Source organism: Eutrigla gurnardus (genome assembly GCF_963514095.1).
Source record: "Eutrigla gurnardus genome assembly, chromosome: 7".
Lineage (NCBI taxonomy): Eukaryota > Metazoa > Chordata > Actinopteri > Perciformes > Triglidae > Eutrigla > Eutrigla gurnardus.
This window is the reverse complement of record NC_139921.1, coordinates 16,755,467-16,962,490: the sequence shown is the minus strand read 5'-3', so window position 1 is coordinate 16,962,490 and position 207,024 is coordinate 16,755,467. Positions and strand designations below refer to the sequence as shown.

The 207,024-nt window shown below is 42.1% G+C and overlaps 10 protein-coding genes across 22 annotated transcripts; 3 read left to right on the top strand and 7 right to left on the bottom strand.

Annotated features, from left to right (window-relative positions):
- The first annotated feature begins 1,880 nt into the window (after positions 1–1,880).
- Positions 1,881–37,118, top strand: LOC311016561 (uncharacterized protein). Of its 10 annotated transcripts, XM_084014318.1 has the most exons (21): positions 1,881–2,016; positions 2,875–2,982; positions 4,754–4,861; positions 5,295–5,402; positions 6,355–6,462; positions 7,392–7,499; positions 7,933–8,040; positions 9,527–9,575; positions 9,732–9,954; positions 11,069–12,857; positions 14,084–14,257; positions 14,742–14,915; positions 15,815–15,988; positions 16,274–16,447; positions 30,244–30,417; positions 31,595–31,768; positions 32,970–33,143; positions 33,517–33,690; positions 34,668–34,841; positions 34,977–35,023; positions 35,662–37,118. In XM_084014318.1, exons 2-21 carry the CDS (start codon positions 2,876–2,878, stop codon positions 36,183–36,185), a joined length of 4,845 nt encoding a protein of 1,614 aa, XP_083870444.1. In that variant the 5' UTR covers positions 1,881–2,016; position 2,875; the 3' UTR covers positions 36,186–37,118. The 10 variants fall into 10 exon arrangements, with proteins under 10 accessions (XP_083870444.1, XP_083870447.1, XP_083870448.1 ...); XM_084014321.1 differs by lacking the exon at positions 15,815–15,988; XM_084014322.1 differs by lacking the exon at positions 30,244–30,417.
- Positions 37,119–63,222: 26,104 nt separating this feature from the next.
- Positions 63,223–101,712, bottom strand: LOC311015510 (regulator of G-protein signaling 6-like). 2 transcript variants are annotated; one of them, XM_084012793.1, is made up of 18 exons: positions 101,658–101,712; positions 99,991–100,643; positions 97,467–97,562; positions 73,864–73,963; positions 73,094–73,144; positions 72,877–72,983; positions 71,486–71,537; positions 70,945–71,009; positions 69,644–69,720; positions 68,820–68,901; positions 68,369–68,443; positions 67,495–67,596; positions 67,178–67,350; positions 66,787–66,927; positions 66,507–66,693; positions 65,804–65,893; positions 64,563–64,622; positions 63,223–64,293 (listed from the first exon to the last, which is right to left on the bottom strand). In XM_084012793.1, the coding sequence occupies exons 3-18, from the start codon at positions 97,548–97,550 to the stop codon at positions 64,243–64,245; spliced, it is 1,497 nt and encodes a 498-aa protein (XP_083868919.1). In that variant the 5' UTR covers positions 97,551–97,562; positions 99,991–100,643; positions 101,658–101,712; the 3' UTR covers positions 63,223–64,242. The 2 variants fall into 2 exon arrangements, with proteins under 2 accessions (XP_083868919.1, XP_083868920.1); XM_084012794.1 differs by lacking the exon at positions 64,563–64,622.
- A 1,393-nt stretch (positions 101,713–103,105) lies between these two features.
- LOC311015575 (signal-induced proliferation-associated 1-like protein 1) lies at positions 103,106–134,676 on the bottom strand. The gene is made up of 21 exons (XM_084012916.1): positions 134,528–134,676; positions 118,644–120,297; positions 118,390–118,520; positions 117,051–117,239; positions 116,687–116,861; positions 115,725–115,828; positions 115,339–115,496; positions 111,471–112,050; positions 110,257–110,531; positions 109,899–110,156; positions 109,653–109,796; positions 109,429–109,565; positions 109,245–109,327; positions 108,605–109,023; positions 107,618–107,812; positions 106,892–107,054; positions 106,534–106,735; positions 106,112–106,261; positions 105,795–105,912; positions 105,421–105,499; positions 103,106–105,059 (listed from the first exon to the last, which is right to left on the bottom strand). The coding sequence occupies exons 2-21, from the start codon at positions 120,076–120,078 to the stop codon at positions 104,916–104,918; spliced, it is 5,139 nt and encodes a 1,712-aa protein (XP_083869042.1). The 5' UTR covers positions 120,079–120,297; positions 134,528–134,676; the 3' UTR covers positions 103,106–104,915.
- A 1,532-nt stretch (positions 134,677–136,208) lies between these two features.
- On the bottom strand, positions 136,209–138,593 carry gpx2 (glutathione peroxidase 2). The gene is made up of 2 exons (XM_084014271.1): positions 137,470–138,593; positions 136,209–136,927 (listed from the first exon to the last, which is right to left on the bottom strand). Exons 1-2 carry the CDS (start codon positions 137,689–137,691, stop codon positions 136,574–136,576), a joined length of 576 nt encoding a protein of 191 aa, XP_083870397.1. The 5' UTR covers positions 137,692–138,593; the 3' UTR covers positions 136,209–136,573.
- Positions 138,153–142,794, bottom strand: LOC311016530 (ras-related protein Rab-15-like). Its single transcript, XM_084014270.1, has 7 exons — positions 142,625–142,794; positions 140,100–140,160; positions 139,954–140,014; positions 139,800–139,877; positions 139,549–139,638; positions 139,099–139,164; positions 138,153–139,013 (listed from the first exon to the last, which is right to left on the bottom strand). The coding sequence occupies exons 1-7, from the start codon at positions 142,746–142,748 to the stop codon at positions 138,849–138,851; spliced, it is 645 nt and encodes a 214-aa protein (XP_083870396.1). The 5' UTR covers positions 142,749–142,794; the 3' UTR covers positions 138,153–138,848.
- Positions 142,795–143,883: 1,089 nt separating this feature from the next.
- LOC311015961 (protein max-like) lies at positions 143,884–148,845 on the bottom strand. 2 transcript variants are annotated; one of them, XM_084013401.1, is made up of 4 exons: positions 148,672–148,845; positions 146,417–146,524; positions 145,411–145,549; positions 143,884–145,274 (listed from the first exon to the last, which is right to left on the bottom strand). In XM_084013401.1, the coding sequence occupies exons 1-4, from the start codon at positions 148,705–148,707 to the stop codon at positions 145,090–145,092; spliced, it is 468 nt and encodes a 155-aa protein (XP_083869527.1). In that variant the 5' UTR covers positions 148,708–148,845; the 3' UTR covers positions 143,884–145,089. The 2 variants fall into 2 exon arrangements, with proteins under 2 accessions (XP_083869527.1, XP_083869528.1); XM_084013402.1 differs by having other exon boundaries at positions 145,411–145,534.
- A 3,989-nt stretch (positions 148,846–152,834) lies between these two features.
- Positions 152,835–155,100, top strand: slc10a1 (solute carrier family 10 member 1). The gene is made up of 5 exons (XM_084013580.1): positions 152,835–153,272; positions 153,404–153,608; positions 153,972–154,150; positions 154,485–154,684; positions 154,831–155,100. The coding sequence occupies exons 1-5, from the start codon at positions 152,884–152,886 to the stop codon at positions 154,869–154,871; spliced, it is 1,014 nt and encodes a 337-aa protein (XP_083869706.1). The 5' UTR covers positions 152,835–152,883; the 3' UTR covers positions 154,872–155,100.
- Positions 155,101–155,254: 154 nt separating this feature from the next.
- On the bottom strand, positions 155,255–161,693 carry LOC311016548 (sushi domain-containing protein 4-like). Its single transcript, XM_084014300.1, has 10 exons — positions 161,530–161,693; positions 160,774–160,915; positions 160,005–160,196; positions 159,599–159,790; positions 159,058–159,249; positions 157,840–158,031; positions 157,430–157,624; positions 157,206–157,338; positions 156,699–157,099; positions 155,255–156,619 (listed from the first exon to the last, which is right to left on the bottom strand). Exons 2-10 carry the CDS (start codon positions 160,889–160,891, stop codon positions 156,594–156,596), a joined length of 1,641 nt encoding a protein of 546 aa, XP_083870426.1. The 5' UTR covers positions 160,892–160,915; positions 161,530–161,693; the 3' UTR covers positions 155,255–156,593.
- Positions 161,694–161,830: 137 nt separating this feature from the next.
- fsip1 (fibrous sheath interacting protein 1) lies at positions 161,831–186,870 on the top strand. 2 transcript variants are annotated; one of them, XM_084014304.1, is made up of 10 exons: positions 161,831–162,141; positions 162,239–162,290; positions 162,372–162,541; positions 162,671–162,749; positions 162,865–162,951; positions 163,551–163,690; positions 163,919–164,038; positions 166,707–166,856; positions 179,070–179,216; positions 186,380–186,870. In XM_084014304.1, exons 1-10 carry the CDS (start codon positions 161,980–161,982, stop codon positions 186,467–186,469), a joined length of 1,197 nt encoding a protein of 398 aa, XP_083870430.1. In that variant the 5' UTR covers positions 161,831–161,979; the 3' UTR covers positions 186,470–186,870. The 2 variants fall into 2 exon arrangements, with proteins under 2 accessions (XP_083870430.1, XP_083870429.1); XM_084014303.1 differs by having other exon boundaries at positions 161,832–162,141; positions 162,668–162,749.
- A 2,180-nt stretch (positions 186,871–189,050) lies between these two features.
- LOC311016545 (thrombospondin-1-like) lies at positions 189,051–197,681 on the bottom strand. The gene is made up of 22 exons (XM_084014296.1): positions 197,517–197,681; positions 197,337–197,420; positions 196,632–197,191; positions 196,445–196,523; positions 196,245–196,334; positions 196,035–196,144; positions 195,570–195,695; positions 195,032–195,128; positions 194,744–194,917; positions 194,473–194,649; positions 194,210–194,383; positions 193,844–194,124; positions 193,540–193,758; positions 193,349–193,456; positions 192,796–192,955; positions 192,566–192,684; positions 191,995–192,229; positions 191,650–191,877; positions 191,293–191,564; positions 191,108–191,205; positions 190,858–190,997; positions 189,051–190,760 (listed from the first exon to the last, which is right to left on the bottom strand). The coding sequence occupies exons 2-22, from the start codon at positions 197,398–197,400 to the stop codon at positions 190,753–190,755; spliced, it is 3,519 nt and encodes a 1,172-aa protein (XP_083870422.1). The 5' UTR covers positions 197,401–197,420; positions 197,517–197,681; the 3' UTR covers positions 189,051–190,752.
- Positions 197,682–207,024: the final 9,343 nt, after the last annotated feature.

The window sequence follows — 207,024 nt, the reverse complement described above, 5'->3', positions numbered from 1 at the left end:
AAAATCCTGTCCAAAAATCTGGCCCTCAGATTAAAAGAGGTGAGTTGGCTTTAGATACTGGTCTTATTTCCATAGACCAGGAAAAGGCGTTTGACCGGGTTGAACACCAGCATGGTCGGATTTGGGTTGAACCCTTTATAGCCAAGATCAGGGTTCTCTATAGTAACATTGCTAGTGTTCTGAAGGTTGATGGCGGGCTGAGTGAACCCTTTGGTATTCAGAGGTGGTGAGGCAGGGCTGCTCTCTCTCTCTCTCTCTCTCTGGGATGTTGTACTCTGTAGCCATTGATGACCTGATGACCTCATTGTACTCGTCAACACACAAAGATATATTGATATTTTAACTGGCACTGTAAAAATGTTTGGTTTTATTTCATCTGCCAGGATCAACTGGGGAAAAGCGAGGCTCTGATTGTGGGGGAGAGGCTACTGGATCGGCTCAGACTGCCCTGATCTGCCCTGACTTGGAAAAGATGTCCTACAGAGGCCGCACACTGATCTGGTCTCGTCCTCCCTGTCGCACCGGCTGATCTGTGTGGATCCTCCAGCCTCTCTCCTGGCTCAGATACAACGGGTTTTAGTTCATTTGATTTGGGACAGGATGCACTGGATCCTACAGAGCGTCTTCCTCCTGCCCAAGGAGAAGTGGGGCCAGAGGCTGGTACACATGGCCAGCAGGGGGCAGCCTTCCACCTCCATTTCGTCAAAAGACTGCTAACCGGACCTGAGGAGCTTTATCCTGGTTGCTCATCCTGAACCGTTTTAAAAAGCTGGGTCTGGCTTTGAATTGGTTTTGACAAGATGTCTCTGCCTGCCTTTTATAGAAGTGTTCTAAGTGTGTGGAGCCTGCTGAAGAAGAACTGTCAGGCTCACTGTACTGGGTGCTACAGGAGCCTCTGCTACATGGAATACTTTTTGACTGTCCCAGCTGGAGGGGCCTTTCGCTGTCCTTACTGGTCCAGGGGTCACCACCCTGGGGAGGCTGGCTTGGCCTCAGAGGATCCTGCTGGACTGGCTGCTACAGGGGCTTTGGTCTACTATAAACCAGAAACTGCTGCTGCACTGGAGACAGAGACTCACGGCACATGAGCACCTGCTTTTAAATCTTTCCTGTGGAGCTGGCAGTAGACCTGAAAGGGAGTTCTGGGCCCCTACTGGACCACTGCCCTCTGGTCGCTCTTGACAAGGCCTTGTGTAAAACTTTATCTAAACTCTTGGTGAAAACACTGAACAGGAACAAACTTAATGGATATGCAGACACACCATTGAGGAGCCACCTTGGGCTGGGTGGATCCAAACCAGCCTGGAGGTCCCTCTACAAGCCTCCACTAATGAAAAAAACATGGAGACCTACAGTGGAGGATCCTCCATGGGATTTTTACAGTGCACTCTTTTATTTCTGTTCTGTTAAACCCTGCTGTGGTTGACAGATGCCCTTTCTGCACAGAAATAGAGACTGTGTTTTACTGTTTAACTGGATGGGACCGTTTGTCTGCGCTGTTTCTGTTTTTACAAAGTGTTTTTTATCAGTTTTACTGAGGTTTTTAATCTGTGGTGTTAAATACACCGGCCAGCAGAGGGGGAAGAGCCAGCTTTTAAATATTGTGTTGTCAGGCTAAAGTGGCGGTATGCGAGCTGGAAGAGGAAGGGTGGAGGAGGGGGTTACCCTTGACCCACTACCAGTGTGTGTGGGAAGCCGCAAATAAAGTTTGATTTCAAAAATAAAAAACGTCTTTCTTTCTTTCTTTCTTTCTTTCTTTCTTTCTTTCTTTCTTTCTTTCTTTCTTTTCTGTATTCAGATTCTGATTTGCACAGATATTTACGAACACATATGTATGAACTTGGTCGCGAACTACAGAACGCCTACAGATTTCGTGTAACAGGAAGTTCTCTCCGCCCTCAGCTGATCTCAGCAACTTTCCAGACGTGGCGCAGTTAATCGGGAACCTGCCTCGTATATTATTGTCAAAATGGAAGCGATTCCTGCTTGTTTTTAACCAGTCGACCGCGGCCTGAGGTAAGCTGCTCACAGTTGATGTTAACTTGTGATGACTGACTAAATATGTCGGCTGCTTGCGTGGTTGTTCTGTGATGTGGTTTACGTTCACTGCCTGGGCTTCACTTCCTGTGTTGACTGGCTGGATGTGTAACATGAGGTAACATGAAATACACAGATGTGTCAGAAGTATACACGTCCTGTACTCAAGTAGAACGATACTTGGAGAAAGTAGAAGTACTGATTCTATTTCTTTACTCAAGTCAAGCATATGGGCTCAAAGTAAAAGTGAAAGTCCCTATGAAGGACATTTTCACTAGTTAATTTTACGGGTGAATAGCGGCCCGATGTAACGGTAAAGTTAATAACGTTGTTACACCGTCACTTAACATTACAGTTGAACCACATATAGTGAATTCGGGTAATGTGGGACGCGCCTGATCCCCAGTGTCTAGTTTCCTGTCATCGGGGATGTATTCCGGGAAACAGGGGTGGCAGGTTGCCAGGTTTTCTCGAGATAAACTCTTGAGTTTCTCCCTATCTGTCCACACCCTTTGCCTGAATCTGAACCAACTCTGTTCTTCGTTCTTCTTTTGTGCATGTTGGAGAGCACCTATATCAAAAGTAATTAATTTTACATTTCGCTATTTCCACTCGAACACTTGAACCCCTCAGTAGTGAGTGTCGCTAACCATTACACCACAGTGTTAAACGGCTCGTATGGAAAGAATATCATCAACTTTTAGATCAATCGACTCTTTCATTCAGTCATATGCATTAAGTCAGGCAGTAATTGTCTGCCATGCACACACACACACTCACACACACTACTGAGAATCTGGTCAAGGGTATTTCTTTAAAGTGTATTTATTGTATCAGGATGCAGCAGCAGAGACCAGGCTCCCCTGGACCTGGACTCAACTGTGTGCCCAGGTCCAAGTCTATGGATGACCTTGAAAACTTTAAAGGTGAACAAGCTGATGGAAGGTAAGAATAGAAGCTCTCCTTAGAGCAGGGGTCTGCAACCTTTACCACCAAAAGAGCAATGTTTGGCCCCTCTCCCACTATAAATAATACAAATAATTTAAATAAATAAAATTCCCCTTCGAGCCACAAAACCTTTTTGACCCAATAACATTTTATATATGTTGCATTTCTGAAAGTACATAGCTACAAAAATAAAACTGTTGATATTTTTATTGCTGTTTTGACATTTTAGCAAAAGAAAATACCAAACTGTTGAAAAAAAAAAAAACACTGGCATGTGTAGTCCTACTTAGAAATATAAATATGAAAAAAATTACTATGCAGGCCTCTTTGATAAGCTCACTGTGAAATAAATAATACATATAGCTGCAGCCTAATAGCTTTAAGAAGAGTCAACATAAAACTGCCGCCTCTGGTTTAAAGTTGTTAACATATCGCTGTTCTCCTACTGGTGAAGTGAAGGAGGCGTCCCAGACATGGCGTCGATTGTCATCTACTAGGGATGCAACAATACAGTTCTTGGGTTACGGTTTTGGTTCTGTTTCGGTACATATTTTGTGCAAAAGGAGAGAAAAAAAAATGGTATTTACGGTATATATTCAAACATTTTTTCTTTATTTTGCGTATAAGCTAAGATTATTTTTTACATTCAGACACATTCAAGTGTACTGTATAATAAAATAAATAAATATGTTAAAAAATGCAATACAAAAAATGCAAAAGTGCTTCTTAGCTTTGACGACTGGTATAGGATAAAAGGGGGAAAACCATTTGAAAAGTAAATGTACCTATTTGAAATATGTACATATTTAAAACATAAAATCACACTTATAAATAAATATACCAGTAAACATAAAGTCACCGTTTTAAATAAACATATCTGTACTTCAGTAGCCTATGACTTTAATACAGGGGATGGTTTTGAAGTACTGCTCTTCATCTCCACTCCGACATATAACGGACCGCCACAGTGAGATAACTCTCTGTTACCTGACTCCAACTCTCCGTGGTCAGTGCTCGGCTCTGTGATTTAGCCAGTTCCACATCAATGCCTTTCGGTTGTTTTATAGAAGTCGGGAATTACGTTTTTGCTGAAAAGTGTAATAAAACCATGGATTCATTATGGTTCTTGTCTGAGCTGCTGTGTAGAATCAGAGTATTACAGTCTGAACCAGGTATTAAAGTAGCTGTCAGATTAGGCCTGTTCGATTAATCGCGATTATAAAGTCTGAACCAGGTATTAAAGTAGCTGTCAGATTAGGCCTGTTCGATATAATCGCAATTATATAGTTAGGACGATGTTAAAAACGTGAAAATCGTAAAATCGATTCTGTTCTGCACTTTATTCATTCATTTTTGTTTAATGGACACACCTTAAGATACATGTGAAAGTGAGGTTTTTCTCTTAATCCCAAAGGGATTTTCGTGTTTTTGTTTACAAGAGCTCGACAAGAAGATAACATGGAGAAAAGCCAGATGGCAAAAGTTAATTAATTGTTTTTTATATTAATCCCTTGAGGGATTTTTTGTTTAATAAGAGCAAGGTTTGCACTCAAATCCCAATGGGGAAATTATTTGCAAAATGTTCAATAAAAAGCAGCATATTTGAAATAATTTCTTTGCCTTTTGTCATTTCACAAAATACTTGTAATCGAAAATCGGATTTTGAGAGAAGAAAATTGGGATTGCAGCAATATAATGATAAGCAGAGCAAAGTGATTAATGAAGCTTAACTAGTGAGAATTAAATTGTATTTTATTTATTGTATCAGGATGCAGAAGCAGTTACCAGACTCCCCTGGACCTGGACCCAGCTGTGTGTCCTTCAAGAGTGACCATTCTATGAAGCCCCCTCTTGGCTTCAAAGCTGCTGATGGAAGGTAAGCATTGAAACTATACTCTCCTTAGAGGATGAATCCGGTCTAGACCAGCCCCTTAGTCTTTTCACAAGTCATAACTCCGATTCCCCATCATTGTCACACAATAAGGTTCTAATGCAACAGAAATGTTGTTCACTGCTCCAGTTAATAGGACGGACCTTAGATACGACTTGGCAACTGGAGATATTTCAAGTCCGCTTAGCTCATTAAACAATTGGCTCAGCTATGAACCACAAAGCTAACATTATGCTAGCGAAACTCAGCGGCACTAAGATGAGTGTTCACATGTCCACAACGTGGTCTCATTTGACACGGATCCATTTATAGTATTGATCCTGACGATTCTCAGAACTCATCAATATAATGATAAACAGAGCAAACTGATTAATGAAGCTTAACTAGTGAGAATCTTAAATTGTATGTATTGTATCAGGATGCAGAAGCAGATACCAGACTCCCCTGGACCTGGACCCAGCTGTGTGTCCTTAAAGAGTGACCATTCTATGAAGCCCCCTCTTGCCTTCAAAGCTGCTGATGGAAGGTAAGCATTGAAACTATACTCTCCTTAGAGGATGAATCCGGTCTAGACCATCCCCTTAAACAATAACTCAGAGTCCTCCAGCCCTGAATCCTGCAACCCATTAGGTCTTCTGAGCCAAGATGATATGAGAGAGAGACAGTGTCGTGTTTCACTGAAGCTCTCACAGAAAGGACCAATTAAATCCTCTTTAACTGGGATTTAACTACAAAATAGTAAATAAACAATCAAACCTTATAGACAGTAAGGAAAAAACCTTTTGAAAGAAAAGACTCAAAGACACCGAGAAAAGTTAAGTCAGAGAGACGCTAATGTGGCTAACATGAAGGCTAATGACATGGAGGAGTAGTGGGGAGGCTAAGCTAAGGTAAGAACAAAAATACTCCAAACCAAATGACACCAAACTCGAGCACTGTTTTCCTCTCACTCAAGGGAGGTTGTAGATTAGCAAAAAACTCTTTATTTTAGATTTACCGTAACTGATAATGCCCGAGGAGGTGTCTATTATCAGGAGTTAATGGACTATGTGAAGGTCAGAACCATCAGACACCCAGTGGAGATCTTGCAACCAAAATGTAAAGTCTTTTCACAAGTCATAACTCTGTTTCCCCATCATTGTCACACAATAAGGTTCTAATGCAACGTAAATGTTGTTCACTGCTCCAATTAATAGGACGGGCCTTAGATACGACTTGGCAACGGGAGATATTTCAAGTCCGCTTAGCTCATTGAACAATTGGCTCAGCTATGAACCACAAAGCTAACATTATGCTAGCAAAACTCAGCAGCACTAAGATGAGTGTTCACATGTCCACAACGTGGTCTCATTTGACACAGATCCATTTATAGTATTGATCCTGACGATTCTCAGAACTCATCAATATAATGATAAACAGAGCAAACTGATTAATGAAGCTTAACTAGTGAGAATCTTAAATTGTTTGTATGGTATCAGGATGCAGATGCAGATACCAGACTCCCCTGGACCTGGACCCAGCTGTGTGTCCTTAAAGAGTGACCATTCTATGAAGCCCCCTCTTGGCTTCAAAGCTGCTGATGGAAGGTAAGCATTGAAACTATACTCTCCTTAGAGGATGAATCAGGTCTAGACCAGCCCCTTAAACAATAACTCAGAGTCCTCCAGCCCTGAATCCTGCAACCCGTTAGGTCTTCTGAGCCAAGATGATATGAGAGAGAGACAGTGTCGTGCTTCACTGAAGCTCTCATAGAAAGGACCAATTAAATCCTCTTTAACTGGGATTAAACTACAAAATAATAAATAAACAATCAAACCTTATAGACAGTATGGAAAAAAACCTTTTGAAAGAAAAGACTCATAGACACCAACAAAAGTTAAGTCAGAGAGACGCTAATGTGGCTAACATGAAGGCTAATGACATGGAGGAGTATGGGGAGGCTAAGCTAAGGTAAGAACAAAAATACTCCAAACCAAATGACACCAAACTCAAGCACTGTCTTCCTCTCACTCAAGGGAGGTTGTAGATTAGCAAAAAACTCTTATTTTAGATTTACCGTAACCGATAATGCCTGAGGAGGTGTCTATTATCAGGAGTTAATGGACTATGTGAAGGCCAGAACCATCCGACACCCAGTGGAGATCTTGCAACCAAAATGTAAAGTCTTTTCACAAGTCATAACTCCATTTCCCCATCATTGTCACCCAATAAGGTTCTAATGCAACTGAAACATTCACCGCTCCAATTAATAGGACGGACCTTAGATACGACTTGGCAACTGGAGATATTTCAAGTCCGCTTAGCTCATAGAACAATTGGCTCAGCTATGAACCACAAAGCTAACATTATGCTAGCAAAACTCAGCAGCACTAAGATGAGTGTTCACATTTGACACAGATCCATTTATAGTATTGATCCTGACGATTCTCTGAACTCATCAATATAATGATAAACAGAGCAAACTGATTAATGAAGCTTAACTAGTGAGAATCTTAAATTGTATGTATTGTATCAGGATGCAGAAGCAGTTACCAGACTCCCCTGGACCTGGACCCAGCTGTGTGTCCTTAAAGAGTGACCATTCTATGAAGCCCCCTCTTGCCTTCAAAGCTGCTGATGGAAGGTAAGCATTGAAACTATACTCTCCTTAGAGGATGAATCCGGTCTAGACCATCCCCTTAGTCTTTTCACAAGTCATAACTCTGTTTCCCTATCATTGTCACACAATAAGGTTCTAATGCAACGGAAATGTTGTTCACTGCTCCAATTAATAGGACGGACCTTAGCTACGACTTGGCAACTGGAGATATTTCAAGTCCGCTTAGCTCATAGAACAATTGGCTCAGCTACGAACCACAAAGCTAACATTATGCTAGCAAAACTCAGCAGCACTAAGATGAGTTTTCACATATCCACAACGTGGTCTCATTTGACACAGATCCATTTATAGTATTGATGCTGACGATTCTCAGAACTCATCAATATAATGATAAACAGAGCAAACTGATTAATGAAGCTTAACTAGTGAAAATCTTAAATTGTTTGTATTGTATCAGGATGCAGAAGCAGATACCAGACTCCCCTGGACCTGGATCCAGCTGTGTGTCCATAGAGAGTGACCAGTCTATGGAGCCCCCTCTTGGCTTCAAAGCTGCTGATGGAAGGTAAGCATTGAAACTATACTCTCCTTAGAGGATGAATCAGGTCTAGACCAGCCCCTTAAACAATAACTCGGAGTCCTCCAGCCCTGAATCCTGCAGACGAGTTTGATCCAAACAGATAAAGCAATCTAGAAGAATCAGGAAGACACAACAGGTCAAAGTCCAGTAACAGGTAAAAAGGGAGAGCGAGACACATATCAGGTACTGGATCACGCCAGGATTCAGGTTTTCATGGGAAGCAAAGGGATAGGCAACATTGGAACTTCTTTTTTGTACTTGATGTACTGAACCACCAGGAAGTTGGTGTACATCTCTGCCAGGGTCTTTGGCAGCTGATTGTCATGTTGTTATCATTAGAGTAAACTTCAGTAAACTGTGTGCAGATTTGAGTCCTGAAATGTCTTTAAAGAGTCGCTAAACCCCAAAATCACTATTTTAAATATCTGAAAACCAATGTATCTGGTATTTAGTATTTTTGTTGGTGGATTCAGGTCCAGATCTTGACATTTATGTGCAAAGTATTTAAATATAAAATATGCATACAAATCTGCTCTCTACTGGTTGAAACTAAAATGCACCCTAGGTCATTTCGACCGTGACATCAAGCCAAATACCCCCTCAAAAGCAATTTTAGCGATGGTCAACATTGGTCAAGATAGGGCTATCAGCCGAATGGCTTAGTACTGGCGCGAATGGTACATTGTGTATATCTCGTAAATTACCCCACTAATAATGCATGGAATGTTACCAAACTTCTCCAGTAGTACACATAGGGTCTGTACTCACAAAACGAGGCATTTGAAAGTTTGTAAGTACACCAGGAGTTTATTTAAAAGAACACTAGCCTGATAGCTTCTATCCTCGGCTGCTAACGCTACCGCTGCGTCGATGCCACTTTCCATGTGTACCAAGTTGTTTGTCAAGCGAGTTTCACGCGAGAGTATGAAAAATTTTCACTGAATTTTTAGAAATGCTTTAGAAATTATCAGGTCGATACTTGTTGAGAAGAAAATTGACCAACTTCTCTCTTGATTTAATATCTCAGTTAAAATTACACACAGTTTATGCTCTCAATCCCTAGTTTGAAGTCGTCTTCAATCCAGCATGATGTTCATTTAGTAAATTATGGTCCATTTAGAGTCAAATAGACCATAAAGTAGGGAAGCCTTTAGGGGAGGGGCTACCTGGTGATTGACAGGTCGCTACCATGCTACCAATGCAGTTAGCTACTAAGATTACTTTAACACTTAGCTGTAAAGTTGACCTTGAATTATGAAGCTAACTTTGTTAGCAGCTTCACACCATTATCCAGATGGATCCAGATCCAGTAAGGTTGCAGCCTGTCACTCCAAAAATTCCAAGATGTCGACGGCCAAAATGCCGAACCCGAGGCTTCAAAACCGTAGTCCACAAACCATGACTACGTCCACTTCTGATATACAGATATATAGTTGTGGTTTAGTTATTGTTCAAACTTCTTTCTCCACAGAGATCGGCAGAATTCAGAGCATCAAAAACACCTGGACTCCATCTTTAAGGTGTGTACATGTACAAGCACACCTTTCACTATTAATGACATCAACTACAGATTCCATGCTAAACAGATTCTAGCAGTCTCTGTGCTGCTCAGACTGACAAATGAAGCCTATGTTGTGTTCTTTAGATTTCATGTTCAGTTTATCATTCTGTTCCAGCTGCTGGAGGAGAACATTGTCACTTTTGTGAAGAACGAGCTGAAGAATACGCAGAAGGTTCTGAGTTCAGATTCCCTAGAATGCTTGGAGAGTGAGGACGAGGAGTTGTTGGATGGTGAGGATGAAGAGCAGAGGAGGAGCAGCAGAGAGGCGTTTCAGAAGATCACACTGCACTTCCTGAGGAGTATGAAGCAGGAGGAGCTGGCTGACTGTCTGCAGAACAGTAAGAGGATTTTAACAGATTTAACATGGTGAAAAGTAATGGTTGGTAGATACTAACTTTTACTTCAATCATGTTACAAATATTTTTTTAAATGAAACTAAAATAACAAATACAATGAAATGTAAATACAGCGAAGATAATTCTTATAAACAACATTCATAATCAACATATGCAAATATTAAATCTCCTAAAAGGAGTGAAATAGATCCACCCACTTCTCCATAATTTAATCAATTCATCATCCGCTGTTAATCGTCAGCTGCCGATCATCAGCTGTCTCATTCTAATGACGTAGCTTAGTGAAAGTCCAGTCAGGTTCTCTGAGCACCGCGGACATCTTTCCCTAAATCCTGATGAGTTCATCTTTCTTTCCTTTTCTTTTCCTTTCTCCCCTTTCCACTTTATGACGTTTTCCCTCGAGTTTGAAGGAAAGTGGTGAGGAAAAGACATGAGGACATTGTTTGACTTTTCGACCTCAGCCATCATATTTCCATCCTTTTTTTTTGCCTTTGGCTTATAGTCAGTTTTGGTGAATTGTCCTTTCTCAACCAAACCAAAACTGCAAATTGACCCGATACAAGAGGCACTTTCTTTCTACTCTGGCACTCCACTGACTCACTGAGATTTGCAGCTGCACTGCAAAGGGTTGTATCCTTCCAGTTATGTTTGTGTTGTAAATGTCTTTTATTTTATTTTATGTTGACTTTATCAGGTGCACCTGATTGATTTTTGTCTCCAATAGTTATGATTTTTTTGTGCTATTGACAACATTGATAACATCCAGCCACTAGATGTCGCACTCGCACTCCCCCCTTTCATTGTATTCATGTCACAACACAGCTGTTGCTCGAAGCACATGTGCCCTCAATGGATTGCCAGTTCATTGCACAACATGCGTTTTCATGGTCAAGAGGAGTGACACTCAGACAGACTCAGTCATGTCAAGTGATTCATCTTTCGTGGCATGAATTCATTTTGCAACATGTAGCTACATTTGGGTTACTTTGTGTGGTGGTGTTAGGTACCGAAATGCCGCCCGCTTACCGTCAAACGCAATTTTTCCGTTTTTTTGTCGGAAAAATCCACTAACTGTGTTCATTTGTTGTTTATTCAGGAACCGTTGGGGCAGCGCATCAAAGTCAACTCAAGTCTAACCTCAAGAAGAAGTTCCAGTGTTTGTTTGAGGGCATCACTAAAGCAGGAAAGCCAACCCTACTGAATCAGGTCTACACGGAGCTCCACGTCACAGAGGGAGGGACTGCAGAGGTCAATGACCAACATGAGGTCAGACAGATTGAAACGGCATCCAGGAAACCAGCCAGATCAGAAACAACAATCAAAAAAGAAGACATCTTTAAAGGGATACCTGGAAGGGATGAACCAATCAGAACAGTGATGACAAAGGGAGTGGCTGGCATCGGGAAAACAGTGTTAACACAGAAGTTCACTCTGGACTGGGCTGAAGACAAAGCCAACCAGGAAATTCAGTTCATATTTCCATTCACTTTCAGAGAGCTGAATATGCTGAAAGAGAAGGAGTTCAGCTTGGTGGGACTCATTCATCACTTCTTCACTGAAACCAAAGGAATCTGCAGGTTTGAAGTGTTCCAGGTTGCGTTCATCTTTGACGGTCTGGACGAGTGTCGACTTCCTCTGGACTTCCACAACAACAAGATCCTGACTGATGTTACAGAGTCTGCCTTGGTGGATGTGCTGCTGACAAACCTCATCAAGGGGAAACTGCTTCCCTCTGCTCACGTTTGGATAACCTCAAGATCTGCAGCAGCCAATCTGATCCCTCCTGAGTGTGTTGACATGGTGACCGAGGTCAGAGGGTTCACCGACCCACAGAAAGAGGAGTACTTCAGGAAGAGGTTCAGAGATGAGGAGCAGGCCAACAAGATCATCGCCCACATCAAGACCTCACGAAGCCTCCACATCATGTGCCACATCCCGGTCTTCTGCTGGATCACTGATACAGTTCTGGAGGATGTGTTGAAGACCAGGGAGGGAGAAGAACTGCCAAAGACCCTGACCGACATGTACATCCACTTCCTGGTGGTTCAGTCCAAACTGAAGAAAGTCAAATATGATGGAGGAGCTGAGTCGGATCCACACTGGAGTCCAGATATGATTGAGTCTCTGGGAAAACTGGCTTTTGAGCAGCTGCAGAAAGGCAACCTGATCTTCTATGAATCCGACCTGACAGAGTGTGGCATGAATATCAGAGAAGCGTCAGTGTACTCAGGAGTGTTCACACAGATATTTAGAGAGGAGAGAGGACTGTACCAGGACCAGGTGTTCTGCTTCGTTCATCTGAGTGTTCAGGAGTTTCTGGCTGCTCTTCATGTCCATCTGACCTTCATCAACTCTGGTGTCAATCTGATGGCAGAAGAACACACAACCTCATTGTGGTCTATAGTCTCCAGAGACAAACCTAAACTAACACATCTGCACCAGAGAGCTGTGGACAAGGCCTTACAGAGTCCAAAGGGGCACCTGGACTTGTTCCTCCGCTTCCTTATGGGTCTTTCCCTCGAGACCAATCAGAAACACCTACGAGGTCTGATCACACAGACAGGAAGTAGCTCACAGACCAATCAGGAAACAGTCCAGTACATCCAGAAGAAGCTTGATGAGAATCTTTCTCCAGAGAGAAGCATCAATCTGTTCCACTGTCTGAATGAACTGAATGATTGTTCTCTGGTGGAGAAGATCCAACAGTCCCTGAAATCAGGACATCTCTCCCCCGATAAACTGTCTCCTGCTCAGTGGTCAGCTCTGGTCTTCATCTTACTGTCGTCAGAAGAATGTCTGGACGTGTTTGACCTGAAGGAATACTGTGCTTCAAAGGAGGCTCTCCTGAGGCTGCTGCCGGTGGTCCAAGCCTCCAACAAAGCTCTGTAAATAGATTTTTTTCATTCAGAAAACAACAAACCACCTTGGAATTACAAGGTTCTATCTGCATTTTGAACAATTTGATTAGTTTTCCCAAATGTATGCAATATATATACATATGGAACAAGTCTTTTTTCATACATAAGTGACACCCTAAACGTACAACATCAAAATCCTGAATTTCACTTCTAACCCCAATGCTGTTCACACCAAACACAAAGGGAATTTGTCACGTGGTGTGATTGCCTTCAAAATCAATGCAAAGCCACACATAGAAGCCAAGAGTGGGCAGCGCAAATGACAAGACATGTACAGGGCATGTACGTGTCAAAATGTGTTCTAATATTTTACCTTGAACAAGAAATTTGTGACGCTGTGTGTATCAGTGTTGAGATTCTCATTCTGTTGCCATGAGGCTATGAACTCAGACAGGATGCCGTTTGGTTTCCCACCATATCTGGGACTTCACAACATGTACACAGCAGCAATAGTGGTTAATTTAGCCAATAAGGATGAGATGAGCCCCGCCTCCTCTGTGGCACGTCTAGCATAAGTGACGTTACTAAACGGAAATTATTCCACAAATATAACCAATCAATCCCACAGTCAGACTTGCTCGACTTATGTTAGTCCGTTAGCTAATGCCAGGCAGTTTATGCTAGTTTCTTAATGTTAGTCTGGCAACTAATGCTCGCCAGTTTATGCTTGCTTCCTAAAATTAGCCTGGCTGCTAAAAATAGCCAGCTTGTCCTAGCTTTATTGCTAGGACAAGCTAGCCAGATAATGCTAACTTCCTATTTATTCCTAATATTGCCATACTAATCATAAGAAACCAGTGTTAGCTGGCTAGCATGGTAGCTAATAATGGAAATAAACTCCTTAGCAAGACTGAACTTGCCTGGCATTTGTCCTACTGTCTTTCACAAACCCTTGATCTTGAGGTTTCTTATAAGAGTCAGCAACATGACAAAGAAGCAGAACCAGATTGGTCTTCCTGTGTGCATTTGAGGTGCTGATAGGCTCACAAGTAGAACCTTATAGTACCAAGGCGGTTTGACTTTGGAACTAGAACTTTTTTGTTTCCTAAATAAAACACCTCACATAATGTTACTAAGTTGTCACATGATAAGAATATGTGAATAACTCAATGATGACAAAAATGTCAGGTCGAACCTCATCATTCCAAGGTGACAAACAATTGTTTTATCACAAATTTCTCATTCCTCTTCAGACTCGGTGGCTGTAACCTCTCAGTGTGCAGCTGTGAAGATCTATCCTCAGTTCTCAGCTCCCAGTCCTCCAGTCTAAGAGATCTGGACATGAGTAACAACGACCTGCAGGATTCAGGAGTGAAGCTGCTGTCTGATGGCCTGAAGAGTCAACACTGTCGACTGGAAACTCTCAGGTCAGATTCAACTACTTTGAGAAGTTTACCCATTAAGCTTTAAATGACCACGTTCACATGCATCAAATATGACCTGAAATTGAAAAAAAAGATCTTAGAAGCGGGAGAGGGTCCCGGGTTTGGGTTCCTTCTGTGTGGAGTTTGCATGTTCTCCCCGTGTGAGCGTGGGTTCTCGCCGGGTTCTCCGGCTTCCTCCCACAGTCCAAAGACATGCAGGATGGGGATAGGTTAGTTGATGCCTGTATAAATTGCCCGTAGAGAATGTGAGTGTGAATGGTTGTCTGTCTCTACATGTTGGCCCTGCAATGGACTGGCGTCCTGTCCAGGGTGTACCCTGCCTTCGCCTAATGTCAGCTGGTATCGGCTCCAGACCCCCCGCAACCCTGAATACAGGATAAAGTGGTATCTGATGGATGGACAGTTAGAACCTCATAATTGCAAGGTGACTAACAGTTGTTTGTTACTGTTTCTGATTCCTCTTCAGGCTCAGTGGCTGTAACCTCTCAGAGAGAAGCTGTGAATATCTGTCTTCAGTTCTCAGCTCCCAGTCCTCCAGTCTAAGAGTACTGGACTTGAGTAACAACGACCTGCAGGATTCAGGAGTGAGGCTGCTGTTTGCTGGCCTCAAGAGTCAACACTGTCGACTGGAAACTCTCAGGTCAGACTCAACTACTTTGAAAAGTTTATCCCTTAAGCTTTCGATTACTAAGTTTACATGCATCAAATATTCAGTTTTTTATTCTTATTCCTCAAGACACGTTTGCTACTAATCTGTTTACATGGCTGATGAAACATTGTTTCTGCTGACAATGACTTGCCAGAAAAAGAAAAAAAAAACTCAAGAATACAAAACTACTGTCAAAACCTAAACTATTGTCTCTTTTCGCTGCCAATCAATGTTTATATAGTTTTATAAATTCAGCGGACGTTTATAAATGCTGTTGTCGTCATGAGGCTATGAACGCAGACGTGACTGCATTTGGTCTCCTTGTGTCTGGGACTTCACAACATGTACAATTAGCAATAGTGGTAATTTCAGCCATGATGGATAAAATCTGGTTGGTTACTTCATGGAGATAAGCCCCGACTCCTCTCCGTGCATCTAGAATACTGTGACTAAACACAAATGATCTCACAAATAAAATACAGTTATCTTGCAATCAAACTCAAATATACCTATCTTCAGCTACAAGACCACGATTTCTAGGTTTCTTAGAAGCGTCGCGTTGAGGTGACATTATTTCATCTGCTCCTTTTTGCTGCTGCCACTGAGCAGTGCACACAGCAACATGACAAAGAAGCAGAACCGGATTGGTCTTCCTGTGTGCATTTGAGGTGCTGATAGGCTCACACGTAGAACCTTATAGAACCAAGGTGGTTTGACTTTGGAACTAGAACTTTTTTGTTTCCTAAACAAAACACCTCACATAATGTTACTAAGTTGTCACATGATAAGAATATGTGAATAACTCAATGATGACAAAAATGTCAGGTCGAACCTCATCATTCCAAGGTGACAAACAATTGTTTTATCACAAATTTCTGATTCCTCTTCAGACTCAGTGGCTGTAACCTCTCAGTGTGCAGCTGTGAAGGTCTGTCCTCAGTTCTCAGCTCCCAGTCCTCCAGTCTAAAAGAGCTGGACTTGAGTAACAACGACCTGCAGGATTCAGGAGTGAAGCTGCTGTCTGATGGCCTGAAGAGTCAACAATGTCACCTGGAAACTCTCAGGTCAGATTCAATTACTTTTAAACACATTTTATCCTGCAGTCAAACTCAAATATCACTTCATGTTTGGCGTGAATGCAGCATAAGAACTCACGTTCTGCAGTAAAACATGAAAAGATGGCAATAATTTTCAAGGAATACAAAGAGATTTTTTCATCACTTTTTTAAGATGTGATGTTAGTGTTGGAACTCAATTTTGACAAAACATGTCAGTTAGAATCTCATAATTCCAAGGTGACGGACAGTTGTTTGTCATTGTTTTATCACAAATTTCTCATTCCTCTTCAGACTCAGTGGCTGTAACCTCTCAGAGAGAAGCTGTGAAGATCTATCTTCAGTTCTCAGCTCCCAGTCCTCCAGTCTAAAAGAGCTGGACATGAGTAACAACGACCTGCAGGATTCAGGAGTGAAGCTGCTGTCTGATGGCCTGAAGAGTCAACACTGTCGACTGGAAACTCTCAGGTCAGATTCCACTAATTTTGAGAAGTTTACCCATTGTATGTTTACTGTCACCAAATATTCTGTATTTTGCTCTTATTCCTAAAAAGACACTTTTCCTACTAATCTGCCTACATGGCTGATGAAACACTGTAAGCAAAATCACTCAAGAAAACAAAACTCTTATTTCTCTTTTCTCTGCTGTTAGATGTTTTAATAGTTTTATAAATCCATCTGATGTTTATAAATGCTGTTGCAAACGTCAGTCTACGTTTGTGAACGTCACTCCATGAACATGTGAGCCTGAATTACAACACCAGAGTGTCTCTGCTCTCAAGGTTGAGCCAATTTTAACCAATTTTAATATGGTTGAGTGTGTTTTGTTTTATATGAAATTAACTAATATTATTGTCATGGTGGCTGAAGCAGCAGGGAGGACCCACATGCAGACTCAAATCTATGCAGATGCAATGAAGACACATTATTATTATTAATGAAAACAACCCCCCTGGTGGCCAGCAGAGAGAATGCAGCTCCAGCCTTGACTTCACTTTTCCGAACTGGAGGTTGATGCCTGATTGGAATATCAATTCCGACAACTTAACATGAAACAACCAGACATTTTGATGCTGCTAACAGTTTTAACTCAATGTTTAAAACTTGCTAACTTCTCTGGATGGCTGAGAAAAAAATGGTATTTTAATGCTAACATGTGCAAATGCATTTTTCATGACATTGGCTGTAAAAAGCTCTATAGCAAGGGTCACTAATAGGTGGAGCTTGTCCAGATCCAGACCCCGTCCTATCTGGACCCAGACTGATAACTGATAGATTAGTGAGAATTATTAAATTATGACGGAGCATTTCCATTTTACTGCTGGAGTGTAAACCGTCACTACACTGTTTCAGATGGTTGTATGCTGAATCATTTCACTTGTTTTTATTGCCACACACACACACACACACACACAGTAGAAACAGTTCACACTGAAATTCTTATTTTGCAGTTTCCCTTCACACAGTGACCTCAAATAGAAAATAGGATAGAAAGAATAAAAATACATACTAAAAACCTTCCACTCAGCCACGCTTATCCCACCCAGTAAGAAAATCAACAACAAAAAAAGAGAAAAATAACTTTTCTAATCTTAAAAGTGGACAAATGGACGTCAAGGTAAGTCTATGTACTTTCCCCAGAAGTGACAGAAGTGTGTTTGTGTCTTCAGTCTGTCAGGTTGTCTGATCACAGAGGACGGCTGTTCTTCTCTGGCCTCAGCTCTGGACTCTAACCCCTCCTATCTGAGACGGCTAGACCTGAGCTACAATCATCCAGGAGACTCAGGAGTCAAGCTCCTGTTTGCTGGAGTGAGGGGTCCAGACTGGAGACCGGACAATCTCAGGTAAGGACAGATGGACAAACATCAGACTCGACACTCGGGTGAGGACAGATGGACAACAGCTCCCACACTGTCTCTCCGTCTCTGACTGAGGTTTAATGGTGGACATGATTGGATGTGTTTTAATGTCTTCCTGCAGCGTGGACTATGGTGGAGAGCAGAGACTGAGACCTGGTCTGAGGAAGTGTGAGTATGTTTGAAGTAACTCAGCTGCACCAGATTTTAACGTGTTCATGACTGAAATACGAAGATCTTGTTTCAATCAGGATGTAGCATTTGTTTTGTCGTGGCTGTTTTTTCACGCTCAATTAAATACAAAGTCGTAAAACGCAAATTAACCGCAATTCCTGCCAGGCGGAAACTGAGGCGAATACGTAAAGTTCATGTCATTGTCATGTTTGTGCGAGTTGAAATATTTCAGAGATAAATTCATGTGACTCTGTGTGACTAAAGCCTCTCAGTTTTGAGATTGTCCTGACGTTGCTGAATCCTAAATTGAGGAAACAAATGTCTCCTGTGTCTTTGGTCCCCCAGAGCTCTACGATAGTAGCTCATATTAGTTTAGAGACCAAACCAGAGTTTAGTGTTGTTTCAAATTGTAATCATTTTAGGCCAAACTGTGAGATTTTTAGTACCAACTATGTAGTTTTGCAGCATTTTTGTTTTGTTCCTTAACCATGTTTCTTAAAACTGTTTCAAACGTCAACCGTTCGGTTCAGATAAAAACAACGTTTCCCTGGAAACGTAATAGAGAGTGTAGATTAGTTGTATGGGGACATAGTTTAGTTGGAGACAGAAATGGATGATAACCTTTGAGCTGTTTTGTGTTCTCCATCAGATGGCTGTGTTCTGGAACTGGACACAAACACAGTCAACAGAAGGCTCCAACTGTACGACAACAACATGAAGGTTGGACGTGCGACCATCGACCAGTCATATCCAGATCATCCAGACAGATTTGTCTCATGGCCTCAGCTGCTGTGTAGAGACGGTCTGACTGGTCGCTGTTACTGGGAGGTCGAGTGGGAAGGATATGCTTATATATCCGTGAGTTATCGAGGAATCGTGAGGAGAGGAGAAGACTCTGAGTTTGGAGAGAATGATCAGTCCTGGATTCTGAGTTGCACTGCTCGTGATTACTATGTCTGTCACAAAAACATAAAAACATCGTTCCTCTCCTCCTCCTCCTCCTCTGGTGTGGTAGCAGTGTATTTGGACTTTCCTGCTGGCACTTTGACCTTCTATAGTGTCTCTCCTGACAAACTGATCCACCTCCACACCTTCAACACCACATTCACAGAACCTCTTTATCCTGGGTTTGCAGTCGGGTCTGGATCAGTGTCTCTGCGTCCTCTTTAGGTCTGAAGCTGTGTTCACACCAAACGCAAAGCAGCTATTAGCTAGTCAGCTAATTTTTTTCACGTGGTGAATCCATTCAGAAAAGAAGCATTTAAAAAGTTGTTAGCTTGTCTTGTTGCAGACAGACCTAACAAGGCATAACTTATGGCAGCCATTTTACCTGGGTCCAGTTTTAAACTTGCTCTAATCTGGACCTTTGAGAGAAGAGGCTAATGTCTATTTTTCTACCGATACAACAATACGACTTTTTATTCAAGGGAAGGAATCTAAGACACTTGTCTCTGTCTAGAATTAAAATAATAATAATAAAATAGAGAAAGAAAACAAAGATATTGGTTGAATATATTCACAATTATAGCTCTAAGACAACAACACATGCTTTCAATCATGAAGATAATCTCTTAATTGTACATTAATATTGCAGATAATTATTTTATTTTGATAAATTATTTTGTATCCTTTATGTATAAATCTTAAAGTATTCAGTATTATGGTGTGTATGCAGGGAATCCAACACAAGAGAGAACCACATATCCTGCGATATATATTAATATATTAATGTCAACATAGAGTGCTTTCCTGTTTGTTTTTGACCTGTTGACCCTCAATGTGAGGTTTGGGCGTGAAAGTTGAAGAGCCCTTAATAAGTGAGTTGTTGAAGTTAGTTTTGTTTTAAAGGTTTATGTATTTTATTCTCGTCTCACAGCAACGTTACGGACATTAACTTTACGATGATAAGATAGGAAACCGCAGGAATTTAGTGTTATGCACAAAACCTAGACAGCGCATTAAGCTGGGATTTTCCAGTTATTCTAGCTAAAGTTAGCCGTGACTTGGTTTCATGAAAGCAGAGGCACATAAGTTACCACGGAGATGTATTCTGTGCAGTTAGCCTGCTCCAGACCAGGCTAACAGCCAGGCTTTATTCATTTACATTTAAGTCATTTAGCAGACGCTTTTGTCCAAAGCGACTTACGATAAGTACATTTGTCAAAAGAAGGAAGCAAAGAAACTACAACGTATCATTGCCGATAAAGCAATGATACGTTTACATTTATTCATTCTGGTGCTATCTGTTCAGTCAGCAGTCACTCCAATTGGAAACCAATGTGTTTTTTACTGTTACTCCATGTTCTTATCAATGTAATTTGCCTTATTTTTATGTAACTGCATTAAAATACCAAAGCTACATAATGCCATTCAGCCTCCTGTAATTATTTTAACATTGTGACCATTATTCTTTTCAACTGTGTTTTCAATGAAGTCAATCATAAGGGCAATATATATAGTCGTATACACGTGCTGCTTTCTTTACAATGGTGCACTCTTTTTTTTACATAATGTGATAGATGATGAAGCACTCATTCTGAGAAGGGCTTTCAGAAGGGAAAGAGTGTGTCGGATCAGGGCGGCCCCGTTGGCCTTTCTCAAAGACTACCTGCATCCAGCATGTGGTCCAGGTGGATGACTGTTAATGCAGCACACGCCCTCCTCAGTGCTGCCCTCTTCTGCTCTCATAACAGGATACCATCTCAGGCACTAGGCCCCCCTACCCACTCAGTCATGCAACGACTTTGCTTAATTTCTTACAGGAAGGATTCAGAGCTTCACACAAGAAGTCAGCAGCTCCACTGCAAGTAAAATGTCTGCGTCCCCATTGTGTTACAATAGATAAACCTGACTTCACAGTTTAATCCAGTTGATTACAAAACACCAGAAGAAGCAGTGCTCCAATCTAAATCCTCTACCTGTTGAATTGACAGTTTATCAATAAACTTTATGAAGAATGTATATGATTGTATCGCTTCAGATTACTTGCATTTAGTCAACAGTTCCCTTTTATCTTCCCATGGGCTTTGAAAGCTGCAGATGAAGCCTCTCCTAAATAAAGAATAACCTTGTTGTCTATGTTGTCTGTGTTGATTGTAATGGCTGATTGTTTTCCCATTGTTATCGGGTCGATGGGGAGACTGAGCTCTGAGAATCGACGCTATTTTTACAGGGAAACTGGCCTGAGAGTGACTTTTCATTTCTACAATATAATACAAACTATTAACTATACAGATAAATTGCCTCATTTATATAGTGCTTTTATTCAAAGCGCTTTACAACAATGCCTGACATTCACCCATTCATTCATACACACATTCACACGGCGGAGTCATCCACGCAGGGCGACTGCCAGCTCGTCAGGAGCAATTGGGGTGAAGTGTCTTGCTCAGGGACACCAGGCACTCAGCTAGGAGGAGCCGGGGATCGGACCGGTCCAGCCAACCCGCTCTACCTCCTGAGCTAAACCCAGGTCAGAAACAGAATGAATCAAAGACGGATGCAGCTATTTATTATTTCTTTTTGCAGACGGTGCCGACGTATTGCAATCACCCGTGGAATATGCCTTCGTCTCATTGATATCAGTCTAACGTAGTATAGCGCTAAGTTTAACTGGCGGTCGATCCGTGTTCGTTTGGGCTAAAAGTAAACGAGGGTGTTCCTTTCAACCACCCCAACCACCCCTCCCCTCCACCGCCCACTGTCCCTCTGCTCTCCATGTAAACTTAGGTGGACTCCGTGTAACTTGTGCTGTTACGTAATACCAAGGGCTGCGGGCGGGGAGGTGAAGCAGGGCATATAAAACCATAGATATGGTGGACGACTAATGAAAGCACTTCCTGCTTGTTTTAAACCAGTCGACCGTGGCCTGAGGTAAGCTGCGAACAGTTGATGTTAACTTGTTATGACTTGACTAATATGTCGGCTGCTTGCGTGGTTGTTCTGTGTTGTGGTTCAGGTTAGCGTTGGTCTGCCTGGGCTTCACTCCCTGTGTTGTGCACCGCTGGCTGGCTGGATGTGTTTGGAGACAACATGAAATACACAGAGGTGTCAGAAGTTGACGTGCTCAAGTAGAAGTACAGATACTTGGTGAAAGTACCGATTCTATGTATTTACTCAAGTGAAATAGCGGTATAGTACTGGCTGACATATTGGCTCAAGGTAGAACGTGGAAGAACCCCTATGAAGGTCATTTCTTCCGGCGTTTCACATTAAAAAGAAAATAAATAATCGATAATCGCCTAAAATGCACTAAAACTAAAGTAACGATCCTGTTTTGAAAATGTGAGGTGAAGAAAGTACAGCTATTAATTTTAAAATGTAGGGAGGAAAGTAAAACACTGTCAGAAACATAAATACTGTAAGTAAAGTATGGATATCTGAAAACTCTAGTACAAGTACAGGAACCAAGTATTTGTACTTCGTTACTTTCACCTCTGGTGAAATGTGCCATGGTAACTGACCTATCATCGGCTGGGTCCGATGTTATGGTCAAATAATAACGGTGTTACAACGCCACTAAACGTTACCTTTGAGCTACGTTCGCGTAGCTAACGTGAAACACTGTTAGCTGGTTATAACATTGTCTGTTTAGCTACCGGCGCTAGCCGTTACGACGGCTCAGCTGGTCTGTTAGCTGGTAGCTAACGGTAGTGCGTCCGAGCACCGAGGCCTGTGTGGAGCAAACGGGGCGTATCCAAATAAGGCCCTTATCATTTTTCAGAATATATCACGTGACAAAAGACAAACGAGCCCCCGTTTTTCTGAAAACACGTGACTGTCTGTGCTGAAATGTGATTCCTTTGCTGAAAAGGGCACGGGAAATACAAGTTGTCTACATGTTCTGAAGTGATTCTGGGGATAGTTACGTGCAGGGTTACGGTTGAATAGTCCAAAAATTAGGTCCTTTTCCTAACGCCTTTTCCTTGACCTCGGGTAGTAACGTCACGAGGTCAAGGAAGGTGGGAGGAGAAATGACGACAGGAGTGATAAGACAACTCGACCGGACTTTCACTAAGCACGTAATTATAATGCGCCCGCTAATGATTGACAGCTGAAGATCGACATCGGTGTTGACTTGAGGTAGACGGTAGAGAATCTGCAATAATGAACAACAGAAAGCGCATCGTCCGCTCCCCATGTTGGTGGTATTATAAACAACTCGTTCAGTGACTCAGCGTCAGTTCAAGCAGCTCCTTCTTCCTGTTGCTGTTACAACCAACGCTGCTCTGTAAACAGACCAACTGTGTAACAATGTGAATTTAATCATTCAGTTCATCTTAAATATGGACAGTCAGGTCACAAATATTATTTAACTTTCAAGGTTGGAACTGACATTAAAAAAGCAATCTAGGCATGTGTGTGTGTGTGTGTGTGTGGGTGTGTGTGTGTGTGTGTGTGTGTATTTATATCCTTTATTGCTAATTTCCCCTAAAATGCACTAAAACAAAAGTAACGAGCCTGTTTTGAAAATGTAAGTTGAAGAAAGTACAGATATTAGTTTTAAAATGTAGGGAGGAAAGTAAAACACTGTCAGAAACATAAATACTGAAGTAAAGTACAGATATCTGAAAACTCTACTTAAGTACAGGAACCAAGTATTTGTACTTTGTTACTTCCACCTCTGGTTAAATATGCCGTGGTAACTGACCTAAACATAAAGTTTACTATCTTTCTGGAACGGAAAACTCATATCCCTCTTCTCAGGGTTAACAAACTCAGAGTTTTAGCAAAATTTGCTTTCTGGAATACACCCAAGCTCCTCTTCTTGTCCTGAAGATGATTAATTATTAATTAATTCCGGTAATGTGGGACAGCCTAATCTCCAGTCTATTTATTTCCTAAATACTCATCAAGACAATTACTAGGATTAGCGTGGACATCATATGACTGAAATAACGTGAGTTCATGGGGTCACAGGAAGGGGCGGGGCCAATGTTAATCAGAAGCTGTCAGTGTCATCATAGGATTCTGACAATGTTAATGTCATGTCAAAAGTCATAAATATGACAGTGTTCCTAACTGTTGTCAAATCATGTTTGTGATGCATTCAAGCAACAAACTGAGTGGTTGGAAAATGTGTTTTAGTTTGTTGTTTAATTTAAATGTTTTCCAGTATATTAGTATTATTTCAGTATTATCAAATATTATTGCTAATATGGGACAGCATGCTTTGCGTCATCTGGGACAGTCATTTAAGTTCTCTAAATGCTCTCTCTCTCTCTCTCTCTCTCTCTCTCTCTCTCTCTCTCTCTCTCTCTCTCTCTCTCTCTCTATAATTGAGTTTTTTTAAACTTAATACAAGTGTCTCAGATTAACTAATCAATATAATGTTGAACAAAGCAAACTGATTAATGAACATTAACTATTGATAATCTGGTCAAACGTATTTCTTAAATTGTATTTATTGTATCAGGATGCAGCAGCAGAGACCAGACTCCCCTGGACCTGGACCTGGACCTAGACCTGGACCTGGACCTGGATCCAACTGTGTGTCAATAAATAATGTCTATGGGACTATTAACTTTGAAGCTGAACAATCTGCTGATGGAAGGTAAGAATTTAAACTATACTCTCCTTCAAGGATGCCCCTTTAACAACGACTAAGAGTCCACCAGCCCTAAATCCTGCAAGATACTTTTTAACTGGGATTAAACTACAAAATAATACATAAACAATCAAACTTTAAAGAGAAAGAAAAGTTACGTCAGTGAGACCGGTTTGGTTCAAACAGGTAGAGGAATCAGGAAGGGGTATGATGTCAAAGTCCAGTAACAGGTAAGAAGGGAGAAACAGACGCAGGTACTAGATCAGGCCAACATTCAGGTTTATATGGGAAGCAAATGTGTTACATCCTCAGATTAATCCAGGAGATGAGAGGCATATCAAAATAAAAACTAACGTATCGTCAAACAAGGAATTGAAATGAATAAGCTGTTCAAACAGAAAGTGAACTTCGGTGGGAAACAAAGCCGGTACACCTACACAAACAACGGACAATGTTAAAGGTAAACCAGAAACCAAATTGCCACCAACCACCCTCCTTTCAACAAAGGAGTAAATATAACTGCACACTACAATAATTCTTGCTGTTTGTCAATCACCCAGTACCAACACTGTAATCTGGCACACTGCTGCTGCCCAGTCTACAGCTCTCCTCCAGACGTTGTATGCTTGCTTTATTTGGGAGTGGATTCAGGTGTGTTTCACACAGAGGTTGGGAGGGCGGAACCTGGAGAGTGAGAGGAGCGAAGAAAACACAAGCACACATACAGCACTAGGGCTGTAACTAAACGTGTGCATTGAACATTAAGGGGATCGGAAAAATGAACTGATCCACGGGCCGATCCAGTTTTTTTTTCTCCGTAGCAGCACATCCTATCATTCGTCAGCAGCACATATGTCACATGCTGGAAGAATTTAGTTAACTGTTAAGCAACATGGAGCGAGCCAAAGAGTCGCCTGTGTGTAGATATATTGATATTTCCATTTGAATGCACAATTATTATTTTTTTAAATAACAAATAAATAAGAATTTAATACATTACATCCATGTTATTTTGTCTTAGTTAGGAAAGTAATGTTTTTAGATACACGAAGCTCAGTCATCGGTTTGGTTGCATCCCTAGCTATACAACAAGCTTCTTTGTCTTTAATCATCACTCAAGAGGCAGTTCAAGGCAAGCAAGCAGCAATATTCTGGAGATAGAAAATCTGTCAAGTATGTGTTAGAAAGACATACACAAGGACCAAGAGGAGCTAAACCCCAAAATCACTGTTTTAAAAATCAGAAATCCAATTTAACTGGTATTTAGTTGTTGGTGGTTTGAGGTCCAGATCTTGTCATTTAACTGCAAAGTATTTCAATTCTACATATTGTGTTATAAATATCTGTAATGACTGCCCTCTACTTGACTATTCTACAACATCTCAGAGTACTCCCCTGGTTATACTCTTGTTAAAATCCAAATTTAAAATTGATAATTTTCGACAGTGGGTATACACAATGTTAGCTCCATGATGACCGCTAACTAAATCTGAGCTACACTTTGGTCTCAATCCCTAGTTTTAAGTCTTCTTCAATCCAGCATGATGTTCATTTAGTAAATGATGGTCCATTTAGAGTCAAATAGACCATAAAGTAAAGAATCCTTTAGGGGAGGGGCTACCTGGTGATTGACAGGTCGCTACCATGCTACCAATGCAGTTAGCCACTAAGATTACTTTAACACTTAGCTGTAAAGTTGACCTTGAATTATGAAGCTAACTTTGTTAGCAGCTTCACATCATTATCCAGATGGATCCACATCCAGTAAGGTTTGCCGCCTGTCACTCCAAAAATTCTGAGATGTCGACGGCCAAAATGCCGAACCCGAGGCTTCAAAACCGTAGTCCACAAACCATAGTAGTCCACTTCTGATATACAGATATATAGTTGTGGTTTAGTTATTGTTCAAACTTCTTTCTCCACAGAGATCGGCAGAATTCAGAGCATCAAAAACACCTGGACTCCATCTTTAAGGTGTGTACATGTACAAGCACACCTTTCACTATTAATGACATCAACTACAGATGCCATGCTTAACAGATTCTAGCAGTCTCCGTGCTGCTCAGACTGACAAATGAAGCCTATGTTGTGTTCTTTAGATTTCATGTTCAGTTTATCCTTCTGTTCCAGCTGCTGGAGAAGACCATCATCACTTTTGTGAAGAATGAGCTGAAGAATATGCAGAAGGTTTTGAGTCCAGATTCCCCAGAGTGCTTGAAGAGTGAGGACGAGGAGTTGTTGGAGGATGAAGAGCTGAGGAGGAGCAGCAGAGAGGCGTTTCAGAAGATCACACTGCACTTCCTGAGGAGAATGAAGGAGGAGGAGCTGGCTGACCGTCTGCAGAGCAGTAAGAGGATTTTAACAGATTTAACATGGTGAAAAGTAGAGAAGGATTCAACATGGAAGAACTCCATATTTCCAAACTCTTAATAGGCTGGTCTGGTTGTTACATGTTCATTTGTCAGAATCGATATTAGACTCAAGTTCTACAGAATTCAGGCAGGACCACGACAGTTTCAGAGAAACAGGACAAGCTGCTGTCCTGTTTCCCAGTGACTGTTTATTGGTGACTTTCAGCTGGAGTATCTAAAATTTAGATTCTAAATGGTTGGTAGATGAAAAACAAAGATGCATTTCAAATAGGCTTTTACCAGGACACCTGCATGTTTTGTTGGTGTTTTCAATGGCAGCGTCTCAGCTTGGAGGATGCGGTTTAGCCTACCAGGATATTTACAAATCCCAACGGTACTATTTTCACAACCGTCATCATTACCGTCTCTTTCTATGATGCTGTATTGTGTTGTGTTGTAGTGACCAGCAGATGCCTCAAGAGGTCAGACTCAGTGGCTGCAGTCGAAAAGTATTTTTCTCATAACGGAATAAATTACTCTGAAGTGTCAGCCATGATGAGAGCTGGTGTAATCCTCTAATGTTAAGAAAAGGTTAAGAAAAGTCCGGTCAGGTTCTCTGAGCACCGTGTAGGGATTTCCCTGAATCCTGATAGATTCTCCTTCTCACCTTCTCAAGAATTGAAGTGATACAAGAGGCACTTTCTTTCTTCTCTGGCGCTCCACTGATTCACTGAGCTTTGCAGCTGAATTTCAAAAGGCTGTATCCTATCCTTTGTGTTGTAAATGTCTTTTATTTTATTTTATTTTATGTTTGCTTCATCAGGCGCACCTGATTGATTTTGTCTCCAATAGTTAGGATTTAATCATTAAAGAAGCTCACGAAGTCACTACTACTGAGGACTATATTTTAGACTATAGACTAAAGTTCTGTAGAATCCACTAACTGTGGTCATTTGTTGTTTATTCAGGAACCGTTGGGGCAGCGCATCAACGTAAACTCAAGTCTAACCTCAAGAAGAAGTCCCAGTGTTTGTTTGAGGACATCACTCAAGCAGGAAACCCATTTCTGAATCAGGTCTATACGGAGCTCCACGTCACAGAGGGAGGGACTGCAGAGGTCAATGACAAACATGAGGTCAGACAGATTGAAACAGCATCCAGGAAACCAGCCAGACGAGAAACAACAATCAGAAAAGAAGACATCTTTAAAGGGATACCTGGAAGGGATGAACCAATCAGAACAGTGATGACAAAGGGAGTGGCTGGCATCGGGAAAACAGTGTTAACACAGAAGTTCACTCTGGACTGGGCTGAAGACAAAGCCAACAAGGACATTCAGTTCATATTTCCATTCACTTTCAGAGAGCTGAACCTGCTGAAAGAGAAGAAGTTCAGCTTGGTGGAACTCGTTCATCACTTCTTCACTGAAACCAAAGGAATCTGCAGGTTTGAAGAGTTCCAGGTTGCGTTCATCTTTGACGGTCTGGACGAGTGTCGACTTCCTCTGGACTTCCACAACAACAAGATCCTGACTGATGTTACAGAGTCCGCCTTGGTGGATGTGCTGCTGACAAACCTCATCAGGGGGAAACTGCTTCCCTCTGCTCGCCTCTGGATCACCACAAGACCTGCAGCAGCCAATCAGATCCCTCCTGAGTGTGTTGACATGGTGACAGAGGTCAGAGGGTTCACCGACCCACAGAAAGAGGAGTACTTCAGGAAGAGGTTCATGGATGTGGAGCAGGCCAACAAGATCATCGCCCACATCAAGACATCACGAAGCCTCCACATCATGTGCCACATCCCGGTCTTCTGCTGGATCACTGACACAGTTCTGGAGGATGTGTTGAAGACCAGGGAGGGAGAAGAACTGCCAAAGACCCTGACCGAGATGTACATCCATTTCCTGGTGGTTCAGTCCAAACTGAAGAACGTCAAGAATGATGGAGGAGCTGAGTCGGATCCACACTGGAGTCCAGATATGATTGAGTCTCTGGGAAAACTGGCTTTTGAGCAGCTGCAGAAAGGCAACATGATCTTCTATGAATCCGACCTGACAGAGTGTGGCATGAATATCAGAGAAGCGTCAGTGTACTCAGGAGTGTTCACACAGATACCCCAGGACCAGGTGTTCTGCTTCGTTCATCTGAGTGTTCAGGAGTTTCTGGCTGCTCTTCATGTCCATCTGATCTTCATCAACTCTGGTGTCAATCTGATGGCAGAAGAACACACAACCTCTGGGTGGTCTGAAGTCTCCAGAGACAAACCTAAACTAACACATCTGCACCAGAGAGCTGTGGACAAGGCCTTACAGAGTCCAAAGGGGCACCTGGACTTGTTCCTCCGCTTCCTTATGGGTCTTTCCCTCGAGACCAATCAGAAACACCTACAAGGTCTGATCACACAGACAGGAAGTAGCTCACAGACCAATCAGGAAACAGTCCAGTACATCCAGAAGAAGCTTGATGAGAATCTGTCTCCAGAGAGAAGCATCAATCTGTTCCACTGTCTGAATGAACTGAATGATTGTTCTCTGGTGGAGGAAATAGAACAGTCCCTGAAATCAGGACATCTCTCCCCCGATAAACTGTCTCCTGCTCAGTGGTCAGCTCTGGTCTTCATCTTACTGTCGTCAGAAGAATGTCTGGACGTGTTTGACCTGAAGGAATACTGTGCTTCAAAGGAGGCTCTTCCGAGGCTGCTGCCGGTGGTCCAAGCCTCCAACAAAGCTGTGTAAATGTATTTTTTTCATTCAGCAAACAACAAAACAAACCACCTTGGAATTACAAGGTTCTATGTGCATTCTGACCAATTTGATTAGTTTCCCAACTGCAAAAGATATTAATGGAACTAGTATTTTAAATAAATAATAGGGAAACTCTAAATTTATCCTAAATATACTATGTAATATCAAAAATTCTAAAAAAAAAATATTTATTTTTTTGTTCTGGGAGATGCGTCAAATGCAAATAGGACCTGCTAAACCCACTTCTGCTCACACAAGGCATTTACATTTATTTCATGTTTAAGGATGAATCATCTTTTTTCCTAATTAAAAAGTTATCATTTCTGGTTAAGCTTAAAGGTCAATGAATGAAATGTTTTTGTTGCTTGCTTCCAAATATTAGCCTGACAGCTAGCCAACTCATATTTGGTTTGGTTTGACTTTGGAAATAGAACATCTTTCCTAAATAAAAAACCTCACATAATGTTACTTACTAAAGTTGTCACAGAATAAGAATATGTGAATAACTCAATTTTGACAAAAATGAATCCATAATTCCAAGGTGACGGAACAGTTGTATGACATTGTTTTTGTCCTAAACTCCTCTTCAGACTCAGTGGCTGTAACCTCTCAGAGAGAAGCTGTGAAGATCTATCCTCAGTTCTCAGCTCCCAGTCCTCCAGTCTAAAAGAGCTGGACATGAGTAACAACGACCTGGGGGATTCAGGAGTGAAGCTGATGTCTGATGGCCTGAAGAGTCCACACTGTCGACTGGAAACTCTCAGGTCAGATTCAACTACTTTGAGAAGTGTACCCATTAAGCTTTCAATGACTACGCTTACATGCACCAAATATATTTAAAAGCATTTTTCTACTAATCTGTTTACATGGCTGATGTAACACTAGGCGTTTTTACACAGAGATTTGCACCATTTATAATTAAAGTTTTTTTTACAAAAGCATCCCGGCTTTGCAGAACCTGAGAGGGTTTGGCGTAACACGACATGGTTGGCGGTAGTGTTATTTATCGTGTCAGTGTTGGAAATACGATTATTTCGAACACCAAAACAACAATGGAAGGTGAACCAAGAGTTGAGTTATTTTGCTAGTCGTGCAAATTTACACATCTCTTCAAGCGCAAGTGAAGTTGCCGTGCATCATTTACAACATGTTGATCATACAATGGCGGCTTTGCACAAGCAAAATGTCACTCGCATTCACACTGAGGTCGACTCTCCTCGTTTCTCCTCTGAGACGACCTTCATTGCTGCCCAGAAGAGTGACCACTCTGAGGGTGTGGAATAAAGGAGGCATAATCCCTCAATGAAAAGGCAGTGTAAAAGGGGCTACTGTTTCTGCTGACTTGCCAGCAAAAGAAAAAAATCACTAAAGAAATCAAAACTCTTCTCAAAACCAAACTTCTTGTTTTTCTTTTCACTGCAGTTCCATGTTTAAATATTAGGGCTGTCAAAATGAATGGGGGGGGGGGGAGGGGGGGTGATTAATTGGCATAATTAATGCATTCAGTTTTTTAACACATAAACACTGTTGGCTCTCTGGATAGGAAGTTTGAGTACAGAAACAAAAATCAATAATAAAAAACAATTAATAAACACGCAGCCTCATGAAACTACTAAGATACAACCGACACCACTGCAGCAATGTGACGTTTACCTATCACTATTGAGCCTAATATGCCAGCTGCAGCAATAACCTGATGAACAAACATGTTAAATTTCTCAGCAGACAGACAGTCTAGTGAGTCTCCACAACATCATGTGTGTCTGCTGCTAGAATCTGTCAGGGTTTCACCATTGTAAAACCATTATGTTACCAAGTTGTCACAGAATAACAATATGGGAATAACTCAATTATGACAAACATGTCAGTTAGAGCCTCATAGTTCCAAGGTGACAAACAGTTGTTTGTAAATGGTTTATCAAATTTCTGATTCCTTTTCAGACTCAGTGGCTGTAACCTCACAGAGAGAAGCTGTGGAGATCTGTCTTCAGTTCTCAGCACCCAGTCCTCCAGTCTAAGAGATCTGAATCTGAATAACAACCAACTGAAGGATGCAGGAGTGAAGCTGCTGTCTGATGGCCTGAAGAGTCCACACTGTCGACTGGAAAGTCTCAGGTCAGATTCAACTATTCTGAGAAGTTTAGCCATTAAGCTTTCAATTACTATGTTTACATGCACCAAATATTCAGTTTTTTGCTCTTATTCCTAAAAAGACACTTTTCCTACTAATAATTTACATGGCTGATGAAACACTGTTTCTGCTGGTATAACGACTTGCCAGCAAAAGAAAAAATTACCAAAGAAAACTAAATTATGGTCAAAACCAAGCCGAACCTCCTCTCTGGTGTGTCTAGCATGATTGTCATGACTAAACACAAATTATCCCACAAATAAAACCAATTTATCCTGCAGTAAAACTCAATTACACAGTAAAGGAACTCACTTTCTGCTTGGCATTATAAGATTCTATCTAGTGAAATATGAAAAGAAGCAATGATTTTCAAGGAAATATTTTTTTTAGTTAAAATTTGGTGGAAAGGGTTTCGAAATAAGTCACATTTGATGTTTTCTATGAAATTATACATTTATATACATACATATAATGCTAGCTCCATAATATTAGCCAGACAGCTAATGCTAGCTTCCTCATGTTAGTCTGGCAACTAATGCTAGCCAGCCTATGCTAGCTTCTTAATGTTAGTCTGGCAACTAATGCTAGCCAGCCTATGCTAGCTTCTTAATGTTAGTCTAGCAGCTAATGCTAGCCAGCCTATGCTAGCTTCTTAATGGTAGTCTAGCAGCTAATGCTATCCAGATAACGCTAGCTTCCTATTTACTGTCAATTTTGCCATACTAATCATAGGAAACCAGTGTTAGCCGGCTAGCATTATAGCTTACTATGAAAATAAACGATTTAGCAACACTGAACTTGCCTGGCATTTGTCCTGTTGTCTTTCACAAGACCTTGATCTTCAGGTTTCTTATAAGTGTTGCCTTGGCGTGACATTTCCTCTGCTCCTTTTTGCTGCTGTCACTAAGCACTTTACATTATGTTACCAAGTTCCATCCATCCATCATCTACCGCTTTATCCTGTATTCGGGGTCGTGGGGGGGCTGGAGCCGATCCCAGCTGACATTGGGTGAAGGTGGGGTACACCCTGGACAGTACGCCAGTCCATCGCAGATGTTACCAAGTTGTCACAGAATAACAATATGTGAACAACTCATTTATGACAAAAATGTCAGAACCTCATAATTCCAAGGTGACAAACAGTTGTTTGTAAATGTTTTATAAACATTTCTGATTCCTTTTCAGACTCAGTGGCGGTAACCTCTCAGAGAGAAGTTGTGAAGAGCTGTCCTCAGTTCTCAGCTCCCAGTCCTCCAGTCTAAAAGAGCTGGACATGAGTAACAACGACCTGCAGGATTCAGGAGTGAGGCTGCTGTCTGATGGCCTGAAGAGTCCACACTGTCGACTGGAAACTCTCAGGTCAGATTCAAGATTACACATTTTTCAATAACTATGTTAACATGAACCAAATACTCATTTTTTGCTGATGAAACACTATCTGCTTGTAACAACTTGCCAGCAAATGAAAAAATCATGAAAGAAAACAAAACTATTGTCAAAACCAAACTTCTTTTTTCTCTTCGCCCTGCTGTTCGATGTTTTAATAGTTTTATAGATCCAGCTGGAATTTATGAATACTGTTGTCTTCGTTTTTTCCTAAATAAAACACGTCACATAAGTTGTGACATAATACGAATATGTGAATAACTCAATTATGACAAAAATGTCAGTTAGAACCTCATAAATCCAAGGTGACAAACTGTTTTATTACAAATTTCTGATTCCTCTTCAGAATCAGTGGCTGTAACCTCTCAGAGAGAAGCTGTGAAGATCTGTCTTCAGTTCTCAGCTCCCAGTCCTCCAGTCTAAAACATCTGGATCTCACAAACAACGACCTGCAGGATTCAGGAGTGAAGCTGCTGTCTGATGGCCTGAAGAGTCAACACTGTCGACTGGAAACTCTCAGGTCAGATTCAACTACTTTGAGAAGTTTACCCATTAAGCTTTCAATGAATACGCTTACATGCACCCGATATTCATTTTTTCTTATTTCTAAAAAGGCACTTTTCCTCCTGCCGATGAAACTTTATTTCTGCTGGGAATGACTTGCCAGCAATGAAAATCTCACTATAGCACATAAAACTCTTATCAAAACCAAAATTATAATTTCTCATTACCCTGCGGTTTGATGTTTTAATAGTTTTATAAATCCAGCTGATGTTTATAAACGTTGTTGCAATCGTCAGTCTCTCTCAATCCATGAACATGTGAGCCTGAACTCCAGATGTCAAGGTTGAGACAATTTTAACAACTTTTATATGGTTGAGTATGTTTGGTTTTATATGAAATGAACTAATATTATTGTCATGGTGGCTGAAGCAGCAGGGAGGACCCACATGCAGACTCAAATCTATGCAGATGCAATGAAAACACATTATTCATGAAAACAATCCCCCTGGTGGCCAGCAGAGAGAATGCAGCTTTAAGGACCTTCAGCCTTCACTTTGCTTTTCTGAACCGGAGGTTGACACCTGATTGGAATATCAATTCTGACAACTTACATGTATCAACCAGACATTTTGATGCCGCAGATTTAACTCAATGTTTAAATCTTGCTAATTTCTCTGGATGGCTCAGACAAAATGCCATTTTATCCCCAACATGTAGACATACATTTCTGATGACACTGGCTGTCAAAGCCTCTATAGCAAGAGTCACTTATAGGCGGAGCGCAATCCAGATTGAGACCCAGATGTCTTCCTATCTGGACCCAGACCCATAACTGATAGATCATTAGACTTTTTAAATTTTTAAATTTTTAAATGTTTAACGCAAAAAAGAGAGAAATATAACCTTTTCTCTTTTTAAAAAGTGATGCAAGAAACATGGACATAAGTCTATGTACTGTCCCCAGAAGTGACCGAAGTGTGTTTGTGTCTTCAGTCTGTCAGGTTGTCTGATCACAGAGGACGGCTGTTCTTCTCTGGCCTCAGCTCTGGACTCTAACCCGTCCTATCTGAGACGGCTAGACCTGAGCTACAATCATCTAGGAGACTCAGGAGACAAGCTCCTGTCTGCTGGACTGGAGGGTTCAGACCGGAGACTGGACAAGCTCAGGTAAGGACAGATGGACAAACATCAGACTGGACACTCTTTGAGGACAGATGGACAACAGCTCCCACACTGTCTCTCCGTCTCTGACTGAGGTTTAATGGTGGATATGAATGGATGTGTTTTAATGTCTTCCTGCAGCGTGGACTATGGTGGAGAGCAGAGACTGAGACCTGGTCTGAGGAAGTGTGAGTATGTTTGAAGTAACTCAGCTGCACCAGATTTCAACGTGTTCATGACTGAAATACGAAGATCTCGTTTCAATCAGGATGTAGCATTTGTTTTGTCATGGCTGTTTTTTCACGCTCAATTAAATACAAAGTCGTAAAACGCGAATGAACCTGAATTCCTGCCAGGTGGAAACTGAGGCGAATACGTAAAGTTCATGTCATTGTCATGTTTGTGCGAGTTGAAATATTTGAGAGATAAATTCATGTGACTCTGTGTGACTAAAGCCTCTCAGTTTTGAGATCGTCCTGTCGTTGCTGAATCCTAAATTGTAGAAACAAATGTCTCCTGTGTCTTTGGTCCCCCAGAGCTCTACGATAGTAGCTCACATTAGTCCAGAGACCAGACCAGAGTTTAGTATTGTTTCAAATTGTAATCATTTTAGGCCATAGTACCAACTATGTAGTTTAGCAGCATTTTTGTTTGGTTCCTTAACCATGTTTCTTAAAACTGTTTCAAACGTCAACCGTTCGGTTCAGAAAAAAACAACGTTTCCCTGGAAACGTAATAGAGAGTGTAGATTAGTTGTATGGGGACATAGTTTAGTTGGAGACAGAAATGGATGATAACCTTTGAGCTGTTTTGTGTTCTCCATCAGATGGCTGTGTTCTGGAACTGGACTCAAACACAGTCAGCAGAGAGCTCCAACTGTACGACAACAACAGGAAGGTTGGACATGTGAACCCCGACCAGCCATATCCAGATCATCCACTCAGATTTCGTTCATGTCCTGAGGTGCTGTGCAGAGACGGTCTGACTGGTCGCTGTTACTGGGAGGTCGAGTGGGAAGGAGGGGTTTATATATCGGTGAGTTATAGAGGAATCATGAGGAGAGGAGAAGACGACTGTCTGTTTGGAAGGAATGATCAGTCCTGGAGTCTGAGTTGCTCTGATTCTGGTTACTATGTCTCTCACAAAAACATAAAAACATCGTACCTCTCCTCCTCCTCCTCCTCTGGTGTGGTAGCAGTGTATTTGGACTTTCCTGCTGGCACTCTGACCTTCTATAGTGTCTCCTCTGACAAACTTATCCACCATCACACCTTCAATACCACATTCACAGAACCTCTTTATCCTGGGTTCGTAGTCTGGTTTGGATCCGTGTCTCTGCTTCCTCTTTAGGTCTGAAGCTGTGCATTCAAACTGAACGTGAAACTAATTATCACATGGTGTGATTACATACAGAGATTCAATGAAAAGATGTGAATGACGCAAATTGCAAGAAATTGGTGTGACTCTGTCTCTAAAGCCTTTGCTGAATCCTAAATGGAGGAGACAAATGTCTCTTGTGTCTGTGGTCCCCCAGAGCTCTAAGATAGTAGCTCATATCAGTCCAGAGACCAGACCAGACCATGTGGAGAAACCAGAGACTGTCTATGGTCCAAACAACAAGGGTGCTGCCATATTTATGTGACCTTATTTGGAGTGTTGATGGAACAGCTACATTGTTAGCATAGCCTAGCATCCATCAATCCAGACTCCATTCAGAAAACAAGCATTTTAAAAGATGTTAGCTTGTCATCTTGCAGACAGACCTAACAAAGCATGATCTAAATTTTTATTGATCACCATCAATATGGAGTTATTTCACAGTAGTAGGTTGGAAAATTCTACATGTACATGTATTTAATTCAGTGAATTTCTAAAGTAGTTTTTAGTGTAAATAACAGACATTAGCATCTGGATGTATAAGGATGTGTTGTATCAATACTGTCTTAAGAGCCTAAACCAGTTAGCAGTTTGTAATCAGAACCAGCATGTTTTCACTAATGTTCGCTTGTTAACGGGGCATAGTCACGCCATATTGTGAAATACTGTGAAGCGGTTAAGTGCAAGTGTAAGAGTCTTATGTAGCAGAAGGTCCGGAAAATGTTATGATTGCACATTTATTTTTCTTCATGCAGAGCCTTTAAATAGTTTATTGTAAATGTGTATTTACTTTGTGTTGCATATGATTTGGTATGAATGTGAAATTAACTGACGCAGATATTTTTAGACAGCTGATCTGACTGAAACTGCACATTTGTATTTGAGAAATAAACTTGCTGAGCATTATCCACAGATTATTCTTTTATTGGCTAAACAGTGCCTCCTTGCCTGTGTAACCTTTGCTGCAGGTCCAGATTCCCCTAGGTCTGGCGCTGGTAACATCAGCTATTAAATCACAGCTTGTTTTTTTTTGGGTTCCTCCAGCTGTGGTAAACCAGCTGATGTGTGTTTTGCTAGATCCAGTGAATCCAAGTTGGTGAAATTCATGAGCACCTCTGGATGATGTCATGAACTCAGACTTTTTTTTGACATTGTAGACCTATACTATGACCATAAAGACATTCTATGCAATTAACTTTTATGACTCTTTGATACTATAATAAAACTTTATTTTTTGTTGACATAATACAATTTTTTTTTTCGACCTACTATACTATGACTTCTTTCAACATACTGTACTTTGAGATCTTGTGACGTTTTGGACATATTATAGAATGACTTATTCCGACAAACTGCACTATTTTTTCTTTGATGGGCATTCTGTACTATGACTCTTTTTTTTTACTAAACGATAACCTTTTGACTTTCTTTGACATACATGTTTTTTTTTTTTTTTTTTTACAGACATCTCATATTATTGCTTTTTCTTAATGATGCTACATTCTTCAAGGCACACTACTACATTTTTTTTATTTAACATTTAACCATCAATGTTTTATGGCATCAATTTTCAAAAGCTGGTTCAGTGTTTCCCCTACCATTGTACAGGCCAAAAAAAATAATCAATATGCCAAAAATAAACCACCTATCAATTCATTCATAAATCAATAATCATTTACATTAGGAGCGCCTCCGCGCAGTCAGTGGCGGCGCCAGAGTATTTTTTCTGGTTCAACTACGGTGGGGCTAACTCATACGACGGTGGGGCTCAAATCAATGTCAGAATTTCAATGTGAATATATAACAACACCCAGTGGCGCTGCCAGCCGGAATCCAGTACGCACTGGGAGGACTTTTTTTGAAGGTGGAAAAAAAAATTGATGCTGCTGAACCGGGCCGGATGCAGCTGCATTTGAGAGGACGATCGCGCGTGTGTGCGCAATTACGCATAGCGTGTGTTGGCCCCTCTCCACTACACAATACAGCTCGGCTCTAGTCTCGTCACCTCTCTGCTGCTGAGCACTGTAGGCCGAGCCGATGCATGTCTCTCTCCCCGGGCCGGCAGAGTTATCATACCGTACTGTGCGTGCGTGTCCAAGCGTGTGTGTGCGTGCGTGGAGTGCTCACAAGAGTGCGCTTGTGTTTAGGTCGGGGATGGAGGGCACAAAAAACTATTTGCACCGGGGCCTATCACCATGATATACACTAGGCCTACTGATTTCACTGATACTGAAAACATTAGATTTTGTCTTAAAAAAGTATTTTTCCATGTGTTGTTGTATTTGCCGTTTCTGTGCGTACATTGAAATTGAATCCTGGCGGCGGCGCTGACAACACCCTCCCGCAGCTATAATCACGCACACAGTGAGGCAGCTGCATATATGCAGACATGGGTAAATGGCATGCACTCTAACCACTCAACCACCTGCCTGCCTGCCATGAATAAGCCTTTTTATGACTGTTTTGGACTCACTACACTCAGATTTTGATTGACACGCGATATAGAAGCATATGTTAGGACTTCCATCCATCCATCCATTTTCTACCGCTTATCCTGTATTTAGGGTCACGGGGGGGCTGGAGCCGATCCCAGCTGTCATTGGGCGAAGGCAGGGTACACCCTGGACAGGACGCCAGTCTATCACAGGGAGACATGTAGAGACAAACAACCATTCACGCTCACATTCACACCTACGGGCAATTTAGAGTCACCAATGAACCTATCCCCATCCTGCATGTCTTTGGACTGTGGGAGGAAGCCGGAGAACCCGGAGAGAACCCACGCTTACACGGGGAGAACATGCAAACTCCACACAGAAGGAACCCAGGCCGACCCGGGATCTTAGGACTTTTACATCATTTTTACAACATTTTATGAATTTTGTCGATTTTTCACTTTTTTTTCGACATGCTATAGTATGACTTTTTTTTTCACTGAAAAAGTTGACCATGGCTTTTTATGGCTGTTTTGGACTCACTTCACTGAGACTAGGCGCGTCAAGCGAGATGAGCGATTTTTATGCCTTTTTAACAATTTTAAATATTTTTTTATGAATATATTCTGACTGACTTTTTCGTGAATTTTCGACATGCTATAGCATGACCTTTTTTTAACAATATGATCTAGGCTTTTTTTTTAAAGATTATTTTCTTGCATAGACACCTTTGTATTTAGCAGTGGACAGAGAGGAAACATGGGAGAGAGAGGGGGATGTGACATGTATCAAAGGATCTCCAGCCGGGATTCGAACCTGAGGCTGTTGCATGTATGCAGACATGGGTACATGGCATGCACTCTAACCACTCAACCACCTGCCTGCCTGCCATGAATAAGCCTTTTTATGACTGTTTTGGACTCACTACACTCAGATTTCATTGACACGCGATATAGAAGCATATGTTAGGACTTTTACATCATTTTTACAACATTTTATGAATTTTGTCGTTTTTTCACTTTTTTTTCGACATGCTATAGTATGACTTTTTTTTTCCCTGAAAAAGTTGACCATGGCTTTTTATGGCTGTTTTGGACTCACTACACTGAGACTAGGCGCGTCAAGCGAGATGAGCGATTTTTATGCCTTTTTAACAATTTTAAATATTTTTTTATGAATATATCCTGATTGACTTTTTCGTGAATTTTCGACATGCTATAGCATGACCTTTTTTTAACAATATGATCAAGGCTTTTTTTTTTTAAAGATTATTTTCTTGCATAGACACCTTTGTATTTATATACGAAGCATATGCTCTATGCGATATAGAAGCATATGTTAGGACTTTTACATCATTTTTACAACATTTTATGAATTTTGTCGATTTTTCACTTTTTTTTCGACATGACTTTTTTTTTTTCCCTGAAAAAGTTGACCATGATCAAGGCTTTTTTTTTTAAAGATTATTTTCTTGCATAGACACCTTTGTATTTAGCGGTGGATAGAGAGGAAACATGGGAGAGAGAGGGGGATGTGACATGTATCAAAGGATCTCCTGCCGGGATTCGAACCTGAGGCTGCTGCATATATGCAGACATGGGTAAATGGCATGCACTCTAACCACTCAACCACCTGCCTGCCATGAATAAGCCTTTTTATGACTGTTTTGGACTCACTACACTCAGATTTTGATTGACACACGATATAGAAGCATATGTTAGGACTTTTACATCATTTTTACAACATTTTATGAATTTTGTCGATTTTTCACTTTTTTTTCGATATGCTATAGTATGACTTTTTTTTTCCCTGAAAAAGTTGATCATGGCTTTTTATGGCTGTTTTGGACTCACTACACTGAGACTTGGTGCATCAAGCGATATGAGCGATTTTTATGACTCTTTAACAATTTTAAATATTTTTTTATGAATATATTCTGACTGACTTTTTCGTGAATTTTCGACATGCTATAGCATGACCTTTTTTTAACAATATGATCTAGGCTTTTTTTTTAAAGATTATTTTCTTGCATAGACACCTTTGTATTTAGCAGTGGACAGAGAGGAAACAAGGGAGAGAGAGGGGGATGTGACATGTATCAAAGGATCTCCAGCCGGGATTCGAACCTGAGGCTGTTGCATGTATGCAGACATGGGTACATGGCATGCACTCTAAACCACTCAACCACCTGCCTGCCTGCCACGAATAAGCCTTTTTATGACTGTTTTGGACTCACTACACTCAGATTTCATTGACACGCGATATAGAAGCATATGTTAGGACTTTTACATCATTTTTACAACATTTTATGAATTTTGTCGTTTTTTCACTTTTTTTTCGACATGCTATAGTATGACTTTTTTTTTCCCTGAAAAAGTTGACCATGGCTTTTTATGGCTGTTTTGGACTCACTACACTGAGACTAGGCGCGTCAAGCGAGATGAGCGATTTTTATGCCTTTTTAACAATTTTAAATATTTTTTTATGAATATATCCTGATTGACTTTTTCGTGAATTTTCGACATGCTATAGCATGACCTTTTTTTAACAATATGATCAAGGCTTTTTTTTTTAAAGATTATTTTCTTGCATAGACACCTTTGTATTTATATACGAAGCATATGCTCTATGCGATATAGAAGCATATGTTAGGACTTTTACATCATTTTTACAACATTTTATGAATTTTGTCGATTTTTCACTTTTTTTTCGACATGCTATAGTATGACTTTTTTTTTTCCCTGAAAAAGTTGACCATGGCTTTTTATGGCTGTTTTGGACTCACTTCACTGAGACTAGGCGCGTCAAGCGAGATGAGCGATTTTTATGCCTTTTTAACAATTTTAAATATTTTTTTATGAATATATTCTGACTGACTTTTTCGTGAATTTTCGACATGCTATAGCATGACCTTTTTTTAACAATATGATCAAGGCTTTTTTTTTTTAAGATTATTTTCTTGCATAGACACCTTTGTATTTAGCGGTGGACAGAGAGGAAACATGGGAGAGAGAGGGGGATGTGACATGTATCAAAGGATCTCCAGCCGGGATTCGAACCTGAGGCTGCTGCATATATGCAGACATGGGTAAATGGCATGCACTCTAACCACTCAACCACCTGCCTGCCATGAACAAGCCTTTTTATGACTGTTTTGGACTCACTACACTCACATTTTGATTGACACGCGATATAGAAGCATATGTTAGGACTTTTACATAATTTTTACAACATTTTATGAATTTTGTCGATTTTTCACTTTTTTTTCGACATGCTATAGTATGACTTTTTTTTTTCCCTGAAAAAGTTGACCATGGCTTTTTATGGCTGTTTTGGACTCACTACACTGAGACTAGGCGCGTCAAGCGAGATGAGCAATTTTTATGCCTTTTTAACAATTTTAAATATTTTTTTATGAATATATCCTGATTGACTTTTTCGTGAATTTTCTACATGCTATAGCATGACCTTTTTTTAACAATATGATCAAGGCTTTTTTTTTTAAGATTATTTTCTTGCATAGACACCTTTGTATTTATATACGAAGCATATGCTCTATGCGATATAGAAGCATATGTTAGGACCTTTACATAATTTTTACAACATTTTATGAATTTTGTCGATTTTTCACTTTTTTTTCGACATGCTATAGTATGACTTTTTTTTTCCCTGAAAAAGTTTACCATGGCTTTTTCTGGCTGTTTTGGACTCACTACACTGAGACTAGGCGCGTCAAGCGAGATGAGCGATTTTTATGCCTTTTTAACAATTTTAAATATTTTTTTATGAATATATCCTGATTGACTTTTTCGTGAATTTTCTACATGCTATAGCATGACCTTTTTTTAACAATATGATCAAGGCTTTTTTTTTTAAGATTATTTTCTTGCATAGACACCTTTGTATTTATATACGAAGCATATGCTCTATGCGATATAGAAGCATATGTTAGGACTTTTACATCATTTTTACAACATTTTATGAATTTTGTCGATTTTTCACTTTTTTTTCGACATGCTATAGTATGACTTTTTTTTTTCCCTGAAAAAGTTGACCATGGCTTTTTATGGCTGTTTTGGACTCACTACACTGAAACTAGGCGCGTCAAGCGAGATGAGCGATTTTTATGCCTTTTTAACAATTTTAAATATTTTTTTATGAATATATCCTGATTGACTTTTTCGTGAATTTTCGACATGCTATAGCATGACCTTTTTTTAACAATATGATCAAGGCTTTTTTTTTTAAAGATTATTTTCTTGCATAGACACCTTTGTATTTAGCGGTGGATAGAGAGGAAACATGGGAGAGAGAGGGGGATGTGACATGTATCAAAGGATCTCCAGCCGGGATTCGAACCTGAGGCTGTTGCATATATGCAGACATGGGTAAATGGCATGCACTCTAACCACTCAACCACCTGCCTGCCTGCCACGAATAAGCCTTTTTATGACTGTTTTGGACTCACTACACTCAGATTTTGATTGACACGCGATATAGAAGCATATGTTAGGACTTCAATCCATCCATCCATTTTCTACCGCTTATCCTGTATTTAGGGTCACGGGGGGGCTGGAGCCGATCCCAGCTGTCATTGGGCGAAGGCAGGGTACACCCTGGACAGGACGCCAGTCTATCACAGGGAGACATGTAGAGACAAACAACCATTCACGCTCACATTCACACCTACGGGCAATTTAGAGTCACCAATGAACCTATCCCCATCCTGCATGTCTTTGGACTGTGGGAGGAAGCCGGAGAACCCGGAGAGAACCCACGCTTACACGGGGAGAACATGCAAACTCCACACAGAAGGAACCCGGGCCGACCCGGGATGTTAGGACTTTTACATCATTTTTACAACATTTTATGAATTTTGTCGATTTTTCACTTTTTTTTCGACATGCTATAGTATGACTTTTTTTTTCACTGAAAAAGTTGACCATGGCTTTTTATGGCTGTTTTGGACTCACTTCACTGAGACTAGGCGCGTCAAGCGAGATGAGCGATTTTTATGCCTTTTTAACAATTTTAAATATTTTTTTATGAATATATTCTGACTGACTTTTTCGTGAATTTTCGACATGCTATAGCATGACCTTTTTTTAACAATATGATCTAGGCTTTTTTTTTAAAGATTATTTTCTTGCATAGACACCTTTGTATTTAGCAGTGGACAGAGAGGAAACATGGGAGAGAGAGGGGGATGTGACATGTATCAAAGGATCTCCAGCCGGGATTCGAACCTGAGGCTGTTGCATGTATGCAGACATGGGTACATGGCATGCACTCTAACCACTCAACCACCTGCCTGCCTGCCATGAATAAGCCTTTTTATGACTGTTTTGGACTCACTACACTCAGATTTCATTGACACGCGATATAGAAGCATATGTTAGGACTTTTACATCATTTTTACAACATTTTATGAATTTTGTCGTTTTTTCACTTTTTTTTCGACATGCTATAGTATGACTTTTTTTTTCCCTGAAAAAGTTGACCATGGCTTTTTATGGCTGTTTTGGACTCACTACACTGAGACTAGGCGCGTCAAGCGAGATGAGCGATTTTTATGCCTTTTTAACAATTTTAAATATTTTTTTATGAATATATCCTGATTGACTTTTTCGTGAATTTTCGACATGCTATAGCATGACCTTTTTTTAACAATATGATCAAGGCTTTTTTTTTTTAAAGATTATTTTCTTGCATAGACACCTTTGTATTTATATACGAAGCATATGCTCTATGCGATATAGAAGCATATGTTAGGACTTTTACATCATTTTTACAACATTTTATGAATTTTGTCGATTTTTCACTTTTTTTTCGACATGACTTTTTTTTTTTCCCTGAAAAAGTTGACCATGATCAAGGCTTTTTTTTTTAAAGATTATTTTCTTGCATAGACACCTTTGTATTTAGCGGTGGATAGAGAGGAAACATGGGAGAGAGAGGGGGATGTGACATGTATCAAAGGATCTCCTGCCGGGTTTTCGAACCTGAGGCTGCTGCATATATGCAGACATGGGTAAATGGCATGCACTCTAACCACTCAACCACCTGCCTGCCATGAATAAGCCTTTTTATGACTGTTTTGGACTCACTACACTCAGATTTTGATTGACACACGATATAGAAGCATATGTTAGGACTTTTACATCATTTTTACAACATTTTATGAATTTTGTCGTTTTTTCACTTTTTTTTCGACATGCTATAGTATGACTTTTTTTTTCCCTGAAAAAGTTGACCATGGCTTTTTATGGCTGTTTTGGACTCACTACACTGAGACTAGGCGCGTCAAGCGAGATGAGCGATTTTTATGCCTTTTTAACAATTTTAAATATTTTTTTATGAATATATCCTGATTGACTTTTTCGTGAATTTTCGACATGCTATAGCATGACCTTTTTTTAACAATATGATCAAGGCTTTTTTTTTTAAAGATTATTTTCTTGCATAGACACCTTTGTATTTATATACGAAGCATATGCTCTATGCGATATAGAAGCATATGTTAGGACTTTTACATCATTTTTACAACATTTTATGAATTTTGTCGATTTTTCACTTTTTTTTCGACATGCTATAGTATGACTTTTTTTTTTCCCTGAAAAAGTTGACCATGGCTTTTTATGGCTGTTTTGGACTCACTTCACTGAGACTAGGCGCGTCAAGCGAGATGAGCGATTTTTATGCCTTTTTAACAATTTTAAATATTTTTTTATGAATATATTCTGACTGACTTTTTCGTGAATTTTCGACATGCTATAGCATGACCTTTTTTTAACAATATGATCAAGGCTTTTTTTTTTAAAGATTATTTTCTTGCATAGACACCTTTGTATTTAGCGGTGGACAGAGAGGAAACATGGGAGAGAGAGGGGGATGTGACATGTATCAAAGGATCTCCAGCCGGGATTCGAACCTGAGGCTGCTGCATATATGCAGACATGGGTAAATGGCATGCACTCTAACCACTCAACCACCTGCCTGCCATGAACAAGCCTTTTTATGACTGTTTTGGACTCACTACACTCACATTTTGATTGACACGCGATATAGAAGCATATGTTAGGACTTTTACATAATTTTTACAACATTTTATGAATTTTGTCGATTTTTCACTTTTTTTTCGACATGCTATAGTATGACTTTTTTTTTCCCTGAAAAAGTTTACCATGGCTTTTTCTGGCTGTTTTGGACTCACTACACTGAGACTAGGCGCGTCAAGCGAGATGAGCGATTTTTATGCCTTTTTAACAATTTTAAATATTTTTTTATGAATATATCCTGATTGACTTTTTCGTGAATTTTCGACATGCTATAGCATGACCTTTTTTTAACAATATGATCAAGGCTTTTTTTTTTAAAGATTATTTTCTTGCATAGACACCTTTGTATTTATATACGAAGCATATGCTCTATGCGATATAGAAGCATATGTTAGGACTTTTACATCATTTTTACAACATTTTATGAATTTTGTCGATTTTTCACTTTTTTTTCGACATGCTATAGTATGACTTTTTTTTTCCCTGAAAAAGTTGACCATGGCTTTTTATGGCTGTTTTGGACTCACTTCACTGAGACTAGGCGCGTCAAGCGAGATGAGCGATTTTTATGCCTTTTTAACAATTTTAAATATTTTTTTATGAATATATTCTGACTGACTTTTTCGTGAATTTTCGACATGCTATAGCATGACCTTTTTTTAACAATATGATCTAGGCTTTTTTTTTAAAGATTATTTTCTTGCATAGACACCTTTGTATTTAGCAGTGGACAGAGAGGAAACATGGGAGAGAGAGGGGGATGTGACATGTATCAAAGGATCTCCAGCCGGGATTCGAACCTAAGGCTGTTGCATGTATGCAGACATGGGTACATGGCAAGCACTCTAACCACTCAACCACCTGCCTGCCTGCCATAAATAAGCCTTTTTATGACTGTTTTGGACTCACTACACTCAGATTTCATTGACACGCGATATAGAAGCATATGTTAGGACTTTTACATCATTTTTACAACATTTTATGAATTTTGTCGATTTTTCACTTTTTTTTCGACATGCTATAGTATGACTTTTTTTTTCCCTGAAAAAGTTGACCATGGCTTTTTATGGCTGTTTTGGACTCACTACACTGAGACTAGGCGCGTCAAGCGAGATGAGCGATTTTTATGCCTTTTTAACAATTTTAAATATTTTTTTATGAATATATCCTGATTGACTTTTTCGTGAATTTTCGACATGCTATAGCATGACCTTTTTTTAACAATATGATCAAGGCTTTTTTTTTTAAAGATTATTTTCTTGCATAGACACCTTTGTATTTAGCGGTGGATAGAGAGGAAACATGGGAGAGAGAGGGGGATGTGACATGTATCAAAGGATCTCCAGCCGGGATTCGAACCTGAGGCTGCTGCATATATGCAGACATGGGTAAATGGCATGCACTCTAACCACTCAACCACCTGCCTGCCATGAACAAGCCTTTTTATGACTGTTTTGGACTCACTACACTCAGATTTTGATTGACACGCGATATAGAAGCATATGTTAGGACTTCAATCCATCCATCCATTTTCTACCGCTTATCCTGTATTTAGGGTCACGGGGGGGCTGGAGCCGATCCCAGCTGTCATTGGGCGAAGGCAGGGTACACCCTGGACAGGACGCCAGTCTATCACAGGGAGACATGTAGAGACAAACAACCATTCACGCTCACATTCACACCTACGGGCAATTTAGAGTCACCAATGAACCTATCCCCATCCTGCATGTCTTTGGACTGTGGGAGGAAGCCGGAGAACCCGGAGAGAACCCACGCTTACACGGGGAGAACATGCAAACTCCACACAGAAGGAACCCGGGCCGACCCGGGATGTTAGGACTTTTACATCATTTTTACAACATTTTATGAATTTTGTCGATTTTTCACTTTTTTTTCGACATGCTATAGTATGACTTTTTTTTTCACTGAAAAATTTGACCATGGCTTTTTATGGCTGTTTTGGACTCACTACACTGAGACTAGGCGCGTCAAGCGAGATGAGCGATTTTTATGCCTTTTTAACAATTTTAAATATTTTTTTATGAATATATTCTGACTGACTTTTTCGTGAATTTTCGACATGCTATAGCATGACCTTTTTTTAACAATATGATCTAGGCTTTTTTTTTAAAGATTATTTTCTTGCATAGACACCTTTGTATTTAGCAGTGGACAGAGAGGAAACATGGGAGAGAGAGGGGGATGTGACATGTATCAAAGGATCTCCAGCCGGGATTCGAACCTGAGGCTGTTGCATGTATGCAGACATGGGTACATGGCATGCACTCTAACCACTCAACCACCTGCCTGCCTGCCATGAATAAGCCTTTTTATGACTGTTTTGGACTCACTACACTCAGATTTCATTGACACGCGATATAGAAGCATATGTTAGGACTTTTACATCATTTTTACAACATTTTATGAATTTTGTCGTTTTTTCACTTTTTTTTCGACATGCTATAGTATGACTTTTTTTTTTCCCTGAAAAAGTTGACCATGGCTTTTTATGGCTGTTTTGGACTCACTACACTGAGACTAGGCGCATCAAGCGAGATGAGCGATTTTTATGCCTTTTTAACAATTTTAAATATTTTTTTATGAATATATCCTGATTGACTTTTTCGTGAATTTTCTACATGCTATAGCATGACCTTTTTTTAACAATATGATCAAGGCTTTTTTTTTTAAAGATTATTTTCTTGCATAGACACCTTTGTATTTATATATGAAGCATATGCTCTATGCGATATAGAAGCATATGTTAGGACTTTTACATCATTTTTACAACATTTTATGAATTTTGTCGATTTTTCACTTTTTTTTCGACATGCTATAGTATGACTTTTTTTTTCCCTGAAAAAGTTGACCATGGCTTTTTATGGCTGTTTTGGACTCACTTCACTGAGACTAGGCGCGTCAAGCGAGATGAGCGATTTTTATGCCTTTTTAACAATTTTAAATATTTTTTTATGAATATATTCTGACTGACTTTTTCGTGAATTTTCGACATGCTATAGCATGACCTTTTTTTAACAATATGATCTAGGCTTTTTTTTTAAAGATTATTTTCTTGCATAGACACCTTTGTATTTAGCAGTGGACAGAGAGGAAACATGGGAGAGAGAGGGGGATGTGACATGTATCAAAGGATCTCCAGCCGGGATTCGAACCTAAGGCTGTTGCATGTATGCAGACATGGGTACATGGCAAGCACTCTAACCACTCAACCACCTGCCTGCCTGCCATAAATAAGCCTTTTTATGACTGTTTTGGACTCACTACACTCAGATTTCATTGACACGCGATATAGAAGCATATGTTAGGACTTTTACATCATTTTTACAACATTTTATGAATTTTGTCGATTTTTCACTTTTTTTTCGACATGCTATAGTATGACTTTTTTTTTCCCTGAAAAAGTTGACCATGGCTTTTTATGGCTGTTTTGGACTCACTTCACTGAGACTAGGCGCGTCAAGCGAGATGAGCGATTTTTATGCCTTTTTAACAATTTTAAATATTTTTTTATGAATATATTCTGACTGACTTTTTCGTGAATTTTCGACATGCTATAGCATGACCTTTTTTTAACAATATGATCTAGGCTTTTTTTTTAAAGATTATTTTCTTGCATAGACACCTTTGTATTTAGCAGTGGACAGAGAGGAAACATGGGAGAGAGAGGGGGATGTGACATGTATCAAAGGATCTCCAGCCGGGATTCGAACCTAAGGCTGTTGCATGTATGCAGACATGGGTACATGGCAAGCACTCTAACCACTCAACCACCTGCCTGCCTGCCATAAATAAGCCTTTTTATGACTGTTTTGGACTCACTACACTCAGATTTCATTGACACGCGATATAGAAGCATATGTTAGGACTTTTACATCATTTTTACAACATTTTATGAATTTTGTCGATTTTTCACTTTTTTTTCGACATGCTATAGTATGACTTTTTTTTTTCCCTGAAAAAGTTGACCATGGCTTTTTATGGCTGTTTTGGACTCACTACACTGAGACTAGGCGCGTCAAGCGAGATGAGCGATTTTTATGCCTTTTTAACAATTTAAAATATTTTTTTATGAATATAACCTGATTGACTTTTTCGTGAATTTTCTACATGCTATAGCATGACCTTTTTTTAACAATATGATCAAGGCTTTTTTTTTTAAAGATTATTTTCTTGCATAGACACCTTTGTATTTATATATGAAGCATATGCTCTATGCGATATAGAAGCATATGTTAGGACTTTTACATCATTTTTACAACATTTTATGAATTTTGTCGATTTTTCACTTTTTTTTCGACATGCTATAGTATGACTTTTTTTTTCCCTGAAAAAGTTGACCATGGCTTTTTATGGCTGTTTTGGACTCACTACACTGAGACTAGGCGCGTCAAGCGAGATGAGCGATTTTTATGCCTTTTTAACAATTTTAAATATTTTTTTATGAATATATCCTGATTGACTTTTTCGTGAATTTTCGACATGCTATAGCATGACCTTTTTTTAACAATATGATCAAGGCTTTTTTTTTTAAAGATTATTTTCTTGCATAGACACCTTTGTATTTAGCGGTGGATAGAGAGGAAACATGGGAGAGAGAGGGGGATGTGACATGTATCAAAGGATCTCCAGCCGGGATTCGAACCTGAGGCTGCTGCATATATGCAGACATGGGTAAATGGCATGCACTCTAACCACTCAACCACCTGCCTGCCATGAACAAGCCTTTTTATGACTGTTTTGGACTCACTACACTCAGATTTTGATTGACACGCGATATAGAAGCATATGTTAGGACTTTTACACCATTTTTACAACATTTTATGAATTTTGTCGATTTTACACTTTTTTTTCGACATGCTATAGTATGACTTTTTTTTTCCCTGAAAAAGTTGACCATGGCTTTTTATGGCTGTTTTGGACTCACTACACTGAGACTAGGCGCGTCAAGCGAGATGAGCGATTTTTATGCCTTTTTAACAATTTTAAATATTTTTTTATGAATATATCCTGATTGACTTTTTCGTGAATTTTCTACATGCTATAGCATGACCTTTTTTTAACAATATGATCAAGGCTTTTTTTTTTAAAGATTATTTTCTTGCATAGACACCTTTGTATTTATATATGAAGCATATGCTCTATGCGATATAGAAGCATATGTTAGGACTTTTACATCATTTTTACAACATTTTATGAATTTTGTCGATTTTTCACTTTTTTTTCGACATGCTATAGTATGACTTTTTTTTTCCCTGAAAAAGTTGACCATGGCTTTTTATGGCTGTTTTGGACTCACTACACTGAGACTAGGCGCGTCAAGCGAGATGAGCGATATTTATGCCTTTTTAACAATTTTAAATATTTTTTTATGAATATATCCTGATTGACTTTTTCGTGAATTTTCTACATGCTATAGCATGACCTTTTTTTTAACAATATGATCAAGGCTTTTTTTTTTAAAGATTATTTTCTTGCATAGACACCTTTGTATTTATATACGAAGCATATGCTCTATGCGATATAGAAGCATATGTTAGGACTTTTACATCATTTTTACAACATTTTATGAATTTTGTCGATTTTTCACTTTTTTTTCGACATGCTATAGTATGACTTTTTTTTTCCCTGAAAAAGTTGACCATGGCTTTTTATGGCTGTTTTGGACTCACTTCACTGAGACTAGGCGCGTCAAGCGAGATGAGCGATTTTTATGCCTTTTTAACAATTTTAAATATTTTTTTAGGAATATCTTCTGACTGACTTTTTCGTGAATTTTCGACATGCTATAGCATGACCTTTTTTTAACAATATGATCAAGGCTTTTTTTTTTAAAGATTATTTTCTTGCATAGACACCTTTGTATTTATATACGAAGCATATGCTCTATGCGATATAGAAGCATATGTTAGGACTTTTACATCATTTTTACAACATTTTATGAATTTTGTCGATTTTTCACTTTTTTTTCGACATGCTATAGTATGACTTTTTTTTTCACTGAAAAAGTTGACCATGGCTTTTTATGGCTGTTTTGGACTCACTTCACTGAGACTAGGCGCGTCAAGCGAGATGAGCGATTTTTATGCCTTTTTAACAATTTTAAATATTTTTTTATGAATATATCCTGATTGACTTTTTCGTGAATTTTCGCCTTTTTTTAACAATATGATCAAGGCTTTTTTTTTTAAAGATTATTTTCTTGCATAGACACCTTTGTATTTAGCGGTGGACAGAGAGGAAACATGGGAGAGAGAGGGGGATGTGACATGTATCAAAGGATGTCCAGCCGGGATTCGAACCTGAGGCTGCTGCATATATGCAGACATGGGAAAATGGCATGCACTCTAACCACTCAACCACCTGCCTGCCATGAACAAGCCTTTTTATGACTGTTTTGGACTCACTACACTCAGATTTTGATTGACACGCGATATAGAAGCATATGTTAGGACTTTTACACCATTTTTACAACATTTTATGAATTTTGTCGATTTTACACTTTTTTTTCGACATGCTATAGTATGACTTTTTTTTTCCCTGAAAAAGTTGACCATGGCTTTTTATGGCTGTTTTGGACTCACTACACTGAGACTAGGCGCGTCAAGCGAGATGAGCGATTTTTATGCCTTTTTAACAATTTTAAATATTTTTTTATGAATATATCCTGATTGACTTTTTCGTGAATTTTCTACATGCTATAGCATGACCTTTTTTTAACAATATGATCAAGGCTTTTTTTTTTAAAGATTATTTTCTTGCATAGACACCTTTGTATTTATATATGAAGCATATGCTCTATGCGATATAGAAGCATATGTTAGGACTTTTACATCATTTTTACAACATTTTATGAATTTTGTCGATTTTTCACTTTTTTTTCGACATGCTATAGTATGACTTTTTTTTTCCCTGAAAAAGTTGACCATGGCTTTTTATGGCTGTTTTGGACTCACTACACTGAGACTAGGCGCGTCAAGCGAGATGAGCGATTTTTATGCCTTTTTAACAATTTTAAATATTTTTTTATGAATATATCCTGATTGACTTTTTCGTGAATTTTCTACATGCTATAGCATGACCTTTTTTTAACAATATGATCAAGGCTTTTTTTTTTAAAGATTATTTTCTTGCATAGACACCTTTGTATTTAGCGGTGGATAGAGAGGAAACATGGGAGAGAGAGGGGGATGTGACATGTATCAAAGGATCTCCAGCCGGGATTCGAACCTGAGGCTGCTGCATATATGCAGACATGGGTTAATGGCATGCACTCTAACCACTCAGCCACCTGCCTGCCATGAACAAGCCTTTTTATGACTGTTTTGGACTCACTACACTCAGATTTTGATTGACACGCGATATAGAAGCATATATTAGGACTTTTACACCATTTTTACAACATTTTATGAATTTTGTCGATTTTACACTTTTTTTTCGACATGCTATAGTATGACTTTTTTTTTCCCTGAAAAAGTTGACCATGGCTTTTTATGGCTGTTTTGGACTCACTACACTGAGACTAGGCGCGTCAAGCGAGATGAGCGATTTTTATGCCTTTTTAACAATTTTAAATATTTTTTTATGAATATATCCTGATTGACTTTTTCGTGAATTTTCTACATGCTATAGCATGACCTTTTTTTAACAATATGATCAAGGCTTTTTTTTTTAAAGATTATTTTCTTGCATAGACACCTTTGTATTCATATACGAAGCATATGCTCTATGCGATATAGAAGCATATGTTAGGACTTTTACATCATTTTTACAACATTTTATGAATTTTGTCGATTTTTCACTTTTTTTTCCGACATGCTATAGTATGACTTTTTTTTTCCCTGAAAAAGTTGACCATGGCTTTTTATGGCTGTTTTGGACTCACTTCACTGAGACTAGGCGCGTCAAGCGAGATGAGCGATTTTTATGCCTTTTTAACAATTTTAAATATTTTTTTATGAATATATCCTGATTGACTTTTTCGTGAATTTTCGACATGCTATAGCATGACCTTTTTTTAACAATATGATCAAGGCTTTTTTTTTTAAAGATTATTTTCTTGCATAGACACCTTTGTATTTAGCGGTGGACAGAGAGGAAACATGGGAGAGAGAGGGGGATGTGACATGTATCAAAGGATCTCCAGCCGGGATTCGAACCTGAGGCTGCTGCATATATGCAGACATGGGTAAATGGCATGCACTCTAACCACTCAACCACATGCCTGCCATGAACAAGCCTTTTTATGACTGTTTTGGACTCACTGCACTCAGATTTTGATTGACACGCGATATAGAAGCATATGTTAGGACTTTTACACCATTTTTACAACATTTTATGAATTTTGTCGATTTTACACTTTTTTTTCGACATGCTATAGTATGACTTTTTTTTTTCCTGAAAAAGTTGACCATGGCTTTTTATGGCTGTTTTGGACTCACTACACTGAGACTAGGCGCGTCAAGCGAGATGAGCGATTTTTATGCCTTTTTAACAATTTTAAATATTTTTTTATGAATATATCCTGATTGACTTTTTCGTGAATTTTCTACATGCTATAGCATGACCTTTTTTTAACAATATGATCAAGGCTTTTTTTTTTAAAGATTATTTTCTTGCATAGACACCTTTGTATTTATATACGAAGCATATGCTCTATGCGATATAGAAGCATATGTTAGGACTTTTACACCATTTTTACAACATTTTATGAATTTTGTCGATTTTTCACTTTTTTTTCGACATGCTATAGTATGACTTTTTTTTTCCCTGAAAAAATTGATCATGGCTTTTTATGGCTGTTTTGGACTCACTACACTGAGACTTGGTGCTTCAAGCAATATAAGCGATTTTTATGACTCTTTAACAATTTTAAACATTTTTTTATGAATATATTCTGACTGACTTTTTCGTGAATTTTCGACATGCTATAGCATGACCTTTTTTTAACAATATGATCTAGGCTTTTTTTTTTTATTTTATTTTTTTTTTTATCTTTCTTTTTTTATTATTTTAATGTGAGACAATACAATGAACCACCGAGTGATACAAGACATACTTGAGAACACAAGACATAAACTGACAGTCACATATGAAAAACCCTAAAAATCAATAAATAAAATAAAATTAAATTAAATTAAATAATAAGATAAAGCTAGCAGCAGCAGTGCAAAATTAAATATTTCCTGTGCTTATTCAGTCACTTTTCAAATTCATACCCCTATACATATTACTCTAGACCATTCTTCTTTCAAGTATATTTCTAATGGGGACCATTCCCTTACAAAAACCTCAAGCGTGCCTCTTAATACATGTGATAATCTCTCCAGTGGCAAGATACACATACATTTTTCATACCACATTGTAATATCAGGAGGATCTTCGTCTAACCATTTTTGTAATATTGTGAGGCGTGCAGCATACAAAACAACTCTAAGAATGTACCTGTACCTACGATCACAATTGGCATCTAGTCCCAATACAAAATTACATGGATTTAGAGGAATTTCAAACCTAAAAGTTTTCTTAATCTCGCTTTGGACCGATAGCCAGAAACTTTTGATTTTTGGACATGACCACATTAGATGACCATATGTGCCGCAGTTATTTTTACATTTCACACATAATGATGAGCACGTAGGATCATATTTACATTGAATAGCAGGGGTAACATGCAGTCTGTGTATAATCTTATATTGAGTCTCGTAGGATTTATTAGAACATGTAATTTTCTTTGCGTTCAACAAGATCTTTTTCCACATCCCCTCATCCATATGGGATCCAAAATCATCCTCCCAGGAAGTTTTACTGTTAATAGTTGGGATGTTGACAAACATTTTAGAGTAAATATAACTTAAAACTTTCTTCTTTAAAGAAGAAGCCTTTAATAGTATCTTTTCAAGTGGATTCACATTCAAGCCACTCTTATATGTTGGTATAGAATGGATATAGCTCCTAAGCTGTAAATAACGAAAAAATTGTGTTTGAGGGAGATGGAATTCAGTCCTAAGTTGAGAGAAAGATTTTAAAATCCCATTTGAGAAGAGATCTTGTATTTGAAAGATACCTGCATCATTCAATGTTTTAAAACCCACATCTAAGGAAGACAGTTCAAAATCAGGATTGCAAACAATAGGCGCCAAAACAGAGAATTGGTTTTTAATCCCAAAGTGTCTACGTACTTGATTCCATGTTTTAAGGGTATTTCTAACAATAAAATTATCTTGTATTCCCTGTACTGAAATTGCATTATTTATAAAGGGCATATCCGATAGAACCGGTTCACATCCAATATTTTCCAAATCCAGAAAGGTGGAATTAGCATCATTATTTAACCATTCAGTAATGTATCTTATTTGTGAAGCCCAGTGATAATACATTATATTTGGCAATGCTAACCCCCCTTTGTCCCTTGGTAACTGCAGTTTCTCCAATTTTAATCTTGGGCGCTTACCCTTCCATACAAATTTACTTATCAAAGTATGTAATGATTTAAAAAACTTAACTGGAATGTAATTGGGTAGCATCTGCAATGGATATAATAGTCTGGGTAAGACATTCATTTTAATAATGGCAACTCTGCCAAGTAGTGATATTAACAAAGGGCTCCATCTTTGAAGATTTTTTCGAATTTCATTTACCACTGGATCTAAATTCATTTTTATCATATCATTGAAATTACAACATATATTAATTCCTAAATATCTAAACCCATTAGGGGACAACTGAAAAGGAATGTAACCCGATAAGTCAGAACAAGTCAAGTTCCCTAGAGGTAGAGCTAATGATTTTCCATAGTTGACTTTATAGCCAGAGAACACCCCAAACTCATTTATTATCTGGACAACAGCTGAGACGGAGGGTATGGGATTGTTCAAAAATAAGAGGACATCATCTGCATACAGTGAGATCTTGTGTGTTTGTTTTTTAGTTTGAATCCCGGCAACTGAGGAGCTAGATCTAATCATCTCCGCCAAAGGTTCCATTGCTAATGCAAATAATAAAGGAGATAAAGGGCATCCTTGTTTGGTACCTTTACTTATAGAGAAAGGAGAAGACATTACCCCCATAATAGAAACAGATGCTTTTGGTGCAGAATATAACAACTTAACCCATTCAATAAACCCATCTCCGAAAGCAAACTCCTTTAAAGTTTTAAACAAATAGTCCCACTCGATATGATCAAAAGCTTTTTCAGCATCCAATGATACCACTAAAGCATTAAGTTTCTGAATTTTAACATACTGTAAAATACCCAATAATCTCCTAATGTTTGAATATGATTGCCTGTTTTGGACAAAGCCTGTCTGGTCATGTCCCACCATTTTTGGTATAATATGATTAATCCTAGTGGCAAGAAGTTTAGCTAAAATTTTACAGTCTGTGTTTTGAATACTTATTGGTCTGTAGGATTCAGGGTATTCTGGGTCTTTATTTTCCTTTAGTAACATATTAATCGAAGCCAATTGTAATGATTGAGGAAGCTTTTTGATTGACAAAGAGTGTTTAAACATTCTAGTAATTAGGGGAGAGAGAGTAGCTTTAAACATTTTATAAATCTCTGGAGGAAGACCATCTGGTCCGCAAGCCTTTCCAGACGCTAGGGTACCTATCACCTCCTCAACTTCCATACAAGATAAATCCATGTCACACTTAATTCTATCCTCATCAGAGACCTTGGGAAGTTTTATACGTTGAAAGAAATCATTCATTTTATCATCCATGCTGACAGTTTTTGATGTGTACAAAGATGAAAAAAATGCATTAAATACATTAGCGATTTCAACGTTTGTATAATGCAGTTTCCCATGTTTATCCTTAATTTTATCAATAGATTTGTTTGAAGATTTATTACTTATAAGTTTAGCTAAGTACCTCCCTGATCTGTTTGCATATTCATATATTTTATGTTTTTGTCTAAATAAACTCTTTTCTACCTTCTGAGATAGGAGTGTATTTAGGTCAGTTCTGGTTCTTATAACTTTGTGCCAGTTTGCATTGCAACCATTACGTTTATGTTCAGATTCAGCTTTTTGTAGTTCCAACTCAAGGCGTTTCTGTTCTTTCAGCTTTTTTTTCTTTTTAGCTGAACAATATGATATAATTATGCCCCTTAAATAAGCCTTAGTTGTTTCCCATAAGTTTGAGGGGTTTGTGTATTCATTATCCTTCTCCTGGATAAACATTTTTAATTCTTTTTGAGCCATGGAACAAAAATCTGGGTCAGATAATATAGACCTATTACATTTCCAGCTGTGTCTGTTTAAATTATATGAAATGTACATACCCAAAAAGACTGGAGCATGGTCTGATATATGAATAGATCCAATAATACATTTTTCAATTTGTTCTATAGAGGATTGTGGAACAAGAAAAAAGTCAATTCTAGAATAAGATTTGTGTGGATTAGAGTAAAATGTATAATCTTTACAGTCTGGGTTCAGCAAACGCCAAGCATCTATCAAACCAACTTCATCTAACATTTGATGGATAGCTTTTTGTCGACGGGTTGGAATGGCTGATAGATTGCTCGGATGCTTGTCTAATTTCCCATCTAACACACAATTCCAGTCACCACCAATAATAACATTAGGGGCACTATATTGTACAAGCAATGAGGTTAATTTTGTAAATAGATTCCAGTGGATATTTGGTGCAGCATAAACATTTAAAATGCTCATCAATTCGCCATATAAAAAGCCGTATAGAAACACAAAACAACCATCAGGATCAGATTCACAATGCTCGACTTTAAGTGGAAGGTCCTTATTAATTAAAATAGCAACTCCCCTACTTTTGCTGTTATAGGAGGCAGAAAATACTTGCCCAACCCAATTTCTCTTTAATTTTAAGTGTTCAGGCTTTGTTAGATGTGTCTCCTGTAGCAGTCCAATAGCTACTTTTTCTTTTTTTAGGTAAGACAAGATTTTATTCCTTTTTATGGGATGTTTGCACCCTTTAATGTTCCAGGAACAAGTTAGAATGGAATTATTGAATGACATGAGGGATTACATTTTATATATTTTACTAAGGCTTATATTCAACCACACTATATAAAGGAATTTACAAATCACTGCTCTGCTGATAACATACATGAATAAACATAACTCATTTACCACATTGAAAAAACAAAAACAAAATAAAACACTGACTTCACGATACATGAAACACATAACCCCACTCCTCCCACCCCAACAGCAAAAGGCCCAGCCCAAGTCCAAAAGACATGTGCTGTGCCCAACCATACCCTAACCACTGCAGGAAGGAGCCCATGTCTGTCGGTTATTTTAAGTAGCAACATAATTCAAGCAAGAACTAATATTTTCCAAATTACAAATAAAGAGAAAAGAAAAACAGACCTTGTCTTTTTGGTAGTAAAATCATTACCATCTTAATAAAGCAAATAATCTTATCATTAACATCATTTAATCAGGCCTTAATTCAAGAGTTTGCTATAGCATGACCTTTTTTTAACAATATGATCTAGGCTTTTTTTTTAAAGATTATTTTCTTGCATAGACACCTTTGTATTTAGCAGTGGACAGAGAGGAAACATGGGAGAGAGAGGGGGATGTGACATGTATCAAAGGATCTCCAGCCGGGATTCGAACCTGAGGCTGTTGCATATATGCAGACATGGGTACATGGCATGCACTCTAACCACTCAACCACCTGCCTGCCTGCCATGAATAAGCCTTTTTATGACTGTTTTGGACTCACTACACTCAGATTTCATTGACACGCGATATAGAAGCATATGTTAGGACTTTTACATCATTTTTACAACATTTTATGAATTTTGTCGATTTTTCACTTTTTTTTCGACATGACTTTTTTTTTTTTCCTGAAAAAGTTGACCATGGCTTTTTATGGCTGTTTTGGACTCACTACACTGAGACTAGGCACGTCAAGCGAGATGAGCGATTTTTATTCCTTTTTAACAATTTTAAATATTTTTTTATGAATATATCCTGATTGACTTTTTCGTGAATTTTCTTCATGCTATAGCATGACCTTTTTTTAACAATATGATCAAGGCTTTTTTTTTTAAAGATTATTTTCTTGCATAGACACCTTTGTATTTATATACGAAGCATATGCTCTATGCGATATAGAAGCATATGTTAGGACTTTTACATCATTTTTACAACATTTTATGAATTTTGTCCATTTTTCACTTTTTTTTCGACATGCTATAGTATGACTTTTTTTTTTCCTGAAAAAATTGATCATGGCTTTTTATGGCTGTTTTGGACTCACTACACTGAGACTTGGTGCATCAAGCGATATAAGCGATTTTTATGACTCTTTAACAATTTTAAATATTTTTTTATGAATATATTCTGACTGACTTTTTCGTGAATTTTCGACATGCTATAGCATGACCTTTTTTTAACAATATGATCAAGGCTTTTTTTTTAAAAATTATTTTCTTGCATAGACACCTTTGTATTTATATACGAAGCATATGCTCTATGCGATATAGAAGCATATGTTAGGACTTTTACATCATTTTTACAACATTTTATGAATTTTGTCGATTTTTCACTTTTTTTTCGACATGACTTTTTTTTTTTCCCTGAAAAAGTTGACCATGATCAAGGCTTTTTTTTTTAAAGATTATTTTCTTGCATAGACACCTTTGTATTTAGCGGTGGATAGAGAGGAAACATGGGAGAGAGAGGGGGATGTGACATGTATCAAAGGATCTCCTGCCGGGATTCGAACCTGAGGCTGCTGCATATATGCAGACATGGGTAAATGGCATGCACTCTAACCACTCAACCACCTGCCTGCCATGAATAAGCCTTTTTATGACTGTTTTGGACTCACTACACTCAGATTTTGATTGACACACGATATAGAAGCATATGTTAGGACTTTTACATCATTTTTACAACATTTTATGAATTTTGTCGATTTTTCACTTTTTTTTCGATATGCTATAGTATGACTTTTTTTTTCCCTGAAAAAGTTGATCATGGCTTTTTATGGCTGTTTTGGACTCACTACACTGAGACTTGGTGCATCAAGCGATATGAGCGATTTTTATGACTCTTTAACAATTTTAAATATTTTTTTATGAATATATTCTGACTGACTTTTTCGAGAATTTTCGACATGCTATAGCATGACCTTTTTTTAACAATATGATCTAGGCTTTTTTTTTTAAAGATTATTTTCTTGCATAGACACCTTTGTATTCAGCGGTGGATAGAGAGGAAACATGGGAGAGAGAGGGGGATGTGACATGTATCAAAGCGCAGCACAGTAGACTTGCTCCGCAAGACGCGCTGCCGCAACAATCCTCGCCGCACGCTCCCGCTACGTTCTTCTTCGTGTACTTTACGCGCTTGATGTTGTTCTGATGCTGCTCTGCCTCGTTAAACCACCACGATGTCGCTTTCTACTTTGAAAACACGGAAAATTTACACTGTATTTTGTGTGAGCGGAACAGGACATGCATTTATAAGAAAAATGCCGCTGTGTGTCTCCGTCCAAAATCCGCTTTCCTCGCGCTGCCTGCTCGCACAGATCCGCTCGTGCGCACATTCGCTGATGCAGGTCGAGTGTTGTCGAGAAATATATGCAGAGACGGCGCTCCTTAAAAACAACATCCACCCATGCGTGTGTAGTATTAGGACGTAATGACGTATGTACAACCGGCTAACGGGCCAAAGCCCGTTTGGGCTGGAGCAGTGTGAATGCAAGCCGTGGGCGATCCCCCTGGGGCAATCGTGCCGAGGCACGCTACTGATTGCGCCCTTAGGCAGCCTATGTAAATAAAATGAGCTTTGTTTTTTGATAAGCTGTGGAACTCTGAGTTAACCTATTTCTCCCTGAATTTCTATGAACTATTAGGCTGTTGAGTAAACCTATAACTTATATTTTACTTGATAAAACAAGACAATATATGCACTCATATGTCGTTGTAGTCTTTAACAGTATCTGTAGCTATTAATGTGATGCTCCTCATTTTCCAGCCATATTTTTCCAGCCCCTAATTTTGGATCATTTCCATCAACCGGCACCTTAATAAGTCACTCTCTCCTTGAATCCTTGAAAACCTTGAATACACTCTGGTTGAACGCAAATATAATAATTGCAGAATTGCAGACTGCTTGCTTTGCCACCTGACTTAATCCAACTGCACCAATACACCATCCCACGCGTCTCGTCTGTTTAGGGTTTTTTCGGTGGGTACCACCAGGCCTGAAAAAAATTCTAGGGGAAACACTGTGGTTAAACATTCCTTTTCAACAACTATTAGACAGATTTTCCCAAATTTTGACTTTTATGTCCCCCTCAAGATGAAAAGTCATAACTTTGGTGCTCCCTTAAGTATTCATCAACCGATACAAATTTGAATTTGTTAAAAACCAAATACACATTGCATTCCCATCAGCCTCGACTGTTGTGTTAACTAGCAAATCCATGCTAACACGCTAAATTATGATGGTGTATAGTAATCGTTGCACCTTCTAAATACCACCATGTTAGCATTAAGGTCACACATAGCCTACAGCCTTACAAAGCTACTAGGGTATTAGGTCTACTGTTTGCTGAAACAATGGAGATACATTTGACTGTTTCAGTTTGACGCAGCTCAGCAAACACACAATAAAAGAGTGGCACATAGGAGACAGGTCCAGAGAGTTTTTATTATTCGGTACCCATGGAGAGATAGCAGGTGCTCGAGTGTTTTGGAGTGCCAGTAGTCATCTTGCTGATTGAGATACTAAAAGCACAAAATGCCCTGAATATGTAACATGCATAGTAATGAGCCCATATCACAATAAAGTGTGCTTTTGGATAATGGAATTTAGCCAATTTACACCTACAATGCACCCTGTACATAGTCATCGTGTTTGTGCTGAGATTAACATTTGGTATATCAACTTGAGTTAAGCGTCTCTCTCTCTACCTTATAATAAAGAGGTTATTAGTTTATGATAATTACTAATTTGACCTGTACAATGCATTGCAACAAGTCTAATAGAAAATAATATGTTAGACTCATTCAGCAGCGTTAATATTGTTCCCGGTTGCCCCTGTTTTGGGCTTTCTCGTCTGTGTCCTGTTTTAGAGAGTCAAGCCATCTACCCCTAACTCCATTATGGTCCATTAACATACACTATTTTCCCCATAGTCATTAAAACGTGATGATTATTAGATGTCATGGCATATATTTTGTCAAACAAAACTGGGCAGGTTTCATTGACTTGATGAGATATGCATGCAGTAAAAAAGCAACAAAACATAAATTATGCCATATTGGGCTACAGGCTTTGTAAAATCTCTATGATTGGAGAACTAGGTTTGACATCATGGCTTGCAACACTCTGTTGCTGGTCCTGTTGTTTAACCACCACTAGATGGAACCCATAGCACTTGAAACTTTCAAATCTACACCATAGTAGGAGCTCCCCAAAAACATGTGCATGTTATTTCACCGTGCACACTAAAACTGAGTACAAATCACTGTGATTCCCAAAACCATGGAGGCCATGTTTGTGTTTTAAGTTGCTTGGTTATTCACACAGACTTCTGGAATTTACTTATTTAACTGTGAAATGTTTGGAACTTGAAGCCTGGAAATTGTGAACTCATTTTCCAACTGGATTATTGCAACTTTGCAATAAGTCTCATTACAAAGCACTGTTGTACAAACAAGAAATCCTCAACAAAGATATTTGGATAGAACATGCAAAGGTGCAGTGTGAATGCTACGTTAAGCCCTTAGCCAGATTTTGGAATGTAATGAAGCATGAAAAGTTATACCTTCAAAAGTCTATTTTGTGATTATTATTATTCAATATAACTTCTGGGGAAATTATTATAATTATTTTCACTGCCAAAACTATGTTAACTGTTTAACTGACATGTCATGTGCTTTATAAGGAACAGATATAATAGAAATTGGATATAAAAAGGATATATTTAAAAAAAAAAGTGGTCTCAAACTTTATTTATTGCTGACTGTCTTGTAAGTACAGAGACATATGCAAAACACTGTGGATCTGTGTTGATGTGCCTCTTTGACTTCTTTGGCCCCAGCTGTTTAGGACAACTAGTCAATTCATTGTAAGTGCTGTGGCAAATAGCTTTTAAATGTAGCTTCTCTCAAAGAATATTGTTGCAACACCACAGATGTGCTTTTAATATCCAATAAATATGTATATAAAACAAAAATGAAAACAATATGAACTGATCAGCTTGACCAAAAGAGGGCAGCCCTAGCCTGAATGTGCTTATACTGTATGCTGCATGCCATGTGGTGTGTTGGCTGAGGTTCCCCTTGTAAGCATTGTCTTTTCCTCAGTGGGTCTTTTTGGAGAGTTCGTCCTGGCATTCCCAGTGCTGCACTACCAGTATGGCGGCAGTCCTTGGAGCAGTGCATGAGAGCATCCACAGCACCCCTCTCCAGCCAAGCTCCACTGTCTGTGCCTCGGCCCCGTCCCCTGTGTGGCCGTCACCCCTCCAACAGGGTCTGGCTGTGCTCCTCCAGCACAGGCTGTGTCAGGATGACTGCATAAGGCCTGTCAGGCGCTTTCCCGTCAATGACTTGCCCTAGAAGGTCAATTAAAATGAAAACACATCATTAGACTGAGATGCTGAAAGTACTTAATAAATCACAACATAACTATTTTTTATTACCTAAAATGCTTGGTTGCATCCATTCATGAGACTAGCATATTATCCTTTTCATAAATACACATCCTATTGCAGGTCTAAAGAGCCATAATAGAGTGTAATATGGTTACAATTGCAAAAGCCACTGATAGTGAGCCAGCCAGTGTGGTTTGTGACATGAGCAGCCCCAGCTCCAAATGACTTACCACACTGCGGGTGAACTTCTCCAAGGAGGTGCGGCGGCCCTGTTCAGTGTCTGCTGGTTGCTGTTTTGGGAGGGGGGGAAGCAGGGTGAGTGTTTGGGTCAGGTACGGGTGTTGACGGGGGGAGGTCAGGGGGTGATGTAGTTAGTGAGGGGAAAAGGGGGGCCAAGCATTGCAAAAATGAGGGCCAAGGACAATGTGGCATTTTTTTTTTTTTTTTTTTAGGAAATGGAGTGGGGTCAGTGACAGGCCAGCAGAAGGAGCAGTGTCCAAACGGGAAAGGGCAGAAAGGCTAGCATGAACACAGGCAGCTGTGAGTTGCTGGAAATGTCCATATTACACAGCTAACGGACTGTTAAGCTGTGCATGTCATACAAAATTACACAGATAGAAATACAAAACAGATGAACCTAACAAAGTCACAAACACAAGCACTTATATAATGTACTCTTTCTGTCTACTTATTTTCTATTAACAGCAGGTCTGTTGTTCATCTCCTCTTTTGATGTCATGTTTTCTGAGACTGTTGACATTTTACAAAACGTAGCAGTTCCTTTCACCAGCATGTTGGTCACTGTCATTTTGCCTGTTAAGGGCTCTCTTAGCACTCACATGACAGTATCAAACTGCCCCAACTTTACCAGCTGCAACATTAATGATGCTAAAAACTTTTTCACTTCACTTATTTCTACACATTGGTATTGCTACTTGAGTAAATATCTGAATACTGTTTACACCCTCAATAAACATTGAAAAAGTAATCAAAACAACTCAAGGTTAAGGACTTGCCATTTGAAGTGATCACACTTACATGCTACAAATGTATATATAAATATGTATATGTGTATGTGCAATTTCATGTACAGTACTGAGTTAATAGATGTAGTTTCACAGGGGCTGTAATTTTGTGGTTATGCAACGACCAGTGCACAGCATGGAACATTGTATATACACTTTAAATTAAATTAAATTAAACACTCCCTTGTCAGTGGATGTATATCTACCATGTGGATGTATCACATATCAGTGATTCTTAGTATCTTTTGTTGTCGGCTAATGTATACTGTATGAAAAGCTTCATTGCTAATGGAAAGGCTGTTGAATGGCTGAGAGACTATTTATAGTTCAGCACTTGTCGTTGAATTTGTGGGATTAAAATAGGGCCCCCGTTTATTTCCTGACTACACACATACAATTGATATGAGCCCTCATTTACTTTTACATCACACATCTTTACAGCTCACCTTCTTTCTGGCTAACAGGAGGTCTTGGTAGATGTTGGATCGCAAAAAGCGTGCATAGCTGTCACTTTTCATTAGCTTGAATATGTGCTCCTGCAAAAGAAAGAAAGTATTTGTTGGCCTGGGAGAAAAGGGATTGTAATGAAGGAGGTCAGATCATGGTAATGTAAATGCACGCATGTGTGATTGGGAGTCCGGAAGGCCTGACTTTAACGGTGGGGTCCTGTGAGATACAGGTGAGTAATGTCCTGCTAGTGAGAGGCGTTCCACGTCACACATCCCCAACCCACTTTGAATCAGAGGAATTCATGGTGAACCAACCCAACAACCTATTCATGGCATTACTCGCCTCATTAGGCCCTGGCACAAACACACGCCGTCACCCTCTCCTCTCTCTTTCGGTTCCGCCATGCCCTCTCATTCATTCACATGTGGTACATGGGTGGGGTGGACGGGGTTCAGTGTTTCTGTGGGCAAGTGGACGGGAGAGGAAATAAATGGCGGTAGTGTGTGCGTTGTAAACATGGATGTTTAATCAGGACCTTTTTTTTGCTTATACTTCGATTGTCTTTTTGAAGGTTATGGTTTCATATTCCATGTCCAAGTATTGCTTGTAATGAAGTGTAACGGTGCAGGTGTGCGTGTGCATGCTATGTGTGAACATCTTTAGTCAATTCATCCATGAAGAAGAAACAACACAGTCCACCTGAGCGTCCTCGTAGCTGTATCGTCCCGGGTCTTTGAGGTTCTGGCTGGTGCGCTCGTAGCTGTGAGAGTCCAGGTTGATGGAACTCGGCGCGCCCTCGGCCAGAAACTCCTGCCAGATCTCCTGCGCCCTGGAGGACACTTCCTGGAGCGGCCGCCGCTTCAGATCCTGCACTGCTAACCAGAACCTACAGCCGCATCACATCCAAATCAATGACTTCCCCCAAAATGTGAGCCGTCTACATGTATAAGAAAGGTATGAGGTACAACGTCAGCCTCACCGCAGGTTCTCTGAGCTGAACTCCGACTCAAGGAACTTCAGGAACTGGTCTCGTCCTGCCGGATCTTTAAGCGCCTCCTCCAGAGAGAAGCCCCATTTCTTCACGCGCTGCTGGCTGGGGTCACGAGCGCTCGGAATAAAACTGATTAGAAAAGAATAGAATAAAAGAGGTCATTTATCCTCGTGTTGTACAGAGAGCAGACCGCCATAATGTCAGAACACTGTTAACCTTTGGGAATGCCGGCATCAGTTCTGATTTGAGACGATATAGAAACAGACAGATCCTTCCTAAATTCATAAGCACCGAGACCTCTATGCCCCACCTGACCTCAGCGTTGACTTTAATGTATCATCAGCCTACCATCATCCCCACATGGTCCCTCCAACCTCACCTTGCCTCCAGGTCCCAGTAGGAAGTGTCATCACTGATCCAGGGATTGGAAGGCTCCGTGGCCGACACAAAGGGGTCATATTCCATGAACTGCTCTGTGTAGCTCATCAGACTGTCGGCCACTTTGGAAACCTTCATGCAATGTCTGTCCAGCTGGATGTTCAAGAAGGTAATCTGATGGAGAGGGAGAGAGAACGATGAGGAAGCTAAATAAGGTAACAGCTCATCAGTCTGTGTCCCCGACTGTCTTTATGATGGATGGGTGAGGCAGACCGGTGGTAATGACCTATCGAGGAATACTTTAACTCCGCGAGTTACCTCCTTCTGAACGTCCTCTTTGGTGGGCTTCCTGGTTGGCTGAGAGCTGATGTGGACCGGACTCGGCTGGCTCTGGCCGTCATCTGGAACCCCATAGACTGACTGAAGAAGACGGGAGGAGACACATGTTAGGTTTGGATGCCATTGTTGTTGTTTTGATAAGCCACGACAGATCACGGACTTTAACTTGTAGTGCCAGGTATGCCAGGTAATCGTTGTGTGACCTGGGCTGTCGCTACCTTTGGTGTCTGCATATTGTGTGTGGGAATCTGGGGGGGTTTAACGAAGAGTGGATGTTTTAAAATTGCACACAATACATGCAGATTAGGTTAATTGGTGACTTTAAATTGCCCATAGGTGTGAATGTGAGCGAGAATGGCTGTGTGTGTCTATCTGTCAGCCCTGTGATAGACTGGGAACCAGTCCAGGGTGTACCAAGCCTTCGTCAACTGGGATCGGCTCCCCACACACCATAACTACAAAATATATCTCGGTGTTTAGAAAGAATTTTAGAAAGAAGGAAAAATATAGATGCACTTTCTATACATATCATCATCGTGACAATATCTTATACATTTATCTTCAAGACTGCAAAAAATATTTCTTCAGCGATTTTTGCCATTGTGATAAAAAAAAAAAAAAGTTAACACTGGAAAACACTGAAGCATTTAGGGAGATAAACATGAAACTGTAATTGGGCAGTTAAATTAATAAAAATAAATAATGAAAGGTTTTGGTGGCTCGTCAGAAAAGATTCTTCAGGAGTGGTGAGATGATACTGGACCTCAGTGTTTCCATTAAACCAATGGTTTATAGTAAAAGATAAATGTATAAAGGCTTGGGAAACTAACCTGCCATGGTCTCCTCTCCTCACCTTTTTTACCCGGTGTGGGTTCCTCTCTCTTCGGCACTTGCGGATGTCCATCTCTGTAGTGTTGACACAGCCTGGCTGTGGGAGGCGACGGGACACAAAACACGTTTCAGGGTCAGATAACAGTGTTTCTCCAGGATGCATTGTCTGCCTCCGTCCTCCTCACACAATATGATGCCGTTTCTTTATTCAGCAATGCCAAGCCTCACAAAAGGCTTGTATGCAAAGTGACCGGCAGCAAATCTAATTCTGCTACCGACAACAAAGCAGTGTGTGGAGCTGAACAGTGTGCGGAGCTGAATCTGCCGTTCTCAGGCTTTAAAAGCTACAATTGTCCATCTATATAACAGTCCCTCGTTTCTGCCTTGCTTCTTTGTTCATTTCCATTCTGACGCTGTTGCCGCATATCACCCTCTTTTCCTGTCCTTTTGTCATGATGTTGGCTCCAACTCACCACTGGCCGATGGACGTCCCAGAATGCCCTCTCCTGGCTGTCCAGGATCTTCCTCTCGGCCTTGTCCTTCTTCCTGTCAATCCTGTCAACAGAGGCGTTTTATATAAACAACACATACCTGAAATATCAGGTTATATGCGATAAAGGGCCCCCATCATTTTGTCACTCACATAAACACACAGACAGCCGTATACCGGTACATGTTAATACCACACCACAGGGCAGATTAGGGAGCAAAAAGCTGAAGGGTTTAGGTCTTAACCTGTCTGCTTGCCTCACCAAGCGAGGCTAGCGTTTGCTGCTGGTGGGGCCGAGCTCTTACATAACTGACATTTAGTGATCAGACCTTGCTGGATATTCTTTGGTCCCCAGATGTAAGAAGACTTATTGCTTTCCATATCACCCCCACTTGTACAGTGGCCCATAAACCCTGACGAGATTTGCATAGACAAGAGAAGAAGACTCTTTCCTCACTGAAATGATGCATAAGATTTTAATGCTGTGTTTACACATGCAAGCCACCAGATGGGAGTCTTACTAAGAGGTAGAAGGAGAATTGTGTTTAATTCCATAGGGGGATGCTTGCTGTATTTAATGCATGTAAGCCTGCAGTCAAAGCATGAAAACAGAGCAACTGACACTGCAAACTGAAGCATTTCTCTTCCTTGAGGAAATAACACTCAAATTACGCATGTAGCAAGCAAAGGTTAGCATGAATGTATAAACCTGACCTCCCTGTCTCCTGCTGTAAGCGTGTCACGTTAGCACGACTCTGACATCAACAGGCAACATGCTCTGACTCACACGTGAACCCATACACTCACTTGACTTGAGCCTCAGCTTGCATGAAGATAAATTCCCACTTCCTGGCGAAGGCTCTCTGCAGCCGGGCGAGGTTTTCCTGGGGGAACCAATCAGGTGCAGCGTTATTTGAATTGAAGGCCTTTAGATGATTACATGATCCATTCACCATGATGGCCACAGCTGCCATAACTTTGGATTACAATTGCTGAGACGAGACGACCTCTCACTATCGTGTCCCTGAACAAGTTCATCTGAGCTGGCGTTTCAGGCATTGTGTTGGTATATGTACTTACTGGATTAATCAGTGTATATTTGGGGAAATGTGTTTTCTCTTCCCGAGAGTTAAATGTTCTCATTTTGACACCACGTTTGTTTGTACCGTTAATATGAAGCTACCACAAACTGCAGATAAGCTTAGCTTAGCATAAAGACTGGAAAAGACACCTAAGAGAACCAATAATTAACCATTTCTATCTCATTAGTTAAATATGTGTATGTGAAAACAATTGCATGTTGTGGGCTAACATTGGGCTTATATTCATTCCAGAGTTATTTTTAAATATAATATTAATTATATTTAATTTTTATTAAATATTAATATACTATCAATATAACTAGCAAAACACAGACTTTATTGGAACTAAACACATGATGGGTTGTATAATAAAAGCTTAAAAGGCTCTTTAAAACTCTATAATGTAAACATAGCTGCATATTAAATTGTGCATCCACTCAAACACGCATCTGTCAGAGATACAAAACATGACCTGAATTACAAAGAGAGAAGTCATTCTGAGTACCAACTAGCAGGCATATTACTAGTGAGAGCAATGAGGCCTAGAGGCATAAAGTGACCTGAATAGGAGAGAAAGGAAGTCCACTGGACGATAGTTGCAGAGTAATTTTGAATATGGAAGTGTAGTGGATTGCTATGGTATAACAGCAGGAGATCAGCACTGCAGTAATGCCCCTCATGAGACCTTGATTGATCTGCTGATGCAAGTAGGCCTATAGATATTTACATTTGGGACCAGTGAATGACTGCATTGTAGTCTGACAAATCGTGCTCCTGAAAAAGAAACGCGACCCTTGATGGCTTTGTATAAAAGTTTACAATTCAATAATTGGACTTTGGCTGGGATGAATGGATTTTGTCATTTCAGGGCCCGAGAGGACAATGTTACAGCTCTTTTGTTTTTCATTCACGTGAAAGAAAACAGGAAATTCAGTGTGTCATCATATTATGGTCCATGCGCAATGATAGCATTGAACCGCGACATCCCATGGCAATCGCTAAACAAAAAAATGATAGTGTACTTACAGCCTCGTAGTCGGCTAGCTCAAGCCTAGCCTTATTCTGCATGGTGCGCTTGCACAGGTAAATGGCTGGAGGGGGGAAAGGGAGAAAGAGTGAGACATGAAGAGGGTAATAAGAGTTAGTCCAAAGGGTTGTCTGTATTGTTACTACAAAACAAAAACAAAAAAAGGAATATCTCCAATGGATGGTGCTCTTTTTTTTTACTGAGGGCTCAACTGTGTGAATCAACAGTAATGAATGTTTTGCTGGAGCAGGCAGGCGAAGTCTTGTCTTCCAAAATAACAAGCTTCAAGTAAATGCCAAGCAAAGAGCCAGAGATGTGGTCATATCAGTGACCGGCCCTTTATTGTGTTTGGCTAATCTGATCCCGCAGGATCCTCTGTGGTGGGGGCTCCTCGGGGGCCGGATACATTACAGGGACCGGGCTATGTGGATCAATATTCAGTGAGTGTCAACAACAGATCTAGAGTGCGAGTTGTGTATCAGAGAGACAGCTGAAGGCATTAGCGAGATCTTACTGGTTTGGAAACAGAGTGTGACTTACCATAGTCTGTGTTCTCAGGCTCCCAACAGTTTGAAGGCCAGAAGTATGGAGACTGATGACAACAGAGGGGGACGAAACAGAGTTTGTTTATTTACTCAAATAATCAGAATTACATTCGGTTCTTGCCTGTTCTTGCTCGTGTCTTGATAAACAACAATATTCTCCGATATGAACGATGGAGTCTCATTTCTCCCACCACCCACGCTCCCTCTGCACTTCCACGCAAAGTCAAAAAGACGACTCATTGCTTCACGATGAGCCTTGATGTCCGCGTGCTGCACATAAACTATCTGGGGAGCAATAGTAGCCATATTCTCTCTATCTATATTTAATTGTCTATTGCAACTGATATCACACATTCAAAGTTCATTCCAAAGTCCATTAATAATGGATCACTCACATCTATCATGCATTGTTAATAACGGGACAGAATTAGAAGTTGGTGGTACTCAACCACATATTTCATTCCCACTATTACTCAGAACGGTAATTAGCCTAAGAACAAAAAGCTGACGCTGAAGGATGTGCTTGTTTGAGTGTAATGAACAAAAAAAGTGCCTGCTTTCATAAGGAATATATATATAGTTAGAAATGAGAAATAGTACACAGTTGATATTAAATATGGGTCTTCTACCGGGATGGTACCTATTTATAGACAAGCAAACAAAAGAATCCTGTCACTATGCCTCACAGCACAGCTATGGAGGCTGGCCAATGCATTTCAAATGCACCGTGGACTCCTTTTTACATGTTCGGATGACGTGGGCCTGTTGCATCACGACAACATCAGAGGGAATATTTTTAGCCCTTGCTGAATGAGCAAGTGTGACACACGCTGCCCTCCCTTGCGCAGGCACAATAATGGCTTTTAATCTCACCAAATAGAGGTGAAGAGAAACGCATTCAGAGGTAGATTGAGGGGGAGGAGCAGGGGTAGGCTGGTGACGGCGAAGAAGTGCAGAGCCAGCGTGCAGCCGGCTCAGTGCATCCCATTGGGGACCTTGTGTAGCTCGCCAGGATTAGGATTCTAATGGCCAAGTCACAGTAATGAGTCATCGTGGAGCCCGTTATCCATCAGAGGGACCTGTCAAAGTTCATGCTGGATCAGATGGAGTGAAGAAGAAGAAAAAAAAAAAAAACACTCCTCTAACAAGCTGCATGACTGGCCCGCAGGCCCTGTTCTGCGGCCCACCTCCTGCTCTGACGCAGCGTCCAGCAGGGATATACAGTATCGACCTTGGTGGGGTGAGTAATAGGCTTAGCAAGGATTGCTCTCATTAGCATCAGGCAATAACCATATCCCTCTGATAAACGACTACCATCTCATTATTCTATATTTAAAGGCCTCCCTACACATATCAAGGATTCTCCCTCGGTGGAGCTGCTCGTACCTGAAAGCGATAAAGGGTTCCATCATCTTTAAGTGTCAGGACGTGGTCAGAGATGGGGAAGATGTAGCCATGGGCAGCAACCAGACTCCCAAGGTGGATGGCTTCAGCTGTTGGCATGAGTGGAGGGAGAGTGGGGGGGGGGGGGGGGGTGGGGGTGAAATAGCCTTCCTCTTGAATTGAGCTCTATTGTGCTTACATGAAATGACAGCAGGCTTACCTGGATCCTCAACGAAGAGGTTTTTCATCAGCCACTGAACAATGTCGGCTCCTGGCATTAAGAGAAGGACACTGGCGTCACAGTTGTACATGTGCAGTAGTTTTGACAATAGCTGCGATCCACAAAACACAAATGAGCTTTGGGAAAGTCTTTGTGATTCATCTCTGTGGGTCAAAGCAGAGTAGGTGTCTGAATAGAACAGGTCTGCAGTCCGCTTTGCTCTTGGACAGCACAACGTTTGGCCCTCTCTCTGTGCGTTGGCAAAGGCTGCTGAGAAAGATGGTGAGGCCACTGGCCCCCCGGGGGGAGCCATGTGAAGCAGTGACTCCAAAACAACCTTTGGGAGAGCGGGACCAACATCTTCATCCAACACTGGTGACTCATGTCATACACAAGCACACGCATGCACAAACGCATGGAGGAGTACAGTGCACACACACACACACAGATGGACACAGACAGAAAGGGGGAGAACAGTGTGACTCGGGCAGTGTCACACCACGGGCAGTTTCCTCAGTGGCTTAGGTCTTATCGGCAGAGACATCATCTGCCTCCAACCGTAGCAAATTAAATGAGCCCAAAAGGTCATATTTGCTTTGCTGATCCTTACTTGTGAGCTTTTATATACACACACACACACACACACACACACACACAGACAAACACACACATACGCTCCTGACTTGTGAGTGTTTATGTAATTGCACATTTAGACAGCCATATACAGTAGAAAGGCGTGTCCACACACATCTACGAACACAGATACTAACCTGAAACCACACTGGGGATCTTGGAGAGGAAGCTTTTGACCGTCCGGATGGCCACACCTCCTGCTTTCTCATCTTGTATTCGTGTAACAATGTCTTCAATCTGTGGGGAGGACAGAGAGAGATTGTGAGTAGAGTTCCTCAACCTTTTCAGGCGAAGGGTGTGTAGCTTATTAAAGCCTATGATAATGTGTAGTGCAGCGACCTATATTGGCGATTCTATATTTATACATCACAATTCAACATAACATTTAACAAATTAAAATTTTAAACAGATTTATATTTGCTTAATATAGGTTGTGTTCATGTTAATGTGCTTTGTACATATTTTAATTTTGGAAGAAAAAAAGTCTGGGATCAAATCATTTCAGGGACCTCCTGCAGTAACTCTGCAGACCCCCTAGGGGTCCCGGACCCCCTGTTGAAGGTCTCTGGTCAAAGAGTCAAAAAAAGAAGAAAGAGCAGACATTTAAAATGGCTCTAACAACACAAACTGGATAGCAATAATAAGAGGAGCTCTTTAAAGTAAAAAAAAAAAAAAATCAGATACAGGATTAAAGTAAAGATTTTGGCCTCTTGGGGGCAGCAGAACAAGCTGCAAACCCACCATTTTTAGATTTATCTCTATAAAGTTTCACATCCAGCAGAGAAGGAGAAACAGTTACATTAATTTGGAGTAATGTGAGTCCACCTGACGAAGGTAAATCCAATATTTACTCTCCTTTTAGCGCTGGTTGTGTTGATCAACAGCAAAGCCTGAGGGAATTATCTGACTCTAAATGCTCCACGAAGTTCTCAAGATAGTTGCTAGCGTTGTCCATCTGTATTTGGTGCTGGTCATGCACTGATCAGAGCATTTCCACTGAGAACAGCTGCCTGCTGTCAGTGTTGTAGTCAAGACCACTTCAACCAAGCCATGGGCGAGACCAGCATGTGTTGAGACAGATACAAAACCAACACTTTGATGGGTTGAAACCAAGTCAAGACCAAACCAGTGCCAGTCCCACACTGCACGATACACTAACAAAACAATGTGGCATATGCAAACCATAGAACATTAATTGATCTAAAAGAGGAAAAAAATGAAGATTCCTCTTCATTGACCTATTTTTTTTATATTTTACGTATGCGTGAACATGAGGAATGCCTTGATAAATACTCAAAAGTCATTGTAGAGGTGAATTGTATGTGTGGGAATGTTGGTTTTACTTTCTATGGGCAATCACAGTAATGGTGTTAAGAGATAAATCAGGCAATTTAGTGATCTCCCCACAGTCTTGAACTAAAATCCAGAGACCTCCTAATCTGAGACAAAGACAAGACGTGGTAAAAATGCGGTCAATTCCGAGACAAGACCTTCTTAAAAGTGGTCCTGAGGCTGGTCTCGAGACCCAGACTGATCTTGAGTACTACAACACATCCTGTCGTGTCTGCAAACAAGGTTCAACAGTGAGAGTTATTCCTAACAGACTGGGGCAGTTTAGTTTAGTTTTCCCTTATAGAAACAGCTTTGTCGGAGGTCTGCGCTCTCTGACTGCACTTCTAATCATCTGATCCATTGTTAACATAAAATCATAGATTAGTGCAGCTTTACATTAAGTCTAGTTGTTGTCACATGTAACATATTTCATTTTAATAGTGATCTAAAGTGACTTCATAAAAGCAGAACGGGCCAGAGTTTGAATAGTATTCTGACACTGAGACACACAGAGTATTTGCGCGGTAGTATAGCTACACATCGGGGTGATTTATTTATCTGTAACAAGGGCTTCAGTCAGGAGCTTCGGCCAATTGAAAAAGGCTGTCAGAGCTATTCCCCAGAGGCAGAGATAAACATCACACCTCAGACACAGCCAGAGCCGCAAACACATCACACATTAGCCACCTAAAATTAGGCCCGGCGCAGCAGAGCTCGCCACTACACGGGGGGAGAGCACACATAGTAAACAAGCAGACATCCAGTCACTTAAGAACGAGGACACACCTGCACAAACACACTCACATAAGGAAATCCATAAACGGAGTCCCAAACACACAAAAAAAAAACAGAAACGTGAAAAAGATTTGTGTCCGGTCAAGTCCTTGAACAGATTGTTGGTATACTAATAAGCGGTGAGGTCAGGTCCTGTATTAATGTGAGCAGAAAGAGCTCAAACTACAACAAAAAAGATCCTGCATGCTTTCAACCAACCATATGCAGTACAGTAGCAGGCTCTTAAATTCTTTATGCCTCTCTAAGCATCTGTCTAGTGAGTAAGTACACTCAGATGCTCGCACACATACACGCTCACTGCAACAGTATGACAAAGCTGATTAGTTGAATTTCAAGGGCTCGGCGCACTCCATATTTAAAAATGCCTTTTTTCCTCCAAACCATGTAGCGCGTTCCCTCCTCGTATCCCTCCAGATTAACAGCTGACCTAAAGTCACAATCAAAGGCGCACAGCATCACGCTGTGCTCTAGTTTGTTCCATACGAGAATACGTCTTCTTCTCTTTCTTCCTTCCTCCACTGTTCATTCATCATTTAACACAAGATTTCCATGAGTGAACATCACTTCTGCGTTAAATGCGACTGTTTACAGTATGTGTATGCTTCTGTTTTTTTTTTAGCCATCCTAGGCATGAGGGTCGGTTCACCAGTTTGGTCCAGGCTGAAAAATCTCAGCAACTACCGGATGGATTAGCATTTTGTATGAATATATATATTTTTAATCACCATCCCATTGGGATTCAGGTTTTCAAGCCTGTCAAATATTAATATCACCTGTAAAAATATGTTTACTGGGATGATATATATAATATAATACATTTCATAAACCAGGTTCTTGATATACTTGAATTCTGCAACATTTTGTAGTCCCCCCCACAAATCTACAATATCTTTTGGAAAAGTGGATAGGAAGGTGACCAGAAGTGACGACTAGCATAGAAAGCTACAGCACATTTACTAAACCACCAATAGAATCAAAAGGTAAGCATCCTCCCTGGCAAAGCATTAAATCGATGAGTCATATACCCGTCCTATAAATCTACAACAAAACACCACGATAAATATGGATTTAATAACACACAACGCAGAGAAGAGAGAAAGCATTGCGTGGCAAGACAATTACCAATCTCTCACCATAAGCTTGCGAGAGTGTCTTAGCATGAATTATTGAATATCCACTATGGAGAATTACTGCCTCAACTCTTGTTGATGAATCTCTCAGAGGCGTGGAAGGGGGGGGTGGGGAGGTGGGGGATAGATAGAGCTGCATCTGCCCTCTGTGTTGAGCCTTGATATTTTAGGCCTGATTTCGCCTACATGCGAGAATAAACAGCGTTACATGAGCACAATCAGGGGCACGAGAGATTAGCACCGACACATCGCAATCTCTCCTTGGAAGACAAAACCTTCCAAACAAACGCAACAGGGAAAAGGCTTTGAAATCAGCTCTGATACCTCAAATCCCCTGAGACAAAGCAACATGCAAAGGATTAAGTCCTTTTGTTCTCATGCGATAATGGACCTTGGACTGGGTATAGCAGTATACGGAAAGAAGAACCCATCATCTCCATATAGGATGACAGCACACAAGAAGTCCTCGACACGGCTACAGAAAGTGCACGTCGTATCTCCTGCGTGTACAAGCTAATGGTGTTTGCAGCTTGGTGTGGAGGGTTTTGGAGAGATGAAAATTGCTGCTAGCATGCGATAACAGCACTTTGCCCCTCGCCACCGAGCTCTATAAATGATTATCTGGAGAACACTTGTGTATCTTGCCACCGCATGTTTGCATTTGCTGCACATGTGTGGACAGATCTGTGCCAATGCATGGCTGTGTCTGTGTGTAGGTGTGTGTGTGTCCTGTCCATATTATCTTTAATGGCTCTGAGGGCAGCACTAGCACTCTTTATGTCACATGTAGGAGTGTAGAGGATGCAAGGGAACAGCTAGAGGTGAATACCAACGACTGAGGCCACCAGTTAATATAAACCTTTTACCCCACATTAATGTCAGGAAAGGCCTGTACGCTCTAACTTCTAGAACAAGACCACAACTTCCTATGATGTAATATCGTAATTGGGACTTAATGAAGAGAGATAAAACCTAAATGAGAGCGTCTGCTAAAAATAACCATCACGTCAATGCGACACATTGAACTCTGGTAGGCAGGGCGGAAACATTCACTTCCCCTACTAATTGAAACCATGCATCCATTTTATCCAAAAATGGCCATAGATGATGCTATTAAAAACTGTCCCAGTCTTCAGAAACGAGGCAGCTGCTAAAAGATGTATCAAGCGGTAATGGCGTCATTAATGATTCAGTGGTCATCAGTGGGGCTCGGGCCACATTTGTCATTGTTGAAAGACATTCGGCTCTGTGAGGAAAACGAGGGATGACCAGGTGCCAGGCCAAGACACATTTCAGACCTGGAGGTAATGTGTGATGCATTGGTGAGAGCTGGATAAAGATGTAGTAGTGATGAGGCTTTGAAAAGTTTTCAGGCTTGTCGAGTCAATCTCAAACCCCTAAAGCACTCATGCTCTTCTGGTGTGTAAAGACCCGTCTTGTTTTGAGCATCCCAGGATTAATTTGCATTTTAAATGTACTCAGAGACCATACATTGGATCTCATTATATCATAAAGTCCTACTCCATAATAAAAAAAAATAGAACATAACAACAACACAACCACATTTAACCATGGATTCATGAGGATTATATAATATTATGCATAATGCTATTATAAATGAGAACATCTGGCTGGATTCTACAGAAATACAGCAGCAGCAAAACATAATGTTCCTAATATAACAGATGTCCTTCTGTGTGTTAAAACCTAGAGAAATAAAATCCCTATTAAGAGACAACTTAATAGGGACAACTAAAAATAATTTCCAGTATTTAAATACTAAACACCTGATCTTCAGTTCCTGTGCTGTTATCCTCCTGAAGTTGATGAAACATGACTAGATCGTATTCTCTAGTGAACCGTTTTTCATCATCTGACCTCAGCACAGATACTTATATTCACAGCTGAATGAATGTTTATAACAGCAGTTCCTTCTAACCTCACATAGGTTTGGAGCATTGTTAAGACCACAGCGGACATGATGGAGGCTGCAGTCCTGAATCAGGAGCTCTTGCTTTACTTCCATCACTCACATCATCTAAAGTCAAGACTGCACTAGTCTCCAAACTGACATGGATGCATCCTCGGACTTTGAACACCATAAGACACAACAGAATTGTTTTCCCCCCCTTTGCAATGCCTAAAGCTGCTACTGTACTTTGCCTTTACAGTATGTCAGCAGCTTTGTTATTAATTAGTTCAGAGCAACATTAGATGAGCATCACATGAACAGCTTTATATGTGTTTAATTCCTTCCTTGCCTCAAAAAAACGACTAAATTGCACACTTTTATTTGGACTATATTGCTGCATTGCACTGTCCAGCCTTCAACTTCACTCCTTCACAGTGAGTAACTGTGGCTGCACTGAGCCCCTTGGAGCAGTAGCCTTCCCAATGCATGCTCACATCCGTAGTGTGTTGTCATAAGCACTGCCTTTCGCAGTATTTATGTTTCCAGACACTTGTGGGCTCCTAGGACACCACTAGCATAGTAACCTTCCTTGGCAGTTGGCCTGTACCCTTCTCCTTTGTTTCATGTGTACTTCTTGTCATTTTCATCCTGATTTGTTTGTTTTAAAAATGTATTCTTAAAGACAACGCATTGAAAATTATCAAAATATTGATATATAACCAATTGGGATTCATTTTCACATAGTGACATTGCATTCCTATCCAGCCATTAAAAATCATTTACTTCTTCCTTTGAGCATTAAAAGGGCAAACATTTTACGTGCTGAAACGTGTTCTCTTAATCTTCAACATAGTCACGTTGAGGCCTCATCAAAATTCTTCTCAAAATGTCCTCATTTACAAAAAGGACACGAGCCTCATTCTTCTAAATGACACTAATATACAGTAGTTTTCATGCTTATTTTCTCTTTGTAGGGAAGATTTAACAATTTTAGAATGTTATGATTGCAAAACCCAAAATCTTCACATACACACATCTATATAATCATCGTACATATTCTTTCCTGACCGATGACTTGCCGAATATTATCAAGTAACTCCTCCAAAGTACACAACCTGCCATTTTGACCTCTGTGTCATGCTGCGTGCATAATTAAGTGAGTTCCAGCTGGTGTTTGGTGCCCTGGGGAACGAGGTGAGAATAAATCCTGCTGGAGAGAGAATACCCCCCCCAGACCCTTTCTCTTCCATCTCTCCACCCCACTGCCACCACCATCCGACTCTCTTAGCATGCCAAGTCATGATGAGGGAGCTGCGAGAACTTCTCAGCTGGATCTGACACGCCGGGGACAGACAGCGACGGCCGCGCGAGGAGCAACACAGCAGAGTGGAAAAGCCCTGGCAACCGAGCGTGATGTTGGATTCATACTGCTTTGAAGGAGTGTGAATGAATCACATTTACACAGACTCAATCACGCACTGACACACACACAGTCAAGTGTGCTGCATGTGCGTATGAACGCAGGCACGAAGACATAACCGGTCGCTTCAAAAATAACAAAATCACCTGCTATATCTAATGTTGCATTTCAGTGAGGCATCAACTATGTTCTGAAAGAGACATATGCACTCATCCATATCAACTCCAAATTGCCATCTCCACAGGAATGCCCCCGCAGGGAAAGGCTTTTCTCTTCTGCAACAAACAACTGTTTTCCCATTATGTCCTGCAGCTAAAAAAAAAAAAAAGGCTTTTGCACTCCACTGAAGCCATTTTCCTTTTGCCAATACCTTTCACGTGTAATCCATGTAATCACTAGTGGCGATGGATTGTGAAGGCACTAAAGTTAATTATTTGAACGCCGAGAAACGGAATCCCATTCACTCAAATCTGCGCTCTCTGAGTTACACCGTTTTGAGAAAAGCCTGCTGAAGGTCAAACGTGTCCTAGAGCACATCTTTGTATTGTTTTGCTAAATGGCTTCTTCAGGGTTCGCTCAAGGAGGAGGTTACACATTAAAAGCAGTAGGAACCACTCTGTGTTCCTGTCAGTAGACTTGTAAACAATCCATTGTAGCAATTAAGATAGAAGTCACAATTTTCAGTCACAGTTTTCCTCAGGTCAGGTATAACCCTGTGGATTCAAGTGTCATTTAATCACATACCAGGCACTAGCAGCCTCTTTTAGCTCAAGTGACGACAACACAACAGAGACCGTGGCATTAGAAAGAGCCCCAGAGGTACAGGACTGTACGGAGAGTCCAATTAGCCCCTTCTTGATTGCCCACCCAGCTGGATGCGCCTCGGGGAAACCAGAAGTGACCAACTGTGCTGCTGGGCTTCACCTTGAACCAACCACACCCATATGCTGGGACAGAGAGTGTTGATGAGGATGTTTGGCACTTGTTTGGGCCAGTCGAGGATCCCCATATGGAAACTGCGTGGAGATTTTGGAGATGAAATGGGTCGGTGTGTGCGTGTCAGCTGTGATTCTCCATCGCTATAGCAACACGCTGGTAAGTGGAGCTAAGGCCGAAACTGAAAGCGATCACTGATGTGCCTCACTTGACGCACATCAATTGATGGCGCACCGCGGGCGTTCGATTTTAAATGCCAACACCACAGAACCAGCATATTTTAGGAAAAGGTCACTATTTAGGGGATATTTTTGTAGATTACAGAAACCCCTCAAACATTTAACTTGATCTAAATAACTTAAATTATTATAAATTTAAAAATTCAATCGGCATGAGTTTACATGACATCTGTGTTCTGTACATCTTGCCTTTGTAAGACAGGACAAGACTCATCTTTTATCACCTCCTCCTTAAAAGGGAGATCCCTGCTAGACTCAGGGTCCTCCGGTCTCTGGGCTTTTGCATGAGAAGGCAGGTGTGAACATTATTTTCCTCGGCAGACGAAAATTCTTTGTCGAATAAACCATCGGAGAAAAAGCTGATCCTGGTTGTTGATCTTTATTGGGCAGATATTTTTTTTCCCACTATAATACAAATTAAAGTTTAACTAGATAATGTGAAATCGATGTCACACTATCCGCTAGATGGAAGACGCATCACTCTGTTGCAGTTGTTGGGACTAAAGAACACTCAGGTCACTCGCTGTTAAAGACTGACGCTTTTATTACCTCATAAACAATCTTTGGCTGAGTGCAGACACCATCCTGCAGAGAACACACATAGTCGAATACAAGTTTCAATTTGGTGTAAACTAACCAATATAATTTGTGTTAAATCAGGGTCTCTACAGGTTTCAACAAGTCAAATTTAAGACTTTTTAAGACTTTTTTAAGACCATAATGAACACAATTTAAGACCCATTTCACATCGATAATGGCAAAAAAGTACAAAAGACTTGAAGGAAAATTGGAGGCTTGGAATTACTTGCACAATATATTAATTTATTCACAGCTCTTTCACATTGGAATACAAATACAAAACTAAAAACACCAGAAACCTCTGTATTGAACTAATATTTGGAACTCAGAATAAAAAAAAATAGAGGTTAACTCTACAGCCAAACATTTAAAGGAGTCATAACCTGGTTTTATACGTATCCAGCCCCCCTTGGATCGCTTTGGATCAATTCGTAAAACTTATTAGAAAAAAACAACAACATTTTAATCAAACATTGAGCTTGTTCTGACCCTTTTTCGTACCGCGATTTTATCACGCGAGATTACGCGCGAGGTTTTGACTGGTCCGGATGTGCATTGTATAATATGTAATGAGGCGCGCGTTGATTCGCCGCAGGAAGGACAGAGCCGGGGGGGCTTGCCTGCATGCAGACTCCAAAACATAAACAGCCCCCTGTCATGGCGCACACACTAAATGACGAACCTTACGGAATTCAGGCATTTATGTACGAACCAGAGTCGGAACCCGAACCGGAGTGAAGAGCCAGAGACGGTTGAAGAGACACGTTTACAGCAGGACGTCAGGTAGCGGACGGGGGGGGGTTGGGTGGTGAAAGAGGGGTGGGCTTATGCAAGTAGCCTCCACGGTGACGTCACCGTAGGCGCAGAATCAAAATCTCGTGCTTTAGGAATGCACACCCTTGTGTGCTATTCCCAGACTGTCCTCCTCGAGAAAACGACCACATAGGTCGTGTGTCAAGCACCGAATTACGACCATATGTTACGTTTCAAAATAGCGCGCCCTCTAGCGGTCAAGTAAATATCGACACTCCGGTGTCTCAGACGATCGCCCCCCCCACACGTCGACCTAAACCTACCCCGATTCCACGACATCTTCCCCCCACCCCCTCCCCACCCCCCCCTACCCCCCCCCACCCCCATCCCCCCCCCCGCGCGCCCCCGCGCGCCCCCCGCGCTACCCCCCCCCCGCGCGCCCCCGCGCGCCCCCCGCGCTACCCCCCCCCGCGCGCCCCCCGTCAATCACCCCCCCCCCGCGCGCCCCCGCGCGCCACCCGCGCGCCACCCGCGCTACCCCCCCCCCCCCCCCTAAACCTCCCCCCCCCCCCCCCCCCCCCCGCGCGTGCATCATCGGCAGAGACCGCCTCCACACGTCGACCTAACCCTAACCTTAACCACTACTATCGTTGCGGAAGAATCTCCGCAATACGCTCCCAGAGGTCGTATTCGAGTGCATGGACCAACGACAACTGTGGTCGTATGAGTTGGAGGACTTGTGGCTATTCCTGTTCGGAAAAAGAGCAGAAGCGAAAAAACGGCGCCACTTTCAAACTCCAGCCTTTCAGGCAAGTTTCAACTGAGGTCAAACACAGATATGCATGTTTTAACAAGAGAAATTGCGATTTCCTGGTGATGACTCCTTTAAAAGCGAGACTGAAGTTATGCATGTTTTAAATAAAAGTAACGTCAATAGATTTTTAAGACATTTCATGAGATTTTAGGAGAATTTTAGACATTTTAAGGCCTTAAATTCAAATGATTGGATTTAAGACTTTTTTAGATCAAAGCTTTGGAGTTTGCTGAAGTCTTGTTAAGCTCAGACTGGCAATACTCCTCAGAGCATTAGCCTACCCACAAACCACGTTGACTCATCAGGTCACCTTTTTGTTGAGACTCAAGGAGGACAGAAAAAGATCATCTCTGCTCTTGTACATGTCTGTTGTTAGATACTCCACGGGTTGCTAAGGGCTTGAGTGCAGGGAAAACAGGAGATGGCTGCTCCTACAATAGACAGTCCACTCAAAAACAAAGTGGTCTGTGCAGATACAGGGGCGACTTTTAAAAGTGACACTGTCTGAAATGAAGCGGCATCAGCAGCCACACGTTCAGCTGGCTGCTTTTATAGGCCGGTTTTAGCCCGAGGTATACAACTCCGCTTTTTTAACATGTCAAAAACGTACCACGGCTACAACAACCTTCAAAAGGTCTGTTGCTCTAGGGAGAGAGAGGCCTGCAGTTCAGTCCTCTGCGAGATTTACCTTAAAGATCATTTATGAGCTGCAATTTACATGCAAGGATGCTCCTTTCACTGCAAACCGCTCCCGCACCGCCTGCATTTTGAGTTCCTGTGGGACTATAAAGGTTTGGATCTTAATAAGGTTCACTATCCTTACAGCCACTAGTCTGTAATTAGGGAAGAAAGGCAAAGGAGGGCTATTTGCATGTGGAGTAATGAATAAAAAAAAAAAACAACGGCGAGGGAGAGGTGGGATGCGTAAGCTTGGGTTTGGAGAAAGCGAACAGATTGTACCGGGCAAAAAGCATCTGCTGCTCTCTGCCTGATTGTCAGTTTCAAAGGAGTTTCAAGATAGCGTTTGCCATCATTTATCATCTGTTTTTGTCTCCCCAGTCTCTCAGTCACAGGAGAACAATAAGTCTCAACTCTACACAGCGTGTTCACCGTTATGCAAGACGGGGGGAAGCTGCTAAAATGTACAAGTGGAGATCCGCAACGGTGTGACAGTGTTGGGTGAGTGGCGGTGGATAACACTGTGCTATTCTGAGGATGTGGGTGAGGATGCTTGATGCTTAGAGCCCCTATTGTGACCTCAGACTGGGGCATCACTTTGACTGATGCTGCCAATTTAGGAGCTCAGTGGCTCATGGAAGCTACTGAACTCAGTTTGAGTCTTTTTTCTACTTTCTTGATCGATATATCCTCATTCTGGCTTCATATCTGGGACGCTGCGAAAGCTAATCATGCAATAATATCTGCAGGAGATTGGTTTGAGGTGGTAAAACCTCAGGACCATCTGTCTATCTTTGATGTTGGCATCGTCCCCTGACGCGCCACTCCTGCCGATCCCATTCCTTCAGGCCCTGTGGTAATTGGGTTAGAGAGAGAGAGGAGAGAGGGTGTCATCAAGCCTTGGTTGGTCCCGTCCCTCACTGGACCCACAAGCCTGTTCTTGATATTTGAGACACAGGAGACAAACTCCGTCATTGGAGTAATTTCCGAGGAGAGATTTGAGATTTAGAAGTCGAAAACATAACTCCTTCTTTTTAATATTTACACCAGACTCTACATCATTGGTAGCAGTTGGCAAAACAAGACATTCCCCTTGCATTTTAATCAATGTGTCCTTCTATTGAAGCGCTGATGCATGACACTTGCGAGGCCCGAGGCAACCCTACAGGACATGCAGCCAGCATCCGAGGTGGTTATTTGAGAGACAAGACGCGTTCTCTAGTAACAGTAAAATGCAAGTGGTGGGCAGGTCCGGCCTCTCCCATCTGCACTCCGCTCCATCCTTCATCCTTTACACATGCAGATGGTCCTTTAGCCTGTCATTAGTGATCTGTTGGATGGGTGTGTGCAAGTGTGCGTGGAGCATGTAGAGGCCCTTTACAGCCCGACGATGCGTCACATCGTAGCTCAAGCTGAGCCATGTTATTATTGAAAGACATTTTCAATAATAATTTTATTTCCATAATGCCGCCTGCGCTAAATTCCTTCCTTCCTTCTCTCTCTCTCTCGGGAGGCAGTATGTTTCCGCTGCACATTTCATACATCAGCTCAAAATTATACCGTTTCACAGCTCTGTTGCTCACATGCTCCCATGCTCACATGCTGTCAGTGAGTAAAAGCAGTCCTTGACCTTTCAAGATGCATGGATTTCCTGTCACGGCTCCTGGTATATGAGAGGATTCTATTTTTTTTCTAGCTCCGCTGTGTATCATTAAGCTCCATCACCTCCACCCTCCTTTCCACCGTGCTACGACTGTCATTCACACACTGAGTGTGGGCCCGACATCCTCATTACCTGTGTTGGTTTCTCCCCCGGTGAGTGTGGGAACGCTGACAGACTTTTAGGGGCATGGCGTGTTACTGTGACAACAGAAGGTCTAAGTGAAAAGGGACTTTTCTGAAAGAAAGACGAGACACGGTGGAGCACAAGGTGGTCATTGTGCATCTGGACCTTTCGCAGATCTTAAGAAACTCACGCAAGGCTGAGGCGGCGGGCGGCACATCCACCTGCAGTTCTGTGTGTACTACTGAACACAAATCAGGATATTTTTCTCGGAGCATCATTTCAAATGTGGTGAGGCGCTGTGAAAACAACTCTGTTCTCACTGGGTGACAGATTGCCAATGCTGGCAATAAAGCCTTGTTACTTCCTACTCGCAGGTACAGGTAATGAAATTCTGCCGGCTGGGCTGACATGTGGAGGGAAAACCTCATCTCACAATGCCATGGGGCAGCAGGTAGCGCCACACACTTGTAATGTGCTTTGCTGCCCTCAGTCCCAGAGGGGCTGACTCCTCTTCCTTATAGGGACCTGCAGACGACACGTCAGCCGTGCTGCCCTTTGTCACACTGTCATCCTCTCCCTCTCGCACCACTTGTCCAATTACCATCCTCTAATCGTCTTTTAATGAAAAGGAATGAGGCCAGAGGTGGCATGGGGAAGCTCCTACACATGCATTAAAGGCAAAAAAATAACATCTAGAACAGGCCATGCTACATAGCTGTATTAGCTAAAATGCTGATTGACGGATGAATGATAAAATCAATATATAGTAAAGTAAGAGTACTACAGTAGGTGTTTTAAGGCATCTAATCCTTACTCACTGCTGATTGATTATCAATATCGTCAACAGACCACCTTCAGTGCAAGCTAATGTACTGTCAGGCAGCGACCAAATTTGTTCATAAATATTTTATTCTTTCTCTTCAGGGGAGTCAAAAATGAACCATCTATTATGTCTGCAAACCTGGAATCTGCAACCTTACCAGTACACCCCCTTGAAGTATCGAATAAGCTTCCGAGAAAGGGACTGGCCATACTCTGTGATCTAATATCCTCTCAACATATTTCAAAGTGAAGTGAAGTGTCCTTTTCTGTTTTCATTCACGGCTGTACGCTATCTGTGTGTGACAGCTGGCTGTAATTTACCAAGGGTTTGTGAAGGCAATCTGCTCAGCCACACCTGCTTTGGGTTATTTCCTCCACAACTGCTAAAAGCCCTTCTCGGTCCAGGGCGTGGGATATTCCTATCATAACTTATGAATAAAATATCATACAGAAAGACTAAGTAAAATAATAACTATTAAAAAGCATGAGAGTGGAAGAAATATAGAATTTGCTGTCTCAACACAGCATTAAGGTTTGCATATTATCCTTTAAAATCTATACAATTGTGTCTGTTTTTGTAAAGCAGGACACGTGAAAACTCTCCAAAACCTTAGACATTGCAAAAAGACCATGGCCTGTTTTATTGAAGAACATTTATATTAATGGATCTTGACGTCCAAAAACTTAATGACAAACTAAAACCTTTGAGGCTGAATGTCATAGAAGACCATAGTTCAGCATTATTTGTCAAGAAGAGAGGATTACGCTTAAGCAGTGTGACCCAAAAACTGATCTGGCGCTTTTCTAAAAAAAAAAAAAACTACTAAAATTACCAAAAGAAAAACTGAAATGGACAAAGGCACAGGACAGTTAAATCAGATAGCCCTCTGTGAAAATGTGCACATCTGCATAACCAGTGTTGAGGAGTAATCAGTTACAGCACTGCGATTACTATTTTCACTGACATGATTATGGGGTTGACATGGTAAGTTTGTGTAAGCCAATACATGAGTTTAATGTTGAGGGCACAAGCTCTGCAGGTGTATTGACTGAATAATATATTTCTCAAAATTGTAGGTCAGGTGTACTGAAGAAAATACGTCCGTAATATTCAGTGACTCTAGAAAAGCATGAACCAACGGCAAATTAATATCCCCCCTCGGAGTCGATGCGTTGCTTTGAAGAACCGACTGAACCATTCACACCCACGGCCCTCACTGTGGAAACAAAACACTTCTTTGTCCCCGAAGCGTGGGAATAACCATGTTAGTCTCTTCTCGTGTCGCCTCCCAGCACTGTCACTGTTGCCTGATCGATTCTGATGATCAGGAGCTTGAGAAGCCTCATTCTTACTGTCATTTCCGTCAGGGGAGACCAATTTCCATTTAGTCGCATATTCATTGTCAAATTCAAAGCTGCATGTGTTGGAGTGTCTCAATAAATTAGGCTCATGTTGCCTGACAAGTGTAAGTGGTTTGGATGGAAGGTGGGATTAATAAAGGCCTCCTGCTCTAAGATATAGGACACTTAGAGGACTCTCTTAAATGAAATCTGAGCACACTGTATTCTGGCAACAACAACACCTCATGTAAATCCCAAACAGGGCTTGTTCTCAGCCCAAAATGTCAGAGCAGGTTCAACCTTCATCTAGGCGAGCTCAAAAAAAAAGAGTCCAGGTCCGGCAGTTCTCCCTCACTGAGGTTTTCCTCTCACTCACTTTGATGAAAGTAATCACGGCTTTGTTATGGATTTGGCCTCTGCGGTAAGAGTTATTGACGGAGCAATTGGAGTGGAAATGGGAGTCGGCACACAGCAAGGTCTCCCACAAGGACATTGCTATTATTTTCAAGCCAAGGAGAAAGAAAAGGGAAAATCGGCCACCGATTATCTAACTCACTCGAGTAATTTTAAAAAACGAACGTCACAAATTCAGTATGAAATCTCCCGGCGTACCAGAGGATAACACTGTCACTTCTGACAAATGGGTTGCTTTATGACTTCGGCTGTGACTTAACCAGAAAAACACACAAGGACATTTCACTCATTTGTCCAATTAATTTCCAAAGGTTGGGGAGTTGTAGTGACAGTGTACAACTTATCGGAGAAACCCCAAGAGGCAAAGTTACAGGGACAGGGTGGCCTGAACTGAACTGAGGCTGGGGATGTGGTCCGGGGGTGCAGGTCCCTGCTCTGGAGAGAGGCCAAATGGTCTGGTCTCTCCTCTGAGGGCTGTTTAGTCAGACTAGCTGACCGTGGTGATTAACATTTCGGGCCTGTGTGATTCATCCCTGCTTCAGCCTCAATCCAGAGACAATTACAGGGGGTCACACCACTCCAGCAACACTCCATTACCTGTGGTTCACATGGGCACCGATGACACTCGGTCCCTGTCTGTCTCTCCAGCTCATCTGAGTCAGACCTTCTATTTTAAAGGGAACTCATTCCTATCTATCAGATGTGTGGGCAAACAATACAAACAGGGTGTTGGGAGATGCTCCTGTGATTACCGTACCTTTGTAAGGTTGTTGGACAGCGTATTTAATTTAGTCTTCATTGTGTGACAAGCTGTACTCCGCTGTATTATGCTCTGCTCTTTGTCAGAGGTAATTAAAAGCCATCTGAATGTCATGTGTGAATGGACGAGGCGACATTCTTCTGTTACTTTTCATTGTCTGAGAACTTCTTTTAGTTCGACAAAGCGGTCTAATGAGGATTTCAAAGATTAAAATATGAAATATCTTCTAATTGGGGCGAGCGTGGCGCGCAGCTTTTCTTCATCAGAAAACCATATTTCATCGTCTGTATTCAGCATATTGAGGACATTCTCCTCATCGGCTGGTCTGCCAACTCGAGGATGAAATACCATCAACAAAAAGAAAGTGTCGGCGGTGACAGAATACTCCTTTTCTTTGATTAGCGGTGTAGTCAGAGTGAAAATGGGACATGTGGAGGAGCACATCTAGGCAAGATCCCCAGAGGTTTGAACGAGCTGCAGCTGAAATTGAAGCATGAAGAAGACGGAGATGCAAAGGAGGAAGAGTCAAGCAGTTTCCTGGGGCAGGGTCAGATTGAGAAAATAACATGGCCCTGCAGTAATGTAGGCATGTGTGCAAAATGTGTCACTTAGTTTGTCAACTTTAATCTGATTCATCATCTAAAAAAAAAAGGGTGACCCCCCAAATAGTATCCGACTATAAGGCTCAAACAAAGGGGGATCAACGAGAAAAAAAAGACATGATTCAACAATCAGTCGATTATAGGCAAGACAAATATCTTAGTCGAGGACCACTCTGATCATATTTTTCTTCTTCATGCTCCTTTAAAGTTGTTACTTTGCACGATAAATGAACCATCTGCTCCTGCATCCTTAATGCGTAGTCAACTATTACATTTTCATCAGCCGGATTGAGTAAAAGCAGACGTTGGCCTCGTTCCAAGCATGTCCTACACACATAAATGATTTGGTTAGCCACTTTAATGACCTGAGTTCAACAGCCTTGCTATGCTACTGCACCCCTGAACACTAGAACACTTCATAAAGATAATCCAGCCCCATGGATTAATGATGAAACGCATCAATCGCAAAGTTGTTTTGATTTTATTAAAGGCATGTATTAGCATACATCTTTAATCTAAATTCCTGGTCATCTCTCTCCTGTCAAGGTCATTCTGTGGTCCTATTGTTTTCTCCATGTTCCCTGTTCAATATCAACCCCGACCAAGCGTGACTCAATCTGAGCAACTCCATAAATTGCTGATTTTATGACTTTAACTTGAAGTCCTCAGACTTCTATAACAAAGTATATTTGTGGCTTTTACCGTTACTTTCTTCTTCTTTCTTATTAATATCTTCTTCATGTTTTCTATTCTTTAATCACTTTACTCTTGTTGTTCAATACAATTCTCATGGCGGCAACTTAGTGGCATGTAGGTATATAATTAGTGTCTCTGTCACTGCGAATGCATCTATTTTAAAAATGTGACAAAACCTTGTGGGACTGCTGTAGCTTGTTCTCTTTTTACATCCTATTTTTGTTCTAATTCAGTGTGTCAGCACTACCACAGGGCTGCAGTTTGCCCAGCGAGTGACTACTGTCAGACTGTCGAGAGTGTCCCCCCGTGGCACCGAGGACCGGCGGCTTTTTAACACACTAATGTCAGAGCCGGTTCTAATAACCCATTAGTATTTACTGCTCAAGATGACACCAGAGTTTATTCTTTATTAGCGTCATCAACAACAGTTTAACTGGGCACCGGTTTCCTTGCTGATGCTGTTACACATCAACGAGAAGACACTTAATGGAAACATTATCCAATGAGGAAATCCTTTCCAAGTCCAGTGCTGTAACTGTATCCATATTTCTAATATCTTCATACAACTCTGTAGGAGTGCTGTGAGCTCCCTCGGTGTCCTGCAGAGATGCTGAGGTTATTCAGAGTACGGGAGCAGGCATGTCAGGTAATCGCCATCCCTGTTGTGATTCCAAGCAGCCTTTTCAGCATGTGCTAAGTGGAAGGCTTGAGGGGGGGGGGGGGGGGGGGGGGGGGGGTTGGACAGTCGTGCCAACCACAAAGCTCCCTATTAACATCCCCCTATGCATGCATATGCAGCTTTACACTAAAAGTACTCCTTTAAGAGCTCACCGTCAGCAATGTGCAAACGGGGAGAGGGACCAGGAGAGGCAGTGGCACAGGAAGGACTTTCCTCTCTGGAGGAAAGCCTTTTATTTCAGTCACAGTGATTCTCCATGGATGAGGTCAATAATCCTGTCAACACAGTGGGCTGCCAAAACACTGAATTATTATCCAATTATGATTTATTTTTCAGTGGACTTCCAGCATTTTCATATGTTGGCCCTTCTGCTCAACTGAAAAGAAGAGACGGGCCAACACATTAAACACTTAGTTATATAAGAGAAAGAGCTTTACACCGTTACTGTTGTTTTATCTTATTGACCCAACTGGGAAAGCAACCCACACTGGCTATTTGCATACAGGCACACAGGCTTCAGCGAGACCCTGATAGACCATACCGGAGTGTCAGATGAAGGCTCCCGTGATGCAAGTGGAGACGGTGTTAAAACAGCCATACACGATAAAGCACTGGGCGAACGTGTCCCTACAGCTGCAGGAGCGATATCCAGAGCGCTCAGCTGAACCGTGCTATCTTAAGTGCACACAGGAACAGCGAGTAGAGGGCCGTAGACACCTCGGATGGAGGTTAGACTTAAAAGAGGAGCGATATACCCTCCATGGGCCCCAGTGGCACTTCAGAGAGAGGAGAAAATGTGACTCATGGGGCGGCAGCACAAAGACAGGCAGGCTTCCTTCTGACCAGCAGAGCTAGAGCGATGCCGTCCTCTTGGCCCTTCACACCCAACCAGCCGTCAGTCCCTGCTGCGGCAGGCGAATGGATGATGTGGGAAATTACTGTTTACAGTCATTTCATCTTCTCCTGCCACTCGAGGGAGATTCTCTCCAGTAGTGTGATTGCTGTCATTTTATACATCCAGTATGGTGACTCTGCCAGGGATTCGGAAGAAGAACCGGGTCAGCTGCACGGGTTTCAGACGCAGGCTTGATATCTGTTTAAATAAAGATCATTCTCATTCCACCTGCCTGACTCCAAAGATTAATTTATCACCTATCTACACATTGACATCTTTGGGGAAGTTGCCTAGGAAACCACAATGGCGTGAACATCCACATTATAGGAAGGGAGGGAACTCCCTCTGTGTCCGGTCTTTAAATCATCCGAAACCCAACCAGCTGACAGTCACTGGTGAAAATGTGGGAGGTTAAAGTTGGCATTGGCTGTCATTTCTCTGTCTCTTATCACTCAGGCTATATTAGAATCAAAACCCATCTAGTCTGAAGGGATGACACAGGTGCGATGAGTAGACTATTATGTAGCACAGCACTGTAATCAGTGTTGGAGTTAGAGCTGCCATGAACTCAGTTTACTCAAATATCTGTGGGGGTCTCATAACATTTTAATTACAAATAAAGTTATTTTCCCTTCCACATACGGAGTAATATTGACATTGAAGATAAATAGCTTAACATGAAAGGAAAGAGTAGCTTAAAAGTGTAGCTACATTCACGATGCTTGTCTGCGGAATGGTAAGAGATGGCTTTTAGTTCGTAAAAGTAGCCTAACATAGCCGTCACTAAAGGCGCACCTATTTAATCCCCCCACAGAAATCATAACCCGGACTGTAATGTTCATGCAAAAAAAAAAAAAAAGAGGATGCATTAAAAGCCATCTTATCTTTATATCCTTTGTGTTTCTTTCCTTTAGTCCTCCTCTCTTAACATTAAGAAGCATGCATGGATAAAAATACCAAGGGATGATAAAATAAAATGTCCTGGATATGAATAAATTAATGGAGGAATATGACGTCTCAGAGGACCAGATATTTTTCCAAAGATGGAATGCTTGAAATGATCTTCAATTATTAATTTGCAAGATACAGAAGAGAGGCTGTAAAAAGGAAATGGTATGGGGGGGGGGAAGCAAGGGATTGGAAGAACAAAGAAACTAATATATGATAATATCAACATGCTAACATGGTCATAAATACAATGTTACAACACACTAATACTTACAGGGTCATATTCTTGGCATGCATTTGCTCGTTTAGCACTAATAACCAAACTAATTTAAGAGTCAACGAGCTTTACTGAGGACACTAAAAAATAAGACACAGCAGCCGGGGCTCAAGGTCGATCGTAATCACAAGCTTGGTGCTTCGATTCCCAGCTGCTCTTGTCCAATATCAAAATGTCCCTGAACCCCACAGAGCTCCCGATGTTCAGACTACCATCTTGCAGGTTTGCTTGCTGCTACTGGTGTGTGAGTGAATGAGAGATGAATTGATAATTTACCTTTACACAATGACACAGCAAACACACGATCATCAAAAAAAAACATGCCATGCTGCGATCCACGTAACCAATCTTGGGTTTGCCAAAGTGAGCAGATTTGATCAGAAACATACGTAAACTTATTTTTACGTAGTGAGACATTTCAGTCTGGACAAAGTGGTGGACTGACGACTCACAGACACACATTGCCATCTCAAGAGCCATGCCAACGCGGCTAAAATGTGGATTTTCTTTGCTGATTTATCTTACATGGAGCTTTTAGAGCACTGCACTTAACCTGAGGAGAACAGTTAGTGTGTTGAGCTACGACATAACACAGTTGCAATTGTTAACCAATCTGTACTCCCTGCTCATAGAGAACTAAAGCTTACACACACCCAAAGGCCACTGGCACCACATAGTGCCTTTGAACTTTCTAGCATGTCTCATTACTAATATTTACCCACTAATGGCTCCTTAAACTCATCTGGATAATGGTAGTGTGTGATATTATCACTATGGCTAAAAAAAACCCACCTTCAGGTTTGAGTTGCCAAGAATGATCCAGTCAAACATTTAATGACCTGAATAAAAGAAAGAGGGGGTTAAACAGGAATCCTTAACTCTCCGTGATGAGGACGGGAGAGCTTTGGTCCTTTGGCGACAATTAACTGCCCGCGTCAAAAACCAGGCAGCCATCACAACCCCCAAGTCAGAGCGGGGGGGAAAGGGGAAGACACGCACATGCACTTCGGGACGAGAAATGTTAGCTATTAATAGTTTGTAAGCTTTACCCCATCGGAGCAGTAAAGTGGACTCTCTCCTTAAGCTTAATTGCATTTCCCAGCACAGTAGTGCTTCTCATCAATGGTTTTAGTTGCTTTTTTGTGCGTCTCTTGGTGCCAATCCTGTTCATCTACTCTGCCATATTTTGTCTGCTAAGCATGAGGAAAAACACAACAACCAGAATGGGCGAGCGCACATTAAAGCTAAAGTAAGCTGGTGTATGACTTCCTGTGTTTGTGCATTTACAGTATGTTTGCAACCTACTTCTGTTCCTTCAAAAGTTCCTGAAGACATCCTGCAGTTATTGGATTGTTTAGCCTGAGAGAGACAAAGCAAGAGGATACTGCAGCACCTACACTGCATGGACAGAGACAACCTCCTCCCCTCCCGGACACTCATTCTCTCTAATGGCTTAATACGTCGTCTTTATCGAACTGCCTACACAGTTAACTTAACCGCTTTGCAAAAGACATGGCCATAAGTGTAAAGGCATTTTAATCCATACATTTCACAAAGATGCTGCCCAGGCTTTGAAATATGTGTATCTCTTGACTAGCCTTTTGCTCCTTGCAGTAAGGTGCTGATGTCTTCCAGCTGACAGGGGCTCAGGCCTTTGGGATGAAACTGCCAGTGTTTTCCCAGGCGGCTGAGCATATTGGTGGCCATCTGCCTCTCTGCAAGCATCGCTTCACCCATTTCCAGCCGGTCGACCCACAGAGTCCAGAGGCCATGGGCGCTCTGCCCTCAAAGACCTAGCACCTCTCTCTATCATTTAGCCTCTTTGACATAGTGAGTCACACTTAAGTAAAATACAAGAAACCACATTAAATTAAACATTAACAACCAATACTGAGAAAAATATTTTGTATCTCTTTATATGTAAAAATAAATATGTTTTTTCTTCAGCTTTCTTCCTCAAAAGCTTCAAATCAAAAATCGCACTTTCAAAACAGGAAGGGGGGCGGGAAAAAATCCTGTCACTCTCAGAATCATCTGTCTGTTGTCACTGCGTATGACTAGAATGTGAAATGATGAATATTTCCTCAGGCAACAAACTGACAAAACTAGCAAAAACTAGCCTCTTAAATGCGTCGCCTCCAGGCATGTGTAATGTTACATAATGAAGCTCTGCTGTGAAATCTATGAAGATACAGTTTTACACGCAGTATTTGCTCTTTGCAGCCGGACAGCTTCTTAGAATATTGACATAATTGAATAAACGCTGAATGCATGTCGAACAGGCAAACAAAGCAGACCCACGTGCAGTGGACGAATATTTCTGACAGCAATGTGATGCCTGTCATGAAATTGAGGCTTCGGGGAGAGAAGCCATTTGTCTCATGACGCTCATACTTCTTATTTGATTATCGGTCATCTTTCCTGGATGCCTGGCACAGTTTTTAAGAGACTGGAAATGCCCAACGCTACCTAACAGGTTGAGTAATTTACAGTAGACCAGTGAATTGTTGCTGGCAATGCACTCTCACTACCCTTTATGCTGCCAACTGCTGACATGTGACACCGTTCATAGCACACAATCCCAGCAGCTTCGCTATCAGAAGAAGTGCTAGAGATTTATCAAGTTTCCGAGTACAAAGGAGGTCCTGACAGTTTTTCTGAGCGAGCTGCGGAGAGGAGGTGTTTATAACCAAGATGGAGGTTTGCAGGAAATTCTTCAAGTTGTCACAAAGCCCTGAACTTCGCAGTGACACATAGTTAGAAACGCGCCTTTTACCACTGACTCAGCTGCTGTCAACAATTACTTCACATCCTGTCTCGCCCATCCCTCCACTAATCTCGTTATGAATGGACGATCATTAGGAGCAGGATGAAACAACAGATTTGGGACAGTGGGACAGGATCTGTCAAGCCAGACAGCTTATAGAACACTTTTCACTGTAATCAAGACAGCAGGCATGCGGGTAGCAGTGGATCCCATGGTTTAAGCCTGATCAAAGCTTGCTTTTTTTGGAGGGGGGGGGGGCTGTCAGAGTACTGGCAGAGAAATAACGAGCTATTCGTTGGTGGAGGAGGAATAACAACCCCGTCATTGGCTGTTCCCCATCCCGGGCCTTGAGAACCAACTACTTCCTTCCAGTCGAACATCCACGTAATTAGCCACCAATACTGCTCACCCTCTCCAATCAAACAGCAGCTATCGAAAAGTGTGGCACCATGGGGACAAGGTAATTAATTACCCTCGACACTAAAAAGGACCTTTCACTTGCCCCGGAAGCCCTCACTGATGGTATTGAGAGCTTATTAAAACATTGGAGACAAGTGATGGTGCAGTACAGTGTTAGGACGACGGCCCTGAGGGAGCGGTGGAGTTGTTTCTAGATGGTTGAGAGCGAGGCCTCCTGACACCTGAGTCATCCAGTGTCCGGTAGATACTCACTGATATGGACCAGTGGGCTGTCAGGAGACGTTTACGGGTCATTTCCTGCAGTGAATGTTTCTCCTTTCCATATTGGCCAGAAACAGTCGCATAGGCATGGGACTATTGGACAAAATCATCGCGATTCACGATATTATCCCGATAATCATCAAAATATGCTAAAAAAAATACTGGAATTTTGGAACTTTTTGTTAGTTTTATCTTTTTTAGTACAAAACAATCAAATCTTTATAAATAATGATCATGAATCCACCCAATATCAATGTACATTAAAGTTAAAAAAAAATATATATATTTTTTTTTTGTATTGTATTGTTCACTGTTCTACCATGGTCGTTAGCTAGACATCTTTTTCAAATCACTTGTGACGATATTTACAATCATCCCGATAATGGAAATTCACCACGATTGAGGATTGCGAATGTTTTTATCCCAATGCATGATCAAATCCTAATTGTCCCATCCGTACTGTAGCACACACAGTCAGCCTTACCTTTCTGTAGACAATCATATTGGGGGAGTCCTCCTCTGAATCAGCAGTGCCCACACCTCCCTGGTCTCTGGACCCCTCCGCCATTTTCACTCGGTCCTGATGAAGAAAAAGATGAACCACGTTTATGCCACACACACTAAGCATTGGACGGTGGAAGAACATGACGACTCGATAAACATCAGTCAGCATTTTTATTTCCCCTGGTAACTAAGATTCCTCCAGCTTTTATCGTCATGACATTCAGCTGCCAAAATGCATGCTGCTGTCACGGAAATGAGACGCCTGTCACAGACGCGACAGATAAGAGAGCTTAAGGTAGGCTGGTGTAACCTGAATATTAACTAAGCTGCAAAGTCAAGCGCTGAACATCGCCATTTTTACGAGTCAAATAAAAGGATATATCCACATTATAAGTCAAATAAGTAAAATAACGTAAAATAACGCTTTTCAACATTGACATTGAAAAAATATATATGAATAGAGTCAAATATCCAATTAAAAAAAAACTCTTCAACTGGAAACAGGCTGGGAACCAATGCAGTACAGTATCAGCTCAGGGGAGTCAGGATGGCAGTAATTATGTATACAGCACAGATGTGAGCCGACACATGTGGCTGTGAGGAGATGAGTCATCTTTCTTTACAAAAACACTGACGTTCACGGCGAACAAACCCTGACTGAGGTGATACTGAACCGTGGTCAATGTGAGCCGCTATAGTTTTAACTTTTATACTAAGCCACGTATAAAGTGTGGAATCCATTAGCTACAATCATATGATGGTGACCTCAGATCTGCCTGTCGGACTGGAGCGTGATACGGTGGTACAGGGGACTGTGGCTCGAGGCACACCTCCCATGTTGCTAAAAGTCACAGGTTGATGATGGATATATGTCATGATATTATTGGTTGGAACAAGCACGCGTCATATTTTGTTTTAAAGGAATAAAATATGATCAGATTTTGATATAAAAAATACAACAAATATATTTTTTGCACAATGCGACCAGGGATGTGATCTAAAAGGGTTAAAAAGGCATTTTTCATTTCATTGTGACTTTAAGGGATGTTTTTACAACCTGTAACACAGTCCCCATCACTCTTGGCTGTCTCCCCTCTCCTCCCTCCCTCACTCTCTCAGGAGAATGAACTCTGCTTAACTAAGGATTTCCATAAACTATGAAGACGACTGGGCTCCAACGAGCCCCCTTAGTCCTACACTTTGCCGTTTTTATCTCCTGTATGTATTAAACCATTTATTAGTCCCTTAATCATACTGAGGAAAGAGGGGTTAGAGGGTGGATTACAAAAGTTCAACACGTTCATACATTTTTCGGTACTTAAAACACAAGTGCGGGAGGATAAAGCCACCAGGGGAAAAAAAAAACATAATCACACGACTCACTGGGCCTCACTCTTTACTGTGACAGCTATTTGAGTTGGGGGGGAAAAAGAACTGTGATGCGCTATTGAGAGGATAAAGCACAGAGGACACAGATAGCACTTCTTGACAAGCACACATGAGCGGGCACAATGCGAAACATTCATACAATAACTGAATTAATAAGACTGCGTCTTGCCAAGGGCCAGGCGCTAGCAAGGGATTTGGAGCGGTTGAATTATGTAATTGTAGCTGTGCAACGTTACGAGTCGGAACAACCGCAGATAATGGCTCCGGTGGAGAGAGGGGAAAACTGATACAGTTAGAATTCAACGCAACACATGCTTGCACAACAGCGGACGTAAGGTGGCTTTGTCCCCACAGTTGAACACTTTAATCTATTACACCACAGAGCGTGGTGATGTGCATGAGTGAACAAGTAATCATCCGCTCTCGCCTTACTGTTTGTTATTGCCACCAGAAGTGCGGAGTGCTGCACTCCCCACTGGCTAACACGTCTGGGCTCTTTTTTTAGAGCACATTAGACAGCTACACTTTACATCTTCCTCAAGGGCCGTATGGAAGGGCAGGCAGTATGGATTGCATAGCACCTGCTTTAAACAAGCCAATAGGTCCCTTGTGGACAGGAAGCTGTAATTCTAGAGAATAACTTCCTCCCAATTGAGTTGCTCAAGCATGCAAATCAAACTCCCCAGAGAGGATCCGTCCGAGATGCTAATTGAAAGCTTGTGTCAAAGTGAAACAGATGGAATACGGACTGTTGCTGAAACACCGCCAGAGAGCACCAATATGCCCTTGTGTGTGTGTGTGTGTCTCGGCACATGCACAACCTCAAATCTGAGCAAACAACTATTTATGAGGAGACAAACACAAAAGGACACTGCACACACACACACACAGTCACAGTCACAGAGCAGAACCCTCTGCAACGGCTCAAATAAGCAAGCCAATAGTCACCCAGTCAACTGCAACAAACTGAATAAACTACCAAAGAGTTCACACATAAAACCGTGCTCCAGATGCACCCAGAAAGCATATTCCATGTTCAATCTCAGCAGGCGAGCGGTGCAATGCCACATCATTCTGTGACACTTGACAGTTGCTATCACTGAAGCATTCATTACCTTAGAAACAAAATAATGCCTCGTCCGCTTTGTTCCCTCGGTTGGCTCCCCCTTAGCAACAAGCAGCGGGCAGGTTCATGGTATAATTGGCAGAGGGGGAGAGAAGGGGATGAAGAAGACAGGGTGATGAAAGCGGTGAAGCAGCGAGGAAGAGACAGAACGAGAGAGAGAGAGAGAGAGAGAGAGAGAGAGAGAGAGAGAGAAGCCGGCTGGTCACTGCAGTATTCCTCTATTTCTTCTCCTCTTGTTCTTCTCTCTTCACAAGTCCTGCCTTGCCCTGGCAGTTCAGGAGATCCTCACATGTGTGCACCTCGTTCATCCCCCCTCTCCTTCTGTCTGCATGTGCTTGAGTCTGAGCGAGAGCGAAAAAGTGTGTGTGTGTAAGAGAGAGAGGGAGAGAGAGAGAGAGAGAGAGAGAGAGAGGAGGGGGGGCAGGGAGATGTTGTGCAATAGAGAGGCAGATCAAGTTGGAAAAGGGGGAGGGATGAAGGAATTAGAGAGAATATAAAGAGGAAAATAGAGGGAGGAAAAAGACAGACAGAGCATGTGTGTGTGTGTGTGTGTGTGTGTGTGTGTGTGTGTGTGAGCAGTGGATAAACAGTGTAGAGGAAAGGAGGACAGAGAGATGCACACTGCAGCAGCGCCCACTGATGCTGAAAATGAGAAACATTTCATTAGGATATTGAAATGCTGATATAAAAACAAGTTACTGTTACCGAGCACACACACACACACACACAGATGCAGGCTCTCAATATATATTCCAGACTCTTTGAGCAAGCAACCTCAGAGATAACGCTTTTCAATTTCCACTCAAAGCTTGTGTGTGAAGCTTGTTTTCTGATCCAAAGTTAGACACGTTTCTTTATCCCTCTTGCATTCCTACAAATTCCATTTTTGTGCTTGAGGATGGCAAACACGCACTCTATTTCTGTCTCGAGCATTTCCCCTCTTGCATGTCTGTGTTCTCCTCCTTCCCTATCTCTTCATGGAAAGTCTGGAATCAGTCAAGCTTAAATGGCAAACCCCGGACGAATGAACCTTTTTTTTTTTCCCCCTCCTGCAATAAATGAGATCCCAAAAGCCCCCGAGGAGGATACTCCAGAAATACATGGCATGGCCAATTTGTGAATGCATGCATGCAAAGTGAACACACAAAGATGCTCACGTCCAAATGTTTGTGTTGGCAGAACCAGCTGACCAGTTTCTTTGAGAAGTGTGCCGATAACGAAGCAGAGGTCCCGGCTTCGTCGCTTTTGGAAAATATTTGAGGCGCTTCAAATATTCCTCACAAACCGAGAAGACCTTGAATGAACAAACCAAACTAAACAAGCTAAACAAACGAGAAGCCCAATTTTCTTCGTGCCAAAGCAGTTGAAGTTAGGAAAATTCAAAACTGCTGTTCTCAGTAAATGTGGTAACCAAGGGAAACGGAGGTCACACACCCACATGAGTGGCGTTGCCTATTAGAGAGTGAAACCATTCTTCGGCCCACGGTACTTACCCCACACATTCCTCTAATACTGTGAAAAGAGCAAGTACTGTATATTATAGTATTATACCCCCCCCTCACACCACCACCACCAACATACACAGATATCAAGCAATATGGCACAACGACACATCCCCACAGATTAAAACAAGTCACACATATGACCCACACTGACCTGCGATCAGCATATCTTCCTGTCCCGTGAGCTGCTCCGGCATTATGGAGCGCCATCATTAACAAGATGACTGACAGACAGGCAGACACCGACAGACAGACAGGGACTTCTCTAATCTGCTGGGGGCCAGCCCTGCTATAATCTGCATTAATGCTTCATTATTGAGCAGCCTGTTCACAGCTACACCACCGCCAGAGAGCAATACAACCGCACACACTGATATTATTATTGAGGGAAGATATTTGAACGTTTCTGGCTTATTTTACAACAATATTTTACATGGACATGTTTGATGAAAGAGATACTGTTGACCTCATCTCATTGAAAATGTATCAGGAGGGCAAAAGTCTCATTCTGTGCAGAAAGTGTTCTGAAGTTGAGCTAAAGTTAATATGAGGCGTCAGCAATCTGAGTAGGACGTCGATATCTCCCAGTCTCATTAATATGAAATCCCCTCTTTTTTTAGGCATGCTGGCAGCGTGGCTCTAGGGAAGGTAATTGGTCAGTCAGCTAAAATATCTCATTAAATGTTGGATGGTAGCCATGAAACTTGTTACAGATATCCCAGGCCCCCTGGAGGATATATCCCAATTCACTAGTATCAAGGTCAAAATGTTTGGTCCATGCCCAGACACCTTAGCACAACTTTGTGTTAAATGCTAGCGAACGTTAGCACAACAGGCTAAACCAGCTAAATACCAGCGTCAATACTAAACAGAGGATGTTAGCATTGACACAGACATTACATTGGAGGTCGAAGTAAAGCCCAGCAGAGCTGCTGTGGAGGGAAAGCAGGGAATTTAACGCTGAAAAGACGAAACTGAAACTGAAGCCTCACATTATCTTCACCTTAGCCATTTTCCACCTCTTCCATTTGAATCTCATCAGAATATGACCCCTTCAGGGACAGTAGGGACAACTGTAAACTACCAGCCGCTCTCTCAACGTAGGCCTGTGGGTATTATTAGTAGTATTATGTGAAAACATGTGAGCGTATACTTTAGTATAGTTGACTTATTATCCCCCAAAAAGGGAAAGATAAAAAAACAAACGAACAAAAACAAACAACATGGCTGCACATCTCTGCAAGACATCCCAGTCCAGTCATTGCTTGGACCCATGAATGGCTCATCTTCATCCGGGTGTCTGTCAGGTCGTCGTCATAAATCAATCTGTCTGATTGAGGCTCGTCTGTGTCAAGGCGACTCGTGTAATCACGTCTAAGTGGAAAAACAGCAGCTCTCTGTTAATCACAATACAACAGCTGTCAGCCACCTCCTGCCAGGCCACTGACAGGTATCCATTTACTCCGGAAGACACATCAGAAGGACTTCCTGTTTTTGTCTGACTTTTTTAAATTTTTTATTAAAGATCTCCACCTTGAATTCCATATTAATGTTGTGTAAATATATATCTGCCACACAAAAAGACCACCCTGTGAGACAAAATGTAATTCAACAAAATATCTTTAATAGATATAAACATTTTTTACACAACACAGCTCAGTGGAAACGGAATCACATGCTGTCACACATGTTAAAAAAATGAAGGTGGCAGGGGCGATCTGCTGTGCTCGGGGCCTGTGACTCATCCGTCTGAGTCCGGCTCATGGTCTTTGTCCTGTCTTATGCCTCCCCCCATTTATCTTTCACATTGCTCATTTCACTCTCCACTATATCCAAGCCAAGAAAGCAGAAATAGATAAAAAAAATAATCTTAAAAAATAAGAATGAAGGTGCAAATTCTGATGAATATCAAATTGTCCTTATATACAGTTGCACAGTATCGGAGTACAAAAGGAAACGTTAATGAGGCTTAAATAGGGACCATGTGTGGTGATCTGCAGACCAGGTTCAGGTCGGGTTTACAAGCAGATTTACACACTACAGAGATCTCTGTAGCAGGAATTTCAGGATTTACACAATATTTATGTAACCATATATCGAACAGTACCGATTTAATCTAGTGAGAAAATAAGGATCAGATTGAGGCCTTTAAGCATGCTATGGATGGAGGACATGATGTCAACACTAGGTGGCGATGTCAATCAATCCACTGCATAAACCGTAAGGTAATACAAATCTGTATTTTAGTTTAGAGTCAGCTTTCTCCTATTGAAAACTCAGTTTGGATTTAAAGTGTGTATATATTCTGATATAGAAGTCCGACCATTATAAGTACATGCAGATATCTGCATAACTGCACATTTTTTTCTTGGCCATCATCTTTGTCATAAATACTCTTTACATATCCTATCAAGGGCAGATGTGAGAAAATAAATGTTAACATCATATATTTACAATAATCTGAATAAGTGACACTGTCGGTGTCTATCTTTATGGCACGTATACTGTTCTGTGACTTTACAATATATATTCTTTTCATCAGCTTGTGACCAGTAGTCCTTTACAAGTTTTACTTGCTTTTAACCCTTGAGAAGTTAAACATTTGACACGCTTCTTATTACATAGGCATTACAGACTTGACCTTACAGTGTTTACAGTTGTGCTATGCAGGAGGTCTGTCTGTGTGTACCTACCTACACCGGGACTGAAAAAGCATCGTGTCTTATGGGGGATGACATCACCCGTCATCTTTTCTTTTGGTCAGTAATAAAAAATATGCAGTGATATCACTGAATTGGGAAAAACGGAACAGCAATTACTTTACAACACACTGTCACTTAATTCTTTAAATGTAAAAAGAAATGTAACCCTCTATCAGAGGAATGTGGGATTATTTTTCACCAACTCTTGCATGGGAGGAACACATTTTATATTGTGTTCGTGATTTTTAATTGGAAAAATCTGTTCGCTTGTAATCAATTAGGTTAGCTGGGGAGATTAATGGGAAGAGTCATTTTAAATCCCTTTAGGTTAGTTTCGACATCTTGCTGCCTCTGACATGCAGGGGTACCAACAATCCATTAGGTCGGACACAAAGCAAGTGAAATTCTGAGCTAGGGAGTGCATGCTGCTCAAAAATCGAGACGCACAGCTGTTATACTGCTCTTTTTTCATCTATTCCCCCCTGATCTTTCCCAAAAGGCTTTCATGGTGATTACACCACAGATCCACAAGGCTGAAGACGGATGACGTGTAAGTCCATGGTGGCACTGGTTTGTGAAAGCCCAAGAGAAACAGTTCATGTTGTGAGTTTTTTTTATAAGTAATCCGGTTGTGTGTGCAACACCGAAGTTTCAGATCAGTTTGAGTAGTGGTCAAACTCCTAACGTAGAGCAGTCTGCAGCCGTGTGCATCAGTTCATGTCGATGGTGTTAAAGACCCACTCTGTGAACTTCTTGAGCTTGGCGGAGGCGCTGTACGACTCCTCCAGGAGACGCTGGTTGTCCTCCCGCAGGCTCTGGATCTGAGCCTGCAGTGACGCCTTGGCATCCTTTTCCTGGTGGCAAAAAAAGACGTGTGAGCAGCAGTGTGATCTAAGTTTTACTTTTGATGCGATTTCATTTCATCGACAGTGCTTCTGTACAACATTGGCAAGAAGATGCTTCCCAGTTCTGTACAGGTTTATTACAAATCCATGTCTAAGAATACCATTATAAGAAATTAAAAAACAAGCTCTGAAAATGTTTTCACCTAGTTTTTGAATAGGGCTGTCTGCAGAACAATAGCTTCTTGATATCTACTTATTGTACATAAAGCCCTGTTTAAAACAAGTAACAATTAACAAACAGATATCACATGTCGTCAGTCTCAGTCTGTGTTGTTTTAAGAGATTTCAACCTTATTGAAAGGAGACTCACCTTCTTCAAGTCCTCCTGTAGCCCCTTCACCATTGATTCCAGCTGGCTGACCTTCCCCATCAGGCAGGCTGGAGTCTCTCTGTAAAAAGGGGACAACCAGGACATTAGCTGGAACAAACAAACATGAGAGTGAAGCAGTGGTTAAAGCTGCACCACCTTTGAAGTCCTGTGGAGGTTCACTTTCATTTCTGACACTACAGTTGCTGATTTGACTCTTTAGCATGCAGTCAACCAGAGTAGAGGAGTAGTTAGTGACATCAGCTGCTGTGGTGTTGCACTGGCGTGAAATATGGAGGGACTTCTATGGTACAATGCTGGACACCAGTGGATTAAAGCAAACGCTGGTCCCCGGCCATGAACCCGAGGCCTCTTACCCTGGCGAGGGCTGTCTCAGCGGGGCTGCCTGAGGCTCAGCCTGCTGGGGGCTGGTGGCTGCTGCAATCTCAGCCATGGAGCTCTCCTCTTGGGCTGCTAGGAAGACTAGCCTCTGCTCTGAATAAAAAAAAACAGTTAAAAGATGTATTATTAGACTTGGAGAGAGAACATATGGACCAACTGTGCCATCTTCTGGTGAGAAGGATGATGGCAGTTGGGTTTTTCAGCCACACCTACCACCAGAAAAGCAATGTCAGTCATTAACCTTCACTTCCAATGATTTTGGGGAGGAAATCAAATCAAAATGTGTGCCTACCCTCAAAAGCCTTGGCAGCATCTACCAGATGGGCCCAGTCCAGCGGGCGATCTTCCCCAGTGTCAGGCAGTGGCATGAGGGCAGCGTCCTGCAGCTGCTGCCTCTTCCTCTCCTGTTCCAGATCTGTGCTCTCTGGGGCTGACAAGTCTCCTGGGAAGGAGAAACGGAAGAGTAAAACACAGCGGACAGCATTTGTATCTGTTCTCCCATGACAGAAAAACAGAGACATTTGACAACCAACAGCGATGCTACATTTAAACTGAGATCGGTGTCTATTTTATGTTTTTTTAGATTACGTTTTCAAACCTTATTATCCAAGACATTATCATACTTCATTACTTTTGTTCCATCTTCAAAAAAAAAAACATCCACAGGAATATGTATCACACTGCTATGATCAGCTATTAAGACTGAACATTCACCCAGGGATTTGTGCGACGCTCGTCGGCTTGGTCCGTGGCGGGTGGTGGGTGAGCGTGGCATGGTGGAGCAGCTGAACAGAAGGTCAGTAGGCGTGTCGCGCTGCCCACTGCCGGACGGCTCCCTCTGCCCGCTGTAAATACTCTCGTCCGACAGGGTTCTCTGGAGGGAGCGACGAGTGGGAGGCGGACCCGGAAACAACGGCTTCAGATCAGGATGGAAAGAGACAAGTGACAGGACACAGGTAAAACAAAGAGGAAGATATCACAAATGCAAATTTGTAATCCTATTCGGCTGTTTATTGTACCGCTAAACAAAAACATATGCACAGGAATCACTGTAGACAGCCTTCCTCAGTACCTTCTCTTCGTTTGTAGTTGGTGGGGGGCTGTCGAGTGTGATGAGCTTCTTCAAGTCTTCTTCCAGGCTGGACTTGGCAGTGTTGCGCTGGGGCGACTGGGAGCCCCGGAGATTGGCCCTGAGCTGCGGCTGACCACCCAGCAGACCATCGCTCTGGTGCCGTCTGGAGAGGAAAGCAAGATTTAACTCAGAGCGGTAATACTTAATTACAAATAACACACATTATATAGAAAATGGGAAAGGTAATGGAGGTAGTAGCGAATTATTGTGATTAAATGTCAGTAGTGGATGGGAATCTGGGAATGATAAGAGCTGCAATTATTCTCTGTGATATTAACATGGCCCTGACACGACACATAACTGATTCACAAGGTGTGATCGTTTGAGTGGCTCTGCAGTGTGAAAATAACAGTTGCCATCAACCATGAGTGATGCAATTGTCCTTTGGGCCAAACAATGAGGCGTATGCTGCCTTGAAAGAATGAAAAAGGGCTGTTATATTTAGTAGCCCTCTCAGGGAACCAGACAAAAAATCTGTTTCAAATACAGTTTCACCACATGGTGGCAGTATTGGTTAACTTTAAAAATAAATAACTAGGTGAGCAGTCTGTGAGAGAAACAATAACAAAATATTCACATTCCCAATCGACAGAGGGACTAATATTAACACTTAATGATCATTTTCTGAAAATGCAGCACAGCAGGAGACACAGTTAACCTTCTTACTTGCGAGTGTTGCCAAAGTCCACAGAGTTGACGGTTCCCCCAGGTTTCCTCCAGCCAATCAGGTACTTCGAGGTGGCTCCTTGACGAGGGTAGAAACTCTTAGAGGATGAAGGTGATGTAGGTGAGGTGGATGCAGCAGCGGCCTCGTCTTGCCCCTGGTCCATCGGACTCCCTGAGTTGCCAGAACTGAGTGTGCTGGAGCAAAAGGGAGGGAGGTGAGACATGTGTCCAGACTGCTTATGTTAAGGTTTTAATTGTTTCATTTGATTCTTTCCTTGGTTCAGTTAGTGTGTAGCAGTTTCATTGAAACTACTCGCATATATAAACAGAAGACAAACAGATTCTCTTAGAAACCCTGAGTTAACCTGCTCCATCACTACATTTCTTACCATCGCTGCATAACTGATGCCTTAAGATAAAAACAAATAGGACACACTGTCCTTGCACATTATTTTCAACTTGCAACTTCAAATAACATTTCTCCATAGTTTGACATAAAAGCTTGAATTTTCAAACAGAAAGTTTTGTGCCTGCATGCTGGCGTGCATGTGCATGCACATAGTATAAAACAAAGCTGCCAATGTACAGGTCTGGTGGAACAGAGTTATTTCTGGCTGAGTGAAGAGGAGACGGTGGAAAAGCTTTAGTTGATTCAAAAGGAAGTGGGATTTAGAGGGAACCGTGCTGAGCTCACAGTCTGCATTTCTAGCAACTTCAAGCACTTTCTATCATGGATACTGGTAGAAGCAGATACGTGCAAATGCAAAACCACAGACACAGACACACACAGACACAGACAGACACAGACACACACACACAGACTTTCATTCTTCTCTCCCTCGGTGTAATGCCATACCGCAGTGCTTTGGACTTTTGCATCTGGGATGGTACAGGATATATCTGGACTACAATGAATCAGCCTATTTGATGAAACATTAATGCAAAGCCACAAATTCCTCAGCTGACGCAAACAGAACAGTAGCACACCTGGAGTGGGAGGCGGCATCACTCTGGCTGTAGGCGCCACTATCAGGAACTGGGGGAAAGGCTGATGGACTCTTCGCTGGGATCTCGCTGCCTCCGATGGCAACAAGAGAGTCTGGTGTTGGAGGTGAGGAGTCTTCGGACCTCTGGCTGGCTGTGGTCTCATCCTGCCATGGGACTTTGTCTTTGGCCCTGAAGGCACCGGTGGAGGAAGCCGTGCTGCTTTGTGTAGCGGTGAAGGAGGTGGCATCGATGCCGCTGTCAGTGGACGTCCCCTGCAGATAGCCGTTGAGCTCGAGATCGATCCGCACTCCTGAACGTGAGCCGACTTCGTACCACTTCTCGTCGCTGTGAGCGGAGCTGGAGGCGTTGCTCGAGAGTGTGTTGCTGCTGGACTGGCTGGATGAATACGGGGCGTCCGGCTGTTTCGGGATGACAAATCAAATTACAAGCTCAATCACTGTCATTATTTAAGGACTTTGCTCCGTTGCAGGCTGGTATACACATATTGTAGCTCCTAATCAAATGCACACGACCATGACCAGCCTGGCAACCACAGGGTCTTCTTGATTAACTCGTTAACCACCATCACATATGAGCGATGGGATTACATACAGGAAGGTGCTTGTTGATTCTGGCTCACCTTAGTGCTTTTGTTAGGAGACACGTGGCTGCCCTGCTCTGATGACTGGAGTCGCGGAATCACCACCTTGGAAACCACAGTGTCTGTCAGAAGCAAAGACATATGGGTAATGAGCTCAGTTGAAAAGTGAGAGCACGGTAAACAGGTTTTATTTTACATTATTAGAGTTTGGAGCTCCTCTTACCTGCACTGGTTTTGTCCCTCTCCCCAGTTCGAGACCATCCAACACTAGAGCTAGAGCACGCTTTGATCCCATTGGCCCCCTCACCTCCCACCTGTCGCACAGATGACACAGGGGACTGGCAGTTGTTGTTATTAAACCTAGAGGGAAGATGAGGAAGGTCACCTACGTTGCCAGGGGGCCAATTAAGTATAATGTAACCCATAGTGAGCGGCAGAAGAACTTACCCATCAGGCATAGACTTCTGCCTCCACTGGTTGGTGCTCGTGGTGTCGGTGTAGGGGATGCTGGAAGGAGAGTTGGTGTTTTGCTGTGTGCGGCCCATCACGATGGAGCAGGCGAGGGCGTAGTTGTCGTTCCCCGGGGAGTATCTGTGACGGCGCAGGAATGTAATTAAAAACTGCACAAAGTGCTGCAGGCATACAGCTTTGTGTTCAGTAAGTTTCATAACAGCATCATATTCATTATGTGACCTTTTGGGGTTGAGGGGTCGCCCGTCGCTCGACACACTTCGGGGAATAGCAGCGGAGTTGCGGTCGGTGAAGTCTGTGGGCGGGGCCTTGATGAGCGTTCCTCCTGTGCCAGCGGCGCGTGTTTGAGGGCTGGATGAGGTGCGTGGCCACTTGGTGTTGTTGTTGGTGGGGCGGAAAGGGAACTTTAACTCGTAGGGCATGCCCTCCTTGTGGTTCTTGTAATCCACAAGCGGCATGTGGTAGATTTCTGAGCAGCCTCTGTTTGCAAACAAAGTGTTCACAGTTAGAAAGGGACAGCCGCAAAAGGCCACAGGCAACTGCATAAAGCAGAGTTTAGGATCATCTCTATCCACTCTACCTGCGTGGCGTGGAGTCCTCGTGTGGCGGGATGATGACCACCTTGACGGTAACGGAGGTCCTGAGCAGGTCGATCATCTGCTCGTGAGACAGCGACGCCACCGAAACCTTGCAAATCTCCACCAATCGGCTGCCCTGCCTGAGCCCAGCCTGCCAAGCGTAGCCATAGGGCTCCACCTCGGCAACAATGCCCTCAAAGTTGACATGGAAGCCCAGCTGGCCCAGAGCGTTACGGCGCAGGGTCATCTCTGTGGTCTGGCTGCCCTTGGTCAACAGCTACAAAACAGATAAGAGAGAGGGAGTGGAGGTGAGACGAATCAGAAAAAAAGTGCATCGGACTAGCTGTATTCTCACCCCAGCTGAGGCACATATCTCAGTCACATACTATGAATACTAAGCACTTGAATTTAAATTATTCAGCACACTCCCATGACAGCAGACTACCATTATGTCAGGGTCTTCCTCTACCTATGGGCAGTTATCTGATAGTAAATAGTACGTAGAATAGTAAGAATTGAGTTCCAGCTTTATTCCCACTGCGGAGAAGGGCACGTGCCAACACTGGCAGCAGGCAACAGTAAATCTTTACCTCGTTTACCGTCAGAGAGAAATGCAGTGTCGGCAGAATCATCCAAATGCCTCATCAAAAAGCACTGCTGTACCTACACCACACCGAAAACCTCAGTAATGATATCAAATCGCCAAATGACTGTGTATTGTGCTCAGCCTGACTTATAATCATAGAGTCAACACAACAGCTGTGGCTTTTTGGTGACTGTATAATTTGAGGCTACGCCCTTATGTTGCTATAATATTTCGCCGTACTGCCGTTGTCAAGGAAGCGGAGAGATATAACATACACATCAGAGGACTGGAAGTCACGGATACCACTGAAAGAGCACTTCTGCCTGCATACCTGTTGGCTGGCTACATGGATCCTCCAAAAAGCCCTGAACTGTGTACTCATCGACACTGGCTGCTTCATTGTGAAATATATGCTTATTCCACCGTCTTATTCAGGTATTGGACATGCTTTTCAGGTAACTAGTTAAATGTAAATGTCATGATAAACGTATGCATTAGTGATTAGATAGTGATCAAGGACAGAGCGTGTTCATTAAAAGCAGAGATGGGGTGTGTGGCTCTGTGTAACCTCAGAGAGCTGCAGCAGATGGTATGAGATACACTGTCAGACAGTAGTAGTGTCCCACTGACCTCCAGTCTCTTGACAACCTCTCCAAAGTCTTCCGTGTTGTTATTGATGGAGCGCAGTGACACGCTCTCGCCACGCTCATAGTAGATCTTCATGGAGGCGGGGCTCCCAGTTGACCAACCGATCACATCGCGCGTGGCGCAGTTGAACACGACGGCTTTGGCCTCCTGATCCAACAGGATGATGAAGTCATTTGAAATGGCCAACAGGCATTCGCGTTCAGCCCCGGCGACCTGATCTTCGGCGTGAACCTGCCAGGTCACGGCCCCCAGGCTCCGCAGCTCCGCCCCGCTGTACGGACGCACCTTCTCCCGGCGTTTGTGCGCCAGAGAGATGAAGGGGAACTTCCCAGTGGGTTCTACTGGAGTGCTGGTCACATGACGCTCGGCCAAGTCTCGAAGATACTCCTGCCGTGTGCGCGTCGCCATGGCACCAAACTTATCTGACTTGTGGGCCGCGTTCTCAGCGTTGATGACTTTGCCCAACAGGAAGTCCCTGAAGACAGTGGACTTGGGGAAGGTCACGCCCTTGGGGATTGGTGGGCCAAAGGAGGGAACGTCCTGGGAACGTGTGACAGCCACACTGCAGAAAGGGAAAACGAGAGGAAGGGTTTGAGTTTTGTGTCATAAAATTATTGTTTTTTTAAAGGTTGTGGAAATATAAAGGAAAACTAAAAATTCAGACAAATGCATCAAAGTAGAATTAAATCATATGAAATAGAAATAGTATGAAACACAATAAAATGTTACGCTTAAAACTGAAACATGACAAGTAAACACTTAAAGTCAACATGACTTATTTCCATGATGGTCAAATAACTGGGAAAAAGTTACATTTCAGTAACAAACAGCACAGCAGAGACATCTTTACATAGTTTCCCTGAAGGTATTGTTGCCTTTGACCTGTTTCACTAGTCGGTATGAAGGAGGTTGTTCCTACAGGCAAGGCTCTCCTCTTGTTACCCTCTTCTGCTCCTATTCCATTTGCACACAATGGCTGTGCTTGGGAGTTGAATTACAATAAATTAGTTAGCAGGTGTAGGTATTGTTGTATTGTTGTTCTCATTCTTGTTGTTCATAAGATCATCTCGGTGTAGAACAAATTCAGCGGAGTGTTTTTAAACATATTGGGATTAATTTACCAATTGGTACAACACTCAGTTGGCAGCATGTTTATACACACTATAGCTGCATACGGAGCTTGTGCACACATACAGTAAATCGGTAGCATATACTCTAAGAACATTAGTGCATGAAAACCGAGCCATGGTATTGGATAAGCTGATGTGACAGCCCTGACAAGTCTCCACCCAGTCCATTCAACAAATAACAGTCATAGCCTTAGGCAGAAATGTTGTGAACTACGCCTGACTACACCCGGAATATAAATTCTATACATCCAATCACAGTTGACAAGCCGGCTCGCAGTGCTGCCACCCTGCCACTCTCTGCTACATCATGGTATGGAGAAGCGGTGCTGCGGCTGGAGCTAGCAAGCACAAACAGCCCACGTTTCCTAAACAAAGGTCTAGTTATGCAATCCGCCTCGCTGGCCCCGTGTGACTTTCAGGCAGTGGTTGAAAGCAGCAGATTAGCACCCCGCTGGCCCTGGGCCACTTACTCCTCTAATGCTCTGGTCTGGCTCAATATGACCTGAGCATTATCCAAAACTCAGCAGCAGGCAACAACAGGCTATTAATAACCGGATGAATCAAACAAAATCATAACATAGTCTGTATTTCTCGAAATCTCTATGAATAAAAACGTTTCATTTTTGACATGGTCACAAGATAGACATTATGACATGATGGGTGATGAGTGTGTAAGAATGTGTTGTGTGTGCTTAGCTTTATGTTTGCAAATGTGAGAGTAGCAATCAGCTGAAATCCATAGAGCTTGAGTGGCAAAGTCACTGTATCAACTAATCAGCATGGTTTTAGCAAAGTTAACACAACACAAATCCCTACGGTATTCCTTACCTCCTGGTGTCACCAAAAAGCAACCATGGTCCTTAAAGCATTACTGCACAATATCCCAAATCTTCGTCGCAATCGAGGTGAAAAAGATTCCCTGATAACTGGATTCTCTTTGTAGCTACAATCCGACATTCGAGATTTACCACTCGGTACGGCGTGGGAAATCTTTGTAGCCTGTGTTCTCTCGTCTGGAGACAGAATCCTTTCCAAACCATTACAGAAGGGAATCCATGGAAAGACTTGTGACAAACAGTCAGGAGTGAAGTCTTTGTGACGTCTGTGGTGCCTCGTCCACAGAAGAGAAGGCTGGTAGTGTGCAAGTTTCTCTGGGTGGGGTAGCAAGACTCAAGGATTCTGTGTCACGCGCCTCTCCATTTCCTCATCAGGTAAACCAGGAGAACCAGCATTTCACCCGTTCTCTATTCCCAGAGTTTAAACAAAAACATGCACCCTTTATGGTAAAAGCAAACTGAAGGTGTCCACTGGCCGATGGGATGAAGTAGCCGGTCAGAGAAAAGGAACTTGCCAGTGGGGAGACAAGAAGGCCCCCCCCAAAAAATAGCTTGAATTTGATGCAGGTGCGAGCTGAGAGGCAGAAGGCTGGCCTTACCCGTCCGCTCCTGAGATGGACTCTGGGAGCTCTGAGGGACTCTCAACAATCCTCCCCGCTCACATGCATGTCCGGGTGGAGAGAGCACTTCATGTGCATGGCGCTAACTCCTTCAGACCATTCCGGCTCACGCTGCCCAAAGGCAAAGTGGCAGGCGGGGGGGAGGGGAGGAGAAGATGGGGGTGGTGGTGGTGGTGGTGGGGGGGTTGTATTATAGGAGTGTGTGAAAGAGTGAGCCTCTGAGTGAATTTGTGTGCATGGGAAAAAGTGTGTTCATGTGTGTGTAACCGTGTGCAAGTGAGCATGACAAAGAGGTAAAAAGGAGAAATGGGAGTAGGAGAGTGAGAGGGAGCCACTATGTGTAATGTGTGTGTGTAATATCTGTGTGTGTGTGCTGAGAACAGAAAGTGTGTGTGCGGTGGGGTAAGGATGCATGAGTGTGAACGCCGCTGAGTTGATCATCACGAGGCAAAAGAACCGGCTCGTGGAGGAGAAGGAGGAGGAGGAGGACTCCCAGCAGTTGGACAGCTACTGCAGGGCCAATCTATTCCATTTCATTGTAATCAAACTAATGTATACTGATGCAGACATACAGTAGACATGAACACGCACAATCCAGAGAGACAGGGCAGTCACGCAACAGGCTTTTATGTTTTACCCATGCCTTCCAGTCCATGCTTTTGTCTTAATGCTACTGGAGAATAAAAAACATTGCTGCTGGCGCTGAAAGTGGTTTGGAGCTTTCCCATCAAAGGGCCCAGTGCTGCACAGTGGTTGAAACTGCCATCACATTGGTACTGGGACTGACCTGTCTGGCCTACTTCAAAGTGTCTCCATAGTCTGTAGATACGGTCATACAGTGGGGCAAAAGCTATCTTGTTTTCAGCTCCTTTAAGGTTGTTTTGTATTTCGAGGAGTTCACCTGTGCTTTTGGACCATGAGCTACACTTCAGCATGTAAACCGCCTCTTTTATAACTTAACCTCAGTGTCAGTCGCAGTTCCAGACTCATAATTCTCCAAGACGGTACACTGGAAACCTTTCCAAGGCTTCCGTATGTTGTCAGGTTTTTAGAAACCTGTACTTATCCAGGAAGAGGTTTTGTTCAGCACAAATGCCCAATCCACCAACACTTGCTTTTCCTTCCTTCCTTTCTTTGACGAACCACATATCATGTAAGCAGAAAAAAAGACTTGCCGTACACTGTACAGTTTCACGCTTAATGGGTTGATCATTATGTTGAGTTTAGCTATTATTCCGCTGGTCAAATACAACCTGCAACCCACCTGTAGCACGTGTTGTCAGAGCAGGGATCGTGCACCCGTACAATGATGAAGACGTGTTGAAAATGAGAGCGAATGGCCTTCGGGGTGAAGGGGTGAGATCCGGGCTCCTGGAATACGATGGTCACGATGTCGTTCCCTATGTGGCGCTTCCTCAGCAACTAGTGATTGAAACACAACACAGTCTTAATGAGAGAAGTACGGCATTTGAATCTGAAGGCAAAGTCAGACCAGTGATATGGTGCAATCCATTTAATGACATGGGACTTCAAATTAAAATGAAGTAGAATGAAGGTTGGATGGTCATACAATGCAGTCCTCAAAATGGCTTTACATTTCCTGATTCACAACTAATGGTGTGCCACAAAGGCTGGGCTCTCTATCTTTACCTGTTGTTTGTTGTTGGGTGTGTAAGGCAGCAGAGTCGTCACATGGAACATGATCTCATAGTCTTTGTAAGTCGTGTACAGCGAGTGAGTACCCGTGGAATCCGCTGCAGGGAAAATAGCAAAACACTGTTGAGGCCCATTGCACAATTACTGCAATCCATCTCTTCCACGCGTGTATTGTGTGTGCGCTCTATGGTTCCTATGCAAGACAGGATGCAATTTCACTGTAGCCCAAACAGTTAGACAATAGCGAAGTGTGGATCGATGTCAGTCTGGATAAAATGACTGTCAAAACCACGCTCAATCAATTGTTCTGCTTAAACGCCGACCTGTAAGTGGAGCCCTTTCAGTTCTTTTGCGACATTAAACAATGGCCTGTGTCTAAATGTTTGAATATTTTTTATGCAATGTTTATTTGTGGACAACAAGGCCACAAACCAGGAATTACAAACTTTCCCATCCAATTACCAAATCTGTTTAAGTCAAGCCAGATTCCCCAAAGATCGATGCAGTAACACACATCTACGGAAGCATCAGTACTACTGAAGCACTACTGTAGTGGACATAATAGAAAGAAAAGATTATAAGAGAAAAGAGATAAAAAGTAAAGTGAAAGTGTCACAAGGACAAGCCTACAGTGGAAAATATTAGGTCCAGTGAAAAGAAGCATTTGATCTAAAGCAAGATAAAGGAGCAAAGTACTAAGAACTATAAAGTGTAGTGCAATATGAAACTAAAGTGAAACTAACTCACAGCCGGACTGCTGCTAGTAATAATAAGCTGAGGCTGTGGGCTAGGCCGCAAAAAAACACATTACATCTACAGTCATACATGAGAGCAGGCATCATCTCAGCTCCAATAATTGGCTGCTTTAGAGATGCACCACAACCTGGGGCACTGCTGAATACAGACAAAAGGTGTGTGTGTGTGTGTGTATGTAGAGGTGTGTTGGGAGTCGTTACTTTTGGTGTCCAGCTGGGCTCTGTACTTGGTGAAGCCCTTGAGGCGAACCTTCTCCCCCAACAGTTGGAGGAACTCTTCCAGGGCGGGACCAGGCATCTCGTTGTTGTACATCTCCTCCTCGGTGCTCTGGCCCGCTCGGCAATACATCACCCCCACCTTCACCTGAAAACTCAGCTGGGGGACAGCAACAAAAGCAGACACAATATTTCTTTAACAGATCGTGTCAGGACAGAGTACAATGTAGGATCTCACAAAAAAAAACACAAATTCCCTTCCTCTTCAAAGCTAGGCAAGCAATTATACATAACTGCAAACAAGTTCTGATTCTGTTAAATAATACGCTCTCATGCTTTATCTTCATACCCCTTGTTCATCCAGTTTCATCAGCTGCTCAGTGACTTTGGGTGTGTTGAGGGCCAGTCTGAGGCAGGACAGATCCAGCTCAGGGAGAACGTGCTCCAGTACCTCCTTGATGGGAATCCCCCGGGTGGTGCCGTGCTTCGAGGTGGAAGGCACGGCATCTTCCAGGACAGAACCTCGAAGAGTGGTCAGCTGAATGGTGGGAGAAGAGGAAGAATGCTTCTCAGGAATCTCATGGAGAATGTAGCTGATAGCAAAACATGGCGACCCAGACTGGAAGAAAAACTGATCCCATCCTCTTACCGTACCCTTAAAAGTTAAAGTGACATGAAACAACAAGATAATGATGCCTCAAGACCTTGGGTAAATAGAACGTGGAACTGAGGAAGAAGAGGTGGGAGGGCTTGTCCAAGTATTCAGTGTACACAGAGTCTGCATTGTGCTGGGCTCTGGGAGTGGACTCAATCACTCGGCTATCATAAGCAGCTGGAATGGACCGAGACTTTCTCTCCTACGAGCTTGAGGCTGTGCAGGGTCTGTGTTTACAATGGACCTGTGTTCCCCACGTTTATAAGGTAGGGAAGGGGGCGGGGGTCCCGTGGTCCTTCAGGCTGATGTGTGGGGGTTTTAATGGCATGCACCTGTCCTACTTCAATCCACAACAAACAGCCCCAGGCGAGTGCCTTCACCCTCTGTCTGGGAATGGACGTCCGTATAATAAACAGAACATTTAAAGCCAAAATCCCAAAACCAAACACAGAGGACAGGAGTCAACATTGCAACCAAATAGGATGTTCTATTTTTACTAAAACCTCCTCCACACAGTGGTTTGAGGTTGTTGGGCACTGACAGGCCTTGGAGGCTAAAAGATAAGTGCACTTCCTCAAGTTTCTTCTCACATTGCTGATATTGGGAGACAGCTGAAAAGTCCCAGGGCTGGCTGCATGATAAAAGACAAGGACTGAGACTGGTTTTACCTCGGGCCGGTCTTCCTAGTATGTAGCAGGCATAGTAGCATTTGAACTATTCACCTTCTTTAAACATATTAGATATTACAAGCGCAATTTTCTTGGCAGATTCCAATTTTCTTTCTTTCTAAAAGCTATAATTGACATAACTTACAATGTCAATGTTTTTTTTTTTTTTACTTTTCTTTAGTGGAAAATTAAATTGTATGTTAATAAATTACGAACATGATATGTGTGCGAGTCGGTGCAAATAATAATAGGCTGTATATTAAATTCTGTGGGCAGTTTCACTCCGCAGCATGAAGGATTGATGTGATGTGGTGGTGCTGAGGTTGAACTTGGGGTTGTAGGAAGGAGAGGATACTATGTCTGACCTCGCTGGTTCTGAAGATGACACGGTAGTTATACTGCTGGCCATGCTCCTTGTCCTCCTCCAGCTTCTCCCTGCGCAAGCTCACTGCCACTGGACCCAGCGCCTCGTCCATCCCAAAATAGTTCCAGTGATCTATGGTGGAGAAAGGGGCAGAGAAACAAGCACATTTTGTTTTTTATTAAAAAAAACATCTGTGGGGTGATATCAAATGTTATTTTAATGAGTAGATAATGAAAGCAGTTAAATGAGTCTTACCCCTAAGGTAAAAGAACTTCCTATAGTAGTAGGCTCCCAGGTCTACGTGCTCCACAATGTATTGTTTGCCCTTTTCGCTCAGCGTGCTGGGCCCTTCCTTTGGTCCCTCTAGCACTGCTACTCCAGCATTGGTGCAGTGCGTGCTCACAGATGTTTCGTACAAGTTTCCGTCCACACTCAGGGTCCCATCACCCACAAGCCCATGATACCCTGCCCCACCCATTCCCAATCTGCGCCTCCCATTGCCATCGGCTCCTATCTCGTTGCGGAAGCAGGGGCAACATAGCAGCATCTCATTGCTCTGTTCGTCCCCTGCGTCTAGACCAGGACTGTCCCTGGAACTGAGGTCTTCCTGGCTGCCACTCGGGGAGCTGTAAGGCAGGCTGTGCGTGGACGAGAGGGTGGAGGTAGCTGAGGCGACGGCAGCAGCAGACGCCCCCGTGGTGGTGTTTTTCCTCTTGCCTGCAATCTGGCGCAACTGTGTCACTTCGTTGAGGTCGAACAGCATGCTTTGAACATCATAGTGGGCAAAGCTTTTCTGACACACCCAGGGCTTGAAAGACGGGCCCATGTCCTCTGTACGGCTGTCCTCTACATCAGACCCCGCTCTGGGGGAGTCCGACTCACCCCGCACGTTCCGAAGTTTACGGAATATGGACTCGCCCCCTGTCTCAGATTTAGTTCGTCTCTTTGGGGGCTTGTCTCTGGCTTTCGGAGGTTGGCTGTCAACGGCATCCTCCGGAAGGTCGATGCTGCCCTGCTTGGGCCCAACATTCAGCATGTCCTCTAGTTTCTCAGGAGCAGGGCTTCGCTGGTCGACTTTGTCCCCTTGATAGGCCCTAAGCATTTCAAAGAAGCCCTCTCCAGACGCTCCATGCTGATCTATTGAGGAGGTGCTACCATATTCACGATGAAGCGGGGACCATTTAGCTCCCGATGCTGGACCCCAGTCCTCTCCACTGTCCCCACTGCCTTCCATCTCACTGATGGTCATGTCACTGTTGCTACGCTGACGGATGCGTTTCTGTCGTGGGTTTCTATGCGCAGCGGCCCTGTAGTCTCCTGCGGCTAGGTAGCAGGTGTCCGGGCTGTAGTTGTTGGCCTGGGCTCGATTCCTCAAAGTATTGTGAATATTACGCAACATCGAGGAGTCCTGAGGGCTCATCATAGAGCCTAACTTTACGTGACTTTTTCCAGCAGGGGGCACACCAGCGTTCTCGGGCTCTGTAGCTGACTGCCACACAACCCCTGCAATGTCTTTCCTCGGGGGCCAGTCAGCCACCCGAGCCCGAACACCCATTTTAGGCACTCCTGTGCTCACAGTGGGGTGGACGTTGTCTGCGCGGGTTGGCACAGTCCCTCCGTTGGCCATACGGAGGTGGCGCGTGTAAAACTCGTCAGTGGCGGGGATGGAACCCCCGACTGTGCGCTCCATGGGTGGATGCTTCAGGCCGGTGATGACACCAGTGCAAAAAGGCTAAAGGCACTTAGCAGGGAGACATGGCTGCATCTGGGATGGGATGCTGCTCCCTGACTTCATGAGCAGGTTGATTGTCTGGATCAGGGACAAGCACGCCTCTTCAGCATTCACACCTGCATTCCGCTTTCTCAACTGTGTCGATGCTGCCACCGCATTTGTGTTACTCCAACTACCCTGAAAAGAAAAGAAAAATCAGTTAGTACTTACAGTAGGGGTCTGGTGAGAAGATAATCACAAACAGATCACTCACATATAGAAGATTGGAAATAAGAGGAGCTGGGTAGCAGGTCCTAAATGAATAAGTTGTTGAAATAAGATTCTTTGTATTGGAAAACCAGAGGACTTCACACTGATTGGCTGTGATCAATGCCCCGTTACACTGTCTTGACACAGGTACAATGTTAATTACAATCTCACTTCTTAAGCCAAGCAATACCTCCATTGTTAACTTCTCAATAACATAGTGGTTTCAGGGCATCTACCTAAAGGTATTCTAGTTGCTGTCTTCATACAAGAGGGCATCTTTTAATTTCCTATGAAAATGTGTGAGGAAATCTTTATATGCAAATGCACTAGATACATAAGGTATCTACAGAACAGAAAGTCAATGTTTTCTTCCCCTCTGAATCCTTTTTAAGAGCCAATGATGAGTCACTGACATGTTCAATTTTAGATAAGGGAGCCTACTTTTCAAACCAATTTCAGAAAACGCATCAAGGGAAAACATGAAAACATGAAAACTTCTAAATGAGTTCAACAATATGTGTCATTTTCTTCTTGAAATTAAAATGATGCCCTAATCAGTTCATTTATCCACACAGAGTGGTGAAGACAATTTAGTTGCTGATTTAATAAACCTGTGCAGGAGAAAAATCTTCTCATCCGTCATATCATCCTTTAGTCACTGACCCTTGGCTTGTAACTTGTCTGACATCTCTTTGCTTGCCCCTTTGAGTGGCTAACATTAGTGAATTGTGATGCAGGGTTGCAGTTTGCGAGATCAAATATCCTAAGCTGCACATCAAAAAGCAAAAAGGGCCCTTTGAAAGTGGGTGATGATCCTCTGCCTGACAAATGAGGCCAATTTAGCAGTGAGACACTGGGAGAGATTAAGGCTCCGCTCTCAGTCAGCACTGCCCGGCTGTGGCTGTGATCACATTAGCCACAGACCTACAGCACAGCCACCTTCACACATCATCCCAACATGCTAACGAAGGCAAAAAATACAAACAATACTAACACAAAAAATTCATCCATCTATATATATATATATATATATATATATATATAAATCCTTCTCTATCTGTCCAACTATATATTCTTATTTTATTTATTTTTGTATTTACTCATCCAATGACATTGGGCACAGTCAACGGAGAGCTGGATGGGTCAAATGTTCCCTAGACAATGCAGTTTATTTGATAACATCATTTTACAAGTCAGGAAAAAAGAGCAAGTGTAAAATCCCAAGGCTTGAGAGATGATTCGGTTTTCAGCCTGAGGCAAAGCATCCCCAGTCAGCCTTTCTTCTTCAAAACATAGAAGAATGTTTTCTGACAACAAAACTCTGAACCTGTGCATAACCCCCCCCCCCCCCCCCTCCCCCTTCTGTTCATCCAATATCAAGCAAAAGCAGGCAGAGTAATAAAAATCTGCTCCTACCTATATCATTTTTATGACTCTTTTTTTTTTTTAAACAAATATAAAGCAGTTGGAAACAGGGCCCCCCTGCAAGGAATTCATTTCTAAGGGTTTCACGTGGAGCCTAGCAGTCTGATAATAAGCCGATCAGAGCAGAGACCATCAAATGAAATGGACAGGGCAATATTCAGATTCAAAACCAGGATGTGACAGCTTTACTGTTACATGACATGAAATCTTAAGCCAGAAGAAATTCAGATCAGATGAAAGAAAAATATCGCCACTCTGATCTTTCATCTGTCACAAAAGGAAGGTTCTCAACTATACGCTCCCTAATGAGTTGGCACCAATTCTACAGCAGATTAATAAAAACTCATCCATGCCCTACTAACACTCTCGTTTCTCTGACATGAATAAGAGTGAAAATAGTCCGGAAATGTACGTTGGACTGAGTGCAGGTCCAGTCCCAACGTGTTGGGCCTCATTCCCTCGCTGCCTAGCGTCACACAGACGAGAAGCCACACACAGAGACACACACACACACACACACACAAGAAAACATGCTGCTAATCTCTTGCTGAAGGACACGCAGACAGATGACTGGTTTCATGGTCGTGTCAGATTAAAAGGAATGAGTGAGAGCACGTCTTATGGAAGTTTGTGTGACTGAGAGAGAGACAGCCTGAAAGAGCGACGAGTCAACTTCGATTTCTTAGCCATTTTTTAATGCTTTTTAAATGCTGAATTATTCATTTCCAAGAAACTTAGAGCACATCTCGAGTAAACACAAGATTATAAGTGATGCTTTTGTACTACTCTTTACTTTCTTTTTAAGCGTTGACTCAGGAATTCTTTGGCCCTGGACCCTCCAACATAATGCAATCCCCCATCATCTGCAGAATTAAACAGTTTTTTTGTGCACAACTCTGTGGGGCATGTCCAGACAGCCTGAGCCTGTTGACTGACTTCCTGTCATTTGACCTACCAGCTGGTCCATCAGGCTTGAGGCGAGATGAGCAAAGTGGTGATACAGATGCAGATGAGCGGCTGGTGATGTCACAGCACAGCCCCGAGGTGCTACAATTCGTTGTTCCAGTTGTCGGGACGAGTCTAGACAGAGCACTGTGCTCTGGTAATATGTAACATGCTCCCGTAAAGTCTGCATGTATAACAGATGAGTCAGACAGTGGGTTTTTCACACATGCTACATGTAACCACAAGACAGGCAGCAGTCAGTCAACAGAACTGCACTGTGATGAATCATGACCATGAGTCTTTCAAATATGACTCGCAAAAAATCAGAGCAACTTAAGCAAAGGCCTGAGTCATCCTCTAGACGCAGCATGGGGTGCTAGACACTCTGAATGCCAGCGCCGCCTGGAAGGGGGTCTCTGTTGCTGAGCTGGCTTGGCTTGCTGGTGTCCCTGAGAGAAAGGACAGCATGCTGGAGTTGAGAGACTCCTCGTCCTGGGTCTCCAAACAGAGAGGGAATGAAGTTTCCCAGTGGACTGGGCAAGTGTTTCCAAAGCCGAGACAAAGGAGCCAAAGGATTGCCCTACAAGCTTGTAATTACTGCGTGCTTGAATGGGGCTAAGGGGCTGTTTGGCTGACACCATTGGCTTTCAAACAGGCACCCTACCATTTAGCCCATTGGCTCACCCTGTCCCCTAATCTTCCGCTGCTCTAAGGGCTGACTGGGCTGTTGGGCAGCAGGCACAAAGGTCCCTCTGTCCTGGGCAAGGCTGGGGCCCCATTCCAACATAGTGAAGTCTTTGAAAATTGCCTGGCACGGGGACCTCACTGTGGCTGTGTATATGGAGCCTGCCAGGAAAACCAAATGAATTAGATGCAAGGGGAACAGGAGAAATACAAATGAAGCAAACACTGAACAAAAAAAAATTCAAAACAAAAGGGAAGCATCAAAGAACTAGAGGGATAAACGTGTGATGAGCACAGGGAGACAGTGGTCAGATAAACAGCAAGAAGTCTCGCAACAAAAAAGCAGAAAATGATCCCTGTTGTGTTTGTATGAGGGTGACTCACTCCCGCATAACACGTGAACTGACAGCTGACTGAGATGTGGGGAAGTGACAGTGGGAAAAAAACCTGACGAGAGCTACTGACTGGAGCCAGCTGACCTCGTCCACAGTAAGCTTTCCCACAAGGTTGTGCACCAGCCAGACAGAGAAATTACACTTCAAAAGAGAGAAAATCGGCAGCAAAAATTAAACCACCGACTCCTACACAACATCATTTCCTGTCAAGGAGCGTTTGGAGGAGTGAAGGGGGGAAACTGAGGTCTCTACTTATCCACCGAGGTGTAGCCTTACCACAGCCGCCTATAAGGCACAACAGATGCACAGGAAGTAACAAAGTATCTCCACCAGTCCGCTGTCGCCCATCTGCATAGCTCTCCTTTTCTGTTCGCTCCCCCATCCCCTCGCTTCCCTATATGTGCATCTGGCTGCAAACCAAGCACAAACCTGCCCGTGTGATTGAGCAAACCTGAGAACCCGACACCCTCGGAGAAAAACAGGCAGGCCCGCTGGCAGACAAACGACCCTAGCATCATCCAACCACAAGTCGACATCCTGGAATTCCACCAATTTCAGTGGAGGAAGCGGTGAACGTCCGCGTGAGGGAAGAAACAGAAGTGGGGCATGTTTGGGCAAATTCTTAGAGAGAAATGCAACACTGACTGTCACTGTGATCGCCAGTTATTAAACACTTTAAAGTCTGCCATCACTTTACAACTACGGTCTTCTGTCTTTGCAGCCAAGACGCACTGAGGGCTTTGATTTATGAAACACCAGCTCCGGACGAAGTGGAACGCCACGACAAAAATGAGAACGGAACCCGACCGATTGTTCAATCGACCACACACCCAACGCAAACTCTGCGTGTAGTTGTAGCACTTCAAAAACCGGTGGCAGTGTATCAACATTCATCATCGCCATTGTTCTGTGATGTGCTACTGCTCTGCTCCGTCTCCGGGCCCCTCGCTATCACCGCCGCACAGTTCAGTGAGTAATGGGCATAGCGAACCACTGGCAAAGTGAATTTCACTCACTGCCTTACACGAGAAGACAGCTCTGGAGGAACGCCAGGATATATTCATTGCGATTATCTCCAGCAGGGTGTCCTCGATCCTTCCTCTCTTCTTATCCACCAAGTAATCCGCCGGGGTTTCACGTTTTACGTGGGCCAGACAGCAGGATAAATAGACACTTGAAACTCTTGACATAGTTTATAGTTAGAAATGGTAAACCCGGTCTTGTTTCCAAAGTCATTATCAGGGTGGGCCAGGACTTTGACAATGAAAGCCTTTGTCCAACTCCGAGAGGGTCATTTACTTCTAAATAAAAGCTAATTGCACTGCTAACAGCTTAGGTGGTCTGCTTGTCCACAGTAAAGAAAGATCACAACTTCTTATACTTTAATCTATCAGCTGCCCCGTCAAAACAAAAGGAAAAAAAAAAAAAAAAGTCAGGCTCGTATTCAGTTGATTTAAGTATATCAACAGAAACTTTACAACTTTATGGTCCATAAATACGTGAATCTACAGAGACCGAGCCAGAGTTGCTTTAGCGTCTCACATTTGATGTGGTTTTATAGCTAACTTGTCTTTATTGAGGGGGTTCAGATTTAAGCTCGTCAGCTTTTTAAAATCTGTGCATTATAAAAGAGCAGTGGAGAGGAAGCAGTGTGCCGCTGCCTGAAGAGGAATGTAAAACATTCTAATGAGGTGGCTGCCTGGCTGCTGCAGCAGTCGGGAGCTGAGGTTTAGAGTGGAAGTCTGCTCTAGGCTGCACTCTCTTCTCCTGCCCTCTCTGACCGACTCCGAACCTGGGATTCCATTAGACAGACGGCGAGCTCCTGGTGCACATGGACAGGTTCAGGTAAAGACAAAGGCTCTCACACACACACACATGCATGACAAAGCAATACCCCGACAACAAACCGGCGAATGCTAGGGAAACTACAAAAACACAAACCCCTCGATTTGGCCAATGAGATTACACTCGTGGGACAAAAGCGATTTCTGAATATGACAATCCAAACTGTTATTTTTTTTCTGCAAACATCAAAAGGCGTCACATTTCTGTCCCCTGCCAGCTCATAGAGGAGCTATTTCAACAATACGCATCTCAAACTAAGATGAGCCTTGGAAACTGCATGTTTAAAATGTAAGTAATTGTCTCTGTGTAGTTCAATCAGTGCTGCCCAGAACAAAAGCATGTGTGTGTGTGTGTGTGTGTGTGTGTGTGTGTGTGTGTGTGTGTGTGTGTCTGTGTGTGTGTGTGTGTACCTGTAACAGCACTCTGGTATAAATGGGTCAAACACCTGTTGATTATTAACAGGTTCACTGGTCAGCAATGAACATGTGTTAGGAGTGTGTAAGTAGCTTCATAAAGACGACTGTAGTAAACCTTTGCCAGGACTGTTTCCATTGTGCCAAAAACTGATGAATAAAGCCCAAAGTTCACAAGGTCAACTGGCATTCTGACAACACTCACATTCACATGGTAAAACACTGGTGTTTGGGGCTTTTGCTACTGGGATGCGTGCTGCAAATAAGCGTCTGCTCTAAACAATACCTGCATCAGATAGCTGTGTTCAGTCTGTTTATCTATATTGTATCTGTCCCTATCAAATAAACCATAAATAAATATTGAAAACCCAGAAAGCCCATACCATTTATTTGCTGCTTCATTCACAAAGGCTGAAACAACTCCAATTCCCAGACAACTGGTACAAACACTATGAGGAAGGCTGTTTAATTGTTTAAGCATTTATGTGGGGATGTAGTCATCTGAGTTCTGCTTGCAAATTTCTTACAAAACACAGAAAAACCTTTATATGACAGCTCCACCTCAACCCTTCTCTGCATGGAAAACACTCCCGTTTCCCACACAGGCACACAGCCCAAACAGCGCTCTGGTTCCCCCAGATGAAAAAGAACTGTGATTTATATGGGAATCCGTCCGTGTGACTTCTGAGAGAGAAGCCTTTGGATATCAAAACTAACCCCAAGCTCTTGAAAAGTGTTTCTACTGGCACCTCCTATAAGAGGCTGCAAGGTGACTCCCGCCTCGGCAGTCATGCATTTGATTTTAACAACTGTAGGTTTATTGCTATTATATTGGAATGTTTCCACTTGTTACACTGGAGTCAAATTGCAGCTATTATTTATGTTTGACTAAACTTTTGCATGGCTGGACTGAGCAACCAAGCCAGTGAGATCAAACCCTAATGCAATGTGAGCATTTTCCCAGCAGCGTGCCTTGTTAAACGGGGCAGTGTGGGCTGCTGCAGAGAGGTGTTTATAGGGATGCTGGGTTTCCTCTACTCGCCCAACAGAAGGTGAATATGCCCCCTCTTAATATCTGAAAAGCAAGGGAGGTATGTGTTACAAAACAAATCTCAGCACGGGGCTGGCACGCGCCTTTGAGCGTGCTCAAGTGTGTGTGCGTTCTGTTGGGATAAATAAGTCTCCGTCAATTGAGGATTAAAATAGAAGCGATGCGAGAGTAGCAGCAGTATAATTAACAGCGATGATGCAGGGAGGAGTGAATAGTTTGTGTGTTTGCCGTCTATAATTCAGCCTCTTCACGTGCCAGAAGACGGGGGATGGGGCTCAGCCAGGGGGCCCGACGAACACTTCCCAAGCCTGCTATTACTTCATTCTCTGATCACAGCCACTCACGAGCATATCAAATCAGAGTGGGCTGCAGCGCTGCTCACGCATCGTATGCATCTCGCATGTGACGGCTCCACCGGATCGATGTCACATAACCGCCAGAGGCAGCGGAGGCGTGGAGCAGTAGGAACGTTTGAACGGGGATAAACAGAGTGGGTCGATCAAAATGTCAATTAGATCACGGCCTTTTGATTGTGCGACGGCTGGTGCCGGAGATGGGATGTTTGGGCGTGTCACACACACACACACACACACACACACACACACACACACACACACACACACACACACACACACACACACACACACACACACACACACACACACACACACACACACACACACACACACACACACACACACACACACACACACACACACACACACACACACACACACACAGCTGTGTGTATATGTGTGTCCATCAGTGAGAATGGGTCACTTGCCAGTCCTAGCTGGGCTCAGGCCAATACAGCCATTTACTCCTGTGGCCCATGGGCGCTAACATTGGAAATAAAATGGAGACAGTCAATAATATTCCTGAAAATCATCATGCTTAGAGCCAACAAGCATGCATGACACACAGCCTCCAATCACGTGGCTCCATTTTCACTACTGCCAACAAACTAATCAAGGTTAAAAGGTTGGGGCTCAGAGGATGATGATTTTAACTTCATTAATGGATTTCAAATTGCATAAAGTGAATGAGATTGTATTGATGAGCATGTGCATGTAGTGCAGGTTTGGGATGAGGACAGAGCCAGGATGGGTGCACTTAGATCTTAGTGTACAAGTGTGTATGAGCAGCAAGGTCAGCCGACAGTGACCTGACAGATTCTCACAGCAGAAGTGTCAACATGACAGCCGCCTGTGATGTTTGGACGTCATCCACTGCCCTGTCCTCTCACACCCTCTGGTAGCAAACTAGCCACATCACGGAGGACTACGAAGACAGAATCCTGATTAGACTGCCCTCAACACAATCATTGATTTATTACAAGCTAAGAAATAATCATGTGTTTGGAGATTAAATCATTGCCGATGTGCCATGCAACATTGTATCTGTTGCTAAAAAAAAACAGCTATGAATACATTGTCAGCAACAAAGAAATAGCTCCCAGGGAACATTAACTCACTTTGGGAACTCTTTCTTGCTTAAAAGCCATTTTAAAAATGGGACATGGTGGTTTTTTTTGTGTTTTTTTGTTTTTCACCACAACCTGTCTGGACAGGCTGTGGTGAGGTGATGTGAAGGTTTGATTAGGCAGTTTGGGACCCTGCTAAGCAAACATAAGAAACAGTAGCTTCACTGCAGCAGCCGTATTGACTACAAGCTATTTAAAAAGCCCCCCAGAGAATGCTGTTAAATCTATCATAAGATGCTCTATACATCCTTTGGAGTTTATTTCCATCAGTCAAACTGATCCATCAATCAATCAACAGCTGCTTGGCCAACAAATGCAGCTCCGCAGCAATCAGGGTAAAGCGCATCAACTAATTTGATTGCACGGATGAACAGGAGCGGCCATAATGGGATACATTTCAACGGTGCGAGGATTCCCCACAGACTAATATCAGTGACAGAGGAGCACAAGAGTGCTGCTAGGAAACAATTGGATCCTTAGCAGCAGTGAACGGGAGAACAGAGGCGGTCGTTGTAGAAGGTCTGAGTCAAGGTGAAAGCTTGATTAATATCCCCTCACATTGGCCAAATAGCCGCAGTGCTGCCACAAGACATTAATTGCGTGCCTAGTGCGCAAGATGTTTTTGTAATTAACCCTTTTTCGGTTTGCAAGGATGAAGCCAGACAGAATAGGATCTTGCCAGGTAAGCGATTTAACAAGGTTACGACATGCGCTGCAGTGGTGGGAACTGAGGGACAGCTTCACTGTGAGTAGACCTGCACTTCAAAAGAAGGTATCTGTACATGAAAAGGCTTGGCGAGGACCTTAAATCCACAGCAAAGAAGCAGAGTTATACATGTACAACATATCGATCTTGGCACGTGTCCAGTGCACAGCCCAGTGCACTTCCAGTCCAATTATAAACAGGCTCCGGAGTTAATCAATTCATACAGATTCATTTGGACAGCGATAAGTCAGCTAGTGTTGCATAACAGTGGTGCCCTGCTAAATCGCAGGCTGTGCCAGAAAACCACAGTACAAACCTGCACAGCGCTCTGCTGCTGGCTTGTACTGCACTGCACTTACTGGCACACTCCAGCCCGCTCTGCAACTGTGGTTTATCGTGCGTCTGAGCCAGTTCCATGCAAGCCACATCTCTATTTAAACAGCAGGCCAGAGTGCAGTGTTTTCAATACTTTTGTTTCCATTAAAAAAAAAACCCCACTGATTTTAAAACACATGATAGAAAACGGCAAGCAAATTAACATCTGCTTAATTAATCAGACAACATCAGACAGCTGCCCCAGTAATTCTTCTGTTTTAGTCTTGGGTCGTGGATACAGTATGACACAGAATGCAATTAACACACACACACACACACACACACACACACACACACACACACTGGCAACAATCAGGACTTTGCATCCTCACAAGTCACAGAGGAGGAAAACAGGCCAGTTTTTTCCTGGAGCTCTGACTCCCTCATTCACATCTACCAGAGTGTTTGGGTATTTGAACATCTGGTTTCCAGGGTCAGTAACCACGGCAAACCAGGATGTGTACAGGTGCAGGTTTTCTCCTGCTAGTAGCAAACCCTCACTGGTGATTTCCTCCTCATAAACATTCAAGGTAAATATGCGTGCCAAGTAAACACAAAGATGGCAACAACACCAGCACCTCACCACCTCCGGTGCAATACCAGTAATGACAACCGCCGAACTAAGTGCAAACACAGCGTGTCAATATTCAACTTGTAGAGCTTCCGCATGCATATATTATAGAGGCCTGGTATCCAGGAATACATCAATGAAACACACAGGAAACAGGCAGCGAGAGAGGAAAGGCTGGGAAAGCAGCCATGTTTGTTATTAGCCGGCCCTATCTGCCCTTTGCACCTGGAGCAACATTGAAAAAGAGACTATGGACTAATTCATCAGACATCGTCTGTTATACTCTGCATATCCTAATAATTTAACCAATATTGAGTATATGTTTTTTTTTGTTAAAGGCTGAGGTAATAACACAGACAGCAGGAGTAGTGACAGTGGGACATTCCCCTACTTGCTTCGCTTCGTCCATCTGAAGCTACTATTTGTTTAAAAAGTCATCCGAAGCTAGCAAAGGAAACCTTTGGTTCACAGAGGTCTCATTCTTCCCTCTCGGCTTGACTAAGAGCAAAGCAGGAACTCACAGGGTGGAAATGGATTCCCTGGTTCCAAAGCAAAGGATGTGGAATTTTGAGGAGAGGAGGGATTTTCTTCTCTTTTTTTTTTACTTTTAACACAAGAAACAAAGCACAACACAAACTACAGAAAGAAATGCTTTCACTATTTCACACAACTTTGAGAAGCTCAGAAGGTGTTCACATTTTTCGGGAGAAAACCTCACACAGTGTATTGTTTTGCCACTTTTACGACAAGTCACAGAGTAAAAGTGGCACCTGAAAGTAAAACAGTTGTAAGCCTGCATAGGAATGAGGACAAGCTGAACAGACCTGTCGGCGCATTCAGATCTGTTTTGAGCTCAGCCATGACCAAGCCCTCGCGCATTCCTGCCTGCTTCTCAGATTTCTGTCCACAGGAGGGACAACAGCACAAAAACCTCTGTGGTTTTTGTATGCAGAATTATTTTTCCACCGCTGCCCACTCAGGCTCCGCATGGGGCACGGGGCCTGTAACTCCGCTTGATGTTTTGATTCCTCAGAGCAGACTTCTGTAATCCGTTCCAGAGAGAGTGCACAGGCTGAGCACAGAGACAGTGTAGCAACTGGCAAACATGTCGGGACAATACCGAGCACGTCTCCACTGTGTGGCAGTGGAGATAGCCTTCGGCAACACAGCATCATCATCATCATCATCATCAGAATTCGTTCTGGAAAGTTGTTTTTTTTCCACTTTAAGTTTTTCTTAAGTGGTTGTTTGTCAAAATGTTCTTTTTTTGCTTCCCCATCTCGCGATCTTTATGCAACGTCGTACTATTTTCGGCATGTATGAGGTTTGATGGGAGCAGAAAAGGGGAATTACACAGTGTCTGATCTCCGCATGACTGTGGCTTTTGGTTTGGGGTTGAGAGTTGGTAGCAGCGTGAAAGTACCGAGTCACAGAGAGGTTGGTTTAGTTCATGAGCGTATCAGTGACAGACCACCAGTGGAGACCCAACTGTCAATCAGGTATACGGTCCGGATCAGAGTCAATAGCATCACTTTGCACCTGTCCCACAGCTAAACTCCCTCAGTTACGATGATCCCTACAGAATCTCCTGAACGGATAATTACAGTATCAGGATTGCCGTGCTTTTTATTTGCGAGTTAAAAAATTCCCTGATCTTTGTGGCAGGTGGGTTGAAAGGAGGGGAATTTTCCTTTGTCTGCACGCATTTACTCTGTGACAGTGCACTGAAAAGGGATTACATCATCACCATTGTAGCTTCTGAGCCCTCTGCTTTCCTCCACTGGCTGGTATACGGTGGACCGTCCGATCCGGACAAAGACAGAGCATTCCAACAGTTTAGCAAGCAGGAAACGCGCACCCGTAGTCACACTTCATTACAATCAAGCTCATCAACACCCTCGGTCCCCGACGAAAAGACACTCACACGGAAAAAATGCTGGAGGCCATATTACCATCAAGTCATTTGACTTCTGACTACGGGCTGACTCATACCAGCCATACAGATCAGTCATATTAAAACTGATGAATCTTCTGCTTTTTTTTCTTTTTAAATAAACAGAAGAAACTGTGATATATTTCAGACTATTACTGAAGGTCGTGTCTAATCTCGTGAATGCATGACTCTGGTGTCTGCCATGGAATAAACAAGCATGAATAAACTGGCCTTGCTGGTGCTCCAGATCATCCAGGGCCATATCTGAAGGTCTGTTTAGTTTGACGTCTAGTCTGCCATCAGTAACAGGCAGCTAGAAGTGACAGGCTGAACAGCAGCCAGTCAGGTGGTTCCCTGAAGATGAGGTCAGGAAGTTTTTAAACTGATGCAACCTTAAAGCTTTGTGAGGGTAGTAACGAAGTAGCAGCGTATCAAAATATACACATTCTGATTATTAAGCCAATAAAAATAATGTACTGGAATGAACTTGAATTAACCATAACAATAATCAAACCACACATTCCAGAGAGAGAGAAAAAGCAGCACAATGCTCCTCTTGTTGTTGTCTTTTATCTCCGCTTGAGCTATTCCCTTCGAGCCAATGCACAGGAGACAATAGAAACATAAGCTCAACTTAGCAACAGGAAGCATCCCCCTGTGCACATTAGAACGACTCTATGGCAAATGAAGCACAATAACAATTGTTACTGTTGTAGAAGTATGATGCAAAAAGTGAAAATAGCAACACCGACCTTCAGTAATAAAGTGGGGAGAGACCTGTTTATGTTGGGAAGAAACGTGAGAAGCAATGGCTCAAGGAATACTCACAGTTTGCATAGATGCATCTTGAGGAGAGCATCAAAAAAAGAGAAAACATCTTTGGACTATGGCTGCAAACTAGTCTGCCTAAATGGGATGTTTTAAGGCCCACACGGTTATGGCTTAGCTTAACCTTGAATGGTGTTTTTGTCAACAGCATGTTGGCCCATTGAAGCCGGTTAAAACAGAGCATGAATATTTCCCCTAATATGAAGCTCCTGCATCTGAATTACATTAATTCTCTATAAGAAATCCCACCAGAGAAAGCAAGAAGCCATCCAGTGTGAATACTAGTGATGATTTAGATGGGACAAAGCTGAGATTTGACTCACTCTTTTTTTTTTTTTTTTTTGCAGTGCAGTGTATGATCAGTCATGCCCACCGCACCGCAGGTCAGCAAAGCCTATTAGGAATGCTAAAAATCCTTGATCCTTGCCAAAAGCTAAACTCCAAAGCTTCCTTTTTTCACCTGACTCATGCCAACTAATCCAACTAACAAGCCACTGGAGCAGGCTTGGATTCAGATAGAGGGGATGTTCAAGGTCCCACCTGCATGTTGTAACTGGTTTCACACAGATGATCATTTGTAGATATGCTGGTTTTGGACACTGAACTTTTGAATGATTGGCACCGTTTCCTTGTTGTTGTTACTATTCACACAAACTCCTGTTTGCATCGCTGGCCTGCATTGCCAAATGTGTCCTATTCTAGCATGCAGCCATATGTTCTATGTAATCCAACATAAGCTCTAAATGCCAATAAGTGACAGAAAAAAGGGCTAGTTGGTGTAAATTCTGCATAAATGTGTAAATAAATCAGAAAGGAGGTCAAAGTATGTGGGATCATGACTAGTAGATACAGAGTTTTAACATTTAACGAGGTGTATTGATTAAAGTGAACCTGACATGCAGTCAGCTTGGCCTAATCAGAAGCAACAGACACGAATCAGGGCTCTCAGGGCCAAGCAGATGTGGCACAAGGTAATCACCTGCCCGGTAGCCATGCTGAGAATGACAGACATGTAAGGGGTCATCCTTACATCCTATATGTAGTGTGCACATATACCACCTGTAAAACGTCTCCCCGAAGCAGCGCTGAGAAGAACAATGCCCTTGACATACAGCCTACAACGACGCCGCGGATACATGTAATGACGTTTCTCACCGAGTCCACTTCTTCTACCAGCGACCCTATTAGTAAAACAAAAAAATAAATAAAAAAACACACTGGCACTGATTGCGCACTGGCTCCCCGCTGCACCTTCACACCGCACAAAGATACGCTTTGTCCAGCGGCAGTGCACAGATGTGTAAACGTTGGCCACCTTGTACCGCGAACAACACCCAGCACATGACGAGCACCGCGTTCCCGACTCACCTATTCTCCTTTCCGCCTCGAGCTTTTGGATGTCACACACACACACAAAATGCGAAGCGGGGTTTCCTGCTTTTGTTTCAACTCGTTACAAGGTCCCGTGAATCCCGAACACAAACTGCGCAGCGCTCTTCCTTACCTCCTCGGGAAACGTGCTCGCTCCGGTTCGAGCCCAAAATGGCCCGGTGTCGTCCTCCGAAAGGCAACTAGGAAGTTTGATAGAAAGTTACGGGTTTGCCTCGCTGCGCTATGCAGCTGCTGGAGGGATGAGATCATTCAGGCAGCCTCCCCTCCCCTCTCCCTCCCCTCGCCCTCTCTCTCCCCCCCTCGTTCTCGTTCTCTCTCTCCCTATCTCTCTCTCTCTCTGCCCCCCTACCCCTCTCTCCCTCTTTCTGCCCCGGAGTCTCGCGAGAAGGCTTTGTGGGGAAAGCAAACGTTTCCGTGGCAACAGTGCTCACCTGTAGTGGGTAGACAGAGAGGATGTGAAGTGAGGACGTCTCACTCTGCGCTGAAAATATACGTTGTAAACTCTGCAACTCTGCATTGTTGTCCAACACAGCAAGTTACACACCTTTTTATGTTTACTTTTGGTCAAAACTGAACAGAGATTATTGTATGTTTATGCTTTTCTTTTGCTGAAATTGGAATTCAATAATAAATAATTAATAAAATGCAACCACACGCATAGGAGCTCCAAGCAAACATCTTCACCATTTCATAGGAAGTAGCAATCAATATCACCCTTAAAATGGACCTTTATATACAGCACCTACCAAACAATATTCATCTTATTAATATATATTTGGGAGATATAGCTGCAGGTACATGCAGGGTTATGTGGACCAAAATACATGCAAATCAAAAGTATTGTCGAGGGATGAAGTAAGAGATTGTGTAACATTTGACACCAATTCATATGTGATGATGTAGTTGTAAACTAGTATTACATTACTTTTTCAAGAATTCAACCGAGTGGTTCATCTCTCACTATAAACGATCTTTGGTGGTATTTTTCTGCAAGCTGTGTGTGCAGGGGAGCAGTGCAGAGGGTGGAGAGGAGAGGCCCCTGGTATTCTTCCTCCAATATTTGCTGCTTCTAATAGGCAACATTACTTACCCAACTGTCAGCCACAGACCAGTAGCCTTGTGGGAAACATATGAATCAAATGTCCTCATGTGCCATGGCAAGACAAATATTTAAAAAAAAAACGAGTCCAGCCATGTACAGACATCTTAACCAGTGCCAGATGACTGTTTGGCTGTTGTCCCTGCAGCAACCTGCCAAAGACATTAAGGCACTGCCTGGGCTCTGACATCATCAGCTGATGTGGATGTGCAAAAAAAAAAATCCACAGCTAATCTGCTGACCTTGCAAACAATGCACACTGTGCGTCTAAAATTAAAGCTCGATGAGAACTCATTACAGTGGCAAGGCTGTCGTTCTTCTGAATGCATGATTTTGGACTCGTCTTCGAGTGTCACTGCGGTTAAGCATTCCCGCTGCCGTGTAGGCTACTGGTGTCAGCACATATTACTGGGAAATGTAGATCATGTGAATTGGTGGAGAGAGGGATATTTCAACAAATAAAGAATGAATCAGCAGATTAGAGGATGTATAATGCAGAGGCATGGCCAGAGCTTTTTAAATATGCAACGACAACATGGATCATATTTTCCCACATCCTTCCCACTGCATGTATTTCAAGCCTCATTACGACACAGAACTGTGTCAGACGTGGCAACATCCATTCGTGTAGCATGCACCTCACCAGTTATATGGTCCAATTAAAAGAAGATACATCAGTGAGAGAGAATATATATTTTAAAGGTTTTATTCCAGTGCAAACATTTTGTAAGTGAGTGTGCGTGTGTGGTGAATGTTAATTCATAAAAGCATGACAGAATTGATTTGTTGTATGATTAAATCAGCAGCTCCATCTGCTGGTCAGGCTAGCACAGGACAAGAAACAGAAGGACATGCAATAGGAAATACCCTGCTTTTTCTATAATGTAAAAAAATCATTACAATATGCATTTCTTTCCTCCAGGACTCTTAAGCACTTATAAGGCCTCAGATAATATTCCCTCAGTTTTTAAGAATATCACCATCATTTATTAAGGCTTAAAAGTGTGGAGGACAGCATATCAGCCTTGTGATTGATGAGAAGTCATTAAGAGGCTATTCTTAGGTCTTGGTTAATCTTAACAGTCTTTGAATGTCAGGCTCTATGTCAATGGTGGGGAACATTTTGCCGTATCTTTTAAAGGGCTCTCCCTCCGGCCCGATGAGGAACTTCTCGAAGTTCCAGGAGATGTCGGTCCTGCTGATGGGACTCCAAATCAGAAATTTGGGGTCATTCATGAGAGAGGTGGGGTCGTCATCGGGATAGGGGAGCTTGTCTTTAAGGTAGGCAAAGACCGGATGTGTGTTTGTCCCGTTGACGTCACACTTCTGGAAGATGGTGAAGTTGGGCTGAAAGCCGCCACCTGGACGCACATGCTGCAGGGAATTCAGGATCTCACCGTTGCTGCAGTTCTCCTGCAAAACAAATGCATTCATTTTCGTTTTTGTCCAGCTGTTTTTTTTTTACTCCATAGAAATATTGCAAAGGAAGGAAGGGTCATAGTTAATTGTGGTGATTACAGGAATTAAGCTGATTACACTGTAGCAAAAAAGCTCACTCTATACAAGTGTCAGGCAGATACTTCAAATCTAATTGCAGTATCAGAGCTTAAGTACCAGCTACAGTTTTTACACTATGCAATCATGCTGGTCGTCTCAATTACTGTGGTGATATAACGGAACTCATTCTCACTGGGTGAAGCAAACATGGGAGTACGCTCATTTTCAGAAGTGACATTTTTTCCAGCCAAGTTTTAGGGAGAAAGCACAAGATCTTGTTTGATTTAATCAATTAGATTAGAATTGTCTGTAAGCATGGAATACAGGTGACTCTCAATGTATTTCTTATCCAGATGAAACATTTAAGTGTGTTTTGTATTAAATTAATTGAAACAGTAGGCTTGACATGAAAAATAAAACAGCATCTTGAGTCAAACTAACGATGCTGCTCAACTCACCTGGTATCCAAACTGGTTACAGGGGAAACCCAGGACCACCAGTCGATGGGGGTACTTGCTCTGCAGCTGTTTGAGCTCGCTGTAGTCCCGGGTGGTGGTGCCTCAGAGCGAGGCCACATTCTCTATCAGGACCACCCGTCCCCGAAACACGTTGAAATCCACCGAGTCTCCCTCCAGCGTGGTGGCCTTCAGGTCATAGAAGGTCTTGGCGATGAACGTCATCCTGACTCCTGTGCTTTACTCAATGGAGGCAGGCAGGACCTCAACCTGGGACTGTATCAAACTGCTTGGTCAGCTGACCCACCTCGGGCAGCAAGCTGCCTCTCACTGGTGTCAAATGACCTTGAAAGAAACTGATCCACACGTGACAAACAGGTTTCAGATCGATCTTTAACAGTTTTGTTGAAACCAAATTTACCGTTAATCATTCGAATTATTAAATTTGAGTATTATCTGGAGTATTTATTTGACATGCTATTGTAAAGAGAAAATGGCATGTATTATGGCATGTATTCAGCCTTTGCCATCTCTGTCACACGTATCAGTTTTCTCAGTCATAAAATATTTAACGTGTCTTTCACAGCGGGTGTTAAAAAATACATGAACCTGTTTGAACTCTGTGGACCCGACTTCCCTCTCAATCCAAAATGTAGTGACTCAGCAGGGCTCAGATCCCCAATTCATTTGTCTTAAATATGGCAATTTAAATTTATTAACTTCTACAAAGGCTAGATTTATTTGCAACACCCTTGAGTTTCAAACATTAGGTTAAAATGACATATCTGTGGCACGACAGCAGCCGTGAAAGCGTTATTTCAAGGAGCAGGAACACTGCTTGAATGCTAACGCACAGTCGGCAATGACAGCCACATTCATAAGACAAACTGTACACATATACATTCAGGATGGTAACGAGCACGCACCACATTCAGAAAGGTCATTAAACATGGCAACCCTTGAGGAAATCAGCCTACTGCGTAAAAGAATCCTGCTTGGTTTGAGTTTCTGGGTTTAAATAATTCAACTCTGTCCTCTGGCTACATTGATGTTGAATATATATTCATATAGATTTTGCAACTTCATAAATTGATTTCTTGAATATGGATCCACGCATTACCAATCATTTTGTAGACGTGCATCGATTGCTTGAGCAAATGTACTGTAGAGATGCTCCTCACTGGCTATGAGGGTTCAGTGCTCATGCAACAGAAAGGGCCCTCTGCTGGTTGCTGCTGGTAACTGCACCGACCACTAATGAAGTGAAACCAATGGAGCACCCATCGCGTCACAGTATCTATGAAGATGGCGGAGGACGGCTGAGTTAAGTCTCAGTGAGGAACAAATGTCTTTAGCTACAGTGTGAGCGATGGTATGGCCCTCTAACAGGCGCAGGTCTTCCGAGTGTTGTCGTCGTCGTCGGGGCCTTCGCTGCCTTTCTCGTCTTCTAGAGTGGCCGTCTCCAGATAATCATCCAGCGAGCCCAGCAAGTTGTCCACATCTCTCTTGTGAGCCTGCAGCACCAGTTCTGTCACGCGAGAGAAGGCCTGAAGGAAATAAAAAATAAATACACCAGATAATAAGAATGTGGCAGGGTCAGTTTCTACAGATATGCACCCTGTGTCTTCCTACCTCATTGATATTGCTGCTGGTGGAGGCGCTGGTCTCAAAAAACTCCATCCCATAGTTTTCTGCTAGCTGCAGTATCCGGGTGGATGTTAGAAATAAGTACAAGAAAAGGGTATTTCATAAGTAAAGTCTGTTTTCTTCTCATGCAAATTATCACAGGGTTTAGGAGACTTGAGGTAATTGGATATTAACTGGCCTACCAGTTTGTTTTTAAAGAGATATTCATGCAAATTAGCTGATGTGCTGGGTCCACTATGCACTATGGAAAATCTTAATTAAAAAAAAAGAAAAACCTTGCATTCTTTTCAAGCAAAAAAGTGATCATGCAAGCGACATTAATACAGTATTTCTGGAGCGTAGTTTAAATAAACCAAATTGCTAGATTTAGCTGTGTAAATCTCCGTTTTGATCACGTTTAACATGATCACTTAATAAAACAAGATCCATTCAAACCTTGCTTCCTTGGTCCTTTGTCACCTTCCTCCGAAGCTCCTCATCAGACTTGTTTCCTACCAAGATCATCTGCACCTTTTCTGGAGCAAACTGCAAAACAACAAAAAGACGAGACAGACGGCACGGAGATAAGCGACTTCATCGTCTTGTCAGCAGGTGTCCAGCAAGCATCAGTCAGGCACTGAGAGGCAGCACCAACACCGGGTCACTGTGAAGGGCAAGGGAATCAAATCAAGTGTGGGTTGCCTTACTTCATCCACATCACTGGCCCACTTCAACAGGTGCTGAAAGGACGACTCGCTTGTGATGTCGTACACAAAGATGATGCCCTGCACGAGAATAGGCAGAGGAGGATTTAAAAAACTAATGCTACATTTCGTTAACTTGTTCGTATGGAGGGATCACCTGTGCACGCCTGTAGTACTGCTTGGTGATGGTCTGATAGCGTTCCTGACCTGCCGTGTCCCTGCACACAAGACCCGGACGCACATCAGCGAGAGAAGACGACGCAGTACGCGTAATTGCAATAAAGAAAATGATAAATAACTTACCATATCTGTACTCGCACCTTGATTCCATCTAGTTCTAGTGTTCTCATTTTAAAATCAACTCCTACCAACAACAACGAGATAAAAAAAAAAAAAGACCAAAATGACTTTTTTCATTTCACAGAAAAGCAGAGTCAACAACACGTAACAGAAGCTATTTATGCGAAAACCATCACAGGGTCAAGCTGGACTCACTTAAGCAACTGTGACAAATTGGAGAAAAATCCCGCTTTGTGGTATTTTGCATGGGCTGTTGTGCGCTTTTGAGCACTTAATGAGTGTTGCTCAGACACCATTATCCCTAATGAATAGTAGTTCAAGCACTGCACAGTGTTAGCTTTTAAAGCGTTGGGTTTCCACAAGGGGGTTGCAACTACTGTGAATTACAGCTGTGTTTTTCTTCTGCTGGGTAACAGGACAAGAGAGCTAAGAAATGCTGCCGAGAAGATACAAGTATATCCATCCATCCATTTTCTACCGCTTATCCTGTATTTAGGGTCACGGGGGGGCTGGAGCTGATCCCAGCTGTCATTGGGCGAAGGCAGGGTACACCCTGGACAGGACGCCAGTCCATCGCAGGGCCAACATGTAGAGACAAGCAACCATTCACACTCACATTCACACCTACGGGCAATTTAGAGTCACCAATTAACCTATCCCCATCCTGCATGTCTTTGGACTGTGGGAGGAAGCCGGAGAACCCGGAGAGAACCCACGCTTACACGGGGAGAACATGCAAACTCCACACAGAAGGAACCCGGGCCGACCCGGGAATCGAACCCAGGACCCTCTTGCTGTGAGGCGAGAGTGCTACCCACTACACCACCGTGCAGCCAGATACAAGTATATATATAATATATTATATACTATTAAAGACAATAAGGTGTTAATCTACTTAAATCCATTCTCGCTTTGTTTTTATGCATTTATCGACGGATTAATTTCCTGATTAATCAACTAATCGTTTGATTTTAAATATCAGAAAATGATGACAAAAACAGCTGCCCATCAAAAAAGCACTCAACCTCAATCTTTTTTTTTCTCCAGGAGACAACAGAACAATGTGTTAATAGCAGTAAAAATGTCACTGGTTTATTCAAGAGTACCAGTGAGCCGTGACAGTGCAGATGTATGTTCTGCCAATTGAATGATCGATTAGTTTACTGATCGTTTCACTACTCCACTATAAACTACTGCACTCTATGCTATATTACACACCTGTTCTTGTACAACCTTCTCAAGTACTTTATTGGTCAGCTGAAGGAGTTGGTCTATTAGCACTAAAACAGTGAATGACTCCGTTGGCTCACGTCAGTTCTGTTTGAGACGTCACATCCAAATGAGTTTCTGTTTTTTTGTTTATATCAAAACATCAAAATAAGCTAAGATGGGACATAACTGTGTCAGATATTTGGCTTAAGGAGAGTTTTATACAATGCTATATAAACCCCTATTTTATGGTTACAGTGCTTCCTGTTGAGCAGATCCCAGCTGTCATTGGGCGAAGGCAGGGTACACCCTGGACAGGACGCCAGTCCCTCGCAGGGCCAACATGTAGAGACAAACAACCATCCACTGTCACACCTACGGGCAATTTGGAGTCATAAATTAACCTATTCCCATCCTGCATGTCTTTGGACTGTGGGAGGAAGCCGGAGAACCCACGCTTACACAGGGACAACATGCAAACTCCACACAGAAGGAACCCAGACCCGACCTGGGTATTGAACCCGGGACCCTTTTGCTGTGAGGCGACAGTGCGACCCACTACACCAGCCCCATTTATGTCACATATGCACATAACATCAGGGGATAAAAGCAAGGAGAGTTTACTCACCCGATCCCAAAGAAAATGGGTTTAATCCCATGTAAAGCTCTCCTGAGGCCCAGCTCCAGCTCGCAGTTCAGAATTCACTTTCTTTCACGGTCACAACAAACTACAGCAGTACCATGGAAGTGTGTGCGGACTGTTTTTCTTCCCTTATGTGGAAATAATTGACTCTTTTGTGTGTGGCCGCCCCACCATTTCCCTCCAAGCCATTAGTTTGGCTCACAGCTGAAGCACTAATGGGCATGTCAGTCTGCAAGTGTTATGTTCTGAATAAAAAACAGGATATCAAACACTTGGAAGGCAGAGAAAATGTGTTTTCCTGGGAGCCTTACTTTCCATTCTTACTGATTGTAATTGGGAGTGGTTTCTCACCTCTGCTGCATCCTTCAGTATCTTTCAGTAGACACTGATGGAAAATGGACTTTTAGTATTTCAGCATGGTCAGGGTTATTTGGACTTTTCATTCACTTTCAGGGCTGATATGGTCTGAGGTACTCTGATCTAATCCTGCCACCTATAAGCAGGCCTGCTCACACACTCTGAACAAAGGGGGATTGTTAATTGTACTGTTCCTTCAGTTCAACAGTTGACATTCTTACTGTGAGAAAACAGACTCACTGATGTTTTTCCGGTTCCACCTGCGGCTAAAACACGCAGCCATATGATGAGTTAAAACCAAACGTGTTGGATGGCTTACCGATGGTGGAAATGTGTGAAGGGTCAAAGTCACTTTCCGTGAAGCGGCGCAACATACACGTCTTCCCGACCCCCGAGTCTCCGAGCAGCAGCAGCCGGAACAGAACGTCGTACTGTTTAGCCATGGTCCGAAACTAAAATATGCAAGAAAGCATGACTCTTCCATGGAGCTTTGGGTCCACTGTTGCTGTGTGCTGCCTTCAGCGTCCCTCGGAAATTCCTGTATCTATAGTCGGACATTGTAAAATCTCTAACAACCCGTACTATTTATGTAAGAACACAAGTCGCTTGTTGAAGTAGATTTTTCTAGAAATGTAGCAGGTTATTATGTGGTTTGGTTCGAGTTTAGCGAGTTATAGGCTAAACTGTATACATGTTTGTGTGTGTACCTAAACCACACACAGGGTTAAATGCATCACATTTTATTTAGTTTTGTTTAGCTAGTCATTCATTCATTAAAAAAAGGCAAAACTACTTCAGTTGCAAAGTTCCTGTTCCACGTTACATCATAATTTCCTACGGCCCGAGAAGGCAGCATCCGACCTGCATCCTTGAAGAGGTTGCCTTTTGCAGTGGGAGTGTCAGCTGGGACGCATCACACTGAGCCGATCCCAAAACCAATATTTAAACGAACATATGCAGAGCTTCAGCCAAGTTATAGATGTACCGAGGTCAGGAGACCCCCTTTGATTTAACACCAAAAATATTTGTCTTTTTACATTTTCAAAAATATTTAAAATTGTACAAAAACATTTAATTTTGATCCTCCCTCCCTCTCTCTCTCTATCTCTCTCTCTCTCTCTATATATATATATATATATATATTTATATATACACAGTATATAAGTGAAGTATTGTATGTATTTCAAATAACTTTTGCATAAACAATCAAATCTTAATGTTCAACTAAAACTATGTCCAACATCGCTCAATATAAACTTTTCTGTGTCCTCAATAGTAGCCTGACTACAGATCTCCTATTGTCTACTTAAGATCTAAAACTAGGAGAAAAACGAAGAAACCTAAATCGCCTTTTGTACCCGACATTCCTAATTCAAATATAGTGATCTATTAACATTTATTATTCTCAAATAATTCACAAAATTATTCCTTTTTATTTATTTGATTCTATTAGCCGTTATATTTAAACATCTGATTATTGCATTCGCTCCCAAAACATAAAAAGTAGTAACTTATGAAGCTTGACGTTCAAAAACTATCATATGATGTTATTAAAAAAAAAACATGTTGAGTCACAAATACATCCAAAAAGGATAAAATAGTTTTATTTATAGTCTCATAATAAAGGTATGCCTTAACTTGCAAGACAACCGTTGGCAGTATGTACAACATACCTGTAATTTCCATGGAATGGAACAAACAAATATTGATTACGTACACACTAATTTACCTCTGCAAAAAGGAAAGAAAAGAAAGAAAGATAAACGTTCCCAGCACAGGCAAATATTTCAAGGGAAGGCTTTTCTTTGCAGAACTGACACCATTAAAGAGTATACAGTGTTATATACTACACACTGAAATGGACTTCCATTAACAAAAATATAGGTCACTGCCCTTTAACTGCATTGCGTAACATTCAGTATCCATTAGGGGATTCTTTTTTTTTTGTTATAGCCACATTTTATCTGATAATAACAAAAATAGAGGGACAGAAATAGTTGAACCTGTGAAAAATCCACTGAAACAGCAGGTCAACTTGTTCATCCTCCTGTGCTCTCTGGAAAATCTCAAGCCAAACATAAGGGAGATCAGACATGATGGTATGAAATCGATTTCTTTGCATCACTATAAATAGAGGGAATCTTTGATTACACAAACATTTTCAAGGAGAAAAAAACCCCAGCCACCTACACTGAATAAGGAGGGTTGCATCTTGCATAACAGATGTTTTTTTTTTTTTTTTTCGTTTTTTTTTTTTCCAAAAGCAACATCACATTCTTTTCTGGAAAAGTATGAATATTAAAAAGGTTAACTATCCATAATTACCATTTTGTCAAAGGGCGAAAAAGTCTCATAACTCCCAACACATTGCAGAGGTTGTCCAAAACAACCGAAAGAGAAAAATGGATTTTTTTGTGTAGCTTTACTAAAGCGTCATACCATGTCGTCTCCACATTTGATTATGAATGGTTTTCATGAGGTTTGGGGAGAAAAAAAAAGAAAAAGAAAAGAAGCATGAAGTACTTCAAAACTGCAGAGCTGCCTCACTTTTGGGGTCTTAAAAGTTGTTTGCTGGGCCACGAATGGAGTGACGGGATGCTCGCCAGGAGGAAAAAGGAAGGTAGAAGCGTTTTATACATAATAGCACCTCTCTCACACAGTCTCCGCCTTGTCTCCTGGACTTGCGTTAGAAGGCAGGACTGAGTGCGGACAGGTGAGAGGAGTCTGGGCTGGTGGGCAAAAAGAGTCTGTTTGGAGAGCGGGGGGAGGCGGGGGCGGCCGAGCCTAGCTGGGCTCCACGCGCAGCTTCTTTCTGTTGGGCGGCTCGTCCGGCTCTGAGTCAGAGCTGGAGTCGGACCCGCCGTCGAAGGCGGACACCGCGCTGCCTTTGCGGTTTGTGTACAAGCTGCTGTCGGAAGAGTAGTTTGTCTGGAGCTGAGTGTTGCCCTTCGCCTTCTCCAGTGCACGAACTGCATTTCCCACAGACACACAGACAAAGACTGCAGTGGATCAAATCAAATACCGAAAGAGGAACATCGAACTGTGTCGTAAAAAAGGGAAGAACGAGAAGAAGAAGAAAATAACGTACACAATTCCTCTACTTACCCTGCTGCTCCAACAGTGCATTCTGCTTCTTTAAGTCATCGATGTCTTGCTGGTGGGTATGGTTTTTTCGCCTCATGTACTGGATGTACTCAGTGGCTTTGTCTAGAATCTGTGCTCGGGACGCCTGTTTGACAGAACTCTGTCAGCAAAAATTTCAGAAAGCCATGGGGAAAAGCTGCAGTGTCTGTTCGTTCAGGTAACAACATCAATTCAAGACATTCATGCAGTGATCACAGAGTTATACATGTATGTTGCAATTAATATATTAACAAAGAGGACTATACCAGGGGGTCAGCAACCTTTGGCATATGTGCTAACAGTGTCATACTACAATTACTAACTGATCAGGTCTGCAGATATAATGACTCATCTCCCTTGGTTAGGTGGGCTATGCTGCTGAAAGTACACAGAGGACATAAACTGGTCTATCTCAATCTGCATCATGACTATAACATCTTTTTGGACATTTTTGACATATGGAGGACTTTGCTCGCCGAGCCATCTTTTAAAATGAGCCCTCAATTTTCTCCCTTCCTCTCGTTTAGACCTCTAAGATAAAACTGGAATGATGTCCAATTAGGTGGCTGAATATTATGGCATCGGGGATGCAGTTGATGAGCTGCAGACTTAACTTCTGTGGGTAACCATGTGTGCAGAGTGAAAACAGTCAGAGAACTTGCTGGTCATCTGTACCAGAGAAATCCAGACAAAAGCTGCTTTGCATGTGTACGACTAAACGTGTCAACAGCGTGCGGTAATGGAAATAAAGCATTCGTTTGTTGCCGTGCCTCAAAGGACACGCGGGTCAGACGTATGCCAATAGTTACCCTGCATTACCTTAGATGACCTGATGGCCACACTGAAACGTGAATCTAATAGGGGCTCTTTATGTGAACAAGGTTGCTGAGCCCCAAGATAGACAGCCGGCACAAGTCTTACCTTAAAAATGATTCAATAGCTTTGCCGGTAGTTTGAATTGTAGAAAATGCATGTATTTTCCTCTCACCTTCTCCCCTTGCAATGCAGGCACAGAATCTCGTAAACCGTGAAAGCTGTCTTTAATGTGGTCCCTGCGTTTGCGCTCCAGCGCATTGTGATGGGCTCGCTTGTCTGCCTGCAAAGGGAGGGGCAAAGTTGACACTTAAAACGCTGGTCTCATATATTCACAAACACTCAAAGGCAAACCAAGGAAGTCGCGAGAAATGTTGATACTTGATCCCTTTGTGAACATAATACGAGGACAGAGCAACTTAAAGCTGCAATGTGCAAACGCTGCAGCTTTTTAATTGCAAATAAGTAGAATAGCGGTGGTATCTTTCACAGAGCTTCCTTGTGTCCACGTGGCTAAACTTGACTGCCATCATATAGCCGGGACCTGCGGCGTAAGTAATATGTTTACAAGGAGGGGATCTGTTTACAGAATCTCAACTGAAGACGTGCTGTTTGCTTTCAGTAGCTTCAAGGGTTGGACCGGCATGTCCTTGCAGACTTAAAAATTGTCCCTCCACTCAATTTCAAGTCTTTTCTTCTCTCCTCTATTTTAAATGGATGTAAGAGGACAAATAGATGCCAGAAAATCTCCTCTTTAACTCAATATCTTCCAAAGCAAAAATAAAACATGTGATTATGATGATGACAACCCTATTAATCTGTGAATTTCCAGCTCAAATACAGTAACAATGTATAAAATGGCACAAATCTAGTATAGGATGAGATTGTTTTTCATGGGGGAAATAGCTATATATATATATATATATATATTTCTAATTGAGATGTATAGTTGAAACATGAAACAAGAACTCTAAAATCATAGCTTGGTTTTCATATTAAGATTTGAGCTGTCCTGTTGCATTAGAAATGTGAAAAAAAATAGTGGGCTTAACAGGCCTAACAGTATATGAATACTGTGATAAGAGGATCCAAAGCTGGATATCCCAGCTTGATCAAACTGGGAGGGGGAGGGGAATACATGGCTCAGAAATATGTGACCAGATAGAGGATCTGACACGATTTCATAGCATACTCAATTATAACACCACGGGATATTTATGTGCAATTAAATGCAGCTGGTTTGTAAACCACGGGGGAATTTAAATTAGCACGTACAGTATGTTTGCTGTTGCATTTGGCCAATTCGTTTCAAATGCAGTGTCAAAAGTCCTGCGGCAGCACTGGATTTCAAAGGGTCCAGGAGGCTGCAGGGAAATAACAGCTGAACTTGGCATGTAGCTAATCGACCAAACACGAAAACGTCAACACAGATCCGTCTCTAATGTCGTGTTTGCACTGGCGCCGTTTGGGTTTTGTCGCGCGCGGGCTACGTGCAATTACGGTGACATCGCTTGAAGCGGCCAAAATGGACGTTTAAAGACTCGACTTTCACAAAGTTACACTAACTAAATGACACCGACATTGTGCACACCCAAATAAACTATTTTTGAAAAAGCGTAATAAACATAAATCCACCTCCACTATGTATATGCATTGAAATGCATGTGAATTCTATCACTTTAAACAATGACGAATTAATACACCAGTCTCATATATTTACCCCGAATGGACAGTTTTTAAGAAGACTTAAACTTTGAAGCCATGCTCTCAGTAGCAATACATTTTGATATATATGCCTTTTCCGTAACATTTTCTCCCAAGATGTAGCGCAGAAATACCTCAAATGTTACATATGTATTGATATGATCGTCAATTTCAGAAATCCAATGGACTTTTAGGCAAATCTGTCATGTAAACGGTATTATCGTTGCAAACATAAATAGGTAAATTGTCTGTCCATTATAATGCGTATTTACAGTGGCTCTATGGCACACTATCAGTTTCGAGAAGACATTCCGTCTAACGATGTGTAGTTCTAGTAAACGAAAGTCTACGTCGCGTTTGACTGATCCCTGTGCCGTAATGGCATTAATAGACGTGCAATATAATCCAAACGACGGCTGGTTCATCTGGGTTTCGAAAACGACGGCTCACTTGACCTGACTTGACCGTAGTAAAACCACACAACTTCTTCACCAGACTAGTGTGCCCGATTCCACTAACGAACCAGTCATATAGCACTTCACAAAAACACCCATTTCAGATAGCCCGCTGCCGATTTGTCTAAAAACACAGTTTTAGCCGTGAAGCCCAACTAGCTAGCTAGCTAACGTTAGCTCAGTCAGATAGATTAGGTTGGCAGGAATGTTAAAGTTGCTGTTTGGCTAACAATTTGGGCGAGCTACTTCTAGAGGAAACTAAAGCACATACATCGCTGTCGACTTCGATGTCATCGTTTTCGCTCATTCTTCGGTAAACAGGTAGGAGAAAAGAAAACAAGCAGCTGTCAAAACAAAAGTGCAGCGACAACTGGAGGCAAATAACAAAATCTAGCACGGAGCTTTGCTACAGCAGAGACATGACGATCAACGGTTTCTCTACACGTGATTCGCCTACACATGGACGGGAAAACACAAACGGCGCAGGCGCAACAGAACACGGCCTTGTGGGTAGTGAAGTAAATCCCAACAAGCAAGCCGGGGGTTTCCATTGGAGCGGCTTCCTGGACGCGAACTACGTTTCCCAAGAGCCCGCGGATTTGGACGCGCCCACCAAAATAGACCGTTATCTCCTACAAGTTGCAAACACAGCAGCCTCAGGACCCTCAGTGTTATTACTCCCAAATGGATCATCATGTTCTTTGTTGTACAGTTGTAAATGGATATATTAGAAGCAACATTTCGTCAACTTGTCATGTCAGTCATGCTTTAAACATACAATCATGTTTGATGTAAAATTCTCTCTATAGCTTACCTGTCATGCAAACACGATCCTGTGGTATTAAGGAGCAAAATGCATTGTGCTTAAGCATGCTGTTGCAGTGGTCATTGTCAGCAGTGTATGCTACAACAACTAGGCTCTCCTAGCATATGATTATGAGGCCAGATGGTGGCCTAGCTCACTATGGCTGCCCTCCCCCACTCACCATTCACGGCTGCACACTTGCCTCCATAGGAGCTTTAAATAGCTTCTGCAGCAAGCCATCAATGCTTACAAACCTACTGCTGCAGCGTTAAACATGTGCTTTGTAATCAGGAATTTGTTTAATGTGAATAAGACAAAGCACAACATGCTGTTTTACATCCCTAAAAAAACAACATAATTAACACCTACACATTCTTGTTTGACATTCCATTTAATATTTAGACAACAGAGGGTGGCTCCACAGCATATCAGCACATATAACCTGATAACTGACACTGACACTCGAATAAAAACAAGTAAATCAAGCCACAAAAATGTGGCATATTGTCAATAAGAGCAATTCATTGTGTAGTGTCGGAATAATAAAAAAAAATCTGTATTACAATGAATAATTGTCAGCACCCAGACACTTGTCTTGTGGAGAATTGATTCACCCAGTGATTTAAACACTTTTAGATGGTGATATTCAATAAATGGTGATATTCAATGTCATCAATCACTTGCTTGGTCTGTAAATGAGCATCATCCCCATTATTTCTTCTTTTACTTCTTCTGTTTTTAAGTGCGTTGTTCATTCTCATTGCCTTCCAACAACACGGTTTGTTCATTTCCTGACTTTTGTTTATATAGAAATTCAATGACAAGTTGCATCATGTTTTGTTGCATAATAGTGTTTGACCAAGACCTCTTTGCATGCGGAAGCAGCAAGTTAACGTAAAGCTCTTTTTCCTGGAAGAGATTCCATTGAATGTCGGCACGTGAGGTGCATTGAAATGTTGCCCTCTTTAACTTTGACCTAATCCCCACCATGCTTCAGATATTATGCCACAACATTTGAGCCTTGTCCAACACATTTGATCACGCTGTGCGAGTCGTAAATAAAACATGTGTAGAAAGGCCCGAAGTCTCACAATGATAGAGGGCCCCCTGTGAAAAGACTGATAACTCTGCCAGGCAAACTGAATCCTCTGCCTGGTTACATAATAATAATGAGGGTCTGTTTACACATGCAAGTGAGGCCAAATGGATAAAGTGCCTCTTTGGAGGTACAGAAGCAATTCTATTCTTTGCGCATTTTAAAGTGCTCTAATGCCAAGCTTTCCCACGGTGCCCTGGAAAATGAGGAACGCCTCACTATGGAGAGGGTTGACTTTCTATTCCTTTGATATTCTTGTTTTTATTTTATTTTTTATTGTATTTGCTTGTTTTAATGGGTTTTTAAACAATGATTTTAAGGTTTGATGTAAAGCATTTTGAATTGGCTTGTTGTTGAAAGGTGCTGTACAAATAAAATTGCCTTGCCTTGCCTTCCAGTAACTTGGCTTGGAAACTGGATTCACTAGAAATCTGAGTAGAAAATGAAAATGAATGATTTGAGGGTTTGGTTTTGAGAGTTTTCTGGAGTGGATGACTGTGTTTACACCTACCGTGTTGCCATGATCCCATGTGATACAAAGGGGAGGGCTGGGGGTCCAAAAGGAGGCAGGCACAAGAATGCGAGGAGAGATGGAAACAAGAGTGTGAACAAGTGCAGCGAAGTTGCAGAAGCTGGCCTCAACTTAAGGTAAGCAAGTGCCTTTATGTCTTAGCTTATTTCTAAAATGCCTTTGCATTTCAAGACTACTACCGCTTGACTATTATCAGTGGCAAATTCTACAAAATTACTAAAAAATAACAAAATAATAAAGCATCGTGTTCTGTTTAGATACAACCATCTACTGAATTCCAGTGTCACCCAAAAAACGGTCTAAAACACAAAAAATGTTGTTGCACTGTGGGATACATGCTTTTTATTGAGCATGGCCGGTGATCTTATGATACTATGTCACATTTCAGTTGTGGGGTTGTTTTAAACTGCACTACATTTGCCAAGTGCGTTGAATTAAAGGAATATTCCATACAGTGCAACAATAGGGCTCTTGAAGATTTAGTTTAGGTGAAATTTAAATGTGTTAATTGCAATAAAACGATACAATAAGGCGATTGTTTTTTCATTCATCTTATCAACTTTTTTTTTTTTTTTTTTTTACTGTAAAGCATTTGCAGATGATTTGATGGCTTTAATCTGAAGTTGCAGTTACCACATTACAACATTATATTCATCATTTTGGAACAAAACAGTGACTGTCTTAGATTGGACAGAGTATTTGTATTGTGTGAAGTGTGGCTTTAACACCAAAGTTATTAACAAATGCACAGTGGGAGCACAACCCTCCTTAGTATTACAGTAGGATTACATAATGTGATTACAGCACCAACACACAATCAGTTGTAATGCTGCTTTTTCTCTATCAGCTAGTGATGGGCATGTCAGGTGTGTAAACTGCTTCTTCTGTCATTCTTGTTGATCAATGTTAGCCGCCTGACTGTGAGAGAGGTATGAAAAAATTGTGGCTGGCAAAACTTCACATTACTGATATTAATATAGTATTTTGCTGGAATTTTGGCCAGAAGTTTGAGTGCTAAAGCACATTGCATCCTATGAAAGCTGAGTTTGGAATAAAGCGAGTATTGTATCAGGCTGATAAAACCAATTAAATTAAATTAGGAGAAAGTTATTGAGTCACATATCATGAGGAACACTTAAGGAAGCAGTGCATCAATACAATAAGGTAACGCCTCCCTATTGGTTTTGGCAACAGTACAATAATTATTCAAATCCAACACATCAGCAAAGGCATGCACTTGTGAATCAACAATTATATTATACTTTTTATAGTCATGTTGCCTTCAAGAACAACAAAACAACAATTAAAAACACAGGTTCCTTTATTACAATAAACATGGGTACTGTAGTGCTAGCGTACCAAATCCACCGCTGACAATAGTCCCCAACAAATGAACTATTTACTTCGTTTGGAGAATAGCTACAATCCCAGGAGTTATGAGGAATTAATTAGCCTATTTAAACATTAAAAATATATATTATGAACAGGCTTGGGGCTAAGAATCACACAACTGCAGAATTTATTTATTTATTATTATAGTATGTCTATAGTTTTTTTCTATTTATGTTCTTGACTGCAGTACTTTGCTTTATTGTTTATTCTTTTTAATTATTGTGCGTATTGAACACCAAAGCAAATTCCTTGAATGTGAAAACATACTTGGCAATAAACTCTGATTCTGATTCAGAAGTGAGAAAGTATAAAGTATAAGTATAAAGAGATGTTCTAATGCTTTGATGGTTTTGGTCTGTTTGTGGAAATTGTTGACAGTAAGACAAATATGGAATATTTATTTAACTTTATCTGTCAATTTCCAGCAGAAGAACAGTTACAACTTCTAAATTATATTATTATATGTTTAAACTTCTGTTTTTACTTCTATAATTGATGTGTGTGTGTGTGTGTGTGTGTGTGTGTGTGTGTGTGTGTGTGTATTGATGTCTCATAAAAATAATCTCATTCTGTAATTCCATTGCTGTTAATGTATTTGCTTTGCTTTGTGACAGGTGAAAGTGGCAGCACAGTAAACACACAGTCTGGATGAACAACAATGAATGTGACAGAAGCCGACATGGGAATAGCGAACATCTCTGCTGAGGGAAATATCTCTGGAAATGGAAGCATGGGTGTCCTGAACATCCCCCCCTCCTTGAACAAAGCCATCAATATCCTCACCATCGTCATCCTCTTCATCACCATGATTTCCCTCGGCTGCACGATGGAGATTTCCAAAATGAAGACCCATCTCTTCAAGCCGAAAGGAGTAGCCATCGCACTGCTGGCCCAGTTCGGCATCATGCCCATGACTGCTTTCTCTCTGGCCAAAATGCTCCAGATGGATCCCATCAAGGCTGTGACTGTGCTCATCTGTGGCTGCTGTCCAGGGGGAAGCTTATCGAACATTTTTTCCCTGGCCATGAAGGGTGACATGAACCTCAGGTAAACCCTCGTTGATGTATTCACTCCTGACCGAAATGTTCCTACAAAACAAAAGCACGAACCATTTGAGACATTTACATTTCGGGCTTGTCAGTCTACTAATGTTTCTTCTCTCTCTGACATCCTCCCAGCATCGTAATGACCACTTGCTCCTGTATCGCGGCACTGGGTATGATGCCTCTGCTGCTCTATATCTACTGCCAAGGCTTCCCGGGACTGCAAAACGCGGTACCATACGTGGGCATCGTCTCTGCTCTCGCGTTCACCCTGGTGCCGTGTGCCATCGGCGTCGGCATTAATCACTACAAACCAAACTACTCATCAGTCATAAAAAAAGTGAGATTCCTGAAACCACACAAACATAACCTGTTATGCTGTTGCAGAATTGTGATTTGTCATAGGAGGAAAAAGGCAGCATGCAAGGCCCTCGAAACTGAAGCAGCTAAATGGAATTCAGTGCATTTACTACCGTGACATATCTTAGCTTATAAGACAAAGTGTCTGTTGGACACAAGTTGTGTTTTCCACAATTAGTCATCGCATGGTGGGGGTGCAATCTGTGGTCCCAATAAACAGGAACCAGCAGGCCTTAAAGCCTCCAGATCATGTTAAGAGAATTTTTATGCTTTGATGATGAGAAGTACCATGTATCGGGGGAAGAATTGACTCCTGTAACTCCTATTTTCACTTTCTCGACAGGCTGGTCTCAGCATCCTGATAATCTCCGGCATTTTAGTGTTCAGCCTGTCTGGTTTCGCCATCAAAGACGTCATTTGGATGGCCCTCACGCCTGATGTTCTGGCCGTGGCGGCACTGATGCCACTGATTGGCTTTCTGCTGGGATACGTCATGTCTGTCGTGTGCAGGCTCAGTCCACAGTAAGTGACTACACACTAGACGTACCCATCTTTGAGTTGCTTTCTTGATTTTGTTTTGAGGAAAGAAATAGAGAGAAATAAAAGATAATTTTGTGAGCCAATGTTCGTCGTGCCACCTAGGGGATTCTCTTTAATTTGACTCCACTACATTACAGGGGAAATATTGCACTATTTGCTCCCACGTGTTGTAAAAACATAGTTATACTGCTTAGGAAATATTGCATCAGAAATAGTCAAACCCTCACAGGAGCAATGTGTCTGTTCAGTGGCCTTAAAAATGTGTGCATTTGAGTGTAAAATCAAAATTAATGACAAGTGACTCACCTCTTTTTAGATGCAGCAGGACAGTCTCCATGGAAACAGGGTGTCAAAACATCCAGCTGTGCGTTACCATCCTAAAAGTGGCCTTTTCCCCTCAGGTCATTGGACCCATGTTTCTCTTCCCCCTGATATACTACACATTCCAGTGTACTGAGGCCCTTCTTCTGACCCTGTGCTTCAGATGTTACCAAGCATTCAAGCCACCAGCTGAGGGTAACGGTCACAGCTGCCTGTGTTTTTGTAGAGGACGGCTAGGAGGAGAGCTGGAGGGGCCCAGAGGAGCATGTGCACTCTCTCCACACATTTGTAGCCAGCGACCAAACAAAGCAGAAGTCTAATATCACGCTCGTCTTACACAGATGGTGTTGACGTGAAAGCAGGAGAGGTGAAACAGCCGTGACTGCATCACAGAAGACGACCCGGCACTGGAGGAGGGAAATGAGGAAGAGCGGATTCCTACTGAGGATGCAGCGATTCGGTGTCCTCTACGTCTCCACGCCATCTGAATATTCTTCAGTCAGGCCCAAGATACTGATAGAAAGTCTGATGAAGCATGTGCAACTAATACCTTTAATTATTGTTTACGTAATCAATATTTTTGTATTCCAAATATCTGGTGGAAGATTAAAAGCTGCTAATTTTACACCAGCACAATGAGTGAGTTTATAAAATCTAATAATGTGTCGGTTGCTTTTTGAGACTGTATGTTAAAAAGAGAAAGGTCAACCTCAGAGGCTCCAATGATGTAAAAAGAGGTCTAATTAAAAAGGAAGCTGTAGCCGATTTGAACACCTCAAATAATATTTAATCAAAAACGTCCGTATGGTATTTACAGCGTCAAATTAACTTAAAACATTTTTTTACATATATTAAAATACCATCTTCACAAAAACACAAAACAAATCCACTCCTCAGTCCAAAAGTAAATTCAATGGACAGTCAAACAAAGTGAACACTGACATTACATTAATCTTCCCAACCATATTTAGTGTCACATACAACAAGTCTGCAATAGAATCAAAACTCAAGCAGCAAAGTGAAAAGACCTACTTTGTTTTTTTTTGTGTTTTTTTTTTAAGTTTCCAAGTTGAAGCATCAAAAGAAGCCTTGGCTGATCAACAGCGTTCTGGTCACAAATAAATTAAATACACATCTTCGTTTTCCTGTCTTCACTTAAGACAGAATTCTCCAAGCAGCCTAATAAATTAAGGGAATAATATTTTCTGGTGTACAAGTGATGTGTCTGACAAAGCCACACATAGTATCACTAAGCAGTGGAGGCATTTAACAGACATTCATTTTTAAAATTCCTTATTTTACATATTATAGATACCTGTGCATAGAAGTGGAAAGCTAAGGCCATTGGGGGGCAAGGGAACGAAGAGAATACATCTGAACGCTTTGCAAGGGTGAAATGTATCTAACGCACGCCTGAAACAACAAGTGTCTTAAAATATTTACCCTCAATCCAATGGAAAACGCAGCAGAGGGAATCTGGGGTGGACAAGCAGCCTTAAACTGTACAGTGGCATGTGGAATGTGGTGAGTCATGGCTAATAACACCATAAATAATGCTTTATAATCACAAACATCTTTGAAGACAATACTGTAGGTGTGCATGACTTGGACAATAATTTAGATTACCTGGAATTCATGCATCTTTGCCGATGTGCTTCTTAAATGGTGCGATATGTGGTTAATGCAAAGGAACCATAAGATAAGACAATGAAGAGATTAACTCCCAAAATGAGTTTGCAGCTTTGCCCGTTCAACTGATCTACATCAGTCTTTTTTTTCATGAGCCTTTAACACACACACGCCACCTGGAGGTGCCTGTTCTTTCTGTTTTTGTTCTACATTTGCAAACTGAGCTCGGACATTAGACGTACATACGTTGTGTAGGAATCCCTATAGAAATGTAAGCATGTATGTACATGTGAATCCCTTCTCTGTTCTCCTTTGGGATGGACTGAGGAACTATTCTGAGTGACCTGCAGCTTCACTCAGAGCCTCGTCTGTGTTGACAGCTGTGTTGACAAACTCTGAAGAGACATCCCGCTCACCAGTGCAGGTCAATAGCAACGCTGGTCGTCTCGACTTAGTCCAAAGGCTGCTGCGTTTCTCAGGCCTCCTTCAGCAAAGGCATATCTGGTGGCAACAGAGACATTTTGGATCAGTACAAAGTGGGGATTTTAGGCAAGTAAAATTGGTTTGAAGAGGGCTTTACCATCAGAGTAGTCCATCTCAGAGTCCAGAGACAGGCTGTGTTGGTCGCTGCCCGCAGACGGCCTTCTTTGTGAGGATGAAGGAGCTGCAGCACCTGCATGCTCTAGAACCCAGGTGGAGGATGAGGGTGATGGTGATGAGGAGGATAAGGACGGTGGCACAGGGTGGACCACAGCCATCTCTGACTGCTGCTGCTGCTGCTGCTTGAGAGAAGAAGGCCTAGAGGGGCCAGCCTCTGACGCTGTGGCATGCTGGTCCTCAGACAGCACTATCTGGACACGGGACTCAGAGTTGACAGCCGAGGCTCCACTAGCATTCACAGCCTCCTCATAAGAGGGCAGAGTCACCTGGACTCCTTCCACCATGATTGACACGGGCTGGCCGGACACGCCGTGATCACGTCTAAGGTGTGGAGCACCAGAAGAAAGTTAAAATTGGTCAATTTGGCTACTTCCACAACTATTTTACTGAATGTTAAGTGCCTTCCATATCATGAGGGCAGACTCACCGATGGAGGGACTTGAGTTTTGGCTGCAGAAGTACAAACAGCACCACCAGGAGCAGGATTAGGGCCACTGAGCTGGCTGTGGATGCCACTATGGACAAGGCGGGCATCCCTAATGGTAAAGTTGGATTGCGGTCTGTGAGGCAGACAACAGCTGACACAATTATGTGTGCAGAACTTACTGTAATCATTCATCCAATTGTTCAAATGTGCGGTCAAATTCTTACCTTGCTCCATGAGGCAGCTGAGTTTCATTTGGCTGTCCCACTCTCCATACTGACAGGTTAGGTATTTATAGTCCCCCTTCAGAACATAGCCTTCTTCACAGAAATATTCAATCACAGTGCCATGTGAAAGTCTTTGGCATGGCGCGGGGTGACAGGTGAAGCCGCCATTCTCTGGTTGAAATGGAGGCTGGCATACTGTCGATGAAAAGAAAGGGAAACAATAAACACATCAACTCCAAAGCTGTATGTCTTTTCACTAAGCTATCAATCCTACTTGAATGAAAGGGACTATGTTGTGTCAATTTCTAACTACACATCTGAGTGCACAAAATCAATACATGGAGTTCCTTAAGTCTCTATTCTTGTGCCTTTCCTGTCTGTCTAAATATCTTGAGGAATCTTGTCTTTACCATCACTGCGTATACAGCGAGGAGGTTCAGAGGACCAGTGTCCCAGCGTGGTGCAGGTGAGGATTCTAGGTCCATCTGACAGGTAACCAGGGTCACAGCGGTACTCCAGTACTGTTCCCACAGGGAACGAGCTCCTGTTGGTATCTGTCAGATTAGTTGAGCCATGCTGGGCCGTAGAGGGTCTTATACAACCTGAAAAAGAAGGACAACCATCAAAAAGTACAGTTATTAGGTGTAATTCATTTTAATAACAAATACTGGCTTTGTTTATATACTTGAAGGAAAAAAAGTAGAACAGAATAAATAATTATTATATTAACAAAAGGAAAAGACTTTAAAGTGGCAGTCCATAACATTTTCATCTATTTAATTGTCTTTTAAGTTACTATCAAAGAGTGAGTTAAAACAATGGTGATTGATCATGTGACCCACTAATGAAAGTGCTTGTACTTGCTGCTTTGCCCAGAAATAGGATCTCTGTGTCTGTGGCGACATTCCCGCGCAAAATAAGTGACACTTTTTATGTTCAGATGGAGCTACTCATGGAAGCGTATGCTGCGTTTCATTGTAATCAGAAATCGGTAACTTCCAACTGCTGAGTCAGGCTCCCTCTAGTCTAAAGTGTTTCACCGGCGCAGCCAGATACATTTCATCACTGCTGACTCACAATAGAGGATCAACAGCCAGAGAAAAAAGACCATTCAACTTCTAGTCAGAAGAAAAAGAAACAAAAAATGAATGGAAGTGAAGAAGGGCAAGTAAACAAGAAGCAAAGTGACTGCGAACGAGGGGAAACGACGGACCTCCTTTCAGTGTGGACTGGAGCATTTGAAGGCATCGCACAGATGAGAGACAGTCAACAATCTACCTTCAGATTATAACCTTCATCACAGGAATATTGAATGGCAGTGCCATGAGAAAGATATGGAGTCTAGCATAATATCCTTTGCAAGAATGGAAGACAATAAATATGTAGACTCCACTGTTGTATGTGGTTTCACTACGTGACATCTCGGTGCATCTGTATGCAATAAAAACTCTCTTTGTCTCCATCCAAGGACATTAGCAGTATGGTACAATCTGGGCAGCGTGTTGTTCAAATCAATGTTATTAATGCAAGAAAATATTTAAAAGTAGTTTGAAAATGAAACAGAAATTCCTATTGACAACAAAATATAAAAATAAAAACTACTATACTATGAGGAGATTTGTCTTTACCGTCACTACGTATACAGCGAGGAGGTTCGGAGGACCAGCGTCCCAGTGTGGTGCAGGTGAGGATGTTGGGTCCGGCTGGCAGGTAACCAGAGTCACAGCTGTACTGCAGCACTGTGCCCACAGGGAACAAGCTCCTATTGGTGTCTGTCAGATTAGTTGAGCCATGCTGCACTGTAGAGGGTCTTATACAACCTTAAAAAAGGAACAACCATCAAAAAGTACAGTTAATAGCGGTAATTAATTTTTTATAACAAAAACTGGCTTTGTTAATATAACACTTGAAGGAAAAAAGTGGAACATAACCAGTTAAAAGTGCAGTTAATTATTGTACTTTTTATCATTATAAATATAGGTTTGTTTATATAGCACAATTATATTACAGAATACTTCATGGGTAAAGGTTAACAATTAAAATACTATCTCGATGTGGACTGATTTATCCACAAAATCCAAATCTTTATGGCATTATTTTGCTGACAGGCGAGTATTGAAAACCAATGTATTGACCTATTGATATATACAAGTTTGAAGACTTAACAACCTTGGCTCACACAACTGATCTGCATGGGGCCGTCCCACTGGCCGTCCTGACAGGTCAGGTAGTTATAGTCTCCACTAAGCACGAAGCGCTCATCACAGAAGAACTCAATCACAGTGCCATGGGAAAACATCCGGCAGGGGTTTGGGTGGCAGGTGTAGCCTCCATTTTCGGGTTTGGAGAGGGGCAGGCATGCTGATGGGAGAAATAAGTGCAAAATTTTAAAAATGAATTGTGTGAGTTGTTGTTCATACGTAAGCAAAGAGAGCAAAGTGCCACATACATTTGAAAATAACTGAAAATAAATATGTTTCTACTTATGGGAGAAGGATTTTAACTAAGCTCAGCTGATCACAACTCAGCCATTCCTCATTACATTACAAATCAGAAAGAAAAAAAAAACTCTTACCACCACTACGTATACAGTGAGGAGGGTCAGTGGTCCAGCGTCCCAGTGTGGTGCAGGTGAGGATGTTGGGTCCGTCTGGCAGGTAACCAGGGTCACAGCTGTACTGCAGTACTGTGCCCACAGGGAACGAACCCCTGTTGGTTTCTGTGAGGTTTACCCAGCTGTTCTGGACCATATACGGCCTGACACATCCTTGGAAGAGAAGAACAAAGAAGAAGAAATTCTGTGAAACAGCTCAAGCTTTCAGTAGAATAAATACAACAAATATTTTGAGCCTGGTTTGATACACATTAAGTCACCAATGAAGTCACCAGTAATAGAGACACTGAATGACCTTTGGTAACCATCTGTACTAGAAAGGCACCACAAGTGCCCAGAAAATGTCATGGTAGCCCCCTATTATATATTAACAGGTCTATGGGTCACCACAATCAATATGATTAATCTCTTCGATATGATGAATATCCATGACAAATTGTACAGCATTCGTTTTCAAGATACATGGCCATGGAGCAAAGTGTTAAAGGGACAGCGTGTAACGTTTTAAGTAATTTATTAGCTAAAATCAATATCTTCATTCATAAATATGTCCTCATAAGTGTATAATTGCCTCTGGCAATAATCTGACTACATTTAACCATTTGATTTGTATAATGATAAATGCAGATTTTAAAATGTTTCTTGAGCAGAGAAAAGCTTAAATAGAATACAGAAATGATCCATAAGGTTTAGTATTGTAGGCGCGTGCTACACCACATTTGCTTCTTACCTGACCCCTGTCCAGTGGACACTGCAGTCAGTACCAGCAGCAACGAGAAGGACCATTTAGTGGCTGAGGTGTTGGTCCAAAAGGCTTTTGATATGGACTCTGTCATTCCATTGCACATCTTCCCCTGCAGAGTCAACTCAACCTGTTATAATCGAAAATAATGCTATTAGGAGCAGGTAGAAATGTATGATGTTAAAAAAGCAATCCCCTTAGCCATGGCCATATGCTGTCAGCTTCCTGGCGCAGGTACTCTGCAGACCTTGGAAAGCTGCCAACGAAATGGGTGTGATTGTGATACAATGACAGCACTGAGACAAATAACACAAGCAACAATGGTATAATCACTTAGTAAGCTAGCTTGATTATAAACCAATGTCAATTCCTCTCTTTGTTACCTTGAATTATGTCAGCGAAGCAACGACACGAGCTAAATCTACATCCCCATATAAATATAACTGGTTCGGAATGGTTCTGTCTAAGCCAGCGGCTACACACCCATTTTATGTGCTCCTTATTAGCTATTATAGCTAACGTTACGTTTGACAACGCTACATAGAGCCAAAATAAGAGAATTCAGTTATATACCGAGTTATTGATGATTACTAGCTAGCAAATATGCTACCACCTATAACATCCATATCCAACAGAGCACATCATAGCTGATTTCCATTGTTAGGTTAGCTAATGTTACCTAGCATAATCAACATGCTAACGCTAGCTAGTCACGGAAATTGCTCGTCGGTTAGCGTCACCTACCAAAATCACTGCCCCGAATCCTCCACCCTCGCTTTCTCACTCTGTAGACATTTATCAACGATCTCAGCTACCCCGACGACATTTAACTTTACTCTTGAACGACTATAATGCGATTTAACGAACCGAGCGGTACTGCTACAGCTAACCTCTAGCTAGCGCTGTAGTATCGGCTAGCCTTTTCTTTTTACCCGCTACGCTAGCTAGCTAGCTGCATCGATTAAAGCGTCACTGACGCTGCTTCGATTTCGCCCAGCAGCCATAGTAACCAATGCACATTTCCATAGTGACAACATCCGGGTTTGTTCGTGTCCATAGTTACCAAATTAGGCGGACAAACTCATGTAGATTTCGTCTGACGAGTGGTTGTATTTAGCCAACAAAGATTTGATAATGTAAAATTATTTTTTTGTATTTTTTTTCTCTTGAACTATAGCTTAAGAAAAGTACACTATGGAAATTTTCAGAGGTAGTTTAGAGGACATTTCTCGACCCGCATCGAGTGAGCAAACAGGTAGCCGTGTGTCCAGCGTGTCACTTCCACACAGTGACAGAAACGGTCCTACAACTCCGTATGCCCTTGTTGTTTTGACCAACGATGCTACTGATATTCAGGTAATTAACTAATGCTATAAATTGGTATTACACAATTATTGACTCACAAAACTGGACAATTCGAATAACTTTAGAAAGCAATTGCCTGTATATACAGTGTAGCCATGAAGAGACTACAATCAACCCCTCAGCCAGAGGTCCTGACAAAAGTAAGTGGTGTTGGAGCAGCCATTCTCGGTGTTAGGATCCAGTTTGAATCGAGTTACCTCACACTATTGTGAATATTTTAGGTCAGTGTCACATTGAAGTTACTGATGAAGAGAATGAAGATTCCAAACTACAGAGAGCCATTGAGGAAATGAGAAGACTCGATGAAATACTGTCTGCAAAGACCTGCAAAGAACAGGAAGTCAAGCATCAAAGGAAAGAACTTCAAGCAAGACTCTGGCAAGAGCTCCTGGTATACACACACTCTTTTCATTCACTCCACTTACATTATCGGTTCACTAGACCAGTATTCATTTGGACTAAAAAGGTGGTCACTCTTACCATGTATGGTGTGATGTAACACTGGATTTGTCTGCAGCAGAATAAGCCTGAGGGTCACTCTGAATGTGCCCAAGAAGCCATGAACACAAGGTTGTTTTTGGCTCTGGAACCACCCACTGGTAAGCACAGGCAACAGTTTACATATCAGAAACAGGGTTGAAAATAGACTACACACAGTGAATGTGAGCTACTTTGAGACATCTTAAATATTTTTGTTTTTTTTCTTCATAAAAGAGGCAGAAGAGGACAACTTTGTGCCTGTGTTTGAAACTCAAGTTCCTGACTGTAAACACGGCAGAGATAATCCGTACTTGGAGCAAAGTGAGTTGGTCAGAATGGAGCATAAAAGAAAAAAGCAGCACATATTTGTCCATGTCACCATGGGTCTTTTGACTACAAGTATCCAGTTGCACTGCCTAGATTGTGCACTTGATGGCGCCATGAGTTCAAGGAATTTACAGCTGTTGTTTTTCTCTTTCATGGTCTGGTGCAGACTGTAGTGCACTAACTCAGTTTTCCAGAGGTTAATGCATAACTGTTTAGTTTGTCAACTTGCAATGAACATTGCAAGATTTGATGGTGTTTGATGCCCAGCCCAAGAACTGTGAGGAATTCATTGTGTTGATTTGTTTAGAGACATTTATGCAGGTTGGCTTCTTCTTATCACAATCTTCACACCCAGTATGCAGCCTTACAGGGCAAGCAGTCAATTTGCATTTAAAATGTGTTTTTATATCTAATGCTTTAATCATGTGGATCAGATGATGGAATAAGAAGTCATACTTGACAAGTTTAGAAATTCTGTGCTTTTTAAAATGGGTTTGGCTTATTAGATTTGGCTAATGGTTGTTTTAAGTAGAGCTTCAACTTTCTTTTTGGATATTTACTTTTTGGAATTTAAAGTCTGGCTTGCCTGACAGGTGAAAAGTGGCCAGACAGCTCGACAGAATCGTTTGAACTGAGCCACGCGGAGCATGGGGAAGAGCAACGTGAAGGCAGCCACTGTGGGGCTTCCAAAGGCAAGAAAAAACAGAAGGACTTTGTCAAGAGAAACATTGAGGTATGTCAAAGTTCACGTTGGGCCAAACGCAGTGCTGGGGTATATCCAATGACTTGGAGTAATTCTCTCGATTGTTTTTTTTTCCAGTGAGGAAAATATTTGTCTCTAGTTAAAGAGAAATATATGTTAAGCCTATGAGAGCATCACTGAAAAGAATAGAAATGTTATGCAAATAATAATTTGATAGATGAAGAATGAATAATGTCTTTTCCCCCCCAAATGCAATAGCTATTAAGTGGTGAGGGGAACGGAGTGCCTTTGACGAAGGCAGAGAAGGAGCGTTTGGCCGAGCTCCTGCGGGAGGTAGATGAAGAGGAAGAGGACAGTGCCAGAGGCGCAGCGAGCGAGGTAGGCTGACATGAATCCCTAACAGACAACATATGCTGTAGGATAAGTCTTTTTCAAGTTCCTTAATACTTCCTCCTCATGTCCAGAAGTCTTATGGGGAGCAGCAGATTATCCTATCGAATCGAATATTTAAAAAATTGCATGTTGCTTATAAATAGAAAGCAAATATGACTTCCAGTGTTCAGCCGCAGCCTTTTAAAACCGCATTGGTGTTAATTAAATATTTTTTTTCACAATCTTATTTTTTGGAATCTGTGTTATTATCTAACATTTGGCCTTTTGAATGCCGTTAACCAGACTCTGGCCCTCAGAACTGCGCATCGAGTCAAATTGGTCAGACATCCATGTTTTGATGACTGCTTGGCAGCTCAGGCGGCCTCTGGGCAGGAGATTCTGACTCCTCAAAGCAGTTCAGATTACAAACCAGATGTCAAGTACCATATGCAGTTCACATGGAACGCCCGCATGTTATGGATTCATTTTATGTATTAAAAACGATTCCCTCCGTGGTGTTTATGCTCAATTCAGGATCTTTGATAGAGCCCTTATATAAGCTGCTGATACGCTCACAGAGAGGGTGTGCTGATAGAGCTTCAGGCCAAGAGACTGAGGCCTCTTGTTTTCCTTTGATGATTCATCTGAGACCCCGCACCACCTGGAGCAGTCCTATTTCACTGTGAACACACCGACACCACCCTAATGTTTTTAATTTTAAGTTAAGTTTAATTTGCTTCAATAGTTCTTTTAGGCAGCTGTGGACCAGTGTGAAGTCAGATGATATGAAGCCAGTTGGGAAGTGAGAGGGAACATACTACCTTTCACATACGGACCCGTTTAGCTCGACCCCGACAGTTCCGCATCCGTGGGACGGATTGCCAGAGGTTGTTTTGTTTTGCTGCTCTATTTATGATGTTTGCCTCGACTCTTAGAAAAATACTGCAGTATTTGTGGTGGCAGATACCAAAGTGAGGGGAGTGCAGATGCTCTGGGTTGGCTGGAGGAAGACTTCCTGTTATTGTGAGGCGTGCTATTACAAATGGTCAGAATAGAGCAAGCACATTATTCATGTCACCAGGACTTTGGCAGTGATGTGTCTTTAGTTCTGAGGACTTCAGTCACTTCTTGGCTGAATCCCCCGGGACACATCCACCACAAGCTGCTGCTCACCGTTCGCACACTTTTTCCGATGTTACTGACTCTCGCTCCACAGTTTTGCGTCGTTCTTCTAGTAACCTGAGGCAGTAAATCTGCAGCAGTCAGAACTAATCACAGAACATTTTTGGTGCTGCAGTAGTGCATGTAATCTCGTGCTCGATCAAAGGAAAAGGTTGACATGGGTAATACATTACTTTGATTTCTTCTCATGAGAATTACTGTAGGTGAAGAGATCGATGCTGATGATTCGTTTACAGTAGCTCAGCGGTTTTCTCTGGCTCAAAATGAGGCGGCGGTCGTACCATCCAGATCACGTGCACAACACACCCACGTGCACGTGTACTGTGGCGGGTTGCCTTCAACTGGCTCGAGCAAAATAATTATACGATTGAAGAAAATGACAACTACAGGGATAATTAGGGGTGTCTTGATTATTTCCCCACGTTACATTTTTTTTCAGGGAGCTTTCCCTTATCTGATGCGACAGTCCAGGGACCCAGGATGTGGTGTGATGTAAATTAAATTGAATTGAATGTGAATTCCTGGATATTAAATGTTCATTTCCATTTGATGATATGGTCAAGTTATCACGATGCTTTGTTGGATGATTCTGCAAACTCTATAATTGCTTATTAATTAATTAATTAATACATTTTTTGGGCTTTCCACATGTTTTTTTATATATATATATATATAATTATCATTAATTATATTTTATCATATAATATATATAATTTAGCACATCAACTGTATCATACACTGCGCTGGTTACGATACAGCTCCACCACACTGGCGTGATCCAGGAATCCACTGAATTCATGAGATGGAAGGAAATTTGACAGAGGTGGCCACCTCGAAATTCTCTATGAAGGAAAAACCCAACTTAACATAAGGACTGGAAATGGGGAAACAGTGAGTCTGGCTCTGCCCAAAGGTAACAAAATCCTTCTACTATAGCTCCTCTAAAGCTCAATCTAATAACAATGTTATGTTTTGTATCTTCAATCTCTTAAAGCTGTTCTCTCTGTTTCCACTCTTTATGCTAAGCTAACTGGCTGTAGTTTCATATTTGCTGCAAAAAAACAATAGAGTGATATCAACATTCCCATCTAACTCGCTGCAAGAAAGAAAGGAACTGTTTGTCCCCAACATGTCAAACAAAAAATTTAAAGATGGAATTGATTTGTTTGACAAAAATAACCCCAAAACAAAACAAAACAAAAAAACCTGCAATGTGCATGTGAACACAAAGGACAAACCAGACCTGTCAGAAGTCAAGGAATGAGCTATTCTTCCACATCCAAATAAACCACTGCAATGTCTAAACACACTAGTTTGATTAGAGAATATCTGCAAATATGAAACAGAAATCAGTGTCACAAGAATTGGTTGATTTGTTAAATTTTGGCAAAAGCTAATGTTTATCAGTCCCCTGCTCGGGTTGCCACTAAACGACACGTCAGGCTTAGAACCCAGTGGGCTGTGACTTATTACAGCAATGATTCTCTTCCAGGAGGGCATGTGGACTGTGTCGGCCCTGACAGACCAGGGTTACACCCCGGAGCCCTCCGACCTGGAGCAGCTGATTGACATTGACTCCAAAATTGGTCTTCTCCTTCCTGTCAAAGGATTTCTCTCATACACAAACCTCAGAGTTTCCCAGGTACGTATCCAACAGCACTGCTGTCTACATTATAGTGGGTTCATACAGAGCACCGTTAACCCCTCCAGACACCATCCAAGACTGCACTGAGGCGAGATCATTATGTCTTATTGCAAGCTTAGTAAGGCATCAACGGCAGCCCCTTGTAAAATCCTTTGTTATTGACCCTCAGGGAGTCACTCCCTTATTTGGAGGCCGGGGGGGCAGTACTGCGTAAGCTGTTGTAATTTGGAACGGACGGTTGCCTCATTTTCCATCTACTTTTCCACGCCTCGCATGCATTATTTGCTCTTACTAAACTTAATGTAAAGATTTTGCTTTGACTTGTTATTTTCCATATGAGTAATGGCAAGTTTGATACAATTATAATATTCTATGTCTCTCTAATATGTTATGTATCTGTATCTATTTCCAGACTTATTGTCCGTTTCCTAATATTTTGTCCGTTCCCTGACTTGCATCTATATATTTAATACATTTTGAATTGTACCAACTCGTCATGCTCACCGTTTAAATACTGCACATCGTCTGAGTTTAGAATATGATGAGTACATCACCACCACATCAGACAGTGGAGAAGCAACTTAACAGAGATTTATAACTGTAAAAGTTTTCCAGGCCTTGATCCTGGGTTCGGGCTCGCTCCGAGACGTGAGCTCAGTGAGTTATCTCAGGACCTTATCTCACTACGTTTTAAAGGCCAGATGGCATGTTCATCATTTGCGTAGACTGTCAGTGGAAAATTGTGTTTTTGAAGTCATAAAAAACTTTACAACGCCGTTTTGTGAACCCAGGGTGCAATTTTCTACTACGACTACTGGATGTAGGCAAGGAAAAACTTGAATCCCATTTGAGCACTTGAATCCCAGTGATGGAATAGCTCATGATCTGTCATAATGTCTAGATTATTTATATTGCTGGCGTAATTATTTCCTGATTTCCCGCTAATTTATTCAGTCATTCACCTGATGTAAGGGAATGGCAGTAAAACGAGGCTTAACATTTCAACTTAACTGCCTCCAGCTTTCTCCTTAGATGATAAGGATTCTCAAAATGTCATCCCTTGAGTGGGATGTAGTTTTTCTCCAGTTTTTCTAGATCAAATATGATTCAAGTTATGCAACACATAGATTGACAGCATTATAATCGCTACCTATTTCATTTTTTAAAACAATCCTCCCTTGTGCTCTCCCATAAAACTGTGATATTACTCTTCGTAACCTACTTTCCCTCCCTTCCCACCCTTTAATCATCTTGCCTGGTTAAAGGAGTTTTGGGGGAAAGTAAATCCCCCATCATCCATCCATCATCTGCTCTCCATTAGTGCTGAAATGGCAAACGCAGGCATTCCTTTTCAAATGATGTAAAATATGAATTAAACAATGACACAAGACTTTTGTCTCTCAAAGTAAATGTCAGCAGATGATTCACAGATGATGAAACATAACAATTCACAGTATTTTTTGTGTGTTTTTCATAGAATATAAAGTGAAAGGTTGGTGAACCTCACACCTGCATTTCTTAAAAAGTAGCTGTTTCTTTGCCCTATAAGCCCGTCTAACTGGTGTGGTATATATTAAAGATAGACTGCACTGACGATAAATCTCTTTCAGAACCAGCCATTCATTCCACATCACTGCCCGTGAATCTTAAAAAAATGCTCATAAAAAATAAATATGTTTTTGTTTTGCCGTTACCTTTCTTCTCAGCAGTAGCTTGCACCAGTCAGATTTCCTAACTAAAACCATTTGCACAGTAATTCAGGAACCGAGCTTGTTTGCTTGCACATTCCAGGGAAGTCGCTAATGCACACAAAAAGGAGATCATCTGTTTCAACACCACTGAAACTTTTATTTTTTCCTCCCCATGCCATTAAATCATGACCTACATATGCATGTTTGTTGTTGCCTCTTTTCTGGCCACGTCAGATCCATCACATATTACATGGGAGAGGGAGTTATTCACCTCTCCCCAGCGAGCACTCCCTCATAAAGGATAAGTCAAGGCTTGAATCTGTGATCTCAGAACTTGGCGGCATCCTCTCCCAATAAGTCCTGATTGACATTATGAGGAAAAAGCGGCCCGTGCATTCCTGTGCAGTCACCTCAGTGTTAGCCACTCTGGCTAAGTGGGTCCTTCACTTGAGCCTGTGAGGGTGGATGTGGTCCTACCAGGCCTGGCACAAGCCGGGATACTGCCACAGAGGAGAGCTCCCCCCCCTCCATCAGAAGCTAATTACAGAGCTGGCAGAGGTAGAGGAGTGCCAGTTCCAGAAAAGGAACAAGACTTTCCCTTTCATTTGGAGCTATACATGCAGGACGGTTTACTCCATATACAGTGAAGATAATGTATACTGAATATGAAGACCAGTAGCCGATTATCTAGTTGGATCGGTACATTTTGGTACAGAAAAGTACAAAATCGGATATATTTGTAGGTCAACATCTCTTGAATGAACTTTGTCATCTTTGCATTCTAGGTTTTTCTTGCATTTTTTGCTTTGCATGTCAATGTGGTGGCAGGTTTATATTATTCTTCACTGACTGGATTGATAAATCCCTCTCATAATGGCATACGCATCAGTATTTGAAGAAGAAGTCACGGTGAAAGCCTTGAACATACAAAGAGTTATTTTCTTTTTTATGCTTTCCGGTCAGAAAAGGTCAGGGAGATCTGAACTGAACGGACTCAAAAACACCAATTGAACAGTGTTTTCCTTGGACACCGTTGGTATTGTGCTTATGACAGTATTGCTCTTTTTTACATTCTTTATTCTCTCCCATTTTCTCAGGCTTTCTGTCAGCTGAAATAGCCCTTCTGTCATTAAAAACATCTGTTGGACCATAAGATTAACGTACAGTACAGCCCTACTGTACCACTGTGCGGTAACGCCTGCACCACCCACAGCTTGAAGCCAGAAGAGGGGGATTCTGTCATGAGAATTAGCTGGTGTTTGGAGACATGGGTGTGTGAATGACATGTGGGTTTATTTTCTCTAATGTGGCTTTTTTGATAGTGTGATCACAATGAAAATTAATGAATGGCATTGCACAATATGGTTTCAGTCACTATCCAACGAATCCCTCCCCTATTTAGCAGGGCTTCAACTCCTTCTGTGTTTGCATAGTAACCCCAGCTGTGTTTCTGTTGTGCATTGGTTGGCTATATTTTGATGTAAGACTATGAGGTCACTTAGTCACATTGTGTGGTTGCTGATGAGCACCCATGATTTTAACTACAGCCAATGTTAAGTGAGCGAGCAGAGGTTTGGACCGAAAACGCCCTTTCGACCAACACATTGTGGTCAGCAGATAGTTTGCAAATTTATCTTATTTGGTCCGGGTCATATAATTAAACAGCTGTGGAAAAGCTCTGGTCACGTTATACTCATTGAAAATGTGGGTTAGTTCTTATTTTATATCATCAAGTGTAAGCCTTGTGATTCATGAGAGAAAGTCTCAGGATACTGGTTGACCTCGACGTGTTCACAGTTTGGTAACACATGTTATGTACGTTATTTTTAACAGAACAATACGTTTCTCGATAATCGCACAGGAAGACACAAAAATAAATATTATCCTCTTAGTCTCAGTCAATATATTGTTCATCCCCCCTACTGAAATATTGGAAATATGCTAATTCACAACAGAAGAATGTGACTATTTTGTACCAGTGGCTGACGTTTGGCTCCATTTATCACACTGGCAATCAACTTGCCAGTAAATGGATGTGTGTGTGTTTTTTAAAAATAGTGTTTTATCATGAAAAGATCCGAATTGAAGTGCTAATATGAAAAGCCTCAGATTGCAGATCGTTGCAGCCTGGCTGCAGAAGCATGGAGATGTCAGGTCACGTGACAAATCGTTTTTTTCACAAAGTTAACTTGGCTGAAAAGAATAGACTCCACACCCATCCCCACCCTATAATTCCCATCAGACCCAGTTTATTGTCTTCTTATAAACGCCTCTCCCATTGGTGTTATGCACAGAGGCAGTGATCCCCCTTTTTGGTTGAGATCTAACCTTCAACTGTTCCACTCATTATCACACTCCAAAGTGAATTATTCAGTCACAAAATCATCTGCGGACAATAAACAATGCTTAAAATATTCACCAATCTCCTCGATGATCCAAATTAAAAGCCATTAAAGGATTTTAAAATATTATCATACCCATTCTTTCTATTTGAATACATGGCAGAATGTTTTAAAAGGGATAGTTTGTCATTTTTTGGGATTATTTTTTCTTTTGTATCCAAGATTTGGATGAGAAGACCAATACCACTAAATTTTAAGCTACAGCCAGGTTAGCTTAGCACAAAGACTGGAAACAACTAGCCTGCCCAGAAAGCACCTCTAGCTGGTTGTTCTGAAGAAACGTTAAAGGTAGTGAGTGTCAGTCAACTAAGCAGGCAAATTTATGCAAAACAATTGAGCAAAATCCCTCGACACCTTCTGTTTGAACACACTGTAAAGTAAATCTCATTACAACGTTACGTCTCATTCATACGAAAAGCGAAGTGTAAAACCGACACGTGGTTTTGGACACCGGCAGGCTCGCTGTTAGCTGGCAAACTATCGAACTATTCTTTTAAGCACTGCACTGGCAATGTTCATAGGCCCATATTTTCTCATCGCTGTGAAAGCGCCACCTCATTGTACAAGAGCTGGAATGTAGGTCAAACCTTGTAACTGACGCAGCAGGTGTCACTGGGGGACAAGCAGCGCAGAGAGATGCTTGGACGTCATACCCTCCAGATGCTTCCGATAAATATTTAACATGCATCTGCTTCTTAAGCTCTTTGTTCAAATGTATTTTGTCTGTCATTATTTGGCAAACACTCTTGTGACCTTATTACTTCACTTCACAGTGAATTGATGCTCGGTGGAGGTCTTTCTGAACCAGTAAAAGCCATAGACAGTGAAGTATTTACAATGATTCGCAGGGATCACACATGCAAGACTTTCTTCCACACCACAAGTGAAAACTTCAAACAGATCTGACAACTGTCGACCTTGGATTGCTCTTTGGTTTCTGCTATGATGCGGAGAACACACAGGTGGTGCAGATATTTGAACCCGGGATCACATTCAACATGCGTTTTGGATTGTGGGATGCACCAGGCGGTTTTGATCTGTGCAGTGACTGCTCCAGACCACCCTCATTTCTGAAAACAGCAAGTATAAAGTCCAGATGACCCACAAGCGAATCACATGCGAGTCTTCTAATACTTCAGGAATGTGCAGCAATCACAAAGTTGTCTAACACAGATCCAAATACCGACGTAAAAACATAATCTCTGGAGAAGGAAAAGACGACCCAGATACAAAGAAATTTCATTTTTGATACATTTGTAAAGGTTGTAAATATGATTACCCCTAGCTTTCCAATACATAAATGGCAGGTGAACTGAAATTTTAGTTTCTTTTACTTGTTGTGCACATTTCCACGACTCTCCAAGCGCAAGCAAAGTTGCTGTGCATCATAAACAACATATCTACAACAAGAGTTACTGGCTTTCTATCTTCTTCAGATCAACGTTCTGTGCTCTTTAAATCCCCCAGTGGCTTCTTCAAAACATCACCTTTTTTTCCAGCTTCACGGCTCTCCCCATTCACACTGAGGTCACCTCACCTTGTTTCACCTCGTTTCACCTCGGTTACGGTGGGAGGGAGTTAGGGGAAGGAATTATGGTTTGCCAAGAGATAGCTTTTGCGTGAGGTGAGTGATGCAGGATCAAAACCATTTGCATTACCTTGCTATTGTCAGCATGCAGGCAGGTATATACCATGTATGGCAGACATCTGTGTTTCAGCACTTGGCAGATGACTACAGGTCATAGCTAGGCAACATTTCTTGAGGGACGGCGAATGCAGGGAAATGAGAGAAGTCAAGAGACTCTCAGCCATGGCTTCCGAACGGCTTACTCCCGAGCTCTCACAGGGAGTGCTCGTGGCGAGGCATGTCGACAGGCCTTGGCAGGTAGCCTGGGTCCACGTGGCACAGCCAGAGCTCCTACTACACTAAAGATTTGCAGAGAATCAGAGGCAGAGAAACGGAGAGTGCTAGAGGAGCGTGATATTCTGAACAACACCAGACCTCTTTGGGTGAGTCAGTGTGGCTGGCTCCGTCATCACAACAGCACAGTCTCTTTGCGTGTATGCAGACAAAGGTCGTTAAGTCGAGTTATTGAGCACAAACACGAGGCTGTATCTTTTCAAATGAACCGCTTTCTAGAAAGAAACGTCATTGCATCGTAAATTACACTTAAGATACCAATAATCTAATTACAGCCACATCATCCTAAATAGAGAGGATTTTCAAACACTACACTCCATTAACTTAACATATTGTAGATATGAATCAGTGCCTTAGGTATAATTTTTGCAGGGCTGATGTATTGGATTGTATTAGGTTACTAAATAACTGGTTTCATTATTTTTGTTTGTGTTAAATATAAATAAAGCTCCCAGAACCAAGGCCAATTAGCCATTTGGTGGCTACTGCATGCTAAAACAAACTGCTGTTTGAAATGTGTTTTTCAAGGATAACCTCAATGAGTTGTTTTCCCCTTTGTTTGAATTGTGCAGACGTCTCTATTATCCTTTCCAGGACAGCTTGTCCATCTTTTTTTATTTTTTATTTTAGCTAGTGTAGTTAAGAAGGTATGCAGAACTGGATGGACGAGATCACACGTTGTATGAATTAGTTTGTTTGGAGTATGCAGTAGCGTTTAGGATTTAACTGTTGACACTTCCTTGGATTAGCTGCCTCAGACCATGCCGTCCCTATTTAGCTTGTCTCGGAGCGTGCGAACAAAGGTGGTCGAGCTCTCTCAGCGAACCACTGACCTCAGAAAGTCCACCTCAACAGCGGATGTAAGGAAGAAACCTGAAGAAAACCGTGGCCTGGCTCACCTTCTGGCCATATATATAATGCACTTTTAGCAGGACACTTACAGTATACAAAGATGATTATAATAATTTGTATTGTTTTTTCAGGATGTATCTAAGAACATGGCTCCTTCCACTAAATCATAAAACTAATATGATCAACGTGATATAATGATGTGTGCCTTTAACAGGAACATCAAGTTAAAGCACACTCTGTATTGTCGAAGTGTTGGGCCTCCCAGATTTGTTTGGAACCATAAACATTAGATAATCCCTGCAGTTTATCTTATTTCATCACTTTGGACAGCAGCAGATCATCCATCAACTGCTGCAGCTGTTACACACAATGACAACCACTGAATGGAACGTATTGACACTATTTGCAATCATCACATTGATGACAGGATATCAATAACCACTTAATGAATGTCAAATACATGCTTGATTATAGTTATCTGATACAAATAATCTTTTAATAATGCTTTCATTTCATTCATTTGTTCCCCTTATTGTGGGAAAGCAAGATCCCAACCTCAGGTTGAAACAAGGACAGCTTCTCAGACATCACATCACGCACGAACAACCTTCTTCTTCTTTTAATTAACATTCATTCTGCATTCCAGGCACACTTGGCAGTCAGCGTTATATTTACAATCCTGCGCTTTATATCAACTCGTGACACTAATGCAACATCTAAGTCTGTGGCATTTGTTTGGCGTTTCATCAATAGGCTGACATGCTTTGCTCTAGAAAGGATAATTGTGTTTGACATATTTTTCATACTGAATGAAAACAACGTCTAGATCACTGTGGCCTCCCAGCGGTCAATGGAGACATTCAACAGCAAGTTGTGTTCAAGTGGCTACAAGGAGGAAGGCCAGTTACCAAGATTTTGGGTAATTCTGTTTGGAAGTCATTCCGTTTAACTTCATACAAAGTTAAAGCTATCACACATTCCAGAAGATGAAGCACGAATACTGTTATGTATTCAGAACAATCACTGGAATATATTAAGGGCAAAGTCTTCTCCAAGAAGTGAATCATTACTACAATTTCAATGGCACAAGCTCATAGAATAATTCTCAGTTTATCCTTGCCAGTGCATTGGAAATGGATCTAAACTTGTTGCACTCGTACAACTGTTTAATCAATTATTTAAAGAACATTGTGGACAAAGTACTGCAAGTAATAAGTTGTGTGTGAGTCTTCAATAAAACAGAAAATGAGCCCTGTGTCGGGTTAACACATATGATCTCATAAAGCTTTCTATTGTCAGTTGTCAAAGCAAGTACACATTTACATGCAGTATCACAAGGTTGCTTACAGGATCAAGTATGTTTATCTTGGCATTTCATTGGTGTCTATTGTCTGTCAGTGTGTCTGTAGGCTGTCCACTACAATCTGAAATATCTCAACAACATCTCAAAATGTTTAAATTTGTGACATTCAGGGTGCCTAGATACGACGGCGTATTAGGGCCACTTAAACTAAAATGCTAGCGGTAGCTTTCACTTGTTGTCATATCAATGGCAAACATCCAGTATTAGCGGATCCAAGCAACTTGTTTATATTGGCGATATGTGCACGTGACTATATGCCAAAAGAAAACTTTATAAAGTCACGAATTTCCTAGTTTCAAAATCGCAAATTTGCGACCTCATAAAGTCACGTATTTCCTAGTTTCAAAGTCGCAAATTTGCGATTTTACAAAGTCACGAATTTCCTAGTTTTAAAGTCCCAAATTTGCTACTTTATTATCGCAGTCATTGAGGAAGTAAACACGTTGCTTGACCGGATGTTTGCCATTGCTATGACAACAAGTGAAAGCTACCGCTAGCATTTACCCCAACTGTCTGATCAATAAACACCCATAAGATGACAATTTGGCCCATATAAAATTAACCAACAATAACCATCAACAGCCATCACCCTAAGGACCTTAACAAGGCGTTGTCACCCGTGATGTATTAATTAGAAAAATAAATGGGATTCATGAGATTTTAGCTAGCATAAATGCCAGTTGTTAGCATCGTAATAAAGTCTGTGACTTTCTGAAGTAAAGTAGTAAATTTGCTAGTTTTAAAGTAGCAAATTTGCGACTTTGCGACTTTTTCTCTGACTATTGTCCACCTCTCTCGGCTCGTTTTTTTTTTTGCCCTCTACAGTACACCGTCATACCTAGAGAATAAATCTTGAGGTGCCACCAGCTCTGTACTATGAAGTGAGTTTAGAAAATCTTTAGCTTATCTGGCAGAGAAACAGAACGATTATCCCAACGCGGACATCTGGCAAAAATAATCACTGACTGTATGAATGTTTAAATGAATGGACCATCAAGAGCAGAAATCTGAAATATAGGTACATTTTATGTATTCCATTAAAAGAAATGTGTTACTTAGATTTTTTTTTTAAGTCAGGCAAGGTGTGAACCAGCACTGTTAACCTGGAGTTAAACCTGAAGTTACCTCGCTAACCCCAAATCCTGTTTCATAGTACAGAGCCCTAGTTTTCATTTATCCTGTAAAACATCTCATCTACTGGATGGCTTTTGTAGAGAAAGTCATGGTTTCTAGACGGTGAAGCCTGACCACCATAAGTTTGACATTTCTGGTTAAATATCTCAGCTATTGGATGGATTACCTTGCAATCTGGTACAGAAATTCACGTCCCTTGGCAGATGAATCATAGTCATTGTTGTGATCCTGTAACTTTCTATCTGGCACCATCACTAGTTCAACATATAGCCAACTTTGGTTTACCAAATACCTGCAAAGCTAATGACATTCCCATCAGACTCAGTTGTAGCAAATGTTAGCATGCAGTCTAAACTAGAATGTGGTCAAACTGATAAACAGCAGAATGGTAGAATTGTCATTATGGCGTAATCTTACTGTATTCCTTGGCAAGACCTGCCTGCATAGCTGGTGGAGGCAGAGAATATGACTATAGAGCATAGGACCGAAACAAAAAGCAGTGGGATTCATAATAACCAATCATTGTGAGCATGTTAGCATGCTAAACATTACTCATTATATCTTTACATAGCTAGTTGTGGTATATTACCACTTTAGGGGACATAATTGTCTATCACTATATCTCGATAAACAATTTCATTTTACAATATGAATCCATAACAGTAATTTACCACATTGAATATTACCTTTTTTTTAACCCGAGCTGTGAATTGTGGGTAATTCCCTCTGTCAAAGTCTGCAGAAACGCAGATTTATGGAATTTGTGCACAAAAGGACACAAATGATCTGCCAGAGACCTCAAGCACTTATCGATTTGGCAATGGGACACCTCGGAGTCCGTGAGTCAGTGAGTGTGGACATTGGAAGTGGGCCCTTGTCTTGTTTTAATCCACTGGAATTAAAAGATAATCTTGCTGGTTTATCTTGTTGAATCTGAATATCATAAACAAAGAGTGCTCGTTTTTCTAAACTAAGTCACTACAAGCCAGAGATGGAGAGGAGAAGGTGAAAGCCAAGATGATGTCTTCTATGATGATGACATCTATCTTTGCTGTAATTGAGGTCAAATCAGTGAAGTTTATACAAAGAGAATGGACTTTCCCCTTACACTCATCAGAATTCATCAGGTGTTTGTTTAGCAACAGGGAATTGGTAAAAAAACAACAACACATGACAAACTGAATATGCGAAATCCACTCAAACTTTGATAGCTTTATCATTGTTAAGCAATTTAAAGCAATTGGACAATTTGAAAGTTTGCAGTCTCGTTTTTCGAAAAGTAGGACAGCTGTCGTTTCCAAATTAAATAAACAGTTTCTCCCAAAGATTTGGGCTTTTTTAGAAACGTGCATTTAGTGGTGTGAGGACGGTGGAAAAGCTAGACTTTAATTTTTATTTTTCCTGGTTGGAACGCCACTTTTCTCACTCTGGTGCATGACAGGAGTCTAAGCCCGTCGTGGTCCTGGCTTTTGTAGTCACGGTAACAGAGTCTTAACTGAAGGGCTCTAGTAACGACCACTTAAAAGAGGCTTCACATAGAAGCTGTCATTATTTCCCTATAGGGAGGCAGAGGGGCTTTGGTAGGTGAGGCCACACACACACACTTGGGAAAAATTCACTTGTTTTTGCCAAGAATTAAAAACTTAAGTTCAGCCTGATATCTGTGTAAATAGAAAACCTTATCTTAGTCGAGTAGGCATGTCTGTTTTGCTTATTAACAAGAAATCATTCTTATACTGGCTCCATTGCACAGAACTCCTACCCAGCGTTTAACTAAGATTAAATCATACTGTAAATGTGTCAAAATAGATTTAGTAACCGTTAGCAATTCCTGCTGGGTCCCGCTGTCTTCGGTAACCTACCATTTCGCCATATGCAAGCCCCTATTGAGATGTCGACAATTTATGAAATATCCATCAATTTCAACATTATTAGATCATACATACGCCTGCCTGGCATCCAGGCTAACCAAGAGAGATGGAGATTCCAACCACATGGCGCTTGGACTGACACTCCAAAACAGGCCTGTGGTTGGCAACATCCTCTCACAACCAACAATTTTTTGTTGACCTCACTGCTGCTTTTATAGAGTAGCCATGTATTTTTAGAGGTCACAATATGCCTGTACCACAGGTCATTCACTGGTCAGTTATTCATTGTGCCATGTCTTTCCCTCCCTATTTATAAATAAATAAATTGTGGTTGGGGAAGGATATGAACAGTATGACTATTCTTTGACACGTGCTTTTCAGCTCCTACTGTTTCTCTGTATAAGCACCGTTGTAGCACAGCATTTTAGTTTGAATATGTATGATCGAGCTGCGTCATTTTAATCTGACGACGTTCCATCCTGTGGTCAGAAAGACAAGCCTCTCACTTATCAGCGGCCGTCCTCCAAGCACAACTCCCATTTCCTCCTGACCCAGTTTCAACGTTTGCCTTGGTTGCAGCCTGCAGTCTATTGTGTCAGTGCACGTGTATGCCATAAATGTGTGATTTATGTTGGAGCCCGTATGGACCTTAGCTGTAGCTGAGGTATTGGCCTTTCCCAGGTCGTATAATGTACTCTGTGCCGTCTGCAAAAAAGCAGGGAAGAAAGATTAATCTATACACTTAACAACACGACAACGATGACCGTAACAGAGGCGAGCATACTGTAACTCAAGAATCTTGGAGAATTGGAAAACCTTCCATCAAATTGATGGCGATGAACCATCATATGCCTTTGCTCCCTATTTAAATGTATCCTAGAGAAAGCCATAAGCTGTGTGCTGAGCTGAAGGAGAGAACCTGAGCACGTGTGAAATGAGATGTTTGTGAGAACCGGTCATGTCTGTTGTGTGTCAGGGCTCGGAGGTTGGCGGGGAGTGCGATGGGGACCTGCAGCCAGGAGAGAAGGTCCTGCAGGATATAAAGGAGAGAAGAGGGCAGGAGAGGCGGCTCCAAGAGATCCAACAGCAGCTGGAGATCCTGGGTCAGGGCCAGGAGATGACGGTGAGTTCAAAGCAGCCGTGTTCGTTCACGCACACAGAACACATCCCTACACTGTCTGCGTGTGTTATAGCACTCCTCACTGCTTCTATCCGCTGAGATGTGCGTCGCAAATTATTACAAGTGCACAGCTCATTCTCTCATTCTCACAAGGGGACCATGAAAATCACATGCAATATATTCGTGTCTCTGCAGGCTCGTGTTTTTCCCCCTTTTTCTCAATTTTCCTTTTCTCTCTTTGCATCACTAGCCAGGGCTCGACGCAAAGGGTTGCCAGGTTGCCATTGGCAACTAGTTTGAGAACGAGGCAACCAATCATTCAGCTTTGACTACTTTTTAATATAGAACAGATATGGTATGATGTTGGTGTCACTTGAGTGACCTACAATCCAAGACTTCAACGCTGAAGTACCAACGGACCCTCGGTGTAAATCAGCAGGTCCAGAAAACCAGAAGTTTAAAGGGAGAGAAGAAGGACAAGCAAACATTGACTTGTTAGATTCATCATTAAGGATCTGAAGGAGATGAAGAACAGTTAACTGATGACCTTTCAGATTCAAATTAAATTATAAGATACAACATAAACTACAAAGAATAGTTTGGTTACTGTTCTTTTATGGTACATGTTCATTATTAAGCTGACTTATAACTGCATAGCATCTTAATTACTCAAAATGACATTCATATTTCAGTCCCCACAATCAAACATCGATGCCTTAAGCCCCGCTCACACATTCACAGTTCGGTTTTGTGTCAGATGGATGTTTTGCCTTCAGCGAGGAGTTAAATATCGTTCTCTGCTTTGTACACAGGTTTGACCCGAGGGCGGGGACGGTCCACCGATAGCCTTTTGTCCTCCGCTGTGTTTCATTGCTTTCTCGCATTCTTCGCTCAGATTCGATATCCACCCTCCACACTGTTCCCTAGAAACCATTGAGCTCTGTCGGGTTTTAGGAGCCACTGCAGAGTTACAACCACGGAAGTGCCGTTCTTTCCCCAAACCCTGTAGCTAAAGGCACAACACAAGAATGTCTGGAGAACAAAAGGTGGATCCCTCTGATTCCTGCTTTCTCTGACTTTTATGACTCTGAATTTGGTGCTGGAGATAGATTTAGTGGTTTGACTTTGTCATTGTTCAAATGGCGTCGCTTCTCCCGGTCTTGCACAACAAACTACCGGTTTTCTTCTTCACAGCGTTGCTGTCGATGGAGCAAATATTAAAATGTGTGAACTTCAATTTACAGAAGCGTCGCTTCTCAAAGTGATGAACCGCAACGTGATGCATGCATGCCTAATTTAAACATAAAAGATGCTCACAAACTGAGGCCATATAAAAACATGACGTGGCAGCTACACCCTCACATCAAACGAGGCACCATTCTGTGCAACCCAAACCTATTCCTGGTCTAATAAAGGACGCGCTAATGGAATTCTTTGCTAATTAAGCCGAGCTGCATTTGAGGAAACCGTTCTCTCATTATGATCATGAAACATCAAAACCACCAGTCTCTCGACTTTCATTTGACACTCGTTGAATATATAGTGTGACGCATTGCATTTTATATACTGTCACTACATGATTGAAGCCAGTGAGCGACTGCAGGGCAAACACTCACTGTGTAAATCCTTTGTGCCGCCAAGCTTGTTTTGTGGTTGGAAAAGATTTACTTGGACGGAATTTGTCCCGGAGGGCTTTCTCCGCCGGTTTCACACAGCTCCAGTGTACTCATAAAGTTGATTTGTGTCACACCCGTAAATCTAACGTCTTTGCGCGGCCTTTACACACCTGATGTGTGCACCGGGGTTTGTGCATAGTTCTCTGGTGTATTATATACGAGTAAGAAGAGATCAGTTTGTGGATAGAACGAGCGTTTGAGTTGAACTGTGAAGTTAAATCAAAGGCAAAACAATTCAGGAAAGGTCGTTTTGGAAGACGTTCTTATATTCTTCCTTTTGAGAAGATCAATGACACTCTCAGGACTTTGAAAATATGGAGCTAAAATAATAATACGTTTATACTGTGGCCCAGATCATACTATTTGTTCCTTTGTCTGTCAAACCTTTGTAAGAAGGAGTATCCACTTACAGTCGGTGAGGACAAGAGAAACGTCTTACTATGTTTTAGTAATATGTTTGAAATAAATAATGAATAAGGTTTCACTGAAGTACAATATAAAAACCTGCCAGGGTGGATTGGATATTAGATGTTGTGTCTACACATTGGAAGAATGCGGCTCTGTGTTTCGTCTAGCACATGTAAAAGGTGGAAAATGTTCAAACGGATGGTCTCACACACTGTAGCGCTGAGCATCAGTTTGATTGATTCCAGCGTGTGATGTTAAGAATTCAAGTGTTTGTCTAGAGATCGACCTGATTTACCTTTTAGCGCTGATTTATTTCAACCAAAGCTGTGTTGCGTTGTATACAGATCTGAGACCTGTAATGTTGTGCGTCATCTCTGCTTCACCTTTCATTCAATCCAAACAAAACTCCCATTTCCGTGAAATTCATCTCACTGCCAAAGAATCTCTCCTCTCTGCTTTCATTTTCCAGTATTTTCTCCGCCTCTGGCTGTAAATAATATTTTCCTGTGCAGAACTGGCCTTTATTCTACAAAATTATATTATTCGTGTGACTGTCATTGTTCTCTGGTCATGAGAAATACATTTAAAAAAATAATCTGTCAACTCAACAGATGATCGTTTTCCTGCACTCTCATTTGGCTGCATTCCTGGATCAACTGCCAAAGGAAGGACAATCCCAGCATTTACAGTAAAGCCGGATGGTTCCAGCAGGGCGATCCTGGTCTTATCAGGCCCACGCAATTAGTTGTACACACTTTTTCATTTTAGTCAGGTCTCTCTAGTGTTCATGGGGACTACATTATATCCAGCTTTCAAATCTTGAGCTTGTTCAAAAAATCTCATATCAAATCCAGATTCCTTTATACGTGGCTGGATGACAAACGTTATTAAAAACCACAAAAAATGAACTACAGTATAGAATCCTGGAATCATACAACTATATCAGCGTGAGACTTGTAAATAGTGAACACACCTACAGTCCTTCCAACAGAAAGAAGGCGCCCACCCGAGATAAGTCAAAGCTGCCATGAATCTGTGAGGTTGTGCCACCTCTGCAGTTTCTCAACTCTTTTTCCACAGGAGGGCCGGTCAGGTCTGCCAGAAGAGAGGAGTCGTGGATAAAAGGGATTCTTTCTCTCTCTCTCAGCTTCTCTCACCCTCTGTTCTTCATTCCACCCATGACTACTTGGCTGTTTGCTTTTGGCTTGTCACACGGTCTACTCTTGTTCGCCACTATATGATCTCCTGAAGTAGAGACACTTTCGCAAAAAGGGTTCTCCACAATAGTCTCGCTTTTCCCTGCGTGACTGTTGTGTGTCTAATGCAGAGATTTACTTAATCTCCTTAAACAGGTTTAGATTAATATGAAAGTCATGTCACCAGATTGTGTCGTCAGCTTGCGGGCTCAACACACAGAATAGAATTCCCTCCCACGCTAGGCCGCTGGGTCTCTGTCCGACAAAGCGGTAGAGGTATGCGACTGATGTCAGTGACCTTGAAAGCTGAGCAGCGCACGCTTGTGGAGAAGCGGTCCTACGTGCTGTGTGTACAGGAGCAACAGTGAGCTGTAAAGGGGTGGTGGTCTACTGCAGGGCAGATAGCTGGGGGGCTCAACAGTTCTGGCTTTGTGTGATTCATCGCCAGGTGGGAAACTGATACAGGAGTGTGAGCAGGAACCTTGATGTTTTACCAAGGTCGGCGGTTCACCTACCCCTGCCATTGTTTGTTGGGAGAGGAACTGGACTCCTTCTGACTAGAGGGCAGACAAAAACACTGAACTCACCGTCACCGTTGGTACAATTCAGGTCCACAAGCAAGAGAAGTGACATGACATAATGTAAAAATGAACGCAATGCACTGAAACTTTCTAGGGCAGTGACATCCCCTTCACATGTACTTTATCTGCAAGTGTGTGGCTACAGGTCAGACAGAGCCTGCTGGGTCTGGATAGCAGGTGGGAAAGCGAGAGCTTTCTGAGCAGTACGAGATGTCGGGAGCTGTAACGTTGACAAAAACCACCAGACATATCGTGCTGGAGGATTTATTTGACTCCAACATCGTCTTTTCCCAGACTGACTGACTCAGTGGAGCGCCGACGTAGCCGGCAGCAGAAAGCGCTCTTATCATCTACGGAATCGCTCATGCATGAAATAATAGATAATCATCTAGTAAGTGTGGGGTTCACAAGCGGCCACGACGAGGCCGTTCTCGCTGATGACTTGTTGTTCCGACTCGAATAAATCACAAATGTTCAATACAACTCTGAGCAGCAGGGAAGTGGAGCAGGCATTGAGAGGGAAATATTACTGTGGAAGGGAGAAACTTTGAAAACGCAGCTGCTTTTGAATGCACTTTAACAACAACGGATCATTAAAGAACCCAACACAGCGTTCTCCTAATGACTATGGACGGGTTTCGTTTCCGTTTATTTCATTCTTGCATTATTTATTTCTCGGTATGTGTTCAGTAAGTCAGTTAGTATATAATGGTGTTCTGTCTTTCCATAAAGCTGTCGAGGCCTCTAACTCTCCCCAATAAAAAACTGCCAGCGTGACGCGAGTCTATAGATACTCCACATCCAGCTTGTATTTCACATCTTAATGCCAGAGGATGTATGTCTGGGAAAAACTCCATAACCAGCCTCAAGTGTAGCCGCCAGCACAGATGCACACTTCCCCTGACTTGGAGTCGGCGGTGGACCCCAAAAAAACTATAATTAGCATGCATCTACATCTTCTCTCGCGGTGTGTTTGCTTGCACAAAAGCCACTCGTGGAAAACAGAAGCTTTTTGCAGTTCTGAAGTTTTATCTTCTGCTCTATTCAGCCGTTTCCTTGTGGAACCAGTCGACTGATAATCCCATGGAAGAAGGGTACTCTCCGGAACAAACTCAATCAAATTTATGGCACATTTTCTTTGGACGGCTTTCCTGTATTGGCAGCTCTTTACTGTTTACTGGAATGAATGTCGTGCTTACTGGGAAGCTGGTTGAAGCACTTTCGTTAAACTGGCTATTTAGAGAGTAGACAGACTCGGAAAACACACATCAGTCACCCACAGACACCCTTGGCCTTCCTAGTATTAAGGGCACCTGAGGTCAACCGCTTTTAAAAGAGTCACAGCATTTTGTCACAGCAGTAAAAAAAAAAAGAACTTTCTTTCTTCCATCTCTTTTTCTCTCCTGTGTGTTGGAAAGTCTAACTTGTAGTTCCCATCTAACCGGCTGGTACTGGTTAAAGGCGTTTCTGGCCATTAATACTCCAGCCAGTGGGGCACTTTTTTATTGCCACATTCAGGAACACTGAAACACCGACATGCCTGTAAACGACCTGTGGCTTTTTTTTGTGTGTGCCATGCGTCTCAAGTTGCAGTAATGGCTCACTTATGCTTGTGCAAATTTATGTTACAGTTACAAATCCAGTGAGCGGGTGTTAATTATAGCAAAACGTAGAATAAACATGGAAGCTAAGTGATCCAAGACACATAGGGTATGCACATGCAACGTGGATTTAGGAGTTTTTTCTCATCTCACTTCACTATTTAGAGGTGAAGGTCAAGTCTACAGAGAAAGGGCCATGTCAAAGGGGGAAACAAGCATCGCAAGAAGGCTGGAATGTGTCTATGGTGCCTGTGGTCTCCTGTCCATTGGAATAATTCAATTTTCAGCTTCTGAGTAATTGCAGGGGTCATAAATGAGTAACACAGCCCCGACCTGTCATGACCTAAAGGGTGTCTCTCATTGCATCGTGGAGGACTTTGAACATGGACACTATTGTCTATCAGCGGCTGGGTCCTGGCGAGGGGCTTCAGGGTGTCAGAGGGTGGTCTGGTCAGATGAGGACTACGGATGATCGATGAAGAGCATTGGCTTCAGTTAGCGGGGATAGGCGAGACACAGGAATGCAATTTTGTCTCGAGCGACTCAGCGGGATGTGGGGAAGAGTTGAAATCAACTGAATGGACATAAAAGTCTCTCTGTGTATATATATCCCCCCTAATACAGATTTTACTTGTCTGTGGATCTTAAAGCTGAATGAATCGAAACTATTATATTAAATGAACAATTTGACATTATGGGAAATTTATATCACAGATCAATACCACTGTGCAGCTACAACCAGTTAGATACTGTAGTCTCGGGCTTACCGCTCCCCGGATTCTGTCCAAAGGTAACAAATTCCCTCCGACCAGCAGCGGTAAAGCTCACAAATTAATTGTTATATCGTGTTGGCGTAATCTGTACAAATACATAAGGAGATAATATGTCAATGTTGCCTTTACAGCTTGTTCCAAATGGCCAAAGGAATCAATTATTTCCGCCTTGAGCTACATCGGAGTCAGGGACAGAATAACTAATATCATGACTTTTTCGAAGATAGACTATTCACCTCAGAGATTTAAGGTCTGGCTTTCCTCAATATGTTTTTGGCATAATGCTTACAATGAGTTGTTATTATTGGAACAAAATGAATGTTGGATTGTCTCAAAGGAGTACAGCATTCTCACATCTAGAGATGTCTCACCTTATTACATGATAAAGGAATTAAAAGTGTACATCGCCAATAATAATATGAAATCAGAAATCGCAGTTGCCAGATACACGACTTTAAGAAGGTTGGATTTTCTCCTTGAACTCACATGCACTCCCAGAAGGCTGCCTGTGAGGAGTCGGACTTATCAGTAGAAAAACAACAGTCCTATCCAACTGGAAGTGCGGTTTCCAACTAAGCGCAGGGGAGGAGCGCAGCAACATTATTATGAACTGCCACTGTTATCACAGTTCATGAATTAATACAACACGTTGTCAAGAGCTGAGTTTTCAGCCTATTGAAGGATGTTCGTAATGGGAACACATTTAGGAAGGATGTTAGGAAGATATCCGCAGTCAAGCTGAAAAATAATTTGTCATCACTTCTGTAATAAATAGGGACACGTGACCTTGATGCTGTCTACTGTACATAATGGGTTGTTAAAAGGACCAGCTTCTGTGTGCACAGATTCTTGACTTTGTGTTGATTTAACCCCGTGGGTCTAAAATCATAGATTTGTTTTTAAAATCCATTATGTTTGTGTCTTCCTGTAGAGTGGATCACCAGATCTCACCGAGGAGCAGTTACTTAGTCTGCTGGGTGAATGTGAGCTGACAGAGAGGCGGATCCTGGATCGCAGATGAATGACACAACACCATCAGAACCCAAGAAAGACTCGATCCATCTGAAACCCTGCTATCAGAACGCCTATCAAGACGCATGGTTGCTGGGATGTCACTAGAGGCTATTGTGGGGTTGTGAGAGAAAAATTAATGGATCTAAATGTATTTAATTACCAGAACATTTCCAACCCTGTCATAATAGACATTTAGCACTCCCGAGTAATGTTTTAGGGGACTGTAAAGCTTTTCGATTTATGCAGCTATCACTAACCTGTCTTATTTATATATTCTAAAATGTGTCAATACTGGAAAAAAATACTTTCTGGCAAGTATTATACACAAGTAAAAGCTATGTTACTTAAATGGTATTTGTGTAAAAATGTGTAAATGTCCCTGCGTTACACATCAATAAAAGACCACTTATGTGCAAACAAATGATTATCAATTATAAATATAGAAGTATGGCGGCGAAGCGGAGACCCAATCAAACGGAGTCGGACATCCCATCTCTATAACGGAGAGAGGCTTTACACACACAGCGAAGCGCGCACACGCAACTACGTTGCTAGGCAACGACGTGGACGGCTATTGACGTCTGTAGAGTTCAGCAGTGTGTTGTTGTTGTACTCACCTGTCTGAAGTCCTCCACCGTCTCCTTCCCGGTTCAACTCCTCCACTCGTTCACTCATAATATAATCCACTCGGCCTCCTCGGTCACGTGCTCTCCTCACATTCAGAACGGTTTGGGCTAAACGAGCCTCTACCGTCCCCGTGGTTAGCAGTTAGCATGCTAGCCAGGCTCGGTGTGGCCGTACTGTAGGTCACGGACATCGCGGCTGAGTCACTTAGCATACTCAGCTGTAGTGGTGCATGAAATCAGTCATTCATTCAAGATAGATGCATTTTTTTTTAACTATGCTTGTGCTTGGAGTGTCCCCGGCCCGTGAACTCGACGGCCTGTGAACGTGAATATTTGTGACGTTTCATTTCCGTTGCGTCACCTCTCTGACACGGAGCTCCGCCCTCTTGAGGGCGCACCAACACCTGCTGCTGATTCATCTTATTTCTTCTGTCATATTCTCACACAGATACATAAAAAATAAAATTACTAATAAACATTCAGAAAAGACACGTGCACAAAAAACAACGTTGTTACACTAATGAGAGTGAATGTAATTTGCTGCCTCCTCCCTGATAATGGTTTTTTATCCTAATTGGTCTCCAGGGTTTTCATTATGCAGCTTCCCATTGTTTTTATTTGTGTTTCTGCCTCTGCATGAGGAAGCAGAGCAGCAGGACCACCCTTTGTATTATCCTAAGTATCAGAGATGAGGACAGAAAATTGCTGCCATTAAATCTAACAACCAGGTACTGTGATAGTTCACTTGAGCATTCCTTTCATTCCTGCCTCTATAGGTGATCCGCTTCGAAGTGGGTCAGATGAGGAGGATCCTCTGAAACTGGACCCTGTGTGACCTCTTTCCAGCTTAATGTACTTTTTTTCTCCAGTGACAATAGATGGCCGGCCTTGAGAATGATGCCTTTTGGTTTGTTTTGTTGAGCTGTTGACACGGTTCCTGTTTGCTCCCGCTAGCACAGTGTAAGTAGCAAGCCTGCACCTGGCTGATCTCGCCCCAAAGGTCCTGCTTTTCCTCTCTCTGGACACCTACAGGCCTGTTCGCCTCACTCTTCACCTCACCCACACACTCTGACCCCGTCTAAAAGGCAGGGAATTATCTCACATTCCTCTGGGCTGAAAACAAGCCGGCCAGGTGAGCCTGCAAGGTCGAGAGTCCCGCTATCAGTGGAAACTACCGATCAAATGGAGCACACGCAGACATTAGATCAGACTTCGTACTCATTTCTTAGATACAAACGCAGCTTTGGTGTCATTTTTGTCCATTTTTACAAACACTGTGTGTGTATTTGACACAATATATCTTCAGTAGGGAAGATATGCTGCTCATTTTTGGGGTAATGGAAACACAGTGAGCTCAGAGTGGGAAGAATGAGGTCACTCCTAATGTAAAGAGACCCGCAGCATACTGAGACTGTCTGGGTTTTCTGGCACGACCCTCTCTGGTGCTTTAGATTACGACTCTTTCAGGCCCTGTGAAACATCTAAATTAGCAGTCTGATATACGGCTGCAGGGTCTTATAGCATAACAGTCAGCGAGTGACAGACCAAGTCTATAGACACCTCATCAGCTTGAGTTTTATTGAGACATTATTATGAAAAAAAAAAAGGAAAAAAGGGAATTTCAAGTGAGTGAATTTATCACTCGTCCAAAATTCCTCATGTCGAAGTCTCACGTGGAGCTTCGTCGTTTGAAGGTGAAAGGTGATGCCGGCGTGATGTGTAAGCAGATCTGTATGGATGAGCTGTGTAAGTGGGTTATACTTCATGTTGAGTTTCCCCGCTGTTGACTCCCAAGGTTACTCCCTTTCTCCAAGGCTTCACAGGACTCCACTAATGGATTCCAGTCACTTGACACAGCATGGCTCAGCTCCTTCTGCTTTTGTAGACCTCAATCAGAGGAGATATGAAAGTCTTGAGACTATTTAACTGTTTGTTTGCTCAAAAAGACACCAACCAACCAACTTTTTTTAAAGTGTTTATTGTTCAATTGACATTACAAAATACCAGGTAGGAGTATAAACAGCACTTTAGGTAGAAACTATCGTACAAAGTTTATAGAAAAGCTTCACTAATAATAAAAAAAAAAGACATACAAAAAACAAAAATAACAAAGACATCCTCGTGTCAGTGTGCAAATAAGTTTATACAGACAGAAACGCTTCCATATGAGGCTACGCTTCTAGATAAATTATTTAAATAGCATATATCTACACAAATGAAATAACCTCAACATTAAACAAACATAATAACTTATCAAAACAAATGCACAGGAAACACATTTAGCACGACATAGTCAAGACAACATTTTGTTTAATCCTTTACGTTCCTGTTTGGGCTTCTACAAAAATATCTTATATACAGTATACAAATAATACTAAAGTCTTGCTAAAAAAAAAAAAGGAAGCCAACCAATTAATCCTCTGATGCTAGACAAGTGATTCTTGTGCATTGCTGGCCTCAATACAAAAATAATTAATGAGGTAATATTTGTACATAAAGGGTTTCCTTTGATTTCTCCCTTGTTGGAAATGTAGGCCTATACACACAAGCTCAGACACACCAGTCATGCACACTGTGCAGAAGCAGAGTATTTAGAGATACCTATCTTTTACTTTTTTGCTGTTTCTCAGATGTAATTCCTTATCTTTCCATATGTATCGATTTCACTTATTTGGAACAGGTTGCCGACAACATTTTTAAGATGCAGAGATGAGGACGATAAAAAGCCTCTACGATGAATAAGTAAATACAAACAGCCATACAATGGTTTACTCTTGTCAGGAAATAGACTGGCCGTCGTTGTTTACGTCCCGTGACAAATTCAGTAAAGATCAAAGGTATTAACATAATATTTGCTAATAACGAACTGTTCCAAAGCAGTGTTCAGTGCGTCTGCTTCGGGGCCCTGTGCTGTCCTGAAATTTGTGCTCTCCTCATTTCTTCTAGTGCTCTTTCCTGAGAAGATGGGTGTTTTTGGCTAGCCTTTGGCCAGCCCTAAGCCTCGGCTAAATACCAGACCTGGTGTGTACAGGTCTGCTGGGGGGATGAAAGAAATCAAGATGGAAAAAAATGATAAATTATGCTGTTGTCTTCGAAACTATGCTAGTTGGGTGGCACACATTCACAAACACACAAACAACATTCGCTCTCTTTGATAGTAACAGTCAGTCCATACTGTCCATGGTCCCTCAACAGTTCCTTCAAGGGGCACACTTACCCCGGCCTAAGAAAGTTACTGCTTTCTTCATACTGAAACAAGCCTCTCTTGAGTCCACAGCAGATGTCTATTAATGCTCAAAAGAAATATTTAACATATTAAAAACACTCTATCCTTTGGTCCCTCGTCCACAGAGGGGTACCGCCGACAGTTCAGGTGTGCAAAGCAATAAAATAAGGGCTCCCCCTTCAATGCAGGTCAGAGCAACAAAGTGAGAGGGCCAATTTCTTCTGAGCAGAGCTGCGCTCACAGTTTGTGTTTGGCGCAGACTCGTCGTTGAACTTTCGTTTGGCTAAAATCCCGAGGTCCGTTGACCTCACATCAGCTGACTTGCTCATCATTCCTCCAATGTGCAGTTCTCAAAAGGTAAAAAGTTAAAGAGATATTGATCTAGGTCTTATATTATATATTCATACCGACGGACGTTCTACTGGAAGGCTGGTCCAATTATGTATCTGAAAGAAACAAAAGAAAGAAAACCGGTTACAAAATAGGTCCAAGGCGAGGAAGCATTTTCTTTTTTAAAATATCGAGCGTCGCTTATGGGCTTACCTCTACATTCGTATTTGAGGTCGGAGAAGTAAACCATCTCCTGAGAGAAGACGTACAAGCCTAGTCGCCCACCAGCGTACGTCTTGTCGAAGATGTTTCCAGAATCAGCCATGATCCTCTTGCCTTCATACATGACCACTCTAAAACACAAAATGGAATCGCATGAGCTCATTGCCATCTTGATACACATCATGCAGATTTGTCATTGGAAAAAAAAAGTGGGGGCATGCTTCTGAGGTTTTGAAATTACCTAATAAGTCCGGACTTGGGTCTGTGGATCAGATGCCATCTGTAGGCAGTGAAGTCCTTCCAGCCGATCTTCTTGGGGTCGTGCCACAGAGTGCGCACCTGAAAACCATGAAATGTGATGGTTAAAATGAGAAACATTACGTTGAACGATGTCTTGAATCCTGAGTCCAACGAATCTGCTCTCACCTGTCCCGGGGTGTCTCCGGTATGCCACAGGGCGTTCCTCAGATGCTCACCAGGCCCGGTGGTGGAGTTGACCACTTTGATGGACAGGCCAGAGTAGCCCTGAGCTTTTGTGGGCATGGGGGACCAGTAGGTCTGTGTGATCTGCTTCCACATCACCGTGTAGAAGCGTGAGCTGGACTGGTAGCCAAAAACGAAGCCAGCGTAGTCGTCGTCTCTGTCCGTGTTGATGAAGAACGTTCCACTGAAGTCCACCGCATTGAACTCATCGTAACCTGAAGTAAGAGAGAAGGTGGTTTAGAGGCGGTTCGCTGCAGCTTTGTGTCGTTGCAGCGAGATGTCTGCCTGCGTCTTACGCACCAACAGCAATGCCGGGGTCACAGTTGACGGTCTGCACCAGCTCCTTCCCCTGATGTCGGACCACCCAGTTGGGGTCAATCTGCGAGGTGCCCTTGGGGTCCAGAGGAACCATTTGGAATCTGCGGAAGTCCGTTTCACTGATGGCAAAGTTCTCTGGGCACACGTCGTAAATGTCCAGAACATTGTCTTGGTCAAAGTCGTCTTTGCACACATCACCACGGCCATCACCTGAGAGAGGATTTGGACATCACAAAGACGGGTTAGGAATGATAAAACTTCAATGAGATAAACGGCACCAGTGTTTCAAGAGGGCACATAGGACACAACGTCGAGGGACTGACTCACCATCAGTGTCCAGCTGGTCGGGGTTAAATGCCAGCCTGCAGTTGTCTTTGTCATCAGGAATGCCGTCGTTGTCATCGTCATGGTCGCAGGCGTCGCCCTTGCCATCCTTGTCGTGGTCTGCCTGGTTGGCGTTGGGTATGTAGGGGCAGTTGTCCAAGTTGTTCTGGTGACCGTCCTCGTCAATGTCCTGGTTGTTGTCGCACTTGTCTCCTACGAGATCCGAGTCCGAGTCGAACTGTGGGAGAAAAGCATTCCTTCATGATGAGATTTCCCACTGGCACCATAAAACTCTCACATCAAATAACTCCCTTCACTGTTTCTCAATATGAGTGTCGTCACTGATTTAAATGTAGCCCCTTGTTTTCAGGAATGCGCGCCTTCAGACAAGCGTCCAGTGTCCTTGCACCTCAGCATAATTACACATTCAGATTTGATCACAGGTGGGTGAATAGAGAGGAGGATTGCACTGTTTTTTCCATCACATTACTTCCTTTCATTAACGCTGGGACTTCTACATGAAATGGGACATCCATCTGTGTTACACAGGGAGGTAATTAAATGATGACGTTACCTGATCGGGGTTGTGCTCCAGAGGGCAGTTGTCACAGTGGTCTCCCACTCCGTCCCTGTCGGTGTCTCTTTGGTCCACATTGTAAACATACGGGCAGTTGTCGTTCTCGTTCAGAATGCCTGTTGTGTAAAAACACTCGTCTTAGCCTTCGGGACTCTGCAAATGCTTTTTATGGTGAAGGAAAGGCATGGAACCCAACTCGAATGGAATTCAGAGAAACCACAACTCACCATCGCCATCGATGTCGACAGCGCAGGCATCCCCCTCTCCATTATTGTCGGTGTCGGTTTGGTCGGTGTTGGCCTCGAACACACAGTTGTCACAGCGGTCGCCAATGTCATCTCTGTCGGCGTCATACTGGGCAGGGTTGTACACTCTTGGGCAGTTGTCCTAAATTCATAGAGAAATAGCAAATCAAATGAATAAAATGGACCATTACTCAAAGAAGTGATATCTAAACGTGAAAAACTCTGCTTTTCATTGCTTGTTTTCTCTGCAACTTTTGCTGGAATGTGATATTCCACTGCAAGCGAGCTGGTAATTTTTACCGCAGCATTTTTCTTGCCCAACTTTCCAAATCCACACGAAGAAATTATGGGCTACAAGCCACCTCGTCCTCAATTCTGGCTTTATCCTATGCTGCATGTTTTCCACTCTCTGGTGAAAGCTCTAAAACATAGAGACTTGACATTCCTGCTGGCCAAAGAAAGGATGGCTGCTGCTGATTGCTATGTCTGGTCACTGAGGAAAGCACACTTCGGGGCTAAAAATAAGCTGACTCACCCTATCATCGGGGATCCCATCATTGTCATCATCATGGTCACATTCATCACCCAGGCCATCTTTGTCATGGTCTTCCTGGCCGGAGTTGGGGAGGTTGGGGCAGTTGTCCTGTAAAGGAACAAAGGAGCGGTTAAGGAGGCGTGCGTCACAATAACAGAGTGCAGATAGCGGCCATGTGGGGGTCTGGCTACCTTCTTGCAGTGGTAGGTGGCGTTCTCCACACAACGCAGGTTAGTGTTGGGCCATCCGTCCAGGTCAGTGTCCTCTCCGCAAATACGTCCGTTCCCGGCATAGCCTGGCCGGCACTCGCAGCGGAACATGGACTCGGAGAAAACGCCCAGGTAGATGCAGTTTGCATTTTTATGGCAGTCGTGGCTGCCATCTTGGCAAGGGTTACGAGGTTTGCAAACCTAAAGAAAATGACAGAGAATTAAAAAAAAATGCAAACAGCTAGCCTAGCAGCCACACACGCAGTGAGCAAGTAATAAATCAAACCTGTTTTTTAGCGGTTGCCTGTTCCACTCCTCTTCCGAAGGGCTGAGGACCGGAGAAGCGTGCAGGGCAGGGCAGGCAGTTGTAACCGGGCTCAGTGTTCTCACAGAGGTGGACGCCGTTGTGTGTGTGGCAAGCGTCGTGGACCTCTTTACACTCGTCCACGTCTTTGCAAGTGATGCCGTTTCCAGAGAAGCCGAGTGGACACCTGCCGCACTTGAAAGAGCCATCGGGGAAGCTGGTGCACTTGGCGCCAGGGAAGCATGGGCTGGAGAGACAACCATCTGTAGAGAATAAAAAAGGATTACTTAAAATCCAATCTATTATGAACAATGCCCTGCTTCTTTAATATTTGCTATAAATGCTTACCAATAGGGCAGTCTTGTTTGTTGCACACTTGAGACACAGAAGCATCACCGACGCAATCTTTCCCTCCGTATTTGGGGACGGGGTCTGAGCAGAGACGTTTGCGTGTCTGGACTCCTCCACCACAGGTAACAGTGCAGGTGTCCCACGGTGACCAGGGTCCCCAACCTCCATTGACTGAAAAGTGTCGTTAAAAACAACATTCAGTTTGTCCCCCTGCAATTCAGACTCTCTAACATGCTGGTTTTATATGAAATTCAACTCACTGGGACAGGGTGACTTTTGGCAGATTTCAGTTTGGCGTCCTTCTCCCTGGCAGTCCATGCCACCCATCTGGGGGGTGGGGGAGTTGCAGAGGCGTATCCGGGTGATGACCCCTTCCCCGCAGGTCACAGAGCACGAAGACCACGGCGACCAGTGGCTCCAACCGCCGTCCTGCTTGACTGTGAGCAATGCATGCGCAATTAATTCATCATCCCCTCCGACGGAGAATATTTAATATCACAATGGCTGCGTAAAGAATGCTGAGGGACTTACAGCGTTTGTCACATTCCTGGGGGTAGCAGTCACGGGTCTGGACAGAGGTGCCCTCACAGTTGCTGTTGATGCGGTCACAGGAGCGTCCACGCTGCTGGATGCCCCTGCCACAAGTCACCGAACAATGGGTCCAGTCAGACCAGGGGGACCAGCCGTCCTCTGCATAGTCACTTGCTGTAGAGGGGGAGAGAGGGGGGGGACATATCGTCACCTTGGGGAAAAAGACATCAAGGAGGAAACGAAGAAAGTCCAATTGAAAGTTCCGAGCAGATTCAAAAGGAAGCTTACGTGTTCCACAGCGAGGGCAGCACTCTCCGTCGGGCACGGTGGCGTTAGCGCATGGGATCAGAGGGCAGGAGATTTTGCGACATATGGTAGCAGAGTTCTGGATGGAGGAACAGCTGAATTAGTACAAGGATAACGAGTGAGCGGCCTGGTTGACTGGCTAGAGAACTGGGGCTCTTCCAAGCCTAATTGCTATATTTCACAATGGAGGGATCTTTATCAGGGACATGACACTCCTGCTGTGTCGATGGAAAACATAATCCTCACCAACACTCTCCCACCAACACCTAACTAATTACACAATACATGAGCAAACTTCACTAGATGCTGCAGGTGGGGGGGGGAAGGCCCCATGCTGCTTCGTTGCGAGCTGAGAGAAGGTGTCAATGGCTTTCAGACAGAAGCGACGCCGTTATAAAGGGAGGCGCTAACATAAACACTATTATCACTTCATTACAGCCGGGAACGCGGCGGCGTCTCGACACAGCTGTTCCTGGCTCGTTTAAAGGTTGCGTTCTGGCAGGTGTGGGGACTCGCTCACCTGGCAGGTGCACTCGGTGCAGCCGTCCACGGTCCATTCGTCTTTGTCCTGGTGGACGATGCCGTTGTGGATGCAAATTCCACCGTAGATTTTGATCTTGTCTATCGCCTCTCTGCTTTCCTCAGACTGGAGGGGAAAACAGAGAGAGAGAGAGAGAGAGAGAGAGAGAGAGAGAAATGCTCAGGATGGAAAACTCCAACTTTGCCAAAGTTCCAATACAAACGCATCACTGACTGACACTGTGATTAAGACATTGCTTGACTGTAGCGAAGCAGTGCAAACGCAACTGTTGGCCAAACATATTTGTGTATTCACACGGGTCTCATTAAGGACTCGGCCAAGGGGTCGCCATTACGGCGACAAGTGGCGAACGCACTGGGAACGCAGAGGGGAAGACAGAGGTGGGAGGAAAAAGAGAGAGTGACTGATGACAAAGAGCGGACCCTGACGGCCCTCGGAGCTCACCACTTTCTGGAGGTTGTTCGACAGCACTTTGACCATCATGCCGAGTCCCTTGAGCTCCTTAAACATGCTGGCGATGTCATCGCAAGAGAAGCCGCAGACGGATTGAGGATCTGAATGAGAGGAGAGAAGGGTCCAATAAATGATTCCACCTCTTAAGGCTTATAATGGTGAGTAGAACAGAGAGGACACTTTGGGGAGGAGAGGTCTCACCTTTAGCTTTGTGGCCGGTGTAATCAGTCCTAATAGCAGGGCTAGAGCCGTTGACCGGGTTGTCCAAGGTCATGAAATCAGTTAAGGTAGCTGCAGGGGAAAAGAGGAGAGAAGCCACATTCATTTCTATTCACTGGAGCACAATGTGGTAGAATTAGATTCATCCAGTTAAGGGCAGTTGATGTGTTTTTCAGACTCACCTCCACTCTGGCATCCCTTATTTCTCAGTATGGCATTAAGGGTGGTCCCAAAGACAAAGCGCACATTTTGAAGCACTCCCTGTTGGATAATAAATTCCAGTTATGAGACAAATCTATTAAACTTTTTTTTCCCTTACAGCAGTCATTCTGCGAGTAATATTTCTGAGATAAACGCTGTAGAACTTACCATGAATCTGTCCCTACTGGCTCCCTTTCCAATCCTGAGCCTGGCGATGTCCGCCACCTCCTGGGACAGCACTTTGGTGATGGGCAAGTCCATCTCTGAACCGTTGATCTCATCGCAGCCGACAAAAAGCTGAACGCGGTCATCCTGAACGAACAGCGTGATGTTCTTCCAGTGTCCACTGGCCAAATCGGCATCCTCGATAGACACGACCCGCTGCTGGTTCATGGTGGAGTAGACCACATCCAGGGTGTTCGCCTTGCCGTTGGAGATGATCTCGAAAACGGGTCCGGATCCGTCGGTCTTCTCGATAGTCAAGAGGCTGCCTCTGGTTTTCTTGAACTGCTTCAAGTTGACCAGGAGGAGGAAGCCCCTCTCAGCCTGGATGGAGTCGAGGAGGTCCCTGAGGGTGCTGTCGGGGACCGGGGGGATCAGGTCTGCATTGAGGACCTTGTATGCAGGGCTGTAGGGATCGGCACCTTTGACCAGACTCACTCCGTTATGTCTCTTGTTTACCCGGGCCAGATCAAATAAGTCGTACACACTGTTGTCATCTCGACTCTCTGAGGTCATAGAAAAGAAAAGGCATTGTCAGTGTTTTTCTCTCCTAATAAAATAAAGTAAAAAAGAGACCCCAAAGTTATTTACTAGGGCTATACACCACCAATACATCACAAGAGAAGAACTTCATTAAAATTCCATTCTCACCTGCAATTCTTGCGCCTTCACAGCTCCAAAGCATCAACAGCAAAAAGATGCCACACAGCATCATGTCCAGATCTCAAGTGGTCCCTATTTCAAACCAAGAATAACAAACACTTTACGGGACTCGTTCAGGCTACAATCTTCTCAATAAATAATGATAATAAGAACAAATATTCTACAAACCTTTGAGATGAAAATCCCCTCTGAAAAGTAAAAAAAAAAGTTTCTGGAAAAAAAAGTCCGATTATTTATCCCGTTTCTCTTCCTTCAGCTCAGTCGGTTTTGTGAAGATGGTCGCAAAGTCTCTGTGAGCTCCCGTCCGGGATTTATTCCGGTGTTTGGACTTCTTATTCCACTGACTTATCCTGCCGATTCAAGTGCTATTTAAACAGTTGGAGGACATTCCTGAGGTCCCGCCTGGACCAATGGGGACGGCTGCAGCGGAGAGGGACGGACTAGTTTCCTTACCTCACAGACGGTCGGAGTAACATCCGAGACGGCGCACACGCGGAGGAGAAACGCATTCCTGAGCTGAGTTTCCATCACCGGACAAATATTTCACACACGCACTGGAGCCAAAACTTGGTCGTTTCCGGTCGAATTAAAATCGAACGATTCATCAAATCATCTTAACTTTATTAATAAGTCATTTTCTAAAAAAAAGAAAAGAAAAAAAAAGATTCATTTTTCATATGATTTACAGTAAGTAGCCCAATAAGTCAGTAGACTGGTAATACAAAACCAGTAATGAGTGGATTTAAAAGTGATACAAAACAATAAATTATGTTCTATAACTTGCAGCCGTGTGTTAATTCCAGCTCATATTTATGACATGCAGAAGGCTATTTAGCTGCTGGTTTATGGTGTGCTTCTCTTTCCTAGTGTGCTGTTCCTTGTCTGGCCGCTAGAGGACTCATTGAGTAATGAATGCGAGTGAGAGGTAAGAGGATACTTGTCCCTGGGCCGCTTTATAGGTCTACCTATAAAGTGTAAAAATAGTTCAAGGAATGTGTGACACATGCATGTCCGCACCAAATATGTTTTTAAGCTTGAAAATCACTTATTGAGTAGAAATACTACAATACATATGTAATCGTTGTATCATGAATGCCAAAGGTAGATTTACATTAATGTGAGAGAATCCAAATAATACATTCATTTATTTATTTTTAAATTAAGAATCGCCAAAGAGTCTATATGAAAGTGTATCTAATTTTTTTTTTTTGTGCTTGTGTCCAAAAAGATGGCAGAACACATCTGAAGGGTTGTGACATGATTCATCGGATAGGAAAGAGGGGAAAAATGTATTTGCGAAATATTGGATTCATTTAATTCTTTGGGCCTAGAACATGTAATTAAATTGAATAAGCTGGGAAGTTTAGAAGGAAAGTGTTTCTTTGTGTAACTGGGGCCTTTTCGGTGTGAATTCATTTAAAATCTAACTAATCAATTATTGTCCCTGAAATGTAATGTGATAGAAGTGGTATAAAACCGAAGCACTCAAGTACTGTAAAATACAAGTACCTAAAAACAGTACTTGAGTAAATGCACATTTCACCACTGACCATACCATTCCATTGTTAAGACTGTGTTTATAAGCATTTTTGAAATTCTTATGAACTCAAAATATTTGCTCAGATTCCTTCCCAATCTTGACGTCACCACCAGGCCGATGGAGGTAAAGGTTAATGGCTGAGCATTTAAGCTATGACCTCTGACCTCTTTCTCATCTCTCCCTGTCTACCAATCTTCAATCTAACAGGCTTGCGTCACATAACCCCCTGACCAAAGATGCTTTTGGCTTCTTTTTCTAACCCTTTAAGTCCAGCCAGCAAGCAGACTTGTGGATCCAGAGGAAAGTTGAAGAGAGAGTGTGTGACACAGATGAGCTATTGTCTAAAATAGGTTAGATATATGGATCTGTTATTGTGATACGACTCAACATCTGGATACCTGGTCTTCAGCTGGTGTATATTTTTTATGATCTCTGTGATGTGTAGGATTTACAGCATGTAGCAATCCACCGGAGTCATACGGCAGTAATGAGGCTTCACCCGTCAAACTGTCATTCAAACGGAAAATGGCTCCATGGAAATTGGATGAAGGGCGGGATAAGAGTCTTTGGTGTCATGGGAAAGATTTTTGGAGATATCGTAGGCAGGTGTGACCGGTGCCATCCCCGTGGGCGTGACTGTGAGCTCACGGCGTGGGAGGCGTGGAAGTGACAAGACTGTGTTGGAGGCGACTTGCCAAGCTCTGATCGACACCCACTGAAGGGAGCCAACATACAGCAGAGGCAGATAGCAAGTGTTTACTCTGTTTGCATCCCTTAGCGATAGTTTCCGACCGGGGGCGCTTACACACACTCGTCAGTGAGTGGGAGAGGCCTTTTGTGTTTAATCGCAGAATTTCTCTGGTCCCGACTGCATGGGATTGAGATAAAACACCTAAACAGACAGAAAAAATGACCTCATAGTAGTTCAATCTGTTTCTGCACCCCACTTGATAAGCTATGTCCCAGAATATGTTTATTATTAATGTGATAATTTATAATATATTTACAAATACATTTCTGTCCAGTACCAGCAAGTCTGTACTTTCTACTCCTTACATTTTCAAAACAGGCACGTTCCTTTAGTAGGCATTTGAGGGGATTTTTTTTTCTTATTAATATGACACGAGATTCAGTTGGCCTTGCAAAAAAACAAAAAAACAAAACAAAAAAAAACACAGCCAGTAGAAATGTCTTTCAAAATGCTACTTTTTTATTTTGAGTACATTTCCAGTGCTTTTTCCACTTTTACTTGAGTAAAGTAGTTGAATCAGTACTTCTACTTTTACCATCTTTTTGTACAAAAGTATCTCTACTTCTATAATATACAATGTCTGTCCTTTTGACACCCCTGACTTAAGAAACAAGAAAGCTGCTGATGCAGGCTTTTCCTCTGAGCACCAGGTCTTCAGACGATCTTACTCGGGCTGCGTGTTTTTACTTGAACAGATCTGAAAGATTCGAGACCTTAGATCTCAAATAAAACATGGCACCTCGGGGCACAATCAACGATAACACTCCAACACGGTGTCTATAATGTGTACTGACATAATGTAATGGGTAGTCAAGCAGGCTTGGGACTGGCAACAGGTATACAGACAAAACTGTCAAAACAAATGCAAAGGAATGATAACAGTCAGGATATCAAAGGAAGATCTCTATGGCAACGCAGACAATCCAACAAACAGCAGTGAGAGCTCCACGTTATATATGCAGGAAGGTGATAGGATCAGATATCATTAAAGTTATTACTGCACTATATTTAACATTGCTATTTTATATTGCCTCGGGTTGAAGCTGGTTGAACCAGCTACATGAAAGACGTCATGTATTAGTGACACATTCTCCAAAATATGGGTGATTTATGTTTGCATTCCAGTAATAAACACTTATCTCATCTTTTTTGTGTAATTAACAGTCTATTACAATTGTGATATGCAATATCTTAGTGTCAAGTGGAAAAAAAAGTTACTACAAATAATAGAGAATCAGAGCACTCAGGATGTTAATACTTTCTAAATGTTCTAATTGATAAATCTGTGCTATTTTATGGTCTATTAAACACTTTATTCGTCCACTCGGTGCAAATCAAGCCAATGTTGGTTTTTTCCCATCTTTAAAGCTTCATCAGTTCTGTGTTTATGACAGCATGGTAACAGCATGCTGAACTGGAACACCATCTGAGGATGGGCCGTTAATAGGCTCGATGTGACGCAGCGAGCCAGCGTTATCATGCAGACAGGTTAAGACTTTCTGCTGATATTTCCCATAACGTGCGATGACTAATTCATCAGACATTTGAAGTCTGTGCCGCTGTTAACCTGGAAAGGCTCAATTATAATGTCCCCTGCAGCTGTCTTTTTTTTTTCCAATGTCAGAAAAACAAGTGCGTTTAGCGCAAAAGAAAGGTGTGTACGAGAGGCCAGCATGTATTAACAATATTTTATTTGGCAACTGGGACTCGTCGAAGGCATCACCCTTATCTGCTACAAATCATGTCAGAAAAGGGGCGTGGGGGGCAAGCTTGTATTAGTCATGGATGGTTTGGAGAAAAAAAACTACAACAACTTGACAGGGAGAGAGGAAAGTGGGTGTAAGGGGCCTGTATGTCTACTAGTCATTGACAACACCATGAGTCACTCTATCTGCTGGTCTCCAGCCAGGTTAATAACTGGTTATCTTTGATCTTGGAAACAACTGTGCATTCATGTTAAAGCACGTACATTCATCCAAGGTCAGGTCTACACTGAAATTTGTGTGCAACAGTTTCGTAACTAACTCCTGCATGAGAAACAAAAGATATCATTTATGAAAGAATCTTTTTTTTTATGCCAAACTGGACTAATTTTTTCATTCTTTCAGCTGTTTTGTCTTTGGCACATGCCAGTAAACTCAAATGACTCGGGCTGGTTGCATGTTGTAAATCAGTGATTATAATCCACTCTTGGCCTCGGAGGGACAAAAGAGGGAAATATGGATATTACCGGTGGCTTTGGGGCTGGTGAAAATGATGTCCTGTGAAACAGGATTATAAGAACCTGCTCTGTCTGTGGTTAAACCCAGTTTGAAAATAATCTGTGTAAATGCTTTCCAATATTTCGCACTTACGCGCCATTAATCTATCATCCTCGATGTTTAGACGTTTAGCTACACATTGGATTTCAGTTTCGGGGAATCTGTTTTGCTAAAGACGCAGAGAACCGGAGAGGGATTAGACCTTCTTGTGGCGGCCCTAAACTAGCTCATCCTTGGATGTATGCGTGGAAGAAAATGATTAATTGGCCGCAGCGAGTCTGCTTGATTCCGGCAAGTGATGTCAGAGTCTGATTATGTTGGACGGACGCTCTGAAAAGGTTGTCTTCTCTTACGGTTTACGGACCGACACCAAGTCATCCGTGGTGCTCCTCGCATGCCAGCAGTTCAAGCACAGAGAGCTTTGGGCCTGGTGAGTGATGGCGGTAAATGACTCTGCTGTCCTGTGACGTTTCTCCTGCTAAACGCACACCTTTGACTAATGGGCTGACAGACCACACATCACTCGATCTGTGAGAAAGAAGAAAACTGTACGCTGGAATGTTAAAGGACTATTCAAAGTGCCACGATCGAGTGTTTGGTTTGTGAAGGAACGGAGTGTCATCACGCTGTTCCCGATGACCACACAAGTGGATAACAGCTTTCTTTGGAAAGTCTAAATGGTTCGATAAACCTGTACTGTAAGGCTTTACCCAGGCAGTTCATAGTAGAATAGAGGCAGCTGCCTTGTTGGAGATTAGTTAAAACTTTATGGAGATAGAACGAAGGGTGATCAGTTTATAAATTTGTGTTTCTGTCTACCTCCACCAATATTCACTCTCCTTTAAGCTCTGTTTTGGTCACCAAATCCTGAGAACGCTTTCTGGCACTGGGCTAAATGATTCAGTGATAACTAATCGCTAGCAAGCGAAGCAGCTCTGAGGTGTTTCGTAATAAAAGTTCAATGTCTTCTTATCAGAAGGAGACATGGAGATTCAGTCACAGGAAGCTGGATATGTCATTTAATTTACTGTCAAACAACATATTCTGATGCAAAAAAGGAAATATTCAGTTGAAAGTCATGGTGATACCTTCTTCTGCAGTACGTCCGTGCGGTTTTTCCATTCTTTCATCTCTAATCATCAGTAATTTGGACACATCTGGTTCCATTGTAAAACACCAGATTTCACTTAAAGTGAGAACGTCTATTTTTATTTTGACCACCGGGAATTGTGACTCGGTCTTCAGTGCATGTGAACTTTTAACACTCCTGCTGCACAGACATGGGTTAGTTGTCACTGCATAGACGTTAGAGGGAAGAGATCCTTTGCAACTCCTTCTAACAGAGCACCATCGTAGCCCGTCTCTCCCACAATCCCCTCAGTAGGAAACCGTAGCTTTATAAAGCAAATATCTCACTGATGATATTGTGCATTGGGCTGTACAGAACAAACTAAAAGTTAATGGCACCATTTCCTCCTCCCACACACACATTTACGGTTGAGACTTGCTATGAGACCCTGTTTTCCTTGGCCTTCTCTTAAAATTCCACACCAATTTTAGGAAGTGCGCTCACGCCATCTCGACCCTGAAGGATATTAAAGTCCTAGTGAAACAGCTTCCAGTGATGGCAGCCAGGTGAGGTCAAGCTTGTCCACGCTGCCACCTCTGCAGGCACTAAACAAAGCACTCAACAGTCAGTACAGTTTGCATCTTTCCCATCATTGGTTTGTTGCGATGCAGAGTCTAATCCTGTTAAGATAATGGAGTTAGCTATGAGCCCACAGGGAGCCCTGCCATGGTGTGATTTTAAACACCTAGTGCTTTTTATTTCGCTCTTTAGTAGCAATTTACTCCTAGATTACGCTTGTATATAAAAAAAAAGCACATCTTCACTTCTTCGACCCCACAGACACAAGGATGCGTCAGCCAAATTCATGCAGTGCAGGCAAACTTTATTCAAACCCTAAATTAAATGTATTTTATATTCTAGTGGAGCAGAGATGTGGAAGAATATTTCCACTGTATTTCTGCAGCCATAAAAAAACACCATTGAGGCTATGGTTTGAATATTGAATAACAACTGATGTGTGCTTCACCTGCAGGAAGCCTTGAAGTCCACAAAAAAATGTACTGCATGTGCAATTTTTCGGCCTTTTAGCTCTGTTTTGGTCTCCACCAACTCCAGAGACAAATATTTGTTTTAGCTGCTCAATGCGTCTGTATCTTCTAGAGCTACTCGCTAACTTTGCCAGTGTGCTGTTTGGTGTGTTTTAGAGCTTTCTTGCTGAAAACAGCTGCCTGGTGAGACTGAATCAAACCAGTAAAGCTGTGGGCTGTAAAAGCCAAAAAATGCAAGAAAAAAGCACTCTGCGAAGCTGAGGGGAACTGCAGAGGTGATGATTATAGATGTGTTCATCAATACATATAGTCAATTTTTCCATTGTTAATACAAAAGTATTGCTAAGTGCAGCTTTAAAGTGACCTTGCGGGAAATATATATATATATATATATATATATATAAAAAGGTGGATTTAAGAGTTTAATCTATGCCTGACTATGTATGACATTTGCATCTATAGTAAAGAAATACATTCATATTCCCTTTGTCAGTATACTAGAATTCAGCCACACATCTTTAGGTCACATATCATTATGTGTATGAGTCTAGCTGAGCAGGTTACACGCTGAGCACTTACTCACGTGTGCTCGGAGATAACGGGGTGTGACGATCAAATGGCGAGCATGTCTGTAAGACATCGTTGCTCATGTATAGGATGAACATTCTTTGCTATTTGGGCAAGAAGATCACAGACGATCCCCCACTGAGGCAGGTTTGGGGGATCTATCTCTTCCACGTCACCCCTCAGAGCACCGGTGGACTTTGGGAGGTAAATGTGTCATTCAATTTCATTTTATGATCCACAACACATTGACTGACCTACTTTGAAGATAACAGAAAAAAACCCTACTTTTACAGTGCTGTTCTATTTTTACTCTCAACCTAAATCATGAAAACCTTTTAAGTGCAGTGCTGTCAACCTCACCAATTTGTGGGGCTCCTTTGCGTGAGTCACACTGCAGATAAAGATTATTTGTGCACACTAGCCACTGATTAGAATCTTAATTTTTTATGATGCAAAATCAGGCAAAAAAGCTGCCGTTTCTTTGGGATTCCTTACATTCTTACAGATGTTTTTGCTCAGCAGAACCAGGTGGGATTATATTTTTCCCCAGTAGCTTTATTGCACAGATTTGCCTAAAGCTATAAGTTACACACCTCTGCACGAGTCCTATCGCACATCAAGTCTGTCTCTCATGACCTGCTTGGAGATGTGTACGACTTTAAAACCTTTAAAAATACATATTGCTTTCAGTGCTGTTTTTTTCTTCTTTACCATAATCTACGCTATACAAACCTTTCTTGTTTGTTTACACGTCGTCCCTCTCCAGACATTTGCATGTGAAGATTGATTGCATGCGCTCTTGCAATTCCATGGCATTTACTTAGAGGGTTTTTCCTATTTGGCATCACTTTTTAAAGGTCTGTAAATGTACCATGAAGTATTTACCGCTGATTCAAAACAGTTGGCTGTGCGGAGTAAGTGTCCACTGTTTTCTGGGGAGCGTGCCATCTAAAGCCATTCCAACTGCTCTTCTCCTGGAAACTAATCAAACAGAGTCTGTCAGGGTCACATGGAAGGAGCTAATTAATGGCAGCAGTATATTTGACTAACTTCTCGATAAAGCCGTTTTTATTTACTGCAGTGGCGAGATGTCTGCCAGGTGTCGCTGGAGTATCGGACAGCAGCTTTCACTGAAAAAGGTTTATTCTGCCATGTGGCATGGATGCACATATGCAAATGAGTTATTCTCAGCCCGCTCACTCCAGGTGTCAGTGACATGATCAAAAAAATGTTCTCACCTCGTCACTTATTCCATTTACCTCTCATTCTTTCCATCAATCCCCTACTTGGACAATCTTTTCATTATCCCCGTATTTTGAATGAACTTGGCAAAGCCAGTACTGTCCCAGAGCCTCACTGAAATCACCGTCGGTGGACTGCTGCCTAAGAATATACCCAAACACAGATACTGTGCCCCCCCCCCCCTCCCCCCCACTGAAGTTCTCAAAGGGAGTGCTGACTACATCTTGAAAATCTATCACTGCACGTTCCTCAGTGTTCTTCCTGCAGTGTTGGGAGCTGAAGTTTAGGCCCAACGTATACATTAAATACACATTGGGTTATTACAGATCCTTGCAAGGTACCACTTCAGTCATTTTAGTGAGGAACTGTAAGCCCTGGTGGTTTAGCGTGTTTCATGGTACAACACTCGTGAGGGGGAATCACTTCGCAGCACATTGACTTCTGAGACAAATGGATTAAGTAAATCCTGGGAATGACAGACCTGAAACATCTCACATTGTTACCGTCAACATTACAAGCACAAGTCAATATGTGTGTGATATATACTATACTATAATGCCAGGTACAACTCCTGAACAGCTCACATATAATAACTCATCCAAACGTGAGTCCTGCTCAGTAGCAGCCCTGGGGTACGAGCTTAGCCACGTGTTGTCTTGGTTACTCAGGAGGACACTAAAACAGACCACACCTGATTATTTTTCTTGTGGTTGAACGTCAGTGAACCACTACACTGTGTTTAAAAGACAGCCGTGCAAGAAAATACAGAGCTGAGCAGGACTATTGGGTAATATATCGTGTTAAAATAAAAGAAGAATGTGGATATACAATTATATTTGAGATTCCCTTCAGTGCCATACTTTTGTCAAAATATTAAGGTTTGAATTCAAATCCTAGCATAAAATGAATGAATTTAGCAAGGCTAATCTTTTCTGGGGATTCCTGGCACAAAGGGCAGGTGCTCCCTTGTCCGTGACATTGCATTACTTTTCCCGGTGAAGCGGCTCAGTGGATTGCTGTTCTCTGACTGGTCTCAACCCTGTGTCCATAAAAGTACATCATGAGCATGAATTTAGGGGTTCATGTTGTTATCCATCAAGTCACAGAGATGACTCGTGTAGCCTACTGGCTGCAATCTGGGTAACATTCATGTTGTGAAAACAGATCAACTCCAAAAACACAGCACTCAGAGGGGCC

Coding starts and splice junctions, on each gene's coding strand:
- LOC311016545 (XM_084014296.1), bottom strand. CDS start 197,400: ATGATGCTGTGTGGCATCTTTTTGCTGTTGATGCTTTGGAGCTGTGAA. Junction 195,696..196,034: donor CGAACAACCTCCAGAAAGTG/GTGAGCTCCGAG, acceptor TTTCCCCTCCAG/TCTGAGGAAAGCAGAGAGGC. Junction 193,457..193,539: donor CCACCTACCACTGCAAGAAG/GTAGCCAGACCC, acceptor GTTCCTTTACAG/GACAACTGCCCCAACCTCCC.
- fsip1 (XM_084014303.1), top strand. CDS start 161,980: ATGGAAATTTTCAGAGGTAGTTTAGAGGACATTTCTCGACCCGCATCG. Junction 163,691..163,918: donor TTGTCAAGAGAAACATTGAG/GTATGTCAAAGT, acceptor CAAATGCAATAG/CTATTAAGTGGTGAGGGGAA. Junction 164,039..166,706: donor CCAGAGGCGCAGCGAGCGAG/GTAGGCTGACAT, acceptor ATTCTCTTCCAG/GAGGGCATGTGGACTGTGTC.
- LOC311015510 (XM_084012793.1), bottom strand. CDS start 97,550: ATGGCGGAGGGGTCCAGAGACCAGGGAGGTGTGGGCACTGCTGATTCA. Junction 73,145..73,863: donor GATCCCCAGTGTGGTTTCAG/GTTAGTATCTGT, acceptor TCTTAATGCCAG/GAGCCGACATTGTTCAGTGG. Junction 67,597..68,368: donor ACCCACACCGGGTAAAAAAG/GTGAGGAGAGGA, acceptor CGTCTTCTTCAG/TCAGTCTATGGGGTTCCAGA.
- slc10a1 (XM_084013580.1), top strand. CDS start 152,884: ATGAATGTGACAGAAGCCGACATGGGAATAGCGAACATCTCTGCTGAG. Junction 154,151..154,484: donor GTGTGCAGGCTCAGTCCACA/GTAAGTGACTAC, acceptor ACCTCTTTTTAG/ATGCAGCAGGACAGTCTCCA. Junction 154,685..154,830: donor ATTCAAGCCACCAGCTGAGG/GTAACGGTCACA, acceptor CGTCTTACACAG/ATGGTGTTGACGTGAAAGCA.
- LOC311015575 (XM_084012916.1), bottom strand. CDS start 120,078: ATGGAGCGCACAGTCGGGGGTTCCATCCCCGCCACTGACGAGTTTTAC. Junction 115,497..115,724: donor CACCCAACAACAAACAACAG/GTAAAGATAGAG, acceptor TTCAATCACTAG/TTGCTGAGGAAGCGCCACAT. Junction 105,913..106,111: donor TGCTGCCAAGGCTTTTGAGG/GTAGGCACACAT, acceptor TTTTTTATTCAG/AGCAGAGGCTAGTCTTCCTA.
- LOC311015961 (XM_084013401.1), bottom strand. CDS start 148,707: ATGAGCGAAAACGATGACATCGAAGTCGACAGCGAT. Junction 145,550..146,416: donor CTGCATTGCAAGGGGAGAAG/GTGAGAGGAAAA, acceptor TTTTGCTGACAG/AGTTCTGTCAAACAGGCGTC. Junction 145,275..145,410: donor TGCACTGTTGGAGCAGCAGG/GTAAGTAGAGGA, acceptor TGGGAAATGCAG/TTCGTGCACTGGAGAAGGCG.
- LOC311016548 (XM_084014300.1), bottom strand. CDS start 160,891: ATGTGCAATGGAATGACAGAGTCCATATCAAAAGCCTTTTGGACCAAC. Junction 159,250..159,598: donor GATCAGTTGTGTGAGCCAAG/GTTGTTAAGTCT, acceptor TCCTTTTTTAAG/GTTGTATAAGACCCTCTACA. Junction 157,339..157,429: donor CAGCTGCCTCATGGAGCAAG/GTAAGAATTTGA, acceptor TCTGCCTCACAG/ACCGCAATCCAACTTTACCA.
- LOC311016530 (XM_084014270.1), bottom strand. CDS start 142,748: ATGGCTAAACAGTACGACGTTCTGTTCCGGCTGCTGCTGCTCGGAGAC. Junction 140,015..140,099: donor AAGGTGCGAGTACAGATATG/GTAAGTTATTTA, acceptor TCTTGTGTGCAG/GGACACGGCAGGTCAGGAAC. Junction 139,878..139,953: donor AGTACTACAGGCGTGCACAG/GTGATCCCTCCA, acceptor ATTCTCGTGCAG/GGCATCATCTTTGTGTACGA.
- LOC311016561 (XM_084014318.1), top strand. CDS start 2,876: ATGCAGCAGCAGAGACCAGGCTCCCCTGGACCTGGACTCAACTGTGTG. Junction 7,500..7,932: donor TTCAAAGCTGCTGATGGAAG/GTAAGCATTGAA, acceptor GTATTGTATCAG/GATGCAGAAGCAGATACCAG. Junction 14,258..14,741: donor TGTCGACTGGAAACTCTCAG/GTCAGATTCAAC, acceptor ATTCCTCTTCAG/GCTCAGTGGCTGTAACCTCT.